The sequence below is a fragment of the Wyeomyia smithii genome, chromosome 2 (genome assembly GCF_029784165.1).
Source record: "Wyeomyia smithii strain HCP4-BCI-WySm-NY-G18 chromosome 2, ASM2978416v1, whole genome shotgun sequence".
NCBI lineage: Eukaryota > Metazoa > Arthropoda > Insecta > Diptera > Culicidae > Wyeomyia > Wyeomyia smithii.
This window is the reverse complement of record NC_073695.1, coordinates 77,633,785-77,922,142: the sequence shown is the minus strand read 5'-3', so window position 1 is coordinate 77,922,142 and position 288,358 is coordinate 77,633,785. Positions and strand designations below refer to the sequence as shown.

The 288,358-nt window shown below is 38.1% G+C and overlaps 5 protein-coding genes across 10 annotated transcripts; 3 read left to right on the top strand and 2 right to left on the bottom strand.

The window, feature by feature from the left end:
• Positions 1-20,445: 20,445 nt before the first annotated feature.
• Positions 20,446-22,392, bottom strand: LOC129719703 (uncharacterized). The gene is made up of 2 exons (XM_055671098.1): positions 22,042-22,392; positions 20,446-21,540 (listed from the first exon to the last, which is right to left on the bottom strand). The coding sequence occupies exons 1-2, from the start codon at positions 22,390-22,392 to the stop codon at positions 20,446-20,448; spliced, it is 1,446 nt and encodes a 481-aa protein (XP_055527073.1).
• Positions 22,393-67,361: 44,969 nt separating this feature from the next.
• On the top strand, positions 67,362-72,233 carry LOC129724362 (ubiquitin-protein ligase E3B). 4 transcript variants are annotated; one of them, XM_055679201.1, is made up of 8 exons: positions 67,362-67,599; positions 67,727-67,923; positions 67,986-69,304; positions 69,382-69,553; positions 69,618-70,619; positions 70,693-70,822; positions 70,929-71,093; positions 71,155-72,233. In XM_055679201.1, exons 2-8 carry the CDS (start codon positions 67,751-67,753, stop codon positions 71,437-71,439), a joined length of 3,246 nt encoding a protein of 1,081 aa, XP_055535176.1. In that variant the 5' UTR covers positions 67,362-67,599; positions 67,727-67,750; the 3' UTR covers positions 71,440-72,233. The 4 variants fall into 4 exon arrangements, with proteins under 4 accessions (XP_055535176.1, XP_055535174.1, XP_055535175.1 ...); XM_055679199.1 differs by having other exon boundaries at positions 67,696-67,923; XM_055679200.1 differs by having other exon boundaries at positions 67,362-67,654.
• Positions 72,234-79,457: 7,224 nt separating this feature from the next.
• LOC129725333 (serine/threonine-protein kinase NLK) lies at positions 79,458-268,484 on the top strand. 3 transcript variants are annotated; one of them, XR_008728075.1, is made up of 11 exons: positions 79,458-80,353; positions 80,882-81,545; positions 210,013-210,142; positions 244,204-244,259; positions 253,164-253,356; positions 253,424-253,633; positions 253,691-253,879; positions 253,951-254,152; positions 254,215-254,308; positions 255,464-255,609; positions 257,271-257,472. XR_008728075.1 is itself a non-coding variant. In XM_055681012.1 (10 exons), the coding sequence occupies exons 2-10, from the start codon at positions 81,340-81,342 to the stop codon at positions 254,741-254,743; spliced, it is 1,344 nt and encodes a 447-aa protein (XP_055536987.1). In that variant the 5' UTR covers positions 79,458-80,353; positions 80,882-81,339; the 3' UTR covers positions 254,744-254,974. The 3 variants fall into 3 exon arrangements, 2 of the variants coding, with proteins under 2 accessions (XP_055536987.1, XP_055536988.1); XM_055681012.1 differs by lacking the exons at positions 255,464-255,609; positions 257,271-257,472 and adding an exon at positions 254,680-254,974; XM_055681013.1 differs by lacking the exon at positions 255,464-255,609 and having other exon boundaries at positions 79,460-80,353; positions 257,271-268,484.
• LOC129725334 (uncharacterized) lies at positions 136,302-138,157 on the bottom strand. The gene is made up of 3 exons (XM_055681014.1): positions 137,542-138,157; positions 136,948-137,372; positions 136,302-136,881 (listed from the first exon to the last, which is right to left on the bottom strand). Exons 1-3 carry the CDS (start codon positions 137,797-137,799, stop codon positions 136,767-136,769), a joined length of 798 nt encoding a protein of 265 aa, XP_055536989.1. The 5' UTR covers positions 137,800-138,157; the 3' UTR covers positions 136,302-136,766.
• A 10,748-nt stretch (positions 268,485-279,232) lies between the features above and the next one.
• Positions 279,233-282,352, top strand: LOC129719702 (uncharacterized). The gene has a single exon (XM_055671097.1). It carries the CDS (start codon positions 279,233-279,235, stop codon positions 282,350-282,352), a length of 3,120 nt encoding a protein of 1,039 aa, XP_055527072.1.
• The last annotated feature ends 6,006 nt before the right edge of the window (positions 282,353-288,358 follow it).

Sequence of the window (288,358 nt, the reverse complement as noted above, 5' to 3'; positions counted from 1 at the left end):
TGCATTAAAAAGGCAAATACACTGCGGCTATAAATAAAATGCCAATACTTGTTTCAATGTCAATTCCCAAACTCTCGATAACTTTGGTTTCAAGATGGGGTAAGATGTTTTATTCGACGGTGGATAACTATTGCAACTCCATCACCGGCAACATCAATTCTATCAAACCTATGAACCATATAATTTGGGTTCTTTTTTAGTTTAATATTTGGTTTTAAAAGCGTTTCAGTCACAACTGAAATATGCACATCGTGTATGACTGTAAAAAATTTAAAAATTCATCCTCTTTCGCTTTTAAAGAGCAAGCATTCCGATTTAGAAAATTTACAGCGTTATTTAAAATCATTGCTGAATTTCAATTTCATAACAATATTAGTTATAAATTCCATACCTACTTGAACAGCCTCATACATCGAGTTACAGTTCAACAAAGCGGACATTACCTGCAGCATGGATTGTTGTAGGTAATCAATCTTTTCGGGTGCTGGAATACTTAAATCAATACTGGCTGACTTTTCAGCACCAAACACGAATGGTTTGTAAAATTTTTACATCAAAATGGCGGACTAATCAACAATCTCACACAGCGACTTGTGATTAGCGTGCATGATTACAAAAAGTTGAAGAGGTTGTGTATAAGACACGACCGCATAGTTAACGTAGAATACGACAGCCTGTTTTAAGTCAACGTATTTCTTGCAACTGGTTTGGGAATACCCTCAATGGGGTTAATCAATTTAATGGTCTCTCTACTGCAGATGACGTTTACCTCTTCAGACGGCACCGGTAACGACAATGAACAACAGCAGAAACTATGTGCAGCTATGCAGTTTTACTTGTTGCCGTATCCAAAACAAGCATGAAATTGAATTTTGAAGCTGTCTTTTGTACCAAGTTGCACTGAGATAGTCTTATTTAGGCAGTGGCTACGAAGAGGTTATAGACGAGGGCCAATAGTGCATGGCTGGTTAACTAAAGTCAATACGAACAATTTTCTGCAGTTTGCGGTAGCGTAGATAATTTTATAACTGGTGGCTGCAAATAGTAGGACAGGAGCAAAAAATTAGTCGATTCAGGCTCACTGGCTCAAACAATCTTCAAATAAATGTTAAATAAACTCAGTAAACTTTGAGGCTTATCTGAAGTCATAAGAGGTTAATAATGTTTGTCAATGCCATTCATTGACAACTGAATATTGTTTTTACAACATGACAAATTATTGATTTAGTCCAGAATGATTTACTGTGATATTTAAATCCAACATGAGGTGATTTATTTGCAACTATATATGATAATTTTAAGCGCTATACTTCTAGCCACACACACTGTAGATATGCACACTATATAGCAAGCCACGCACGCTATATAGCAAGCCACAAACGCTATAAACATGCATACGCAAGCCACATGCTATAGACATGCACAGACACGCTATAGATATGCACACGCTAAACGAAGGGGAGCCGAGCTAAAAAAGGTAGGAACTGCAGCTAAACACTACCACCGCTGCTATTGCCCGCTGTTGCTCCACGCCGCCTTTGAAAACTGCCATCGCTTCTACTGTCCGCCGTTGCTGCCAGCTGCTAGTAAACTGAGCTTGCTTGAGGATAATCAGTCTCTTATATAACTCAACGAGTGCATTTCCGGCTAACTAGGTACTCCATTCTGTCGTCCTTTTTAGGGAAAGGCAGTAAGCGACCAATCAAAGGTCGACATTTACGGTTCGACAAGGTTCAACAATTTTCAATAGTACAATAGTTCGAACAATCAGATTACAATTTTCTGCATTTGGACGGGTGCTTAGATGATTTTTCAATCGATTGCTGCAAAAATGACGGAAATCGGTTGCAAACTGACTGAGTTTAAAACGTTTGAAATTGGACAATTTTCGTGACGCTCTCGATGTTTTCGGTTTTCGAAATTGGATCCCTGTATTAAAGTTGAACCTCTGTATATGTTGCCGTAAAACGTATTCTACGTCAAAAAAGAACTATTAAAGCCAATTATACAGAGTTATACAAATAATTAAGGTGAAACGGCATTAAAGCCACAAACAGCCGATTTCAAACCACCACTTCGAATTTTTAGAAGCACAAGACCCGGAAATAGATCATGCGTTCCCTATGAAAACGCTATTTTATGTTTGCTTCACCGCAGCAAACTTTAAATAGCGTTTTTATAGGTGACGCATTAATAGTTACCGAGCCTTGTGCCTTTGAAAACTCGAATTGGTGGCACGAAGTCGATTGAATACGAACTTTTCGATTGAATACGAAAATTTTCAGGCCTTTAGTCATGTCTGGAGGCCGGCAATTGATTTCCAGAAACTAGGACATAATGTCGAAAACGGGGAGGGGCAATTATCAAGGTGGGAGGGTGTCTTAATTGATAAGAAAGTCAGGTCTTTTAGTGCATTATGGAAACATTTTGAATGAGTACGATAGCTTTTATGGCCTCGGTCGGTCATTGCCAGAAGTTGATTTCTAGGGACCGGAATATGATGACTGATGTTTTTATAAAACAAAGATTGCGACTTTCGGTTTCTGGGGAGCTGTACAAAACTCTGGAAAACGTTTACAAACCTTCCAACATTGGTATTTCCGGAACCTGAATGACCCTTCAGAAACCAGAAATAAACGTCCAACGACATTTTTTAAATTCAAGATGGCGACTTCCGGTTTCAGGATTCTGTGAAAAACGAATATATGCTCTGCAATATGTATATTTTCGGTATCGAGATGACGTCCAGAATAAAAAATATTCATGTTTGGGGCCAACTTTTAAATCTGGCCAATTTTTTATTTTCTGGAAAGCTTGCTTAAATAAAGAAGAAGGTTTGGACGTTATTCCAAAACGTTATTTTGAAATCAATTTTGCGATTTCTGCTTTCTGCCAAGCTGTGTAAAACTGAGTAAACTGAGTAAAATATTTAAATAATGAAGATAATGAAGAAAGAGAACACCCGTCCAACGCTATTTTCGAATTCAAGATGGTGACCTCTGGAATCTAAAACGCTGTGGAAAGCAGAAGAAATTATTCAATTACTCCCTGATGTTAGATTCATAGATAAGAGTTGACTTTCCAAAACCGAAAATAGGTGTTCGAACGTTTGGTATGGTGAGAGTTGTTTTTCTGCATTGGAATTGATTCTAAGCTTGCGGAAAATGTGGAAATAGTCCTCTTATCTTCTAATTTTGAATAAATGCATGAAGACTGATATTCAACAATAAGGATGGTTTTGATATTGTCAGAAAAGTAAAACGAGAAGACATAGCAAGCATTTATTTTCACTATCAGAGGTGAGCTTAGGCTTTCGATTATGTAATTTCAGTGTAATTTGAGTTCATTGTAAGTGAATAATTTCTGTGGTACCTGTTAACTAAACATTAAGGTATATATTACTGTTATATTGATAATTAGTATGTGTGTATAATAAGGTAACAATAATATACCTTAGTTTTTAGTCAACAATGTGGCTCCAAATAAACGTATCGAACGCTATATGTTAGAAACATGCTCAAAAAATAGTTGAAGCAACAATCTTAACAGAAAAGGGCGATGGTGAAACTTATTCATCCAGCTCGATCATTCAATTTTAAGAGGCATCAATTCCCTGTAAGAATTGCATTCTCAATTACTATTACGGTCAATTATATGTCGTTTGTTCGAGGGTTGGCTCACCTGCAGATTTATTCATTTTAGCCCCTGATGGAGATAAGAAAAATGTGGTTTATAAACTAGTTTGATAAGTTGGTAAAAAATATTTAAAAATATAGAAAATTAAAGAAAAAGCAGAAATTTTACCACGAGCAAGGCCGGGTACATTCAGCTAGTAATTATATATTGACAGATTTTGTCAAATCTGCATTTTATTTTATCGAATAAATGCAAAAGATTCTTTCTCAGTATCGCTTTTCTCACCTCAAAACTAATTGAGAAAAAAACCTTTTGAAAGAGCATCTCGTTTTGAAGCCACTGGAGAGGAGAATCGCTGGGCTCACCATGCCAAATGACCCATCGTCGAGTGTCGATCATTTTTGAATTGAATGAAACTTCGCCCATATATTTTACCTTGCCAACGGAATAATTTTCCACGGGTGGACTTATTTTTTAAAATCCAGATTAAGTTTCTAATAGGACGTAAGCAAAAATATTAGAAAAAGTTTCATTTAAAGCTTTGTAGTTCAAAAACCATCGGTTGTACAGAAAAATATCAAAAAATGAATTATAGCAAACTAACAATGCTTTACAAAAAATATATACTGCAGAAAAGATAGCTTTTTCCTAAAACAAATAATAAATAAACACTAAACTTTAATTAAAAAAGAGATTTTTTTAATTTAGTTTTGTAAACAAATCTGAGTTTATAACAAAACATGTTTTCATTCAGACGTATTGAAAAAATAAAAAGTTGAAATTGAAAAAAGTGGGTAGCTTGGAAGCCTCAAGGTTACAGATTTCGCTTGGACAAGCGGGTGGTCATGGATTCGAAGTTTAAAAGAATCAAGAACCATTAGATGTCAGAGGACTTCAACATTAACAATATAGCACGCTAGACTGTGGGCCTAATAGCGGTCTCGATCAACTAGATTAGTTGGGAGAATTCGTTATTGATATTGTTTTTAGCACATTTTTCATGTTGTAGGATAAGTACAACGATACACCGCGCTCCAGTGCGTCGAATCCGATATCACAACCGTGTGGGCGAGCTAGCCGATCAACATCGCTAACCACAAAACCACGGGGACCACCGAGTTCGGATAATGCCACAAAAGACTGGTCGCAAGAAGGTCCATGCAAAAAAAGTTTTGAAGTAAAAATATGTCTTACATTTCTTCCTCCTAAACTTTTTACCTAAAGTTCTGGAATTATGTCTAGTTTATTTAGTATTAATTTTCTAATTTTCTAAGCCTTAGGTCAAAATAAGTTGAAAAACGGATGCATTGATAAAGTTAATCATTACAAGTTTTTTGAATTGAAATGTCTATTCGAATCTTTTTAACCATAAATAGAAGAATAAAAAAACATCTCTTCATAGCATACATCGTTTCGTTTTTGGATGCGTAACTTAAAGTTGTGCAACTTTGTTAAAGACACTAAATCTACAGAGGGGAGAAAAAATGATTGAGACAGTCAAAATTTTTTAAATTTTTAAGTCGGCAGAACTTCACGAAAAATGAATCATATTTGCGAAATCAGTTTCATTTTACTGGAAAATTATCCTAGTCTCCTAGTTTTACTTGAGAACTTGACGTGCAACGCGTAGAACTTTTCCTGACATCTTGTTTCTTCTTGGCTTATATGTTGCCAATAAACTAGAATTCATTCCGAGTTCATTGGTACTTAAAGGTCGAAAATCCGTCAAGGTACCATCGAGATATGAAGTAATTAAGTATGGGTCTTGTTTTCAGCAGTTATTTTTACAGTTTTCCTTGGGCTCGCAGCACTCTAGCAGAACTCAATGAATGTACGCACCTACAAAGTTTGGGCCATATTAAACCAAACAAATTTGAACACTTTTTTTGAAAATTTACCTGGGCTAACACTTGAAAAAGTTTGAAGTATTTAAACCTCTTTCTAATAGATAAATATAACTAAATAATAACGAGAGATAGAGAATGGTTGTCTATGAATAATCGAATTCCGAACATCGATTGGAAAATTAACTACGCATCCGCCCAAATGCAGAAAATTACAATTTTATCATGCGAACTATTCTACTATTGAAAATCTAACCACTAATCAGTCAAATATTTACTTACTTCAGCAGCCTGAAACCGTGACGGTTCGTGTCATATCAAGAATTTTCCTCCAATCTCCTCGCTCTAGGGCTATTTGGCGACAATTTCCTGAGCGTCTCATCACTCGCACATCCGCTTCAACCTGGCCAAGCCACCTAACACGTTGGGCCACTCTGTATCTGATGCCAGTGGGGTTCTTAAGGAGATTTTACCGCAGTGTCGTCCGGCATCCTCGCGACATGTCCAAAAAGGAGCAAAATGGAAATCTCTCCAGCTAATGCCTACATCTCGTGATTTATACGCCTGCGCCACTCTCCGCGTTCGTAAAAAGGAGCGTCACAGTTTCAAGTCCATAGAGAATAACTGGTTCAATTGGGGTTTTGTACATCGTCAGTTTCGTGCGGTGCCGTATGCTCCTGGATCGAAGCGTCCTGTGAAGGCCAAAGTAGGCCCGATTTCTTGCTTGAATACTTGGTCGGATCTTCTTATTTGTCGGCGGTTTTCAGAAACCTCAACCATATGAACTCATCTACCACTTCGAGTTCATCGCCGTCCATGATCACCGTCTGTGGGAGGTGAATGTTGGTTCTCTCGAGCCTCTCGCTTTCATATACTTCGTTTTCGACGTCTCAATAATTAAATGCTAAGCGAAAATCAAGCGAAACCAATTATCAACAATAGAGCGTGGCCAGCGAAGGGTAATAACCTAGACAAACAAGTGGGAAAATCCAACAAGTAGAGAGGAAGGCTACACAGGCTTAAGAAAGTGGGAGAAGGTGAACATGAAATAAAAGTTTTGGATAACGTAGTGCAACGCAATCTTTCCATTGACAATTCCGAACATTTCCATGAATGCGAGAAAATTTGAGATAAGTGTGCCGACCCTGAGGTTTTGGTTCAGGGAGTCCATATAGCGCTCGCGGTTCACTTACAGTACACGTAGAACATCACTCGATCCAGGGTAGCTTTGATAAGTCATGTTAGTTCATCCGGGAAACCGTTGTCGTGCATTATATGCCATAGATGGCCTCGACTGACTGTATCATACGCTGCCACCATTTTTGATGGATCTGCCGGAGAGTAAAGATTCGATCCGTAGTAGCGCATGCTTGTGTGAAGCCCGCTTGGCACTGCCCTACTAATCCTTTTGCTAGAGTAGAAAGACGGCGGAGCAGAATTTGGCAGAGGACTTTGTAGGCGGACCTTCTCATAGATGGGACATACAACTCCTTCTCCGGTAGTTTCTCTTCCTCCCAAATCCTAGAAATATATAGTGAAGTGCCCCTTTGCCGTATTTATAGAGCTTTGCCGATAGTCTGTCCTTACATGCGGCTCGATTTGTCTTTAGTGACCCAATTTCTTGTTTGATCTCCAGGATGTCGGGAACTGGCATACTGTCGTGTCTTGTCGTCTGTAGGCACTCAAAGGTTAACTTTCCTTCCACCTCCTTTTGTTGCTCCGCTATTGAGGTGCAAACTGGATCAGGTTTTCTTCTTCGTCCCTACACATATCTGGAATCGGTGTGTAGCCCTTCTCGTAAAACCTTTGCGTGTCGTTAGCCCGAAACAGTTACTCCAGCTCTTCACGATCTCTGTTCTATCCTCAGAATCGTGGTCAACTCATTTCGAGCTCGTCGATAATTGGTTGCGCTCGCCCTTGTGGCGATGCTTAGATAACTTTTCTAAGCTAGACGGTTTTTTTATTCTCGCTTATTTTCCGTCGGTCTAGTTCCGCTGCTGTTGTTGTGCCAATCACCGACGCCCGGGGAGGCGACTCCACCCAGGAACCTAACTTACTACCCGTTGAAACGGCTTTACTTCGTCATGCGATGCAAGGCGTGATCTCAGAGATTTTTCGCCTCAGAAAATCTCCCGGTTTCGGCTAGGGTTAAATCTAGACCAGTTGGGTCACGCCACCCCACAGCCATCGACACCTATGACGGCGTTGGAATTTGAACCCAGGCCACCAGGGTGGTTGGCTGAGATGTTACCAACTACGCTAGGCCCCCGCCCAAACTAGACGGTTGTTGGTATTCCTCGTTAAACCAATAATTTTGTCAGCCGAGTTTAGTTTGCCTCATTCATCGTTGAGAGTCGAAGCACATAGTTCCTCCGTGGAAAGTAGTGCCTAGTAGTATTTTCTTAAAGGAGTTCCACGAGAAGGCAGGGATAGGAGATGCTGAGCAGGATGTTACGGACCACAATGGGGTCTACAGAACATTATACCTTATTAACCGGGAGAGTGCTTTTTGGGCTTTATTCTATTACTGAACGGTGTGACGGACGATCACATTTTAGCAGCAGTTTTCGTGCAACGCATCCGACTTTAGACATTACAACAAACTGTTCTTCTCAGTACAATCAAACAATTCGTTGAAATGTCGGATTGGCCGTTGGTGAGAGGAGGATTACAGCTTACAATCCGACTGTTAAACTTGGTTAAGTAACTCTACGTCAACCTTGCGGACGTGGCTGTGCACACAATCCTTCTGATTTTCTTTATTTTTTTAAGCAATAATTGTATATTTGACGTCATTCTCTCTACCATGACGAACACTACAGACTTATCGACAGCCAAACAATAAAAGCCCATCGTGAACTTGCACTGATACACTGGTCGACAAAATGAAAAAAAGTGCATTCCAAAAGCTCAAACCGGAAAAAACGAAAGATTATAGCTATTCAACCATTACTATAAATTTTGGTGCACCTAGCCATTACCAAAACGCGTCAACTTACGTGAGAGTGTCTTATAGAAATTGCTCGCTGTATTCGTTGCTTTAACGTCTGTGAAAAAACGGTAATGGCTAGGGACACTAAAATTCATAGGAATGGTTGAATAGCTATAATCTTTCTTTTTCTCCCGGTTTGAGCTTTTGGAGTGCACTCGTGTTGACCAGTGAATATTTGTTAACAATATTGTATCACAACGCATCGATTCACCCCTAAATACTGTCAAAACTCAATTTTTATGTTCCTTCTAGAAAATTACAAGTTCGTACATTGTATGCTTTAAACCATCAACGAAACATTTATGCTAAATACAACCCCATAGTCAAATGATGTAAGTGTAGAAACGACACTACGAAGATATTGGTTTTTCTATAACGGAAACTAAGTCGAAAGAATATTTCAATTCAACGCGCAATTCAAATCTATAAAAGATAATTATTGTGATAATCTCCCAACAGCTAAAGTTAAGTCTTTTCAATAAATAATTTTTTTTACTGGTATAAACAATATATAGAATGTAATTAAGTGTAGTCTACTTCTGTTTGATGAAAAATAAATAAATTATTACCCTAGCATAATCGCCTATATATACTAATTGGCAGTAAAACTAGGACAGTTGTTTTTACAGACTAAATTTTCCCTACAGAGGATGTATCAGGCTATAAAATGTTACACCCAAACACGCTGTCGCTCGGTAAAATACCTGAAGCGCTTAATCTCTATTTTCGGTGCAGCGGCGTGAAGGGGTAAGTTAATTACCCTTTCATCCAACACATGTTCCAGAAACGATTTCATTTAAAATACCATAGGCCAACTCAAGTGTAAATGAACATTCAGATTTTTCACCGCTAATGCCACATTCATTACCCCGCACGCTGATCCGCCTTTCTGCAGACCAAAGGCCATCCCCCAGTACCTACTAATCGCAATCCTCAACACCAACCGCTCTCAAGTGTAAAATTAGATCCATTAGATATACACATTTTAATTCGTCTGCACACGCGCATCGCCTCACGCCACGCCACGGCCACCCAATCTGCCCGATCCCCGACACACACTAACGACCCCCGACACAAGACCACATTCACCAATCGCGAACGGTTGGCTGAACGGTGCACCCTAGGGTTAGTGTATCGGCTTAAAAACGACCGACGGTGAATCGAAGGAGGAGCCGCGTGGTACATATATCATTTTGATCCATTAAAATAAAATAGAACAGTCAAAAGCTTAATGCGTGTAGAAACTCGCGTGAACAGTGCAGACGTGCGCCCGTGAGTTTCTTCGCGTTCAATGCGTTTCAGCTACAGCGGACATATGAAGCTACGTATATATGAATGTTTTTCATTAGTCTCAATGTGTCACGATGCCCGTCTAGTTGCAAACAAACTAAGATAGACGACGTCAACAACTGCTGCTCAATTCAATACACAATTCTGACGATGATGGGTTCGACGAAAAGCCAGGCGTCAGAGAACATAATGGACCCTGACGAGTGTAGCGTGCACACTTCACGCGTTTTAATTATACATGCGTGAGGTCCCGTTGGTCACCTGCCGCTACATGCAACAATTTTGGACGTGAAACTTGTTTTACGAGTATTTTTGTGGTGGTAAAAACAGGTAACATTCGAATGTTACAAAAGCTTAACCAATTTAAAAAATGTATTCATTCCAGCAACCGAACCAGTCATCACTTAACTTCGTGGGCACTCAAAATTGCACCTAATTTGTTTACACTGGAGCCCAAACTGACATAGGTAATGAATACTTATTACGTTTAAGCACGACTATTTGGCTATTAATTGATGAGTTGGTTGCAATCTTGTAAGACTTAAAAGATCCATCCATCATCTTCCACATGACGTTCGTTGTTTATAATTGAAGTGGCTCGGCTCGTACGAGCTTGATCACGCAACTTCAATCGTCTCAGAGTCAAATTTGACTTTGGTCAACCACAATTACAGCATTTCAGTCTACTTAATATATACCAAAAGTTATGTAAAGCATCCTGCTAAGGAAAACCCTCCACACGTAAGCAGCATTCTCGCAGAAAGTCACGCACATGTCGATAGTCTGGTTTCGAGAGAAAAAAGTTGATAAAATGTGTTTGATCACAGCTTCGCGCGCCATGTTTGCCGAAAGGCTGTGGTGATTCAATTGAAACCAGTTTATTTCGCAGTTACAGATGTAAGCCAATCGTGAATACCCACATAGTACTAGACAGGACAGAGCGTCGTCGACGGAATGCGAGACTTGTACCAACCGGCCACGAAGACGGGTCCCTCTTTGCCATGCCGAGTGCCATTTAAAACGAATTAATCATTTAATTAAAAATCAATAAATATACAAATTAATGCAATAAATTTTACCGCTATCGACGACGTCTGTCTGAGCTGGTTCACCTGGCGTTCGAATGCGTTGTGGGGAGGGAAAATACCACTGATGGGTGTACGATTTTTTCTCTCTCCTCAAGACGCGCGAAATGGACAGGGTGCGAGATCATATTGACCGACGAAGGCTCTCGTTTATGGGAAATTTATCGCGAAACGAATCGCCTTTCGGAGGTCTCGCGGCTCACTTTTTCGCTTTTTTGGTCTGGTACTGGCCGTGGGAAATATTATCAACAAAAAGCTAACCGGCGGACCACACATTATCAACCGAATCGGCAGAAAATTAGACTGTAGGCAACGATCCACCGTGGGAATCTGGACTGTCAGCAGCAGTACCGATATATGAGTTTATTCATGAAAGTGACTCAGCTGATGATGGTCAATTACGAATTGGAAGGGTATATTGACTTCCGTCAGGTAAGTGGATACGTTGATCTAATAGTTACAATAACAAGTGTATAGCAAAAGTGATTGTAGTACATGAGTGATACTACAGTGCAGCTCGAAAAAACATCAAACCATCTTGCACCATTAAATCAAGACTAATTACATTTTTCATTTTTCAATCAACTTTTTGTTTTCAAAAATAAGTGGAGTAATGCACACAATTTGTGTTATTAAGATACCAAAATTTTTAGGAACTATAATATTGCATGCTTTTCCCTGTTGGAGCTTCATGCTAAAATCTTTTCATTTTTGTAGACCAGTCAACACAGATTTGCTTGAGCTCTAGGCACTGGGAAAAAATGATAAATTATAACTCTTTAACAGTTCCTGTGATGATTGGTGCTTCTAGCCAAGTCGGAAATGCATAAATTTTTGAGAGACTTAAAAGGAGTTTTTCCATAAACGACGAACGCGACGAGCAAATACTCGCGGTCTTTCGTGGTCTTTTGACGCACTTTCGAGCGGTACCGGTAGCGGTACCAAAATTCAACGCCATTATTAGAAACTTGTAGTCTTATATATGTTATATTTATTTCTTGATGAACAACCCAACTTCCGGCAGGCACTTTGTACTATAAATTTCCCCGTTCACGGCCAGTCAGGAGCGAAAGAAGAGCGACTTTGACATCCCTTTCTTACTGATTGTCAGCCACAGCAGCACCTTCTTGGAGAATTTGGTATGTGAAATAAACTCCATCTCGGGCTCGCTACGAAAAGCCCTGCCAGTCGTTGCCATCCGGGATGAGATAGGTCTCGACGTTCATCACCACCGCAACATCGTGATTCGCCGGGAAAATCAACCTGATCATCTTATTCAGTCGCTGCTGCTACGTCATTGCCTGCAGCGCAGAAACCAGTGGGCGGGACTGCCGCTTCCTGACATGTATGTCCATGTTCGCCAAGTACTTTTTCACTGGTTGGTCGGTTGCACCGACCTCCCGGCCAAGTGCCGGGTATCCTGCTCGCCAAGTTAAAGCAATACGGAGTTGCTTCTGCTCGCGTAAAATGGCAAAAGGTCCTAATTGGTAAATCGAACGCTGTACGGAGAAATCGGTTCCCAAAACTCTGCATACTTTTCGAATATATCGGGTGTTCCGCAGATCTAGGACCACTGCTCTTTACACTGTTCGTAAATGACGCATCCTTATGTTTTTGTCTTTGCTCCTAGAAAGGTATAGCATCCACTGGCAAAACCGAAAGTATGGAAGTGCTCCAAAGGGTCTAATGGCATATATCACTCGACTCAGTTCGACGAACTGAGCATTTTCTGTATGTGTGTATGTGTGTGTATGTATGTATGTGCAACTTTTCAATCTCACTCGATTTTCTCGGAGATGGCTGGACCGATTTTCAAAAAATTATTCTCAAATCAAAGGTCTAGTTGTCCCATAGAATTCTATAAAATTTTATTGTAATCGGATTTTTAGTCTGTATGTTATTTAACAAAATGTGAAAATCACGAAAGTTCATTTTCTCAGAAACTGCACAACCGATTTGAACAAAATTGGTTTTAAATGAACGGGTCACCTAAAAAACCTTTGAAAAATCTTTCGAATTCTATGAAGATTGGATATGTGTTTTAAAAGTTATGAAAAAAAACCTAAATTTATCCACCTAGCGGTGAGATCCAGCCTTTCTCATTCGAACTTATTATTTGTTAAAATAGATTTACACCAACGCTTAAAAAATGCACCTTGATAATTTCTGCTGGATTTGTTATTCATTCTAAACAACAAAATTTTGGTAGCCAACAGCACAACTATACCGAACATTTAAAATATAGCATTCACACACATATGAACATACATTAACACATGTACATGCAAATAACATTAAATTCTTTCAAATATATGATGCGATTTTGTACTCATATACTGCGTAAAAATATTTAGATTGTTTATGTCAACTTTAGTCAGTTGATTTCAAATAGTTTATAATTAAATGTTTTTTCCTTATACATTAATACTGAAAATGAAATTTTTTAACGCAGTTGATATTACTGATCGTTTCTAAAGGGCATCCAATGAATGGCCAAATACCTATCAATATGGGTTCTTGAAACCTGGATTCTACCCAGTGGCCAAATCCGACCCCAAACCCCATTTTTAATCCAGATGACCACTTCTGGTTGCCTGATAATCATTGAATCATTAAATACATCATAAAATTGCCGAACTGCCTAATATGGGTATTTCGATTGCGAAGATGGCGACAGTTTCCGATCAACAGCCTAAAGTGACAAACATCTTCAGATGCCATTTTAAATTTCTAAACAGTAGCTTTTGGTTCCTGGAAACCAGTCTAAAAGAAACTAACATTGCGCAATGTGAGTTTTTCAGTACCCGAGATGATACTCAGAGGCCAGGAATCAACTCTATACTTCATTTTGAAATCCGAATTTGCGGCTTCCGGTTTCTGGAAAACATCCTTCAATTGCTAAATATAATCCAATAAAGGTATATCCACTCTTTGGATTTTAGAATATGTATTGAATAATTGGAGTATAGTATTTGAAATTTGTACTAAATAAATAGTCTTTCTATCATAATGACTCCTAATTTCGAACTTAAATCAAAGCAGCTAGTTTTAAACAGCCTTTGGGTTTTGTTTCTTTGTAAGTTTAAGAAACAACCTGTTCGTTTGACACCTGTTTTTTTAAATAAGTTGTGTAATCTTTGAGAGAATAGACTTTTAATATTTTTGCAATTTAACACATAATGGTTAAAATAAAAGTCCGATTACATTGGTCAACACAAGTATGACCCCGAAGGTCAAACTAAGAAAAAATGAAAAATTATTGCTTTTCCTGTGATTTTTTTCTTTCTAGAGCAACTATTGTGAGCTTTAGAGAAGCATTTTTTTCGATTTTGTCATCCAGTGTTATAATCAAATGAAATGGGAACCAACAGAACAACTGAACCTTCAATTTAAAACTAAGATTGTTGAAATCAGTCATGCCATGTTTGGCAAAACGAGTGAATTTAAAAAGTTTTCTGGACACGTTTCTTTTCATAACCTACATATTCAATCATCACAAAATTCGTTACTTACGGGTTTTGAAGACAGTCCGTTCATTTGATACCTGTTTTTTTCAAATCGGTTGTGTAGTTTCTGAGATAATGGAGTTTTTTAACTTTTACATTATTATACATAACGGACAAAGTTCAAGTTCAATAACAATAAAGTTCAATAAGGTCTAATGGGGCAACAAACCTTCCATATGACACTAATTTTGTGAAAATCGGTTCAGCCATCTCTGAGAAAAGTTAGTGAGTTTAAACAGTCTTTGAAACACGTTCCTTTGCATAACTTTTGAACCATATGTCCGATCAATGGTTCAAAAAACAATTTTGCTCAAATCGGTTGTGTAGTTTCTGAGGTAATGAAGTTTTGTGATTTTCACATTCTGATACATAACCTCGAAACTAAAAATCCGATTGCAATAAAATTCAATAGGGTCTTATGAAGCAACTAGACCTTTCATTTGCAATTAGTTTTATTAAAATCGGTTCAACCATCTCTGAGAAAAGTGAGTGAGATTTGGAGACCGTTACATACATACATGAACACTCACATACACACACACGCATACAGAAAATGCTCAGCTCGTCGAACTAAGTCGATTGCTATACGAGATTCGACCCTTTGGAGCACTTTTATACCTTTGGCTTTTTCAGTGATTGCTATACCTTTCTAGGAGTAAGGCAAATCCAAAATAATCCACCTAGCGGTCAGACCCAGCCTTTCTCATTCAAACTTGCCATACAAATGAAACAAAAATTTCTGCACATCTCGACAACTAACCGAGTAAATGGAACCAAATTTAGCATGTGAATGATTCTAGGCGTAAAAAATATGTCCATAATGGTTCAACACCCCTCCCTTTTCTGAAGGGGAGGGGTTCCATACAAATGAAACAAGAATGTAGGCACATCTCAAGAGCTAACCAACTAAATGGAACCAAATTTAGCAGGTGAATGTTTTTGTGGTAATAAATATGTTCCATGATCGACCTCAGGCAACATTTTTGATTGTAAGATGGCGACCTTCGGTTTCTGGAAAACAGCCAAAAAATGGCCGATTTCCATCCAATATAATAATATCTGGATAAAGAATGATACACAGGAGCTAAAATCGATCACAGATACCATTTTGAATTCTAAGATGGAGACCTCCGATTTAAGAAAAACAGCGGCAAACAGCCAAATACCACCCAATATGGGTATTTTCGGAATCGTAATGATGCACTGGAGCCACAAATCGACTTCAGATACCATTATGAATTGTGGGATGGCGACTTCTGGTTCCTGGGAAACAGCCAAAAATGATCGAATTACACCCAATATGGGTGTTTCTTCAACCAGAATGACGCTCAGAGGCCAGAAATTATCTTAAATGCCATTTTGAATCGAAGCTGACGACTTCCGGTTTGTGAAAAACAGCCTAAAATAACCAAATACCCAGGGGCGGATTAAGGCGAAGGCGAAGCAGGCGGTCGCCTGCTCGTCAATCATTGGAGGGCGCCAAATCTGGGAGCGAAAAGATTAAAAAAAAAAACAAAATTTAAACCACAATAATAATTTGAATGTTCGGCAAATTTATTTGGCTATTTTTTCAGGCTTGCTTATCGAGTCAAAAATATTGCTCTCAATTGTTCAATTAGTGCGAAATTGGAATGAAAAGTTGCGTCCGGATTTCGGTCTAGTTCAATCGAGAATCGGAACAAGTTTGTTCCGGTCTGTTTTAAATCCGGTGCGATTGGCTCCGCTCCGGTCCGTTCAAAGTCTGGGAACGAAAATTGTCAATTTTTACGAGCATGCCTTTTTTTAATGAAAATAAATTATAAAGCCTATTATGTATGTTAGAAACAGTTTGATTGAATTATAACCATGGAAAACGAGTTTTGTTGTGGAATTTTTACTTGACTTCGTAAAGTGTTGTGTTAGTCAAATTTAGAGTGATACGTTGTTTCTCAACCACTGAATATGTACTTTAGATTTTTTCTGAAGCATCAAATGAAAATTGTTTTTTTTTTGTATAATTCACTCGATTATCAGACTCAATTATCCGGAACGTAAGAAAATTTCATTCCGGATAATAGAATCACAGAAAAAATATTCGAATTTTCATCACCAGTCACACTCCGCTTCAAAAATGGGTCGAGTTCGTTCCGTTTCAGCAGTGCATCGCATACGTTGATAGACCATTTTACGAGACGTTTCTGCACTCAATTCATGAATGAAATTTTGACAGAAAGCACGGAACCGCTGACATAACGCACGTAAAAGCAGCATCAATATTAGCAGGATCCGTGACACCTGTCAGTTCGTAAAATGGTCTATTCGGTTTATAAGGGTTTTTTACGTCAACTCGTGTGGCACCCAAATAATTAATATATAATTTACATCTGGTTGGGTACGAGTTTTGCAAATGACCAGAAGCCAGTTTTAGAATATGTGGACCCAGTTTTAGCATAATGTGGACATTAAGCCCTGGCTGCCCAGAAAACGACTGAGTCCCAGAAGGTTGATTTTTGATCAAAAATATTTTTTCGAGGTAACACTAGAACTCAACGTTTTAAGTATCTCTAAGACATTTGACATCGAAAAAAAAAATCCGACTTTCCCAATTTCATATACTCCTCCTCCCTTGGTAGATTTTCGAGGGTCGAAAAATCACAACTTTGAGCGCTTTGAGGCACTCCTAAATCATGTCCGATTGAGCTGAAATTTTGCATAAATAGTTTTATGAGCCAATAAACAAAATATGCATACCACCCTAACATATACCAATTTGCTTTTAAATATGTTACTTGGATTAAAATTACGCACTTTCATAGAAATCCAAATTAAGAAGCCTGTAAGTCTGCTGTTTGTGATTCAAATAACGTTGAGTTTGATTTTAACCAGACTTTTCCGGACTCCGGAAGCTTTACCCGGTCCAGATAAATCCGTTCTGGTCCAGTCCGGAATCAAATCGAATATTGAAACCGGAAAAACTTCGGACCAGACTCTCTGGAATCCAGGTCCGATGTCGAACATTGATATTAGGTTAGGCTTTTTACGAGGTTTTTTCACGCGGATCTTTGAATTTCACGGTTTTTTTCCTACACGGATTTTTAAAGTAACGCGTTTTTTACGCGGATTTCCAAAATATGCAGTTTTTTCACGCTAATTCAAAAAAAATTCACGGGTTTTCGAGTTTACGCGGGTTGGGAACCAAAAACTTCTGAGAATTTATTGAGTAAAAGACTTAGTCAAAAAAAACCCTCCGCCCTCCGAAAGGTCCAAAATAACCCTCAAAGAGGATAATTTTAAATACTGGTCGTAGAGCTTCTCGGGTTTTTTTTTTCTAAAACCTTTCTTGGTGAAATACTTTACGCGGATTTTTAAATTAACTAATAAAACCAATCATTTCAAACGATTTGTCTTTTGACTTTGATCATATCCTATGGCCGATTCGTCGTGCATTTTCAGACTTTAAACACATCGCAAGGAATCAATGAATTTGGAACGTTCGAATAGTACGATACCACATTTGATTTATGTTGAGGCCACATACATCGATCAAAGCAGGTATAGTTTTAAATAGTCTTTGAATTTCTTTTCTTTCCATAACTTTTGAGCCACATATCAAATTGTTATAAAGTTTGTTATTTGTAAGTTTGAGAGATGACTCGTTCGTATGACACTAGTTAGGTTCAAATAAGTCATGTAATCTTTGAGATAATAGATTTTCGTTGTTTTATTAACAATTTAATGCATAACGGTTGCTTAGGTTCGATTATAATCAAATGAAATGGGAACGTATAGGGCAGCCAAACTTTGAAACCACGTATTCAATTATAATTCATCAGTTAACCCTTAACTAGCCCGTTAATCTCATAATAATATTGATCAAATCGGTTGTGTAGTTACTGAGATAATGAAGTTTCGTGATTTTCACATTTCGATACTTTACAGACGAAGTTACAGTCCGATTACAGTGAAAGTCAATAGGGTGTTACGAGGCAGCTAGATTTATAAGTTGACAAATATTCAGCCATCTTTGAGAAAAGTGAGTGAGTTCAAGTAGTCTTCGGAATATGTTCCTTTTCATAGCTGGATTTCACATTTTTAAACATAACAGGCAAAGTAATAGTCTGATTGCAAAACGAATCAATAGGGTCTTATGGGGCAACTAGACCTTCCATTTGACACTAATTTTATGAAAATCGGTTCAGCCATCTCTGAGAAACATGAGTGAGATTGTTAGGGCCATCATACTGGCAACCACACGTGATCCACAAACACGATAAGTTTTATCTCCCACTTACACCCCCGTATAGCCTTATCACTGTTTCACTTGATCCCGATCGTTATCGTAGGTAGGATTCGGATACGATCGGCTTATTAAACTCACCACTAAGACTTACTATCGTCCAGTATAGTAGGAAATAGTCAGTAGCGAATAAACCTTACACGAAACCAGTTCACTTTTTATCATTGTGCCTAATAAAATAGTCGGAACTATATTTCGTTTTCTAAGTTAAAAACTTGTTGTAGTAATTTATCCACCGAAAATCGGCACGGCTTCACATATTCGGCGCGTGTGATATTATACTGCCAGATCGGCAGAATTGGCGCAATACGCGCAAGCGAAGATAGTGCGAAATAGTGATCAAGACGCGGCTAGATCCCGGAATTAGACGGCTCTTCCCTTCCACGGTCCTCCAGGTAGTTTCTCGAACAGTCATTCATGAATGTGTGCAAGGCTTTCGAGCTAAACCCAAACTGCATGAACAAATAATGGCAGATTTACCATCCGTTCGTGTCACGCCGGCAGCTGTTTTCTTGAACGTTGGGGTAGATCTCTGCGGTCCATTTTACATGCGGTATCCAGTTCGGCGCAGTGTTCCTGTTAAATGCTTCATTGCAATTTTTGTTTGCCTCGTAACCAAGGTTAAAGATGACGATAGATGACGCCGCTGCATACGGCATTGGTTGATCAGGAACATTTTCGGATAACAGTGATCATTGCTGGATATCCTCTGAAGTCCTGTATGTGGTTTTTTCATGATGTTGATGTTAACGTTGTACTACGATGAACTGCGATGAACTACGATGAATTACGATACTGCTCCGAGTGCATCTGGGTTGCACGTAGTTGTCTTAGGATGGATCCCTCTTCACGGTTGCATGCTGGTTGAACGATTCAACAAAGGATAGTGTGCTTTTTACATTGAATTTATGAATTGTTACAGAACTCGCCTGGAGTGGAGGCCCCCTGGCCTCCACAGGCGCCTAAGCACCGATAACATCGACAGGTATGTCGACCGAAAGTGGATGAATTACTCATGCTGCCTCGTTGTCCTTTCTATGCTGCGATCGTGCTGTTGAAAGGTGCCAGTAAGGTTGGCCAAACCGATACCGACGACCGATCGTGTTGACCGTAGCTGCCAAGCAATGGGCCCATTGCTTGGTGAAGTTGCTAAATGGATGACGCAGCTCTACGATTAATGGATGATATTTTGTGATGAGACTATGGTGGGATGATCGAAAAACGAAAACATGCTCTTTTCCTGACTAGTACCATGCACCTAAACCGTGGACATGCAGTAACCGAAGACCAAAACCAAGCGATTGACGAAAGGGATCTATGATGAGCTAGACGACTCCGATGAGCGTTTCCGAATTGCGTCCTCAAAGGGGACGAAAAGATTAATTTTTATTTTGGCCTGCACGACGACTGGACCAATCAGATCAAGAGGGTCAAACAGCCGGGCAGCGTCAGCCAAAACTATTCGTTTTGTGATTGGGGGGTTGTTGTTCCAGTTGGGAGAACGAAACAGGAAACTATCAGACCTCGGTTCCCAAAGCAATCCCAAGGCTTTACGTGTGAGCTGGACGAATCTAATTCCAGCATGATTCGTTCGTCAAGCAAATGATTTGGAAGCTCGGCCAACAACCTACGTTCATTAGAAGCCCACTTCCGCAAGCTGAATCCTCTTGAGTCTGTCAATTCTCTCATTTCGCGAATCAACAGTTTGCCGTCTTCAATACTGTCTGCGCCGGTCAACATGTCATCGACGTAAAAGTCCTCTTTTAATGCCTTCGCCGCTCGCTGATGTGAGCTGCTCCTTCACTGCCCAACTGCGTCAAACATCTAGAGAAGCGGTTCCATAAGTGACCGTAGTTAGCTCGTACGTCCCAATCGGCTCATCGGGGGTATTGCGCCACAAAATGCGTTGCAAGTGTTGATCGTGTGGGTGTACCTTCACCATGCGGTACATTTTTACCACATCTGCTACTACAGCGATTCGGTGCAAGTGAAAACGAATTGAAATCGAAAGCAAATCCTCCTGCACTACTGGCCCAACCATCAGCGCGTCATTTAATGAAATACCAGTAGAGGTTTTGCAGGAGGCATCAAAAACGACCCTCAACTTGGTTGTTAAACTATCGGGTTTGATAACCGCGTGGTGCGGCAGATAATATGCTGGGGAGGGTTCGGTTTCCTCTGAGACAGGTCTCATATGTCCCAGCTTCAAATATTCGGCAATGAAGTCCTTATACTGAGCCTTCCATTCTGGCTTCAACTCGAATCGTATCTCTAGCCCTAAGAAATGCTTCAGTGCTATTGATTTGGATTCTCCAAGCTGCTTCAGGAGATAGTCCTTTTTTGGAAGGGTCACCACATATTTCCCATCTTCATCCCGTGTTGTTGTTCGGGCAAATAAATCTTCGCACGCCGATTCCTCCGGAGAGTATGTGCTTTTGCTGTGACAGGACTCATGATCCCAGAATCGTGCTAGTAAGTCGCGAATGTCGGCCGTAGCGCACGAATGAGAATGGGTTTTAGCACCGCTAACTAGCCTACCAGGAACTCGTCCAGAAACTACCCAGCCAAACACGGTTTGCTGCAGTGTGGGTCCATCTTCCGACAACTTCATCCTTCCGTCGACTAGCAAATCGTAATATAGTTCTGCACCGATGATCATGTCGATTGGACCAGGTTTATTGAAGCAAGGATCTGCGAGCGTGATATCATTTGGAATGGCCAACTGCTGTATGTTGACAGGTTGTATCGGGAGTACAGAAGTAAGTTTCGACAGTACATGGAGGCGAACAGTTTCGTTGTACGTAGAAATGCTCGCCGATCTTGGCGCAATTACAGCTTCTATTACTTTCGTCGGTTTGACCACTGAACCTCCTATTCCGGCAACGGATAAGTAATTGGCTGCCTCTGCCAGCTTAAGTTTTTGGTATAGGTTAGTGGTTATGAAACAGTACTCCGAACAAGAGTCCAACAATGCTCGAGCAAAATGAACATTGCCATAAGAATCGAAAACACGCACTATTGCGGTTGATAATAAAACTTGACGAGATGGCGTGTAAATATTTACAGATAAAGCATTGCTGTAATCTACGGGTGTACGCTTTGCAATATGTGGTGGGTGGTTGGTGCATTGCATGTTTGTGTGTGCGATTGGGAGTTAATTCGTGAAGGGTGTGAATGTGGTCTGGTGCTGTGTCTGCATGTTTGAAGTGTTCGCGGTTGGCGGTCTGCTCTGCGCGTTAGAGACGTTCGAATTGCTCATCGACGATGACGTTGTCATTGCTCTACCATTTGTTGGGCCATTGTGTAGAAGCGTATGATGTTTCTGCTTGCAGTGGTTACAGAAACCCTTTGTGCAGAACCGAACCAAGTGTGATGGAGACAAACAATTTAAGCATAAACCGCAACGCTTTACATTCTCGTACCGTTCAGCAACCTTCATTTTCAGGAACCGTTGACATTTAAATGCTGAGTGCATACCATCTCCACAGAATGGACAACGACTAGTAGATTGCACTGAAGTTTGAGTATGGCTAACCGTATGTTTGGATCGTCTAATCTCAAGTTGGGGTTTTGTGGGTGCAATAGATTGCAGGACGCTACACTGGTTCCGCAAAAACTCGATCAGTTCATCGTAAGTGGGAACCTCCTTGGAACTGTGATGAGACTCCCAATGTCGTAAGGTTGCTGAGTCTAGCCGACAGCAAATCATATATACGAGTATCGTACCCCAGTTCGATGTATCTTCGCCAATCTTGTTCAGCATTTGTAAGTTTCGATCGTACTCACTAATGAGATGACTCAGAGCATCGTAGCTCTCTCTTTTAATCGGTTCCTCAGCAAATAAAGCATCCAAATGGGCTTTGACGATAAGTTTTTTGTTCTCGAAGCGTTTTTGAAGTAGATCCCAAGCAATTTGATAATTCGCAGCTGATATCTCAATTGTTCCGATTTCTTAAAGAGCTTCACCCACGAGAGACGAGCGAAGATATGTAAATTTATCTATGTCGGTCAGCTGATCGTTGCGATGTATGAGACTCTGAAACATATCCCGAAACGTGACCCACTCACGAATTCGGCTACCAAACGTAGGCAATTTAATTTCTGGCAGCTTCACCTTCGACGAGGCACCTTGCACAGCCGGTGCTAATGCGGGAGGTTGTTGAACGAGTGTTTCTCCCACCGGTTTAGCTACAAGAAGTTGCAATGCCGATTTTAATTCGCAATAGTTATCCTCGGCTGCCTGTATGATGGCAACACTTTCCGCATCCCGCTTTTCAGCGAGCATGGTAAGCCGAGCTCGAAGACTCTCTGGAGCTTCTTTTGAGTCAGCGCTATCTCTCTCATTCCCTTCTTCCAGCAGAAAGTCCATCTTGCGTCGAACGGAATATAGTTTCTTCATGGCAGCTTCCAATATCTCCAACCGAGTTTCGATCTGAGACTCATGCTTCTCTCGTTTGAATTTCTGAATGAACTGCTTCACACCATCGAATGTACTCCGAATCTGCCGTTGCTGCGATTTGAGATCCTTCAGGTCACCAGACATAATTATTTTTAATCACTCTCGAACCACTTTATTATTTTAATCGATTTTCAACCAATTTTCACTGCAGTCAATGTCTATAAATTCTACGAATTTTGATTAAATTTATATCTTAAAGATCACTTTCTTTCACCTTGATGACGTCGCGATTTCTTACGTCCGCGGTTGACAGAGACAGACCAAATTGGAAAATTGACCCAGCGAGGGAAACCAACCAAGCGAAACACAATCACGAAAATCCAGCGGAAACCAAGACCAATCGTCAATCGAACTCAGGGACCCATATATCGCATGCAATCAAAGAAATATATCAACCATTTTTATTCTTATATTTAATCATCAATCATGCACCACATGCTTTTTCATGCAAAGTACTTCCCCGTTTAGTCTCCAAATTTCGTGACTCTATTCGTCGGGATCCAATCGTTAATCGCCGTCGCCGTAGAAATTATGATTAAATCTGCTCCAACGTGCCGCGAATTTCCGGCTGACTACCGGGACTTCCACGTGCTGACGCTATCAATCGCGATGGCGACCAATTCCACAATTGCGGATCCAACCGCTGAAGCCACTCTTTCCACGATGGCGAATGTTCACTTTTACCACTATTGTTCTATTGTTCACTATAGGTCACTATGCCAACACGTGGCACACCTTCCAACGGTCCTCCGGTCCACACAATCCGGTTCGAAGGACCAAAAAATGTTCGAGAAACTACCTGGAGGACCGTGGAAGGGAAGAGCCGTCTAATTCCGGGATCTAGCCGCGTCTTGATCACTATTTCGCACTATCTCCGATTGCGCGTATTGCACCAATTCCGCCGATCTGGCAGTATAATATCACACGCGCCGAATATGTGAAGCCGTGCCGACTTTCGGTGGATAAAATACTACAACAAGTTTAAACTTAGAAAACGAAGAATAGTTCCGACTATTTTATTAGGCACAATGATAAAAAGTGAACTGGTTTCGTGTAAGGTTTATTCGCTACTGACTATTTCCTACTATACTGGACGATAGTAAGTCTTAGTGGTGAGTTTAATAAGCCGATCGTATCCGAATTCTACCTACGGATCAAGTGAAACAGTGATGAGGCTATACGGGGGTGTAAGTGGGAGATAAAACTTATCGTTTTTGTGGATCACGTGTGGTTGCCAGTATGATGGCCCTAACAGAGATTAAGTAGTCATCAAAACACGTTTCTTGTCATAATTTTTGAACCACAAGTTCAATCTTTATGAAATTCAAAAGTCAAGAGTATTTCAGGTAGCTCGTTCATTTGAAGCCAATTTTGTTCAAATCGGTTGTGTAGTTTTTGAGATAATGATGTTTCGTGATTTTTACATTTTAATACATAACCTCTAAACTAAAAATCCGATTATAATGGAATTTAATAGGGTCTTACGGGACAACAAGACCTTTCATTTGCAATTAATTTCATGAAAATCGGTCCAGCCATATCTGAGAAAAGTGAATGAGCATAAAAATCTGCACCTACACACACACACATACAGAAAATGTGTGTCGAGTGATATAAGCCATTCGGCCCTTTGGAGCACTTTTATACTTTCGGTTTTGCAAGTGATTGCTATACCTTTCTAGGAGAAAGGCAAAAGTGTACCAGTTATGGCATGAACCAGTTATGGTCTATGGAGCTTAAATGGATTATTGCCATAACTGGTACCATTGCGCTTATACGATATAGCCATAACTGGTGCACTTGCCATAACTGGCTCACCTACCCTATGCCGCCTTGAAATCCACAAACAGATGGTGCGTCTGCAGGTTGCACGTCTCCCGGAACTTATAAAGGATTTGTCGCAGGGTGAAGATTTTATCCGTCGTGGAACGCCCCTATCGAAAACCAGCCTTGTATTTACAACAAAGAATTCCGTTAACGATTCAATTGATGACCCTTTTTATAGATAGGGTATATGAGGCCTTCCAACCGCCCAGGCCGTTCATCCGCCCAGATCCTTAGTATTATCTGGTGGATCGCATAGTACAGCCGCTCGCTCACGGATACCGTCCTTCCCAGCGGCCTTGCTGTTTTTAGCTCACTAATTCCTTTTTTCACCTCCTCCTGTGTTGGTGGCTCCACAGCTTGTTCGTCACACATAATTGTCATTCTGTTCCTGCTCTGCTCATCCGGCTCCTCAGCACCTGAAAATGCTTCTTTCACCTGGCTGCAACCGTCGGTTTATCAGTAAGCAGGTTGCCGTTCTTGTCACGTCATTTTGAGCATAGCTGTTCTCTGCGCTGGCGAGCACCTGCTCCTCGTACTCGCGATTCTTCCGACGGTGGGCTCGGCAGCTCGTTGTACCTCTGGATCCGTTGATCCAGCTCTCTGGTGTATTCTGCTGCCACGCCATCAGCTTTCAACCGCTAAATGTATAAACGCGTCGTTCTCTCTGTGCGAGATTTCAGCACGTTCGAAACCCGTGCGCGGATCTTACAAACGATGAGAAAATGGTCAGAGACAATGTTTAATCCCCGAAAAGACCTAACATCAGTACCATCCGAAAAGTGCCGACCGTCAATCAGTACGTGATCGATCTGGGAGCAGGCTCCTTCATTTGGATGCCTCCAGGTGTGTTCCCGAATATTCAAACGTGGAAAAAAGTGGCTACATATGGCCATTCTTCTGGCCGCGGCAAAGTTTATCAACTTCAGGCCGTTTTCATTGGTTGACGAGTGGAGGCTATGCCTTCCAATGACCGGACGGAAAAAAACCCTCCCTCCTATCCTGTGCGTTTGCGTCTCCGATGACGACTTTCACGTCGTGTTTTGGGCACTCGTCATAGATTCGCTCAAGCTTGTCATAGAACTCATTCTTGACTTCATCGGATTTGTCGTTTGTCGGTGCGTAGGTGTTGATTAAACTGTAGTTGAAGAATTTTCCCTTAATCCTTAACACACATATACGGTCATCTACAGGCCTCCACCGGATAACTCTTGTTTTCTGATTTCCCAGCACTACGAAACCGACGCCCCGTTTCGCTGCTTTGCCGCCATTGCGATTTCGACTCCCTGCCGCTGTATTTCTCGAGCAAGCAAGCCAGCCCGCACCGGCTCATTGAGAGATCTGATGTTCCTCGTGGTTGTTCGTGGTTGAAGGTTTCGGTATGCCCTTACCATGCCAGGATCGCAGTAGGTTTGTGCGCTAGCCCCGCAATTGTTCTGTACACTAAACAGTTGGCTGCGAAGTCTGTGTATAATAAACAAAAGATCGAGTTCCGAATCGGAATGTATCACCAAGGCTTTGCATTTTCAATCGATAACTTGGATTTATTTTTAAGAAGCTTCGACCTACACGATCCATAGGGTCTACGATCACTGTATTTCTCTTTGATCCGTCCTGTTCTCGAGACGAATTCCATAGTGTGGTGTCCATGCAGCGCAAGTTGCATAACAAAAATTGAAGCCGTGCAACGGAAGTTCGTACGTTACACCTACGTTTTCTACCGTGGCAAGATCCGCTATAGTGTTGTGAAATCGCCTTTTGTAATTAACCGCACAAAATCAAAAACTAACAGTTTATAATGAAACACCTGAGTTTCAATCAAACCCTGCCTTAATGAAAATTAATTTCAGATTGATATTTTATGTTTTGTTACTGTTGATTAATTGCGTTTAAGAATTAAAATAAGTAAACTCTTACTGCGCTTCGATGATTTGTTGGAATTTTCGCTTAGCTTTCAACTTCTATCGATATTTTCATTCCGATTGACACCATCCTATTTTTGAAATAACATCCAACCACTTCTTTTTCTCCAAACTTTGTTTGTTTTGCTCAAAAATAAACTTCAGTCTGATAATAGTTATGATTTCCATAAAAATTACGATGTGTTGATATTTAAACCCGTGAAATGATACGAAGTTTAAAAATATTCTTGACGCACTTGATAATTATCGTTACTCGCAGGTTACAGCAGCCATATTCTTTACAGTTCATCTATAGCGATCACCGACATGAATAGTGATAACATCGGTAAATGATGCCTTTTACCAGCTAATCTATAATTTCACTTCTTTATTGTATGTTACTGTTTAGTCTGTTGACCTACCTGAAAGAGTTAAACGGCGACCGAAGCCAAGCCGTATACCACACATCGCAACGTTTCACATTCATTCATTGAAAAAATTTGCCAGTCTCATTTCCTGTTCCTCCTGCTGCAAAGTCAAACAAACGATCAATCGTAATGGATTCACGGCAATAATTATGAAAGCACCCCAGAGAGCTCGGCCATCCTCCACTTAGTATCTGCCCAAAACGACCTACGTCTTTCGTAGGCTGGTTTCATGTTTCGCTTCCACCCATTCATCAGTCTACAAACCAAACGGGTAATTATGAGATGGAAAAGTATGCTATTGGAAGGTGCCTTCTGAAAGTCGCGCCAAAAATTTGCTGCTCCTGCTGCTGCTGCTGTAGCAGTTTTCCTATGATGAAGCATAAATTGGGTAAACAAATGTGTGAGAAACGTAAAACTTGTACTGGAAAATTTCTCTCCCTGGGTTTCGCCCACTACGTAAACTGCACTGACTGTTTTCAATGAGCCGCAACGAATGCGAACAAGTGTGACGCATCCCTGGTGACGGTGGCTAGACACTTGACTTTGTCGCTGGTAGAGATTGGGAAGTTGGTCGTCGCTCTGGCAGGCGGCAACCGGTGGCGATGATGATGGCATGGAAGGCGGCGACCGGCGTCAACAAACCGTAACTGGCGTCAAGCTCAAGGAGACAACTGCACCGCGGGGTGGCTCCGATCTGTGGACGGTTCTTCGTGTTTTCCTCAAAACGTGGTTTCCAAGCGCCACTGGTACAACATGTGCCTGGGAATGGAATCCCGAAATCTGAATGAAGCCACATTTGCATAACTAAAGCACACGTTTTTTTTCTTCATTTTTTCTAATGTTGCCGGAGGTTTCGATCCGTGAAGCTTGTTGCTGGTAGCTGCAGATCGATTTATCATCTCTGTTGTCCTTTTGGGAATAATGTGGAATCCAACGATGCTGGCTGCAGTCGAGCGTGGATTTTACAACCAAAATATTTCGGGTGATTGCTAGGGTTGCGCCGCGGGCTCTCCCGATGATTAATTGCATGCGCTGTAACAGTCCACGTGTATGTAATGTTTCCTGGGACTTAAGACAGGACTGACTTGTCGTCAGCTACTAATGATAATGAGTTGGGTTGTGAAGTTTGCTTGGGCGTGAAGGAATTATTGTCATATCAAGTGTCGTTAACATTATGCGATTCAAATTTTTCAGTGAATAATTACCCCTTTTACAACAAACGTTGAGAAAAAACTGCTACGGAATGGATAGATCTAGTAGAGACCACATGTAACGAATCCGTACGCCTTATGAAGGAAAACAATATTATTAATTGCCGTCGTTATGTGTGGGATGCTGTAATTAACAATAATTATTCCAATGATTTTCTTTAATTAAATCAACAACATTTCCCTTGATGATGTACATATTATTTCGTTTTACTAAGTTATTTGATAAACTGTTCATTACGAACATATTATACATTTACTCTTCTGTTATAAACAGTCTTAATAAGCTAGTAAAAACTAGACTTTTTTATTTTATATATTATTAGAAAATTACTGTTGTTGATATTTTTAATTATTAAAGCTCAAATTAACCGCATTTTTTATTACAAAGGTTCACATTATTGGAAAACGTTATTTTAATTCCCTAACGAAAAACGGTTGAATTAAACATTCCTTTTTGATTTCTGAATGCAAGCAGAATCTAAAATTTTCGCGCTCTGTTCTTCTCAGGTATGATGTTATTTTTTTGTACATGTCCGGATTGCTAATATTTAACTGTTTAAACGGACTGACGTTAGCGCTCTGTTGATTTGTAGACATTTTTGCTCAACCTCAATACAAATTCGGTATTTCCTTATCATCGGAAATACATATTTCTAATTTTTGGTATAAACCATTCAACTGTTACTTTTTATATTTTTATCTACTTCACATTATACTTATCGTTGAAAGCATACCAATAAATTTTAAAAAAATAGCAGAGCCTAACAATTTCTAGCATAAACTGTATAAATACCTGACAGACTCAGGACTGTACTATATTGATTTCTAACTCTGGGAGCTTTTTCATAAAATTTGGAATGCTGCTTCAATGCATTTTTCTTTACCTCGCTTCAGGGGCCTAAACCAACAGTGATTCAATATGTTATACATCCCTTACATGAGTTTTGCACTCTTATCTGGTGAATATAAATGACACGTAATAATTTCAACCGCCTGATTAATAATCCAATTCTCCGTTGATTACGAATCTGATGTCGATGTCCTGCAGGACGCCAGGAACCGCTGATGGTGTGATAAAGTGTCACCGAAACCTCCGCCCATTGTGAACCGTCACTACGGCGCCCCAGGCGGCATATCCGTATCCTGATCAAAGCGCTGCCAGTCGGCAATCGTCAACCATATCGCCGTTACCGCACATTGCGCCATACCACAAAAAATCGACCGGGAAAGTATCGCCGACATTCCTGGAATATTTGCCAAAAGATGATACACGCGGCTACTTAAATATCTCTGTAGTCCTAATACCGCATGGCACCTCTTTTCTCTGTCCTTCTCGTGCCTTCCTAGCGGATCTGCGCAACATCCTCGACAAATGTCGACGATCTTATTACGAATTCATAAATCCAGAACGAGTCGAAAGAACAAGCAGCCGAAAGAGTTATACTCGCAGCAATTTCGCTGAAATACTTTTTCACGGCTTTTTGTTTCCCTATTCCTTCTGCCTTTTTCTCTGCCCTACGGAAGACGTAAAGCAACCAAAATCATTCAACTTCTTCCTCGTTTGGCGCTTCGATGCACGGGACCAACCGCATACTACCGGCAAACGAAAAAAAAATATCGAATGAATCGATGTCTTTAATGCATTTATGAAATTCACTGATACCAATTTGCATTTGTGTACGGATGGTTGCAGTTGCAGTGCTTAGCGGATGGAAGAATGCATACATTTTATGTAGGAGACCGGTGGCAGAAGGACCTTGGAAGATTTCGTTGCACTGCCCGCGACATGTGCAGGACTGCATCACGTCGTGCACTGCACAAGTCATCCGGCGCCCTTTGAGTAACTGATACGCACTTTGTAGCGAACGATCCTTGCTTCCCAGGCAGGCAATATTTTTTTTAGAGACTGTTGAAAATTTGTGAAGCCGCCTTTACTAACTTTTTTCTGCTGCTGTCAACAGCGCGGTGATGACCGAACGAGGGGTTTTCGTGTGGGGTTAACACGCGTCACTTTGAATGCGTTTATTGTGGGCACTTTACGTTTGTCGAATTTAATTAAAATATGGATTTTTGTTAGAAGGTTTTATGGTCTTATTTAAAATAAAATGGATAACGAGCAATCATAACATTTGGAATGAGGATAATTGATACTCAACTACTTAAAGTAAATTTGTATAGCTACAAGAATTTAAATATAATCAGACAGAAAGATCAATAGCGTACTTTTTATGTCTATTCAAGAACGAATAAATAATACAAGTCAAAATAATCAGCAGTAAATTAATTTTTTTTCTTTCGATGATTTGAAGAGTATATTGAATATTTGTGGATACTGTTACAAGATTGTTTTTTTTTTTTTGTATGCCTTAAGGGCATTGGACAGAAGTGCCACTGCACACTGGGCCAGAAATGGAATCTAGCGAAACGAATAGCGCTCTCAGGGTTTGACCAATTGGTTTTCGATCTTCTACAAAGTTTCTTGGTCAAGTTAGGGCTTAATTTTGGATGTTTGAATCAGTTCGGAATTCAGCCGCAAAGGTGGCGTTGCGATGCTTACTTGTTTCCCTTACACGCTAGAGCTTTGCGATATTCGACAAAGTTGTAGATCTATAAATTCCATGAAACTTTACAAAATATACAAAATTTCTAACTCTTCAGGTTTCAGAGATCTACGAGTTTTTATAAATTTTGTCTGAATTTCACGTTTTATTGCGATAATTTTATGAGTTCACTCGAATTAATTTCTTATAAATTTTTTCTCGATAAAAATTGAATGATTACGTCGTTTTCTTCCGAGTACATAGGTTTTTGAAGTACTTTAGTGAAAATATTACACAAAATTTGAAAAAAAATACATTATTTTGTGAAGTAGATATCTTATGGGTAGCAAGTATTAGCAAACCATGAAGTTTTCTGAAAATTGTCCATCAACAAATCTTCATTTTCTGAAATTTTGAAAGATGTGTTTTCTTGTGTTTTTGTGATATTTCAGTATAATATAACCATAGGTTTCATGTAAAAATACAATTGCTATGTATTTATTACATGAAACACACGGTCCACCACTTTGATACTCTATCCAACCTATGTGCAGTCTTCAGCAAAGTTTCTCAGTGTAATAAGAACTTCAACTTGACGTTCAGTTTAGTTCGCGATTTGGCCGCAGAGATAGCACTTCGACATTAACGTTTTATTCTTACACGCTAGAGCTCTGCAGTTTTTCAAGTTGAAGATCTTACTACACTGAGAAACTTTGCTGAAAATGGGTTGGATAGAGTATCAAAGTGGTGGACCGTGTATTTCATGTAATAAATACATAGCAATTGCATTTTTACATGAAACCTATGGTTATATTATACTGAAATATCACAAAAACACAAGAAAACACATCTTTCAAAATTACAGAGAATGAAGATTTTTTGATGGACAGTTTTTAGAAAAAATCATGGTTGGCTGATACTTGCTACCCGCTGAGATATCTACTTCACAAAATAATGTTTCTTTTCTAATTTTGTGTAATATTTTCACTTCACTTTTTGTATATTCTGTAAAGTTTCATGGAATTTAGAGATCTACAACTTTGTCGAATACCGCAAAGCTCTAGCGTGTAAAGGAAATAAGTTAGCATCGCAACGCCACCTTTGCGACTGAATTCCGAACTTATTCAAACATCCAAAATTAAGCTTTATTTATACCAAGAAGCTTGGTAGAAGATCGGAAACCGATTGGTCAAACCCTGAGAGCGCTATTAATTTCGTTCCGCTAGATTCCATTTCTGGCCCAGTGTGCACTGCAGCAGGAATGTTTGTCTTCTGTGGCCTAGCCCCGATTGCTTCACACAGATTACAAGATGCTCGAAATCATTGGTAAAGTTGAGTTAGTTGGTTGTAAGCATGTAGAGTAGTGAGGGGCAAAAGTACGCACGGGGCAAAAGTACGCATTGGCCTTTTCGAAGCATACGAGCAAAACAAACTGGCAACATTGTATGAATTTGCAGTGTTATAACGTCAGTTAATCACAAATGTAAACACATAAAATTCCGTTTAAATGGGGCAAAGCTATGAGGAAAGTTGTGTTTTGAGCTGTTTTGATCTAATTTTCTAAGTTTTGGGAACTGATTAACCTATTCGGAAACTTCAGAAACTCGAAAACGATAGAGCCCAAAAAACTTTTTTCATTACGGTTAATGGCACTAAGTGCCATTAACAGTAATGAAAAAATGTATTTAATAACGATGTTTTTGTACAGAAGTTACTCAAAAATAACTGGTGATACGCGGATGTGCTCCGAAGCTGAGGAATATTATGGTTTCATGATTTTTCAAATGGAATCTTACAACCATTATAATAGTTTTGTTGATATGCTTTTAAGATGGTCCTTCCGGAATAGATAGGGGCTTCTAGAAGCCAAAGAAACAATTAAAAATACAAGGCCAAAAACCATCCAATATTTATTTTCGCAACCGGGATGATGCCCACAGATCGAAAAATGGCCCAGATGCCATTTTGAATTTCAAGATGGCGACTTCCGGTTTCTAGAAAGCAACCTAAGATGGTCGAATACCCTCCAATATGTGTATTTTCGTAATCGAGATGATGTCCAGAGACAGGATAACGACCCCAGACACCATTTTGGATACCAAAAGGCGACTTCCGGTTTCTGAAAAACAACAAAATGTGATCAAATACTAGGAAATATGAGTATTTTTGGAATCGGGATGATGCTCTGAGACCATTAAATGACCCCAGACGCCATTTTGGATCCAAAGACGTCGACTTCCGTTTTCTAGGAAACAACCCAGAATGGTCGAGTACCCCCCAATATGTGTATAACCTTAAATCAAATGACGCCCTGAGACCGGAAATCGCCACTGCCATTTTCAAATTCTAGATGGTGACTTCCGGTTCGTCTGGTGTCGTATTCAGGTCTCTTGGCATCATACTCATATGAGATGGTATTTGGTCAATTTTGTATGTTTTTCCAGAAACCGGAAGTCACCATCTTGAATTGAAAAAACGCGTTTGGAGTTTATTTCTGGTGTCTGCGCATCATCCCGATCCTTGAAATACACATATTGGTATTTGGCCATTTTAGGTTGTGTTCCGGAAACCGGAAGTCACCATCTTGGAATTCAAGATGGCGTCTGGGATCGTTTTCAGGTCTCTTGGCATCATTTCGATTTCGAAATAACTGATGTGGGGTGGTATTTGGTCAATTTTTACTGTTGACCGCAAACCGGAAGTCACCATCTTTAATTCAAAAATAACGCCTGAAGTTGATTTTTGACCTCAGCGCATCAATTCGATTCCGAAAATACCAGTATTGGGTGGTATTCAACCATTTCTGGTTGTTTTTCGGAAACCGGAGGTCGCTTTTTTGGAATCTAATATGGCATCTGGAGTAGTTTTCGGGTCTCTGTGTATCACCCCGGTTCCGAAAATAAATTTTATTAATTTGTTCCTATGGCCTCTAGATGCCCCAGTGGAATCTCTTCATTTTTGGGATATATCACCAAAACACCCAAACATATCCCCAGAAAACCGAATTTCCGGAAGTAAAAAAATATTTCGGGGCACCGCTCTAACGCGGCTTAAAAGAATAAGTGAAAAACCAGCGAAAAACAATTAATTTTTTTAAGGATAGTGTAATAAATATTCTGTTCATGCAGTGCGAACTTTTGCTTCGTAAACTGCGTACTTTTGCCCCGCCTGCTGGGTAAAAGCTCGCATCTGAGTATTTTTCCTAAAAAGTGAAATTCTCATGCTACAAACAAAGTTCGAAACTCATCACTGCGAACAGAGCTTAGATCTATTGTGATATTGCCCAGGTGTTTTCTGTACTCCGCACTTCATATTATTAGCAGTAACACTATTGAAGTAAGTGATACGCTTTTCATACATATCAGTTGCTTGTGTGTAATTTACCTTTCCGTTTCAAGCTTACTACTCTACTATACCGAGCCTCTGTCCATCCTAACAATATCGCCTAGTTACAATTCCCTGGAGAAACTTTCATATGTTACTCACACCAGTTTTATTATAATAGGGACTTATTTTTGTTAGGAGGAGAGTCAACAGGGGTACTGTAGAATCCAGATTGAAGGAAGGGTACGTGGTGGGAAGCCTGAGAATAAACCCATGCTAAGAGTCCTTTGACAACCAAATGGCCTGATTCTACTAAGATTCGAACCCACGACCACCCGCTTACCAAAGCGGACTCTGTAACCTTGCGGCTACGGGGAACTTTCGCTAATCGCTAACTTTTTAATATGTAAATAGTCATATCGCTATATTTATTGCTCGTGTTTTGTAAGATTTGGACCACTTTGATCTGTTTTGGTTAAACAAACGAAAACAATTACTTTTTAAAGCTATTTACAGTAAGAGGTTCACGAAACGGTATTCATATTTGATTTTGTAAAAACAAGAATAACAAAAGTTATTTAGCTTGCATTGAAAATAGATACTCTTAGGAATGTTTTCATAAAAATTCAATTATTATCTGAATCGAAAAAGTAGAACCCAAGTTGTTATAATTTCAAGCGCATTGCAATTAACCAAAGTTCTTGGTGTGCCGAAAATTCAATCTAGACCTTGTGCTTGTTCTTCAAAACGCTCCTGTGGCTTGTACGATAACTGGAACTCCATTCTAAGGTAAACAAACTGACGAAAGTAACTTTCGCAGTAAAGTATGTTCATCTTTCGAAGCAATTTACGTACGCCATCAGCAATTCACAGTTTTTTCTAAATATTTCTATTGTCGCTTCTCTACAAAATTTAGCGAATTAGCGATTAGCGTTTCGAAGGCCAAAATTTTAGCGACGCTAACAGTTTCGCTAACCAGCTCAAAAATTAGCGAAATCGCTAAATCGCTAACTGAATTTTAGCGTCGCTAATTAGCGAATTAGCGAATTAGCGGAATGGTGCCCACCACTGTTAATCACCCTATATGGAACATCCATGTTCGGCTCCGCTTGCATCCAGTCCGAAACTGTTGTTACTAAAGATGCTATCTTGAACACCTTAAGGATGCTTAAGCGACCCGTTAGGTCACTTTCGGGCGTTGTATTTCTTCGCAGCCTTAGTGCGCGAAGCTCTGCCTTCTTCTTCACATGAAATGTAGAAACAGTATGCAGGACATTGCTTCATGGCTGCAGTCGGGATTGTACGCAGGGCACTGGTAACTGAAAGACAGGCCAGTTTTTGAACTTTGGTAAGTTTTGTCTGAGCTGTCCTTTAATTTACATTATGCCACCACACGATGGCTGCATAGGGTAAACGTGACCGAGCAATGGTCATGTAAGACCAGATCGCTAATTGGGGGCTAAACCAGGTCTTCTCGAACAGTGCACAGCAAGCCCAAATCGCTGAAGTTGCCTTCTTGATAGCGTAGTCTACTTCAGTTGAGTACTTGCAGTCCAGTTCAGCTTCTTAACCAGAATGATTCCATAATATTTGGTCTCTTTGCAACTGAGTCTTACCCCATTCAATAGCGGAGAAGTGATTGAATGCATCCCTCGTTTGGTAAAAGGTATAATAACTGTTGTAGTGGGGTTGATGTTCAGCCCTTCTTCTAAGCTCCACTGGGAGGTGGTGTTAAGCGCCGTTGGCATACGACTTGATAGAGTTGCAACACATTTTCCCCGAACAATAACGACTACGTCATCAGCATAACCAATGACTTCGTAGCCTAGCTGCGAAAGCTTGGTTAGGAGAACGTCTACCACCAGTGACCATAACAATGGAACGGAACTTCCCCTGAGGACACTCTTTCACTGACGTATCTTCAAATGCGACTATGACTTTCCTGCTCGAAAGCATTGCTTGGATCCAGCTCATTGCCGTATTGTCGACTCTTTTATTTTGTAAAGCCGGGTTAGCGAAAGCTTCGTCAAAAAGCGCAGACTCCCTTCCTATATTTCAGTGTCTTCTCGATCTTCGTCACAAGGTGGTTTTAGAAGAAGTCTTCGTTTAACCTGTTGATAATCATATTGATATCTCTGCAAGTTATCCGTAATTTTCTCTATTAAGTGGAGAGGAGTAGACGTCAGACTTATTGGTCTGAAAGCTCTGAGCAATGTTTTGTCTTTTTGACCGGCTTTGATACAAACAACACCATAGAGTAAAGCTGATCCGAAAATGGCTGATGCGTTCGGGCATGATGACTTCGTCCGATTTTTGCTGGAAGAATGCCCTCCGGCCCTGGTAACTTTATAGGCTCAAGAGAGCTTAGTGTTCAGTTGATAAAAGTCTTCGTAAACAGTTGACGAGCGGGCACTGCGGACGGCGTCACGTGTCGTCAGCTCTTCAACGTTCGACCCGGAGGTCATTGACAAACCAGGAAAGTGAATGCCATAAAAACATCCAGTGTTTCTTTAGTGATGACAGTAATACTTCCATCTCTCTCTTTTAATTGCCCAAGACCATTCGTATGATCTTTGGACATTGGTTTTTGTAGTCACGTTACCTCAGGCAGAGTCTGAATGTCCTCTTAGAATCGAGCTCTGGATCTCCTTCTAGCTTTGCGTAGCTCAGCGTTGTGTTTAGTGAGGGATGCTCTACAGGCATCCCAGTTGCACGTGTTTTTAGCCCTGTTGAGCAAGCGTATAGCTTCCCGACGAAGGTTGCTGAGAGTTTCGTTCTAGCAGGGCACATGACGGCAGACTGTTCGTTTTGTTGACGGACAGTTTGAAGTGAAAGCTTCCGTGATCTTGTGCTGTAGGTCACTTACTGCGATGTCCAGTTCAACTGGAGTTCGAATATTTGTATGACAGGATGTCCTTGAGTTAAACATATGTTTCTGAGAAGAGTTATAGTTGATTGACTTAGGGTTCCTCAGATGTTCTTCTCTAAGAACGGTAGCCTCGATATCAAATCTGATTTGTCTATAGTCGGATGAACTAGGTTCATGTCAGTTTATGGCCCTTACTGCTATCGAGACGCTATATCGAGAGAGATCTAAAACCTGTTGCCTAATAGCATTAATAAAAGTTAATTCGCTCCCTGCGTTGCATACAAAAACGAGGTTAGAAGTAGGGTATTCAAACAGGTACTCACCTCATGTGTTTACATCCGATCTGCCCCAGACTGTGTGGTGCGTAGGGAACCTGTATATTAGAGAAATGACAAGACACTCACCGTTAAGGCGACTGTCAACATCAAAACGGATAACGGCAATGCAAAATTATACAGCTCGCCCGTTTTGATGTTGACAGTTGCCTTAACGGTGAGTGTCTCGGCGTCTCTCTGGTGTAGGGGTTCCTGGGGTAAAACGCACCAGTTAACGAAAGCAGAGTATATTCTTGTAAAAACTGAGAGATAAAACCAATGTTATATACTGATCAATATATAAAAACCTTCATTTATTCGTTTAAACTCCCATCTGATGCTAAAACATTATAGAAAATGCATAATACACATTTTTTAATTGAGTTAAATAATTTTAAAAAGTCGTCAATCGTGGCGAAATGCGCTCTTCCTGGGGTGAATTGCACCGCAACAAAGGGGCAAGAAGCACCATGCAAATGAGGTAAAATGCACTTCGTCTACGGAGCAGAATGCACTACAATATTGGGGCAGTACGACTCATTTTGTCATCTAATAAATAAAGGCAAGAAGGTTTTCTATGGAATTCCATACACTCGAGCGGCATGGTTTTGGGAAACACCGTTTTTGATTGCCTCTAGCACCGATCGTTGCTGTTCAATGATCCATGACCGCCGATTGGACTTCCGGACAATGCTGGAAACGAGATGAAATGTAAGCAAAAAATTTGTTTCTGGTTACATAACGGTAATTCTCATTGAAACTTGCCGATATGTTATCAGAAATATGTTGCTCGACATATATTCGATGCAATTACACTTTTCGCTGGTGGAAAACATCAATTCAAGAGCTAACACTTTATTTAGCCGGGAAAAATGTAGACCGTATGCAACGAAAACTTTTTTTTGTATTTATTCACATTTTCTGACATTTTAGTGCTGGCAAATTGACAGGGTGACTAAAGAAAACATAGATTCAAATAATAGAATTATTATTTTGTTATTTAAATGTTTCTCCGTTTTAAATCGGAGGAGGTGCATCTTGCCTCAACGGTGATTATTACCCCAGGTACCTCTACCCCGAAAAGTATGCGGAGGCAACGATCATTTCCTCTGTGCCGTTAGTCGTTGCGACTTCTACCGCAACCAATTCTCGTTGGATGAATTCTGTAATGGAAACAAATTTAGAATTACTGCATGTTTTTATTACATTTGAAGTTGGGATGGTTTTTTCGAATATTTCACATTCCAAATACAGGTCGAATTCGATTATCCAGGGGTTTTTAAAAAAACTTCACTCCGAATAACCGAATTTAACTTTCAATAAAGTAGGTACTTGTATACAATTCGTGGTGGGAAGAGTGCCAATAAAAAATCTCACAAAGCCTTACTATGGCGGAAGGGTAAGTCGAAAACTTCAATGAAGTCCTTTACGTAACTTGTGGAATACATCTAATCGAACTGTTTTTTTTTTTTGTTTTCATTTTTTTCTGTTATCGCTTGACAGGAACAGCTAGTTTGCCAATGCAATTTATTGTACTCGGTAAACGTGCCGACATAAAAATTTAAAAATGGTCTAATGACTGTAAGCCGACGTTTGTAGTACATGGACAAAGAATTAGATGATGGCTTTCAATTTTTCTTATCTCGGAGATGTCTGAACATATTCATACGCAACAGATTTCACTTGAAAAGTATAGCTGCCTTCAAATCCTCAAACTTTTTTGCAATAGGTTTACACTGTAAAACTTTAAACTTTACAGATTCCAAATCAAGTTCTGGAACAATTATAAGAAGAAGCTTATTGGCGTTGCGGCTAGATAAGCTACGGATCAGGGGAAGTGAGCAAGATTTAATCAAAAACAATTAGTCTATGTAACGGCTACAATGTGCGTCAAAATTTTGAAGATTCAATCGCGAATGACCGAAAAGGTTAAAGCGTCTACAATATGATAATAAAAAAATGTGCCTCTTCATTAAGTTAACTACGTAGCGCAAAATACTGAATCAAAGTTAGTATTTCTGGATAGAATGGTCAAATAGGCAAAGGGATAATCAAGTCTGATCCATACATAAAAAATACAAAATTATTTGAAAAGTAGAACAAACGAAGTTTCTCGATATTGTTTCCAAATGATAAATTACCAAATCGGCACAAAAAATTTAAAGGAGAAATATTTTTACGAGATAAAGAATACCTTCATCAGTCAGTTTTTTACCATCTGAATGTTTGAAAGTTCATTTTCTGAGAAAAAAACTGGTTTTAAATATTTTAATGCTTTTGTTGCAAGAAAGTAACACTTTTGTTGTAAAAAGGCAACGAAAATCAGATTTGTCATGCAATAGCTATACAGTAAGGTTTTTTTTACGCGGGGGATACGTACCTCGTAAAAAAACCGCGTAAAAAAACCGCGTTAATTCGAAAATCCGCGTAAAAAAACCGCGCTAATTCAAAAATCCGCGTAAAAAAACCGCGTTTATTCAAAAATCCGCGTAAAAAACCTCGTAAAAAACCGCGTATAAAAAAAACCGCGTAAAAAAAACCTGACTGTACTTCTAGTTTTTATTGGCTATAATGCAAGTCAAGCTATTTTTATTTATATTCAAGCAGTAAATGTGGAGTTGACGATTGAAAAATGTAGTATCTAACAACACTCTCACGTTACAGTGGGGTCCCATCTGACCGGAGATCAGAAGTTGTGGGTTCGAGTCCCACCTGCTGGATTATATTTTTCAAAATTTTCTAATTAACTATTCCCTCAGTTAGTACATTTTCAATCGCCAACTCCACATTTAATGCTTAAAACAAAAATAAAAATAACTTGACTTGCATTACAGTCAATAAAAATAAGAATGATAAATATTTCATGACAAATCTAAACGATGGCGCTTTTCGATCTCTCATTGATGGAGTAAACCCCACTGTGACGCGAGAGTGATGAAAACAACAGCCAGCCACCAAACAATACTCTCTACTGATTAAATGCACGACGCACAGTGGTCAGAAATTGCATAAAGTCGAAATAAAGTCAATTTTTCAACTTAATGCATCGAGCAAGCCCTCTTCGAGAATCATTTCTGCAGGGTTTAGGCTAGTGAAAAATCATCAGTAGTAATGAATGTTACAATAGTGTCTAAATGGTTATATGGCCTTACTCTAGTATTCTAACAACTTCAGATATCCTTTTTATAGTTGTTTCATGGAAATAATCTCTCCACAAAATAAATATAATGAAAAACTTGTCACCCCACTTTCATGTAGATTTTTAAATGGTATCCCCGCCTTTACCCGCTCTCATTCAAAAACTAGAATGTTCATAGAGACAGGAACAAAAAAGTTTTCTGGGCAATTTTCGGCTAAACGTTTACTATATCAATCATTGGGTATCAAGTTTCAGAGTATATTATGTGGAAGTTACTAAAAATTTAGTTTTTTGTACTTAACTTTCGTTAGTTGCATTGTACAAGAAAATATTGCTTGGAGGAATTATTAGGGCATAGAAAACACACATTTTTGCCGAGGACTATACATCTCCAGGACTTTTCCTTACAAAATTATATCTAATTTTAACTTATTTTTTTTGGCAACTTCAAGAACATATAGGGTAAAAAAGGGGCAAGTGAAATGATGATGTCAATACTTTTCCTTGAGGTTGAGCTTAAGTACTACAAACTCTTGTAGGTTCCACTTGTCCAAATCCACCCAGATTATTGTACGGCGAGCAGCACCCTTCAGTAGGTTTTCAAACATTAAAAATACTAACTTTTTTGTGTTAAGAGATAGAGGAATGGTTTATTTGGTCAAATTTTAGAACGTGTGAATATATGAAACTTGGCTGAACATGCCAAATTCCTATCTTCATTGGGTACAGAGTTACAGCGTATTTTGTATGAAAGGTACTTAAAATTTAGTTTTTATGCGTAACTTTTGTTAGTTATATTTTACAAAAAAATGTTGTGTAAAGAAGCATTTGGGCATAAAAAACAGACGTTTCTCTACTACTTTTCGTTACGAAGTTATATCATATTTCAGCTTATTTTTTCGATAACTTTAAGAACGTATAAGTAACTTTCACATGAAATACTTTATAACTTTGAACCCAATGAAGATAAGGTTCAGCAAAGTTTCATCTTTTTGAATCTTCAACAACTTTGCTGAACAACCAATTTCTCTATCTCTTAACAAAGAAAGTTTGCTTTCTTATTTTTAATATAGTAAACTTTTCATAACATTTAACAATTTGTGATTATGTAGGTCATTCATACAAACAATTGTTCCGAATACACCATTAGGCTAAGGTGAAGGTGAAAGGCGCTGTGGAATTAAGTTCCACTTTTTGCCTTATTGGATCACTGTGCGGTGGTGTAATCGGAAACGCATCTGACCGGAGATTAGAAGTTGTGGGTTCGAGTTCCACCTGCTGGACTATATTTTTCGATAATTTCTAATCAACTATTTCCACAGTTAGTACATATTTCAATCGTCAACTTCACATTTACTATTATATTTATTTTCTATTTTATTCATCCCGATGCCCTCATGTTTTTTTTTTCAAGGATTAAGAATTGTTAGCGTGCAGTTAAATTTCGTTTTGTGAAATCATATTGTGTGCTCTGCTAAAAATAGAGACTTATCAACACTTACACTTATTCTTGATTTTGGAGTATGATCAATTTGAACATTTTTGATCAATTTGAAAATTTTCTGCATACTTTTACATGTTTGATTTCTCAGATGTATTTAAATGTTTTGGTATTTTTTACTTTTTTCATTTTCATTTGTGTCATTTTCAAAAATGATAAAATATTTAATATATAAAAAAATTAGACATATTTTCATAATTTTCACATTCTTGACCATTTTGGACATGATTCGCATTCTTTTACTTAAGTGAAATGTTTAACATGTGAGGAAATTTTCAACGTTTGAGATATTTGGCGAATTTTAGACGGAAGCGATTCAAAACTAAAGAGCTTCGAAAGCACTGAAGTTTGATTGTTAATAAATAAGCGTACCTCAAAGGCGACAGAAAAAAATCTTTATTATTTTGTTCAATACAACCTTTAGATTTACAACAACTAATGAAAACTACACACTTAAAATTTTTTGCCGGGCCTCGGCAACTTATTGCCGAGAACAGCACCACTGAGTGCTCGGTTAAAAAAAATAATGACAGCTGTCATATTTTTTCGTAAATCTCGGTTCACTCAACTGAAATTTCGGCACAAAATATCCGAAATCTCGGTAGTAATATTTTGTGCCGAAATTTCAGTTAGGTTGAAGCGAGATTTACGAAAAAATGTGACAGCTGTCATTATTTTTTTAACCGAGCACTCAGTGGTGCCGTTCTCGGCAAAAAGTTACCGAGACCCGGAAAAAAATTTTAAGTGTGTACAAAAATTGCAAAAAAATAAATTAAGAATGTCGCAACTTTTGTGGAGCAGATCCATTGGCTCACCCCCCGAGTATGGTCCATTCACATTGCAATATAATCTGAATACGATGCCGGCCGTCGCCTGTTGCATATCGTGACATGGCGCAGTTCATCGGAGGTCCCGACGAGTTTCCGCAACTCCGGCTCGTGTTTCATTTTTGGCGATTTCTATAGGCTGGCGCTGACTGCTTTCCTTTCGGCATCAGCATGCAGCATGAAACGGTACAATGTTGAGAACTAATTTATCACATTTTAAAAATTGTTCACAAGTACTTCAACAGAAGAGAGCGGTCCTCCTTTCTTCCGACAGGCCCTTTGCGTATACAAGTCGATGCTCTGCTACCGGCAAGACCGACTTCCAGTGGTCTGTTTTAATTAGATTTACTCGGCGACGATCGTTCGGTCCTTTAGGCCGCAAAAGGAATTCGCTAATCCATAACCACAAGCCGTTCACTGCCGTGCTTAGGCATCGCTTAATATCGGCAGAGATCATAGGAACCGAACGCCGACAATTAGCGTCTTAGAGAGCACCTCTGGCTCGATCGGATACGGCTCATTGGATTGCATTGCATTTTTGCCGTCACCGATCGCAGTTATGTGTATCCTATTATGCCGGAGATCGAAGATACAGCGTCATTCAATTAAGAAATAAACCACCCAAATTGAGAAAACCAACGGCTTAAGGGTAAAGTATCTGCTTTCTCACATCTGTTTTTTATTTCTCTTGAGTGTATCTATGAACACCCTGCGGCAAACGTGCGCTTTGTTCTGTGCCATACCAATCGGAGGTCAGAAAAAACTATCCTACCATATGTGCTAAATGTTGTGCAAAATTCAAAACTTACTTAACGCACGGTTAATCTGCATCTTTTGAGTACAGCAGCAGAAGACAGTTTCTGAACATTAGAATCGAACCCGAAAGACGGCAATTTTTCGGTTGACGTCCTTGCTCTCCGATAATGCCGCATCATCAGAAGGAATCACCTCCAAGCGGACTAGATAATAAGTAAATTCAATTAGGGCTTCTTTTCAAACCTTTCTTCGCCGGCGTCCTCCAGTATGGCTCAATGAAAAGATCTAGGTCGAAGTTTTGTAACATTTTGAGTTACTGAGATCCCTACTGTATAAAAGGGAAAGATGTAGATCGTACCAAGCCGCAAATTTGTCATCCTATTTTTGTCAAGCAGATAATCCGGATCACGGAAATCTTCTCGCATGGCTTGGAGACATCACCCGGGTCACGGATCGGCTGTCAAGTACTACTGGTCTTTTTTGGACAGCATTAGGTTCTGTCCACATCCACGAAGCTACAGCTATCGTTGCTGTTTGTGTCAAAAATGCCGACAAAAGGCGTCCGAAGAAAGGAAACACAAGATTAGCGTTACTATTCTCATGCTAATCGTGAAATCCAACACCGACCGAAAATGAACCGGGAGCTATCTGTGCGCACCTCAGCCTTCGTTTGAACATTGCCAACTTTTTTGTTTGTCTTGCTTATAAAATTTTCGCATAATCGCCCAAGTTATGCCAACCCGGAGCAGACATGGTGCACACAGATAATGAAGACAGCAATTAGTAATTAGTAAAGAAAACATATCCACAGTAGATATCGATGGCGCATTGGTCGTGTAGGAAGGGAAAAGAGATTTACTTTGGTTGGATTATACGTTGACAACTAGACAACGAACTGTTCGTGTTCATATACATAAAACAATAATCACCATTTCGTTGAGAGCAAAAGTGGTACATGTCCAGTCTGTGCATGTTAGATGAATTGTAAGTCGAGGATCTTAGGATATAAAACAATCATGTCTTCAGCAAAGTTGGTCAAGTGATTGAGTACTTTCAGATGAAGATCTGTCTGCTTTGGAAATTTCTCACTACGTGGCGCTAGTGTTTCACCTATTTCAGTATCATATCGTATGCTGTTACCAAATATATATACACTAGCGCCACGAAGAGACAGAATTCCTTAGCAAACAGATCATCATTCAATAGTACTCAAACACTTGGACAACTCTGCTGAAGACATGAATGTTCTATGTCTTCAGATTAGAGAGCTATAATGCATCATTCATGCTCACACTGGACATGTACCACTTTTAGTCTCAACGTTTTCTGGTTGTCTTTATTTTTCCCATAGAACAAAAGTGGTACATGTTTTTCCATTGAAGTTTGTGTAAGTTTCTCAACCAGAACTCGTTATGTTTTCATGTACCGTCTTTTGAAACCTTTCCTGTAATGATTTAGTGCAGTTATATTGGAAAAAATTGTTGAAAATAATTAACTATTTGAGTGTTTTCGTTTATCGCGTCTCCTGAAAAATTTACCTAATGGCACATGTACCACTTTTGCTCTCAACGGCTCATATGAACCCGCCTCAACTGTGTGTATTGGAAAACGCAGTCGCAACACGGCAGCCAAAAAGGACACCAATTCGATGGCCGCTCGACTCTGAATAGAAGAGAGAAAGCGCACACCTAAATGAGAGAACAAACGGAGATTTAATCCGTAAGCGGTATTAGAAAAGGATTACACTTGAACGAAAACAATACCATTGGTTCTCTAATTTCGAGTGGGTAGCTGTTTTATTGTATTATTCACAACATTGTATTTTTGCCACAAATAGGTATAGCTATATATTTGGAACACTTCAAAACATGACCGTAATTCAAGCATTACAGTTTGGAATAACTCACGTTCGTGTTTTCGATGTACGGAAATAAAATGATATGAAACTGCATAGAGTTCGTAAACTAAAGATTTAGAGGTCAAAAAATCTGGTCAACCAGATTTAACAAGCAGCCATTACAACCGAGGGACTAAAGACTCCAATCCGCTTAGTTATCCACAAATAGCTATCTAGAGAAATCTTGAGTAATTCTCGCGTAATTTTTCAAAATGACCTATCTAACATTGAGAGATTCTCTCCTCTCTCACATTGTTTCGTTAATTACGTCGTTATTATAAACATTTTCCAACCTTTCTTCCCCTCAATCGAGAGATAGTGATACTGTCTTGCTGTTTGGAAATATGGTAAAAATAACATAGTTATTGATCAAAGAGAAAGTAAACAAAGAGAATCTCTCAATGTTAGATAGGTCCTTTTAAAAAATTACGCGAAAAATATTCTATTTCATTTAAATGAATTTTGAACTCAGCAACAATTTACCGCACGCAACAGAATCAATTTAAATTAGCTCCCACAACGCCAGCGGTGGCGCAAATTATCGTCCTGCCGAAAAAGAATGTATTTTAACGCTTTCAAGATAACACCTTTATCGCAAATGACGAAAATTTATATTCAAATTCAGCAGCCGACCGGTTTGATCGGCGGATTGACCCGGTAGCGCGGCGAATCAGAAGTGCAATACGTATTCAAATGGAGCGACCTGTCGACTAGGGCGGCATCCTTTGTTGTTTGCCGCGAAGCTTTGCAATGCACACAACGTCGCACCTGTGCTGTTTTGTTCCACAAGCCGTCCAAGAGCTAGTGCTTTCTGAAAGTGAGTTTTTATCAAGTTTTTGAAAGAAATATACACGAATACTGCTCATAAATATAACAACATTCAGAGTAAGAGAAAATCACACGCTCATGTAACAAATTATCAGCTATCGTTAATGTTGAAAACTTATTTTGTAACAGATCCAAATACAATTATTGAATTTCGCTCTTCAGAGGAGAAAGTGGCAGCTTTTGATCCTTTATCAATGTCATACCATATTTCACCGTGTCACTCTGACTCCCATCTATAGACTTTACTCCAAAATGGTTATAAGATCTGTCTTCTTCACGGCTTTAACGAAAGAAATAACCCAATATTCCGCATTAAAACGGAAGCCTTCCGAACCGTCCAGGCGGCATTTCTTTTGTCTACGGCAGACCTCTCGATCGGCTCGACTAGCGCTGATCTGCGATGGTGGTACCGAACAGAAGTTTATCTGTAAAGTAATACATTATTTCGGTTTTCTTCTCCTCACTCTCTAACAAATATATTATTTTGAAAAAAGTTTCCTTCAGATAACGTTGTAATCTCAGGCGTCTATTTCAACTCCCTCAATCGACCGGTTGACTGGCCGGAAAAGATCCAACAGAAATCCCTTCTCCACAACAGACAGCAGCAGCGGATCATTAAAGCCATACACGCATCTCCTCTCAATCTTAATCTCAACTCGGTTCTCGGCTGTGGATGCTGGGCGGCACGAAATCAAAGAGCTTTTGGGAGGCTTTAAGTGTTATTTTATGACGACAAACGACGACTTCTGTTGAATTTCAGCGGCAAAAAACGAGAACGCGGTCGGTACTCTGGTGGCAAACAGGGCGAGCACTCCTCAGCACAGGAAAGTGCCTGCTCCGGGTGATAACAGATTGAATTAATTTTCAATTTATTCCGGATAAGACTTTATGGATGTTTTTTCTCCGCCTCATTAAGGAGAATTTGCCGAAAAAGTGTTGTTTCCAGGCGTATCGCACTCAGGTTAGTTTGATTTCGAAGGCAGAGGGGCCCATATGGGAAATATTTGACATTTTTACGAAAACAAAAAAAAAATAAACATTACTTTGCTTGTGGGAAACCTGAGGCACATGTTTTCTCACAGGAATAATGGCATGGATATTATTACCGGTATTTACAATTTCGAAACGCAATAATTTTACAGCTCTTCCAGCTTTTGTCAAATTATTGTTTCATATCTCTATCAGAGCATTCTCTGTAGTTATACTTCAAAAACCGTTACAGTTGAGACAAACTAAAATACAAACAGTCAACGTTATTTGACCAAATAATTAAAAAGAGCATGAAAAGTATATAAATAATATCTATTTTTTATGAATTCTATTTGATGAACACTTTGCATGTTGCTTAATTAAACGTTATAAGTTACAGTTCGTTGATGAAATTATACCTTTTAAAATAATTTATTATTATTTCTATTTTTTAAATATTTCTGTTATTCTCTACTAACTGACTCGGTGAACTTTGTACAGAAATTCATAAACTTAATTTCTGTCGAGCTGAGAGTACTATAGCTTAAATATGATTTTCAGGTATTTGTTTCACTACGTGTTTAAGTAGGTACGGTACTGCATCCAATTTCGAACACTTCAGCTACGGTGCAACTTCTTACACTAAAAAATCAACGAAAACTAAATTGCTTCGTCTAAATTATTTTACTAAGTTTCGATGCATGTTCGTGCGAAAGTTTCGAAAATAATCAAAATATTGACTGACCCACAATCGTGCGCGAAATCAACAAAATTTTCACAATTATGGGTCACTTCTGTTAATGCGTTGATCAAGATTATTAATTTTTACCCACTGTTTTACTGGAAAATTAAAATCACTTGAATCGCCTGGAAGAGGGTTCAACTGTGTTTCGTTTGACTCATAGTTGTAGAGTGACTGTACAACTGAGGCTCGAAAAGTTTTAATTTTTTCTAACCGGGATGTTACCTAACAGGACGCAGGTCATCGATAGTCTGTAAAACGTTGAAAGTTTAACACTTCGTGAAGTCTACTTTCGCTCATTACGTACACTCTGCGCTGCCTTCTGTAGCTTAAACAAAATAATTTTATTCCAAGTTTTTGACGCGTGATATTATCACTACGGAATCGAAAATTTGCTCTAAATGTTTACAGCAGTAGTGTAATCTTGAGGATTTTCGCTGTAGCATTCGGCCTTTTGTTACTTTAACTATACATCCAAACTACAAGCTTTTAATGCGTGATGGTTTACTACATAGTATAATTTTAATTAAAATTATTTTTTATACCGCGTGAATTAGGCGTCTTATTCACTGCGGCAGTGTACGATCGAACCATACAGCACCCGTGGGATTCGACAGTGTTGATGTGGCTGTTTGCTTCATTGAAAAGGTCAACATAGTAAAATCATTACTAGCAGAGCAATTTCGAACAGATTTTCGGTCAATAGAGTTGAAGGAAATGCTGAAACTGGAAACTTGCATTAAGGAGAATCGGGACAAATTGTTCAGAAAGTTGGTTTGTGCAAAGAAATTATTATTAGAAAATTACTTCGAACCGAAAGGGATCAGGAAATAATACAAAATATAGGGAAGAGGGAGGCAGTTCCAGACACTTAGACTCTGATAGTGTTGAAAAACTTTTCTAGATTGATGAAAATTTTATGTTTTTCAACTATTTCTTTCATATAAACAGAGACTGAGATCAGATGTTTTGCAAATTCGAAACTCATCCTTTTATTTCAAATTTATTTCATGAAATAAAAATCGAGCAAACTGACTATGAGGGGGAAAAGATACAAGAACTATGCCATTTTCTCGGCAATATTTTATAGGTTCAAAGTACAATGGCATTCGTAATTGTCAAGCAACAGCAAAATTGGTTCACTTACGCTGCTTTCTGGAACCTCATTCAAGTGTTCCAGAACATTGAGAAACAATCGTCTTGGCATGCGGTACGTCAATCCATTATTCATATGGGAACTTTCGATCAAATATTTCTCTAGAAACGTTTCTCCCACGTTCGTAAATAGGGGAAATGCTCCATTATTCATCTCATTAAGCCGATATTCACGAAAAAATGTACGAATTAAACACCAAATTTTCACAAAATCTTTGAACAAATAAACTAAATTTGCTTACGTGCTCCTATGGAATCGTTCAGCATTGTATATTAAGTAAAATTAGCTAGATTTATCCTGAATTTTGTAAAACAAACCATTTTTCACAACGCTTCCATATCCATCTAAAAACTTGAATCACTTACCTAGATATCCGCTGTAGTTGTTTACGTGCAAAATTGATAACCTAGGTAACCACAACAGTGCTGTAGATTTATGTCAATTATGTCGGAATAATTCAACATTTTCAGTATGATTTTTTCGTATTAACACAAACTGATTTGGCAGAAAATGAAGAAAACCAAGCTTCAACGCAGTGCAAACAGATGGAAATACATACAGTTGAAATTTAGAAATTGTTGAAATTTATTTCATATATTTCTGCTAATTCATGCTTGTTTTAGGAAATTTGAGGTAAACATGTTGAAGATTAAAGTACTCTTAGTGTAGTAAGTGATTTTGTTTAGTGATTAAAATAAAAAGTGGTCCGCTAGTGATGAAAAAATTTTGGTTGGCTGCTGAACGAGTCTCGTTGTAGCCGTATAGAACAATGCGCGGATTTTGTTTTTTGAGGTGGGTGATTGAATTAAATAAATTTTCGAGTGCAGATGCCCTACAATACTACTACAATATCAAATTTAGTGCCTTTAAGTGAGTTTTTGAGGGTTATACTTTATGAGAAATCTAAAGTGAACTAAGAAGAATCCATTCCATGGATTAGCAGATTGGTTTAAGAAGAAAATATGCGTTTTTTCCTGTTTTCAATTGTGTTTTCATGTTGTATGAGATGAATATATGGGCTGAGATGAAAAATGGAGTTTCTTTGATTTTTCAGACGACAGACCAAGGTACTTCTTTTAATTCCGCAGGTATCAGAAGTGTGTCTCAAAGACATTGTTCCGTTAGAAACTCTTCCCAGCTCATCTTCGTTGATGCTTGCTCTATAGATTTTCCTTTTGTAGTTCCAAACCATTTTTAGGACTGAGAATCAGTCTAAATCGATATTTGTTAATAAACAACAATCAAACACAAATTTGGTAAGTGTTCGAATGTGCCCAATGAACCATGTCCGAATGTGCCCCACCACCATTCGAAGACAAATCTTAATTTTATCTAATAAATAAGATCTTTGTTTCCCCGATGTTATCACGTTTTTTCATTGCATATTAGTTACAAACAAAGGTGGTGTACTTAAATTTTTAAATCGTTCACAAAGAAATTAGAGAAATACTTACAACTTTGAGCTCAAACGGTTGAAAACATGAATGAAAAATGGCACTGTGTTGTTTTCATATGTAATAAACAACCAAGACCTATCAAACTATATGGTATATGTTGATGGAAGGGCTGCCAACTTACTTATATTTTTAGTTGGGTTGAAAATTGCACCATTTGGATTTACACGGACACTTCAATTTTCAGAAAAAATACACCTTGATAATATTTGCTCGATTTATTTATCACTCTAAATAACAAGTTTTTAGTAGACAACACCTTAACTAACAAATAACATGAAATAATTATGTTTCAAATACATTCACATTGTGATACATTACAGACGAAGTTACAGTTCGATTACTGTAAAATTCAATAGGCTGACCTTTCATTTGACACTAATTTTGTGGAAATCGGTTCAGCCATCTCTGAGAAAAGTGAGTGAGTTTAAGTAGTCTTCGAAATATGTTTCTTTTCATAGCTGGATTTCACATTTTTGAACATAAAGGCAAAGTAAAAATCCGATTGCACAACAAATCAATAGGGACTCATGGAGCAACTAGACCTTCCATGTGACACTGATTTTATGAAAACCGGTCCAGCCATCTCTGAAAAACATGAGTGCTATTAAATAGTCTGTAGAACACGTTTCTTTCTATAACTTTAGAACCAAATATTCAATGTTTATAAAATTCGAAAGTTAGAAAATTTATAGGTAGCTCGTTCATTTAAAACCAATTTTGTTAAAGTCAGTTGTGTAGTTATTGAGATAATGTACCTTCGTGATTTTCACATTTTATTAAATAACATACCAATTAAAAATTCGATCACATTAAAATTTAATAGGGTTTTATGGGACAACTAGACCTTTCATTTGAGAATATTTTTATGAAAATCGGTCCAGCCATCTCTGACACACACATACACACACACACATACACACGCACACACCAAATTACAACCATTCGTTGGCTTTTTCTCTTCTATAAATTCATATGCATCAGGAATTTACTATTTCGATATAATGCCATTCTCGATTATTTAGTGAATATTGAAGTTTAAATGAAATAAATAAAACTAATAACCATATCGAAAATGTTCGAATCTTGTTGAGTAGTTCGTGGTTTTTATGGTAACCATATTCATGAGATAAACTTTTAATCAGCATCAGCAGCACTGCAGTTTTCTTTTGATTGCACGCGAATAGAAGTCGTGTACCGCTGCAATGATAGACGACGAGAGACTAGTGGTGCTCTGCTCCACATATATTGTACGATACTTGTTGCTTTTACCAGCATGTTTTCTTTCAAGACATCAGTTTTTATTGCGCTCTAACATCAAGTTTAAAAATTGTTCAAGAAAAAGGATTGTTTAAAACTTTTCGGAAAAACTTCACCTTCGAGACATCAAATTAGTCTAACTTCATACTTCATACTTCCCCCATTAGCAAAGACAAAAACCGTTTCACGAAAATAAGATAGTAGGCATTAAGGCAATAATCTCACATTGTGGCGCATGAGTGTACCGTTTCGGATAAAGACGAAGATTTTTCAGGATTTTTCTTCGGAGAGGCACGTCTGTTTGTCTGTGCTACTCCGTTCAGATGTGTGCGCGTTTGAATGACAGTACCCCGCCGCGTCGAAAACGGACATCGTGCGGCAGTTCGTGGACACCGGATACGCCCGTTCCGGAGTCTACAACATCTTCGAACAATTGGACACCAATCAGACCATTGGAAGAAAGCCCGGTTCCGGACAGCCGACGACCATGAGCGACAAGAAGCTCCAAAGGATGCTGAAGAGGGAGACCGAGGGAAAAGTGGCTACATCGCTGCGTGCGCTTGGCCTGGAGACGATGAAACCTGTCTCACCCTGGATGGCAACGCCTGCAGGGCACTTTGTATTTAACTACCCGCACAAAGGAAGTAAGCACCAAGGTGGAGTTTCCCTAGAAGGTGCTGCTGTGGCTGACAATCAGCGAGAAGGGGATGTCAAAGCTGCTCTTCTTTCGCTCCGGACTGGCCGTGAACGGTAAAATTTATAGTACGAAGTGTCCGTCGGAAGTTTCGTCGTTCATCAAGAAATATCATAAGGCTGAAGACGCGGTGTTTTGGCCGGATCTGGCGTCGGCTCACTACTCGAAACGTTAGTTGGAAAATATGAGGCGGCTGAATATAGATGTGGTACCCAAGTTGGCGAACCCGCTTAACGTCCCCAAGTTGCGTCCCATCGAGGATTTCTGGGCAAGCCCGAAGTGTAAGATCTACTCCAACAATCTTGTAGCAAGAACTGAGAAAGAATTGATGAATAAAACGAAGACAAAATTAAAAGACATGCCTACATGCATGTTTTCCATGATGATGCCATAACTCTAGAGGTTTATGGCGACTCAAAGGACGAAGGTCATCGTAGTGAACAACCGTAAATCGGAACAGGAGGAATCGATTACTGCTGGCGGATGCACGATCGCCTCAAAGCGATCCTTAAAGCTCTTGGGGATGATGTCTGTGAAGCTTTTACGACTTATCACGCATGATGTCAAAGAGCTCGGCGGTATATGGCAGTAAGCGCCTATCAACATAATCATAACATAAAAGAGGACGTAAAGTGCAATGTGACACTAGAGGTATACGTAACACGGGAATGGTCCAATTCTACTAAAGGTCCCAGGGTGAAACAGATCTAGAGATTGGTGAAAAAGGGAGACCTATATGTCCCACATGCGTAAATGCGGAGTAAACTCCTGAGCATGTCTTCTTTGCATGTTTGTGTTGGAAACAACATTTCGAAGTGCTGTTGAACGGCGAAGAGAATAGAGCCGTCGACAGAAAAAAAAGAGGAGTAGAGGCGGATAAACAAGCGTTGGATCCGCCAAGCTAGCTAAAAACACAAAGCAACTGGAAAGCACGGCATCCCAGGCATGAGGGTAGAGTATCACTTAAGAAGCCATGGTTGTCCGCAAAAACTATCAAAAAAGGTTGAAGTGGGCCCTGGATCACATTTTTATAGAATAGTGATGACTGGAATAAGGCGATTTAGTCAGATGAGATGATGACCGGTGACCCGGTGAAAGTCTGAAAAAGAAGTGTAAGCACCAACACAGATTTTTCATCCAACTAAGCATGACTTTGATGTTGTTTTTTCTGAACAGATTGTCTGAGAGTCATGGTGTCGAGATTTTTGGCTACATCCAGCATTGGAGAACTTAAGTTCATCGATGGAATCATAACCAAGCAGGTGTATTTGGACATTTTGATTTTTTTTTTTTTTTTGCACAAAAGCTAAAGTTGGAGCGCAGATATACGTTCCAACAAGACGGATATCCAAAGAACACATCAGCTGCTTTCGCAGTGGTTCAAGGGAAAGCCTATTAAGGTTATGGTTGAGTTATGCATCTCTGGTCAATTCTGAAAATAAAGCTTTTTTGCCTGCTTTAGGTTGAGGTCGTCGCAATTAGCTTTTGTTGTAGAGTACCAGCGCGGTTTGCGGGAAGGGCGATATGCAACGGGCAAAAATTTCACCTCACGACAAATCTTCGACAAGGTTAGAAAAGTAAACTCTCAGACGCATTTCCCTTGACGGTTCCTGAACATGCGTCAGGATTGTGGGCATAATCTCGGACCCACGGATGATATCACGGTATAAACCGCAGAGCATTGGATGAGAAATTCATACCTTTTAAGAGAGAAAGCAAGCACTTGGAGTCTTCGAGCATAGGATCCCCGCTAACTTGGTGAAAAAATAGAGAATGGACTGTGGCGCAGGCGCATAAATTGCGAGATGTGCTAAGCATACCAACACGTTAATATCATCAGCAAATACGATAGGCTACAATGGGCTGGCCACGTGACACGAATGTCGGAGGAGCGACCAGCGAAGAGAGCCCGAACTCGTTGTATGTGGGGTGTGGACGAGGACTCCCGATCGGCGGGTGTTAGGATGGATGAAACTAGCCCGAGATCAAGTGATGTGGAGAGGTATTCTGTACTCGGCGATGGGTTGCTACAAAACTAAAGTAAGTAAGAAAAGAAAAGTTCAGTCGTCTTTGTTCGTGTTTTGGGATCTTTTCAGATTTTTTTTTAGCCTTTGAATGCGTTTTCCAGTGGTTCTGAGCCAAATTTGGATTGATTTCCTCTTTTCTGTAGACTTTTGAAGCGTATTTTCACGACTCTGAGGTAGACTAGTCTTTTTATTCTTTAAGGGGTTATATAGGACCTTTTGAGTTTTGGGAAAAAGTCGAAAACATTTTATTCCGTTATTATTAAGTACAACTTCTTGAGAACATTTTCTCAAATTTTCATGAAGATCTGAGCAATAGGGATAAAGTTAGAGTGATTTGAAGTGCACCTCGTCACGACCGCATAAGCTAAACTTGAAACTTTGTACGTGTTTATTTCGGAATGGTGTTTCTAAAAAAATAACTTCACCGTGTTTACGATTGCTACCGAACTACCGAACCGATTTTCTTCATCTTTTTTTTAAAGTTCGTTATTAGAACTCAAAACATGTATTTTTCCGGAAAAACTTTCCCGTTTGCTCTGAAAACAATATACTTAGAAAAGTTATCGTTCCCGGGTATCTGAACGACATACACATCTGAACTAATGAAAAAATATGAAGTTGTTGATTTCAGTTGATCTGCTGGGTCTATATTGTAAACACCGCGAACCTTAGCGAGAAAAAACAGAGTTTCACAAAAACTGGTATTTCTTCTGAACAAATGTTTTTTTTTTTTTTTGTTGTTGATTAACAGTACTTTCAGAAAATTATTACTTTGATGCAATAAAAAAGGTGCTACACGCTTAGAAAAATTCCAAACTTTGCTCTTTTTTCTCGAGCAAAAAGGTTTTCGATCTTTTTCCTCTGTTTTGTAGTCTTTTGAAAAGCTTTTTCGGTGTTTTTGAACCTAATTTGGTATCATTTTCATCGTAATTTTTTCCTGGTTTCTTAACTTTTTTCCAGGAGTATTGTGTGCGCGAAACGAGTAGAAAATTTAAATTCTATTTTCAACACATGATGATGATACCAAATCGGTGTCGAAATACGTATCTGTGTAGTGACGAGTGAAAGTGAAAGTGAAGTGATAGAATTGAAAAATGAAATGATTCAAAAGTGTAAATTCAAATTCATCTGAATAAATTCTAGCTTAAATTGTAATTTGAATTAATTTGGATTTCCCTTTTGAATATAAATCATCGGTACAATTGCGAATTACACAGTAAAAAAAGTTTACATCTGTTTTAATGTACATAAATGGAGCATTGGAAACCAGGTAATATTCCGTGTCGCATTAGATTCACATGCTATGTAAATGAATATAATGTGAATTTGCATGCAAATTTATATTCAAAGTTTTGAGTTTACATAACTTAACGTACAAATTTACATGGTTTTAAACGATTTTGTACTGTGCATTATTTACGGTGTGAAATTGTATATGTTTTTAACTTTATGTGCAAGAAACCGTTGGCTGCTTTCTTTTGTATTAGCTGTAAATTTCATTTTTTGGTACTGTGTATATATGAATACATATTATCAACCTCAGCCCAACTATTTCGAAAGAAAAAAAGTTGACACTGACAGTTAATTTCTGTTGGGGACATGTAGGACTAAGATTTAATATCATCCCGGCCAGGGTCTCATATCGCGTCATGTGCATCGTAATAAAAAGTTCCGGATCATATCTCATTCCAAATTTCCCACATTATCAAAATTACAAATTGTTCCCGTTTGTACAAACCTAGCTGCCTTAAGCCGCCACGTTGAAAATTAGACAAGCGACGACGCGTTTAAAATGCAATAATTTAGGCGCCACTGAAGTCGCAATAAATTTTTCCGCCGTCGTTATCTTGCTTTTATCGTCAGCTTGTTTGAATGATTTCCTTTGTCTTGATCTCCCGCCTAATAAAAAAAATGCAAACAGCAGAGAAAAAACCAAAACTGCCCAGGAATCGGAAGCGACAGCATGTAGAATGTACTGTGTGAAGAATGATCCGAAAGTGAAAATGGGAAGCAAAATATTCGAAGTAAATCTGAGGCGGAGGTTCGTTCCAAAAAGTCCTATGGGTTAGAGGCATACCACACAGTCTTCGGTTCGATGCAAACGAGAGCAATCCGAAATGATAAAAGGGCAAATCTCCGCCCGCGGTCCACATCGAGAACAACTTTATGAACTCTTATCTCTGATCGAACATGATGAGAATCAGCCAGGTTTTGTTGCATGTCCTTTTCCCAGGGAGCCATATAACGGGTAGCACGAAAAGACGGAGGCGGTTTCCGTCTGGAGTAATAGGCCATCCACATACCACATGGACAGATTTTAAACCATTTTGAAAACCCCCCAACCCCCTCCCCCTCCCCACCCTGGACAACTGTTCATATAAATTCCAAAAATTTTGTATAATGGACCGTGGACATTGCACCCCCCAAAGCCGTCCACGTGGTATGTGGATGGCCCCTAAATCAGACAATTTCAGTACACGGGGGTTTGGTGTGTTCAGTTATTATGGCAAGGTGAAAAATTTCATGTTCATTCATGGCCGCAAAAATATTGATTTGAAGCTTATGAAAAGTTTTTATGCTTATTTTAACCCTTGTCTAGTGTACTGGTGATTTTGTTATTCACAAATATCTTAACATGATCATGTTGATCATGCAACCAAAGAGAGTGTGACAAACAAGCACCGTCTAATTTTTTTCTATTCGGTGTCATCAAAAGTTTCGGCGTGGTATTGTCGCACCGCAGTAAACAGGACTCCCGCCGTGTCGACATCCACGCAAATGCACCTGCGAGATAAGTAATCGTCATACCGTTTGAATTTCTTTCGATCCTTCGAAATCGGCTCACCTACCGATGCCGGTTCCCATGGAAACAAAGAACTCCTGTGGAGTTTTCCCGTGTACTTTTGGACGAAGTTTTCAGCTAGCAGATATACAAAACGTGTCTAGAAACTGTGCTGTGCTTGATGTCGCCACCTAAATAATCCACAGGTGAGAAAAGGTGTGCGACTATAAAAATCAGAAACTCCAAGGGGTGGTTCATACGAACTGATTTATTGCAATTTGGAAGCTAGTTATTTACGGTAAATTGTTACTCCCTTAAACCCTAGGAAAGTGCGCCATTGTAATATTGTGGGCTGGTCATGATTTCGAAGTAATGAGACAATTTAGCGGAATCCTTCGAAATCGAAAAAGGTCGATGCGAAGGCATTCCTCCAAAAAACTCTTGCATGTGTATGTGATAATAAATCATTTTCAGCTTTCAGGGCAATAAAGATGTTTTATTGCTGGGAAATCGTCTCTTGTTCACCAACAATTGCATCAACAGCAACCCGATGGACGAAAACAAAAACATGTTTACAAGAAACCACGTGGCCAATGAAATATAAAACTTTTTTTGTGTTTCTAGGTTTTAATATTGTTTATGAAACAATCGATTTGATGCTGGACCAGAATAGTGGTTGTTTTTATGCCATTAGGTTAAGAGGTCTTATGCTGGAGTAGCGATCATCGTTTGTGTTTTTTACATAACCCTTTTTTGGGTGGAAGACTTTGAAAAAATAATTGTAAAACAATAAACAATCAGAATTGTCATTTTTGTTGGGATTGTTGTTGAAACAAAGAGTTTATATGACACACATGTCGTGTTTGTGCCCTATGCGGGCAGAGTGTTAGCTCTACAAATTTTCGTTCAAAATGCTTACCAATTTGGGGATGACATTCTCAATAAGATTTACCAATTTTTATTTTACATGATTGCAACATAAATTCCAGAAAAGAAAAATGTCACCAATCAGTTGATTCTTATCAATCCTGGCAACAAACTAACCCATCGAATGGTAAGCAATACTGCGCATGTCGTGTTTGTGTTTGTGTTCAAAATGCGCTTCGCACATGAGAAATGTCCTTTTTATCCATGATCCAAATGGTTATGAGAGTAATTCTTCTGTCCAAGCTAGTAAAGAGTCGTACTATTTGAGCGTTATTTACAGTTATACTTATTATCATATGCTCTTACATGGTAAACGCAACATTTTCCCACAACAATCATACGCACTGCGAGAAGTTAGACTGAATATCTCAAAGTAGCCTAGGGTATCACTGTACTTACCACATACAGATGTAGAAACTCACAGCCATGAGAAATGAAGCTCTGGCTGATTAATGCTCCACCTATAATCAACGACTTCGTTCACGGGTTCTGCCAGTCAGACCCCCAGTAGAAGGCGCTCGGCATAGCCTCTGGGGACAGCTCGATCATATGGGTGATTTGTTGAAAGTATGCGAGCACCAAAGAACCACAATGTGTGGGGCAGATAGAGAAAGAGAGAAAGAAACTTCACGCGAGCGGATCCACCGCATTTCGATGCGTCCTGCGAATGTGTGTTTATTTTTTGTGTAATTTATAAACCTCAAAATGTCTTGTTAACACATTCGCATAATTCTACTTCGGTGGTCTTTCATTTTGCGCTGCGAAGCCTTGCAGCTATCGCGCCTCACACTCGATCATTGGCTGGCACAAACCAGACCGATCGCTTGATTGCAGGATGTGAGATCGCTGGAGCGTTGTTTTGTCGCTTGACACTAGCCGACCAGTTTTTATTTTTAATATGACGTACTAATTGCCGCAAACCGTAACATATTTTTCTATAGCGTCGTACATGTGCTCCGATATTTCATCTTTAGTATGCAACAATAATGTTTAATCATTAATCCTAGTATTAGGGTTGTGATGATTTGTGTCCCAAAAATATAACGATCGTTATAAAAAAAAAGTTTTTTTTTAAGTAAAACTAAAAATAGCCATCAAGATTTGAATCAAAACCATCTGCTTTAAAATTGAATATGAAAAGAAGTAACTTTATTTGGCCAAATTGTCCTGCTGGAAGCAACTGGAGCAGAACTGGGAAACGATCTCCGCTAAATGTTCCCTGTTTGTCAAGAGGCCGGTATGGTAGCCTTCACGCATTAAGAACATCTTTTTCTGTATCGGTCATCCCAAAACTACTTTCTCTGCCGTCACAATTCGCTTCACTTTGTTTTGGGACGCAATTAATGTACTAAATATCATTTAGAATATCACACAACATGCAATAACTTTAAGAAATTGCTAAAAACTATCTGATCAATAATTGTAGTCCACATTTGGTCAATTTACCCGAATCAACATAAGGTGAAGGCAAAAACATCATATCAAGAAGACTGGGAACTCTGCCTGAGTTTGAGCGATAGTTTTGGCAGCGCAGTCTTTCGAGTAAAAGTGGAACTGACGCATGCTAATGTGCGTGCTGGCGATGCGAATGCGAGCCGAACGCACAGGTTGGACCACCACATACGCCCACTCTGTCTTCGCAGCGATGCAAACTTCCACCTTTAATAGAGTGAGTGCGCTGTTTGATCTGACGCTTGTCATTTGTATGGGATCGATCCAAAGATGCCAGTCTTCTTGATATGATGTTTTTGATGAATGTAAACTGACCATTTTCTCGGGTGTCAGTGCTTCGGAACAATTGTTTGTATGAATGACCCGCATAATCGCAAATTATCAAAAAGTATGAAAAGTTTACTATACTAAAAATAAAAATAATAACTTTTTTGTGTTAAGAGATAGAGGAATAGTTTGTTCAGCAAAGTTGAATAAGAATCAAAAATATGAAACTTTGTTGAACAAATGAAAATCCTATCTTCTTTAGGTACAAAGTTATAAAGTATATTACATGGAACTTACTTAAAAGTTAGTTTTTTGCACTTAACTTTTGTTAGTTGCATTTTACACGAAAGTATTGTTCGGAAAAATTGTTAGAGCACACAAAACACGCATTTTTGCCAAAGGTCATACATCTCCAGGACTTTTTCTTACAAAGTTATATCATATTTTAGCTTATTTTTTCGATAACTTCAAGAACGTATAGGTTAAAAAGAGACAAGTGGAATCATGATGTCAATACTTTTCCTTGAAGTTAAGCTGAAGTTCTATAAACTCGTTTAGGTTCCATTTGTCCCAATCCACCCATATTAGAGTACGGCGAGCATATGTTAAAGTAGGTTTTCATATATCCAATATACTAACTTTTTTGTGTTAAGAGATAGAGGAATGCTTAATTCGGCAAAGTTTCAGAACATGCAAAAATATGAATCTTTGCTGAACAAACAAAACTCCTATCTTCATTGGGTACAGAGTTACAGAGTATTTTTTGTAAAAGTTACTTAAAAGTTAATTTTTTGCGCTTAACTTTTGTTAGCTACATTTTACAAGAAAACATTGTTCTAAAGAAGCATTTGGGCATACAAAACACACGTTTTTGTTGAAGACCACACATCTCCAGGCCTTTTCCACACAAAGTTATAGCATGTTTTAGCTTATTTTCTCGATAAATTTAAGAACGTATTAGTATAGTAAACTAATAAATTTAAGAACGTTTTAGAATAGTAAACTTTTCATACTTTTTGATAATTTGCGATTATGCGGGTCATTCATACAAACAATTGTTCCGAAGACACTTTTAGGCTAGGATGAAGGTACAAGGCGCTATGGAATTAAGTTCCACTTATTGCCTTATTGGACCACTGTGCATATTGTTTTATAAGTAGGTATTGTGATTTCAGAGAAAAATTAGAATTTTGCGCTATAACTGACAACCGCAACTGACAACCGAAAATGACAATCTCGGACAGCACCGATAAAAATGCGACTCAAGAACTCCGCCGCTTGGAGCTGTCTCCAAAATACTGTTTCGATATTTAATGGTCCCCATGGCGTTGCCTCCTAGCTGATTTCGAGGTCAACCAACTTGTCACGTAACTTTGGCGTTTGGCCCATGGTTTAGTCCTTGGGGTCTCAAAATACAAATAAGCTTATCGCCGTATGTCCGAATTCCGGTTTGGAAGAGACTGTTAATGTCCCGAAATTGTCCTGTATACTAATTAATTGGCTGCAAAGTTTGTATCCAATAAACAGAAAGGTAAAGTTTCGACAGGGAAACATTCGTACCAATGCTTTGCTTATGGCTCAATCCTTTCAGTAAAATGAAAATACTTTTCTTAACATTGTTTCGTTAAAGAGTCCAATTATGCTTTAATTCAGATAATTGAAATGCTATTTGTTCGATTCTTGGATACACAGTGAAGCTTTTCACATCGACAGGAAGGCTGACAAAATTACGAAACAATTAACTATTACCTTCACTTTACCTTGGCAAAAAAAAAAGAAAAAAAGGTTGTGGGCATCAGTCGCATGCAGAAAAAAAATTGTTTTCTAAATATTTACCACATTATTTTTTCACTGTTCACGGAACAAAAATCACTAAAATTACCAGTTACCATTATTTTCTTTTATGTTTAAAATTTACTTCTAGTGAAAATCCGAAGCTTCTGAGCCCTACCGCTAAACGAAATTCGAAGGCCTAATTTCCCCATAACTTCTGTTGGCCCCAGCTCAAGTACCGCGCATCGTTTCTATGTCTGTTTCTTGCATCTTCGAAATTGAGCTTTATAGCTTAGCGTTATTACCATCATAACATGTTCGACATAATTGTCTCACGACTTTTATTTTATATATCATGGCATTGTTGTGATAACTACATCAAATCGCCAAAAGCATGCGAACTTTAACAAATCAGTATTATGTTGTCGTACCATGTTCACAAACCGATCTAAAAATAGGCGAGATGGTGCCCATCGCCGATGGCAATAAATCGTACATGCCTTTGATGATGAATATGATATTCTATGCTCGATAAAGACAAACAAAAACCTGAGAAACAAATAAAAAAAACCCTAATTAACAAAGGGGCCATTCACATACCACGTGGACAGCTTTGTGGGGGGGGTTGGTTTATGTCCACGGTCCATACAATTTTTTTAGAATTTATATGGGCAATTGTCCACGGATGGGGAGGGGGGGGGGTCAAAATTGTTAAAAATCTGTCCACGTGGTATGTGGATGGCCCCTAATGAGGTGTAGAGAATGAAACTTATTCGGATATTTTTGTATTTCAATTACGAACATTTCACTATCCCTAGTTGAACATGTATCGAGTGCTATTCCTTACAGCACTTTTTTACCAGTGTTTAAGTAGGGATACCATCCGTCCTGATTTAGCAGGACATGTCTTGATTTTGTGATTCTATTTGAGCGTCCTGATTTATTTTTTATATTCTAGCATTTGTCCTGATTTTCTTGAAATAGTCAATTTCGTAGCGTATCTTTTGCAATTTCGGGATACAATCTCAGCGAAATGACGAGAGAAATCTTCTAGGTTTTGAAATCGTCAAACATCTAGTAATTGTGAAATGACTAGACAGACCCGCGTTTCAACAAAATTTGTCCCGCGAAACTCTCGCATGCCTTTGAAATGCCCCGTGGTTTCAACAAAATTGAACCTCCGGATGTCATATTTTTCCACTGCGACAATGTGCCTCTCTAACAATCATTCTATAATTATACTACTCATTTATCTGCCTTTTCAAATCTATCACTATGAGTATACATGACAATTGCGGGGCTAACGCTGTGATTCTATTAAGGTGAAACGGGATTGTTGTGTTTTCCTATACAATTTTGAAATTAGAGTTTTTTTACTTTTGTAGTTTGTGCGTAAAAAAATCGGCTTCCACTAAATAAACAGCACTCATATTGCTACTTCAGGCATGCAACAGTTGTGAAAACAATTAATAAAAGTTTCATGTACGTAGTCTTCATAAATCAAGAGAAAATTAGATTGCAAAATTCGAGTTGATCGCGACCACGTCCCGTTTCACTTTAATACATACAGTCTCTTCCAGGTTGGGTTTTGAAGCTTTGACAACCTGCTTGTTAGGCCAGTATCGTACCTCGTGACAAGCTAGGAGGTCTTAGGCTTAGATCGAACTTGTGCCGAAAAAGGGTGTCCTGATTTCTACCTTCTGACAGTTGCGGCTGTTGCTTCTTCTTTTTCTAGAAAATACCCTGCATTCTGATTTTTTTGTGAAAGGACAATACCTACTGTTAATAAACGTTAGATATTTTAATTCGATAGTTACGCGGTTTATTAGTATAAATTCCATTCATTTATTATTGATTTCACTGCCCTGTGTAGAAACACAACAGTGGCGACAAGGGTTTCGTGAGTTCGTTCACGTTCGTGTCGTAAAAATCGCAAAAATAGTGTTTATCGATAGGGAAATTTAATTGATTATTTTTAAAGTTTGCTAAATCGGTTTTAGAATCTGGAAACAAGTGCTGAATCGAAAAGATAGAGAACAAATTGACATACTTATGTTTGTATTTCACCTTACAGATTTCAAGTATTTTTTTCTCAATACACAGGCGGCTCCTAAAGCTACTTAGAATATGTTCTCTACCCTATGTAAAGTTGAAAAATGTCAAATTTTCACAGAGAATTCAGGGCTGATTCGGGTTAGTATCAGATAGAATTGTTTCATCTACGATAGGGCAATGAGCAAATCGTATATAAATACACTCGAGGCGCCAAATCCACAGGAATAGTTAAAAAGCTATGTATATTTTTTTAGAGCAACCTGCTCTAGATTCATGGAAACTTTTTTTGACGTAGGACTACGTCTTACCGCACTATATCGAGATACATTCTGTGGAAACTAAAAGTGTGATATCGGAATGAAAGATTTCAAACGGTAATACCGATGTAACCACATGATGGATCACAATAGTCAATATATCGGTGGATTGATAAAATGATGAACAATTTGTTGATACTTTAGTTTTCATTATAACTTCATTGCCTAAAAGTGAAAATTGAATAAAAGTTTCAAGATCGAATTTTCACGAACAACGTACCAGTTATATGAGAGCACGCCTAGCACAGATTTCATTAGTAGACACCAACTACCTGCTGCGATATCTTCTATATCGGTGGCAAAAAAAAATTGACAGAATCTCCCCGTCCCAATAGGTCAACTAATGTTTGCTTCCCTGAGCCTAGACTATTTTAATGTCTTGAAAGTGAAGCTTTTTCATGGAGTTCGCAACCATCTTCTTTATCAGACAGTTAAGCGATTCGCTGTTAAAATGTTATTAAAACTAATTCTTGAAGGAAAACATGCTGACACAGGCAATAGTACTGCACCGAGCCATGTATGAATAGGGCGCTTTTCGCTCGTCGTCTATCAGTGCAGTAGAACTCGATATTCATTTGTGTGCAGCCAAGTGGGGCGTGTTGGGCTAACGCGTAGGTATCGTGTTGCGATCTGGAAGACAATCGAATTGCGTTTAAATTGTCTTCTCCTTCTTTTTGTATCGTACAGAAGCAAATATCAAAATGTGCCGCACATTACGCTGTGCCGCCGGGGGCAACAAAAATCTGTACGTGTCGGTAGAGGCAGATAGCAGGGTATATAAATTTGGTGTATTGTACAAATAAAATTCGTTGTTTTCTTTTGAACTCTACACTCTGTTTTACTCAGATTTATTTAAAAAAAATAAATATCGGGTATTAAAAAGACAACAGAAAACCAGAATGCTCCGTACAAATCTTTGAATGGGCAGTTTAACGAGCTGTACTGATGAATATATTTTTCTAGCTACACGAATTTAATTCATCATGATAATCCTAGTTGCATCCCGCGGTTGCGGCATAGAGAAAAACTAAATGCATTTCATCATGATAATACGGTTTTCACAATCATATTTGTATTCTTCAATTTTTTTTTTTTTTGAAGTAGGATACTTCTCTCAGGAAGTTCGGCTACATAGGGATATGGAATGAAAATCTAAAACCGGAAAAAGTGAAAAATATGTTCAATTTCAAATGCTAATAAATCGGTTAGTATTCGATGGATTTCCTTCGTTCTTTCAGCAATAGATTGGAAAATCTTCTAAGATTCTTCCCAAATGCAGATAATTGTAATTTTATTTTTCAAACTATTGTACTATTGAAAATAGTCAAGCCTTGTCAAAACGAAAACTTCGGCCTCTGATTGGTCGTTATATGATTGCTTCCCAAGCACGGTCGACAGAATCATAGACCTTGCCATTTGAAATGTGCTATTTGGCCTATATAAGAGCCTGTTTCACCCAAAGCCGCTCATTATAATTCTAGACTGCGACAACAGCAGTTCTCCCTTAGCAGTAGCAGTGGATACAGCAGCAGTAACAGTGCAGCGGACTACGGCCACAGCTGTGGTATGGCAACGGATAGCGGAGCGCGTCTTAGCATCGATAGCAGGACCAGGTGATGCAGGGCAGCGGTTACCAATGGCAACGGAAGCGTCCACTACTGTGGCAATGGGAATAGCGCAGCGGTTGACGTTGGTCTCAGCATCAATATAAGCAGAGCCAGCTGATGCAGTGTGGCATTTTAGTGAAATGCTGTCTCTCACAGGCTCACTAGCAAATGCATCCAATGAAAAGAACGTTCTGGAAAGCTTTTCAGTGTTTATTTTCCCCCAAGGAATAATACCTTTCTGTTGGAGGAATCAATTGGTAAAAAAAAAACAAATGATTTCAAAAATATGATTGAACATATTCGCTCGTTTTTGGCACATGTGTGCCAAAATCGATCCGTGTCAAAAGTAAAACGCGCTTAAATCAAACATAGCCTATAGTCTCAAAATCAAATATAAAACTATCGTAGTTCCACGTCAATTTTTCGGTCGTGTCTTGGGCACCACCATCCTGCTTTTTTGGTTTTGATGACCAGTGTAATCAAGGTTTTTGTTTCGGTCATTGAAATTGTCGATATTATTCGAAATTCAAAAACTGAGGCCTGTTTTCTTCGACTGATAAAAAAAAGGCGTCAATGATTAAACCGTTTCTCACACTTTAATATTGAGAAGCAATATCCTTGCTAACGAATTTACAACATGTCCATTAAATTTCTCATTCATCCAAAATGTATACTACCATCTCAACATATACTTCGCCTGAATGTAGATTCCACTTATCTAGAAATCACTTTCGTACGAACCCAAGTATGATGACAGTTCTACAAGGTATGCTACATTTTTGTCAATTCACGCACACAAACAAATCTCGTTATGAAAAATTTCGCGTTTTGTATGGAACTCGGAACATTTGTGGAAATTTCTCGTTTTATGTTGTTTTATATTTGACTTTTTTTGGTTGGAGAGTGAATCTTCAGTTGAAACACACTAGAAATTGATATTAATTTAGATTTAGTGTGAAAAATTGCACCAATATGTCGAAATAAAATATATAAAAATGCTATATTTCTAATAGTTGGAGCATAATCTTGGTCATTGTCATAGCTCATGACTTTTGTTACTGTATGAAACATAAGCGACTCTATTTAGAAGCGCTATTAGAGTACAAGAAAAAAACGAAAAGTGCACAAAGAGGATACCGGCAAATTGATGAAAAACAGCATATTTTACCTAAACCGCAGCATGTTTATGTATTCCCCACAAATAAAACATGTTTCAACATCATTTCTATAACTTTTCAGGAAAGTATGTTTTATAAGTTTAGTTTAAAATGCAAAATCATTTCAAATTTCATACAAAATTGGAAAAAGTTCATAACGATCACTAATACTAATGCATCGACGTGAATAGCATACCTTGTAGAACTGTCATCATACTTGGCGTACGAACGAAACCAACAATAGAATCCACCTCCTCGTGTCAATGTGCAGCAAAGGAAAACAAATCAGCTGAACTGAAAGTCAAAAAGATACGAAGGAAAATAATTAGACGAAGTGAAAATTTATCGTCTATGTGAAAACTCTACTGTTTGTGGACAATTTTTTTCAAATTGCAAAAAAAACTGTTGATATTTGTAATCTTGCTTTGCCTTGGATGGTTTTTAACTGATTGTTCAACGAGCGCAATAGTAGTTTTTATGAAAAAGTGAAGTTTCTGCGAGTGCGAAATTTAGGTAACTTCCCATTATCGCAGTGTGGCACTTTCTTTGTCATACAAGAATGCATCAAGTAATCAAAACAAAACAACTCTGTTTGATGAAATTATTCAGTTGTAGCACTTACAGTTTTCCGCTGTTTAAGGATCTGTGAAAAATTAACTGAAAAATGTTCGGAAGAACGGAAACGAAAAAGGACAGTTTCCTGGAGCAGACTAAAGCCGCCCGCGAAGAACGGGCCAATGAGCGAGCAATGGAAGAAAAGCGAGACAAATCGATTGTTTTGCTGCAAAAAAATATTCGCGGGTGGTTAGCTAGAACAAAGTTCCGAAGGTTAATTTTGTAAGTAATGCAACAATAATGCAAGATCAACGGTTTATAGAGGAATCTTATGTTTTTTTCAGGAATGAATTTGACGCTTTGCTACCTCCGGTAACGAATCCTACCAAAGACATCGAGTTGAAACCGTGCTTGCAGATTTATCGTGCCGCATCACATTTTCTACTGCAGTGGAAATCTAACTCGGCTGCTGAAGCCGCCAATCAGGATCGCCTGGAGCGCTTATGCCGGTATCTAATTGCCAGCCTTGAATCCGATTCGCCAAAAACTAGTTATATAGGAGTGGCACTTAATAAGGACTACAGTCTAGCATGGATAAGACACATCAAAAAGCTACTCTATCGGTGTTGTATAGCTATGGAACAGCTTCGTCCGGAGGCTCACAGCGATAGCATATCATTGGCCTTATATTTGCACACATTAGTGGCATTTACTTCCTCCAACAGCTGGGTTTTGTTAAGAAACAAATCTCTGGCAGGCTTAAAACCTGGTATGTTACAACTATGTAGTAACATTATGGGCGATTTAGTCCAAAAAGGATTCTATCTGAATCTACGAAATATTCTGCTACGAGGAACCTGTCGGACGGTAATAACTTTGAAACCGATATCACTGACAGCCATTATGACGCTGGCAGTACGGCCGTTGATATCCGGTAATTTCAGTGAAAATCTTATGTCACAGTTTTTAGTGCAAATCCTGTCCGTTCCCGGTATCATATATCAGTTGGAGCAATGCACCCCAGAGTGTCTTAATAATTTGCAATCTCACCATATTCTTGAAAGGGCACTGGATTTACTCAGTGTTGACGATTCCGTGAAATACGTGCTGAATTCTCTGCAAAACAGTCTTCTGCTATCTCTGCTTGCCAACATTGTGCATCTATACTATTTGGAACCACCGGAAGATGCACTAAAGCTTGCATATCCAACGTTTACTTTTGTAGCAACCCAGCTTCTCAATGGCATTCTCACAAGCGTCGGTCAATCGGGAGGCACCTGCAGCCAATGGCACGAACTTCTTGGTTGGTTTACACCTGGCAAAGAACGTCTTCAAAACGAGAACCTCCCTCTTATTAAGAAGCAAATTCATCTACTGTGGAACCATAGGCTGGTTAAATTATTACTGGGCGAAAATTTGAAACTGCTGGCTGTTGGATACGAAACCATAGAGTACACGATACCCAGTGGAAATAGCACGGGAAATCTACTGAAAAGAGCGCTAACCTTTGAGCGGAATTCTATCAAAGGACCGAATGAGAAGAAAGCTAGCAAATCGTACCGCAAGATCGGCTCCGCTGAAGTTTCACGAGTTGCACTTACTTGTGCCATGTTTCAGGCAGCGCTAAGCGCACTATCACAGCTGAGGCTAGATATCTTGTCCGGTAAGTTTGAATTTGGCATCAACCAACAATGAGGACAGTTAACAGTTTGTGACATTTTTATTTTCTCTAACTTTTAGGTTTATGCTACAACGATACCGTACTCCACGATCTGTGGCTTTTACTAGGTTCGTTAGGTCCTACATGCGGAATGAAGGGGTTCATGGAGCTTCTTCAAGTCAATCAAATTAGTTATGACCCTCCTCTGCTGCTGTTATCTCTTTTCTGCGATTGCATGACCCACTACGTTACGTAAGTTTCTCTATAGAACTATAAAGACGATAAAATTATGCTTCAATCTGCTGAATTATTTCAGAATCTTGGATGATCTAGAAATGTACGAACAGCAGAACCCGTTCAGTCTGAACGATTACATTGCGCTGTCGCACTTCCTCAACACATTCCTCTACCGGACAATTCAGGACCAAATATTTGACATTAAAACAGTCACCAGTGCTCCACTGTTTGTTTCGACACACACTCTGCTGCTGTGTCTCTACCGGCGCGATTGTCGACGTCCATTTGCTCCTCCGAACCATTGGCTTATTCGCGATATCAGACCGTCACACTTTCTAACTGACCTGGAAAAAGGCAAAAAGCACACACAAATATTACTGCAGAAAATGCCTCACATAATTCCACATGAAGATCGAGTTCAACTTTTTCGCAAGTTTGTACAAAATGAAAAAGCAGTTCTAGGGCTTACGGAATCAGCATGTGCGTCACCAAGTTCTGCTCTAGTCACCGTACATCGGGATCGTATTGTTGAGGATGGTTATCGACAGCTGGCTGCGCTTCCTCCTCATGCCCTCAAAGGCGTCATTCGAGTTCGATTCGTCAATCAACAAGGTCTAGATGAAGCCGGTATCGATCAGGACGGAGTGTTTAAGGAATTTCTAGAAGAAACTATAAAAAGAGTATTTGATCCTTCGTTGAATCTGTTCAAAACGACTACCGAGCAGAGGCTATATCCATCGCCAACCTCCCATATGCAAGAAAATCACCTTCAACTGTTTGAGTTTGTCGGTAGAATGTTAGGAAAAGCAGTATATGAAGGAATTGTAGTGGATGTTCCATTTGCTTCGTTTTTCCTATCCCAAGTTCTTGGACAAACGCAGCAAGCACTCTACAGTTGTATGGATGAATTACCCTCGCTCGATAAAGAACTTTATCGAAGTTTAACTTTCATCAAACACTATCAGGGAGATGTGGCAGATTTGGATCTAACGTTCAGCGTTGACGAGGACGTGATGGGAAAGATTGTGACGCATGAACTATACCCGGGCGGAAAGGCAAGAGGGGTCAACAACGACAATAAGTTCGTTCAAACACTATTTCATCAATATGGACGCTAGGTTACAATTTCCTTTCTGTATTTTTTTTACTTGTAGAATCAACTATATCCACTATATGGCATACTTCCGAATGCACACACAGATACGCGACCAGACCGCTGCTTTCATACGAGGTTTTAGAAGCATAGTTAATCCAGACTGGTTGGCGTTGTTTTCAACACCGGAAGTAAGTTGCATGCAAGCAAGTACATTGTATGTAGTGTTTTAAATTATCATAAAACACTGTAATGTAGCTCTAGCCTAAAAATAAATATCTTTTCCTTGGTCCATAGCTGCAGCGTCTAATATCTGGTGACACAGCGCCACTCGATTTGAAAGATTTACGGAAACATACTCAGTACTACGGAGGATTTCACGACGGTCATCGAGTCGTCAGTTGGTTATGGGACATTTTAGCCAAAGATTTCAGCGAAGAAGAAAAGAAATTATTCCTCAAGGTATTTGTTTTTCTACATTTACGTTAACATCCATCCTAACGTGAATACCTTTCATCGACAGTTTGTTACCAGCTGTTCTAAGCCACCCCTGCTTGGATTTGCCCATCTGGAGCCACCATTTTCGATTCGTTGCGTGGAAGTCGGTGATGATGAAGACATTGGCGATACAGTCGGTTCAGTGATTCGCGGTTTCTTCACTATTCGCAAAAAGGATCCTCTAAACCGTTTACCAACCTCATCAACTTGCTTTAATCTGTTAAAGCTTCCCAATTATCAAAAGAAAAGCATGCTACGAGATAAACTCCGGTATGCCATATCAAGTAATACAGGCTTTGAACTGTCCTGAAGTGTCAAGAACATGAAACAATTAGCACTAAGCAAATATTATCCGTACTTTTGTATCCGGTTGGTGTTCTAAGGTTGTAGAGAGCACTTGTTTTATATTTCACTGGCTGCAACGAAAGCTGCGAGCTTTGATCTAATGAATGTCCTTACATGCGAACGCATATATTTATATCGTGTGCTAACAAAACTCTTGAATTACTACCTATACCAGAGGTGGAAATAAGGACAACTTTGCACGACAAAATATGATGTATTTAACTGTGATAGTAAACTGCAGGTCGAAGAAATCGACCGAGGAGAGATTATTTCCTATATTGTAAAAACAAAAATCCTTCTTCCGAATGGCTGCCGCCTTTCGTAGTTGTCAAGAGTTTAGAATGTGCAACCAACGATCATCATTACTCTCTATCGAGTCAACATCTTGATAAGTGGATCAAACTTTCATGAAAACCGGTTTTCACAATAGAAACTAGCGACTTTTTTATTTGCTACGTTCTATGTTAGATTTTTAAGCATAACAAAAACAAGGGAATCGTTTATTATACGCGTTTCACCCAAAAGTACACACTCGATGTTAGAATGCTTGTTGCAAGGCTATGACAACTATTGACAGTAGAGCATACAATTTGATATGCTAGTTTTTATCATTTGTTTAGCTCCAGGTTTGTGTAGCAGTTTATCGAGTGTAATATGTTGTCACTGTAGTAAAGTGTAGGTTTATGAGCAGTGAATTAATTGTAAAGAAAGTAAGAATACAATTGCTTAATGAATAAATATTATTCATAACAAACTGAACGCATTAGTTTCACTTTTTTCCGAAATACATGGATGATTTTCGAACATCGATCATGAGATTTTTATGCCTTGTTCAGACTACGCCGCATATCACCTGATATCGCCAGATGATATCGGATATCACCTCGGGTGTTCACACTACAGTCATATGATATGGTTTGACACTTGATTTAGTAATTGAAAAGAGAAGAGAACAAAAATAAGTCAAGGAAAAACAAGATCAATGTAATTAGAATACACAGATGTCAGCTAGTTGGCTCGGTTGGCTCGCACCAACGCAAACTCTCATATGCAATTGTCAAAATGTGCGGGATGACAAGAGCAAAAATATTTCCGTCCTTTTTCGCATGCAACGCGAATTCGGTTTATTCGCGTTGAAAGAGATTTCGAAGGCTGTTCGCACCTACGTGAACTCTCGTATGTAATTGTCAAAATGTGCGTGATGACAAAAGCAAAAATATTTCCTTCTTTCTTTTTCGCACGCAGAAACCAAACAAATATCAGCAACACCGTCAACGCCAATTACGAAATTTGTAGGGTTGCGTCAAATGTCTTTTGGCCGTGAAGCCAACTGCTGCAAATCTGGTTTTTATTGGTTTTCGAACATGATATCCACGATATCATGTACACGGAAAACGAAAAGTAACCAAATTCATGTCGATTTCACTCAACGGAGTCGTTCCGTGCAGGAAGCCAATTTTGAGTAATTGTAGATTAATTTAATAGTAGGTGTATAGCACTCAGTGTAATAATACGTTCAAAATACTCAACGATGAGTTCACTCTTTCATATTGTCGCCCAAGTAGAAAGTTGAAATTTTCGACTAGCGACTTTCGATTATTCTCTCATACCGTACATTATACTTAACGTCGGAAGTAATGCGCTGTATAGCAAATCAGATGCGCTATATAGCGCACTACTTCCGACGTTAAGTATAATGTACGGTATGAGAGTAAAATCGAATGTCGCTAGTCGACAACTTCAATTTTCAACTTAATGCATAATACTTTATATTGGGTGGTTTCATTCGATTGATTTAACATTATTTGGAAATAGAAAATAATTGAAAAACACTCTATAAAATCTATCTTAGTTTTTATTCAAGTACCTTCCAATTTAAGATCACTGGCTTCATTAATTTTCCCTGTTAGCGCCTCCGCTTCAGCTCCATTCTCACAATTCATTGTTAATCTTGTTTTTAATTGACGGCTATTATTAACAAACAGATGCACATAAACCGTTCGTCACTTAAAATCACCAACTCAGTGTCAAAACTACCAATTTTTACTAATATTTGCCACTTTCTTGAAATCAATCTCATCACTCGGGTTTTCAATTTTTCAACCAGTTTGATTTTTCATCCAATGTTGGGTTCAAAATGTTCAACGTTGGTTTTTTATCAAAACACCGCCATTGAGTAAGAGCATGTTTAAAATCTATCAAGTTGAAATGACTCAGCGTTCGCATTGCAAAATTACCCAACACGTAAGTTGTATAATGTTCACATAATTTCAGGTAGTTTGTACCCACCGGTTGGGTAGATTTTGTTTTCCGTGTAGCCGAAGTGATATCCGATGACAGCTCAATTGTATGGGATATCAGGTAATATGGATGGTGATATGGCGTCGATAGCACGAATCGCCTGATTGCAGGTTATATGCGGTATAGTGTGAACGGGGTATTAAGCTATCATAAGATTATTTCATTTTTTGCCATTTGCTTGCGAATCTAATATTTCTCACTTCTGTTCAACATTTCGATCCAAGTTTTTATATTTGCGGATATTACAAACAAACCAATAATTTTTTATAGTTTTCAAATTTTTATTCAAAATTTTAGAACAAAAACTAGTGCCAATATGTGAAGCAAAAACTATCTACTCAACAAAGTGCTTCTAATGCCTTGTTCAGATTACGCTGGATATTACCTGATATCGCCAGGTGATATCGGATATCACCTCGAGCGTTCACATTAGAGTCAGCTGATATGATTTGACATTTGCTTTGGTAATTGAAAAGAGAAGAAAACAAAAACAGGTCGGGGGCCTAGTGTGGTTGGTAACGTCTCCGCCAACCACGCTCGACGCCTGGGTTCGAATCCCACCACCGACATAGGTGTCGATGGTTGTGAGGTGGCGTGATCCACTCACAACCAACCCAACTGGTCTAGATTCAATCCTAGCCGACACCGGGAAATTTTCTGAGGCGAAAAATCTCTGGGATCACGCGTTCCATCGCATGAGGAAGTAAAAGCCGTTGGCGCCGGTCCGTTGATAAACGGGTCGTGAGTTAGGGTCCTGGGTGTGGAGTCGCCTCCCTGGGCGTCGGTGATTGGCCACAACAGGCATGAGGAAGTAAAAGCCGTTGGCGCCGGTCCGTTGATAAACGGGTCGTGAGTTAGGGTCCTGGGTGTGGAGTCGCCTCCCTGGGCGTCGGTGATTGGCCACAACAGTGGCGGAACTAGACCGACGGAAAGTGAGCAAGAATAAAAAAAACAGGTCAAAGCTAAAACAAGACAACAAGAGCAATGGGATCCAAGTATGATGACAGTTTTACAAGGTATGCTACATTTTTGTCTATCCACGCACACAAACAAATCTCGTTATGAAAAATTTCGCGTTTTGTATGGACTTCAGAACATTTTTGGAAATTTCTCGTTTTATATTGTTTTATATCTGATTTTTTTGGTTGGAGAGTGAATCTCCAGTTGAAAAACACTGGAAATTGATATTAATTTAGATTTAGTGTGAAAAATTGCGACCATATGTCGAAATAAAATATATAAAAATGCTATATTTCTAATAGTTGGAGCATAATCTTAGTCATTGTCATAGCTCATGACTTTTGTTACTGTATGAAACAAAAGCGACTCTATTTAGAAGCGCTATTAGAGTACAAGAAAAAAACGAAAAGTGCACAAAGAGGTTACCGGCAAATTGATGAAAAACAGCATATTTTACCTAAACCTCAGCATGTTTATGTATTCCCCACAAATAAAACATGTTTCAACATCATTTCTATAACTTTTCAGGAAAGTATGTTTTATAAGTTTAGTTTAAAATGCAAAATCATTTCAAATTTCATACAAAATTGGAAAAAGTTCATAACGATCACTAATACTAATGCATCGACGTGAATAGCATACCTTTTAGAACTGTCATCTATACTTGGCAATGGGATTAGGATAGAGATGTCAGCGAGTTGGCTCGCACCAACGCGAACTCTCATATGCAATTGTCAACATGTGCGGGATGAAAAGAGCAAAAATATTTCCTTCCTTTTTTCTCGCATGCAACGCGAAGTGCGAAATTTGTAGGGTTGCGTCAAATGTCTGTTGGCCGTGTTGCCAATTACTTGAAATGTGGTTATTATTGATTTTCGAACATGATATCCGCGATAGCATGTATCCGAGGTGATATCCGTTGACAGCTCAATTGTATGGGATATCAGGTAATATGGATGGTGATATGGCCTCGATAGCACGAATCGCCTGATATCAGGTGATATGCGGTGTAGTGTGAACGGGGTATAAAGGCCAAAACACAATGGATACGTTTGCGTTGCGTTGACGTTAATACGACAAAAAATGTATGGGCTAACTGTCAAATTGCCGCAAGGTATCCATTGTGTTTAGACCTTAACCTAAGACGAGCAATAACAAGACACACAGCTCCCTGCCCTGCATGTGACTGGAAATAAGGTCGAAACGCCCTCAACGCGTCCAAGAAACATCAACTGTGTTTAAGCGCGTATTCTAGGTTTGGCACATTACTGTAGTTGTTATTGTCATGCTCGTATTCGATAGTTTATGCACATTACACACAAACATTCACCATTAATGTTTCTGGGAGTCGTTCGGGGGCGCAACATTACTAGATGTTCGCAAGGTATTTGAGAAGTTCTGACACTTGTGTATCTTGTTATCTCGTCTTTGCCTTAACGCATACCAATGCGACTACAATGAAATTTTTTTTCAGGCTGCAAAGTATAGTCCGGGACGGTGTAGCTACACCGTAAAAACGAATTTGACATGCGTATTTCTAGTTCGCATATAGACCATCGCACGGTACCGTCACGCACCTGAGTTTGACAGCTACTGGTAATTTTGTTTACCTTCGGGTGATGCAGTTTTGTTCTCAATAGGGTGTTTTAGTGGTATGTATATTATTTTTTCTTTAGATAAGAAATACATTTTATTCTAATTTTTCTTAGTTTAAACAGCAAAACTATTGAAAAAATCGATTTCGAATTTTAACAACTGTAAGTGATTTTAAGACATACCCTACCGTCAAGAAATCAGGACACAGGGAGGCCAGGTCATTTTTCAAATATCTTCACACTCCACAAAACAATGTCTTTTTTTATAATGTCTTTATACATAGGAGATCTGTAAACATGGCCCCCGTTGAAAGTTTACAAAACTTTCAGTGACACTTTAAATCGAGTGCGGTTAATCAACCGACTATTAGGCTTCCACTTATTCACACTCGCTCAAATGTTTTCAATATTAAGACATGTCTTCACATCTGGCATCCCTGTCATGACACGTAAACCAGGGTTATATTTTCCACAAGCCAGCAGCAGAAATGTCACTTTGCTTACACGCTCATTCTGGATAACCCAAAACTGAGTCAAACCCTAATCAGTTTCGCTAAAACAGTTTGTACTCAAAATTGAGTAGAAGTTGTTTTACTCATTTTTGAGTACCACCGAATGTTATAAAAATTGAGTAAATATTACCCATATACCTGATGCGCGATGCGTAATAGTTACTCATTTTCGACTCAAAAATGAGTACTTTAAGCTTCAATGAGGGAATTTCGGAAAAATTATCATTATTGACTCGATATTATTATATTTTGCATTTTTAATGAATTTTATTTTAAAATTTTTTATTTTATTTCAAGAAGTTTACCTTTGTTCGCCGGGACACGGGAGATCTTTGAATTTATTCGCCGTATATCCAACCAACGAGTCCTGGTGAAAAAAATAATTTGGCATTAGTTGCAGTTAATTATTTCAAATTATGAATTACCTACCGATAACAATTAATTGCAAACATTTCTATTTCCTCCTTTTTTCAGACGGTTTGCTTGGTTTGCTGTTTGCTTTTAATTGCAAAATAAAATAACAACAACAACACGCAATTTTGAGTAAATTTCCCGCCATGATCAATTTAATTCTACTCATTTTTTGACGTCTTCGAACAACTGAAAAAAATAATTAAAATTCAACTCAGCCGCTGAGCAGCCCATAGTGAGCGTGTATTGCCAATGGCATCCCTGTGTCATGATTTCTTTACAACAGGGTTGTCTTAAAATCGCTTACAGTTGTTAATTTTAAAATCGATTTTTTCAATAGTTCTGCTGCTTAAATATTAAAAAGTCAGTAGAATAGGGTATATGATCCAATAGTTGTGGTAGCACCAATAGTTGCGGCATCGCGGCGGCATCGTTTAAACTAATTAGAACCGAATTGCTTATGCTACATGTTGAAAAAATAATAGATTAAACATAAGTACATATGTTACTACAACAATATATACTGAAAATATCCAAATTACTGAAGAATACTGTATTTTTCAGAAACTTACCCGGAAGGCACCATTCACTACCCATGTTCTTATTTTGTCCACGAAGGTTTCAAGATATGTGTGTGGTTTTAGTACGATTATTACTTATATAATTATTTTCCCAGATAATAGTTTATTATGGAAACTGTTTCACAGGTGAAGTTCGTTAATAGATGATCATATTATTTATAAATTACTTCCTCCACTATTGGATCACAGAATACACTATGCTCTTATAGTTGCGGTATGTTTCGCAGTTCTGATTTACGTTTATCAGAACATATGTATGTAGGACTACTTGTGTTTATTAGGGACAAGCAGGTACTAGGGGACATACCTAAATGATGTAACTTATTACTGTTAAATTTTTGAACCCCACCTTCCCCTGCCACTGCGTATTTAACGATACTTCATACATGATCGGCCACAAAAGCTATCGCTCTCACCCCTAAAATGCTATATTATTTATGTATGACCTCTTAATCGATGCTTACCCACTGCTTTTGGTCTTGTAATTCTTTCAACGAGCCTTTCACAGCTTCAGTCGCTCTTTTAGTAAACACTAACGTCGAAAATGTAGGCGCAAACATAGTACGAAGCAGAGGTAATAGACTCTAACTTCCAGTGTTGAGAAGTCACCATTTGTGAAAAAAAAATTCTTCTGAATATTTCAAAATGAGCGGCATTGGTCTTTCTCTTCAGCCAATTTCAGCCCTTATCAAATGTTAGTCTAAAGACATTTTATAAAAAGTATGCAAAATTTGATTTATTTTAATAAAACCTACATACCCTCACTGAATTTTGCCAACATCTGATCAAATTGGCGCAAAATCCGTCTCTTAGTTAACTTCGTGCATTTTTGTATTTACTTGCAAACCGACATGTTGAAAACAATATGGTAAATAGTAAAACAATCAAAAACCACTTCAAGCGTGGCAAATACCTTCATTTAACCAAGCAAACACGAATGTTTTATATACCGCAACTACAGGAACACCCATTCACAACTATAGGAACTCTACGTCAACTATTGGAACAAAAGCGTGCAACATATTTTAGTTAATTTAAACCCTCAAAGCGGGTTCAAAGTCAATTTAAAGGTGCAAAATTATCAAATAGAACCCATTTCATCAGAAAATAGTGAAACGGACCAACTAGATTCTTTGCATAACTCGTGCTTAGCTGCTCCACTATTGGGTCATTTACCCTAGATGTTTTTTTTTTACATTTTCTATCGAATAAAAATATATAAATACCCCTGTAATACCCTTTTCAAATATTATGCTACTTATTTCAGTGTAGTAAGGAAATCGTATACAAATTTCAACCTTCTAATATATCGTCATGTCATGCCAAATCGAACATGTGCATCACACACACCACCTGTAAGTTGTAATAAAAATACATGCTTTGCGAGAATAACCCCGCTCTCGTCACAAACACTTATCCAAAGGTACCGAAGCGGCCGAAGCCCGCACGCTTCTCTCGCGATGATAGAACTTTTTTTCTTTGTATACGATTGTCGATCTGTTCGTACAAAAAGCTTTATGCTTCCGTTTCTTTTCATCCCATTTGGCTGTCGCATGCATGCGAGCGTATATTTCGGCAAGAAGCCTTTTAGCTTGGAGTTGCTGCTTGCACTTGCGATGAGCGAGTTCGAGTTCTAGAGACGTACGTGCTTGTGCTTTAGCTTTCAGTCTCCGAGTAAATTTGGTTGAGTTTGGACGTGCCCGTTTAGCTCAGCGTTCGATCGTTCGCTCGTTGTATAGTTTGGGTATCTTTTTGCTAAGAACACAATAAACTGACAAATCAGTGAAGCAGTGTTTGAAGGGGTGTAACCAATTTGTGGAAAAATATTGTGACAAACCTGTGCAACGGTGCAATATACATAAAACGAAACACTACGGAATCGCTGCTTGTAATAACAAACTGAAATTTGTTACAAATTGTGACCACTGCCATAAACGAGTGCATAGTGTGCGCTGATGAACGAGTGAAGAAAGCACCTAGAAAATAGTTTGTACTTGGAACATCCATTTTTGTTCTCTCCCATTATCTATCGCCAAGTTTCATTTTGTCCATCCCTTGTCCGCAGTCGCGGTATGAAACCGAGTCGAGCTGCTTCCGTAGCTGTGTGTGCGTGTGTGTTCTAGTTTTCGGCATTGACAGCTGCTACCTCTCGCTCTCTTCATTTTCGCTGTTACTTCGAGCGATTAGCTGCTTTTCGGTATCGGATCGCTGAGCCTGGCCGAGTGTGCGTGCGCTGCCTGCCAACATGAAGTAGTAAACAATCGAGAACTGTCAAAAGTGTGCGGAAAATCGCGTTTTGTGCAGATGATTCCTGATTTTTCAGTTTCTTCAATTGCAATCGAGTCAAGGTTTCGGGATTGATAAGGACGACGTAGAGTGGAGTTCTGCCGTTCGCTAATCTCAGCACGATTGGCAGATGTTTGTTGATTTAGTACACTGGAGCAAATTTTAACCAAATCTACAGACAAGCAGGAAGCCAATGTGTTCAATACAGAAAGCTGATTTAGTTTGTTTTTATGGTATGTACCTATGTACCTAGTCATCTCAATTTCATTATTCACATTAAAATTTACTGTTTTACACGGTATCATATTATGAAGATTTGCTAAATTATGAATTTGAGTGGGTGTTACGATTATTAAGAAAATGTAATATTTGTACAGCTACTAGACTCAAGTATCCACTGAACGAGTTTTTCGTTATGCTTTGGTTATTGACAAGCAAAATGGTGACTGAAATAATAGTGGTCCTAAAACAATGCGTTACAGCATGCATGAGTTGGCCAAAAATCGTTTCTCAATCAATTTAATCGAAAAATATGAAGTTTCACCGTTGTTGTTAAATTAACTTTAGTAGATTTTCAAATACTTATAGTGCATTTATGGTAACAACCCATGACGGGGTCGTGTTTTTAACTCGTTAGATCATAATAACATTAACATACAAGTATAAAATTTCATTTTTGGCACAAATGGGTAAACATTAAAGATTTTAAAGTATTTGGAACCAAATGTTTACCTATATTTATTTCTTATTACCATTTCCAGATTGTACCTGCCAGCAGTAGAAACGGAAGTCAACAAGCTTGAGTCCGACTGAATTTGTTTTCCATCGGGCAAGCTGAAAACGAAGTCACAAGTGAACAAAGCAAGGAAAATCCCAGGAAGCGTAAAAGTGTGATGAAAATAACTACCAGTGTCAGTGTTTTGTGTTTGTTTTGAAAACGCCTCGCGTTATTTATTGTGCGACTAGCGCTTGCCTAGTAAATAAAGGTGAATCCATTGTTTGCATTCGAGCCGACGCTGTCCCATGCGCCACGGCAAGGTTATATCAGGTTAAAAGTTTCCATGAAAAGCTCTGTGTGAAGTTGCAAGTGTTTTCATAATTCAAAGTTTTATCAAATTTAAGATCCGAACAATTCGCGTGAAGATTTTCGGATCTGAAGGAGTGTTTTATGTCCGACTAGCTTCACGACACGGTTAGCTCACCTGTTCTGCGCTCTTGAATGGCGGCGGTCGGCGGCCCGACCAGGCAATCTCGCGGGGTCTCCATGAGTGTCTCGATGTCGTTAGTACAGGGTGGTGCAGCCGGTGCGGCTGGGCCACAAGGAGCTATCCTAGCGGCAGCCGCACCTTATTACCAACCGCCAGCTGTTCCCCAAGATGTCCAGCCAGATCGTCCGATAGGATACGGAGCGTTCGGAGTTGTATGGTATGTATTGGAAATTGCACAATTCTTTCATGTTATACTTTATTAAACAGAGTGGAATCAAATCACTAACAAATAAAATAAGATTTCCTACTTTCGTCGTACTGAATTGATAAAGCAGTGGCCACGTGTTTGGATGATGTTGGCTACATTTGTAACTAAGAACGAACACGTTCGTTAAGGTGTTTCCTTTCCATACTCTGCCGTGTTATGAACTGTTGTTGCCGTGAATGCAACTGGTGCACACAGACGACGTCGGCACGTTTTGATGCGAGTGCCTATCTGCGCTTGCGAAATTAAAATATAGGCCAACCCTTTGTTTACATTTCGATTTGTTGGCTCAAGAGTGACCAGCGGTACCTACTGTGATGTGAATCTGCTTCTGAATCATCTGAAACTGTGTGATTAAGCTTTGAGCTGACGTACGAGGCTTGCTGTTGATATTGTTGCGCAAATGGTTTACGGTCTGGGTGCGCACGACTGATAAGTAGTAGAGGTCGTGTGAAAACAGTGTTATTGCCGATTTACTGTTTCCCATACAAGCTGAGCCCGTATCTAAGCTGAGGAGGAAGTAGTATGATTGTTGCGAATGGATTTTTGCATGGAATTAAACAACGCAGTAGATGACGAAATAGAAGTGCATTACACTAAAGTCGCTTTTTACGCGGGGGATACGTGCCGCGTAAATTCTGGAATCCGCGTTAAAAAAACCAGCGTTAGTTCTGCAATCCGAGTGAAGAGAAACCGAAATCCGCACAAAAAAAGTACCGCGTAAATTCCGGAATCCGCGTAAAAAAACCGCGTAAACCTTTTGCCTCAGAGAGAATTTTGATCGTATACTAATTGAGAATGGTTTCCGTAATCGTCTATTTCTCCATATTGAACGGCGTATAACCGCGTCTTATTCAGAGTGGACGACAAACCCGATGTCGTGAAGGAGGAGTTCTGTGAGATTCTCGATAAAACATATGGAAAGAGCCCAAAACTTGAGATCATTGCCGAGGACTCGAACGCATAGGTTGGTCAGAAATAGTTTTTCCGTTCAATTACCGTTAAAAATGCAGTAATAAATGGACTTTTTTCGGATGATGGTAAAAAATAACTAAGGCAGATAATTGAGTTTGATAAATTTCCCATGGATGGTAATTATGGTAGCTTACCTGCAAAAAATTCTGACAGTTAACCGAAACATTCGTCATGGTGGACGAAAACATGCGTGTAGGCATGTTTTTGAGTTCTTTCTTCGTTTTATTTACCAATCCTCAGTTGCGACATAATTGTTGGAGTAGATCTTACACTTCTGGTTTGCCCAGAAATCTTCGATGAAACGCACCTTGGGAACGTTGGGCGGGTTCGCCAACTTGGGTACCACTTTGGTTTTCAGCTGCTCCATCTTCTCCAATAATCGCTTCGAGAAATGGGCCGACGCCCGCGTCTACGGTCTCATGGTATTTCTTAATGAACGACGCAACTTCCAGGGCAGGAGCTTCGTACTATAAATTTTCCCGTTCACGGCCAGTCCGGAGCGAAATAGGAGTAGCTTTAACATCCCCTTTTCGCTGATTGTCACCCATAGCAGCACCTTCTTGGGAAACTAGTGTGAAATGAATGATGCTCACTTCTTTACGTGGCGGAAGTAAAATACGAAGCGCCCAGTCAGTCGTTGCCTTCCAGGGGGAGACAAAATAGACTTTAAAATCTTACTCAGGCGCTGTCACTGCGTTATTGCCTGCAGCTTTGAGACCAGGACTGACATTTATGTCCATATTCGCCAGGTATTTTTTCACTGTTCGGTCGGTTACACCGACCTCTCGGTCTAGCGCACGAGCGCCTCGGTCTCCCTCTTCAGCATTTTTTGGAGCATCTTGTCGCTCAGGGTCGTCGGCTGTCCGGAACCGAGTTTTCTTTCGATGCTTCGATTATTGTCCAATAGTTCCAAGATGTTGTAGTTGTCGGAACGGGCGTATCCGGTGTCCACAAGCTGCCGCACGATGTTCGTTTTCGCCGCGACAGGGTACTGTTTTTTGAACGCTCACAGTTCTCACAGAGTAGCTTCACTGTTTTCGCCATCCCGATTAATAGAGCTGTCAAATTTTTCTGCTCACTTATGGGTTACTATGATTGATGCTGCATGGGTAATTTCGTCAGTAAGTTTGAAGGTGAACCCATGAAAAATCGGGAAAAAATTCTGTCCATTTTTTTCCACTGCAAACGTTATTGGTTTTTTAGCCTTCATGCTACCAGATGAAAATGGTCTGAGGTTGGTGGATTTCGCCGCAGCCAGAAGAAAACTAACTTCCTTGACATTAGCCAAATGATGTTATTTCTAGGGTACCGTGAGGCGCCCTAATTCTGCGCGGCTCTTAATTCTGCTCACTTAGTCTCAAAATGTTGATGCTGTTTAGTAAAAAAGGGAACATAAGCAGAAAGTTGACAGTAATTACGTAAGAAATTACTTCCAAACATCATTTTTGAAAATATGCTTTCAATTGATATTTTCTTAACATTTTAATATGAAGTGCGCAGAATTAAGAACCGCGCAGAAACAGGGCGCTTTACGGTATAAGCTAAAGGTGGATTTTTTATCCTCGCTACCGACTCCGAGCTAAAACTAGACACTAGAACTAAAACTAGCATGTTTTGCCTTTCTCATAGAAAGGTATAGCAATCACTGAAAAAACCAAAGGTATAAAAGTGCTCCAAAGGGTCGAATCTCTTATATCAATCGACTTAGTTCGACGAGCTGAGCATTTTCTGTATGTGTGTGTGTATGCATGCAACGGTCTCCCAATCTCACTCGATTTTCTCAGAGATGGCTGGACCGATTTTCATGAAACTAATTGCAAATGAAAGGTCTAGTTGCCGCATAAGACCCTATTGAATTTCATTGCAATCGGATTTTTAGTTTCGAGGTTATGTATCAAAATGTGAAAATCACAAAACTTCATTATCTCAGAAACTACAAAACCGATTTGAACAAAATTCAAAAGAACGGCCATTTGTGAAATAATTTTATAATGATTGGACATGTAGTTCAAAAGTTATGCAAAGAAATGTGTTTCAAACACTGTTTAAACTCACTCACTTTTCCCAGAGACGGGTGGACCGATTTTCACAAAATTAGTGTCATATGGAAGGTCTTGTTGCCCCATAAGGCCCTATTGAATTTTATTGTTATTGGACTTAAACTTTGTCCGTTATGTATACTAATGTGAAATCGGGCTATGACAAGAAACATGTTTCTAAGACTGTTTGAACTCACCCACTTTTCTCAGAGATGGATGGACCGATTTTCACAAAATTAGTTACAATAGAAAGGTCTAGTTGCCTATAAAACCCTATTGAATTTTATTATAATCGGACTGTAACTTTGTCTGTTATAAATCAAAATGTAAAAGTTATGAAACTCCATTATTTTAGAAACTACACAACAGATTTGGAACAGGTATCAAATGAACAGCCCTTTAAAACAGCCCTGAAAACCTTTAAAACCCCTAAAAACCGCTTTAAAACCTCTAAATAACGAATTTTATGATGATTGAACATGTAGTTCGAAGGTTATGAAAAGAAACGTGTTCAGAAAACTTTATCAAATTCACTCGTTTTGCCAAAGATGGCATCACTGATTTCAACAATCATAGTTTTAAATTGAAGGTTTAGTTGCACTATTGGTACCCATTTAATTTGATTATAACACTGGTTAACAAAATTGAAAAAAATGCTGCTCTAAAGTAGAGATGGTCGGGTACGGGTATTTTTACCCGAAACCCGTACCCGACGGGTTCGGGTCGGGTTTCGGGTAGCGTAAAAAAATATTTTACGGGTTCGGATCGGGTACGGGTAATTTAAAAACCAAGGCTTCGGGTTCGGGTCAGTACGGGTTTGAAAAATTCTCAATTGGTCGGGTACGGGTAATTTGATTTTCGTGCATTATGAGAAATTAATTTTTAACATTTCAAACCTAGGTGTTTTCTGAGTGTCGATAATCGGAAAGATCGAACAAGAAATTGCCCATTCTCACTCAACGAGAGATCGGCCAATACCTATTCTGACAGTTGTCGGCAGTGTTTGCACCAAGGGAATGACATCATGCTATCTCTTTCTAATGTGAAAGTCAATAGTTCTTCCTGCAACCATTTTGAGTTAAATGGAATTTTTGCCAGGCTTTTTTCATATTTGTGAGGAAAACCGCGGAGCATTGCACAGTAAGGCAACTAAATACAAAGGCTGGTTAAGTAAAAAAAGTGTGGATAAATGCGACAAAAATATGGTATTTACTTAATTTTGGGGTGCTGAACACCAATCTCCATTCCATTTTTTATTTGGGGCCGTCCATAAAGCAGGTGACCTAATTATTAATAATTTTGGCACTTTTCCCCTCAGCCACAGGGCGTTCTCCTCACAGAAACAAATTACGTAGCTTTTGCACAACACCTCAAATCAACCAAATTTTGCGAAAAAAAAAAATTTTTTTTAAATTAAAACAAAATAGGTAGTACATACAAACTAACTACGAATCAACTTTTTCTTTGACACCAAAAAAATCCAAGCTATCATTGAAGCTGTTTCAAAGTAATGAATTTTTTTTTAAACACATGTCAAAAAACGTCAGTATGCCAAACTTCGAAAAGTTATAAAAAAAAAAATCACAGGAAGGTTGTATGCAAAGCCACGACCGCAAGGTTGAAGTAGAATACTTTTACAAGAAAGATAACCCGGTTGCTTGCGTGTCAGTCATTTTTTCTAGTAAATAAACGTTGACCGTTCATTGGCAGTATTGTAATTTTTTTTTGTTTGATATTTTGAATGAAGTTCATTGAATATTTTTAAATTTTGTGCAAATGAGAAGTTGAAGTGCTGCCGAATTGTAATATGTACATTTAATACGACATCATTAAACAGGAACGGAACAAAGGCTACGGTTATGCAGAACGCGAATAACGGCGCGATGCGATTCGCCTTACCGTGGTGAAATGTACAGCTTTTTTTAAGGCGAAGTAGAGCTATACATTTCGACACATTTCGTCTTGCCGAATCGCATCGTGCCGTTATTTGCGTACTGCATAACCGTAGCCAAACACTAAGCGACGCAAACACGTAATAATAGTCAGAGTATGCATGTAGATGAAGATAATTAACTTTGGATTATAGCGCAAAACGAGAAAATATTAACTCTTCAAATATTTATTTGTGTTCTTCAAATTTCAGTAGTTCAATTTACATCCGATGAAATGTCTGTTTATTATCTGATGAAGCACTTATATAGGCCAAATGATGCATTCCCAATTTACTAGGTCCATAACTCTGCCGACCGTGCTTGGTAAAGCAATTGTATAACGACCAATCAGAGGTCGAAATTTGTGTTTTGACAAGGCTTAAGAATTTTCAATAGTACAATAGTTCGAATAATAAAATTGCAATTCCATGCATTTGGTAGGAATCTTAGAAGATTTTCTAATCGATTGCTGCAAAAACGAAGGAAATCCATCGAAAATTAACCGATTTATTAGCATTTGAAATTGGACATATTTCTCACTTTTTTCTGTTTTAGATTTTCATTTCTCATCCCTATATAGCCGAACTTCCTGAGGGAAGTATTCTACTTCAAAACCGCGCTGCTCCTGAGACGTGGTGACCAACCACAGGGCTAGTGCTTCTGCTAAGAAAGGACGACTGATGTTGTTGCTGTCTAGAACTATTATGAGCGGCTCCGGCTGAAACAGGCTCTTATATACGGATGAAAATAGGAATGAATTATTTTACGTACGTGGTGGAATGATATAACTTGAAAAATATGTGTGACTTCATTCCGGCTCAGAGCGATCATTTGATAAGCTCCACCTTTTTTTCAGTTTCTAAAGTTTTTCCTCAGTTTCGTAGCACGGATGCACAAAAATGATTTCTTGTCGAGCCGGACCGATAGCACTCTCATTGAAGCAACAACATAACATGTTTTGTGTCGTGTTGTGCAGCTTCGTTGAAGAAAATGTTCTCGTCCCCGTGTCGCATGTAAGCAGATTATTGCGTTCAGTAGACAGTAGATAGTGTATCCAGCGAATAAACACCGATGGTGCTCTCACACACGCAACGGTTTTAACCCGTATCTTATTGCGGTTTGTAACATCAAGCGATTTCGTTTGCTCGCTGTTGCGTGTTGCATCATGTTGCAACTCGGCAGCTGGGAGACGACGAAATTCTGTTTACGCTGATTGATTGAATCGTCTTCATATTAGCTCTGCATAGTCGAACTAACTGCTTTTGTGAATGCGTTCTAACAGGGCAGTTTATTACTCAATGTCGGTTATGCTGATCGCAGCGTTTGCGCTGCCCCTACAGTGGGGAGTTTACTAAATAAAGTAAAAATTAGACAACTACAACAGAATTTGGTTGCATCCCGCATAGAATGTCTGCTTGTGTTGATGCCAGAAAATTATTAACCTTCAATTATTTTTTTATTTGCCTTCAAAAAAGCATTTTGCTGTTCAAAATCGGTTGCTAATTACAACCTTTGAGCTGCCCTAACATTGGGGGAATTAAGATACACGAACAACATGCACTGTGGAAGCTATTTCACATTCAGTAAATTAGACGGGTGCGACAAATTTAAATTGCTAGGATGCAACACAGAATACTTGCTTGCGTTGACAAAAATTATTAACTTTCAATGACTTGTTTATCTGCCTTCAAAAAGGCATTTTGATTTCCAAAATTGGATTTCCTGATGGCAATCTTCATGCTGCCCCAACACGGGGGGAATAATGGCTGTCTGGCGACACACGCTGAGAAAAACCGAGACGTGGTGACCAACCACAGGGCTAGTGCTGCTGCTAAGGAGGGACGACTGCTGTTGTCGCTGTCTAGAACTATTATGAGCGGCTCCGGCTGAAACAGGCTCTTATATAGGCCAAATAGCATGTTTTCAATTGCAAGGTATATGATCCTGTCGACCGTGCTTGGGAAGCAAGCATATAACGACCAATCAGAGGTCGAATTTTTCGTTTTGACAAGGCTTGACTATTTTCAATAGTACAATAGTTCAAATAATAAAATTACAATTATCTTATTTTGGGAAGAATCTTAGAAGATTTTCCAATCTATTGCTGCAAGAACGAAGGAAATCCATCGAATACTAACCGATTTATTAGCATTTGAAATTGGACATATTTTTCACTTCTTTCGGTTTTAGATTTTCATTTCACATCCCTATGTAGCCGAACTTCCTGAGAGAAGTATTCTACTTCAAAACAGATCTCATGATATTGCACCCACATTTTGGATTTAGGCACTTGAATATCATAGCGATAAAGGAAAAATATTATGAAACAGCTGACGTAAAAAAAATTCAGGCGGATGGACATCGATTCTCTACTGTGTTTGGTACGAAGTAAATATGTATATGAGATTTGACAGCGATAGCATAGTCTTTGTTTGCACTGTGACCAGGGATGTACAGAAATATCTGTGTTGCACCGATTTTTAGATTGAATCGATGACACCGAATCTGTAATAAAAAATTACAGGTTTTTGGCAAATGCAAATGAATCATCAAATTTTTCTCAAGTTATAAACAATATTAACTTTGACTTTATTATAATATTAAGATTTCAGGTTGCTGCGATGTTGACATAAAACTCGTCGCTTTTTTAACTTTACCAGACATGCATTTTTCATAGTGGACCTCTTCTATATAGTGGACCATCCGCCTGGAACTCTGGGTTCATTAACATGCGTTCACATTCGCACTCGGTTTTTGTCTAACTCCGGCCATCATCTCGAGAAACCACATATGACAATTAGTGCATATAACGTGCGAGGTACCCAGGTATTTTGAAAAAAAAAAAAAAAAAAAAAATCCAGGACGGGTCGGGTACGGGTCGGGTTTAAGCAATTTCGGCGTTGTTTTCTTTCGGGTACGGGTCGGGTACGGGTAGTTGGAATAGATATTTTTCATGTTCGGGTCGGGTACGGGTATTTTAAACAAACCAGACTACGGGTTCGGGTCGGGTACGGGTTTGAAAATTTTCGATTAGTCGGGTACGGGTCGGGTACGGGTAATAAATTTCCCATACCCGACCATCTCTACTCTAAAGCTCATAACAATCGCCCTAGAAAGAAAAAAAATCACAGGAAAAGCTATAATTTTTCAATTTTTCTTAGTTTGACCTTCGGGGCAACACTTGTGTTGACCAGTGTAATCGGACTTTTATTTTATCCATTATGTGTCAAATTGTAAAAATATTGAAAATCTCTTCTTTCAAAGATTACACGACTTATTTAAAGAAAACAGGTATCGCAAATTCGGATTTCAAAATAAAGTATGAAGTTGATTCCTGGTCTCTGAGCATCATCCCGGGTACTGAAAAACTCACATTGGGTAATGTTTGTCCCTTTTAGACTGGTAGAAACCGGAAGCTACTGTCTAGACATTTAAAATGGCGTCTAAAGATGATTTCTGGCCTCAGGGTATCATACCGCTTCTTCAAATCGTATTGGATGATATTTGTCACTTTAGGCTGTTGATCGGAAACTGTCGCCATCTTTGCCATAGAAATACCCAGATTAGGCAGTTCGGCAATTTTATGATGGATTTTATGATTTTATGATTATCAGGCAACCAGAAGTGGTCATCTCGATTGAAAATTGGGTTTTAGGTCAGATTCTGGCCACTGGGTATAATCCAGATTTCAAGAACCCATATTGATTGGTATTTGGCCATTCACTGGATGCCTCTCAGAAACGATCAGTAATATAAACTGCGTTGAAGAATTTTAATTTCACTGATAAGATCATTCAAATTAATGTATAAGGAACAACATTTAATTATACATTATTTGTAATCTACTGACTAACGTTGACTTAAAGAATCTGAATATTTATAGGCAGTATATGAGTACAAATCAATTATACCACAATCAAAAACAACATCGCATCATATCATATGAAAGAATTTAATGTTATTTGCGTCGGTTTCGTGCAACACTGGCACAACTCAAAAACATATTTTCGAGAAAAACGCGTTTGAAAATTTGAGTCGAAAATTTATTTTTCGAATTTCAAGAAAACTTTGAAGTTTAAGATTACCAATCCTTATTTAACACCTTTGGGTCTATTATGCACATATTACGTGCTCACGTTGTCCAAGGTAAAACTTCGTTTTTACTAACTTTATGGAAAAATTTCGATTTGTGCAGCAAAGGCACTTCTACTCATAACTCTGGAATTTTTGTGATTTTCGAAATGGGATTTCGTGTGATGAAACTTAACAGTATTTGGCATCATTTGCCATCAAAAACTCAAAATTCAAAATTTTGAGTTGTGCCAGTGTTGCACGAAGCCGATGATATGTTGAATTTTAAATGTTCGGTATAGTTGTGCTGTTGGCTACCAAAAATTTGTTGTTTAAAATGAATGACAAATCCAGCAGAAATAATCAAGGTGTATTTTTTGAGTGTTGGATTAAATCTATTTTAACAAATTATAAGTTCGAAGGAGAAAGGCTGGGTCTCACCGCTAGGTGGATTATTTGAAGTTTTTTTTAATCAGTGGTTCAGTTTGTAGTTATATGGACACTCTGATGGCTTTCAAGTAGCCATAGATCAGCATCATGTATGTCATGTTCCGTTGAGCCCGGATATCCCGAATTGGGAAATAGGGTTGTGTACCTCGGGCCCTAAGGGAATCCAAAAGTAAGGATCTGGCGCACCGTAGATTTTTGTCCTCTTTAAAAAAAATTCCGGACCTTGAAAGTTTGCAATGTTTCCGTCTTCTTCGGGAGTGGTTGTCTCCGTTTAGTGAATTTGTTTCTACTGTCTATTCGACCGTTTCGTGCATGGTAAAAATTTGGCAATATTGCTGCGAGCCATTTTAAAATACTCACTGAAAAGATCCTTACGATGTCTGTGCTCAATCCAAAGTAAAACTGCATTTGCGTACTTTTCAGTCGACAATCATCCATTATCGTTTTGAAAATTTTCTTCTGCATTTGTGTTGTGATTACGTCATTTGGTTGGTCACCGCTAGGTGTGTCTTTACAATCCGTACGACTTCGTTCAAACTCTACCGCTAAATGGTGTCAAGCGAAGAACCCGGTTTTTTACAGAGCAGATTCTTCCTGTGTTTAAATATCAGTTGATGCTAGGGAACCTTTTTTTAGCAGTTCATGTAGCCTCCTTTGTACTGACATGATATACTCGAAAGGTGAAATACAAACATAAGTATATCAATTTGTTTACTATCTTTCTCTCTGTCAGCACTTGTTTTCAGATTAAGATTCAGAGGTTGATGCTTGAGAAAATATCTATTTTTTTAAGCATTCAACGCCCTCTATGAATAAAAATAAAGACTCCTCGGACTGGCTTTATATATGGCAGTGAATTTGATATGAAACTCTTAGAAGTAATCATTTGATCATGACATTTACACAAGACATCGATCAATACTAAGGGTTACACTTGAAAAAAAGAACACTTCAAATAAACCTTCAACAAATTAAACGTACCTTTGACTCCTGCGACTGATATTTCATACCAGCAAGGACATTCCAATTTCCGCTCGTTCATGTCAAACAAACGTACGCAGCAAAATTGTTGCGGTGTCGGTCAAAGGAATTCCGCTGTCGTCGGGACTACCGTCTTGCTCTCTCTCTCTCTCTCTCTCTTTCTCTTAATCCTCGGGTTAGCATTCTATCTTCGCGAGACATTTCGTACCATACCGCCCTGCAATGCACCGGACGCCCGGTTGGTTGAGAGTTGGGAGGCAGAAAGGGATCTTTATTGGCATTTGTGCTGTTTTTGTTCCTCCATCAGAGCGTCAACTCTTTATCATCGTCCTCGCTGGTTCGTTGTTGCCCGTATGACACTTGGCTTCTAGACCGTCGAAAACCGGTCCGAACAAAGAGCTGCGCTTCGAACGCATCACTTTCAGGCGAGAGTGTTGGTTGCTGCAGTATTACAGAGGTAGGGAAAACAGTCTGGCTGTGTATCTGCATCAGGGTTGCATTCATAAATTTGTTTGACTCTCCGGTTTTGATGGCGCTTCGAAAAACAACAAGATTCGTTATTAAGCGTGAATCAGGTAATATAGTTAGTGAATGAAATCCAATAGTGGAGTGCTGGCTTGGGCCCTGCTTGTCAGCATATAAACAGCGCATGCAAAAAACGTTTGAATTCCACAGTTTTGTGCAGTGCAGACCAACGTCATGCGTTATCCTTCGCTCCTGACAGTACTGCTGATGATTTGGGGTCCGATTAGATTATAGTGCAGAGAAGATTCCGTCCGAGGGGAGTGTTTTCGTGTATTCGTCTGGTTAGAACGGTGTCTGGCGACGTGTAAAAGTATTCCCAACTCCACGTTCGATTTCAGACCCCATTTCAACCATGTGGCTTCCAACGTCTGGTCTATTGCTTCCCCCTAGGGAGCACAGTAAAATGCCTTCAGTTAATGATTAATGATTGCATTAATTATTGACGGTCGAGTGCTTTTTGTTGCTTTACCACGCCAGGATGTCAGTTTAAGAACCGAGTTTGAGCGATTGTAACTTTTTGCCACTGTATAAATTTCAATCGTTAATGCATCGCCGGGTTCCTGCTGGCGATATAAACGTAAATATCGATACTTTTGCCTAAATACAGCTACACTGCATCGATACCATCGTTCTATATCAGGAATTTCCAGACCTTTTCCTCGGTGGAGCGCTTTTTCAGACCAAAATAATTCGCGGGCACCTGCATTCTTGAATCTATTAAAAAAAACCTAAATTAATCCACCTAGCGGTCAGACCCAGCCTTTCTCATTCAAACATATTATTTATGAAAATAGATTTACAAGAACGCTTCAACCCAATAAATGTATATTCACTCTTAAGGTTCTAAAAAATTGATGTTGTAATCTATACATATAAAAATGCAGTCAAGTCTGTCTGTCTGTCTGATCCATATAGGCCCGAAAACTACCGATCCGATCGACGTAAAAAATTGTACGTATGGGTTTTTGGTGCCGATAAAGGTTCCTATGATAGTTTGAGTCCCCTCCTTCTTCTGGAAGGGAGGGGTCCCATACAAATGAAACACAAATTTCTGCCCATCTCGAAAACTAATCAACTAAATGGAAACAAATTTAGCAGGTAAATGTTTTTAGTGGTAAAAAATATGTTCATAATGTTTTGACACCCCTCCTTCTCTTGGTAGAAAGGACTGCCATACAAATGAAACACAGATTTCTGCACTTCCTGAGAACTAACCAACTGAATGAAACCAAATTTGGCAGGTGAATATTTTTAGAGGTAACAAATATGTGCATGATGGTTTGACACCCCTCCCTTTTCTATGAGGGAGAGGTCCCATACAAATGAAACACAATTTTCGCACAGCTTTAGAACCAATCAAGAAAATACAACCAAATTTGGTATGAGAATGTTTTGAGAGGTAACAAATATGTCCATAATGGTTCGACGCCCCTCCCTCTTCTGGAAGCACATGTTTCTGCACAAATTTCTGCACATCTCGCGGACTAATCAACTAAATGGAACCATATTTGGAGATTGAAAGTTTTCAGTGGTAACCAATATGTTCCATAATTGACCTCAGGCAACATTTTGGATTGCATTGTATTGAATATCCGGATCTAGAATGATACACAGGAGCTCAAATCGACCACAGATACCATTTTGAATTCTAAGATGGCGACTTCCGGTTTCTGAAAAACAGCTGAAAATGACCAAATACCACCCAATATGAGTATCTCCGGAGCCAGAATGTTGCAAGAAGCTAAAAATTGACTTCAGACACCACTATAAATTGTAGGATGGCAACTTCTGGTTTCTGGAAAACAGCCAAAAATGGCCGATTTCCGCCTAACATGAGTATCTCCGGAACTAGAATGATACACAGCAGCTGAAATCGACGACAGAACCCATTTTGGATTCTAGGTTGGCGACTTCCGGTTCCTGGGAAACAGCCGAAAATGATCGAATAACACCCAATATGGGTGTGTAATGTGTAATGACAAGGACGGCAACCTGCTTACTGATAAACCGACGGTTGCAGCCAGGTGGAAGGAGCATTTTCAGGCGCTATTGAACGGTGAGGTACCGGATGAGCAGAGCAGGAACAGGATGACGATTATGAGTGACGAACAAGCTGTGGAGCCACCAACACAGGAGGAGGTGAAAAAGGCGATTAATGAGCTGAAAAACGGCAAGGCCGCTGGTAAGGACGGTATCCCGGCCGAACTTCTAAAAGCGGGAAGCGAGCGGCTGTACTATGCGGTCCACCAGATAATACTAAGAATCTGGGCGAACGAACAAATGCCGAACGACTGGTTGGAAGGCCTCATATGCCCTATCTATAAGAAGGGTCATCGATTGGATTGTGGCAACTATCGAGGGATAACGTTGCTCAACTCCGCATATGAAGTGCTCTCCCGTATCCTGTTCTTCAGATTGAGACCGCTATCGGAATCTTTTGTTGGCGAATACCAGGCTGGTTTCCGACAAGGGCGTTCCACGACGGATCAAATTTTCACCCTGCGACAGATCCTCGATAAGTTCCGGGAGTACAACTTATCGACTCACCATCTTTTTGTGGACTTCAGGGCGGCATACGACTCAGTGAAAAGAAACGAGCTATGGCAGATCATGCTGGAACACGGTTTCCCTGCGAAACTAATAAAGCTGAGTCGTTTGACACTGGAGGGATCAAAATCGTGCGTGCGGATAGCTGGCGAGACATCAGCCGCGTTCGTAACGTTGGATGGACTGAAGCAGGGGGATGCGCTCTCCAACCTACTGTTTAACATCGCTCTTGAGGGTGCAGTACGAAGAGCAAACGTCGAAAGAAACGGTACGATCATCACAAACTCTCACATGCTTCTTGGCTTTGCGGACGACGTCGATATCATCGGTATCAACCGTAAGTCCGTGGAGGAGGCCTTCGTACCTTTTAAGAGAGAAGCAGCGAGATTGGGACTTGTCATTAACTCTGCCAAAACGAAGTACATGGTAGCTGGCAGAGAGCGTGGGAGTCCCCGTGGTGTTGGTGCTGAGGTGGAGATAGATGGGGAACGATTTGAAGTAGTTGACGAATTCGTTTATCTTGGTACGCTTGTGACATGTGACAACGATATGAGCCGTGAAGTGAAACGAGTTGCAGCTGCGAACAGGGCTTTTTACGGACTGCGTAACCAGCTAAGGTCCCGTAGTTTGCAAACTCGCACAAAACTAGCGCTGTATAGGACGCTGAGACTCCCGGTGGCCCTTTACGGACACGAAGCATGGACGCCTAAGGAAGCTGATCGACGAGTGCTCGGAGTTTTTGAGCGTAAAATTCTGCGATCGATACTTGGCGGTAAACTGGAAGACGGAGTGTGGCGCAGACGCATGAATCACGAGTTGTACCAGGTATACAAACATGCTGATATAGTGAAGGTAATACAGCGGGGCAGGCTGCAGTGGGCTGGACATGTAGCCAGGATGCCTGACGAGAGAGCCGCCAAAACTATCTTCAGTAGAGAACCAGGAAGAGGCCGTCGACTCCGTGGTAGGCCTCGCACGCGGTGGATGTGCGCGGTGGAAGAAGATGCACGATCTGCTGGTGTACGGGGAGACTGGAGAACGGCTGCTCAAGACAGAAGAAGATGGACATCTCTAATTCGTTCGGCCCTGGACCGGTGAACGGTCCGTTAGCCAAAAAAGTAAAGTAAAGTAAGTATGGGTGTTTCTTCAATCAGAATGACGCTCAGAGGCCAGATCTTAAATACCATTTTGAAATCCAAGATGGCGACTTCCGGTTTGTGAAAAACAGCCTAAAATAACCAATCAGGCACCATTTTGAATTGTTTTATGGCAACTTCTAGGAAACAGTCGAAAATAACCGAATAATACTCAATATGGATATCGAGATGATGCATAGAAACCAAACATTGACCCTGGACACTATTTTGAATTTAAAGACGACCACTTTTAGTTTCTGGAAAACAACCAAAATAACTAAATACCTGTGTCAGATTGATGCCAGAAAATCTGCTGAAAATGACCGATTTCCACCCAATATGTATATATTCAGAATTAAGGCGATGTACAGAAGCCAAAAGTCGAGGATAATGTCATTTCGATAAAACCAGTCATTTCAAACGATTTGTTATTTGACTTTGATCATATTCTATGGCCGATTCTCCGTGCATTTGCAGACTTTAAACACGCATCGCAAGGAATCAACGAACTTGGAACGTTCAAATAGTACGATACCGCATTTAAATTATATTGAGGTCACAAATAACGATCAAAGCAGGTATCGTTTTAAATAGTCTTTGAATTTCTTTTCTTTCCATAACTTTTGAGCCACACATCAAATTGTTATGAAATTTGTTATTTGTAAGTTTGAGTGATGACTCGTTCGTATGACACTAGTTATGTTCAAATAAGTCATGTAATTTCTGAGGTAATAAATTTTCGTTGTTTTATTAACAATTTATTAACGATCACTCAAGTTCGATTATAATCAAATGAAATGGGAACGTATAGGGCAGCCAAACTTTGAAACCACATGTTCAATCATAATTCATCAGTTAACGCTTAACTAGTCCGCTCGTCTGATGATAATGTTGATTGTGTAGTTTCTGAGATAATGAAGTTTCGTGATTTTTACATTTCGGTACATTACAGATGAAGTTACATTTCGATTATAGCAAAATTCAATAGGGTGTTATAAGGCAGCTAGACTTATCAATTGACATTGATTTTGTGGAAATCGGTTCAGCCATCTCTGAGAAAAGTGAGTAAGTCCAAGTAGTCTTCGGAATATGTTCCTTTTCAAAGCTGGATTTCACATTTTTAAACATAACAGTCAAAGTAATAGTCCGATTGCAAAACAAATCAATAGGGTCTTATGGGGCAACTAGACCTTCCATTTGACACTGATTTTATGAAAATCGGTCCAGCCATGTCTGAGAAACATGAGTGAGATTAAACTGTCTTTAGAACACGTTTTTGTTCGTAACTTTTGAACCACTAGTTCAATCTTTATAAAATTCAAAAGTTAAGGGTTTTCAAAGTAGCTCGTTCATTTGAAACCAATTTTGTTCAAATCGGTTGTGTGGTTTTAGAGATAATGATGTTTCATGATTTTTACATTCTGATTCATAACCTCTAAACTAAAAATCCGATTACAATAAAATTTAATAGGGTCTTATGGGACAACAAGACCTTTCATTTGCCATTAATTTCATGGAAATCGGTCCAGCCATCTCTGAGAAATGTGAGTGAGAATAAAAATCTGCACATACACACACACACACACACACACACACACACACACACACATATACAGAAAATGCTCAGCTCGTCGAGCTGATTCGAGTGATATATGCCATTCGGCCCTTCGGACCACTTTTATATCTTCGGTATTGCAAGTGATTGCTATACCTTTCTAGGAGAAAGGCAAAAATGCAGTCAAGTCTGTCTGTCTGTCTGATCCATATAGGCCCGAAAACTACCGAACCGATCGACGTGAAAATTTGTATGTAGGGGTTTTTGGTGCCGGTAAAGGTTCCTATGATAGTTTGAGACCTCTCCCTCTTCTGGAAGGGAGGGGTCCCATACAAATGAAACATAAATTTCTGCACAACTCAAGAACAAACCAAGCAAATGAAACCGAATTTGTATGTGGATGTTTTAAGGGGTAACTAATAGGTCCATAATAGTTGGCTGAAACACAAATTTGTGCACATCTCGAGAACTAATTAACCAAATGGAACAAAATTTGGCAGGTAAATGATTTTAGTGGTAACAAATATGTACATAATGGTTTGAAACCCGACTCCCTCTTCTATAAGGGAGGGATCCCATGAAAATGAAACACAAATTTCGCACAGCTCAAGAACCAATCAAGAAAATACAACCAAATTTGGTATGTGAATGTTTTTAGGGGTAACAAATATGTCCATAATGGTTTGACACCCCTCCCTCCTCTGGAAGTACATGTTTCTGCACAAATTTCTGCACATCTCGCGAACTAATCAACTAAATGGAACCATATTGGCAGGTGAATGTTTTCAGTGGTAACAAATATGTTCCCTAATCGACCTCAGACAACATTTTGGATTGTAAGATGGCAACTTCCGGTTTCTGGAAAACTGCCGAAAATGGCCGATTTCCACCCAATATAATAATAGCCGGATCTAGAATTATACACAGGAGCTAAATTCGACCACAGATAGCATTTTAAATTCTAAGATGGCGACTTCCGGTTTCTGAAAACATTAGAAAATGACCAAATACCACCCAATATGAGTTTTTCTTTAACCAGTATGCCGTTCAAAATCCAGAAATTGTCTCCAAATGCCATTATGAAATCCAAAATGGCGACTTGCGGTGTCGGAAAAACAGCGGCAAATGACCAAATACCACCCAATATGGCTATTTCCGGAACCGTAATGATGCACTGGAGCCACAAATCGACTTCAGACAACATTTCGAATTGTAAGATTGCAACTTCCGGTTTCTGGAAAACAGCCTGAAATGGACGATTCCATTAAATATTAGTATTTCTGGAACAAGAAAGATGCACAGAAGCTAAAAATTGATCACAGACACAATCTTGAATTTTAAGATGGTGACTTCCGGTGTCTGGCAAACAGCCGGAAATGACCAAATACCATTCAATATGAATGTTTTCGGAACCAGAATTACGCCCAGATGACAGAAATTGATTTCACAGGCAATTTTAAAGTCCAAAATGACGACTTTCGGCTTCTGAAAAACAGTCCAAAGTGACCAAATATTACCCAATATGAATTTTTTCTTAACCAGTATCCTAAATACCATTTTGAAATTCAAGATGGCGACTACCGGTTTGTCAAAAACAGCCTAAAATAAACAAATACTATCCAATATGAGTATCTCTGGAACCAGAATGATGCAAGGAGCTAACAATTGACCTCAGGCACCATTTTGAATTGCTAAATGGCAACTTATAGGCAACAGTCGGAAATGACCGAATAATACTCAATATGGATATTTCCGTAAACGTGATGATGCATAGAAACCAAACATTGACCCTGGACACTATTTTGAATTTGAAGACGACCACTTTTAGTTTCTGGAAAACAACCAAAAATACCTCCCAATATGGGTATTTCCGGTGTCAGATTGATGCCAGAAAGTCTGCTGATAATGACAGAATACCACCCAATATGAATATATTCAGAATCAAGGCGATGTACAGAAGCCAAAAGACGAGGATGTTGTCATTTCGATAAAACCAATCATTTCAAACGATTTGTTATTTGACTTTGATCATATCCTATGACCGATTCGTCGTGAATTTGTAGACTTTAAACACGCATCGCAAGGAATCAACGAACTTGGAACGTTCAAATAGTACGACACCACATTTAAATTATGTTGAGGCCACATATATCGATCAAAGCAGGTATAGTTTTAAATAGTCTTTGAATTTCTCTTCTTTTCATAACTTTTGAGCCACATATCAAATTGTTATGAAGTTTGTTTTTTGTAAGTTTGAGAGATGACTCGTTCGTATGACACTAGTTATGTTCAAATAAGTCATGTAATCTTTGAGATAATAGACTTTCGTTGTTTTATTAACAATTTAATACATAACGGTTGCTTGAATTCGATTATAATCAAATGAAATGGGAACGTGTAGGGCAGCCAAACTTTAAAACCACGTGTTCAATCATAATTCATCAGTTAACCCTCAACTAGCCCGCTCATCTGATAATAATAATCAAATCGGTTGTGTAGTTTCTGAGGTAATGAAGTTTCGTGATTTTCACAAGTCGGCACATAACAAATGAAGTTACAGTTCGATTACAGTAAAATTCAATAGAGTCTTCTGAGGCAGCTAGACCATTCATTTGACACTAATTTTGTGGAAATCGGGTCAGCCATCTCTGAGAAAAGTGAGTGAGTCCAAGTAGTCTTCGGAATATGTTCCTTTGCATAGCTGGATTCCACATTTTAAACATAACAGGCAAAGTAATAATCCGATTGCAAAACAAATCAATAGGGTCTTATGGGGCAATTAGACCTTCCATTTGACACTGATTTTATGAAAATCGGTACAGCCATCTCTGAGAAACATGAGTGAGATTAAACAGTCTTCAGAACACGTTTCTTTTCATAACTTTAGAACCACAAGTTCAATCTGTATGAAATTCAAACTTAAGGGTTTTCTAGGTAGCCCGTTCTTTTGAGACCAATTTTGTTCAAATCGGTTGTGTAGTTTCTGAGATATTGCTGTTTCATGATTTTCACATTTTTAAACATAACCTCTAAACTAAAAATCCGATTACAATAAAATTCAATAGGGTCTTATGGGGCAACAAGACCTTTCATTTGCAATTAATTTCATGAAAATCGATCCAGCCATCTCTGAGAAAAGTGAGTGAGAATAAAAATCTGCACATACACACACACACACACACACACACACACACACACATACACACACACATACAGAAAATGCTCAGCTCGTCGAGCTGAGTCGAGTGATATATGCCATTCGGCCCTTTGGAGCACTTTTATACTTTCGGTTTTGCAAGTGATTGCTATACCTTTCTAGGAGAAAGCCAAAATTATGTTGAAAGCTTCACACTAACTTTTTGTTTACATACGTTGATGTGGTATTAATATTGTATTGTCATCGTAATCATTGAAGTCAGAAACAAATGTCTACTTTTTGATCATTTTCGGTTCTATTCTGCAAATAATAATCAATATAAACGACTCGGTCAATTGAACAAGTAAGCTTTCTTAGATTTCGCAAGCCATGTAATATTTGGTTTTATTTGAAACAATTGTAGTCGGACATCTGGTTAAGTCAGGATCGATACTTAGTCTTTGTTGCTAGGTTTACTTATTGAAAATCGGGACTCGTATGTGATTGGAAATGCATTTCGAAATTAGTCAACGGGGAGGGTTTTATTTGTTTTAACACAGTCATCCCAGTATTACAGGCCAGTCTTCACTTTGTATTGGTTTCTAGCATATTTTAATAACTTTTAATAATCAAATTTAAGTTTGGTGAACGTGAACAACGTTACCCAAACTTAAATTTGACTATTACGAGTTATTGACAGACGTTAAAAACCAATACAAAGTGTATTGGCCCATAATACTGGGATGACTGTACCTACCTGCAAATTTTCGTTCATTTCGTGAGAATTGTTGGATGACATCTTCCAGGCAATGCTTTGGTTTTTGGAAAGCTGCCCAAGTTTTGGTTTTCAACAATTCTGGCCAAAGTTTAATTTTTCTCATGAAGAACGTAGTTTTGCTATTTTTATATAGAAATTGTTATCATCTTGCCTTGCATTAAAAGTCTCAGATCGTTAATTTTTGGAAAATATCAGTCGAATAAGCTAACCTGATAAGCCACTGATCATCATTAAATTTACTCCCCAAAGCAAAATTATTGCCGCTCAGAAACGTTCTTAGACAACCGGCGTACTTCGGTATGGAGTAGTAACGTAGAATACGGACTTCCCATCTCTTCGCCTTCGGACAACGGTTTGAATAATCTTAAATTTGGAGGTGAGCCTTGATGAAGTTGATTATTCCTGCACTTTCCTGCAAGACTTCTTTCAACGATGATGATAGTTTCTTCATAGCGAGTGCATAACGATGAAGAATGAAGTGTCGACTCCAAAAATATTTCCAACGATAGCTTTCGCACCGTCCTATCGACTAAAAAACAACACAATTTTCCCAAGGAATATTGTTTTCCGTTACATAATCATCGATCAGCTTGGAAACTTCAGTCTCAAGTCTTTTTTGAATATTTCATAAAATTGATAGCGTACAAATACAATCAATCTACATTGCAAATTTTAAAAGTTTTAATCAAGAAATCAAAATGCTTTCGACATCTATAGCCATGTCAAAAATATTCCGCGAGATGATCATGTTGTTCGACATACGAATCGAATCTAACAATTCTACTGCCTTATCATTAGTCATAACATGAACGACTTCTTGAATGCATGGTTTAATAAAATTTTCAGCAATAATATGTGCGGCCAAAGTTTCACTTTTTTTGACCAAGGAAAAAATGCATGTTCTCAAAATGCATAAAACTTCGAGGTCTGACGTTATCTTACAAACAACTTTTTTTGAATATTGGACTTTCTGTGACTTTTGAGCTGAGACTAAGATTTATAAAAAATAACACCAGATTTCAATGTGTCACGCATTTTTGAGGCATTTAGCATTTGGATAACAAACATTCCATGTACATTCAAGAAGTCCTCCGTAACAACTCTTTTTGCATAGTTTGTTAGATTTCGAAATCAAATCATTTTTTTAGATAAATTAACTCGTCCTAGTTTTAATGTAAACTATCACGAAGACCTGTTTTGCATTGTTTGGAGTTAAAAGCTTAAGGAGATCCATAGATTTTGTACAATACATACCTTTTTAGGTAAGAAACCCCATGTTTTTTGTGAAAAATTTTAATCTGCGACAATGAGGAATAACTTTTCAATACTTTTCTTGGAATTCAAGTCTGTGCAGTTTATTAGTTTCATGCATCTTAAGAAAGGAATTCGATTTTATCCCTGAAGGCTTCAATTGTGTGCTACAATTGTATGCAATTCGAAAATAGTCATACATATACATTCAATATCTTTAGAACGGCAAATGCCCCAAACAAATATACCTGCATAAACCTGCTGTTTCGACCAGTTTTTGACATGGCAAATGCATGATTGAGATGGAATTCTTTTGTTGGTCAGGCTAACCTCTGTTTCCATAGTTTTCTCATGTAACATCGTCTTCTTAAAATATGCTCACTATGCAACATTTTTTGGGCGCCCTCTTTGCTTTCCCGTTTTTGTTGCAATCGATGATTTTGTCACAACCCAAATAATCGTTATGGGATTTCTTTGCAAACGATTCCAACTTTGAGTGAAAGTGATTGAAGAGAAAGCTCGAATTGAGATTTCTTGTTATTGAAAATTATATACCCTATACATATAGCTTTGATTCACGTGAATCTTCTTAATCACTCGTTTCAGTATACCTAGAGGAGTGAGTGATCTCGTATGTTAATTATCCGTCAAATCGGAGTAGTCGCTTTGAAAGTATGATTATTTTCGTTTCGCCACTTCTCATCGATCGTTCCCATTGAGAACAATCGATCATTACTGAGTACAGCACTGTCACATAACTCCACCGCCAATATCAATAAACACGGTGAACTCCACGTGACAACAATACGCGATTATCTATCGATACATGCAATTTTCAGTACGCAAAAACGTACCCGCGTGCTGACTGTGGTTTCCTTCTTTATTCCTGAACTCACACCTGCACCTGTTCGCTGCGCACTTACCCTGGTCAGTTTGACGCAAAGTACGTACCCACTTCTCGGGTAAAGTAATAATAACATTGACAGCGGCATCGGTTTCTAAAAATATCCACCATAAATGCTGCCTAACGGACTGACTGTCTTATGATATAGTAGTGGAAACTTATGTCCGACCGTCGATGCTTACCGCTAAGAGTCGAGAGTCGCAAAGAAAAAGAAAATCTATTGAGGCGTAGCGCACTTGCGGTCAGTGCTAACGTATGTAGGTAGGATAAATGGAGGTATTTTTGACCAATTAGTTGCGTGCTTATTTATATCGCCAAGTGTCTTCACGTAGTAAAGTGTAAGCGTCCGACTTTCATCCGGATCAGAACCTTCAAGATCAACTCTCTATTGCTATCAATCGTTGCCTCGTAGTAATGACCGAAAACAACAGACTTGTTCAATATACGCGGTTTCTCTCATATATAGTAGGTATATGTAAGCCTCGTGAAAAAATGGTAACGCGATAAATATTTGTACAAACAAAATGTGTATTCACAACACTTACTCGGGTCAGCCGCTGGCAGCCGGTACCTGTAAAGTGGAGGATTGGTAGTGTGGCATTGAAATCGAGCTTCCTTGTTGAGAAACAGTTGCTGCTCTTGGGAGAATAGTAATGTATGTGCCCCTTCTAGGTTGGTTGGAGTCTTGTTTATACTAGTATCTAGTGCTGCTAGTGTAGAAAGCGCATGGGCGTTATTTTTTCATTAACATCATATGGACATTCGAGGAGCGGTGTCTGGTAGCAACTTGATTTTTATTTCAATTTCGTAAAACAGTGCTAGCACAGAAAAAAAACTCAGTCACATTCCGTTTACTACAATAGTAGGTAGTATCTTATTCTCAATGACGGTTGAGAAGCGATTGTTACCAAACAGCATTGAAAACAAATACAAGTTGTCGCTATAATGCCTTTACCCATTAGTTGAAATTATGTGGATGATCCAACACTTCATGCTGTGAGCTGAATTGATCTTCGTGGCTTAGCTATCTTGAAGTGGAATCGTTCCCAACTTGTTCGATGAAATGAACCACGAAGCAGATCTCCAATGTGGCATGTTTCAACATTGTAGATTTTGTTGTAAATTTGTTCTTTTTTGGGCGATAAGATGGTAACGAGTCAGCGACGTAATTTCAGAGGACGTTCCGGAAACAGTGGAAGAGATTCTATTTATGTATGACACATTGCTGCCCTCCTCGGAATGTGCCGACGATGCCCGGTACGATGGCATCGAAACGGCGAAAAAGCACTTTTCAGTGGGTGTAAACAGGAGAGTAAGGCGGGTGGCATGTTTAGGAAATTGCTTTTCAGAAGCGACTTTCGTTTACCATCACCAATGATCAATATGAATAGGACTGATAGCCCACGGCACTGGCAGTAAAATTTTAAAACGGTTATTCTATGGGCATGTGGACAGACATAGTTTTTAAAACGACTTTGTTTGTGCTCTTCAGGATTCAGTTTGCACGCTTGATTAGAACTTGACTCATTGAGATGCTTAATTTTTTTGTCAATTCACTGATATCATATCAATTCAATTCAATTCAATGATATCGAACACTAGGTGTGAAGTAGTAGTTTCACGCTTCATAGACCCGTACTACTATCAGTTAACAAAAACCTGATTGATGTTAGATGCGCATATTCAAATAAAATTAGATGTATGTCTATCATGGCAAGAGTTAGGAGCATTTGTCTCTTTTAACACAACAAGGCTTGTTACGTACGCACAAGGGTTCTAACTAGGATCTATAGAACAGATGTTTTATGACAATTATGACAATAAATAGCAAAACGCGTTCTCTTTTTAACATTATTTAGGTTCAGCTTAAACCTATTTACGGATAGAACCTGTAATAAGTTTATATTAATAAACAAATCGCAGAAAGGTTGAAATTTACTTTTTGAACGCGTTACTACTATAAACTACTATAACAAACCCGTCCCAACTGGTACCGAAGTACGATGCTGGCCTAACATCGTCGTAGGTTCGAGTCTCGGTTCGGGAGAGACTGTTAATGTTCCGCAATTGTCCTGTATACTCAACATTTAGCTGCGAAGTCTGTGTATAATAAACAAAAGGTCGAGTTCCAAATCGGAATTTAACACCAAGGCTTTGCTTTTACTACTATAAGCTTATGACATTCGATTGATTACACTGTGGTGCATTCCGAATGCTCAAACCGGAAAAGAATGAAATATTATAGCTATTCAACCATTCCTGTGAGTTTTGGTGTTCATAGCCACTAACTTTTTTTCAGAGACCTCAATGAGTTTTCTCGTAAACATAGTGTTGAAGCGACGAACCCGGTTAGCACTTATTATGGGAACTCTCACGTAAGTTGACGCGTTTTGGTAATAGCTAGGGGCACCAAAATTCATAAGAAGGGTTATATATGAAGCAGGGGCGACTCGTGGCTGTTGAACTGTTCAACTAGAAATTCTGAAAATCAGAGTTTGGGGAAGTAATTACAATTTTATCCGCGAATAAAAGCGGGTAATTCCCGCTTTAAAAAAAAAAACTAAAAAAATCAAATTAAAAAAACAAACTAAAAAATAAGAAAATAAGAGCATGAATTTGGATTTAAGATTCATTTTTTGCCTGACGTCCCCATGTGCATTGCAAAGGTTGCACCTATGGACGAGTCGCCCCTGATATGAAGAAAAAACAAATAAGAAGGGTTGAATAGTAGGCTGTCCCGGAGAAATCGATGTGCTCAAATTGAAAGATAATGTTAATGGAAGTAATTTTGTAGAACACTTCGACTTTCAAAAAAATTGTTTACAGGTTTCCCAAATGTGATTTATTAAAAAAATACTTTTTCAAGCTTTTGCTATTCTGTTCGATTTCCACATAATGTTGCTTGTTATTTTTCGGTCACGAAAAGATGGCGTCTTTTCATAGGCCTGGCTAAGACACAATTTGAATGAGGCGATGAGGGGTCGTCCAATGCTATGAATTCATCTACTTTTGGAGATCCGCTATACCGCGGACGCGTTGTTATTAACTACCGCGCAGTGCAAAGCTTCGACAAATGCTTTTCCTTTCTAAATTGTGGTATTAAGTGGAGTTTTGCTAATCGAAATGAATTCGGGAATAATTTTTAAAATATCCTTCAGAAAAATTTGCATAGTAGAAGAAACTTTTAAAAGAATCATTTGCCTGTCTCAAAATGTGGTAAAAAATTGGTCCATAATCATTTAAAACCTTCAGAACTTCAATCAATTGAAAAAAATAACCGAATAACGAATTAGTAATTTTAGTTGGGGTCCTTTAGAACTTCAAATAATTATTTCTTTAGTTTATAGATCATGAAAATCTGGTAGAAACTGTATAAAAGAATTCTCCCGATGACACATCGTCTCTAGTGTGTTCAGTAGAGTGGGGAAAAGTGATAAATTTTCCAGAACCAGGTTTTTTTTGCTTCCATTTGGGGCACCAAACAATTATGACAGAAATCTGATTGACGGCGGTACACTGGTAGTGTTGGCAGGAAACATGATTTTCAGCATTTAGTTCGACTTCCGACAAATTAGGATTTGTTTGGGGCCTCGAATGGAACCAAAAAAACTTGGTTCTGGCTTTGTGTTATCAAGTTTTATTTTTTCCATATAACGATTCCCCACCCTAGTGTTCAGTCACCACCAGAAGCAGTGACTTACGGTGCTACTGGACTAAATATAAAAATAGACTCTAATCTTTGGTCTTGTCATCTAAATTGTCTGTGCATTCATACTGCAACCCGGTAATCGGAATAGAAAGAGTTATTTTCACCGCTTAAGTACTTGGGACTAATTTATGATAAAAAACTTATTTTCAAAGAGCACATTGAGAGTATACAAGCCAAGTGCATCAAATATACGAGATGTTGATATCCTCTCATTAACAGGAATTCTAAACTTTGTTTAAAGAACAAACTTTTGATCTACAAACAAATTTTTAGACCAGCAATGCTTTATGCTGTACCGATCTGGTCAAGTTGCTGTTCAACAAGGAAGAAAACGCTCCAAAGGATTCAGAATAAAATTCTGAAAATGATTTTGAAGCGTCCTTCTTGGTTTGGTACACTCGAATTACATAGACTTACTGGTGTTGAACCATTAGAAGCTATGTCAAATAAAATTATTAACAATTTTCGACAAAAATCGTTGCAATCCTCAATTGCTACGATAAGCTCTCTTTATAGCCAATAAGTTAGCATTTAAGTTAGTTATAAGTTTACTTCCCCTTTTCTGACAAGTAGGTTTAAATAAACAGTGTTGAGAAGTCACCATTTGTGATTGGCACACATACTCATTATTTACTAATATTTATCATAAATACTTAAGCTACTAACAAATCCCCCCTTAAAAAAAAAAGTTATTCTCACCGCAATAGATAATCCTTTTTGAGCAGAAATTGTATAATTAACAATTACCGTCAGGAAGGGCTTAACGGAATTATCAGCTGAAAAGAATGATCAGCGCACAAAGAGCACGGATCGAAAGCATCTCATCATGAGGGTAGCAGTATTCCTCACAGTCCATAAATATCGGACCGATTCCCGACAGACAAAAGGACCAACAATAAATTTTCATTTGTCAGTAGCTGTAACCAAGACCAAGAAAAGGAAAAAAAAACTGGGAAACATTTTGCCTGCGAACTTTCAAGCTTCGTAATTCGCTGCTCTTTTCTGTGTCCTTCTCATAAAGCCTGAGATTAGTAGATGAAATATTAAAAAACCCTCCAGCAAATGGTTTATTCAGGCAAAAAATACATATAATCACTGTTCTCATTTACTGAATCTAAAAAAAAAACAATCGTCAAGTATTTTTATTTTATTTGCACAGCTACAATTGTGGTATCGTATGTGGTATGTATGCGTTGTTTGCAGTAGCAGGAGTATTTGCGCGGGTCGCTTTGTGCCTCAGTGTTGAAAGATTAATAGTATAATTGCGTATGACATCAATTTCTCACGGAAGCTCGATGTCTGTCGGAGGAGGGTAATGAATCGCTGACCCAATTGTACGAAGATGACCAATAAAAATTATATTACCACAAAAGGGGCACATGGTAGTTAATTGTGAGTCAATATTAAATTTATTTTCCAGTGATGGTTTCCTGTCGCAGTCGCGATCCTTATTTTCGAGACGGTTGTTGTTAACAATCAATGATTACGGGTGGTTAATTGATGTTTACTTGAAATAATTATTTTAATATTCTGGCTTCCTAATTATGCTGTATATAAATATTGCAATCAAAAAGAAATGACTCCGTTGAACAACGTTACGTTTGAGGGCGGTCTGGTTTGTTTTCACGTTGACCTAATTCCGCTGTTTGTTTTGTAAAAATTAACAACGAGCAGGAAGGCGACTCCACCTGAGGCCCTAATTTCATTCACTTCCTCGTAAAATGGAAGTCATGATCCCAGAGATTTTTCATCTTAGCAAATCTCGGTGAACCTAAGACAGTGTAGGGATCACATTATCTCATAATTTCCAACATATGTTTCGGTAGATAGATCCGATCTTAGGCCAGGTGCGTAATTTTCGGAGACATTATAATGTAAGCTAATCCAATGCCACATAAGGCGCGTGCTGTTATTTAGTTTAGAAAACACAATTTTTTATCTTTGCTTCTAAATGTATGACATATGAAATTTTGGACTGTCTTAATCTAACGCCGCTCTCTCTTTTCTATTCTTTTCAGGTAAGCACTCACTACATTGTACTTAAATTTGGAATACAACAGGACCTATCCGTCCATCATTCAAGAAGTAGAGAGTTATTTGTTTCTTGAGGAACGATGGAAAGCTTACGATTAGAGTCGGGTCCCTTTTTTTTGGTTTTTTCATATATATTGTATGCCATGATGCCGCTAATTCATTTTTGGTGGAGCTATTGTTCACCAGGGTGGCCACTCAATCGGGAAAACGGGAAATGCGGGAAAAAGTCGGGAATTGAATTACATCGGGAAAAATGCGGGAAAAAGTCGGGAATTTTTTTATTCAATCGGGATTTTGTTACCAAAATTTTTCAAGTATTGTGTATGATGCAATTACAAATGATGGAGAAGTTGGAAGTGCACTTACTTTTTTTGACCCGCTGATCAGCTGACTACTTTTATCAGTCCTGCTTTTCAAATGAAATGAATGTTGACACCAAATGTCTTAGAATAGCATATAACGTCGAAATCAAGTGTTATCTATAAAAATTGAATGGACTCTGTGGGACTTCTCAAGATGGTAAAGCGAATTGAAACCGGGGTCGAAAACTGGTCAGGAATTGGGGATATGAAGTTGCCAGTTGATGGAGAAATGCTGGTGAAATTTTGGGTTTGGGACGAACTTGCTATGCGGAGCAGTTAATTAAAAAAACATTACTAACTTGCCACAAAATAGAGCAAACATTGTTTTGGATTTTTTTGAAAAACTAATTGTTGTACATATTTCAAAGTCGTATTTTTTTCTGTAAATTACACAATTTGACTGTAAAAAAACTATTTTTGATGTAAATACAATCATAAATGTTCTTAGAAAACCGCATAATCGTTTGCGAGATTTTTCAAGAAAACATTTTATTTATTTTATTTGTTGCTGCATACGACTTTTTACATGCTTTTTGTTTTGCAACTAGCCTTAGAGTACGATGCTGGCCTAACTAGTCAGTCGTCGTAGTTTCGTGTCTCGGCTCGAGAGAGACTGTTAGTGTCTGCAGGATCGTAGCGCTAGCCCTGCAATCGCCCCGTGCACTAGACAGTTGGCTGCTAAATCTGTGGCCAATAAACAAAAATACTTCAAATATTTTAAAAGCCAAAATTATTAGCTTGATTGGTGTGATGTTTCCGGCAAAGCTGTAGATGGTAGTTCTATTTAAAAAAAATGATTGAATATCTCAAAAAGTTTGTTTTTTGAATTCTTAGTTGGCAAATGTTACAACGTTGATTATTGGAACACGGAAGAAGTTAAAATTTCTGAAGATTTTTTTTCGAAACCAGAACGATTTGTTTGTTTGGTGCGATGTTTTCGACAAAGTTGTTGGCAGTAGTTGAGTATCAAAAATATTTTAAATTAAACATTTCAAAGAGCTGATTTTTGAAAAATATTATTATATTTTTTAAAAACTGCATAACGTAAACTGAACATTGATGATCATGGAGAAATAAAAACTTAAAATTCTTTAGAAAAAATCCTAATTCAGGAAACATTTTTTTTCTTGAAAAGTTTAAAAGAAATTAAAAATTAATTTGTTTCCTTTTCAACGGTTTCTGCAAGACATGTTCGTTCAGTAAAAGACTTTTAATTTGAAAAATAATGATTAAGGATCTTTTTCCTGATTTCCAGGTTATTTTTTTAGGTTTCAAAATCACTTATTTTGAAGCTGAGCTTGACCATTTTGAGCGCTGGATGCAAACAAGTTGAAGATATTGGCAGATGACCAGAGAGATGCAACTTTGATGGATTCGCAAATCAAAATGCTGAAAAAGTTGTGAATTCACTTCTGAAAAGTTTTAAATCTATTAATCTAACATTATCTTTAATTTGAGAAAAAATAACGCAAAACCATGTCACAAGTTTTGTTCCCTGCATAATCAATTCAATCAAAATATTTTTACTCTTAGGTTAAGTAGTTTTATGTTCACCCTCAACTTCCCATGACTTTTGCTGATGATTTGAACAACGGAAGTGCTGGTTTGTTTGTTGTTGTTCCCCTAATAGGTTGTTATGCGTTGAATAAAAACGATGCTTATATCATATTTTGAGAAGACAGATAGACACACAGAATGCACAAAATAGCTAATACGATTATTGACTGCTGAATGGAAGATTTGCAAATTTGAGAAAATCGCAAAAATTACATTTAACCTGTCTACCATGGAAAGGCAAAAGTTGCATTTTATGTAACTAACCAACTGTTTGTGTAGAATGTCCCGAGCAAATTCGGTAGAAATGATATGCGCTATTACTTCCAATTTAAGGTTCAAAATTTGACTTTCAACCGTCGATAGAACATAACCTAGGTACCGTTTTTGACAATCGGGAATTTCTTGCAATCATGCGGGAAAAATGCGGGAACTCGAAAATGTAAAATGAGTGGCCACCCTGGTTCACTCTAGGCAGTTTGCAGAACAAGAAATTCCTTTTCTGATATGACAGAAAGGATATAATTTTCCAGCGGCAATCAAATGTTTACAAAAGCGTTCCAACCACTACGACCTGCAGCTAAGAAGGTATTCTCTTGTTTGCAAAGTGTTTAATTATACACCTTTACAATTTACTTCTGCCGACGAACGAACGGATGTAAGGGATAGGTTTACAAAATTTGAATCATTTTTTTTTCAATGCTAGAAGAATGCGAAAAATTATTTTCTATGCTACAGCATGAAAGTATTGAACAGACAACTTTGACAATGTCACTGTTGCTACCAACGTATGCTACTACTGGCAGGTTGGTGCTGTTTTCGCGTTTTGTCAACTTGACTTGAAATTAAAGTTCTTGATGAACTTGGCCTGCAGGTGTCGTCCTTGAGGAAAATCTGGCCCAACTTCTGAAACTAAGCTTATATCAGTTACTTTTTGATTGATATTACAGTGATTGTTGTAAATATATATAATAAACGAAAAACGGAAAATGAAAATTAAAGGAAAACAGTGAAAAAAAAAGAAAAAACAGAAATGAACATAGAGGAAAATGAAATCCAGATACTAAATTCCACAAAATGTTTGAAGTTTTCAACAGAACATAAATAAAACCAATATGTAATACTACTAAATTTCAGTAATCTATGTTAACATGACTGATGTTCCTAGCTATTATTAAAGGAGGACAAATTTGTTTTTTTTTGTTTCGGATTATGCTTAATTTTGTTATATAGTATATTTAAATTGCATAAAACTGCAATACTAAGTAAAGCATCAAGTGCTATATTTCGTTGTTAGAGCTATTTTTTTCATGTATTAGACATAGACTTCGCAGCATACTGTTAAGCTAATATTATTTGCTCCGGTTTTTTCGCAATTTCCTAGGTTATATCGATTCACACTTCATAGAGAAGTCCCACAGTAACCGGGATTCGAGTTTAAAAAAAGTAAATAAAGTGAGTTCTCTGAAAACATTGTACTTTCAATGGATTATTCAATACACTCCATGTCATCTACTGTTCGTGCTCCCACAAAACTAAAAAACAACAAATGCTCGAAGCACTTTTTGACCACAAAAATAGACTGGAGAAAATTCTTAAATAAAGGCTGATTACAAATCCACACTGCTGCATACATTTACATGCCGTTAAATTTTCATTGCGCTCGCCTTTCGACCTCAATTCAAAACGTAAATTTCCTCCCAAAAACCACTTCTAATCCGGAAAAGAACGAAATTCTGCAGGCTTTGTTCTTAATCGCTAGTGCCGTGGAGGAATCTGTCTACAGGGAACGAAAAAAAACACGAGAAAGAATACCACAACCGACCTGAGAAACATCATCATCGTCATTCGTTCTCACCATCAGTAATTTCCAACGAACAGAGAGCGGAGGGGGAAAGCATAAAGCATAAACTTGATTCTGAATTCCGTCTAGGCCAAACCCGACTCGCTCGACCAACGAACACCGACGAGGGTGAGTTAAGAGAGCCAGTATACAAGTTGAAGCAACGATATTTCAAACAGGGAAATCATCATTTCAGGGGTCTATCATTTTATTCCCTTTTTCTCGAGAACGGTCCGTATTAGGGTGTACATAAACATTGTACTGTATGTTCTGTTGAATGCTTACAAAGCAATCCCAGAAACTTCATTCTTCATTCGATCTAGCGTTGGGTGATAAGGTGCTCTTATCACCTTTTTGCATGTACGTCCCTGGAACCAACCGTCAGTGATGCCGGGATTTTCCTGTACACGAATCAAACAAATCCCCTCGCCATGTGCTTGCACGAGTCAGACCGAGTAGTCAGCCAGCCAGCGTGCGCAGTGAACCACTGCACACTCGAAAATCACGGGTTCAATAGACTCTGAATTTAGACGACTGTTTGAGTGAAACTGCTAGTGTGAGTGTTCCTGTTTACCCGATAAGCACCGTCGTCATCGTCATCGTTTCTGGTCATGTTCGGGGTTGTATATCCGACAGGCGGTAAAGCCTGTCACGACAACCACTAATACTAACCCACCTTAATGTGTAGGCAAGGCTCGTCCCATCCTTGTGTAACAGCACATGGAAGGACACTGGAAAAATTGCTACATGTCGACCGGATCGCCTTGTTGGGAGTCGAGGTTGCTGCTATTGTATACCGCCGGCAATGTGTGAGTACGAGTTAACACGGCGGCCACTTTTCTCCGCGTTCGTTTTCTGATAGGAATTGTCCTGATGTCATCGCTAGTCACACGATGCTCTGCACCGTTTGCTATATAGATAGAAATCCCTCATCGAAGGATATGAATTTAAATTCAAAGTAAAAATAGACACACTCCACCGCAGCTCAAACGGAGACCAGTTGTTTGAAAGCGAATAAAAAGTTTGCTTAGCTTGCCCGACCACCGAACCGGTCTGCGTTCGAAAGGATGTACATACTTACATCTAGGTACGATAGTAGCAGCAAGGTTGTGCGGTTCCTGGCTGTGGCATTAGAATAAAATATTAAATTATAGAGTTTCTCGAGTGAAACCGGGCGCGGCGCGATTTTCGTAGCCGCCTGCTATCGTCACCGAACGTGGGGTTCGGTATGAATTTGAATTTTTCCTGCAAATGACGTGGAAAGAAGGGTGGATTTCGCTGAACAGCGACACCGTAGGCAAGTTTCGTCGGATGGTTGGATCGTGGAATGAGCCCTCTGAATAGATAATCTTTCTATCAATAAAAGCTACTACAGCTCATAGTTTAATTAGTATTGGAACTATCGAACACAAGAGGATTTAATGAGCTGGCTCAGAATTTTTGTCCGTAGAAATAGTATTTTCAAATAGTTGCTGCCAAATGTAATTGTGGGGACGTGAAATAATTTCTTAAAAACATATTTAGTTCATACGAGGATATATTTAGGATTCAGGCTTTGTTGTTGATCTCACTAAATCTTCAAACCACAAGAAAGCGAATTAGCCTGCAAAGCTTACTCGAGAGTTGGTTATGAGTTAGACTTCCTGAACATCAGAAAGTAGCAATCGTTAGTCGTGCTTTTTTTTGTTAGCGAATTAGAATTACGTCGTCCATTGATGTGGACTTTTGTAATATATCCCAGTCAATTGCTATACGTGTCCCCTTGCAAAATACAATGACCACTATTGTTGAGTGATCAGGCACCTGCACCGACACGCTCCCAGTTAGGTAAAACATGGTTTATGAAGCCAATCACCTTCCCAGGATTCGAAGATCAAATCTCTTTGGGATGTCCCTTAAGCTGGAAGTACAAAGTCAGCAGAACAAAGAGTTAATAGCATGAGAATTTAGTGCTCAATCGATGCTCATTTAATGCCATATCGCCGAGTTTAATGCTCCATCATTTTTTTGAAAAATGCTCTTGTTTGCTAGCTTAAGAAAATAGCTAGCAGACAATATAAGAAAATAGCATTTTTAGTCACAAAACAGTTCTATAACGGTCAAAAACATTTAATGCTCATTTAATGCTCTTGAAAAAACCTGATGATCATGATAATTTTATTGATTTTGTATAAATTTTTCAATAATATGATAACCCGATCAAACAATTATAACAAACAGGTATCACAAATATATCTGAATTTGATAGAAATAACAAAGCCTGCAATATTCGTGATATGCCAGAATGATAAAAGTACAGAATTATATCAAATTATGTTATCATACACTTGAATGTTCAAAAGTGTGTTTTTCTAAAGCATATTAATAACAGAATTTCTTATTAAATTGACTAAATAGTGTACATTCTAACTAATTCTGATCTTTTTCTGCCAAAACCTTACAAAACTTGCTTTAATTTGTTATAATCAGTAAGTAATTTTGATAGAAATTTTGATATTTTAACTATTAACGAGACCAAGTTTAGAACACAAGTTGATGCAAAACAGTGCGTACTAATATATCAAGATTTGTTATAATCCTGATATTTTTGACTGATCGGGAATAACATGATAATACATGAATAGCTTAAATTTTTTCAAACATTCCCTCTGCAAACAATCAGAATCCTTTTGATACGATTAGATACCAATTAAATGCTTAAATATGCGAGCAGTTTTCAATAACTTAGGTGCATTTTTCATTAAATAATTTTTTTTTCAAAAATATTGTTCTGCTAGCTTAAAAAAAAGTTAGCAGAACATTGGCCAGAAACAGCATTTTTAAGCAATAACCTGTTGTAGAATGGTCATAATAATTAAATGCTCATTAAATGCTCTTGAAAAAAACTGATTTTCATGATAATTTTATTGATTTTGTATAAATTTTCCAATAATATGATAAAAACACGATAACACATGAATAGCTTCAATTTTTTTCAAACATTTCCTCTGAAAACAATCAGAATCCTTTTGATACGATTAAATACCAATTAAATGCTTCCATATGCGACCAGTTTCAATAAATTAAATGCATTTTCCATCAAATATATAGCACATCAAATTCAGTACCCAGCGAATCACGGGTTGAAACCCTGATTTCGTACCCTTTTCTATAACAATAGCTTCTCTGGCTATTTTCTAGCAACTGTTGGTCCCTTTTTTCGATTTGTTGGGTACTATTTGGTCACGTTTTACATCAACTTAGTCACTTAAAATAACTGTTTCTGACATCGTTGACCACGACCAGCCCTGCTGCTTAGGCAAGGTTCAACTATTATAACATCAGTGAGATGTTTTTCAACTGTTTTTTAAGTTTTGCATTATTCATTATTTTTTAAACCTTGCGGTTTTGTCGAATCTCCCTATCCCTTTCTGTAAACGTTTATAAGATGTTTAAATACTTCCCTCTCTCACTAAATCCTTGCGTAATTGTGCACACGGTGCACACACAACATGCTGAAGTGATGAACACGCACTCTAACGTCAGTGTCAGCTTCAAATGACCAAATGTCCTAAAAAATATTTACTATGCTTCAATATCCTATTCACTTTTTTTATTACTCCTACTGGTGAGCAAGTTGCATAAAATCTCCTGTCTTTATCCTTCTGCACAAAATCAATTTCTCTCTTACCATCGCAAAGAATAATAAGTGACGGGCTCACGAGAATTTTGCGCGCGAGTTGTCTCATGTACGCGACGCCCATGCACCTCATTCGTTTTGTCAAAAACGAGAGATATCTTTGTGTACGTCGCAAAAGAATTCCCATTTCCATGTGACGCGCAGTCAGGGAAACCAGATGTGCAGATTTGTCTGCAAAACGCAGATTTTTAGTGTCTGTGTGTAGATTTTTATTGCTTCACAGATATTTGCAGGTTTTCCATAGTTTCTGCAGATTTTTGTCAGAGTCTCCTTATATTTGCGCAGATTTTTTCAAAATGTGTGCAGATTTTTGCCGGCGCGAGCGAAATTTTTTCCAATCACGGATAGTTTTTCTTTCAGATTTCAAGCAGATTTTTCCGGTTTTTCGAGCAGTTGCAGACATTTTTCAAAAACATCTGGCATCTCTGCGCGTAGTTGCGTAGGGTCCACCTGTGCAACATGTGCACTGCACAGGTACTCTGTTACCTAATATCCAAACTCATGCAATTATCGAAGAATAATAATAATTAAAAAAAAAACAAGTGAGCATGCTAGCGAGGCCTTTTAATTCAAAGTATGGAACGCTTTTGTTTGATTTTCTTCTTTAATTTACGGAAAAAGAACTTAAGTTAATGTTTGTTACATGTAGCAAAATCAGCCTCGCGACGCCTCAGGTGACGCGACAAGGCTCGTAGGCCGAAAACACACTGGCGTGTCCTGCCGCGGGTTAATATACAGCTCTACTACTCCGTGGCGTGGGTCGCGCCGGTGTGTTTTTGGCCTACGAGCCTTGCCGCGTCACCAGAGGCGTCGCGTGGCTGATTTTGCTACATGTACACAAACATTAACTTAAGTTCTTTATTATTCATGTATCATCATATTATTGAAAAATTTATACAAAATCAATAAAATTATCATGAAAATCAGGTTCTTTTCAAAAGCATTTAATGAGCATTAAATTATTATGACCATTCTACAACAGTTTATTGCTTGAAAATGCTGTTTCTGGCCATTGCTCTGCTAACATTTTTCTTAAGTTAGCAGAACAATATTTTTGAAAAAAATATATTTATTGAAAAAATGCACCTAAGCTATTGAAACTGCTCGCATATGGAAGCATTTAATTGGTATTGAATCGTATCAAGAGGATTCTGAGTGTTTTTAGAGGAAAATGTTTGAAAAAATTGAAGCTATTCATGTATTATCATATTATTATCATACTATTGAAAAATTTATACAGAATCAATGAAATTATCATGATCATCAGGTTTTTTCAAGAACATTAAATGAGCATTAAATGTTTTTGACCGTTATAGAACTGTTTTGTTACTAAAAATGCTATTTTCGTATACTGTCTGCTAGCTATTTTGTTAAGCTAGCAAACAAGTGCATTTTTCAAAGAAATGATGGAGCATTGAATTCGGCGATATGGCATTAAATGAGCATCGAATGAGCACTAAATTTTCATGCTATTAACTCTTTGTTCTGCTGACTTTGTACTTCCAGCTTAAGGGACATCTCTTTGGGCTTTGGGCTGTAAACTGATCTGCGTTTAAATAATGCACCACAACTGCACAGCAGATGTTCCGATGTCTCGCTTTCCATTTTACAAAAGCGACAGATATCATCCTGCACCCGGCCAATGTTTTTTAAATGATATCTACTCGAACAGTGCCCCGTTACTAGGCCGACGTATGTACGAAGAATCTTTTGTTGAGCTCTAGGATCTTTTCCGAATGATTCTCGTTTGGTGTTATGAATCTTTTAGATTGGGAACACTATTTGATACCAACCAATTGGTTATCACCTTTTGTTCCTACCAGCGTTTAAGCTCCGTTTTCACTGCACAGTTTAATATACCGCCGAAAGGTTCTGGGCCGATAAACTGTGAGTTAGATCCTTGTTTCGCTAGTTCGTCTGCCTTTTCATTCCCACCAATGCCACAATGTCCTGGAACCCAATACAAATTTACTGAGTTTGTTTGACATAGCTGTCGCAATGTGAGAATACATACCCAGACAATCTTGGATGTACATTTATAAGCATCAAATGCGTTCAGCGCTGCTTGGCTGTCAGAGAAAATACAAATATTTTTATATATGTTCAATAAAAAAATTATTAATTGTGAAACAATTAGCTAGCTAGCTAGCTAGTTCATCTTAGAGTGGCCGGATGCCGAGAGACTCTTCAGACATTAAAGAGACCAGCAATTTTTGAGATCCAGCTTTAAAATTGAATATCCAAGCTTCGTTCTCCACCCTCGGAGTTTACAGTTTGCCTGAATAGGCAGCACTTTAACGTAGCCGGCATCGTTATTGGGTCCTAAATTTAATTTTCTTAAAGTGCTCTAAGCTACAAACCGTTATGTGCTCGACGGGGTACTCGAGCCCCTTTTTTAGGTTTCACAAGATGAAATTTCATAGTTCACTGCAGCAAACTGCACTGCAGTGATAACAATCAGTGAAATTTTAAATCTTTTTAAAAGGCAACTTTTGATAACCTTAGTTTTTATATAGTAACAAGAGGGGTAAATTGTGGGGACTTAAATTTTTTACCCCTCACATGCTCGACAGGGTTTCAGGGTACCCACAAATGGAAATTCTTGTAACTTTGACAATTTTCATTCAATTTCGATACATTTCTAAAAATTCAGTAACTTATGTATTCCAAAAATAATTTTGAACGATCGAATGATGCGATCGTCAACTTAATGCGGGACTGTACAAAATCTATGTTATGCGAGTCCAAATTGACCTACGCAGGAATCCTAAACGTTCGTGAATTCGAAACGAAGACGTTCTGCCATCCCCTCGAGTGTTCTTCTTGACGAAACTGAATTCAAATCTACTATGGAGCCATGTGAGCTGTTTGCAAATTTTTTTGTTTCTGTTATCACCGACAATATTGCTTCTGATCCAGAAGCTGATATCGCTTTAGTAGATGTTCCTGTCGATTTGGTGGATCTATGTACATTCGAAATTACTCCCGATATGATATTGGCCGCAAGTAAAAAATGGAAGCAATCGTGCTGTCCTGGTTTAGATAGTATACCAGTTACAGTTTTTGCCCACTGTGCTTCAGTAGAACCCCTATTCCGTATTTTTATTAGATCGTTTTAACAAGCTAAATTTTTGGCGATAAGGAAGCATATATGTTTCCTGTTTTCAAAGATGGAGACCGTAAGAATGTAAGGAACTATCGTGGCATTACAAGCCTTTCTGCTGCTTCAAAGTTATTTGAAATAGTTGTAGGTAACTTTATTCTTGCACGAACAAAGTGCTATATTTCCCCCGATCAAAAAGGCGCAAGTTGATGTTATATACACTGATTTGGGAGCAGCATTTGATCGTATTGTCCACAAGATACTTTTTCGAAACGGCTTGGTGCTCCTCGAAAACTAACGGAATGGCTTAGTTCTTATTTGTGCAATAGAACTCTTTGTATGCAAATTGATTCCAGTTTTTCGTCCCAGTTCACCAACGTTACCGGTGTTCCTCAGGGCAGCAATTTAGGCTCTCAGTTGTTTTCAACGACATCGTATTGCCACTTGGAGCCAGCTGCAAATTAGTGTATGCTGATGATTTATAATTTTATTTAGTAGTTCAATTTATTGATGACTGCAAACGTTATCAAGCGCTGTTGGTGTCGACGAAATAGGCTTGTCCTTAGTGTTTCTAAATATCAAGCTATGACCTTTCGCCGAAGAAGCAGTCCAATAGGTTTAAGTTACCGAATCGATGGGCATACCCTTAGAAGAGTAGACCAAGTCATTGACCTTGGTATTCTATTCAAGTGATCAAAGCTCACCTTTAATCAGCATCATTCGGCTGTTATCTCGAAAACATCACCGCAACTTGGATTCATCAAAAAAATTGCTCGAGATTTCAAAAATCTTTAATTTGGTGCACTCATCAGTTAGTGTGGAATTTACGCATCGAACGTGTGCAGAAAAGATGTCTACGATTTGCGCTAAAAGATCTACCTTGGCGGGATCCCGTAAATCTTCTGCCGTATCCCAATCGCTGTCGTCTACTCGGTCTAGATACACTAGAACAACGAAGAAAAATTCACCTGTATTTATCGCCAAGATAAATAACAACGAAATCGATCCCCCAAGATCACAGGGCTTTAAACTTCCATCGTACTACCTGTGAGTGCAATGAACCTCTAACTGCCAGTATTCTCTGTAGTAGAAAATTTGTTCGAATTTTGGAACTTATGTTTAAACGAAGACTAAATAATAACTCGCTTTTATAATTTGGACCGTGCAGTATTTCATCAGACTTTTGTCAGTAAAATTAATTTGAATAAATAAATAAATAGAATTACTTTTGCAAGCTGTGCTAAAAGTATCGAAGTCGGATGAAAAATGTCAAAGTTACAAGAATTTCAATTTGTGGGTACCCGGGTACCCCGTCGGGCATGTAAGGGGTAGAAAAAATCAAGTCCCCCCTATTTAATCCTCTGTTATTATATACACCCAACGCAAACGGGGAGCATTTTATTACTTTAGGGCAATTTTTTATTTTTTATTGTGTCTTATGACTGCGCATTATACACAAAGAGTAACAAACAAAAAGTAATAAAAATCATGACGGCCACACGTTTGTATGTGTTTCTGGAGGAGAACATACAGCCAAGCACCGTAATGCATGTGTTAGCAAGACTTCACTCGCTGCATTTGTATTGATGCGACGATCAGGTTCATTTTTGTCCCCTTCATCCACACTTAATCAGAATCTCAACCGTCAACCTCAAATGTCTAATTATAAACACTTTCGTTTCGTCCCCCAGTGTTCACTTGAAATGAAAATATGTAATACTGTCTGACCAGAGTTGCCGAAGTTGCGAATATTGTTTGGTTAGGCACGAGTATTTTCAAACAGGTGCAAATGAGTTTCCATGAGCCAATGAGTATGTGTTTTAGATATCTTGCAGGAAAGCGAATGTTTTTGTTTTTCTCTAACGCAGTTTACAGATCGTGATGTCATTTCAAGACGCATTTCAAGTCTTTGAAATCATCAACGTTTGCATACTCTATGACGGGAAAAAGGCTGCTTGGCAGCTCTTGTCATATTTTTTCTCTACTCCGTATGCGAACTTATACACGCACACCGGATGAATTGGAGATTGAAGAAATTTGTAACATGTGCAACATATGCGACGGTGTGTGATTTTTTTTTTGCTTGAGATGGAAAGGGAGCAGTTTTCGACAGAAAAAATCTTGCATGTGGTTGAAACGACCATTATTAGATAGTCGTACTCCCGTAACACGTGCTAAATATATGGCAGGATGTGTTGTTACTTGACTGGGGAAGAATTTTATTGCCTCTAAAGTAATAGGTTTGTTACCCAAAAGGCAATTTTGCGCTATTGCTTCTAAAGTAATAAGGAAAAGTTTTGCGTGTAAAAACAAATGTTATCAGAAGTTGCCTTTTAATGAGCTTTCAGATGTCACTAATTGTTATCACTATACGAGTACGATTTGGCGGAATTTAATGTCACTCGATCTAAGTGAAATTTTGGTGAAGGAACGGTTATGGTATGGGGAAGATTTTCTTATGACGAAAAGCTTCCTATCTGCTGGATCACCACCAAAATGAATTCCAGCAACTAGTGTGAGCTCCAGGAAGACGTTTTGGTTCCATACTTGGAGGATTATATTCCTATTCATATTTCCCGACGAACCAATGCCTGGTTTCCTGAAAATGACATCACCGTACTTATTTGGTCACCATGTAATGTCCCTTAAGCTGATAGTACAAAGTCAGCAGAACAAAGAGTTAATAGCATGAAAATTATGTGCTCGTTCGATGCTCATATAATGCCATATCGGCGAATTTAATGCTCCATCGTTTCTTTGAAAATTGCATTTGTTTGCTAGCTAAAGAAAATAGCTAGCAGACAATATACGAAAATAGCATTTTTGGTCACAAAACGGTTCTATAACGGTCAAAAACATTTAATGCTCTTGAAAAAACTTGATTTTCATGATAATTTTATTGATTTTGTATAAATTTTTCAATAATATTATAATAATATGATAATACATAAATAGCTTCAATTTTTTTAAACATTTTCCTCTGAAAACAATCAGAATCGTTTTGATACGATTAGATACCAATTAAATGCTCCCATATGCGAGCAGTTTCAATAACTCAGGTGCATTTTTCATTAAATGTATTTTTTTCAAAAATATTGTTCTGCTAGCTTAAGAAAAAAGTTAGCAGAACGTTGGCCAGAAACAGCATTTTTGAGCAATAAACTGTTGTAGAATGGTCATAATAATTTAATGCTCATTTAATGCTCTTGAAAAAAAACTGATTTTTATGATAATTTTATTGATTTTTTATAAATTTTTCAAAAATATGATAATATATGAATAGCTTCAATTTTTTCGAACATTTTCCTCTGAAAACAGTCAAAATCTTTTTGATACGATTAGATACCAATTAAATGCTCCCATATGCGAGCAGTTCCAATAACATATGTGCATTTTTCATTAAATATACATTTTTTAAAAATATTGTTCTGCTAGCTTAAGAAAAAAGTTAGCAGAACATTGGCCAGAAACAGCATTTTCAAGCAAAAAACTGTTGTAGAATGGTCAAAATAATTTAATGCTCATTAAATGCTTTTGAAAAAAACTGATTTTATGATAATTTCTTTGATGTTGCATAAATTTTTCAATAATATTATAATAATATGATAATACATGAATAGCTTCAATTTTTTCAAACATTTTCCTCTGAAAACAATCAGAATCCTTTTGATACGATTAGATACCAATTAAATGCTCCCATATGCGAGCAGTTTCAATAACTTAGGTGCATTTTTCATTGAATATATTTTTTTCAAAAATATTGTTCTGCTAGCTTAAGAAAAAAGTTAGCAGAACATTGGCCAGAAACAGCATTTTTAAGCAAAAAACTGTTGTAGAATGGTCATAATAATTTAATGCTCATTAAATGCTCTTGAAAAAACCTGATTTTTATGATAATTTTATTGATTTTGTATAAATTTTTCAATAATATAATATTATGATTATACATAAATTGCTTCAATTTTTTCAAACATTTCCCTCTGAAAACAATCAGAAACCTTTTGATACGATTAGATACGTATTGAATGCTTCCATATGCGAGCAGTTTCAATAACTTAGGTGCATTTTTCATTAAATGATAATTTTATTGATTTTTTCTAAATTTTCGATAATAAGATAAAAATTTGATTTCCATCCTGTTTTTTGATTTTCAGATCAATTCTGTTGACCTGAAAAAGTTAGAAAGATCGTTTATTTTTTGATTTGTTTTTTTTTCGATCTTTTAAAAAAATTATTTTTCAGCGTGCAGAACTTTTTTTTATGCAATTTTGAGTGATTGTCAGGTATCGTGTACCATTTCTAATATTGTCTTATCGGCTTTTGAATGGTTGCGTGCGATTATGACATCATCATGCCTCCATATAGTCCATTTCATTCCTGCCCATAATGCAACTGGTGATGGACTAGCAATAATGAAATGATCGGAGTACAACCAGATCGAACCAATCTCCAAAAACATGATTTCGAGTCATCGGTGTTCAATGTTCTAGGGATTTTTTGTAATTGGGGCTTATTACAGAAAACGAGGCGAGCGGCGAGTTACTCGCCTGACCAATTTTGATATTGCAGATGGCTGGATTTGGACAAGCTGGTCTGCGAAACTGTTCGACTCAGCTGTCACCAAACATGTTTCACTCGCATTCTCTAATACAACATTTTGCTCGTCCGTCAGTGACTGGAGGTGAGGCCATATCATTGTGAACTACTTAAATGATTTCTGTTCTTCATGTATGATAGATTATTCATTCTCACGTAGGGGTACTGGGGGTAAGCCCGGCACTGAGGGTAAGACCGTCACCCCTAGGATTTTACTAGAAAACGCTAATTAACTGTGTTTTGGAATATGTGAAGTGTTGGTATTTAATATTTTAGATATTTTAAGACACATCGAAGCCACCGTGAAACGTCAAACGTCAAAATAATAGACAAAACATACGCTACTGCAGCTGATGCGTGAACGGATGTAATTTTTTGTGAGTGGAACTTAAGCTTTCATTCATTTGAAAAGACTAAAATAATTTTTCGTTGCTCTGCAATTTATTGTCTGTATTGTTAGCAATCACAGGAATTCGATCTGAGGTAAATTGGAGCGATAAATTTGTAGAAATACTCTTTTTAAAAAAATGTGTGCTGTCGGGGTAACACCGTCACCCAGTGAGTGGGGTAAGCCCGACATGGTCTGAGGCTAGTTGGATGTTACTGACACATATTTCTCATCTATTACCGATATCTCGCTGATAAATAAATTAATTAATCGACTTAGAACCATGCACTCAAGCTCTTCTGTGATTTATGAATGATTCCAAGGGTTATTAGAGGTGCCAAATGTACTGAATCAAGTCACAAAACTGACGGCTTTTCCGGTGGTATTTGAAATATGCTCCGGTGTGGTCAATGTGATCCTGGTTTCAATGAAATTAGTTAATAATGATTTAGAGTACCACATGATAGGCTTGCCGAGTATCAAATTCTTTCATTGTTTATACATAATGTTCACCGGAACTTGTTCCGGTAATCTGCCCAGAACCAGTTAACCGACAACAACCAAATTCAACAGTAACATACAGAAATGTAAGATTTCTCATTCGGTGGTTTCCGAATTAAAATTGGTTCAGTTAATTCGAGTTAATTCATGAACAAACTTAGGTGCCGTAGTTACCCCCAAGGGGTGCCGGTTCCACCCGCACCGATTGCTAAACGTCATTTTTATCTTAGTTTCAAAACTTCACTATTACTTGTAAAATAACAGTTTGAAAGTACTGAAAACCTTCATATCTTGTAGAAAACAATCTAAGCAATGATTCTGTGAAATAAATTCAACAATATTCGCCATCAAGTGCTACTAAAGAATCATTTTCCTTAGGGGGCCGGGCTAACCCCCAATACCCCTACACTGGTGTTAATACTTAACTCAATTAAAAAAAATGGCGCTTGGTTCAGTGAATTTCACAGTGCCCCAAAAAAATGCTTTGAAAGATCGTTTCAGCAGAGATCGATCCTGCAGCTCCGATTTTTTAGATGGATCGATCTGGGACCGCTCAGCTGAATCGATCCTGAAGATTGATCTTTCCCTGTAGATCGCCCAATCCCTTATTCCGTATCCTTTTCAATAGCAATAACTTCTCTGGCTATTTTCTAACAATTGTTGGTCCCTTTTTTCGATTTGTTGGGTACTATTTGATCACTTGTTTGATGAACTGCTTATGCTTATCAGCGGCGAATGCTTATTAGCTGAGTCAATTAAAGGCCATAATCGTCTTGTTCAGTATTAAACTGATAAGATATACTAATTTTTAACCTATGACATCAAGAACGCCAAGCCGGTCGAGGTTGTCTTGAAAGGTCTCACCAGCGATCAAACCGTTGATGAAATCATCATCACCGCTCAACCACCGATCATCAAACTTACCCCAACAGAATTAATTGGCATATCTAATGAAACGAAAATCATGAGGCGAGAAAAGTCAGAGAGCTGGAATTTCCCTTGTTAATTATTTAATTCATTTTAACCGGACTTATCTCCCAGATGGTCTCGTCGTACGATGCAAGCCTAACAAGCCAGTCGTCGTAAGTTTGAGTCTCGGTTTGGGAGAGACTGTTAGTGTCTGTAGGATCGTAGCGCTAGCCCCGCACCACTAAAACAGTCGGCTGCGAAGTCTTTGTATAGTAAACAGAATGTCAGTTTCCGAATCGGAATGTAGCACCCAGGCTTTGCTTTACTAACCGCACTGAGGTTAAAAATTTGAAATTTTTTGACAAACCACATGCCATCCATAATGTTCAGGTAAAGTGGGAGTTATATAGAAAGTTTGGGGGAGGAGAAAAGCCCAATTGCGAATTTTCCAACGTTATGGCCATGGTTCAAAAATCTGTAACTTGGACCAAAAATGCCTCATTTGTGGAGACTCTTCTCACAAAAAGGCTATATGTCCTGTGAAAGAGAGTAAAAATTTTCGCTGTGCGAATTGTAACGGCAACCATATGTCAAATTTTTATTAATGCCCAGTCCGTCTAGCAATTGTTAAGGCACGGCAAGGTAAACAAAGTTCAATTTCACAATCAAAACAAAATTCTCCAAGCTGTACCGCTGTACCGCCCATTTTTTTACTCTTTTGCACAGATAACAGGTTCGGAATAAAATTCTGAAAATGATTTTGAAGCGTCTTGGTTTGGTACACTCGAATAACATAGACTTACTGGTGTTGAAACATGAAGCTATGTCAAATAAAATTATTAACAATTTTCGACAAAAATCGTTGCAATCCTCAATTGCTACGATGAGCTCTCTTTTTAGTCAATAAGTTTTGAATTGAGTTAGTCGTCAGTTTATATTATTTTTTTTATTTTTGATCAGTAGGTTTAACTCCCTACGAATGATAAGTCCTAATTGAAACAAATCTCAATAAATTAAATTACATTTTTTAAATTTAATTTTAATTTTAATTTTATTTTAATTTGATTTTTTAAGTTATTGAAACTGCTTGTAAATGGGAGCATTTATTTGGTATCTAATCGTTACAAAAGGATTCTGATTGTTTTCAGAGGAAAATGTTCGAAAAAATTGAAGCTATTCATATAATATCATATTTTTGAAAAATTTATACAAAATCAATAAAGTTATCATGAAAATCAGGTTTTTAAGAGCATTTAATGAGCATTAAATTATTTTGACCATTCTACAACAGTTTATTGCTTGAAAATGCTGTTTCTGGCCAATGTTCTGCTAACTTTTTTCTTAAGCTAGCAGAACAATATTTAAAAAAAAATATATTTATTGAAAAATGCACCTAAGTTATTGAAACTGCTCGAATATGGGAGCATTTAATTGGTATCTAATCGTATCAAAAGGATTCTGATTGTTTTCAGAGGAAAATGTTTGAAAAAATTGAAGCTATTCATATAATGTCATATTTTTGAAAAATTTATACAAAATCAATAAAATTATCATGAAAATCAGGTTTTTATAAGAGCATTAAATGAGCATTAAATGTTTTTGACCGTTATAGAACCGTTTTGTGACTAAAAATTCTATTTTCGTATATTGTCTGCTAGCTATTTTCTTAAGCTAGCAAACAAATACATTTTTCAAAGAAATGATGGAGCATTAAATTCGGCGATATGGCATTAAATGAGCATCGAATGAGCACTAAATTGTCATGCTATTAACTCTTTGTTCTGCTGACTTTGTACTTCCAGCTTAAGGGACATCAGCATGTAGCACGAATTGCAACCCGATTGAGAACCTCTGGGGTATATTGGTTGCAAGAGTTTACGCCACTGGACGCCAGATCAACATAGTAAACGACCATAAATCATGCATACGTTCATGCTGGCAACAAATCTCTGTAAATACTCTCCATAACCTTGTCAATTCAATGCCCAGAAGAGTATTCGAAGTTATTAGGAATAAGGGAGGAGCTAAAGGGCATTAGCCAACTGATTGACTCAGAAAATTTGAACTTTTACTACGTTGACTTGAGGTGCGTCTAAACGAATGCATCAGTTTATTTTCAACTTTTCGCATTTTTTATTCTATCAAGTGCACTTTTCTAAAGAAATGATGCTGTTTGTTTTATTTTATGATAACGAACAAAAATAAGTGACGACATTCAAAATCTAATAAGTTTTGAAAGGAAAACCTATGGAAAACATGGTGCGTCTGAACAAACGCAAATTTTTTTTCAGGGTACCGCTGTCACTGGTTTTTAAGTAGATAAATTGCTAAATTTTTTAGTGCTAAAACTGTTGAAATCGGATTGAAATTGTCAAAGTTACAATAATTTCAATTTGTGGGTACCCAGGTACCCGGGCATGTAAGGTTGATTTTTTTTGTGAGCACATAACGGTTAACAAAATATTAACTCAAATAATAAATAATTCCCTATACATTAGATAATCGATAAACCCACATAGACTTATCCACAGTAAAATCGCACTCTAATCTTAAAAAATATTCTTACCATACTTGCAATAAATCAAACCCTAAATGGACTCCGATTGAAATGGCAATCAATTTGTATAGTATCATTCGTATTAATCATTAAAAAAGATAAGCTTTTCTTCAAATCGGAGGACAATGTACTGATTGTTTCCCTAAATGCGTTCCTCGTTGAGGTTCGGCTGTAGTGATTTTATAGAGGAGGAAACTTAAATCGGAAACTCGTAACTGCTCGTAAATTATAAGAAAAGAACGCATAAAATTATCTTTCTATTCTTTAGTTAATTATTTCAGCGACGTCATAAAATCAGGTCTCTCCCGCAGAAGCCCTATATAATATATTTTCCTGCGTTCTATCCGTATCGAAAGCATCTTCCCAAACCCACACAAACGCGCTGCCGCGTCCGATAGTTCATTGCTCCTACACGGAACGCACCGATACGAAAATAAAACTGTGTATTTGATAGTGTTTACAGCTTAAGCTGTGTACACACATGATAGACGAGAGTAGAACAAGCCGACTTTACACTTTTGGTTGTTTTGAATCGAATTGATAGGCACTGACGCCTATGAATTATCTAAGGCTAGAGGTTCTTAACATCTAAAATTCATGGTTTAATATCTGCTGATTTTTTTCTCTTAATGTTCATCAAATGGACACCCATGCGATTTTTGATCACAAATGTTGAAAATGTATAATTTATTTCCTGTTTCGATAGAAGTGCGAAGAATGACACAACAAAGCCGTGTTCCAACAAGTATGAGTAATCAGCTAGATGATAATTCTTTTTATTAAAGTAACTTCATCAGCCATCCTAAACCAAGCAAGAATGAATCATTCAACTCTTCTATAGCTTGATGCACACACAGCTACAAATAATAGTGAACTCGAGAATAAAGTTACGATATAAATGCTTGACTCATAAAAATTTAATAAGGAAATGGTATCCATAATCTAATACATTTTCATATTGGTGTAAAGAAATTATTTCTTTAATATCGAACTCTCCGAGTTAACGATTAAACTGTTACAGATTTCTTTTCACATGCTCATTCGTTTCATCGTTTTTTCACACACTTTTAGTCAATAGACTGGAAGAGGATTTTTCGCCACTTTGCGGCTATACTTCGCTATGACTTGTTCTATAAATGGCCAATGTTTATCTTGTCTCACGTAACACTCGTATCATAGATCGAATTTAAATATCCAAAACATTCACGCACGATTTTGGTTGCGTTGACTGGCTAAAACACTCGTTTTGTTTTGATGGGAATCCTTTCAATTTTATTCTCTCCTTTGTTGACTATCATCTTATGAAAGCGAGATGTGTTTTAATTTTAGTTCGAATAATGATTCCGATGGAATCGAATCGTAGAAAAAATGAATTAAATTGTTCTCTTAGGCCGGTTCGAATGGCCGATGGAGCCCCGGTAGTGAAGGCAGATGAGAGAAAGGAGCTACAGGCGAAGAGGACAAAGGATGCCCTATTGAAAAGGTTTGAGAATACGTTTGAAAGCACGTTCGTCTTTAGAGGTCATCTAACTCGTTTATTCGTAATGAGCTTTTGAAGTGGGTTTTCTGGATCGCTTGGAGCTTTCACAATGATTATACGAGAACCATTTTTTCCTGGACGTTTTGACTACCTCGTATGTTCGTTTGCGGCGGAAAATTGTAAAACCGTAAAAAACATTCCAACTGTAGGTTTGATAGCTAAATGTTTTATTGTTTATCGGTTATTGGTTTGCAATAAGTGGAACCTTTCTTAAAATAAATGTTGAAACAGCAGCCGGTATACTCTCGTGTTGAAGAACACGAAAATTCAGTTTCATTGCTACCCTAACCATGAGTTTTTTTTAGTGATTCCATAACAGTTAATGCCTTTAACGAGCCATTTGTTCCTGACCTCTCGCGCTATCCAATACAGCCACAACATCACCGGTCTGATGCATAACTAATCTGCGCAAAGCCATCAACAAACCGTCACTTCTCAAATCTCTTCCTCGACATGACAGTTACGATGCGGCGACACATACCGCCCGTAATCAGTATCTGTTCGGTCTTCTGGCAGCATCACGGAACAACACGTAACACTAATAGCTGTGTGTTGTATGTGCGCTTCTATGCTGTCGGTGGGAGCATCAAGAATTTCCCTGCCCTTTCGTCACTCGCAGACAAACTCACGCTAGCTAGACCTCTATCCGCGATAACAGCTGCTACTCCATGCAATGTAAATATTAACGTCATCATCACCATCATCAATACCACGGCAACGGTTGGCCAAGTATAACCTACTGAGTATCACCCCGAGGAGAGAAGGAAAACCAGGAAAGATGACGCTAATGCTTTCACGTTGACGAGCGAAACAGCATACAAACAACTGTGGTTTTCACGATAAAGTACCGTCCACATTTCGGGATGTATTTTCTATAACATCAACTCTCATAAAAACACTTGAGGGAGTATGACGAAACCAGTTGATGCATCGCGAGAGTTCCTATTATAACTTCAACTCGAAAATTAATTTTCATTTACAATGGAAAAAAACGGCCTGAATTATGTGAGAAGGCAAGAAGTTATTAATAGCATTCAGGCTTTTCCAGCTCGACATTCCCGTTTAGTACACGATAGGTCGAAACAAATGCCCGTAGGTGTGTAAGCGCTCTCGTATGCATGGGGGTGAGAGATGAGAAGTTGTTGGGACTGGTAACACGCTCCAGTTTTGCGAAAGTTTTCTGTTTACCCGTCACTGCATTGTGTTTACTAGTTAGTGTGTGCGGTTCAAGAGAATGCAGCTATTGAAGAAAAGTTACAGAAAAATGTTTTATCCTTCCTGAAAAGCGATATACTAAATCTATTTGTTTATATGCCTGAGGGGTAGATTAGAGGGCAAGTGGAAAAAACTGTAAGTAAATGTCGTTTATTTTTTGTCGTTGAAAATAATGTACACCGTATTCTCTCCTTGCACTGTCTTTTTTACACGGATTGCTTACGGATTACTCAAAAACGGTACACGATATCGACCTCACTTCAATCACGTTTTCCGTTTTAGGCCACGAGTGATCATATATCAGTTTTTGATCAATTTTTGGTGTAAATACTCAAAATTTAAAATATTGCAGTTACGTCTCTAGATTGACCACTATCATAATCAAACGAGATTCAAACATTTTAGGACGAATTTCTTCGTTATATTTGCAACTCAAAAACGTCTTTTTTACACGGGTCCGTACAAATTTGGAACGCATCCCCCGTGCAAAAAAAGAATAGGGTTATCTTCATGAGAAATAAATGAGATTTTCATCATGTTTCGACAGCAGAAAAAAATCCAAAATTTGACACCTGCTATTAGGTGCGCAACTAAATTCTCGCTGTTTTTCTATAATTATAATAATAATAATAATAATATTAATATTTGGCTTCCGCCGTGCCAAAGGGACAAATGATTGTCTTGCGTTGCTTTCAACGGATATTCAGCTGGCGTATGCTCGCAAAGAACAAATGGCGTCTGCGTTCTTGGACATTAAGGGGGCTTTTGATTCCGTTTCTATTGACATTCTTTCGGGTAAACTTCACCGTCAAGGATTTTCTCCAATTTTAAACAATTTTTTGCACAATTTGTTGTCCGAAAAGCACATGCATTTTACGCACGGCGATTTGGCAACTTTTCGCATTAGCTACATGGGTCTTCCCCAGGGCTCATGTTTAAGCCCCCTTCTTTACAACTTTTATGTAAATGACATCGACGAATGTCTGGCAAATTCATGCACGATAAGACAACTTGCAGACGACAGTGTAATCTCTGCTACAGGAGCCAAAGCTGCCGATTTGCAAGGACCATTGCAAGATACCTTGGACAATTTGTCTGCTTGGGCTTTACAGTTAGGTATCGAATTCTCTCCGGAGAAGACTGAGATAGTAGTTTTTTATAGGAAGCATGAACCTGCTCAGCTTCAAACACAATTAATGGGTAAAACGATTTCTCAGGCTTTGGTACACAAATATCTCGGTGTCTGGTTCGACTCTAAAGGCACCTGGGCTTGTCACGTGAGGTATCTGATGAAAAAATGTCAACAAAGAGTGAATTTTCTTCGTACAATAACCGGACAATGGTGGGGAGCCCATCCAGGAGACCTTATAAGGCTTTACCAAACAACGATATTGTCTGTTATTGAGTACGGGTGTTTCTGCTTTCGCTCCGCAGCAAACACACATTTGATCAAACTGGAGCGAATACAATATCGTTGTTTGCGTATCGCCTTGGGTTGCATGCAATCGACCCATACGATGAGTTTGGAGGTCTTAGCTGGAGTTCTACCATTGAAAAACCGCTTCTGGAGCCTGTCTTCTCGTATTCTTATCAAATGTGAGGTCTTGAACCGTCCCGTGATTAAAAATTTTGAAAGGTTAATCGAACTTAATTCTCAAACCCGTTTTATGACATTGTATTTCAATCACATGTCCCAAAATATTAACCCTTCTTCGAATATTCCAAATCGTGTCGACTTATCAAATACTTCTGATTCTACTGTGTTTTTCGAAACATCCATGATAGAAGAAACTCGTGGAATCCCGGATCATTTACGCGTGCAGCAGATCCCCAACATTTTTTCCAATAAATATCGAAACATCAACTGCGACAATATGTTCTACACTGACGGATCACTTCTTGATGGGTCCACTGGCTTCGGTATTTTCAATAACAATTTAACCGTCTCTCATAAGCTCGATAATCCTGCTTCTGTTTACGTCGCAGAATTAGCTGCAATTCAGTACACCCTAAGGATTATCGAAAAAATGCCCACGGACCATTATTTCATCTTTACGGACAGTCTCAGTTCCATTGAGGCTCTCCGATCGATGAAAGATGTTAAGCACTCTCCGTATTTCCTGGGGAAAATACGGGAACATCTGAGTGCTTTATCCGAAAAATCTGCTCAGATTACCTTAGCGTGGGTCTCTTCTCACTGCTCGATACCGGGTAATGAGAAAGCGGACTCTTTGGCTAAGGTGGGCGCAACAAACAGTGATATTTATGAAAGACCTGAAAGACCTGAATTGCCTTTAATGAATTTTTCGCATTTGTACGTCAGAATACGATCATCAGTTGGCAAAATGCTTGGACCAGAGGGGAACTGGGAAGGTGGTTACATTCCATAATCCCCAAGGTGTCGACGAACCCGTGGTTCAAGGGGTTGGATGTAGGTCGGGATTTCATTTGCGTGATGTCCCGGCTTATGTCCAATCACTATAGATTTGACGCGCATCTCCGTCGTGTTGGGCTCGGAGAGAGTGGTGTCTGTGCCTGTGGGGAAGGTTATCACGACATAGAGCACGTTGTTTGGTCATGCCCTGTACACCGTGACGCCAGGTCTAAATTAATAGTTTCCCTTCAGGCCGAGGGTGGACAGCCGGCTGTTCCTGTTCGTGATGTCTTGGCGAGCCGTGACCTATTCTACATGTCCCTTATATACGTTTTCCTGAAATCCATCCACGCCCCAGTTTAGTCCTATCCCCTTCCGCCTACATCCAACCAAACGACAAGAACACGTTAAGACCCCGGATCCGAAAACAGCAATCAGACCCGCACGATACTCTCAAGGCCCGAGAAAGACATCCCAATATGCCAGTCCGTAATATCTTGGCCCAGCAGCGGAACATATTCAATATGCTGCTTACCTATAGCAATGGAAAACCATCAAACAACAAACCAGTGCTTTAATGCAAAACATTCTAGCTTTAAGTTAGATTTAGTCTCAGCTCGTAGTCGGCAGCGAGGATAAAAAATTTGCTTTTAGTTATTAAGATACTTTAGAAAGTAAGCTACCAGATATAATTGGCGCCGTTAAACATTGAATTGTATTTGTGCCGTGTCAAATAAATTATAGATGAAGAAAAAAAAAAAATAATAATAATAATAGCTAACTATAAACGTGCATAATCGGTCAAGCCACCGAAGTAAAAGCATGACTGAGCACTGAGCAGCCCCCATGACTTACTTTTCTTCAAGTTGCCGCCGCTGGAGCAATTGTTCACAGCCGAAAAAACGACGCCTAATGTTCCTTGGCTTAAAATTATAAGGAACCCAATTTTCTTGTTTTTGACTTCTCAAAGCATGCAATAGCCTGGAAATGGCTTCATCGAGTAATTCTTCCAATTCAGCCTCTTCGACGCTTTTTGTCCTTTCATCAAGTTGTCAGCATCGAAATAATCGTCTTCAAATAGACGAAACCAATCACGTCGTTTCACCTCGAACAGCACTTCTGTAAACTTTTTTTCAACTCTCGATGCGCTTCAGTCGCCGTTTCTTAAAATAGAATAACCACAGCCAGTTGAAGCGGTTTGTTTACCATATGTCTCAGCTATTTGATATGTCAAAATCGACCGACACTTACTGCTGGTGTTATCTGATGACAACCGATTCCTGAAAAATATTGACAATATAACTTGGTTGGTCGTAACTTGGTCTCAAACATTCGTTTCAAAAACGTTGAGTTTGGAGCAAAATACTCTGCAGTTGACACTAGGACCAATGAAAATTTCGTGTCTTTACTGAAAATAGAGTAAAACTATAGATTGACACCCAACGGAGTCGAAATCAGAATCTGGCTTTTTTTCTCTTTCGACGGGAGCTGCCCAAGCCACAAAAAAAGTTTTATAGCACGCTTTAATTGAAAAAAAAAAAAAGAAAAAAAATACCACAAAAGATCAAAATATTGGTCGCAGTGGTCCAAATCTTACAAAAAAAAAAAAAGTTGAAAAAATGTTATAAAATTATTATTTGTTGCCTGGGCTGCGATTTTTTTTCGTTCGTCTTTTTTACCTTCCGAACGCACCCAAAAACTAACGACCGTATCCGGGTTCTTCCAACAGGTCAGTTTCTCAGTTTCCGAGAATGATTGTTGCGGTATCGTATGTGAGCGCGGTTCCGTGGGCTTTGATCTAAACAATTCAATAAATTATTTATTAAACAACTAAGCACGCATGTATATGAACATTGTAAATGGAGTCTTATATGAACTGATTTTTTATAATCAATTGGCACTTTGAAACAAATAGAATCAAAACCTGTTTTCGACTAGATGAGCCCGATATGATAACGAATTCTCGTTCATACACTAATTTACTAGGGAATTGTGCTAATGTGCGCAGTCACTCTTCGTTAGCAGTTTAACGCTCTGACAAACCAAAACAGCTCGACAGAAGAAATTATACTCGTATTATTTCGTTTATTTTCCTCACATTTCGTTAGGTCACACTGCAAATTGCTAACAACTTTTATCAACGATATTAGTCTTCAAATAAAATCTGTCTTGGGTTTGTTAATTGTGTTTTCATGTTACTGTCTACTAGTTTACTATTTTGCCTCTTACTTTATGAGTCCCTTAATGTGAATATTGTGTTTGGTTCAATTTTTGGTATCATGTGCTGTATTGGTTCTGTGATTTAATTTACAAATTCGCAAACAGGATCGAAAAACCTGCTTGCAAAAGATATTTTTCGCGGCCTCTGCACTAGATTTCACCTACTTACTAAAGAGAACTCTAGCAATAATTTAATGCTTGCAATAATTTAAAAATAAATATTAATTTACAGGAGATGTGCTGTTCGTGTCCTTCTCAAGCGAAGGGAGCGTATCGTACCGATTTAACTATGTGATGATTATTATGCTGCTTAAACGGTGCCATATTGTGGTTGTTGTTGCTGTTGCTGCTGTTCATAGTAATACCGATAGGGATCGACGCTGGCAGCCATCTTAGCTGGGTTGCGAACGACGTACGCAGTTCGTCTAGATAATAAAAAATGAAGATGCATTAGTTTGAAGTAGCGTGATTTCTAGATTTTCCAGCCTCACCTGTTATCATGTCCAGCGTGAACCTGGAAGCTGGTTTCCTCGTGATGGTCGTGAGCGAAGATCTTCTTCAAGGCGATAATTCCGGCGATGGTAAGAGCAACCTTAGAAATTACCAATGCTTTGCCGGCAACAGCAGCGAGCACCTTCAAACCGATTGGACCGGCAATTCCCATGGCAGTTAGGAAAGCAGCGATCAGGTAGCGGTGATGCTTATTTTTATTATTGCCACGAGCAGCTCCCTCCTGCCTCTGCATATCCACACGCAGCGAATGCGTCTGGAAGAATTTGTTCAGTTTGCTTAGGATTGAGCGATCGATTTCGCTTAGTCCGCTTAGTAGTCGAGCATCGCCTATCAGTGGAATGCTATCATTTTCGGCAACCTTCTGTTTGATCAGTGACACTCCGTCAAGTAATTGAACCGATTCCTGAAAAATAAACAGCACCAACACTCGTGGTAGTTAGCTCCAACTTAATTTTTCTGGTAACATACAAGAGCCGCACATATTTCCTAAATTTTAATTCGAATTACACACAGATCCCAACCAATTATAATGCACAACACTATTCTATTCACGTTCTGAAAATCGCACTCACCATGTCAATTGCGCGCGACAAGGCAGTTAGGGCTTTACCCTTCAGGCAACCGGTGAATTCTTGCTTATCCTGGCAGTCATCGAGGACCTTCTGCAGCACACTCAGCTCACCACTGAACCAGCTGTTTTCGTTCTTATTGCTGGGGACCACACGGGTCTGGCCGCGAAAGCCAGCGGCCGAGGCGCACAGTGTGGAGGTGATGAATGAGGCAAGCAACAGATATTCCAGCACGGTGCTCCGGTTCGACATTCTAATCATTTTTGTAAGTGGCAGTAGCTACTTTTGTCGACAATATAAGTTCACTTTCAACAATGTTTCAGATATTTCTATCACGCACACTGGCACCTATTTTCTTCGGAAATAATCCTTTTCACTAGACGGCTGTCCCGATAGTCAATTGTTCACTACACCGCGTACGCTGCTAATCGATTGCAATCCGTACTGATACTGGCCCCAACAATTGATATGCATCTCCTTTTAAAGTACACTGAATGCTCTGTTTAATCTTGGCATGCTGAAGCACCAGCCTTGGGTATAGTAAGCATGGGGTGTCAGTATATGCTGCTGTGTCTGTCCCGCATGCTGTACGCGGCATAACATATTTTCACATTTTTCATTTTCAACGCGATCGACGCGAATTTTCTTTTCCCTTTTTTCCATTTCACTTCGGGTTTGTGTGGGGAGTGCACATACAATTTTCCGATAGTTTACCACCCACCCACGGTTACCCAACCGCAGACGAAAGATATGTCGGTAAATTACTAGATCGGGTATACATGGACAGTGTTTTTCGTGGTTGATTTTTTTATTGGTTTTAGTCTTTTTTTCTGACAACAAATCAATGTCCAGCGAAAGGTGATGGCGGCGTGCCCAACAAGGTTCAAAGCACTCGACTAATAGTTGAATGAATTACAGCGATTTGGAAAGTTGCGTAATGCATGATTGCCAGTTGATCAGTTCGTGTTCTCGACAGCGGAAGTTTGTTGTGTGTTAAACGTTTGATCGGAAAATCGTGATGTTTCCTCTGCTGTTAACATTGACCGTTTTTCCTGTCATAAACGCCTAAACTATTCAAAACGAAAAAGTGATTGTAATAGTGTAGTAAGTATCCCCATCGTTCACTATGGCATTGTAAACGAAGGGTTTCCATAGGTATTTTTTGCTTAGATTTTGTTTAAAAATTCAAAAGTCCATTGAAAATTATAGCGAAATTTTATTGTACATAAAATTTCCAACAAATTTGCATCAGTCAACATTTAGTGAAAGCAAATCACTTATGAATTTATGGAGATAACACTGCGTGTTTTTCGATTGATATGTTATATTGATGTTTCATTCGATGACTCATGTTCTTATATTTTTCTCTAAAGGTACAATTAAAGACCTTCATTTTAATTACCTAACAAGTTTCCTGAGCAAACTCAGAGATAGAGCTCAATCGTTTATTCCGGATTCTAAATAAAGCTAGCTTTACGAGGATTGACTTACCTCATGATGGAATGACACATTAAGTTGTTTTCAATTTATCTACTAATTAATTGCATTTTGTTTTTACTGAGAACTATATACAGCTTTAAGTTCCTACCATGAAACGGATAAATAAAATTATAAGAAAATTATATAGAGCATCGGCTTCATTATCGTCAGGTTTTACCTATTATCGTCAGGGGGGTAAACGATGTCCTATAGCGTTAATTTCTTTTATAATGGTTCTTCATAATGCAGAGCATCTTCCTGCAAAAGATAAGTTCTCTATGACTTCATTATCCCCTGGGCGATAATTAGACCAACCTGACGATATTAGAACCGATAACACTGCGCAACAAAAATTCACTTTTTCTTCGCCTTGGCTTCTATGGGTGAATTTTTCATGTATTTTAACGCAAAAATGAATTTTCCCGAGTTTGAACACATATTACCTTAAGGGGCAACAATGGCGCCATTTTGAGTTTTTGAGAAATCGGGAATTTTCGATGTTTTTTCGACGCTATTTTTATCGAGTATATATGAGCATAATTGGCAATGCGCTAATATCTAAAGTGGTAGTTAAAATCTGTCTTATATTGAATGAAAAAGTCTCATGAATCACATGTTTAATGTAATATCAAGAGTGAAAGAGATATTCAAAGTTACAATAAAAAATTGTCTTCACATGATTCTCCCCTTTTTGCGAGAAGAGGATCGCCTTTCACTTTATCGAAGACGCGATTATTCTGTCTCAAAACTGAAGCGAAATTTTTATATTTTGACCGGTCCTGGCCAAAAATGCGACCCCCTCCCTGCAATAGGGGCAGGATCACGTAAAGATAAATTGTTATTGTATCTATTGTATTGTATCTTATCGCTTTCATAATTGAAAATACATCAAACAAATTTCAAAAAAGTTAATTTAACATCAAGATAATCCTATTTTATTATTGTAGGGGAATTGGAGCAAATTCACATGTTGCTGATATTTTACGAGGATCAGATACCAAAGGACTTAGTATGGGTTTATTCTCAGGCTTCCCACCAAGTACCCTTCCTTCAATCTGAATTCTGCAGTAACCTTTAAGTCCCTATTATAATAAAACTGGTGTAAGTAACGTATGAAAGTTCTCTCCAGGGAATTGTTATTAGGCGATATTGTTAGGATGGACAGAGGCTCGGTATAGTAGATTAGTAAGCTTTAAAATGGAAAGGTAAAACTTTTACACACAAGCACAGATATGAAAGATAAGCGTATCACTTACTTCAATAGTGATACTGCCAATAATATGAAGTGCGGAGTACAGAAAACACCTGGGCAATATCACAATAGATCTAAATCTCTGATCGCAGTGATGAGTCCACACAGGAAAAAAAAAGATCTGTTATTTTTAAAGATGGGTAAAAAAAAAGCTAATATGTGGACAAACTCCTAAAATTTTGATATTTGGCTTCAAAACAAAATGGCGTCGAAAAACATCCAAAATTTCCGATTTCTCAAAAATTCCAAATGGCGCCACTGTTACCCCTTAAGATGTGTTTAAATTTGGGAAAATTTGTTTTTGTGTCAAAATACATAAAAAATCATACATAGAAGCCAAGGCAAAAAAAAAATTGTTGCACTGTGTAAAAGGAGAACACCCTCTCACTGTCCGTCGAGGTAGGTTTCAGGGTTTTCAAACAGTCAAACAGTCGCTTTAGATTCGTGATAATTATCCGTTGAGCTCAAATAATGCAAGTTGCTTCTGTAAAACTGAGCATAGATAGGTTCCATTAGTACATTAGTTTATTTGTTTATTTGTTTATAGCATCATCTGACAGTTGTCTTAATGAATCGATAGTTAAAAGGAACTTAGTCTAACAATTTTCTGTTTAAAAATATGTGTGGATTCACCAAAGTTAAAAAGATGTTCAACATTTGTGAAAATTCTAACCATGTATGCTGCAGGCTCGTAGTAACCGTAGTTCGTGCGGTGGAATGTATTTAGTAGCATCGTTGAAGATCTCAGCATGCGATGTGAAGCGCGAAAAATTATCGTGGATAGCAATTTCGGTGAGTCTATTTCGCCATTTAAAATCTTAGCAACGAATAATGCCTGCTGTGTCTTTCGGCGACGTTCAAGCGTATCAATTCCTAACAAACGACAGCGATCTACATACGGTGGAAGATTAACTGGATCACGTCAGGGTAAATCTCTCAAAGCCAAACGGATAAATCTTCTCTGCACCCGTTCTAATCTGAGATTCCAAGACAGCTGATGCGGAGTCCAAACCACACTTGCATTTTCCAGTATGGGACGCACTAAAGAACAATACAACGCTTTAAAGCAATGGGGATCCTTGAATTCACGTCCAATTTTTGCGATGAAACCAAGTTGTCTAGTGGCTTTAGAAACGATCGTTGTGCGGTGTCTTTCAAAAGTCAATCTTTGGTCCATGATAACGCCAAGATCGTTTACGTGATCGACTCTGTTTAGCACCATTCCGCCAATTGCGTACGTAAAAATTATCGGTGATTGAATCCGGTGAAATGTAATCACTTCACATTTTGCCGTGCTCAGTGTCAGGGCATTTAGTTTACACCACGTCACAAAGCAGTCCAGTAGGGACTGTAAACGGTAACAATCTTCAATATTACGAATCGTCAAATAAATTTTCAGATCATCGGCGTTAACAAGTCTGCAACCAATTCCTAGAGCGCTAGCCGCGTCGTTAAAAAAGATGATGAAAAGTAGTGGCCCAAGATTACTACCTTGCGGTACACCAGATTTGTTCGTGAAGGAAGTAGAGACAGTCGCACCGAGCTTAACCTGCAACGTTCTATCACACAAAAATGATTCCAACCACTTGACGAAACGTGACGATGCTCCCAATCGCGATATTTTTTTCAGCAGTACAGAATGGTCGATGCGATCAAAAGCTGCTTTTAGGTCGGTGTAAATAACATCGACTTGCGCTTTGCGTTCAATTTCAGCGATACAGTTTGATGTGAAGTCCATGAGGTTCGTTGCTACGGAACGGCCAGGTATAAATCCATGCTGATCGGAGGAAATGTTATTTTTCGTGCAGTTCAGGATAACAGTGCTCACAATAATTTCGAACAGCTCAGATGCCGCACACAGATTAGTAATTCCACGATAGTTTCTTATATTTTGACGTTCACCACTCTTGAAGACTGGAAACATATAAGAGTGCTTCCAAACCTTGGGAAATTTTCCTTGCACCAACGATTGATTGAATATAGAGCAAAGTGATGTAGCCAGAGTCTCCCACAACGGCATAAAAGTACAGCCGGTATACCGTCGGGACCAGCAGAGAAAGAATTTTTCAGTTTTCTTGCAGCGGTAAAATGCATTTGAGGCGTCATTTCAGAAATGTCAAGGTCAATAAGGTCAGCTGGAACATTGGCAGCGCACGACTTGCGTTGTCGTTAGATACACAATCAGAAGCAAATACCGAAGAGAAAAATTTCCGGAATAGCTCACATGAATCAGAAACAGAGTTAGATTCGACATCATCAAGGTAGGTTTTCGTAGGGATTGTGCTTCTCTTTCGTTTTGAATTTATAAAATGCCAAAACTTTTTTGAATTTCTCCGCAAGTCAGTTTGAACATTCAAGACATATGATTTGTACAAGCTTGAGCTCAACTTTCGATATTCGTCACTTGCACGCTTGAAGTTTTGTATCGAGTCAGTTGACCGCTGGCGACGCAGTTTACGTAGGCAAGCGTTCCGTTTTCGTTTCAGTTCTCTTAAGTGGCGAGAGGTCCAAGCAGGGTAAGAAAGTCGTTTGGAAAACGGTAAGTTTTCGTTGAGCCATGAACAAATAACTGAACAAAAACTTTCGGCCATCCGATCAACATCATCAGTTTCCAAAAGAGTTAGCCAATCAATAATCAAGACATAAGTTGAGAATGCTGCGAAATCAATTTTACGGTAATTTAATCCGCGCCTGTCAATTATATCACAGGAACACACAACCTCATGTTTAGTAGGAATAAAAATCGTTAAAGGCGGATGATGCGAATCAACCGGCACTATCGGGGCAACACATCTGTTAACAGTCAATTGAGTGTCCGAAGAGTGGAACACTAGATCTAACACTGGGCCGAGATGGTTACGATGTAAATTAGCCTGGCTTAAATTCAAGTAGTCCATCCCGTCAATGAGTGCGGTGCTTGCTGTAGAAAGTTGTGTAGAATTCTCATGTTGAATAACGCCGTCACAACTGACCCAAACTATTCGAGGCCTATTATAATCACCGCAAACCAAAACGGTGCTGTCGGCAGTGCCGTTGTTACAAAAATCGCGTATGGAAGCTATGTGAGCATCTATGATAGCAACATCATTGCTCTTGTCAGGAGGGATGTAAATACTACACAACAGCAGCTTTAAATCATTGATCATGACCTTGACGCATACCTGCTCTAGAGATTTTCCGTGAGCGGTTTCAAAAATCGTGCTTGTGTGTTTTTGAGCGACAGCGATTCGAACTCCACCAAAAGAGCGTTTATGACTATTAAGCGAACTCCGATCGCATCGAAAGACGTTGTATGAAGTACCAAATAACTGAGGAGAAAGAATGCTGTCATCCAGTCCAGTTTCGGTTAGCATGATAATGTCGTAGTTGCAGTCATTTGTTGCCAGGTAAATCTCGTCAATTTTAGTCCTAAGTCCGCGCACGTTCTGTTGATACACCCAAACGCCAGCTCTGTCACGATCATAAGACTGGAAAGATGAGCGGTACAGTACAGGAGACACGAAAGAATTGTTAAAATACTCGCCTCTGGTGGGAACCCTTAGGCTCCCACCGTCAATAAATGAACGCAGTTGAGAAGATTCTTGAACAGCACATGATGTAGTAGTTTGGTCGTGAAATTCGGGCTCTAGTTTTTTGAACGGTCGATAAATTCTCTAAATAGTAATCCAGCCGGCCAAGAAGCAGGGTCCAGTGCAATAGATTTTACGTCGGGATTCAATCCAATTTTGTACGATATGTACGAATAATTCGATGTGTCAGCACCTTTTTGAACGAGCCGTATAACAGCAACAGGTTCGGTTTCATTCAGACATCGTGAGACTATTTTTTGAACGTCACTTTCGTTTACTTTAGGGTTTAATACTGACAGGTAAAGCCAGAAGCATTTTTTCGCTACAACTGATGCAACCGAAGGCACAGAAAGATCACTCAAGTCTATTGTATTAGTGCCTCGATCGGTAGCGATATCAACTGGCATACGGTCTTCACGGCGGCGTTTAGAATTTCTTACCGGCCAAATCGGTGTGGTGGACAAATTAGCGGATAACAAATTGGTGGGTGTTCCAACGTTACCATCACGACTCAACGACATATGAGACATATTTTCGACCTTTTTACTTAGTCCATCTACCACTTCGCATAGTCTTTGGACTTGAGAAGGCAAATCAAGTTTTGTATCAGCAATTTGTGTGTCAGCAATGTAAGCGTTATTCGAACGACCGTTCAATTTTCCCCTGCAGTGAGGACAAATGAATAGTATTTTGCCCTGCGCAAAGAGTTCTTTGCAACCACGGCTGTTAAAGCCACAGCATTGCTGATTTATGTGGTAGCATGTTTCGCCAAAGCCACAACGAATCGGCTCAAGGTCGTTGATTTCCAGTTTGCATTCACTACACAGTTTCTTCTCCATAATACTACTGTGAGTAATCAAATCAAAACAAATCGAAAATATGTTTTGCGAAATCAAGCGCCTTTGGGTAGGCTAACCGAATGATAGTCAAATTGCGCGGCGAAGACTATGGCTAAACAATAACAAAGCCAGCACACGATTCACAGTCCACTTGAATAACGATAGCAATAGAAATATCTTTATAGAAAAAAAATGCACTTAACTCTTTTCGTGATCACTAATAACGTCAGTTATAGTCCGATATGCGATAGTGATTCACTAAAGCGAGTTGACGTCAAATTTTCAAAATAAAACAGAGCGGGTAAACTGCACATTCAATAGAACAAATGAAAGTCGTCCTTTTCGGTTGATTTGTCTTGATCATGTTCTAGGCTTCCTTCTTGATGAACTTGAACAATTAGTTAGGGCAGATAGTTCGGGGCTAGACGAAAAACTATTGTTGTTCAAGAACTTAATGTTCGATCCAAGCTCTTCGGTCCGTTGCTCTTCGATTTCGTTCACAAAAGCGTCATACATTTCATTAGAAATTGGAGTGTCCAATTCCTTCAGTTTTTCTGACGTGATAAACGACCAAGTGTCAGTGTTGCTATACAGTTTGATATATTAAAGTATTTCCCGGCAAATCATTCTCAGGATTGTAAACCCTAACTTTTTTAGGAACAAGTCTAGGCTGTCGATTTCTCGTGGTTGGGCGCTCCCATCACATCGACACTACTCACATGATACACACAGCATAAGTGCAAATCATTCAAAATAAAAATACATATCTTCAAAGTGACGAATCTTTATCTAAATATAGGTGTTATGTTTCTTCACAGGTCGGTAATGCCCTTAAATAAAATAAACACTGCGAACATATCTTACCTTACCTTACCAAACAGTCCCAAGCCGTGGTGAGGCCTTTGCTGTACGTAAGAGTCGTCTCCATTCAACTCGGTCCATGGCTGCAGTTCGCCAGCTCTGCAGTCTGCGTAGGGTCCGCAGGTCGTCTTCCACCTGATCGATCCACCTTGCCCGCTTTGCACCTCTCCGTCTCGTCCCTGACGGATTGGTTTCAAGAACCATCTTTACCGGGCTGTCATCTGACATCCTTACAACATGCCCAGTCCACCGCAACCTGCCTATCTTAGCGGTGTGAACGATAGATGGCTCCCCGAGCAGCTCCTGCAGTTCGTGGTTCATTCGCCTTCTCCACACTCCGTTTTCCATCTGCAGTCCACCAAAGATGGTACGCAACACCTTCCGCTCGAAGACCGCAAGGGCGCGTTGGTCCTCCACAAGCATATTCCATGTCTAATGCCCGTAAAGGACTACCGGTCTGATCAGCGTCTTGTAGATGGTTAACTTGGTGCGGCGACGAATTCTACTCGATCTGAGCGTCCTCCGGAGATCAAAGTATGCACGATTTCCTGCCATAATGCGCCGTTGAATTTCTCTGCTGGTATCGTTGTCGGCAGTTACCAGTGAGCCCAGATACATGAACTCATCAACCATATCGATTTCATCACCACCAATTTGAACTCGAGGTGGGAGGTTAGCACTGTCCTCTCGTGAACCCCTTCCTTTCATGTACTTCGTCTTCGATGCATTGATGACCAGTCCAATCCGTTTGGCTTCAGCCTTTAGTCCGATGTACGTATCCGCCATCTTCACAAAGGTCCGAGCCACAATGTCAATATCGTCGGCGAAACCAAACAGTTGAACCGACTTTTGGAATATCGTGCCACTCGTGTGGCAATGTTAAACAGTAGGCACGAGAGACCATCACCTAGCCTTAGACCTCTTTGGGTTTCGAAGGGGCCCGAGAGTGCCCCCGAAACTTGAACTACACACATCACTCGATCCATCGTCGCTTTGACCAACCGCGTCAGTTTGTCCGGAAATCCGTAGTCGTGCATAATTTGCCATAGCTTGTCCCGATCGATTGTGTCGTACGCCGATTTAAAGTCGATGAACAAATGATGTGTGGGCACGTTATATTCGCGGCATTTCTGCATTTCTGCATAACCGCGAATATCTGATCCGTGGTGGCGCGGGCACCCATAAATCCCGCCTGGTAGTGCCCCACGAACTGCTTCGCAAATGGTGATAGTCGACGGTAAAGTATTTGGGAGAGTACTTGTAGTGATTGCCCGGTAATTGCAGCACTCCAGTTTGTCGCCCTTTTTGTAGATGAGACACACAATACTCTCCATCCACTCCTCCGGTACTCGTTCTTCCTCCCAAACCTTGACAATGACCCAGTGCACGGCTCTAGCCAGAGTTTCCTCACCGTATTTCAATAGCTCGCTGGGAAGTTGGTCCACTCCAGCAGCTTTATTGTTTTTCAGCCGACCAATCTCCTCCTCCACCTACAGAAGATCGGGAGCTGGAATTCTGATGTCTTCTGCTCGTGCACCAAGATCAATTGCCATACCGTCGTCCTCGCGCTCTACTGCATCGCCGTTTAGATGCTCGTCGAAGTGCTGCCTCCACCCTTCGATCACCTCACACTCGTCTGTTAGGAGGTTGCCGTCCAAGCTCCTGCACATATCTGCTTGCGGCACAAAGCCCTTGCGGGAGCTGTTCAGCTTCTCGTAGAACTTCCGAGTGTCGTTAGCTTGGTACAGCTCTTCCAGCGCTACGCGATCTCGGTCCTCTTGCTGGCGCTTCTTCCTTCGGAGGACTGAGTTTTGGCTGTTCCGTGCCTGTCGGTATCGTTCCACGTTCGCTCTCGTACGGTGTTGCAGCATTCTCGCCCGTGCTGCATTCTTCTCCTCGACTAACCGTTTGCATTCGCCGTCAAACCAGTCATTTCTATGATTCGGGGCCCTTGTACCTAGTAGCGCTATTGCAGTGTTACCTATGGCGGATCGGATGCTTTTCCAGCCATCTTCAAGGGTAGCTGCGCCAAGCTGCTCTTCCGTAGGTAGCACTGCCTCCAGCTGCTGCGCGTATTCCTGTGCAGCCTCGGCGTCCCGCAGTTGCTCAATATTTGGTCGCGGCGTTCGACTTCGGCGGGTGTTATACATCGTCGATAGTTTTGAGCACATGCACACAGCTACTAGGTAGTGGTCCAAATCTATATTCGCACTGCGGTAGGTGCGAACGTTGATGATGTCGGAGAAAAACCTGCCGTCGATTAAACGTGGTCGATTTGGTTCTCTGTCTGTTGGTCGGGTGATCTCCAGGTGGATTTGTGGATACCTTTACGGGGGAAGAAGGTACTTCGGACTACCATACCACGGGAGGCCGCAAAGTTTACGCATCGATGGCCGTTATCATTAGACACGGCATGCAGGCTATCTGGTCCGATTACCGGTCTGTGCATTGCCTCCCGTCCTACCTTATCATTCAAGTCCCCAATAACGATCTTCACGTCCCGTCGCGGGCAGCTATCGTAGACCTGCTCCAGCTGCTCGTAGAACGCTTGCTTCTCGTCGTCGGGTCTTCCTTCATGTGGGCAGTGCACGTTGATGATGCTGTAGTTGAAGAACCGGCCCTTTATCCTCAACTTGCACATCCTTGCGTTGATCGGCTGCCACCCTATCACGCGTTGGCGCATCTTACCCAGTACTATGAAGCCGGTTCCTAGCTCGCTGGTGGTACCACAACTTTGGTAGAAAGTAGCCGCCCGGTGCCCGCTTTTCCATACCTTCTGTCCTGTCCAACAAAGTTCCTGCAGCGCTACGACTTTGAAGTTGCGTGGATGTAGCTCGTCATAAATTATCCTGTCGCATCCTGGAAAGCAGAGCGATTTGCAGTTCCATGTCCCAAGTTTCCAATCGTAGTCCTTATTTCGTTGCCTAGGTCCATGCCGATTGTTCCGATCCGTATTATCTCTTACGTTGTTTGTAACATGTTGTTTTCCGGGGCGGCTCGTTGGGCCTTCCCCAACCCCCTGTCTCGCCGGGGGACCATCGTGTCAGCTCTGTTTAGAGTGTCACGCTGCCACCAGGACGTTGATCAGCTGCTCCTAACATGGAGATCAGACGCTGTTTTGAGCCGCACCATCTTGGTGAGCAGACGCTCGGGTTGGCGAAGCATTTCCTCTACCGCCGGAATATGGTTAACGCGCCAATGATCGCGTCGCACCTTCTCACTTAGCTATTGTCGGATGACAACATTGCCCAGGCAACACCAACCAGTTGTATCCATGTTTCAACCGGCAGTCTAGTGTAATCATATGACTCGTGGAGGTGTGAGATAGGAACTTGTGAGGCCCGAAGCTATGTTTGACGCTCCTTCCAGGTTGTCAACTCACCATTTGATGCCTTGCGAACATATCTGTTGTTGGTTTTTTACTCCTATACACAACCAATTAACGTATCTGAAACTTACTTCACTTTCGCCTCCTTCGCAGAAAAATGAAAGTTTCGATGATAAGCCTACATGAAAACCATGAAGCTACGTGCTAATTCCTTATATATAAAAAATACTCTCCAATATTTGACTGGTCATTGAATCTTTTCTCAAGATTTTGGTTTTTGGTTTAACGCATTTGAAGGCGTCTTTAACGGTATTTACATACCGGTACGGTATTTGCATAGAATGAGGGTACTTTTAAGCTGTTGACTCAGTTCTTGGATTCCTATATGCTGTGGAAGTCATGTTTCAATGACAATTTTGAAACTTTCGAAATTTGGTAATGTGGGGATGTTCGTGCGAATTTGGCTATTCCAAACATCATCTAGAAAGTTTTAAAATTTTGCTCAATTTAAAAACATAAATTGCATTGACGCTTCTATAAATACGAAACACTTTGTAAGTATATAAATGAAAAAGCACTACCTATCATTATGGAAAGTTGTCAATCATTCGCTCTTCATCCGCAGCGTATTCAAACTATGCGCCCTTTGTGCAACTGCCACAGTGTATCGACATTCGATGTTGTTTTCGATTTTCATTGCTCACCAGCCGCGAAGGGAAAAACAAGCAAAAGAAAAAAATTACCGCAAATTTATCATACCATCATTAGCAAGCTACACCCACACCATCTGGCGGCTCGGTAGCCGAGCTGGCTAGGTTGTGAAAAGCATTACAACGCAAAGCCTTGTAGAATCGATATGCGCTCGCTTATCCTAAAAGAAATGTAAAATCCGCAGCGAGGCTTGTTGCGTGTCGTTAAACGAGAGCGAAATAGATGATGGTGATTGTTGTCTGTGTCGGATCGAGGCGACCGTGAAATATATGTTCATCATACCCATATACATACATACTAATACTCGCACCGCACCCGTCGGAAAATGTTCCAGTTGAGAAAATTTAAGAATTTTCTTTGAAACTGCGCACGCACCGTACCGTACCAATGTGTGAGAGAAAATCGAACCAACGCTACGTGCAGCCGGTAGGTAGTTTGTAGGGAGACCAGCGCTCCAGTGGGTCTTTTACGATATCATTAAATTAATATATTTGTTCACAGATGGCTGCTTTTCCGCTTTGTTTCCATATTATGCGCATCGGGCTGTTCCTATTACTAATCGGTCTGACAACCGAACAGCGAAGTCATAAGCTTCTGATGCTTGTGTGTTTCCTCGTGATGAGATGGTTTTGCTCATTTCCTGATTAGCTCGCATCCTTATGGAGGTCTTCGGATGAAAACTGTGCCACATTTTCTTATCTTGCCATTGCGCGTGGAGGTTGATTGCTGGTTTGGCTTTCTAATTTATGTTCTCATCTGTTTATTCAACTAGGTTGTTCATTATCAATTTCGCATTTGATTATGAAATGCACAATAGGAAACCACTGGTGATGGTGCGTAGTCCTCCGATTAGATACGGTTAAAAAATGGAAATAAAACCTTTAGCGCTTCAGGTCAAAACGCATATCTCTCTAATGTCTCAAATGTTGAAATTCACGTGTGCCTTCGCTCCAGCAATGTTGGAAATTCATAATAACTCATGGAGCACGTATTGAGTATGGAAATCAATGGGGCATAGCGTGCCATAACTCGATCGGAACTCCTTTTCATTTAAATTTTCAATTTAATTTTATTACTTGTTGTTAACTATAGACAGAAAAAGACAGTCGTTTGATTATTTTCACGCTTCGTTTTCGGTGGTTATGCTTCCTCGAAAAGTAGCCAACTGAATATAAAAGATGTACCTGTTGAGTGCATTTTGTTATCGTATCAGTCTAAAAGTCAACATATACACGCTATCTGTTTGCCCAACCGTTGATACGCGATGCTTTCAACCAACCGTGATTCAGGTCCACCGCGATTTAGGGTCTCCAGTTCGCTCAGTACCGTGAATACTATGGTTTATAGGGGAACGTCTGACTAATTTGTACCATTCGGTGGCGGTAACGGAAAATAATTGCTTATGTTGTGCTAGAAGATAGAGCAATAAATAACTAGAGCTTGCAGTTCACTATCATTTGTATGTGGAACACACCCAACTGAATAGCTGATATGTAACTTGGAACTGTCAAAAGCACTCGCACAATATATTGTCGATTTTTCTAGTACGTTTCGCTCATAGTATTTTTCAAAATTAGTATCGATATCAATCAAAAACTACAGTACTTTCTAATAAACGGTGTTAAAAAATTTTTGATAGTGTTCATGTATACACTATAAGTACCAAAAAATACTAATATGTGTTTAGTACTGAAGAAAAATGAAGGCTCTTAAAATAACCGACTGTGGGGGGCTGCTTTATTGGTCGGAATGTTCACATGACGGATCTGCGCAAAGACTTTCATTATCGAAACCGTGAAACTGTAACGGATCGCGATCGTGAAAGTGCTTTCGAGATTGCGGTCGGTCAGGTAAATGCATTCGCCAATCACTTAGCAGTCAGTAAATGCCATTGCAGCGATCCACTATAGTTGAAAACATTGGAAATTTTGCTCAGATAAGAGTCCAGAGAAGAAAATACGTCTACAAAATGTTGTTCTAGATTGGCGAAAAACAGTTGAACTTGTTCCTGGGAAAACCAGAGCTATTGAATTTTTAATTGATTTGCCGAGCTCGATAAAAAAACGATCGTGAAAAATGTACTTCATTCGGACAAAACTGCAAGAACATGAACACTAGACTGGGACACGGTTATATGGAAAAAAACGATGGTGTTATTTTCTCACTCCCATGCACTTTTCGTGTTCCTTATGGGTCCTACAACAACTGTGTAAATTTTCAGATCGATCGTTGAAACTATATTTTCGCGCTCGATTTTTAAAGTTTCTATACGATTTTATATGAGAATATCCACTTTTTCAAAACTTATTCTCTAGAGGTGCTAAGTTGGCTCCTAAAAAATATCAATACATGATAATTGTAGGAAATTTTCCTGGGAAAAACTCTTCTGGAGACCGTAAGGCGCTACGATGCTTGTAAATTAAATTATTCCCTCAAACTGATTGAATATCTGCAATACTGCTGCAGCATGCAGCTAATGCAAATTCAACCATGTGTTAAGACATGATATCGCGTAAAATTTTTTTTTGAGGCTTCTCCGAAGATATGAGCAAAAATCACACTTTCAAGCTTAATTCCGAGCGAAATTATTTCTCATCCTTAAGTAAACTTGCAAAAGTATCATACTGTAGCCATAGGCGTAGTCAGGGGGGGGGGCCTAAATGTTGACATTGGTGCAGAATTTTGTTTTCAATGACTCTAATAGAACAAAACTACATCTTTAGCCCATAGAAACATCTGTGTAAAGTATCAGCCAGATCAAAAATAATTGATTGAAATGCTTGCGCTATGTTGCGTGGAATTGCACAGGTTTATCAGTTGATCCACCAAGGATATTGCAGCGGCAAAAGTACCGGGTAAATCCGCCTGCATCAATTAGCTTGGAGTAATGGAACCGAGCTGTGACAATTCCTTACCTTGATTCTCTTGTAACCTCACTGGAAACACGGTTTGATGAAGATAGTGCACCTGCCTACGCGTTGTCCTTGCTGCATCCCGCTAACGTAATTCGCATGTCGTTGGAAGAGTTCAAGCGCAAAACCGAAAATTTCGTAATTTTCTATGAAGTTGACAATTTTGTCGGAGAGGTGGAAGTTTTGTATAAACATTGCAGCAGCATGAGAGCAGACCGTAAGAACTTGGAAGAGTTGGATCTTATAGACCTGCTAGCTAAAGCCCGTTCTCTCTTCCCTGCGACTGAGAAAGCAGTTAAAATTGCACTTGCTCTACCATGGAAACATGCACGATTGAACGCTCGTTCAGCACATTACGTCGGGTGAAAACCTGGCTGAGATCAACAATATTTGAACTGCGGTTGAGTGCTAACTGCTTGCTGAGTGTTCATCGGCAGATGGTCAAAAACAATCGTGAAAAAACACATGAACCGCTTCCGGAACGTTTGACGTTTGATGCCTGAAGATTTCATTGAGAATCTTGACTGTGTCTTCAATCTTCACGTCCTTGGGAAGCTTTGACAGGATGTAGTTGAGATAGCAGCTGTGCGAATGGGTGTTCAGCTTCCAAAATTTCCTACAAATATCATGTATCGATATATTTTTAGGAGCCTACTGGACATATCTAGAGACTAAGTTTTGAAAAAGTAGATTTTCCCATATAAAATCGCACTTTAAAAATCGGACGCAAAAATATAGCTCCACCGATCGATCTGAAAATATATACAACTGTTGTTGGACCCATAAGGAACACGAAAATTGCATGAGAGCTAACATTTATTTTTTGTCCCACCCTAATGAACACACACTAAACAACATTTGATTCTAATAAATCGAATTGAGTATTCTTCCTTCAAAAATAGACATTTTTGTGAATGATGTATTACCTTTTTTTCTATATTAGAGATAAATCGCGCGAAATGACCGATGGCCGAATATCGACCATTTTTGATTTGAATAAAACTTTGCACACGTATTTGGCTTAGCAAACTGAGGATTTTTCACAGGTGGAGAGATTTTTTACACCCATGAGTTACATTCTAAAAGGGCGTATGCCTTTTGGCACAGGTTTTATTCGAAGCATTGTAGCCCAGAAACCGTTGGTTGTATAGAAAAACTGTCTGAGAATGAGTTGTAGGGAATTAAAAATGCACCATGAAAAAATATACACTGTACAAAAAAATTTTTTTTGATCAAAAAAAATTAAAAATAAACATTAAATTTCAATTTAAAAAAAAGAGTTGAATTTTTTTAAATTTTTTTTAAAGAAACTTGACGTTAATACGCAACTTTTTAAAAAAAGTCTAGGACGGAGAAATGAAAAATATGTGTTTATGGTAGATTAATTTTTTTATAAAAATTCTAATTTAAACATTTTTAAAATATTTGTATTCTGATGATTGTAAAAGATGCAGAAAGTCATTTTGAATCGAGTTATTTGAAATTTAAGCTCGAAAATTAATAATATTTCGGAAAATACACGTTTTTCTTAATTTGTCCATGGTTCTCCAGCGAAAACCATACGTTCATTGGAATGCATGATCAAAAATATACAATTCATTCTTTGACAACAAAACGATTGGATAAATAACTCAAGCGCTAAACCTTAGCCTACCTACACGTTCCCCCTTGCCGAATGTTTTATAAAAAAATATGTTTGTCGTGCAACACTACCTACTTGTTAACTAATAATAACTGTTTGTAAAGTACGCAACCAATAACTACTGGGTTACCTATAATATCTGTTTTCGTATATAAATACGATTGCACTACTCCAGATGTGTTAGTAACAGTTTGCATTTTGTGAAGATGAATAAAGTGAAAATGGAATACACCAAGCCCAAATGCTGTAAACCCTTTCCTGATCATCGGTGCTCATTAAGCTTACGCAAATTAAAAAAAAAACGTTATTGCAAAATTAAAAATATTGAACAGTCAAGCTCATTTTCATACGTCTTTATCAATTTGTGATTCGTGTAGTTATTGGAATAATAGTCAAGCCACCATTCATCCCTTCGTTGTTTACTATTCAGAATCTGGAACACTTAAGAATATCAGCTTCATCATAATATCGGAAGTACTCCATCATGATACTGTTGCGGTTCAGGTGTTCATTGCCAAATTATTGAGTTTTTTTAAAACAACAATAGAGTTGAAAAAAGCGATATTAATGTCTGATGGAGCTGCCTCACAATATAAAAATAGAAAAAACTTTGCAAGTTCGAAACAAAATATAACGTCGATGCAGAGTGGCATTTTTTTGCGACTTCTTATGGTAAAGGCCCATGCGATGCAATTGGTGGCATATCAAAACGAACGGCAGGAAATGCAAGTTTAGCTAAAGAACATGAACATCCCATTACAAGCGCAAAAGAATTGCATGGTTGGTCTAATCAGCAAAATCATAAAAATTCATCAAAAATGTAATTTAGTTGGGTATCATATGAAGAATATGAACAAGGAGTAACAGAATGGAGCAATATTTTCAAAAAATCTATAATAATAGCTGCCACACAAAAGTATTACTCTTTTGTTCCGATTTCAGAAAATAAGATACAAACGAATGTCTCTTAAGCTGGAAGTACAAAGTCAGCAGAACAAAGAGTTAATAGCATGAAAATTAAATGCTCATTCGATGCTCATTTAATGCCATATCGCCGAATTTAATGCTCCATCATTTCTTTGAAAAATGTATTTGTTTGCTAGCTTAAGAAAATAGCTAGCAGACAATATACGAAAATAGAATTTTTAGTCACAAAACGGTTCTATAACGGTCAAAAACATTTAATGCTCATTTAATGCTCTTATAAAAACCTGATTTTCATGATAATTTTATTGATTTTGTATAAATTTTTCAAAAATATGACATTATATGAATAGCTTCAATTTTTTCAAACATTTTCCTCTGAAAACAATCAGAATCCTTTTGATACGATTAGATACCAATTAAATGCTCCCATATGCGAGCAGTTTCAATAACTTAGGTGCATTTTACATTAAATATATTTTTTTCAAAAATATTGTTCTGCTAGCTTAAGAAAAAAGTTAGCAGAACATTGGCCAGAAACAGCATTTTCAAGCAAAAAACTGTTGTAGAATGGTCAAAATAATTTAATGCTCATTAAATGCTCTTAAAAACCTGATTTTCATGATAATTTTATTGATTTTGTATAAATTTTTCCAATAATATGATATTATATGAATAGGTTCAATTTTTTCGAACATTTTCCTCTGAAAACAATCAGAATCCTTTTGATACGATTAGATACCAATTAAATGCTCCCATATGCGAGCAGTTTCAATAACTTAGGTGCATTTTTCATTAAATTTTTTTTTTCAAAAATCTTGTTCTGCTAGCTTAAGAAAAAAGTTAGCAGAACATTGGCCAGAAACAGCATTTTTAAGCAATAAACTGTTGTAGAATGGTCAAAATAATTTAATGCTCATTAAATGCTCTTGAAAAAACATGATTTTCATGATAATTTTATTGATTTTGTATGAATTTTTCAAAAATATGATAATATATGAATAGCTTCAATTTTTTCGAACATTTTCCTCTGAAAACAATCAGAATCCTTTTGATACGATTAGATACCAATTAAATTCTCCCATATGCGAGCAGTTTCAATAACTTAGGTGCATTTTTCATTAAATATATTTTTTCAATAATATTGTTCTGCTAGCTTAAGAAAAAAGTTAGCAGAACATTGGCCAGAAACAGCATTTTCAAGCAATAAAGTGTTGTAGAATGGTCATAATAATTTAATGCTCATTAAATGCTCTTGAAAAAACCTGATTTTTATGATAATTTTATTGATTTTGCATAAATTTTTCAATATTATAATAATATGGTTATGCATAAATAGCTTCAATTTTTTCAATTATTTTCCTCTGAAAAAAATCAAATCCTTTTGAAACGATTAGATACCAATTAAATGCTCCCATATGCGAGCAGTTGCAATAACTTAGGTGCATTTTTCATTAAATATATTTTTTTCAAAAATATTGTTCTGCTAGCTTAAGAAAAAAGTTAGCAGAATATTGGACAGAAACAGCATTTTTAAGCAATAAACTGTTGTAGAATGGTCAAAATAATTTAATGCTCATTAAATGCTCTTGAAAAAACATGATTTTCATGATAATTTTATTGATTTTGTATAAATTTTTCAAAAATATGATATTATAAGAATAGCTTTAATTTTTTCGAACATTTTCCTCTGAAAACAATCAGAATCCTTTTGATACGATTAGATACCAATTAAATGCTCCCATATGCGAGCAGTTTCAATAACTTAGGTGCATTTTTAATTAAATATATTTTTTCAAAAACATTGTTCTGCTAGCTTAAGAAAAAAGTTAGCAGAACATTGGCCAGAAACAGCATTTTTAAGCAATAAACTGTTGTAGAATGGTCAAAATAATTTATTGCTCATTAAATGCTCTTGAAAAAACCTGATTTTTATGATAATTTTCTTGATTTTGTATAAATTTTTCAATAATATTGTAATAATATGATTATACATAAATAGCTTCAATTTTTTCAAACATTTTCCTCTGAAAACAATCAAATCCTTTTGATACGATTAGATACCAATTAAATGCTCCCATATGCGAGCAGTTGCAATAACTTAGGTGCATTTTTCATTAAATATATTTTTTTCAAAAATATTGTTCTGCTAGCTTAAGAAAAAAGTTAGCAGAATGTTGGCCAGAAATAGCATTTTCAAGCAATAAACTGTTGTAAAATGGTCAAAATAATTTAATGCTCATTTAATGCTCTTGAAAAAACATGATTTTCATGATAATTTTATTGATTTTGTATAAATTTTTCTAAAATATGATATTATAAGAATAGCTTTAATTTTTTCGAACATTTTCCTCTGAAAACAATCAGAATCCTTTTGATACGATTAGATACCAATTAAATGCTCCCATATGCGAGCAGTTTCAATAACTTAGGTGCATTTTTAATTAAATATATTTTTTTCAAAAACATTGTTCTGCTAGCTTAAGAAAAAAGTTAGCAGAACATTGGCCAGAAACAGCATTTTTAAGCAATAAACTGTTGTAGAATGGTCAAAATAATTTAATGCTCATTAACTGCTCTTGAAAAAACCTGATTTTCATGATAATTTTATTGATTTTGTATACATTTTTCAATAATATTATAATAATATGATTATACATGAATAGCTTCAATTTTTTCAAACATTTTCCTCTGAAAACAATCAGAAACCTTTTGATACGATTAGATACCAATTGAATGCTTCCATACGCGAGCAGTTTCAATAACTTAGGTGCATTTTTCATTAAATGATAATTTTATTGATTTTTTCTAAATTTTCGATTATAAGATAGAGATATGATTTCCTGTTCCTGTTTTTTGATTTTCAGATCGATTCTGTTGACCTGAAAAAGTTAGAAAGATCGTTTATTTTGTGTTTTTTTTTTGATCTTTTAAAAAAAATATTTTTAACTTTTTCTTATGCAATTTTGAGTGATTGTCAGGTATCGTGTACCATTTCTAATATTGTCTTATCGGCTTTTGAATGGTTGCGTGCGATTATGACATCATCATGCCTCCATATAGTCCATTTCATTCCTGCCCATAATGCAACTGGTGATGGACTAGCAATAATGAAATGATCGGAGTACAACCAGATCGAACCAATCTCCAAAAACATGATTTCGAGTCATCGGTGTTCAATGTTCTAGGGATTTTTTATAATTGGGGCTTATTACAGAAAACGAGGCGAGCGGCGAGTTACTCGCCTCACCAATTTTGATATTGCAGATGGCTGGATTTGGACAAGCTGGTCTGCGAAACTGTTCGACTCAGCGGTCACCAAACATGTTTCACTCGCATTCTCTAATACAACATTTTGCTCGTCCGTCAGTGACTGGAGGTGAGGCCATATCGTTATGAACTATTTAAATGAATTCTGTTCTTCATGTATGATAGATTATTCATTCTCACGTAGGGGTACTGGGGGTAAGCCCGGCACTGAGGGTAAGACCGTCACCCCTAGGATTTTACTAGAAAACGCTAATTAACTGTGTTTTGGAATATGTGAAGTGTTGGTATTTAATATTTTAGATATTTTAAGACACATCGAAGCCACCGTGAAACGTCAAACGTCAAAATAATAGACAAAACATACGCTACTGCAGCATATGCGTGAGCGGATGTAATTTTTTGTGAGTGGAACTTAAGCTTTTATTCATTTGAAAAGACTAAAATAATTTTTCGTTGCTCTGCAATTTATTGTCTGTATTGTTAGCAATCACAGGAATTCGATCTGAGGTAAATTGAAGCGATAAATTTGTAGAAATACTCTTTTTAAAAAAATGTGTGCTGTCGGGGTAACACCGTCACCCAGTGAGTGGGGTAAGCCCGACATGGTCTGAGGCTAGTTGGATGTTACTGACACATATTTCTCATCTATTACCGATATCTCGCTGATAAATAAATTAATTAATCGACTTAGAACCATGCACTCAAGCTCTTCTGTGATTTATGAATGATTCCAAGGGTTATTAGAGGTGCCAAATGTACTGAATCAAGTCACAAAACTGACGGCTTTTCCGGTGGTATTTGAAATATGCTCCGGTGTGGTCAATGTGATCCTGGTTTCAATGAAACTAGTTAATAATATGATTTAGAGTGCCACATGATAGGCTTGCCGAGTATCAAATTCTTTCATTGTTTATACATAATGTTCACCGGAACTTGTTCCGGTAATCTGCCCAGAACCAGTTAACCGACAACAACCAAATTCAACAGTAACATACAGAAATGTAAGATCTCTCATTCGGTGGTTTCCGAATTAAAATTGGTTCAGTTAATTCGAGTTAATTCATGAACAAACTTAGGTGCCGGTGTTACCCCCAAGGGGTGCCGGTTTCACCCGCACTGATTGCTAAACGTCATTTTTATCCTAGTTTCAAAACTTCACTATTCCTTGTAAAATAACAATTTGAAAGTACTGAAAACCTTCATATCTTGTAGAAAACAATCTAAGCAATGATTCTGTGGAAAAAAATTCAACAGTATTCGCCATCAAGTGCTACTAAAGAATCATTTTCCTTAGGGGGCCGGGCTTACCCCCAATACCCCTACACTGGTGTCAATACTTAACTCAATTAAAAAAAATGGCGCTTGGTTCAGTGAATTTCACAGCGCCTCAAAAAATATGCTTTGAAAGATCGTTTCAACAGAGATCGATCCTGCAGCTCCGATTTTTTAGATGGATCGATCTGGGACCGCTCAGCTGAATCGATCCTGAAGATTGATCTTTCCTTGTAGATCGCCCAATCCCTTATTCCGTATCCTTTTCAATAGCAATAACTTCTCTGGCTATTTTCTAACAACTGTTGGTCCCTTTTTTCGATTTGTTGGGTACTATTTGATCACTTGTTTGATCAACTGCTTATGCTTATTAGCGGCGAATGCTTATTAGCTGAGTCAATTAAAGGCAATAATCGTCTTGTTCAGTATTAAACTGATAAGATATACAAATTTTTAACCTATGACATCAAGAACGCCAAGCCGGTCGAGGTTGTCTTGAAAGGTCTCACCAGCGATCAAACCGTTGATGAGATCATCATCACCGCTCAACCACCGATCATATAACTTACCCCAACAGAATTAATTGGCATATCCAATGAAACGAAAATCATGAGGTGAGAAAAGTCAGAGAGCTGGAATTTCCCTTGTTAATTATTTAATTCATTTTAACCGGACTTATCTCCCAGATGGTCTCGTCGTACGATGCAAGCCTAACAAGCCAGTCGTCGTAAGTTTGAGTCTCGGTTTGGGAGAGACTGTTAGTGTCTGTAGGATCGTAGCGCTAGCCCCGCACCACTAAAACAGTCGGCTGCGAAGTCTTTGTATAGTAAACAGAATGTCAGTTTCCGAATCGGAATGTAGCACCCAGGCTTTGCTTTACTAACCGCCCTGAGGTTGAAAATTTGAAATTTTTTGACAAACCACATGCCATCCATAATGTTCAGGTAAAGTGGGAGTTATATAGAAAGTTTGGGGGAGGAGAAAAGCCCAATTGCGAATTTTCCAACGTTATGGCCATGGTTTAAAAATCTGTAACTTCGACCGAAAATGCCTCATTTGTGGAGACTCTTCTCACAAAAAGGCTATATGTCCTGTGAAAGAGAGTAAAAATTTTCGCTGTGCGAATTGTAACGGCAACCATATGTCAAATTTTTATTAATGCCCAGTCCGTCTAGCAATTGTTAAGGCACGGCAAGGTAAACAAAGTTCAATTTCACAATCAAAACAAAATTCTCCAAGCTGTACCGCTGTACCGCTCATTTTTTTACTCTTTTGCACAGATAACAGGTTCGGAATAAAATTCTGAAAATGATTTTGAAGCGTCTTGGTTTGGTACACTCGAATAACATAGACTTACTGGTGTTGAAACATGAAGCTATGTCAAATAAAATTATTAACAATTTTCGACAAAAATCGTTGCAATCCTCAATTGCTAAGATGAGCTCTCTTTTTAGTCAATAAGTTTTGAATTGAGTTAGTTGTCAGTTCATATATATATATATTTTTTTTTTGATAAGTAGGTTTAACTCCCTACGAATGATAAGTCCTAATTGAAACAAATCTCAATAAATTAAATTACATTTTTTAATTTTAATTTTAATTTTAATTTTATTTTAATTTGATTTTTAAGTTATTGAAACTGCTTGTAAATGGGAGCATTTATTTGGTACAGGGGCGACTCGTGGCTATTGAACCTACCTGTTCAACTATAAATTCTGAAAATCAGAGTTTGAGGAAGTAATTACAATTTTATCCGCGAATAAAAGCAAGTAATTCCCTTTGTTACTATTTAAAAATAAAACTAAAAAATAAGAAAATAAGAGCATGAATTTGGATTTTAGATTCAGTTTTTGCCTGACGTCCCCATGTGCATTGTACAGGTTGCACCTATAGACGAGTCGCCCCTGATTTGGTATCTAATCGTATCAAAAGGATTCTGATTGTTTTCAGAGGAAAATGTTTGAAAAAATTGAAGCTATTCATGTATAATCATATTATTATAATATTATTGAAAAATTTAAACAAAATCAATTAAATTATCATAAAAATCAGGTTTTTTCAAGAGCATTTAATGAGCATTAAATTATTATGACCATTCTACAACAGTTTATTGCTTAAAAATGCTGTTTCTGGCCAATGTTCTGCTAACTTTTTTCTTAAGCTAGCAGAACAATATTTTTGAAAAAAATTAATTTGATGAAAAATGCACCTAAGTTATTAAAACTGTTCGCATATGGGAGCATTTAATTGGTATCTAATCGTATCAAAAGGATTTGATTGTTTTCAGAGGAAAATGTTTGAAAAAATTAAAGCTATTCATGTATAATCATATTATTATAATATTGAAAAATTTATACAAAATCAATAAAATTATCATGAAAATCATGTTTTTTTCAAGAGCATTTAATGAGCATTAAATTATTTCGACCATTCTTCAACAGTTTATTGCTTGAAAATGCTGTTTCTGGCCAATATTCTGCTAACTTTTTTCTTAAGCTAGCAGAACAATATTTTTGAAAAAAATATATTTAATGAAAAATGCACCTAAGTTATTGAAACTGCTCGCATATGGGAGCATTTAATTGGTATCTAATCGTTTCAAAAGGATTTGATAGTTTTTTTCAGAGGAAAATGTTTGAAAAAATTGAAGCTATTTATGTATAATCATATTATTATAATATTGAAAAATTTATACAAAATCAATAAAATTATCATAAAAATCAGGTTTTTTCAAGAGCATTTAATGAGCATTAAATTATTATGACCATTCTACAACAGTTTATTGCTTAAAAATGCTGTTTCTGGCCAATGTTCTGCTAACTTTTTTCTTAAGCTAGCAGAACAATATTTTTGAAAAAAATATATTTAATTAAAAATGCACCTAAGTTATTGAAACTGCTCGCATATGGGAGCATTTAATTGGTATCTAATCGTATCAAAAGGATTCTGATTGTTTTCAGAGGAAAATGTTTGAAAAAATTGAAGCTATTCATATAATGTCATATTTTTGAAAAATTTATACAAAATCAATAAAATTATCATGAAAATCATGTTTTTTCAAGAGCATTTAATGAGCATTAAATTATTATGACCATTCTACAACAGTTTATTGCTTAAAAATGCTGTTTCTGGCCAATGTTCTGCTAACTTTTTTCTTAAGCTAGCAGAACAATATTTTTGAAAAAAATATATTTAATTAAAAATGCACCTAAGTTATTGAAACTGCTCGCATATGGGAGCATTTAATTGGTATCTAATCGTATCAAAAGGATTCTGATTGTTTTCAGAGGAAAATGTTTGAAAAAATTGAAGCTATTTATGTATAATCATATTATTACAATATTATTGAAAAATTTATACAAAATCAATAAAATTGTTATAAAAATCAGGTTTTTTCAAGAGCATTTAATGAGCATTAAATTATTATGACCATTCTACAACAGTTTATTGCTTAAAAATGCTGTATCTGGCCAATGTTCTGCTAACTTTTTTCTTAAGCTAGCAGAACAATATTTTTGAAAAAAATATATTTAATTAAAAATGCACCTAAGTTATTGAAACTGCTCGCATATGGGAGCATTTAATTGGTATCTAATCGTATCAAAAGGATTCTGATTGTTTTCAGAGGAAAATGTTTGAAAAAATTGAAGCTATTCATATAATGTCATATTTTTGAAAAATTTATACAAAATCAATAAAATTATCATGAAAATCATGTTTTTTCAAGAGCATTTAATGAGCATTAAATTATTATGACTATTCTACAACAGTTTATTGCTTAAAAATGCTGTTTCTGGCCAATGTTCTGCTAACTTTTTTCTTAAGCTAGCAGAACAATATTTTTGAAAAAAATATATTTAATTAAAAATGCACCTAAGTTATTGAAACTGCTCGCATATGGGAGCATTTAATTGGTATCTTATCGTATCAAAAGGATTCTGATTGTTTTCAGAGGAAAATGTTTGAAAAAATTGAAGCTATTTATGTATAATCATATTATTACAATATTATTGAAAAATTTATACAAAATCAATAAAATTATCATGAAAATCATGTTTTTTCAAGAGCATTTAATGAGCATTAAATTATTATGACCATTCTACAACAGTTTATTGCTTAAAAATGCTGTATCTGGCCAATGTTCTGCTAACTTTTTTCTTAAGCTAGCAGAACAATATTTTTGAAAAAAATATATTTAATGAAAAATGCACCTGAGTTATTGAAACTGCTCGCATATGTGAGCATTTAATTGGTATCTAATCGTATCAAAAGGATTCTGATTGTTTTCAGATGAAAATGTTTGAAAAAATTGAAGCTATTTATGTATTTTCATATTATTATAATATTATTGAAAAATTTATACAAAATCAATAAAATTATCATGAAAATCAGGTTTTTATAAGAGCATTAAATGAGCATTAAATGTTTTTGACCGTTATAGAACCGTTTTGTGACTAAAAATGCTATTTTCGTATATTGTCTGCTAGCTATTTTCTTAAGCTAGCAAACAAATACATTTTTCAAAGAAATGATGGAGCATTAAATTCGGCGATATGGCATTAAATGAGCATCGAATGAGCACTTAATTTTCATGCTATTAACTCTTTGTTCTGCTGACTTTGTACTTCCAGCTTAAGGGACATTACAAACGAAGCTGTTTTCGAAAGATGACGAATCATTTACTTATGATGTATATAAAATATAAGGTGAAACTAGTTCTGTAAAGTATCTATGTCATGAAAAAATATGTTCCAAAGATAATAAAACTCGAAAATAAATATTTGGTTTTTATATATATTTATATCACTTAGAACATCTAACTCTTTTCTTGAGAACCGTTCGTCCAATTGTTTTGTTGTCAAAGAATGAATTGTATATTTTTGATCAAGCATTCCAATAAACGTATGGTTTTCGCTGGAGAACCATGGACAAATTAAGAAAAACGTGTATTTTCCTAAATAATTATAAGTGTATATTTTTTTATGGTGCATTTTTAATTCCCTACAACTCATTCTCAGACAGTTTTCTATACAACCAACGGTTTCTGGGCTACAATGCTTCGAATAAAACCTGTGCCAAAAGGCATACTCCCTTTTAGAATGTAACTCATGGGTGTAAAAAATCTCTCCACCTGTGAAAAATGGTCAGTTTGCTAAGCCAAATACGTGTGCAATGTTTCATTCAAATCAAAAATGGTCGATTAAATTTTCGTGTATTTCCAGGCGATTTGAAATGATTTTGCTCATTAGTTATTCAAATAGCAATAACTCTTATAAACGAATATTCACATTAAATTTTCTGTGTATTTTCATATTACTGTACTAACGATTTGTTTTTTCCTACTTTGCAGGTAAGCGCAAATTATGAGGATCAATTCCATAATCATATTCCATCGAGAGTGAGTAAACAGGGAAAACAAATTTCCCCGAGTTTGAACACATTTCATTTTAAGGGGCAACTGTGGCGCCGTTTTGAATTTTAGAGAAATCAGAAATTTTCGATGTTTTTTCGACGCCATTTTGTTTTAACGTCAAATATCAAAGTTCTAAGAGTTTGTCCACATATAAGCACTTTCTTAGGCTACTGACATACTGAGGCGTCAAATGAAGCGAAGCGTTGAGCGTATTAGAAGCGGAATAAACAGAAGCGTTGGGTGAAGCTTCCTATGACATACTGGAGCGAGCGTCGCAAATGCGTTGTGTTGTCATATTCCTAGATTCCAGCAGCGGTTTCGTTTAAAGGAAATATGAATTCGTCCAATGAAGATTTGCTTGCTTCTTCAAGCACGATAAATCACGTTTTTAGTAAACATAGAGATTTTTTTTATGAAGATAATAATATTTCTGAAGTCAGTTGCGCTACAGACGTAGTAAAAATATAAGAAATTATTCTAAATTTCAAACCCGCTGACCCCGAGTAACGTTCAACTAGTTTATGATATCTGTTAGGCTTTGAATAACCCCGTGAGCACAGCTTGTTGGGTTACTTAGCGGCTGGCGTTTCGCGACTAAAGAAGTTCAGTATGTTAGGCATGCAATATCAATCAAAAATAGCAGTGTTATTTTCCTAAATTTTTCCCGATATTTTCTATATTTAAGACCGAAATAAGGCAAATATTAAGCACCTGGCGATATCAGGTTAGTCTGAACATGGTATTACTGCACTAACATTTTTACATTTTGTAAACGAAAATGTATTCTATTTGCTTTTTTTCAATTATCAAACCAAAACAAAGCAAATGTAAAGCACCTTGCGATGAAAGATTTTGTCTGAACAAGGTATTACCGCGTAAGTATACGCGCGTCAAAACACTACTCGTTCTGTTTCGCCGCCTCTACCGACGCGTCGTTGCCGCTTGAGTATGACCGGTTTGAGCGTTTCATATAGACGTTCGAAGAAGTAGCTCGGACGCTTTTGCGACGCTTCTTGCTTCGCTTCATTTGACGCCTCAGTATGTCAATAGCCTTACCCATCTTTTTAAAAAAAAACAGATCTTAAATCGGACAAAAATTGAGCTCAAAACGGCTATTCTACGAAAACGGTTTTGGGATGGTTTTAGCATATTCCACAAAGTGAAACAATATCGAATAAATATGAGCATTAATGGCAATGCGCTAATATCTAAAAGTGGTAGTTGAAATCTGTCTTATATTGAGTGAAAAAGTCTCAGGAATCGATTGGTAGGTGTCTGATCCACGTAAAATTCAGCAACATGTCAATTTTGCCCCAATTCCCAATACTAAAATAGGTTTATCTCGACGTTAGATTAACTTTTATGAAATCTGTTTAATGTAATATCAAGAGTAGGGGGGTCCTGGCCACAAACGTGACCTCTCCCCGAAAAAGGGGGAGGATCACGTAAAGACAAATTGTTATAGTATCTTTGAGTATCGCTTACAAAATTGATATTACATTAAACAGATTTCAAATAAGTTAATCTAACGTCGAGATAAACCTATTTTAGTATTGTAGGGAAATTCGGGCAAAATTGACATGTTGCTGATATTTTACGTGGAACCTCTCAAGCTTCTTTTTCTACGTTATAGCTTCATTATAAACATTTTTCTTTAGAAAAAAGATTTCCATAAGTAACTCGATTTCGCGATATTTTTTCGTCCTTCGGCCTGATCCCGCTTTTATTTATGAACTATTCGAATTGATAAAGTCTGGTTTTTATTCGATACAAAATGAAATGAATATAGGGGTAAGATGAATAATGCAACATTTTCCCTTATTATGGCATCAAATTTCTATTCTGTATCTATTTGATATAGATTGATTAGATGTGTTTGATAAAATAAAAGCTAGGGCCTAAGTGTTACATTTTTATTCAAAGTTTGATCGTTTTTTTATTTAAGAGGTCATAACCTTTTTACTCGAGAACAACCAGCAAAGTGTGGAACTTTTTTTGAGCGTGTAGCACTTCTTATATTGCATAAAAGTAGTAATTTTCTAGGAGTTCAGATATGAGACAACAACAAAACACGTTTGTTCATAAGAAATACCAATTATTTGGGGAGTAATGACCGTTTCTTCGAAACGCTTTTTTGGCAGAGGTTTGCGGTGTTTACAATAGCGACGCAGCAGATAAACTGAAATAAAAAAAAAACTCATATTATTTCATTAGTTTAGAAGTGTGCCGGGTATCTGAACGATCGTTTCCATATGAATTATATTTTCAGTGCAAAATAGAACGTTTTTCCAAAAAAAAACATGTTTTGAGCGCTTTGGTTCAGAGAGCCATGGACCGGGAGCGACTGCATACGAACAAAAAAAATACGGTGGGAAGTCACGGACCGGAAACTGTATACCCAGATGCTGACGAAGTCTCATTGTCTCATCATGGATGATGAGATTTACGTCAAGGTCCTGGAGTAGTACAAAGCCAACGGTGTCACTTTCTTACCCAAGGACATGAACACCTGCCCCCCTCCCTCCCTCTCCCAAACGCGTCAGAACTAAGGCCTATACTGGGTTATCAAGCACTACGAAAGCATTTCAAAGGGGTTAAATCTGATGAGGACAAGAAGAAAAAGTGGCTTTCCGTACAGAAAAAATCAGATGTTGTACAGGATCTAATAAGGCAACATTCATAAATAACGTAACGCAAAAAATCCAATTTTTTGACCTCCACCCTCCTGTATGTGACGAAACGTAACGCACACGCCTGTAGAAGAATTCGCCTAATAAAAATGCTAGTTTTTAGAGTCTCCTCAGAGATTTGTCGTTACGTAACGCTGATTTTACCTCCCCCCCCCTATGTAACAAATCGTAACTCTCAAGAATACCCCCTTCCCCTTATAAGCGTTACGTAATTTATGGATGCCGCCAAAGTGGAATTGAGTGTAAGGTGCGAGCGCACGGTTATAGTTTGATGTGGGGCACCCTTTACAAGTAGATTAGCTTCGTACTTCGAGAGGTGAGAGCAGGATATTAGAAGACAATTATGCATTCCGGAGCGTTTTTTCAGATTTTCATTTTCCGAATGCTATTCATTATTTTTTAACACAAGGATTTTATTTTTGGACAGTTGTAGACATTGCAATACAGTACAAACTCTCAAAATGTAGAATTCACTTTTTGTTTCTAGCAGTTAAAGGCTACCCAAGTAGCAGTAATTCATTCTTTCATTGAATTTATCATATAAACAACGTAATAAAACCGTCTGAAGAAGAATTAAACGTCTTACTTTACTAACTGCTCAATAGAATCTGCTATTAACCCTTTCCCGCTCATGGTGACTCTAGAGCACCAAGAATTATAATCATCATATCTTGACATGAAATAGTTTGCTGTGCTTACGATTGTTCCAAAAACTTTTATATGCTGCCTCAGAGCATCACAGGGCATTTTCTTGACAGTTGACAGTAATTTTAGTTAGTCTACAAAGTGTTCAGCTTGAATTTTCTCGTGAAGCTATAAATTTTAATGATAACCTTATGAGCGGGAGAGGGTTAAATGTCATCATTGAAGTAAAATGTCATTGAAGTGAAATGCTTCAAATTGAAATAATAAAAAACTGGTTCGGCATCATTTGCAATCATAACCGCGTGTGAAATAACTAGTCTTTAATTTATTGTGTCTTGATTCGCACCCCAACGCTCTCATACGAAGTACACTTTGTTTCGTCCGATTGAACCGCTTTAAACCATCTTACGGGCCATCCTGTTGCCAAGTTCAGTAATGATTTATTGCCATTTTTTACACCAAGTGATTCTCGAAACGTTGATCTTTGGTAAACTGCAAAAATCATCGCCCGCACCAGGAGAGGTTGAAAAGATTGAAGAACACAATCGAGATCGGAAAAACCAGTTAGCTCCAATCCAACAGAGCGCAGGTCATACACACCGGCTTCAATGGGTTCTGTAATTCTGTTTCTTTAACATCTACAGCAGCAGCAGCAGCAACAACAAGAGCATCAGCAGCCACACCACATCAACTATATAGCATTCTTCCCTCGAGCATGTCGAGCCCCAAGTTTTCAAGATCGGCCACTTTCGCGTCATGTTTCAATGATCATCATTGTGCGCACACCGCATACGATCATCGTCCTCTCGGTGGTGTTTACTGGCGGCCAATGTTTTGGTTCTAGCAATGAGAGATTTGTTTTCGATTTTCTGTTTACTTCTTCCCAATAGAGTTGCTGTGGTTGATGAACTCTCTCTCTCTCTTTCTCTCTCTGCGGACCATCGTTCCCAAGGAGTCTAATTGTGGTGTACAAACTGCGCTCTACTCGGGGGTTCAGTGCGATACACTTGCTTGCTTACACCGCGCGCCTGTTTAAAGGTTGAGCACCTAATGTTGAATCTCTAACCAAGGAAAAAAAAAAGAGAGCGAAAAGAAGTTGATTTAAAGCTTAAACCTGTTGTAGCCAATGGTTCACATTAAACTCCCTCATGGCAGCTCCTCCCGCATGGTGGTGCTGCTGCTGTCCCGGCACAGTTTAGCTCGGTCCAGTGGAATTAACCTTGAACGGGTTCAACGCTGGATAAGTGCATAGAGAAGCTATAATCAATCGTGATCCGAGGAAAATGCTTATGGAGGCTAATCCGAAATTACAAGATTTATAAATGTACATATTTGCATTTGCACAGTCGCTGTCTGTGGGAAAATTAATATTCTGCTATGAAATAGCTCACTTCACAGATAACATGGATGGGAAATTGGCAACAACCTTTTTTTTTAATTTTGAATGCACCAGATAATTTGCTAGAATCTCACAGCAATAATGTAAAACTACTGCCCTAGCTTTTATATCTTTTACCCTGATTTGCAGAGAATAGTTAAATTTAATTTTCAGGCTGTGTAAAACAACGTAAAACGAACATTAATTTTTACCATTTTGCCTGCTATCCTTTTACTTATTGCAATATATTATCGGTTTTGGCACTACATAAAACGATTCTGAAACACGCTGCATAGCTTAAATATGTTCAGTTGCCCGGACAGTGTTTCTTCCATTAGTCGTCTCGATTCATCTGACAGCGCTTACATTGAGGTGGTGATGGGCTTCCGAACCTCTGGCCCTTGGCCTCTGTAATGGACGGGTATCATATGATATCCTCACAAGTCAGCATCTGCTCGCTACTCGCTTTGTGGGACAAGTTTATGTATTCTTTCTCTTTCTCTCTAAAGGCCTGCAGAGCAGTGTAGGTACATAAAAAATATAATTTCAACCAACATGAGGCAAACTGCGTTGATTGTTATGGGCAAAAGTTGGTGGTTAAGGTGCGTGAACTGTGGGGAAAAGGAGGTTAATTTGAACAGATGGTCCCCCTTTCGACGGTGGTGCGGCTATTGACCAAGCCGCACCGGTTCTGGTAAGAAATAAAACCTGCCATCTCTTAGATGGGCTCCGATTAAGAAGTTTATGTGGTTGATTTATGCATGTTTTACATACCGTATCTCTTCTGGTTTCTGTTTTTGGAGTTGAGTTCAAACCGAAGTGACTTAGCAAACAACCTCTCGAACAAGGGATAAGACTATTAACCAAAGTTTGTGAAAATAGATGGAACTGCGATAAGCGTTGTGCTGCATTTTGGGAGTCTGTTTAAATGCGTTAGAATTTGCTTATTCCACGGTAAAAACTGTTTTTTTTGCTACCAGGTTCCAAATCAAAATGGCTTGCAGCAGTTAAGGTGTTGATGATTGATTGTGACGTTGGTTATATGTCATCACTAATCTTGTAGCATCCAGCTACAATATTTCTCCAAAACCTTTAAAATACAATCGACACTAATTCAAAAACTCGATCCTAAGTTGATAAGTATTTACTCTTTGCAACGTGATTCTGCACATAGTGCTTTCATTTCCACTGGGAAAATTTTCTCCAAAAGACCGACAAGCCCGTAACATCCTGACCGGTCTAGTTGCTAGCGTCCGAATCGATCGACCGAAGAAATTAACACTTCCCGGAAAATATCGAACAATCAATCAAAACGAATTTGAAAACGCGCACGTAGCTGCTTCTGCTCGTGGTCGGTACTGTCCTCCATCGGGCCGTCGACAGTGCGTTTGTACGAAGTCAACCTCCAGCCAATTCCGTAAATGATCCGTTGCTAATTGGTATGCTTTTTGCATGAGTGATGCTTATATTTGTGCGATTTTTTTCTCTTACCAGTTATTGGAATAATCGAACCGTGAGCAGTCGAGCCTAATTGGGCACACGCCTGATGACTCTATTATTTGGTTTCACATTTAACATGCCGTCGGCAAGAAACCAGTCAATGTTGATACTTTTATGTTTGGTGAGGTTTATACTTGCAGTGTTATTTAATGTAAACTTTTTAATGTCGTATTTGATTCGCATTTAAAATAAAAAGATTCATAATTCAATAATCAATTTTCATCTCAAGCTTCTTAGTTCATTTTATTATAATGCCGCTTTTTTCGCGAATTTCATGAATAAAATTGATGGGAAAACAAATTTCACCACATTTGCCTACCGGTGTACTTCAACCACAATGCCAGAATTCACAACCATAATAGTTCTTAGATTATTATTCAAACGTACAGAATGTGCTTTTCTGAAAAGTTACACAACACTACATTCAACACAAACCGCGATGAGCAAGCCACACTGCCGCTTACTGGTAGGATTTTACTGCATAAATGACACTTGTATCCTTTCTCTGGTTTTGAAAGGATAGATTTTTTATATTTTTCCACCCTTTGAGAAAGGGATAAAAATCGCTTCCTCATTCCGGCCCTCTTCTAGCGCGATGAGCTCTAGCTAAAAAAGATCACTGCTCGTCAACATTCCACGCAGATTTCTAACGTAGGGGGTGCAGCTTTTTATCCGGGTAATTCTCATGATATGCTGGGGTTACGTTGAGAGGGTGCGCGGTCTATACAATGTACGATACATAGTCGAGTCACCTATTCTCCACAATTCGTTGCTTGCTGGCATCGTTATAGCAACAGCTCTGGTTTTGCTTTCTTTTTCGTGAAACGGTAATATTTTGATTCCAAAATGTACCATACCTATCTCTAACGTTGTACATACTATACAATCATGTAGAATAGTATAGTGAATAGTTCACGAGCATCAACTTGTTTGATTATCTACCAATAATTGTTTTTTTTTTTTCAAACCAATTTTATAAAAGATATACAAAAACCTGATCCATGATGGCAACCTCACAATAACTGCTAGAAAATGTGTTTTTTAACTTAATGAATCTCTCGTATCTCATTGTGGTAGAAAAGAAAGTTTTTTTTTTGCAATTAAAAGATTTACATGATTGTGAAAAATGTTTCAATCGTGATCGCGTCAGCATACACGCATTTTACATTTCTATACACTTCTGGCAACAAGTTATGTAGGGTAGTAATCTTTTGAACCCAATTTTTTGTTTTTGCTGTCAACGATAATCGAATTTTTAAACCACTCTTCCAATTTCACTGTCTATTGTTTAGTAGGTAAAACTTCTACTGGACGATGAAAATATCACTCCTTGTTGCCTGCCTACTATGACCGCTGGTATAAAATGAACAGTGATTCCGGATTCTAAATGAATCAAGCCTTACACTCATGGTTGATATTAACCCTCTAGTGCCCAGTGCCGCCTTTAGGCGGTCTTCAGTTACACCTCTAAAAAGCTTCCATCAATACTAAAAAAATGTTTATAAAAATTCATAGTGATTTTTTCGAAGTCCGTCTGAAAATTAACTTGGGCACTAGAGGGTTAAGCACCAGCATTATTCACCTGAATGTTTGCGCGTTGAAACTTATCGGTTTCCGGAACCGTATTTTTCAATGAAAATTAATACGAAATCATCAATAAGTAATGCCATTAGAAAACTAATTTAGTTTCGTTTGATTACAATGTTTGTTAGTGTAAAACTTATAGACATAGCATTTTTCCTATGTTAATTTCTTTATTTTATTTTTTTTATTATTTTCTAATTAGATACACATTTTAACTTTTTTTCCGAACATATTTTCAGTAAGTTAAAGGTACTTATATTTATTTTACGACTGTGTTAACCATAGTTATATGTTTCAGTCCCTATTAAAAAATTTCTGCATCTGAACACACACCATTCGTTGATCAATTAGAACATCTAACTGTTCTATTCTCAATTCTCCAATTGACTTGTAATTAAAAAAAGAATACGATTCGCCATTATATTTAATATACTTGAATTGTAATAAATCAAGTACTTGAACCAAAAGCGCGTAAATGGTATTATTTTCCATTTTCTAATTAGTGATTTAAAGAATAAGTTAAGTTATTCTGCTCCATTACATCAAGTCACCGTTTTACAGATGTTTTTCTGTTGATCATAAACAACACGGCAGTGGGACACGGGAACGTTATTGACACCCCGACCAGTTAGTTGTGATTGCGCGCGCGAATGTGAATGCAAACTGGAGCGAGGGAGAAGTTAGCTGCTGTGTTGCCGGTGCGGCGCGCGCCTCTGTTCGCGAATAAAACGTTTAAACAGCACCACAATGATGGCTGCTTGTTGTGACCCGTCAAATCGTCTGCTGTACGTGAAGGCTTTTGTCTAGACAGCAACGACGGTGAATTAGACGCAAGTGACCTTTCGATGATGACTGGAATTACGAAAACAGTCTACAAGGATGAAGGTTGTCTTGTTGAGCGGCATCCGACGTTATAGCTGGTGATTGGAAAGTTCCGTATAATAGAATAATACAATAGAGTGTATTTCTTGAAAACCTCTAAGCTTACTTCATTTATTAATAAAGTGTAACAAAAGTTACTAACAATCAAACAATTGTCAAATCAGGCCATCCGCAATGTAAATAAAATAATTTTATCGGATTCAATGTTTTGCAGCAGCAAAAAAGGGCAATCAACACTCGAGAGTTCTAGTACAGTTGGCAATGGAGGAAAGCAGCAAAATGACAACGTAAACCCGAGCGTAAAATGATAACAAACAACAATTCTTTCAATTTATTTTATTTTCCCATAGCATATAAATTTGGCCGAACGAGTTTTATTATGTTTTAATATTGTTAATGAATAATTCAATGAAGTGTTTTTTCGCCTTCAACGAATTATTTTATTTTACCAGTAACGACAATGGAACGAGTTATGGCAATACTTAAAAATGCATTCTATTGTGGCAGATTAAATTCCGTAAAAGTGTCACAACTGATATTATTGCGTATATGAAAAGTGGCTTATCTTTTGAACTTGGTTTAACACTGGATGTTAAATATTGTATTAAATTGTAAAGTTTTAAACAGTTAAAATACATTTTTGCCACTTCTTTTTGTTCGAGAGTATCGTGATTGGATTCTCGTGGAGCAGTGAAAGAAAAAAAAAATACTTCCAAATTTTCCGCGAATAGGTCTCTTTATAACGAATACCACCGATCAGTATTTTGGGCTATTGCAGAACAGAAGCGATGGAAGTGTAAACTGGCATACTGCAGAGATATTTTGCGGGGCGATGATACTAATGGTGCGATGATAGCGGCATGTGAAAAGTTTTGACATTGCTCTCTTATTCTTCTGCAAATGGTCCCATTGGTGCAGCAAACTGCGGAATTTGGTTTGTTTGGAGTTTTGTCTGCAGTGGTGGTGAAATCAACTGTAAAAAGTAATTTGCCACTTACCATAACAGGTGAGCTTTTGGTAGGTTATAATACTTGAAAAATGAGATGTTTCGTATTATTTCAATTTTGCATGTCAGTTAATTTATTTTTTGAATTTGAGTTTCCATCCGTAATTTAGGCATAATTAAAACGACTTGATATACTTCATCAGGGGTTAATTCCTGATCTAAATTATCATACTACTATTCACTTAGCTTTACACAGGTTGAAAGATTTAAAATTAGTTTACTCGGGTCATTCATTCCCTTTGGTGGTTATTGCAAAGCGTTGTAAAAAATCCTCTACTTCACAATATCAGTTTTGCCTAGAACCCTTATCTGCATTTTTTTCCTTTTTTTCAATTGTGAACCATTTTTTGAGAACAAAATCTTACCCGGATAACAATTTCTGGTGCCATAAGCAATCTTCAACCTTATGTTGATCAAATGTTGTACTTTTTGTTGTTTTCTAATCTTCTAACTAATTGACCACTTATCGCTGTCTCGTGACATATTCTATTAGGCCAACTTGAAATAATGCAAAGCAAGAAAGAATTCGCATTATTGATTTCATGACGTCACCAAAGCTGAAAGTACAAAGTCAGCAGGACAAATAGGTTATATCACGAAAATTTAGGGCTCGTTAGAAGCTCATTAAATGCCATAATACCGAATGTAATGATACGTCTTTTTTCTGACGTGGAACTACGTCTTTGTTTTCTATACTGGGATACATTCTGTGAAATTGGAAATGAAACATGGAAACAAATAACAGCATAACCACATGATGTATGATAATAACCAAAGAAAATGTTGGACAATTTTGTAATATGCTAGTTATCACTATTATTTCATTGCTAAGCGATAAAAATTGATGAAAAATTTTACATGCGAGCATTCCTAGCACAGATGACATGAATAGACACCAACCATTCCCTGTGATATTCTCTGTATCAATATCCAAAAAAATTGACAGAGTTTTCCCGTCCCTATAAGTCAATTTATTTATTTATTTAACGGGGTTAAATAAATAAATAAAACCATGTGTTATTCGTCTTAATAAGTCAATTTATGTTTGCTTCCTTGAACTTAGACTAATTTGATGTCTCGGAGATGAAGGTTTTTCAAAAAGTTTGAAACAGCCCTCTCCCTTGAACGTTTTCAAAACCTGCTGTGAGAGCGTAATAAAAACTGATGTCTTGAAAGAAAACTTGCTGGTAGAAGCAACAGTATCGTACAGTATATGTGGAGCAGGCCGTCGCTGGTCTCTCGTCGTCTATCAGCGCAGCGATACATTTCTATTCGCGTGCAATCAAGGAAAAACTGCAATGCTGCTGCTGATGGTGATAAACAGTTTATCTCTGGATTATTGTTACCATAAGTTACTCAACAAGGATTGCACAATTCTGCAACGGTTATATGTTATAAGTTATTTTTATTTCATTTTATCTTCGGTGTATATATCACCCAACAAAACAGTAACTCAAAAACTACTCAATAACTCCAAAAAAGATCTTTGTACCTACAGTGTCACTGCTAAAGCAAATATTACTTGAAGCAGATAGGTAAGTTGCAAGATGATGCCTGTCGCTTCTGTAACCTACATAGAGAAACCTCGGAACATTTACTATGTGACTGCAAAGCACTCTTACAAAAGAGGAAGCAATTTTTTGATAAAAACATATTACTAACATTAGATGTTTGGATGACTTCTCCGAATAAGGCAGTGAACTTTATTCGTTCAATAATACCTTATTGGGACGATGCCTATACTGCCGCTATTCGCATAATAGTCCTATGTAAAAGTTGCGAGTTCTGTGTAAATTTTGCGAAAATGGGTCAATTTTGGCATGTTTTTCAAGAATAGCCATTAAAAAGGTGAGGTTTGATTCCCACAACCTCGATTTTTATGGCTACTCTTGTAGAGCATGCCAAAATGGACCCATTTCCGCAAAAAAAAAAAACAAGAAAACATAGGACTTTTACATAGGACTGTTATGCGAATAGCGGCAGTATAATCAGCAAGTGGAAACCACTCAAACAAATAGTGGTAGGACTCCCTAATGAGGCTTACATCAAACGGGGCCCGCCACAATAGATCAAATAACTGGTCGCAGTGAAAAATTTACCCAACAGGAAAAAAAATCTATATTTAATAAATAATCGTGACCGACATAATATCGAAAGAGTAAACTCATATAAATACAAATTTTTAGAAGAGTAAGAGCTGGCGAATGCTTGTTATTTTTTTCTCAGCTTTCCAATGGTGATGTCAAATTTAGAATCGGTGGTTGCGAACTTACTCAAAAATACGTTTTTCTGATAAAATCCAAGATGGCGGCGAAGTCCAAGATGGCGACCAATTTTTTTCTACTTGAAATCAAAGCTCTATCATTCCTCTTTAAAACAATGTGTTGGTTGCAAATAAATCAATAAAAAGATCAAGAATGGTGTGGTTTCAAAGTGGTTTTCTCATTTTTTCACTATTTTCAATCATTTAGACACAATATATCCTTTTTTTAAGACCTCATGTCACCAGTGGGACGGTTTCAGCGAGAATTGCTCCTCTATAGTCCATGGATGATAATGTGTTTTACATACGCACCTTGTTTCAAACACGATATCTAATCTGGAACAAATTGGACAAAGCATGTCATTTCATTCGGTGGCAATGGAGACTGTGGAATTTCAGCGTACAAAGCCAGACTCAACGCTGTACGAGTCGAGTCGAGAACGGTAGACTGATGGTTTTCAAGAAAAAAAAAAAGACGAAGTGGTTTGGATAGAAGGTGAACAAAAAAAACCATAAAACTGAAATTTGACGAGTAATCACACCGTAATGTGGAGCACAATTTAACTCATCTAATCAGACGTCATTAATAACGTGTACTCAACAACAAAAGCTTGTTACTTATTTCAGTTCAATTGAATCTCTTAAATCGATTGAAATTTTCGACTGTTTAGTAACATCGTTAGTAGAGAAAAAATCACTCATTGACCCTGTGATATCGCATGTTGAACTAATTGCATAGTCTGCTTTGAATAAATTAGGCTATATTTGAACGCATAATTGTTTTGTAACGAAACACCACTATCGTACAGTTCCCCACAACGTGTAACTTACCCTTTTGAGATCAGCCTGTGAGTGTGATGAGAGACGGCGGCGATCAGTTCTTTGGACTGGAGCAACGACCGCAGAAAGCAGGTTCTTGACTCAGTTTTGGTGCTTATTTTTAGCGATTGTTTCGCGCGCGAATGTTCTTTATTTGGATGGAGGCAGAATTTGAACAAAAACAAGGTATGACATAGGATGATACCCTCGCGTTGGGTTATGGTGGTTAGGCTTGTTGATCAACTTATATCCCTACCGGTACGGCAATAAATATGCAAAATACTTTCTGAGTAGTTTTGCAACGTATTTTGAACCGATAATCACATCAAACGCTTTAGAAGAATGTATGAATGTGTGAGTAGAATATTTTTAATTCCATAACTCTTCAACTAGCATAACTCCATAACTACAATCAGTTTATGTAAGCAAAATTTTCTTAATTTGTTCGGAAAAATATATTGTACTCCATCACACTTCTATGCTTATGTAGTCCTAATTAGAAGTCTGTTTCTCAAAATTTATTAATTCGTCGTAAAGCAGCGGGTTCTTTTGTTTTATAAACCGAGAGTTTTGTGGTGGCCACCTGGTGCTTTGCAATTACAGGGCTGGTAGCAGGTCTCTATTTTAAAGCTAGTCTCTAAAAAGTCAAATAATAAATATATTATGGTATCCATTCCCATCCACAATAAATGCATTTATCAACTGACCAACTTTTCTTTGACGAATTACCAATGAGTAAAACATCGTTTTATCAAAAGGAATTTTATAATTGACATAATTGACTCGGTTTCTACTTATTTTGTACCTATATAAAAATAATTGATTCACTACATAAATGCACCACGCCATTGGCGTTCTCAAAGTATACTCAAAATAAAAAGTCTCAAACATGTCATTATGAAAGGAAAACTAGCCTCATATAGAACCAAGGTTCGAATAACTTTTTTGTTGTTTCTTGAAAATATATCAGGCCTAACTTCGTGCTAACGTGATATCATATTAAATATCTTTCACTTTGCGAAAAGGTGGCTGAGCTTCCCCACGTTGTACGATGAAAACTTCCTTAAAACTGGTTTTGAGGCCACCAGTGCGCGACTGTCAACATCTGCCATCCATCGAAAAGAACTCACACGTGCTTCGCAAGGAACACGCTACACCTGCCGCTTATTTTTTGTTTGTTTTTTTTTTTCATTATCGGATGATGTCCTGCAGATCATGAAAATTACATTTAGTAGCAGTGTCGAAAGCAATCACTTCGTAACTATACGCTACCGCAAAATGCTGCGACCTCAAATGACCAAATGCCTTTTGAAACTGTTGTACGTAAAAAGAAAGGTGCTACTCTTGATTCATGCGCGCCAGCTGTTTTGATCGGAGAACAGGTCTTTGAGCAGCAGACCATTGGGTTTTCGGTGAAACCCCAGTCCTTGTTTCGAATATTATTTAACATTAAGATCAACGCAATGAGAAGTCGCGTACAATATTATGCGGATCTATTTTTGGTACCACTTTACAAAGATATCTGCAATTTTATAACGTTCCAAAAATCAACAAATTAAGGATGTAGAAAACATTTACCTATTAACTATTACACATTTCCATGGTTTATAACCTCAAAAAAAAACAAGGTTAACCTCAACTCAGCCAGCTAAAACTCATAGAATGCTCCTAGTTAGTGGAAATAAACCATTTTTTTGATTTTTACCCCATAACTACTCGGCAGGGTACCCAAGTACCCACCCAAATGAAATGCTTCTAACTTTTTCAATTCTTGATCGATTTTGGATCATACCCCATCAAAAAAGGAAACTTTGTCTATTTTTATCATTGGGGACCGAGAGATACGGATCTACGAAAACCAAATGGGGACCAACAGCTGTTTGGTCCCATATACTAAAAATGGACAAATTTTTCAATCTTTAGACGGGTCAAGATCCAAAATGGGACACTACTTAGAAAAGTTAGAAGCATTTCATTTTGATGGATACCCGGGTACCCTACCGAGCACTTACGAGGGTGAAAATTGTCGAGTACATAACTATTAAAACATATGACATCTTGCAATATATTTTGGAATACGTAGTTATTTAAGTCACACATAGCAGATGGCTTCATCATCTTCCCTCGGCCTATTATATGACAGAGATATATTATTTGATGTCACCTTAATTTCAAAAGATTGATGCATCCGCCTCTCACTCGCTTTTATATGATTCTAGGTGATATATTATATATTGTGTTAATGCGCTGCCACAACTATTAAAATTACAATGCAAATTGGTCTCCATTTTCTGAATTTTAAATTCAGTTGATCCCATTGTTGACCAAACGCTAACGAACCCCATAAACATGGCTCGGTTGTGTACCAAATATCCACGTACTTTAGAGGAAAAGTTTTCCAATTTTCAGAGCTGGTGAAAAGTTTCTCTACTTCCGAATAGCATTTACGGAAACGCCAAAGAATGAATTTTCACAGCAAAACTTTGTTCTGCAACTCCGTATGGCCTGACATTAATTGGAAAGCAAAGCATGTGTTGGTGCTCCGACAGTACCTAACATCACGAACACGCTCGTTCGGGGATGCAACGTGATAAGCGAACTCCGCCACGTGCTTGCTGCTGATAGATTTTGGTTTGTTGATTAGACACTCAGCGTTGAATATTTACTAGCCATAACACGGAAGCGCAAAAAATGCGATGAAGTTTTCGAAGTTAAGCAGATACGAAAACATGTTAATATAGAATACTTGCTTTTCGTTTATATATAAGTTAATGTAAATTAAGTCTGTAAATCTATCAGTTATGAATATATCTGAATTAAATCAAATTGTACAAACAAAAACAATTTCCCTTTTTCCCAAAAAAACATCTTCTAATTGGTTCTCGGAACAATCGAATAAATAACAACACGCCTCTTCCACACTTGACTCCACTACTGTTTCCGCTCCACCAAAAAGGTTAGAATTTTACAACTGGGTCGCACTATGATAGCTGTGTACATATTGTCAAATAATACACCAACAAGCCCACTTCAATCTATGTATATTAATTCGGCGTTCCGAAGTACCGTTTCGCTTATCAGAAATTGGAAATGCTGTAGGAGATAAACAACCCAGAGCGGATGTTTTCACCCAGACACAGAAGAGCAGCTAGCAAGACAATGACAAACAGAGCGTGCTCCTTCTCGAACAGCTCCCTTCGAGATGACAAAGTTTTTCTCGACCTTGGGCGACAAAATTCGCATCTTTCGTCGCCATGTCATGATGCGAGTCGACAAGTGCCGGGTGCTGCTTATCTCATTCGTGCCCGAAGATATTAACTCTAGGGTGGCTAAGAGGTTAGAAATCTTGATTTCCGAAATATTTTGTCCAAAGTTTAAACGCAATTTCCATATGATGCAAGGTCATTCATTCCCAATTATTTCAATTATTGTCACCCTAACATACCTGAATACGAACTCAAGGACAACGATGATGGCTTGCACTAGCACGCACTACACACAATGCACAATAGACCTATTTTGGAGCTTTGCCAATAAACCGTACACCGTATCAATATATTTTAATATCTATGATTGAAAATTGGAATAAATCGTTTGAAAAATTTTTATGAAAATAGATGTATCAGAGTTAAATTGAAAGATGAAAATAAATGTCAGTTTCTACTTGACAATATTTTTTTAAAATATTCGTCACACTGATAAAACTGTGTTTTTATTCAAACCTTCGTAATTGCGGTACCGAAATTTGAGTAGTTGTGTGCAACCCACGCACAACCGCCCCCTCTAGGTGACCACAGCCGCGAACCACTGCGAGGAGAGAAAAGCCTCGCTTAAGCGGATTTAATTAGGCCCTGACTCGGTGGTACACCTGAGATAGCATCAATTGCTTTTCCCATCAGATTCCATTTCAATACAGCTCACAGTGTTTTTTTTTTGGCGAATTTGGTGTGACCTTCAAGTAGACTGTTTTCAGTAGTAATAGCGTAGTTACGGGATGACGATATGATATATCCGAATTGTTTTTGTTCTGAATTTTATTCCGTTGTTAGTTTTTGGTATTCATGGAATCGCTCTCCGTTGTAGTAGTTTCAGCGGGATCAAGATGAATCAGAACAAAATGTCGCATTTTTTAGTATACACCGTACTAATACATTATTTTCCTGGTTGTCATAAACTAAACTTGATTCGAGAGGTCTCCTCTACATCTTGCTTCTATATTCCTTAAAAAACTGCAAATATTGTTAATTCGCTTAAAAATAGTCTATTCCATATTTCCGAAACAAGCAAATCACCATCCATTGTTAAATAATGAACTAACAGTACTGACCTTTGTGGTAGACTTTGGTACCTAGTACAAAAATCTGGGATTAAACGGCGAAATAAAAATAATCGAATCTTTGCTTTCCGCTTATAGCATGACGACGGATGTTGGGCCGGTACGTTCGGACCTTACTTATGGTCGTAGATTTGTACAAACACGTCTACCGAAATGTTTTACTAGAATATTTATAACCTTTTAAGTAGCAAAAACATAGCGACATGAGATAGAGAGGTGAAAATTTCTGAAATTTGTTTTTGTTTCTCTATGAGCTTAACACTGCGACGTATTTGGTGTATTCCGAACTTCTATTATAAGCAATACCACTATTGAGAGCAGGGCTGTAAATTTTGACAGTCAGGAAAAAAATTTCAGTTGAAATTGCGCTTTTTTTTCGAAGAAACGGATATTTAAATATTCACATGGATCATTCCTAAACTCTTGTTAAGTCTCGCAAAGTCTTTGAAAAAGTTCGGTGCTTAGGAAAGGAGGAAGAAATGACTGCGGTTGGCTGGGAACTGGTAGAGCATGTTTAACATCAACACTTTACTCCAGTTTCAACCCAGTCTTCATTTGGTTTTGATCCCATTTTGATATTTTTACGAGAAATGTTTTATCGTATAATTATTCATTTTATCTTATAATTATTCGTTCAACCTTTATTCGCAATTTTTTTATACTGCAAGATCATTCGTTTCCAATTATTGCAATTATTGTCACCCTAATAGACCTGAATACGAACTCAAGGACGACGGTGATGGCAAGCACAAGCACGAACTACACACAATGCACAGTAGACCGAATTTGAAGCTTTGCCAATGAGACGTACACCGCATTAATATATACTAGTATCTTTTATTGCAAATAAATCGTTTGATGAATATTTTAAAAACGGATTAATCAGAGTTGAATGAAAAGATGAAAATAAATGTCAGTTTCTACTTGACAATATTTTCCTAAAATATTCTTCACACTAATAACACTGTGTTTCTATTATAACCTTCGTACTTGCGGTACCGAAATTCGAGTAGTTGTGTGCAACCCACGCATAACCGTCTCCCTGACGTGACCACGTGTTAAATGTGGGCAGCTGCACTTGCTTGCTTCGCCACAGCCGCGAACGAGCACTGCGAAGAAAGAAAAGCCTCGCTTAACCAAAGCGGATTTAATTAGGCCCTGACTCGGTGGTACACTAGAGATAGCATCAATTGTTTTTCCTATCAGATTCCATTTCACTACAGCTCACAGTGTTTTTTTTACGTATTTTGTGTGACCTTCAAGTAAACTGTTTTTAGAAGTAATAGCGCAGTTACGGGATGGTGATATGTTGTATCCGACTTTTTTTATTTTAATTTTATTGCGTTAATTTCGATATTCATGAAGTCGCACTCCGTCGTAGTATTTTAAGCGGGATCAAGATCAATCAGAACGAAATGTCACACTGTACTAATACATAATATTCATGGTTGTCGTAAACTCAATTTGATTTGAGAGATCTCCTCTACATCTTTGCTTCTATATTCCTAAAAAAAAAACTGCAAATAATGTTAATTCGCTTTAAAAAGTGTATTCTGCATATACTTCCGAAACAAGCAAACTCCTCAGACAATTAATGATAAGACTGGTTAAGATAAAGCGTGGATATTAATGTCTTTTATACAAACCTTATCCTTAACAGCACCCTACTAGTCGAGGCGAATTACCACGAATATTTTCTGAACAAACGTTTGTCGTCATACCTTTTTCCCACCTGTGTCTCACTTTGCACAGGCGGAAGCGGTACTAAAATGTCTATAAATAATATATTTACTCCGGAATGTTGTAACCTTTCGACTTACATGCCTCTGCAATGACGCATAATACAGACGAATGCTTTTTCTTTTACATCTATTTTCAGGTAAGCTTCGTTTTTCCAGACCATGAAATTAATGATAGGGAACACCTATAATGCTATACCGACACGATATAGGTTGAGTAATTCAACAGCAGAAATTATACCGATGAATGCAACATGGAATAACTTTTGTAACACAATGTTGGTATTCTACAATTAGGGCGAGAAATATGTTTTTAAATTACCGAATTCTGAATGATAACTAAAAAGTGTAGCCAATCACATTATCGACCACAAAAAAATCAAATATTACGAACATTTCGAGTTTTCGTCAATACGTGTGGCGCCAACAGAAAAGTTTGATAACTCAACCGCGCTATATTACGCTACACATAGCAATTAAATTCTCGATTGAGTGAAGCCATGCAGCATTTATCGATTTTCAAGAGGAATTATCGATATAATGATTATAGATAAACGGAATAACATGCTTGATTCTGTTTAGGCAAACCTTTTCTAGCGTCTTTCCAAAACAATTTGCATCTTTCTTTTTTCTATCTTACTTAGTTACGCCCTTTTAACCCATTCCTGGCGGGTGATGCCATATGTCATCACGTGATATTTAAACTTCTAATAAAATTTAACAACATTTTGCGCGATGAAACTGTTCAATGCGATTAGAGAACAGATAGATCTCTAATATACAATACAGTTGGTATCAATTGTGCATAACACGTTTTAAGGCCCATTTTTGAGGTAAAGTTTGTGGGTTAAAAAACTCTTGAAAGTCTTGAAATTTGTTCACTCGCGGAAAATACTCTTGTTTGATGATTTTTAGGTTTTGGAAAGCTGTCGATTGTCCAGTGTATTACATATGTATATTAATTCAACGTTAACACAATATCTTTTCGAGGTTAAGGTGGAATAGTGTTGAAACCACAAATGGCCGACTTCGAGCCACCAATTCGAATTTTCAAAGGGACATGACTCGGTAATAGTTATTGTGTCACCTGTGAAAACGCTATTTTATGTTTGCTGTGGTGAAGCAAATATAAAAAGCGTTCTCACACGGAACGCATTAACTTTTTTCCAGTCTTGTGTTTTTGAAAATTTGAAGTGTTGGCTCGAAGCCAGCCGTTTGTAGTTTTAGCAAAATTTCACTTTAACACCGTCATTAATTGAGCTTGTTTATCAATCTTGTTTCTACACGATCACAATACTTACTTTTGCGGCGACAGACCGATTGCACATTTTAAATGAGTTTTCTCGTAAACATATCGTTTGAGCAACGAACCCGGCGAGCAATTACTATACGAACTCTGACGTAAGTAAAAGCGTTTTTGTAATGGCTTTGGGCACCAAAATTCACAGGAATGGTTAAAAGGCTATAGCCATTTCGAGCTTTTTAGGGCAGCACTTTTTTCGATTTTGTCGACTAGTGTTATCGATCCAGTGCCGAATCCAGAATAACTCGCCATATCATTCGGTCCTGGGCTGCAATCTTCCAGTCGTCTCTAACACCTATTACGCGGGCATCCTCGTCGACACCAAACATCCAAAGAGTACGGGGTCTACCCCAAAGTCGACGCCCTCTATTGGGATTCATGGCTAAATATAGTTTTACTGATCGTTCCTCCGGCATTCTAGCTACATGCCCAGCCAACTGTAACCTGCTGCGTTCCGCTCGACTGTATCTGTCGATTTGTATCCTTGTACACTTCATGAGTCCAGAGGCGACGCGTGACCAAGTGGGCCACCTGTTCAATCGACATTTGCAAAATTAAAACAACAGTATTGCGATAACAGATTTTAAAAGTTTTATTTATCAACATTTATTTATATAACAAAGGAATCCTTCGGTTTACTTTTAACGCAAACTTGTCGATAATATCGTCGTAAAATAATGGCGTCAGCATCATCTCATGGAGTAAATCTTTCTCCACAGCCATCATCATAATACCAAATAATCGATTCTGGCCCGATTTAGACCGCAAATAATTTTTGATCCGTCGGAGAACCGAAAACGTTCGTTCGACGGACGCCGTTGTATTAGGCAATGTCAGTATCATTCTGGCCAGCCGAAGCGTTTTGGAGAAAGTTTGATGCAGGTTTTGTCCAAGGATAAACGAAATTAAATACAATATATTTTTGCCTCTGAGCTCTTCGCGCGAGTAAAGAACGGTCAGCTCATTATACAGCTTCGCTTCATCGAATTTAGAATGGTACGAAATAAGCATTTTCAAATTCTTTATAGGGAATGTGACATTGAATTCGGCAAATTTTTCGTGATTCAACTAAATGATGAATTTGTATTCATCTAGTTCTTTGAATCGTTTAGACATTTCGTCAATAATTTTGTCAATGATAAAGTCATATATGGGACGATAATTGATACCGTTGCTATCAGTGACCGTTTCGCCAGAAACATCAATTGCATCATTAAGCGTTCTGTAGAAATGATGCTCTGCTTTGAGCTCTTCGATAGAAGCGAGGCAAGCCTTGACGTTACGTGAACATTCTACTACGTCCAATTCTTTTGTTTGCAAAATTTGATACAGAACATCTGTATGTGCAAAAATATTAGCAAAAAGTTTGAGCAAGAATACGGTATTGAATTCAAGCATGAATGCGTGAAGACCTCTGGCTGTAGTACAAGTTTCAGCATCAAAGACACTGTCGCCAAGACAAATCTCACCTAAACATTCATTAATCGCTGCATAATTCGAATCAATTATTTTGATCATACGCGAATTATACGACCATTTGGTCTTGCAAACATTTGGTATGTGGGTCTCCATAAATTGCTTTAATGTCTCGCTGCGTTTAGGTGACTGCGAGAAAAATGCCGCGAGTGATGAGATCGTGTTGAAAAACCTTGCTGATTTCTTGTTATTTGTGCACGAGTGAAGTAGCACCAAATTAAGCACATGTGCGCGGCAGTGGATATATCCAGCTTTTGGAAACCGTTGCTTCACCAATGTTTGCACTCCAGATTTGTCCAGATTTGCTGTTGTTACAGCAGCTCCATCATAGCTCTGAGCTACAACTTTGTCACCATCAAGACCAAAATACGCTGCTATTTCATCAACGTGTCCGGCCAACGCAGCGGCGGTTTTGTCACTGCTAACGTCTGCCAATCTAACGAGCCTTTCAACTGGTGTTCCTAAAATTTTAATGAACAAAGAAATGTTTGAGCCTCGTTGAATTAAAAAAAAAAAAAAAAACAACTATTTGTTAACATATTTGCAAAATATATTTTATGAATATTTCTTACCATCGGGCCGTAAGTAGCGCAGAGTACAAGATAGTTGCGATAACCGAGCCGAATCTGTTGATTCATCCATCATAATGGACACGAACTTAGCATCAAGAATTTCTTTTTTAATTGTTTGAAGCATGTAGCTTTCAATGCATTCTATAAGCTCGTTCTGAATTCCTCCCGACGTTCCGCTGAAAACTTTATTATTTATAAAGTCCTGGAATGCTGGATCCCTGGCGGCGATCAACGTGCAGAGGTCTTTATAATTTCCTCTGTTCGTGGAATCGGAACATTCATAATGTCCGCGAAAGGCGAGACCGTGAGTGCCAAGGAAACAGGTGATCTCAATTAAAGTTCGCATACCCTTCCGGTTTTTCGTTACTTCTTCGTTATGCTTAATGCTTATTGCGGGCGATCTGCCGGCTATGGTCAAGTGCTTCGTCTATCCTCATTTGCCCGAACATCGATAAGGCAAGTGAATTGTTTATGTGATCTTTAGAGCTCGAATGCGTTTTAATTGACGCAGAAAGGTGATTCAGATCACTATATTCTTCCTTGCTCCAAACATTTTTTTCATTGGCGCTACGGAAAAGCAAACATGGCCAGCATAAAAGTTTATTTCATTTCGCCGATCCACACAGCCATTGCTGGTCATACGATGACACATTAAAGTTGCGGGACATAATTTTCCCCTTCAACTTATACGTGGATTTTAATTGTTCCATAGATGGACGAGGAACCGGATGTCCAATAACTTTAATTTTTTCTTCCATGGTTCTGGCGGCAAACGGGCGCTTTAGCATTTGCTCAATAATGCAATGATCCATAACGTTGTCCATCTGGAAATCCACGCAAACAATCTCCAGTAGGTATATGGTAGTTTGTGATGATTAATTGAAATATATCTCGCGTAATTTTTCAAAGCGACCTATCTAACATTGAGAGACTCTCTTTGTTTACTTTCTCTTCAAATCAATAATTATGTTATTTTTTCCATATTTCATAACACTCAATGCATAGTAAGCAAGACAGTATTACTATCTCTCGATTAAGGGGAAGAAAGCTTAGAAAATATATATAATGACGACGTAATTAACGAAACAAAGTGAGAGAGGAGAGAATCTGTCATCGTTACTTAGGTACCTTTGAAAAATTACGCGAGATATGATGAAGTAATTAAGCTTTACTCACCACGTATCGTTCCTTAAACGAGATTGAAATTTCACACAAGAAAGCAACAGAAATTTGAAAGATGGAGCAATGGTAGTCTTAGCCGTCACAAACAAATCAAAAGCAACCGTAACGTGAGCAGTCAAACATGTACTATACCATTCTAGTTACCATACTATGGTTCAAGTTATTGAATCAACAACATCGAGAAAAATGGCTTGAATCGAAACCACACATCAACGAAAAAACACCACTACATCTACAATAACCATGAATGAATTTGTTCGATTTTTCATTTGTATCGCACTCAGCGCTGCGCGACACTTTTTTTCTCACGTGAAGAATAATGTCATCAATGAGGAAATACATGAAAACCCTTCGCTGCACTCTCGGCTTTGCATCGACCTGACGCTCGCTTGAGCGTTGAAAGCTGTGTACACTCGCGGCCTCTCTCAAATTTCAATGAACGAACATCAAAGAATGGTGGGCGTGGGGGTCAACATAATTTTTGAACCGCAAATGTCATTTTTACGCAAGGCTGCGCATTAGTAGTGGTGCACGCTTTATGTACATAACTGGCTGCGTACGCTATAGTACTTGAAAATGCAGAGGAGTGTTTGAATGAATGCTAGTTCAGATAAATGATTTGAACAAACGGTATTCATTACTACTTATCTCGTAGTGTTGTGTTGTATTACGGGTGAGCTGTGTTGCGGGTGGGTTGAGTAGTGTAGAGTGAGTTTAGCCAGGTTATATTCTTCACGGTGGAGAAATAAATAGAAATTGAAATTGGTGGAAATAAATCGAAAATCAAAAAAATGTTCGAATGTTCGAAATAACATTAAGGTTACAAGAAAACTTAATGATGTCAGATCCATGCTACAAATGAGAAATAATTCAAGTAATTGTTCTGAAATTGTCTACCTGTCCTATGAACAGGTTGAACAGGTGGACGAGACGCCTCTGCATGAGTCATGTGTCTGAACCAAACACCATTTTCTAGTTTGCCGCCAAAAATTGTTCGCAGTATTTTACGCTCAAAATCACCAAGAGCTCGTCAACCTCTTTCACTGTCCACTGGGAGAATCAGTGTTTTCTAGAGTGCTAGTTACGCAATCCTTAAAAGGCCTTGTTTGTGGCCGCTATTCGTCTCTTTATTTTACGACTAACCTCATTGTCGCATGTCCCCAATGTACCCAGGTAAATAAATTCATCATCTATCACCACCGCAGCATCAACAGCCGACAAGCACGCTTTCTACCAGCCATGATGTGCTCAGTCGATGGAACATGATGCGGGAGAGAATTTTGTACATGGTATTGAGAGGTGTTATGCCTTGATAGTTACTATAGTTCAGGTGGTGGCCTTGTAGATAAAGCGTATGAGCCTCCAACCAGTCCGAGGGCATTCCTTCATCAACTCACACTTTCAGCATGATCCGATGAATGGCATGATACAGCTGTTCGTTCCCGACTTTGAAAAACTCGGCGGAAATGCCGCTCTCCTTGCTACCTTGCAGTTCTTCTGCTTTCTTCACCTCGTCTATGGTTGGTGGATCCACAGATTGGCCATCATTCTCGCTGGATTGAGCTCCTATCGACGTCTCTGTCTTTTTCATCTTTTGACAGCACACGAAAATGTTGTTTCCAGCGCCTGGCCGCCTCTGATGTATCGGCAATGAGGTTCCCCTCCCTGTCGTTCTACATGGCAGAGGCAGAGGTTCCCAATGCTGACGTTTCTTCCGGCGATGGAGTCTCTTTTCAGCGGCTCTAGCTACTCGATATCTCCCTATGCTCTACTCATCCGTCGCTCGCTGACACTCAGCGTCAAACCACTCATTGGACGTGGTTGTCGCAGCTGTACCCAACACTTCTCGAGCTGTAGGGCTGCTCGTACTGTGGATATGTCTCATCGACTTTTTGCGAGTACTCTGCAGTCACTCCTTTAGTTGATACCCACTGGATGTTCAACCGTGTTTGTGTCAGTGATCCGAGTCAAAGCTTGGTGCTTTGAAGGACCTTTTTTTTCTCTGTGTGGAATCATTACTGCGACCAGAGACATTTGATCTATTGTGATATAAACGACGAACGACCTTACGTCTGTAATGTCCGAAAAGTGCTGACCTACGATCAGTACATGGTCGATCTGAGAGCAGGCCTCCTCATTTGGGTGCATTCAGTGCTTGCGAATATTCCGGCGTGTAAAATAAGTGCTACAGGTAGCCATGCCTCTGGCTGCAGCGAAATTGATAAGCCTCAGGTTATTATCGTTCGTAGTATATAGAGTGGAAGCTTTCTCTACCAATTACGGAGCCAAAAAAGTCTTTTTGTCCGACCTGCGCATTTGCATCTCTGCTGTAAGTCTCCTCAAGAAGATCATAGATCTCATCCTTCTCGCCATCAAAATTATTTTTAGTCGGTGCGTACACATTGATTAGGCTGTGTAAAGTGTCCGCAATACGGTCTACTGCCCAGAATTCACGTTCTCCCGTTTTTGGCCTCCTGGATAGCTGCGACCTTCACATTCACCTTCCACAGCTCTCTAGCCAGATTACCTGCGCGTGTCGGTTCGAGTAGAGTCCTTACATTCCAAGTTTTAATACTCGTTTGTCTTTTTCCGAAAGTCCATGCCGATTATTCCGTTCCGTATTATTATCGATCACAATACTTCAACAACAAAATTCGGCATACAATCGGCTGGTTCTCGTCTTGTTGGCAGCTCAAACTGGTTCCCGAAATCCCCTTCGCCAGACTAGTAAAGTACAGTGACTATAGTTTTTATTCCAACGTTTCGAATAAAACTTGTATGCTGTGAATATTACGTCGGTTGGTAGTTCCCGGTTGCTGGCTGTTATCACTTCGTTGTCAATAAGATTCTACTAGTGAACAGTGCAAAAAACATGCGATTCATATAAACCGAACGACTGCTAGAATGCGAGAACGGCGTACGTTCTATTTCCGGCATGGGGGATAGGATACTTCTACTTGACCTGAAAAACTTTTTTTTACTCGTTTTAACATCCTGCTAGGTAACGGCCGACCCAAATAAAAGTTCATGTCGCATTCGAACCAAAAGCCACCGCAGAGAGACTAACGTAGGACCTCTCTCGTGTAGTTAACATTCAACTCGAAGTATGGTTTGGGCAGAACTCTCGTATAAAATGTAATCCATTTACCGGTTCCGCCACAGCACTCCGTGTGAGGTGCCAATTGTGGAGCTTTGGAGAAGCAGTAAATAAAATTAGCAGCATGACGATGTTTCGTCGGCGCGCATTCCTACATAAAACTGCACATCTTCGCACAGGTTTGTAGAGTCAGTAGATTGCACCAAGGCAATTAGCATTCTATCTAGCGGCAGAGAATAAAATTGAGTTAAGTTTTTCATTTAATACACCTCACGATGGACACGCCGACCGGAAACCGTAACAGTTTATTCACGATGAGATGATGTACCGTGGGAGAACTAACTGTCGACGCGGTAGATGACAGAAATATCATCAATTTTCATCGGTCTCAACCCGGTTGATAACGGAATTATGAATAGTAAACAGTAGTTTATATCTTTCGGTCACCTGAATTCTAAGGATAGTAAGGTAAGCGGTTTCCTATAAAAACCGTTTTTAACTACAGACTAGGCAAACAAGCTTCTAATTTACCAGGTTGGCAAGAAAACACCGTTTTTTACACTAGCAAAAATTGTTCATCTACAATCATTCATCATCATTCTGTGCCGAACACGCATCAGTACTGGACGTGTTTGGTGATCGGTCCGATAGAGTATAAAACAAAAGACGTGTGAACAAGTGTTGGCATTGTTTGCCTGGTCGAGTGAAATAAATCCGGGTTCAAGGTCGTTCCTTTGTGCAACTGTTTCGCATCGTGACTGCCAGCTGGTGCGTAAGCCGATTTGGCTGCTGGCTGGATTGTGCTACAGCAGTGGACGAGACACAAACGAGGAAAAAGAAGAAGCCATCAGTGTCAGCGAGTCGTATCGCTGTGTGGAGTGATCTCACACCTGGCTCGCTGCTGGTGGCTGTTTGGTGCTGCTGTATTGGTGCTGCTGGCTGTAACGGCTGCTACTTCGAACGATCGGACAACCAACCTTACTGGAAGGGAGAAATAAAAAGGTACGTGTTCTTGTCAGCGCTAGTGCGCTAGACTTAAGATGGATGTAGATCCCTCGCCTCCCGCGCCACCATCCCCGAACCCCTCTGACCCTGACCCTTCTGTTACCCCCTCCCCTGTTCATTCTTCAGTCCCCCCTCGCCCCAGGCTTTACCCAGACGGAGCCCAGGGCAGCTATACTGTTTATTTTCGGCCAAAGGCAGGACCGAAATCGAAAAAGTTGAACCTCTTGCAGATTTCTTAAGACCTGACGAAGGAGTACAAGGGCGTGACCGAAATTTCCAAGGTCCGGCCTAACAAGCTCCGTGTCGTGGTCGGTAACCTGAAAGAGGCCAACGATATAGCTTGCTCTGAGCTCTTCACACGCGAGTATCGCGTTTACATACCCGCACGAGACGTGGAGATCGACGGTGTCATAACCGATTCGAGTCTGTCCGTCGAGTGTATACTGCAAAGTGCCAAAGGGTGCTTTAAGAACAAAACGTGTCCCGAAGTAAAGGTGCTCGACTGCAAGCAATTGCGGTCAGCATCGATCATCGGTGGCAAAACAGTATACACTCCGTCAGACTCGTTTCGAGTTACGTTCGCCGGGTCTGCACTACCAAGCCACGTCTCGATCCACCGGGTTCGTCTCCCTGTGAGGCTCTACGTGCCCCTCGTCATGAACTGCCTGAATTGCAAGCAGTTAGGCCATACAGCCGCCTACTGCTGCAATAAGGCACGTTGTGGCAAGTGTGGGGAGTCTCATGCGGAAGATTCTTGCAGTGTTAACGCTGAAAAGTGTATTCACTGCGGAGAAAATCTGCATGAGCTCTCGACATGTGCGGTGTACATGCAGCGCAGGGATAAAATAAAACGGTCTCTCAAAGAGCGTTCAAAGCGTTCCTACGCTGACATGCTGAAGAAGACCGTTACCACTTCTCCCGTTACTTCGAACCCCTTCGATCTGTTGCCCTCTGAGGAAACCGATTCTGACGATTCACCAGCGGGAGCATCTTACGCCAATCCTGGGGAGTCTAGAAAGAGGAAAAGTGTTTCCTCTCCTAAACTTCCCAGAAAAGGTCCTAAGATTTCTCAAAGTGAAATGAAGGTTACAAACAAACCAAACAGTGCTGCGGAAAAACCGAAGCAAACTCCTCCTGGGCTGGCAAATTTAAAGTCCCAGAAGGAGTTCCCAGCACTGCCAGGAACATCTAAAACCCCAGTTGCTCCTTCTACACTCCCAGTTGATGAAACAAACTCTGGATTAGTGAAATTTTCTGACATTGTGGACTGGATTTTTGAAACTTTCAATGTACCCGATCCAATTAAAATTTTTCTTACAGCATTCCTCCCAACAGTTAGATCATTTTTGAAGCAGTTGACTGCCCAATGGCCTCTCCTTGCAGCGATTGTATCCTTCGATGCCTAATTCAACTGCGTATATGAAGGATTCTATCTCTGTCTTACAGTGGAATTGTAGAAGTATTTTACCAAAAATTGATTCGTTTAAAGTTTTGATAAATAAAAACAAATGCGATGCATTTTCCCTTTGTGAAACTTGGCTTACTTCAAATATTGATCTCAACTTCCATGATTTTAATATTATTCGCCTTGATCGAGACACCCCATATGGAGGAGTACTTTTAGGGATTAAAAAGTGCTATTCTTTCTATCGTATTAACCTCCCCTCGATTCCAGGCATCGAAGTTGTCGCATGTCAAATGACAATACAAGGTAAAGAGCTTTGTATTGCCTCAATATATATTCCCCCCAGAGCACAGGTTGGGCAACGGCTGCTCTTTGATTTAATAGAACTTCTTCCCTCGCCACGTTTGATTTTGGGAGACTTCAACTCTCATGGCGTGGCTTGGGGTTCCCCATACAATGATAACCGCTCCTCTTTAATCTATAACCTTTGCGATGACTTCGACATGACTATTTTAAACAACGGTGAAATGACACGTATCCCGAAACCTCCAGCGCGCCCAAGCGCTTTGGATCTATCCTTATGTTCGACGTCGCTACGGTTGGATTGCACATGGAAGGTAATCCTCGATCCTCACGGTAGCGACCATCTGCCTATTCTTATTTCAATTACTAACGGGTCAACTCGCATGCGACCAATTGACATTCCGTATGACCTCACACGAAATGTCGATTGGAAGTTATACGAGGAAATGATTTCAAAAGCGGTCGAGTCGATTCAACATCATTCACCACTTGAAGAATACAACCTCCTCGCGGGCTTGATTCTCGACGCCGCGTTGCAAGCCCAAACGAAGAAATATCCCGGCGTAACGATCAAAGAACGGCCTCCCACTCCGTGGTGGGACCAAGAGTGCTCCGATGTCTACACGCAAAGATCCGACGCGTTTAAGGCCTACCAGACGGGAGGTATACCTGCCGACTATTTACGGTATTCGGAGCTTGATACCAAGCTTAAAAGCTTGGCTAAAGCAAAGAAACGTGGATATTGGCGTCGGTTCGTGAACGAGACGTCGAGGGAGACATCGATGAGCACTCTTTGGAACACAGCCCGAAGAATGCGGAATCGCGTAACGGTCAACGAAAGCGAGGAGTCTTCAAGTAGGTGGATATTTGATTTTGCCAGGAAAGTATGTCCGGACTCTGTTCCTGAGCAAAATATTGTTCGCGATGCGTCTCCGGGCCACGACGCGATAGAATCACCTTTTACGATGGCAGAACTTTCAGTTGCCCTCCTGTCCTGTAACAATAACGCGCCTGGATTAGATAGAATCAAATTCAACTTGTTGAAGAATCTACCCGGCAATGCCAAGAGGCGCTTGTTGAACTTGTTCAATAAGTTCCTGGAGCAAAACATTGTACCGCAGGATTGGAGGCAAGTGAAGGTGATCGCCATCCAAAAACCAGGGAAACCAGCTTCTAATCACAACTCTTATAGGCCGATTGCAATGCTATCCTGTATCCGGAAATTGATGGAAAAAATGATACTCCGTCGTTTAGACCACTGGGTCGAATCAAATGGTCTACTATCAGAAACTCAATTTGGCTTCCGCCGTGCCAAAGGGACGAATGATTGTCTTGCGTTGCTTTCAACAGATATTCAGCTGGCGTATGCTCGTAAAGAACAAATGGCGTCTGCGTTCTTGGACATTAAGGGGGCTTTTGATTCCGTTTCTATTGACATTCTTTCGGGTAAACTTCACCGACAAGGATTTTCTCCAATTTTGAACAATTTTTTGCACAACTTGTTGTCCGAAAAGCACATGCATTTTACGCATGGCGATTTGGCAACTTTTCGCATAAGCTACATGGGTCTTCCCCAGGGCTCATGTTTAAGCCCCCTTCTTTACAACTTTTATGTAAATGACATCGACGAATGTCTGGCAAATTCATGCACGATAAGACAACTTGCAGACGACAGTGTAATCTCTGTTACAGGAGCCAAAGCTGCCGATTTGCAAGGACCATTGCAAGATACCTTGGACAATTTGTCTGCTTGGGCTTTACAGCTAGGTATCGAATTCTCTCCGGAGAAGACTGAGATAGTAGTTTTTTCTAGGAAGCATGAACCTGCTCAGCTTCTAACACAATTAATGGGTAAAACAATTTCTCAGGTTTTGGTACACAAATATCTTGGTGTCTGGTTCGACTCTAAAGGCACCTGGGGTTGTCACGTGAGGTATCTGATGAAAAAATGTCAACAAAGAGTGAATTTTCTTCGTACAATAACCGGACAATGGTGGGGAGCCCATCCAGGAGACCTTATAAGGCTTTACCAAACAACGATATTGTCTGTTATTGAATACGGGTGTTTCTGCTTCCGCTCCGCAGCAAACACACATTTGATCAAACTGGAGCGAATACAATATCGTTGTTTGCGTATCGCCTTAGGTTGCATGCAGTCGACCCATACGATGAGTTTGGAGGTTTTAGCTGGAGTACTACCATTGAAAAACCGCTTCTGGAGCCTGTCTTCTCGTATTCTAATCAAATGTGAGGTCTTGAACCGTCCCGTGATTGAAAATTTTGAAAGGTTAATCGAACTTAATTCTCAAACCCGTTTTATGACATTGTATTTCAATCACATGTCCCAAAATATTAACCCTTCTTCGAATATTCCAAATCGTGTCGACTTATCAAATACTTCTGATTCTACTGTGTTTTTCGATACATCCATGATAGAAGAAACTCGTGGAATCCCGGATCATTTACGCGTGCAGCAGATCCCTAAAATTTTTTCCAATAAATATCGAAACATCAACTGCGACAATATGTACTACACTGACGGATCACTTCTTGATGGGTCCACTGGCTTCGGTATCTTCAATAACAATTTAACCGTCTCCCATAAGCTCGATAATCCTGCTTCTGTTTACGTCGCAGAATTAGCTGCAATTCAGTACACCCTAGGGATTATCGAAAAAATGCCCACGGACCATTATTTCATCTTTACGGACAGTCTCAGTTCCATTGAGGCTCTCCGATCGATGAAAGATGTTAAGCACTCTCCGTATTTCCTGGGGAAAATACGGGAACATCTGAGTGCTTTATCCGAAAAATCTACTCAGATTACCTTAGCGTGGGTCCCTTCTCACTGCTCGATACCGGGTAATGAGAAAGCGGACTCTTTGGCTAAGGTGGGCGCAACAAACGGTGATATTTATGAAAGACCAATTGCCTTTAATGAATTTTTCGCACTTGTACGTCAGAATACGATCATCAGTTGGCAAAATGCTTGGACCAGAGGGGAATTGGGAAGGTGGTTACATTCCATAATCCCCAAAGTATCGACGAACCCGTGGTTCAAGGGGTTGGATGTAGGTCGGGATTTCATTTGCGTGATGTCCCGGCTTATGTCCAATCACTATAGATTTGACGCGCTCCTCCGTCGTGTTGGGCTCGGGGAAAGTGGTATCTGTGCCTGTGGTGAAGGTTATCACGACATAGAGCATGTGGTTTGGTCATGCCCTGTACACCGTGACGCCAGGTCTAAATTAATAGCTTCCCTGCAGGCCGAGGGTAGACAGCCGGCTGTTCCTGTTCGTGATGTCTTGGCGAGCCGTGACCTATCCTACATGTCCCTTATATACGTTTTCCTGAAATCCATCCACGCCCCAGTCTAGTCCCGTTCCCCTCCGTCTACACCCAACAAAACGACAAGAACACGTTTGAACCTTAAGCACAAAACCAGCAACCAGACCCCGCACAACAGAACCAGGACCCAAGGACTACGAGCCTCTGTCCCAACTCACGACATCGTGGCTCAGCAGAACGAATCCATACATGCCATTCGACGATTATCAGACGACCATTGAACAACAAAACACTGATTGGAAATCCCATGCTAGTTTTAAGTTAGACTTAATTTCAGCTCGTAGTCGGCAGCGAGGATAAAAAATTTGCTTTAGTTTTTAAGTCATCAGATATAATTGGCGCCGTTAAACATTAAATTGTATTTGTGCCGTGTCAAATAAATGTTATGTGAAGAAAAAAAAAAATCATTCATCAGTACGCGTTCACCTGACTAATGATATGCAAATGCGCAGCCGGAGCACTAAGCCTCGAGGCATGCTAATTGAATAGTTCAACATCAATCAAAATTTACGGTATTTAATGCATACCTAGCTACTTCCTTCAAATTTGCATGGTTTCTATGTGTGCCGAACAGCGAATAGCAAAAATCCTCGCATCAGCTTTCTTCTCGCATAAGTAGCAGCCTCGACTCTGACGATGAGGTTGATGTGTGCTCACTTGTTCAGAACTGATAGAACACCATCGGCAAAAGCGTGAACGACAAGATCGTGAGCTTTGTAGGTTACCCAAACAGTAACTCTGCTGGCACGAAACCTTTCAGGTGAATATAGCCACACAGATTTCAATGTAGCGGCGTTGGTGTTTCATCTCATAGCTTCCAGGAGACAGGCCCTGCTAACCGCCACAAGTGACGACGGGAAAGATGATAGGCCCAACATTTTAACACCTTGTTGGTACCGTTTTCCAGAAAGATTCCCATCGGTCTACAGTGCCAATTACCGTCTGCCGGGGTGAGATTGTGCCAAAAAAGGACACGTTTTTGTTCCTTAGCTTGTAATGCACACATTTAGGCAACGAGTTTGATCCAAATCACGTCAATGCACACTTAAATGTTTAGTTAACGACTGCCGCAAATATGGTCAAGTTACAATAAACTATAATTTTGCTAAAATAAAATGAACATTGGCCTAATCTCACCCCTTCTATGGGGTGAGATTGTGCCAAAAACAAAAATTTGAATTTAATACCTGTTGAATGAACAGTAGTGTATCTACGAATAATTCACATGAATAACATGATAAAACAGTAAGTATAAGGACGACCATAAACAACGTGGACTATTAAGGGGCTGTAGGGGGTTGACCAGAAACTACGTTTCATATGAATTATAGAAAAATGTATGACTGGATCAAATCAATATCTGGAGTAACCAGTTATGAGAACGTGGCTCATGGACAGTCTCTAAACACATAGTGGCGTCTACAGGTAGCTTAGAAAGGGAAAACGTTAGGACATATAGCCTTAGAAGACTTTTCGTTTCAATTATTATGTGTCATTGATCACTGTATATTCCATTGGAGATCTCAAAACCGCTGGGAACGTACACACAACCCTCCTTCCTTGCTTTAAAGTCATCAGTTTATATAGAATAGGTGTACAAAATTTTGTTACATTCCATAAGTAATATCAGTCATTGTAAATTTCCATCTAACAGTTGTTAGCTTACTATTCTTAAGCATTTAGTCATTATTTTAAATAATACCATAGCTAGATAACATATCCTATGTACCATTATTTTGAACCATAGCTAGATCAAATGTTCAGCAAAAATGTGTATTTCTGTTTGGCCAATAATTTTGTAGAAGGTATAAAATATGTAGAAAATCCAGGAAAAAGTTATATTCAAAATTATGATTTGAGTGAACTTTGCATATAAAACTTTTTATATCTTTTTTAACATAAGAGATAGAACTCCGACACCTCCGACAAATTTGCTAGTTAAACTATTTGCCACAACTTTCACGAAGACTCTAGCTGTCTATCTCGCTGTCCTGAAAAAATAAATTTTCCATATCACTTCTAGGTGAATTAATCACTGAATCGTACATTCTAAAAGAAGCACAATAAAAAAACATAGAGACTTTTTCGAATAAAGTGTATCACTAAAATCAAATTTGAAGACGCTATTAATTTTTCGCACGAAATCAGCAAAATAAAACACTGTGCAATGCAAGTGATTGGTGTATACTGAAATAATTTTGTCGTGAATGTGAATTCCGCACACTGTACCGTTCATTATAGCTTGGCACAATCTCACCCCAAAAGGGCTCGAAAAGTGTATATTATGTACATTATTTTCTGAGCCATCACATGTTTAATGCATAATATTTCCTCAGCACATTGGAGACGACATCCTAACGTACCATCTGAGCATTAAGTTGATGTAATTTCTTGATTGGGTTGGTTTGCATGGGACATTTTTTGGTAACGTCATTTGCGCGTGTTTTTCAGCCTGTACTTTGAAACATCATTTAAGTGAAACAGTTCACTAATATTATCTATATTCTATCTCAAGTTGTGAATAAATAGGTCAAGTTTCATACAGTATTGAGTTTGAGGCATTAGGTTCTAGAAATCTCAAGTAATTTAACATATAAACATTTCCCGTTTTGGCTTAATCTCACCCCGGCAGACGGTATTATGAAACTAACGTCATTCTTGGACAGCGGTTCCTACCGCTTAACATTTTCTAGAAAGTGAGATTACATGAACTTATTTGCTACATAGTTTGGATTTGTAGTATTCTGATATAGGTATTTAACTTTTTTGTGTCTTATTTCGTGTTTTATGCCTAAAATTACAACGTCGATTAGTTCAACCTCACTAGCTCAGTATGTTCTTTACGGTATGAGAACCGACGGTATCAAAATATATCGATCCTAAGGTGAACATAAGTCTTGATTACTCTCAGATATTTGTTTTAACTAGTAAAATCGGTGTTCTATGGCAGTAACAAGTGCAATTCTTAATGTTGAAACGTCAATTGAAGTGAGTTCGTTATTAGGGAGGATTTAGGAAAAAATCGAAAAAAAAGGTTATAAATAATCAGAAGTAGTTTGCTGTTTTTTCCGTGCCGAAACACTAAAAAACTGTTCGCCAAATAGGGGTGTGCGAAACTGGCTTTTCTGGTGTCGAAACGAAACGAAACGAAATTAACCCTTAATTTCGATTTCGCCAAATTAGTCGAAACGAAATCAAGGTGGATTTCGAGTTCTCGAGACGAAACGAAATTGGTCTCTAAATTTCGCGAAATTTCGCGAAATTTTGAAAAATAAAATAAATGATATAAAGGTCAAACTCGAAATGTCTTTGTAAATAATAATTTAATGAACTTCTGAACTGATTCTTTTGGTTTGAATGCAACTATGTTTAAAATAGTAATCCTTCTTTCATAGCACTTTCATCATTCAAAATCCAAGTTTTGTCCTAGAGCTCGAACTGGAAAAAATGAGAGATGGTAGGTAGGTTTTCAACCATTCCTGTGAGTTTTGGTGTCCCTAGCAAAGAATAACTTTTCCAAAGAGTTGTTCCCTATGCAAACGTAAAAGCGACGAATCCGATAAGCAATTCCTCGGCGGCCTTCTGATGCATTTCTGCATTCTCTAAAAGCAGCAAAATTCACAGGAATGGTTGAAAAGCTGTAAAACCTTTGGAGGGCAACTTTTTTTTCGCTTTTGTCGACCAGTGTTATTGAATTTTTTTTAACACCGTTTAGTCAGACTAGACTAAGTGACATTTTTATCAAATCGAGGAAAATAAAATTTAAGTTAACTATTCTGTAAACTTTGAAGTTTTCAATATTTTTGCACATTTTTTAATATAACTTAAAATTACTTTTTAACTGAGCAGTTCCACAAAAAATGTCTCAGTTTCAATATTTTTTGTCATTTTAGATTTGGCCTAAATTTTGCATAAACGTTTCTATAGGCTGAGAAGCTAGTTAAAATGCTATTTTGGGAGGGTTATTGTGATTATAAATATTTTCAGAGCCAAAAGTTTTTTGATCAGTGTGACGTCTCTGGAAAAGTTTTAGACAGTAATTTTATCTTTCCGATAAAAAAAACTCAAAAAAATTGATTTTTTTAATGTAAAAGAAACATTAAAATTAACATAAAAAAGCTTATTTTTCAAAAATCTTTTTTTGTGTAAAAATTACAAAAAAAAATACCGAAGCGATGAAGAAATCAAAGAAAAATTAAATTTAAGAAAAATTTACAACATGTTTATTTTTGGAAGGACAATATTATTATCTAAAACTTTGCCAAAGGCACTATGCCAATCAAACCAACTGTTTCGATTATAAAAATATTTTAATTACCCACAGAGTGTCCAATTGGAGATTAAAATTATTTTTTCAGCTAAATCGGTTTGTTTGACTGGCATAACTAGTGTCTCTGGTAAGGTTGTAGAAAATAATTTTGTCCTAAAAAAATATGCCCTGTGAGTTTCTGCGACACCCAAAATAATAAAATGCATTCGGGACCATTCCTAAACTACGTGGTCAAATTTTGATCCCTTTCATACCCCCCTTCTCCTCCGTGGTCTTTCGTGGTCTTTTGTTTTGTGATCTTATTCTGCAAATATATGTACAATAAAGTATGAAAAATTTATGAAAAAAATGAAGGTTCAAGAAAACTGATTATTAGATATTGCGCAAATTGTAAACAGAATTTTCAGTAATATCATTTTCTCAAAACCAAAATAACAAACAGATAATGGTTGTTTAATTATTGATAATATTTCATTGTCTTTAACAAATATAATAATTTCCTTACCTGAAAGTAATTTAAAATACGCTTTTCTGTTGAGTATATTCAAAATGATTTTTAATTTGTTGTTGAGTATCAAAATAAATAAAATTTGTTTAAGCAAATTGATCATCTACGATAAATTTTCCGCTTATAGTTATGGTAAATTGTATACTCATCTAGAAATCATCTAGAAAAATATTTAGTTGATAATAAGTGAAACCTTTTAATTTAATTTTAATTTAATTTATTTCCGATATATTTTTTACACTTGAATCGCTAGAACAAGTTTGCACTTCCAGTGAGCATCTGCTCTTTTAAGGAAGTGTGATACGATGTTGTTAACTATAAGTTGAAGCTGGTGATGATACTTGTCGACAATTGTGGGGTGGTGCTGGTGGTTCGCGCGTTGATGGCGTTGCTCTGGTTACGGCGTACGGCAGAGGCATTGGTGAGTAGTGTTTTGTGGTATTCGGGTGTAATCCAGAATTGGGCTAGATACTGTGGTATTTTCGTTTTCATGATAGCTCGCAAACGACGCTTGAAGATATATGTTGTGGGGGCATTTTTACATGATGGGGGGAGGTCGTTAAACAGTTTGCTACCAATGTACGACATTTTTTTGCGACCGTATTCCGTGTTGAATCGTGGCAAATACAGGTGACCAGTTTGTCTGCTTGAGCGGTTTTCGTGCATTCTTCTTGTGACAAGGACGGTTGAAGTGATGTTATTTCGCAAGTGGATCAACATTTGATACTCCTGGGGTACACGGATTGGTAGGGTTGAGTCCCTGGGATCTTCGTATAGTAGATGAGTGGGATACAGATGAGGTTTCCGGAACACGGCTTTCAAGCTTCTGTTTTGTATCACCTGTAGCTCTCTCAAAGAAGATTTGCAAGCCAGTCCCCACGTTGCAACTAGGTACTGGAGCCGAGAATGGATTAGTGAGAAGTATAGTGTTTTCATAGTCGCCAAAGGCAAAAATGATGAAACCTTCCTTAATATACCACAGAGTGATGTTAGCTTTCGCTTGAGAGACTCAAGATGGGCCTTCCAGTTCATTCTATTGTCTAGCGTTAGGCCGAGAAATGGGTATTCAAATACTTCTTCGATGACACGATTGGCGATTTCAATTGGCTCGCGAGCCGGGAGTTCTCTGCGGAACGAGTGAATGAGCATATACTTGGTTTTCGATAGATTCATTGACATCAAATTAGTTTGAAGCTGGATAGCAGTGCATTCTGTTTCTTGATAGAAGACTGACGTGTCGTCAGCAAAGAGACGTAACTTTCCATGCAGCTCTAACTTGGCCAGGTCATTAATAAACAGCAGAAAAAGAATTGGCCCCAAGTTACTACCTTGGGGCACTCCAGTCGACACGGCCCCATAGTGATCAACGGGTAATCATCTTTTAGGCACCTGACGATAGCATTACTTAAACCTGGGACGTAGGGGAGTGATGCGATAAAAAGCCCGAGAAAAAGAAATTGAATCCACCAACGCATCGTGCTTTGTGATGTGGTAAAAGTTTGTAGGTAATCTCTAAACTGCCGCTCATAGCAAGTCCGTCCCATTTGCGTTTTGGTGCTGACGAGAAAACAGCAATTGAAAATCGTAACGCTTTAGGTGAAATTTTGCACTCAAATGCTTTTTCAATCAATACCATCAACAGAATTTAGTACTGCAATGACAATCTAACACTTTTGCATCATAAAACTTGCATGAACACCGAAATTTGATTAAAATTTGTTGAAAATCATAAGCTGGGACTCACATGCGATTACTTTTACGGTACGTAGCCAGAATGATAGCAAGTCAGTCCCATAGCCGGCTACGACCGGTGATGAAAAACAAACTACTGCAAATCGATGGCGGTGCTATACCGTGCGTTTGGAATGAATCTATCGCTGGTCAATTCATAAATGACCTTCTTTCGTGCTTTATTAAACAAGTTTTTTGTGAGAAGCATAACACAATATACCTACCAACTGCGCCGCTCAAAATAAAATTAGATTTTGTTTTTACATACTGATAAATTCAAAGTCAGTTTAGGTGTAGGAACTTGTTCTAAATTTTCCTGAGAGCGGACACACGTTCGTGATGGCGGACAGCTTTCACGTAGCAGTGGAAACAAATATGAAAGAATACTTATAGCTTAGGAAAATGTTTGCTCCGTTAAAAAACAGCTAAGTAGCGTACCGAAGTATTTAATATAACTGACAAATTCTTCAAAACGAAATTCACGACAATAATTGAACAATTCTTAAGCACGTCGTTACATAAAATACGGATAAAATACGAAAAGTAGTATTTACTCAAGAATGCTTCAACTAACAATACAGTGACACACCTAAAGCGTTCACTGTCAACAAACAACAGCTGAAAGAAGCTACTGGTGGAAACTTTGTCTTGAAGAAAACATTGTACTATCAGCTAGAGCCACACGATGTAGAACGCGTAAAATTTAATCAAACCTCCTATCGAATATCACTTGTACATCCAATTCTAAACCTGAAGACCATTAGTTTTGGTAAATATCACATTTTTCATAATCATTATTGGCTGTGGGGTTAAATTGCGAAGATTTTTTCAATGGGACCGACTAGCGATCACTTTTTCTATGGGACAAACCAACTTGCTATTTTTTTCATAGTTCCTCAGAACAAAGTATTCAAAAATATTTGTTTTATCGAAAGTAGATATAAAAAGGAATTGATTCCATAAATAAACTCAAAATTGATAAAAATGCAATTGGGACGGATTTGCCATGAGCGGCAGTAAAGCTCAAACTAACTCTAACGTTTCAATATAGGTACTTTGAAAGAGATCCTATAGACAGCTATGACAACCTATCGTAAAGCTTTGTACGAAAAACGGTACAACTATATGTAAGTTTTTTGAAAAAAAACAATGTCAGAGTTTTTGAAGAAAAAAAAATGTACTATTTTTATAAAATGTTTTTAATAAACTTGTAGATCCCCTTAGGAAGGCCAAGTTCAAAGGCCGAAACGTCGGACATAAAACCTAGTAGCGTTTTGATAAACCCCTAAGACTGAAAAAGCCGTATTTCCCTCGAAATAAATTACAAAGTTTTTGAATGTCGAACAAAATATAAACATCTTTCTTTCTTCCTTCAGTTCACGAACATCCAGGTCTTATATATTGTTTTTAAGACCAAAACGTTGATTTTTTTACCGGTCGTTGAGTATTGAAATATACTTTCAGGAAAAATAACATAAATCCCGACGCATTGCAAAATAGAACTATTATTCTAAAGAAGTAAATGCCATATAAGGCAAAGCCTGTTTAAAACAAAAAAAAATTTTCTTCGTTCGGATAAATTTGAAATATGTTTCAAAAATTTGATTACAGTTAATTGCTGACAACTCTCAAACTTTCCGTGACACTTATTAATTAGTCGTGTCAAATAAATATATTAATTAAAAAATTGCGAAAGCTTCGACTTGACTTAGTGGCAATAATAAATTATAAGTCAGAAAAAAGACTACGTGGTCTATTCGTTAACCCGCACGCGGGGGGATTTTTCGTGGTCTTTTGATAAGCCACCCCCCGTCTCCCTATATATGACTACGTGTTTGGGAACGGCCCCTTTGAAACAAACCAAAAATTATTTTTCTTTCAACCAATCAACAGTTAGAATGAAATGTTGTAATGCAACAAACAAATAGTTTTCTCTTTACTCAATCAAGTTATTCGAAATCATCCTCGTTCTCTTATTTCTCGTTCTTTCTAACCTTTCTTTTCTTCTACCTTGTATATTCGTCAAGTGCAAAGTAAGAATCACTTCTATGCCATAATCTGAACTTGTTTTTGACATTGTAAAATTGTGTGTCCCCTAAACAAGAGTAACATTTCTCAATTATGTGTTCAACGATAGCGAACCATTTACTTTTTATTCATTCATTGATCAAGTATACTCTTTTGATAACACGTTTAAAATATTTTTGATAAGGTACCTGGCAATTTTGAAACTTATGCTGACTTTGAAGTCAGAGTGTTTTGAAACAATACTAAAAACTCAAGCAATTACAACTTTTTCTGCTTAACACATCGATCACTCTGTCTGCACACTATAAGGCATGATATCTGGTCAGCCTAGTGATAGCAATGAACTATCTGATAAAACACATTTAAATACACTACGGTGTGCGAAGAGGAGTCCTCTAACACAGAGAAATCCGAAAAAACGCTTGAAAATTTTTACAAGTCGAGTAGCATAGAACATTTGGCCTGTAAGATAGAGCTTCAGAGCTTTAGTTTTGACAGAAATTGCTATGCCCTCCTAAACGAAAGACAAAAAGTGACCTCTTTAACCTTGTGGGCTGCAAATATAACCACATTTTGATGTACGTAAAAGATGCGTAAAATTTATTCCTACAAACAAATTACTAGATACCTTGTAGCGCATTTGGACGGCTTCATATTCCTCGAATTTGACTTCAGTGATGACATGAATTTTATGCTCTGCGTGAATAAAAAATACCTCCCGCATGATGTTACGGTTTTGTCTTTAAAAACAAAAATTACCGGCTGAGAGTTTATTCTTCTATAACTGACTTAGTATACCAGATATCTGTTGAGATATATTCAATTTAATTTATAGTCGCAATGAGCACAAACCAAAATAATGTAATAATGTGCATCGGAAATTTGGTCCGAAATTTCGCGAAATTTCGTAATCGTCGAAATTGGAACTTTAATTTCGCGAAATTTTAGGCGGAATTTAGCGAAATTCAACGAAATTTTTCGGCAATTTCGCGAAACCGAAATTTCGCGAAATTTCGGGAAATTTCGAGTTTTGCGAAATTATACGAAATCATTCGAAATCTCGCACAGCCTTATCGCCAAACAATGGCAATTTCCCAACGAATTGCTGTTCTTTTTTTCGAACTTCTGCTGCAGTAACTGTATCCGTTATCCGTTCTAGAAAGCTCTGTTCCGGGTCTGTTCCAAATCAAAATTTGGCTTCCTTATTAATCGATTTTCGGAACGATTCACGAAACAGACTTCCTGAATACTACTGGTCCTGTCGCATAACATACAACAGTATCAGATCTTATAAATTGTTTCTAATGTGACACCCACAAGAAACTGTGTTTCCCTTGTTGTGTTATACTTTATACAATGTCTTTTTTCATTCATTATTAGTTTATCAAGCGAAAAATTAACAATCAGCAGGTAAATGCAAACCAAACCAGGAGGTCAATCGCTCACCATAAAAAATACTGTCTGGGAATTTCGTCTGCCCGGCGACGATGCGCGGTTGCTGACGTTGAAGTCATCGCAGTTATTTTTGCCGTTTCCCTTTTTCTGCCGTTTATCCGATCAGTTTTTTTTGTGAATCTGAATGATTTCACAACTAACGTCGATATTAACAGTGTGATCATAGCGTTGTGTGAAAGTAAATAATACATATTGGAAAAGGTGCAAGGCAGTGCAAAGCATGTGCCAGAAAAACTTTCCTTTGCACAGATTGCAACGTCGAAGTGATGTCTAGTATTATAACAATCTATTGAATTTGGATGTTCAATTTTAGTATTAACGATAAACGATTGTCTCAAAATATGATATAGCTACGTATATACAGAATATACTTTTTTTTGGAAACAGAAACGATTTAAAGAAACCATTCGAACACAAACACTTCCCAAATCCCAACACAATTAACGATTTCTGACGGCTAATTTCCGCCGATTCTAAAGTACAACCCGCGCCGAGGTGGCAAATTTGAGTTTAATTTCATTGCCCAGCTGCTCTTTGATGCCACTGGGTGTTAAGTACCAATTGAGTTATGTGAAATCGCCTGCTGCATGGCTTATGTCAATGGATCGGTGGATGGGGTATCAGAGCGCAGGAGCAGAGAGCGTACTCACCGGTGAATGATGGCCAATTAGAACTCATGGCAATGCCAAAAATTGCTGGTTTCATTTTCTTATTTGTGACTGCTGGATAATAAATGTTGCTGCCTGTACACCTGTAATCTTTGTTCTAGTGGTTCGTTAGAATCAATATAGGGAATCATAAAATTGTTCGGCTTACAACATTTTTGAAACTCAAAACATTCTTATTACTCTAAGTATTTGTTTCTAAAGTTTACAGATCAGTCCTCTTGAAAGAAATATGCAGCCTAATGTTTTTTTTATTTTATTGAACCACTACTATTTTCTACTATGAAACACCAAAGGAAGGGCAAACAAAGTATTTGATATTGTACCCACCTAGCTAACTAATTCCGTTTCTATTAAAATTCTCCGAATGATTTTCCCAATTAGCAAATAATTTTGATCAATATTGTTACCCACCCCCTTTTTAGTGCTACCACTCCATATGCTCGCCAAAATGCTGGGGTAGAAACTGGACAGTTAAACCGTAAATTTCAATTGCAATGAATCAAACTTTACGTGCAACTTCTGTGGTGTGTCGCAATGATGAGGACAGTTGCAATAACCTCTACATAATAAATTGATATTTTTGCACAGTGGTAATAGTCGTTTCGGATCGATTACTACCGGAGAGATTTAAAAGAACTTTAGAAATGAACAAAAGAATAAATTTCGGCTTAACATCCAAATTAAAACAATTTAGTTACAAGAAGGGAAAGAAATGAAAATTAGTTTAAACCACTCATGAAGTTCCAAAAATATGCTGTATAATCCACCATTTTATTTAAATTGTATATAAAGATTTCATTTTGAAAAAAAATGTTATTAATATGTATTACAAGCAATATTTTTGAACGAAGCGTAATTATTACCCCAACGCAATTTGTTCTGGAAAATATTACGAAAAAAAAACAACAAATCAGAACTTTTGTTTGAAATTCGCGCATTTGCACAATGAACTTTTACTACGTTACCCTCCGAAAAATATCTTAATGGATTGTCGTTCAGTTTGGTATTTTTTGTGTTCAAACTGCAACGGTCATGCGAAAAAAGGGACTTGCACACATACACAAAGCGAAAAGGGGAAACGATTTATTGCTCCTTTATGTGATATTGCAAATGATACGATACTGTGGGCAGGTGTTTGCTGCAAGTTGCAACTCACGTGTTACTCAACAGACTGTCAAAAATACAGTAATTGCTTTCTCATATTATGAGAAGTATTAAGGCGGAAGAAAAAATGTTGTATTTATTTATATATGCGTTTTATTTTGGCATTTAATCTGTCACAGAAAAATCTGTTGAAATCGCCACAGTCGTGAATATATTTAAAAAATGGTCGTGCTTTTGCATCGAGTTATTCTACTAGTGTTAAAATAGATGAAATTAAAAAGACATCAACACTGCAACATGTGACAACGACAACATCGAGAGTTGGAAGAGGGAAGAGATACAGCTAATCACGTTGTAAGTCACTGCCAAATGCCAACATTTCCATGGAATTGAATGGCGTTTGAATTGCCGTTTTGAATTGAATGGCTATGATCTCGATAACAAAAATTATGTTTCTCTCAGCTTATGCACGAATATCTTCTATCGATTGCATAAGATTCTTGGATTTCTCTTTACGACCAGCGCTCACCAGCGCAGAAATATTGATAACTTTTTAATATGAAATAAAACTTCAATTTGTCTTTATGCTCATTTAATCGTTCTGCAGCGAACCAAATGCTGCAGCAACTTCGCATAATGAGAAAAACATGTAGCTGCACTGAAAATTAATTATATTTTTCCGTTTCCTTTGTTTCTAATTCACAGGGCTGTCACAGATCCTCGTGACGGACGGCGAGTCGCACTGAAGAAACTGCCAAACGTGTTCCAGTCGTTGGTGTCATCGAAACGTGTATTCCGAGAGCTAAAAATGCTCTGCTTCTTCAAGCACGAGAACGTAAGTATAAATTATATCGTAGTCCAGCCAGCGATGGTTAAGTACGCAGCTGTTGCTCGAGTTACAGTATGATTACAACACACGAATTCCAGAAATTTCAAATTAATTGCATTTATGACGTATGTACTTCATATAACAATCTTTAAAAAGAATATAGACCGATTGAATACAAAAAAAAAACAAAAAAATGAAACAAGTAGTAGTATGCATGTGACATGTATCGAAAAATTTTAACCAAAACAGGAATGTTCAAAATAGATTTATTTGGGATAGAAAAATATCCACCCTCCAAATTTAAGATAAAAATACAGAAAAGTACGACCTTTCAAACGCAATCATTTGTTCTAGTTTGTGTCTGCTATTTTGCTAGATACCAACATTTAAAAAGAGCGTATTTTGAAAAGAAAAAAATCGGAAAAAATGTGCACTCTTAGAAGATCCTCAAGTTGTTTGATGACAGTGTTTTGATAAAAGTAATAATAGAAAAGTTGCATTGAAAAAACTTGGTTTTTCAGCGACACCCTTACGATCTTAGATTCAACGTACCGTGAAAAGTATGCAAGATCAAGACTGGTTTTCTTGGGCAAAAATGTTGAAAATAAGTGGATCTAAAACTTTTTTCAAATAAGCAGGGATGTATCTTTTTCTGCAAAAAAGTCAGTTTCGCTATTTCGGATAAAAATGCCACCCTAATTTTTGTTTTCTAAAAAAAACACGTTTCAAAACACAAAATATCATTTGAAAATACTACAAACCAAACAACCGCCGTTTTTTGCACAAAAATTCAATATCGCTAAATCGACGTTCTGGATCACTGTGCAATGGTAAGCCGGAAGTAAAGTATTAACAGTATTAGAAGTTATACTATTTTCAAAAAGAAGTTTTAGAGCTAATCAAAATGTCGATTATATTGCGCTTCGTTTTTTTTTACGATTTATTGCCCAAGCAGCAAAAATTGTTTCGATTATGAACTTTGTGCATCACAGCAACAAATTCTTATGCGAAATTAAGTTGCAGTTACATCTCAGTTCTTATACAATGACAAAAAAAGCGCAGGAGGTGGAGCCAATTGCAACATTTTCGTTGTTTCAACACAAGTTTCAAGAATGAAACCGCAATGTGTATGAACTAATGCATGGAATTTAATAACAACATGATAAATGCTGCATGGTAAAATTTCAGCTACGAAGATGCATCGTAACAGAAACTAGGGCGCAATAGAAGCTTCATGGCGTCGTGGAAAGATTGTACAACGGCAAATGGTCAGAATGGAAAGAGATTGTCTGTATAGCGATTTATCTTTGATTATTTCTAGAAATTTGAGGATTCAACTCCAGTTATCAATTTTTATTCACTTTTCTCGTTTGTACTATTTACGTCATTTGCTGTAGAAACACTTGCAAGTTCATGGCTCAGTTTTAAATATTGCTTCCCTTATTATGCTAATGGTCATTACCAGTTTTAATTTTGCTTTTTCAATTCATCAGTACCTCAGCGTGATAATGAAATTCAAAGCAATTTATCACATTTCGTTTTAGAGACCCACACTTTTTGGACGACTTCTAGTTCAAGTACCCAAAAGTTACAACGCAGTAAATAACCTCATCTCAAAAACAAATATAAGGCGAACGATCGAGCAAAAGTTGCTGTTACATGGCTTCAGAACATGACAGCAACATTTAGAAGTATTTTTGTGTGTTTGTTTTTTGTATTTCGCAAGCATTACGTTGGCAACCTTTATGCTCCACCCACTAGATCTATTCAGTAAAGGTTAGGTTTTCAAATGCCGTTTACACGTTTCAACAACAAATCCAACCTCGCCAATTACGTTGTTGGTGTGAAGATTTTTGAAGCAGCGATGCAACTTTAGTTGTTGCTTGTTTCTTTACAATTTCATCGTAGTAACAAAAAATGTTTCTTAAAACCTCGGAATTTCATTAGTGCAACAAATGATTACAATTTATTTTTTTATTATGTTTCAATTGTTGCTTGGGTGAAGCAACGAGAAGAGTCATTGTTTTTTGACCAATCAATAAATAAATGGCAATCACGTTTTTGGGGTTAAGAAAGAAATTATCGAGAATTCATAAACACATGGCTTTTCTAAAGCAATGGGTTAAATACCGATTGACTCCCACAAGTCATATGTTGAAATCAGAACTTCAACTCCTTGTTTTCTCTTCAGGAAGATGGAATTAGAATGGATAAAAAATAGTATAAAACTTATTTAAAGCAAAGTCTTGGTGGTACATTCCGATTCGGAACATGACCTTCTGTCCAATTATACACATATTTCGCAGCCGACTTTTTTAGTGTACAAGACAATTGCGGGGCTAACGCTACGATCCTACTGACACTAACAGTCTCTCCCGAGCCGAGACTCGAACCTATGACGACGGGCTTGTTAGGCCGGCATCGTACCTCGAGACCATCTGGGAGATACTTATTAAAAATAACAGGAGGGTTGTATGCAAAGCCACGACCGCAAGGTTGAAGTAGAATACTTGTACAAGAGAGATAACCCGGCTGCTTGCGTGTCAGTCAGTTTTCCTAGTAAATAAATGTTGACCGCTCATTGGCAGTATTGAAAATTCTGTGCAAATGAAGTTGAAGTACCTACTACTCAATTTCAGTTTGCACATATAAATACGACCTCACTAAACAGGAAAAGTACAAACTCTTTGCGGCGCGAACAAGTTTCAACAGTCAGAGTATATGTACATGTGAATTCAAATTAAGATAATTTACTTTTGGATAAAGCTCAGAACAAGAAAATATTAAATCTTCAATTCATCTGTTTGGTTGTCCTAAAAAGGACAGTTTGTTGTTGAATTTTAAATCGGATATAACGCTGATTGCATCCCTGTGTTACGCCGATAGCGGGAGTTATGGTGAACTTGCGTATGCAAAGGCATCGTATTACCTGTTCTATTGAATGGCAGAAAGAGGAATATTGTAAAATTTTGTAAACATTAAATTCAAACAATATTACCAAATCGTAGTCAGGCACTCTGATAACAAAGTTAAAGGCTGTTTTCACATTGAAAATCAGACAGCCAGCAGAAGTTTTGATTGCCAAAATCCAGAATGCTTGTGTAGTTGCCAAAATAAGGCAGAGCTTCACCGGAGGGAGGCCGAAACCCTCAACCGGCAAGGATGAAAATAGGTTTCGCATTCAGGAACGGCATCGTAGTTAGGGATTCTATTCTATTCACCCGGTACATTAACGTACGGCCGGGCGAATCGGTTCGCGCCGATTTTCGCGTTTGGCCTGGCAGAGGCCTAATGCGCACAGCCAACACAATAGAAAAGTGTTTTCACATTGAAAATTATACACGGCTTTACTGGAATAAGTGTTGGCAAATGCATCTACCGCTAATACCGCCGCTATCGTACGAAAGCGCGTCGTTTCATGTGGAGAATAATATCAACAACGAAAAATGAAGCGCGTCTAAGCACACCCGAACTGTTTCGCCATGCCGCTTCCATTTACTTCCTTATAACATCCGCCTCATGGAAGTACCGGCTGCACCTACCGCTGAGGCTGTTACCATACTGCTTATGCTTGCTTGCTTATATTAAGTGTTTTATTTGTCCTCAAAAGAACAATTGTTCATTTCCATATCGGATCTAATGCAATCGCATCTCTGTTATATTACCGACAGTAATATTCTTCTGAACAAAATGATCCAACTTTTCCATTAGAGGAAGTGCCGGCTGATGTACGGCAAAAATCTCGCCCGATCGCTCACGTTGGCGTTCAGCCTGGCAGAGGCTTGAGCCGTGGTGACCAAGCACAGGGCAAGTGATTTATTTAATTTGAAGGCAGCCCCAGGCGCAACTTGCTGTTATTCTCTGTTACTGCTGAGTGCTGATATCTGCTGCTACTGCTGTCAACGTTGTGAAGGTCCATCTAGCTCACCTTCCGACTAAATGAATGTAGCTAGTTTTCACAGAAACACTCTCTTATAGCGGAAGGGTGCTACGAAATAGGCCACGCCTTTCTTTTCAGTTGTACCATTTTCTAATGTTCTTTAGACGAATTATTCCACAATTCGCATTTGATTTTTGTATCCAGCGAATAAACACCGATGGTGCTCTCACACACGCAACGATTCAACCCCTAACCGTATTGCGGCTTATAACATCAAGCGATTTCATTTGCTCGCTGCTGCGTTTTGCATCATGTTGCAACTTGGCAGCTAGGAGACGACGAAATTCTGTTCATGCTGATTGATTGAATCGACTTCATATTAGCTCTGCATAGTCGAACTAACTGTTTTTGTGAATGCTGAAACAGGCTCTTATATAGGCCAAATAGCATGTTTTTAATTGCAAGGTATATGATTCTGTCGACCGTGCTTGGGAAGCAGTCATATAACGACCAATCAGAGGTCGAATTTTTCGTTTTGACAAGGCTTGACTATTTTAATAATAAAATTACTATTATCTTCTTTTGGGAAGAATCTTAGAAGATTTTCCAATCTATTGCTGCCAAAACGAAGGAAATCCATCGAATACTAACCGATTTATTAGCATTTGAAATTGGACATATTTTTCACTTTTTTCGGTTTTAGATTTTCATTTCACATCCCTATGTAGCCGAACTTCCTGAGAGAAGTATTCTACTTCAAAACTTATTTCTAGTACACTAAATTGAGGCACTATAGAGTGCATTTGAAACTGGCCAACAGCCATGTCCAAAACACGCTCTGCACTGAGGGATATATTCAAAACACGAAACAGCGTGCTTAGCAATTGTCACTCAGTGTTGGTGTAAGACAGACGGCACGAAGGGCGAAACTTGAAACACCGAAGCCAGTGATAGTGTTATACGATCGGCACTGGTGCATCAAGCTTCGGTAAACACCGGAAACAAGGGCTTTACTTTCGTGAAAGCACCGTAGCCGAATGTTTGAACTTCGTAGAAACACCTCGGTCACTGCCATATGGCTCTGATAGGCCTAACGCGAGGCGAAACGTTTCCAAAAATACTCACATTGTTGATATTGTTTTTTACGTGAGATCACTGTTTTCCGAAGCTAGATCCACCGGCGCCGGTGTTTGCCGAAGCTTAAGGCACCAGTGGCGATCATATAACACCGACACTGCCTTCGGTGTTTCAAGTTTCGCCCTTCTTGCCGCCTGTCTAATACTAACACTGATTGGTGGTAGCGGAACACGTCGTATCGTGTTGCTATGCAAAAACCGCACCAGTGCAGCACGGTTCAGTGTTTATACCATGGCTGCTGGCCAATGAGTTTCCTTTTGGTTTCTCAGAATTTCTAACCAAAGTAAAAGTTGCAGAACAGTGTAAGCGGGTAAGAAAACGAAAATTAGGTGCGAAAGATTAACTTTTTTTCAAGACGTAATAGTAGTAAAATATATATATATATATATATATATATATATATATATATATATATATATATATATATATATATATATATATATATATATATATATATATATATATATATATAATTTTGTAGTTAATCGATCTTCGTGTGAATTTTCACAGCATCAACAAAATCTTTTGAACAAAGGTACTAACTTTGTTGTTTCTTCTAAAGCAAATGTTGAACAGGCTATCGTTGACATTGAAAGTGGGATGGAAAGCTGCAATTTTTCAACCGCACAAATTAGTGAAGTGCGTAATTCTTCTTGGATATTTTCAAAAAACTTCTGGAAATTTGGTATGGGGATATTATTTACAACAGTAATAACCTAATAAAAACAAGATTGGCCTCTACTAAAGACACTATTAACAAATTACATAGAGCAGCTGTTGTAAGCTGCATGTCCACATCATGATAACGTTTATATTGACCAAACCAGAAGAAATTTAGACATCCGGTTTAAGAATCATATTTCAGAACTCATAAAGGCTAAAAAGGACTCAGATTCAAAATAGCCAGAACTCATAAAGGCTAAAAAGGACTCAGATTCACGGTATGACTACTGACAATATCAGTCTAGTTCGGTCTGTAATATCCTTTTGGAAATTAGATGTCGCAGAAAGCTTAGAAATTTTCAAACAAAACCCAGCTAAGGCGTCGTACACAAATTACGAAACGCTAAAAGATTTAGATTTCAGACACTCTCTCCCCCCCCCCCTATGTAACAATAAGTAACGTTCGATATGGCTCCGCTGACCGCTGAACGCTGTAACCTGACCCCCTCCAAATTTTCAATTTTGAGCCAACATTACAGTTACGTTACGTAACATAACCGTATGTAACAATATGTAACGCAGGCTCCGCCCCCATCCACCCCTTCGAACGTTACGTAATTTTTGTAGGATGCCTAACCTCCTTAACAGAGATCAGGGTAATCACTTCTCAAGGCTTTTTAAATGTCTACCCAAACTACCCCGACAAGGCATGGACTCAAGTTGTTTACGTTCTCTGACTTAACATTTACCCCATTCGATTACATACTTAAATATAAAAAATTAGAGGTTTCGCTATTTTCCTCACAGTTCATCTAAGCATTAATAAACGCGCTAAGTAAATGTCGAAATACGTATTTGCATATCTTGAAAGGTGATAAGTAAAAGTGATAGAATGAAACCAAACTGTGGAAGTAGATTCTTTTGATTCAAAGAGCTACAGTAGACGGTATTTTTATAGGTTACTCTATTTCATACCCATCAGCTTTTGTATATTTTATTCAAAAACCAAATGCAATGCTTTCTCATTTATTGTGACATATCAACACCGCCATGTATATTGTTTTTTACTAGTGAACTGATTCCATTTGAGCAATCAATTTTTGTCTTTTATTATCAGAAACATACATATTTGACTTTTCCTCCTGAAAAGAGGGAAAAATGAAAATCTGTGATAGTATTCTGTGCACATAGGCGTGAGTTGAAAAAAAAGGGACGTTTTTTTTTCTTAGTTTCAAATTTCCTTCGTAGCTTGGTTCGACCCCCCCCCCCCCCCTTTCCCTCGTCACATTTCGTCTCAAAACTGCAAAAATGTCTTGATAGCTTAAATTAAATTGTTAAATAAGTTTTAAAAACTATTATTAAGAGAAAAACATCGCGTTTTGATATTTTTCTCATTCATTAACAGCTTGAAATCTAGGCTCATGAGACGATAATAAAAAAAATCCCCCCAAGGAACCAAATTTATTATCAGCTCCGGCCCAGTTTGAGTACCGTGTGATAAGCAGAATGGTGCATCGTGTGCCAGATATGATTGATAAAATTCATGCATATGGGTTTTCACACCGGCTCGTTGAAAATCGAAACTTTTTAAATTTAGTAATCAAGTTAACAGCAACTAATGTGAAAAGAGTTAGGTTTGTTTTCTGAATTCCACCACTCGCATATATAATACATAATAAATCCCCCCGTGCGGAAGCTCTGTGCGATGCGTTCGATTATCAATTGAATTTGCATATCCCCAATGATTTATGATGAAATTTGTCGAAAGCGATAAGCGCGGCATGTGTAAATTGTATCGGTTGAATGCGGTTTGGGGTTGGGAAAAAGCGTTGATTCGATTTTGTTCAAATTTATTCTGAACTCGGCTGGAAAACAATAACTTTTTTACTCGAGTTTGTTTGTATTAGGCTAGGTTTTAGGGTCAGCCGAATAGGGCTCATGAGACGGGATGTTGTTTTCAACTTTGAAAACTTCATGTTTCGATTAGTGCTTGATTAAACTGTAATATGAGGTGGGTTGTTATTGGAAAAGATGAATTTTGGAACGATATTTATGTACAGAATGTTGATACGCAAAATTTTTTTACATTGTTTGTCGTTAATAATAATATGATTTCAATCCCAATTGTATACTCAATCAATCAAAATCTCATCTTTTGATAGACGTTGGTAAATTCTAATCAAAATGAAGTAAATCAGTCTTTATATTTTTAGTTTGTCAGTATCAGTCGAACTCTAACTCCAACAATTCTTTAAGACGTTTTCCTCAATATCTGTATGGTGTGATAATGAAATGTATCGAAATACCACCGACCGAGACACTGTCAGGCCCATTTTGGTGCTTCATGCACAGCTTCCTTGCGGGCTGTACGAAACACTCTTGTAGGACGGATGAAAAGCAGATTCTTTTTGCTGCCTGAAGTTGCATCTAAACCAGCACTACGTCGTTGCATGAGGTGAATCCAGCGCGGCAGCAAAACTAGCTGCATCTGTTTACCCCAGTCAGCTGCGTTTCGTAATATCTCGACTCGCAGAAGTCTGCTGTCTGATGAAAAATAAAAAAAACCTCGAAACAGAAGTAGCGTACGAATCGAGATATTTTTTTTTGGGTGACCCTATTCTCTCTTTCAAGTGAGTATGGGATGTGAAGATTGCAAATTCTATACGATCCGATTGGAGCGCCGGCTTATATATATCAGAAAAAAAGGCCTGCTGAAAAAGTTCGTGGAAGTTGAAGTGGTTAAAGCACTGTTTCACTACAGTCTTTTCACAACTAGTTTGGCTTATGGCACATCATAATGTGGCATATATAAAACAGGTCTGGTTTCAAAAATTAAAAAAAAAGTTGAGCCAAAATTAACTCGTGAGAAATTAGCACCAAATTGTTAAAGAACCCTGTAATGTACAGTGCAATAAGGATAGCAAACTGTAACCCTAAACTTAAAACCACATCTTACACAAAGCAAACCGCTTCGATAAATATTAATGAACAAAAAAGGTAGTGCAATTTATTTCACACGATTTGCATAAATCACTAACGCACTGACGTTTTACCACACTAGTACAGCCTCCAAAACGGTGCGTATTTAAGCTTCGTGGAACATATCCGTATAGTTAGTAGGCAAATAAATGAAAATGCTATTTGCGCTACCTTGCTATCCGTGCAATATTCATCATGTTGATTGCACGGTACCGATTAAATACGTTGCAAATTAACGTTCTATTTTCTATCCATACTAACATCGAATCCTGTGTAATTTTCGTTTTTACATTATTTAGCGATTAGCTCTTTCACTAATTTCCAATAAATGCCTCAACAGCAATCGTAATTCACAGTAACGGATGTCCGAACACAGTTGGTTTCGGCGAAAGGTGAAAGTTTATTGTTACACAAGGCCAACACAGAGTATCAGTACGCACAGATGTACGTGCGAAGGAAAGGGTACAATTCTAGCACAGTTAGAATAATATTGTAATTGAATTATAATTGTGAACGGGGAAACCGAGGCAATCTTGTTTAGTCGTCATTATCGATTCGCTCGAATTCAATTATAGATTAATGTGTGAGATAAGTGCCGAACGGTAATATTTCTCGATGTAAGATAGCCTTCAAAGGTTCTATACAAGCAAATGCCGGCTGAAGTGTATAACCAGTATTTGATTTAAAGTGATATCGATTTATCGAACTGGGTTTGTTGACACAAGCATTTTATGCCCTGACATCACATTATGAAGTTACTAATAATCTTCAAATAAGACAAAGCTTCTGAAATTCTATTTTGGATAAAAGCGAAAATACTTTGACGGATGAATGAAATCCGTGACAAGTTTTTGAACTTTTATCACACAATATGACTTGGTAATTAATCTGTACATCATACAACCAATAACTTTTCAAACGAAAATAACTTTCATGAGACATTTTTTGATTTGCAAAAAAAAGTATCCGCTCGTAATGCAGAGATGTAAAACATTTTTTCGCTACATTAACGAAATTCTTTGGCCTATCCCGATCTGTTTGCCGTTAGTCATACCTACACCATTCAAATCTGTCAGCACACGTGCCGACTCGGGGGTAATTACCTGACAAACCTCTCGTTAGCCGGCCAACCCAACCAGGTGTCACTGGCACCGGTGTTGTATGTAAACCCGACTGCCTCTAGCGGACCTGATTCATATTTCAAAGGTGTGCAGATTTTCAGTTTCTGATAATTCTGATGGTTAGTGCTTACCGCGAGTGCATTGAGCAATCGTTCTTTTTCTGTCCCGTGCCACTGCCTGCTTTATGAACGGCCGAAACACTACTATTCCGAGAGCGCGAATTCATAAATGTGTAAAATATGCACAAACAATGCAGCATTATTGGTGGAAGCAATTTTTTTTTCATTTACTTCCAATGCCAAAGCAGTACACTGTTTGCATGATTTATGTTACCCTTTTCAGGCAGTGAGTACTCGTGTTCAGCTAGCCGACATAGAGTACCACAAAGTATCTTGCAACGGATCATGTTTAGATTTTTCGTTGCATACTTAAAATAATATTAAAAACATCTACACTATTCAACAATAATATTATCGGAAATTTCAATTTTAAAATTTTCTGCGGTTTTTCTGTTAAGCCTAAATTCAATGGTTTATTTAACTGCGTTCTTTCGACCGAACAAATAGGGCGAAGCTTTCTGTCATATGTGATAATATAAAGCCAACAGATGCAGCTGCGTGTGTTGCATATGCAGATTTGGTTGTTTCCCAACAGAATAGTTCGACCAATTGGATCACCTGGTTAGGCAACTTAAACTCTTGAGGGACCGTGTTTAGCTGCTTGGAGTACCAGCAACCTCGACCACGTATAGACGTTTTCAGAGTGATTTATTGCGAAAAGCTTTGTACGTCGCGATCGCTTTGTGACAAAGTTGTAGAATAAGCGATACATCTGCGTCTCCGAACATGCCTAATGCGTTATTTCTTACCGCGCTGTTGAAATTGTACTTTACTTTACTCCCGAAATCACTAGTAACCAAAAAACGTAACAATTTCACAATTTAACAAAAAAGCGTGTAACTTCTCGATCCTCTATTATTAGTACTTCCATTTCTACTTAAATCTAATGTGTACCTAGCTGTTGGTGTGTATGTAAATGTTTGACAATTACATCTGGACAATGCAGCAGACAACGCAAATCCTACGGGCTATTAACCAGGCGATAGCGTCATTGACGATGTCTTGTGGTGATGCCACTGTTAATTTTTGTGCCCAAGGATGATGGGCCTACACCATGGGATCAAAAATATTGGTTTAATTATAGTTCCATTCCTCATTTCAGTCTTTTTAGGATTTCAGTACTCTTACCTATCTCAATTATTTCTTGAGCTTACTACTTTGCCGTCATATTAGTTATATTTCGATTATAATTTCCCTCTGCAGCCAAAGAAAAAATGCAATACTGCTGCCGATGGTGATTATCAGTTTATCTCAAGAAGATGGTTCCAGTTAATTCACGTTATCGAGAAAAGAAACAAGAATTCAACAAGAATTAAACATTTTGCAATAGTAATAAATGAAATTTTTATTTTATTTGATTTTTGGTTTTTACCGAACAATCGTCACTGGTACTATATGAGCCGTTGCGAAACAGAAAATGAGTTTTTTGATGTACCGCATCTACTCAAGAAGCTGAAGTTGGGAGATTAAAAAAAAATCGAAAAATCGAACTTTAAAGCTGATTTATATCGTGTTGAAATTTCGTCCGAAACAGAATGGCCATTCTGTTTCGGAACAGAGTGGTCTATGTACATAAATCGGTGTAATACTAGCATGTAACACGTAACATGTAGCATATTACATGTGATAAGTAACATGTTACTTGTTCTGTACATGTCACACGTAATATGTAACATGTTACTCGTAATGTAACACGAAAAATGTAACATGTAAAATATTATGTAACATGTAACATGTTGTGTGACATGTAATGTTACACGTAACATCTTACATGTGACATGCTATATGTATCATATAACATGTGACACTAGCCATTTTATACGAGTTACCGTCATTTTCATTGTCATTTACCAGGTTTGTGTACATAGACCACTCTGTTCCAAAACGATTCGAGGATTCCAGTGAATATATATATATATATATATATATATATATATATATATATATATATATATATATATATATATATATATATATATATATATATATATATATATATATATATATATATATATATATATATATATATATATATATATATATATATATATATAATATATATATATATATATATATATATATATATATATATATATATATATATATATATATATATATATACATATATATATATATATATATATATATATATATATATATATATATATATATATATATATATATATATATATATATATATATATATATATATATATATATATATATATATATATATATATATATATATATATATATATATATATATATATATATATATATATATATATATATATATATATATATATATATATATATATATATATATATATATATATATATATATATATATATATATAATATATATATATATATATATATATATATATATATATATATATATATATATATATATATATATATATATATATATATATATATATATATATATATATATATATATATATATATATATATATATATATATATATATATATATATATATATATATGAAGTCAGAGTGGTCTATGTACATTGGTGAGATAAAATCACCGATTTCGCAAAGAAACTGTTAATTTTATGTATCCCAATGTTAAACCACTTCATAACCTTTATATCAGAACATTTTGTTTGAAGAATCCGTTGAACAGAATTTTATTCAGAGATTTTTCGAAAATTGCTTCTCCTGAACAATTTGCTCGATGGATAGACCACTCTGTTCCGCAACGGCTCATATCAAAAGCGTACTTTTTCGTACTTTTTGTTTAAATCCACACATTAGGGTGTCCCAAAAAAAATCGATGTTGAAAAAGTCAAGGTGCTCAGCCCTAAATTGAAAGATAATGTTATTCATAGCATTTTTGTAGAACATTTCGACTTTCTAACAAATTGTTTTCAGGTTGCCCAAACGTGATTTATGAAAAAATGACTTTTTCAAGCCACAAAACCACTCTTTTGCACTTTATTGAAATCTGTTCGATTCCTACATTTTCCATATATTTTTGTATTTTCGTGGGTGGTTTTTGGATATATTGCATGGTTCAGTTCAGCATCGCATTTAATTATTTGACTCACGGAGCCCATTGAACATTACAAAAAAGTGAATTTTCGTCATAATTTTGAGATAAAACTCTTCAAAACACATATAAAAAAATGTTTGATCAAAAACTGCAATTTGTACTGCAAAGCGGGATTCGAGACGAAAATTTACATGAAAAAAGATTCTTGATATCTTATCTTGGGGCTGAGATATTGGCGTTTTTACATGAGATGGCAAACTATGCATTTTCACAAAAATGCCACTAAAGCTCAATATCTCCATTGCAGTGTTTTATTTCGCCGTTTTTGTGCGATTAATTGAATAGTGATTCAAATGTTGATTATAGCCATAAGGTATGCTCGGAAAAGTTTCAGGATATTTGAAAATGCATCTTTTAATGTAGAAAGATGGGTGATCAATCCACCAATGAGTGAGATAAAAAAAAATACTTTTCAATCGGAATAAGATAGACGCAAGATGTCTTCGACAAAATTCTAGGTTATCCTAAAACAAGAAACTTTACCGAAGACATCATGTTACTATCTCTTACATATTACGAGCAACATTAAATTTTCTATTACAAGGCACTAAAAATCACAATTTTCGTTCTAACTTTTTTCGCAGATTTTTCCGAATTTTTAAACCTTCTACTAAGTTATCAGCCATCTAAAAGGCATTCGTTTTCTGAACATTGTAATTTTTTTCTCCCAAAATAAAACAGTTATTTTACATAATTGTTAAAATGCATAGTTTTCCATCACATATAAAAATGCCAATATCTCAGCCCCCCGATAAGATAACAAGGATCTTTTTCTATGTAAATTTTCGCCATAAATCCCGCTTTCCAATGAAAGTTTCAGTTCTTGATCAAAAATTTTTTTATTTGTGTTTTGAAGGGTTTCATCTGAAAATTATGGGATAAATTAATTTTTCTATGATGTTCAATGGGCTCTGGGAAGCAAATAACCGAATGCAATGCTGAACTGAACCATGCAAAATATTCAAAACCAATCCCACGAAAATAAAAAAAAATATGGAAAAATTGAGGAATCGAACAGAATTGAAAAAAGTGCAAAAGAGTGGGCTTGTAGCTTAGAAAAGTCACTTTTTCCTAAATCACGTTCGGGCAACCTGAAAACAATGTTTCAGAAAGTCGAAATGTTCTACAAAAATGCTATGAATAACATTATCTTTCAATTTAGGGCTGAGAACCTTGACTTTTTCAACATCAATTTTTTCTGGGACACCCTAATACACATTTAGTTGCTGTGAAATTCTCGGAGCATCAGTTACGTTAGTTAAAATTTCAAAAATAAAAACTGTCTGTACATCGAACTGTCTTTGCTGCAGTGTTTCAATACCTAGAAGTTGGCAGCGATCATGATATCTCGGTAACTGTTGCGGATCTCGCCACGGAAAAAAACGCAAGGTGTAACGTACAAACTTTTGCTGCACGGATTCCATTCTTGCAATCCAGTTTGCGGTGTAACACCATACTACAAAATTAGTTTCAAGAATAGATCGCACCAAAGAGTAGTACAGCGAACGAAGATACAGTGGGTCACGAAATTCTGATCCTATTTTGAAGATAAATTATTATAATTTATTTCATTATCGTGCGGTCTAAACGAGAGAGCTAACTCTAGTCAAAGTTTGACCAAATATGCTATAGCTGTAAAGCATCGGGTCATTTTTTCTATTCAATGTAATTGTTCACACGAACAAGGACTACACAGTCTTTCAGCAGTGTAACTCAAGGTTCTAGATCAGCTTAAGCTAGAATTATATTTATTAGCGTATTTTTAATCATTTTCATCAAAACTTACAATTTTGTGTAGGCTCGTATTTTTAGGTTGGAATTTAGATCCGTGGATTTATTTATTAGTTTACTGTAAGATTTACATTTAGTTTAGGTTCAATTTGTAACAAGAGTATTATTAAGATCAACTTACGTTTACAAATATTTTATATAATTGAAAATTAGATCGAAATTGCCAAATACTGTATTAATGTGTATTAATAAGAGAAACGTTTTCTGCCACACTTCTAAGCATCTCTGATCTTCTTTTTTTTAATGACACTGAAGTTTTTTTTTTTTTTTTTTTTTTTAAGGGGGGATTTGTTAGTAGCTTAAGTATTTATGATGAATATTAGTAAATAATGAGTATGTGTGTCCAATCACAAATGGTGACTTCTCAACACTGTTAGAAATTTGTTATTATAATTGTTGGGATTTGTTTGCTTTCGCGATTAGGACTTATCATTCGTAGGGATTTAAACCTACTTGTCGGGAAAGGGGAAGTAAACTTACAACTAACTTAATTGCTAACTTATTGGCTATAAAGTGAGCTTATCGTAGCAATTGAGGATTGCAACGATTTTTGTCGAAAATTGTTCATAATTTTATTTGACATAGCTTCTAATGGTTCAACACCAGTAAGTCTATGTAATTCGAGTGTACCAAACCAAGGAGGACGCTTCAAAATCATTTTCAGAATTTTATTCTGAATCCTTTGGAGCGTTTTCTTCCTTGTTGAACAGCAACTTGACCAGATCGGTACAGCATAAAGCATTGCTGGTCTAAAAATTTGTTTGTAAATCAAAAGTTTGTTCTTTAAACAAAGTTTAGAATTCCTGTTAATGAGAGGATATAAACATCTCGTATATTTGATGCACTTGGCTTGTATACTCTCAATGTGCTCTTTGAAAATAAGTTTTTTATCATAAATTAGTCCCAAGTACTTAACCTTGTCGGAACAACTTAAAATAACCCCATTCATCTTGACAACGTGATTATTGTTTGGCTTGAGGAAAGAAGCCCTAGGCTTATGCGGAAAAATTATCATTTGAGTTTTAGAAGCATTGGGAGAGATTTTCCACTTTTGCAAGTAGGAAGAAAAAATATCTAAACTTTTCTGCAATCGACTGCATATGACACGAAGACTTTTTCCTTTTACGGAAATGCTTGTGTCATCGCAGAACAATGACTTTGTGCATCCTGGAGGCAAATCAGGAAGATCTGAAGTGAATATGTTGTACAGGACTGGACCCAAGACTGAACCTTGAGGTACACCTGCTCTGACAGGAAATCTATCAGATTTTGAATTCTGATAGACAACCTGCAGAGTTCGATCAGTAAGATAATTTTTTAAAATTTTGATTAGGAAAATTGGAAAATTAAAAGTTTGCAATTTCGCAATCAAACCTTTATGCCAAACACTGTCGAATGCTTTTTCTATGTCTAAAAGAGCAGCTCCAGTGGAATAACCTTCAGATTTGTTAGCTCGTATCATATTAGTAACTCTGAGCAATTGATGAGTTGTGGAATGCCCATTCCGAAATCCAAACTGTTCATTTGCAAAAAATGAATTTTCGTTGATGTGTGACATCATTCTGTTAAGAATAATTCTTTCAAACAGTTTACTTATTGAAGAAAGCAAACTGATTGGTCGATAACTTGAAACTTCAGCTGGGTTCTTATCCGGTTTTAAAATGGGAGTAATTTTTGCATTTTTCCATAATTTGGGAAAATATGCAATTTTGAAGCAGCAATTGAAAATTTTCACTAAAAATTCCATTGTGCTCTCAGGGAGATGTCTGATTAGTATATTAAAGATTCCATCGTCACCAGGTGCTTTCATATTTTTGAAATTTTTAATAATTGATTTAATCTCATTCAAGTTAGTTTCAATTATTTCTGCAGGTAGAAAATTCTGGGAAGAAATTAAATCAAATTGACGTGTGACTTCATTTTCAATTGGACTCACAAAATTCAAATTTGAGTTATGAACACTCTCAAACTGCTGAGCAAGTCTTTGAGCCTTTTGTTCATTGGATACAAGAAAACGTTCACCATCTTTTAAAACTGGAATAGGCTTTGAAGGTTTCTTAAGAATCTTCGACAGCTTCCAAAATGGTTTTGAATATGGTTTCAATTTTTCAACTTTAGTCTCAAAATTTTGATTTCTCAGAAGAGTAAATCTATGCTTAATCTCTTTCTGTAAATCTTTATAAATAGTTTTAAAAACAGGGTCACGAGAACGTTGATATTGACGTCTGCGGACATTTTTCAAACGAATTAGAAGTTGAAGATTTTCGTCAATTATTGATGAATCAAATTTCACTTGAGCCTTTGGAACAGAATAATTCCTGGCATCAACAATTGCACATTTTAATGCTTCCAAAGCGGATTCAATATTCACTTCGTTTTGCAAATCAAGCTCATTATTGAAATTTCTCTCAATATGAGTTTTGTATCTTTCCCAATTAGCCTTGTTATAATAAAAAACAGAGCTCATAGGGTTTAAAACTGATTTATGTGATAAAGAAAAAGTTATTGGAAAATGGTCAGAATCAAAGTCAGCATGTGTGATCAAATCACTACATACATGACTTTGATCTGTTAGCACCAAATCAATTGTTGAAGGGTTTCTTACAGAAGAAAAGCATGTTGGACTATTCGGAGACAAAATAGAATAGTATCCTGAAGAACAATCATTGAATAAAATTTTGCCATTGGAATTACTTTGAGAATTATTCCATGAACGATGTTTAGCGTTAAAATCGCCGATTATGAAAAATTTCGAACGATTTCTGGTGAGTTTTTGTAAATCAGCTTTAAAATAATTTTTGAGCTCGCGTGTGCATTGAAATGGTAAATATGCTACGGCAATAAATAAAATCTCAAGTTCAGTTTGAACTTCAATTCCCAAAGTTTCAATAACTTTCGTCTCAAGATGGGGAAGAGCACGATGTTTGATTCGGCGATGAATAACAATTGCAACTCCACCGCCGGAACCCTGAATCCTATCATATCTATGAACCACGTAATTGGGATCATATTTTAATTTTATGTTAGGTTTCAAAAATGTTTCAGTAATAATTGCAATATGTACATTATTTACTGTTAAAAAATTAAAAAGCTCATTCTCATTGGCCTTCAATGAGCGAGCATTCCAATTTAATATTTTAATTGTTTTATTTAAAATCATTGCTAAATTTTAAATTAGAAACAATTTTAATAGTAAAATTTGTGCCTATTTGAATGGCTTTAAACATTGATTTTGCCGGCAACATGGCGTTCATAAGATCGAACATTGCCTGTTGCAAAAAAGAAAGTTTACCTGCCGTAATAGGCCCCAGGCAGTTGACATTAGAAAAAATATTTTCGGTAGCAATATTAGCTGGAGTGATAGGTGTACAATTATTTTCTAGCGTGTTTTGCTTACCCATATTAACGGTCATTTTCGAACTACCAACACTAGGCGGTATAATGTTCGAACTACCTGTAACCTGTGCATAAGTTAAACGGGTATGCAAAGGAGTAGGTAAACTATGCGTCACTGGTACGCTTGGAGAATTTTGTTTTGAAGTTGGTTTTAATTGAGAAATTGAATTTTGTTTACCTTGCCTTGCCTTAACAATTGCTAAACGGACTGGGCATTGATAAAAAATTGACATATGGTTGCCGTTACAATTCGCACAGCGAAAATTTTTACTCTCTTTCACAGGACATGTGTCCTTTTTGTGAGGAGAGTCTCCACAATTAAGACATTTTTGGTCCATTTTACAGAATTTGGAACCATGGCCATAACGTTGGCAAGTACGGCATTGGGTGATATGCTTTTCACCTCCGCCATACTTCCTATAAATTTCCCACTTTACACGCACATTATACAAAGCATGTGCTTTTTCAAAAAATTTTAAGTTGTTAACCTCATTGCGGTTAAAATGAATTAAATAACTAACAAGGGGAATTCCAGTTCTCTGACTGTTTTCGCCTCGTGATTTTTGTTTCATTAGAATTACTTGGGTAGGGGCTATGCCAAGTAATTCTGTTAAAGTAAGTTTGATCTCATCAACGGTTTGATCGTTGGTGAGACCTTTCAAGACAACCTTGAACGGCTTGGCGTTCTTGGTGTCATATGTAAAAAATTTGTACATCTTGTCAGTTAAATACTGAACAAGACGATCACGACCCTTTACTGAGTCGGCTAATAAGCGGCATTCACCTCTACGGCCAATTTGATAGGTAACTTTAACGTCAGAAACAAACGTTGAAAGTTCCTTTTTGAATATATTAAATTCAGAAGAAATAGTTACCACAATAGGTGGAACTTTCTCCTTTTTTAAAGATTTTATATTTTGTATAGTTTCATTATTAATAACTTCCATTTCACCAGCTTCTTGCTCAGGCAAAATATCAAAAGGATTGTCACTACAGACACTCGAAGTGTCAGAAAGAGATGTCTCTCTTCTCCTCCCCGCAGCGATGCGAGGTTTTTTTCCGTCCAGCCATTTCAGGTGATACGAAAAAAGTTAAAACAAATGTTAAATTCAAAATTAGGTAGTCTTGAGAAAGACTGATGGGAAATAACTTTCAGGTAATCTTTAAAAGACACACTGACAAAACACAAACTTTGAAGCTATAGGCAGTCAAAGACCAGTCCACAAGCAACCGAAAAAACGTCTGATCTGTAGGACAGTTCAAGACGCACTGACACTGAAGTTTTATTTCCGTCTGTCAAAGACCGTTTTTTGATGTCGACTGCGCAGGGATCGAATACTCGATCGAGGGATTAATTTCCGATAGCGACGGGCTCAGCGTTGCCAGAAGCTGCGGCAACATTCCCGCCCCCGTAACACTGCGTGACCGAAGCAGTTTCACCTTGAGATTTGACGTCTAAAAGTGCCAGCTTGCTTACTGGTCTTCTAAGAAATCCTGTGCTCGTCTGGACTGTAGCCTGTCGCGCTTTGCCATCTGAACTTAACGGTATCGCAGATACAAGACCTCGTATCCAATTGTTCCTTTTAGCACTATCCGCAACAAGAACTAGATCCCCTACTTCAATGGGTTTGGTATCGTCGAACCATCTTGTTCGTCTACAGATCGTTGGGAGATACTCTTTCAGCCATCGATGCCAGAAAATGTCGAGCTGATGGCGAATCTGATTCCAGCTGTTCAAAGATGCATCTTGTTGATTTACAAACCTAACTGCTGGCTGCTTCACTCCCTTGGAGCTGCCGAGTAGAAAATGATTCGGCATGAGGGCCTCCTGCTCAGCTGTTTCCAAGGGTAGATAGGTCAGTGGCCTAGAATTTACTATACTCTCTGCTTCAATTAACAACGTCAAAAACCCTTCATCATTTAACTTTCTTCCCGTATCTATACTCTCGATCGCTGCCTTAACGGATCGCACCATCCTCTCCCAAACTCCGCCCATGTGTGGGGCCGAAGGAGGGTTGACAAGCCACTTTGTATTAGTATTTGTAAACGCCTCCGCCATGTCACTTTTAATTTGCCGCATAAGTACCTTTTCCGCTCCTACAAAGTTGGTACCGTTGTCGCTATAGACTTCGAGAGGAGCTCCACGACGACCGACGAAGCGACGAAAACATGAAATGCAACTATCTGTGCTCAAACTATATTTCGAGGTGCACTGCTCTGATCGTCAGGCATGTGAACAGTGCCACCCAACGCTTAGCGTGACTACGTCCGATTTTGACCGTCACTGGACCAAAAAAATCCACCCCGACGTCAGAAAAAGGACGTTCGAAGAAGGTCAGCCTGGCAGCTGGTAGGGGAGCCATCCTCGGAGTTGTTGGTAGTGATTTGTAGATTTTACACCATTGGCATAATCGAGCCGTTTTTCGTACAGCTGCCCGAAGGTGGGAAATATAAAATTTTTGTCTTACCTTATTGACGGTGGTCTCAAAGTTTGCATGGTGGTTTTCTCGATGATAATTGTCTAACAGTAGATTTGTCAACCTGTGTGTCTTCGATAAAATTATGGGAAATTTCGTGTCGAATTCGGTATTTGCAGCTGCGCCTATTCTTCCGTCCACTCTCAGGATACCGTGCTCATCCAGGTAAGGGGAAAGCTTGTATATCGAGGATGCTTTCTCCACCCCGCTATCGCCTGCTTTCAACTGTGCTATTTCATCAGGAAATGACTCATTTTGACAAATGCGTGTGTTTTCAGCCCTCTGAAGTTCCTGGGTGCTCAACAACCCTAGATTCCGGTGCTGCTTCGTGGTACAAGCGTTATTTATAAATCTCCACACAACCGATCTAACAAGCCGCACCCACCGAGAGAATCGTTCGAATTTTATTATTGGCTTGCGTATAATTACTTTGTGCACAAAACATGATCGCAATTCTTCTACCGTCTCGAATTTAACGTTGCTTTTTTGGATTGGCCATTGCTGTTCTGGGTACTGCAGAAATGTTGGTCCGCGAAACCACTCTTTTTCCGGTGACAAACAGAGGTCATGACCCCACTTTGTGGCTTCATCAGCAGTGTTCATTTTCGTCGGTACCCATTTCCACTCCCGAGTTTCGGTAAGCGTGAGTATTTCACCAATTCGACAAGAGACGTATTGCCGATATCTGCGAGCGTCTGACCGGATCCAGGCTAGTACTGTACTAGAATCCGACCAGAATATTCTTTTGTCGATTGCGTAAGTATGATTATCACCCACGAAACTTGCTAGCCGAGCACCGAGAACGGCTGCCCTTAATTCTAGACGAGGTATGGATAGCGGTTTAATAGGTGCAACTTTCGCTTTCGCCGATATCAAGACAAAAGATATAGTTCCATCAGCAAATATTATTCGGTAATATGCAGCAGCGCTGTAGGCCTCTTCGCTTGCATCCACGAATGTGTGAAGTTGAATAGAGCGTATCGATCCTGAAGGAGTTCGGCCAATGAAGCATCGAGGAAGCCGAATATTATCGATATGGCATAGATTGTCGGTCCACTTTCTCCATAAGTCAAATGCCTCATCTCCGATTTCTTGGTCCCAGCCTGTTCCGCAACGCCATATCGTTTGCATTAAAATCTTTCCGTGAATTATGTATGTAGCCAACAAACCAAGAGGGTCGAATAATGACATAACGCATCGTAATACCTGTCGCTTGGTTGGTCGACGGCCCTCGCCAATAATTCCTGAAATATCTTGCCGCATTTGAGCCAATTCGTCTTCGGTAGGTAGCCACAGCATGCCGAGTACTCTTTCAGCGCAGTCTCCCTTTTCTAAGTCCAGATTTTTAACCGCCGGAACAACTGTTTCTCCCAAATGTCGCAGTACTGCTGGAGAGTTGGAACGCCAACCACGTATGTCAAACCCGCCTCTTATGTATAAGTTTAACTTCAGCTGCCACTTGCATGGCTTCTTCTTCGGTGTCAAAACTATCCAACAAGTCGTCCACGTAATAACACTTCACCACGGCCTCTGCAGCGCGTGGAAACTCAGCCGCGTATTCTTCGGCGTTTTTATTTTTGATATAATGCGCGCTGCACGGTGAACAACTAGAGCCAAATGTTGTCACATCCATAAGAAACACATCCGGTTTCTTGGTTGTATCTTCCCGACACAAGAAACGCTGTGCGTGTCGATCTTCAGGTCTGATACGAATTTGGTGAAACATTTGGCGTATGTCACCACTTATCGCTATGGGTTTTTCACGGAACCGAATCAAAATTCCTGGCAGAGATGACAACAAATCTGGCCCTTTCAGCAAAAGTGCGTTTAAGGAAATGCCGTCTACCTTGGCCGCTGCGTCCCAAATCAAACGGACTTTTCCGGGCTTTTTGGGATGGGTCACAATTCCCAGTGGTAAGTACCAACATCTGCGAGGATCAGCGGCCACCAATTCTTCGTCAGTAGCACGATGAGCATAGCCATTCGATTGATAATCCTGTATCTGCTGATGCACGTTTTGTTTCAATGCAGGGTCTCGAGACATTCTCCGCTCTAGGCACTCCAGCCGGCGAAGAGCCATGTGATAACTTTCCGGGAATTCGAATTGATCATATCTCCATAAGAGCCCTGTCTCAAACCTTCCATCCGTGCGTTTAGTAGTGTCTCTTAAAATATTTTTTGCCCTCGTGTCGTCTACCGATTCCAGTTCCATCAATGGCTTAGAGCCAATATCATTTATCTCGAAATGCATTTTGACCAGGTCGTGTAGCTCGTTATCTGCTCTAGTGTCTGAAACGTAACAGCAGACACCTATAGGCTTCAAAATGCCATTGCGTCCGCCTCCGTGAACGCACCAACCGAGACGAGTTTTTGTGGCCACTGGCTCTCCCAGCCGTCCCTCACGACATTTAAGTGACAACGATAGGTTTACCTGATCCAAACCGATAAGCACGCGTGGCACTGCATTTTCATAGCGAGAAATCGGCAACCCTTTCAAGTGAGGGTACTGCTGAGCAAGGCTGAACGGGTCTAGAGATTGCACCGGCAGTTTCAATTCAGATACGGTCCTGGCTGACTGGATACCATAGAATTTCGTGCCAGCCAATCCCGATATTTCAAGTGAGATCTCTTTAGAGTCTCATCGTCTTACATCCCCGGTCCATTTCAAATAAAGAGGCTCCGTTGGTCCGGTTACACCTAACTCGTTGGCGACTGACTGCTCTACCAACGTTAGAGATGAACCATCGTCTAAAAACGCGAACGTGTTCACCGTCGCTGATTTACTTCGCAGAGTTACAGGGACCATCCGGAAAAGAACTTTTGACTCAGTATCGCGATGCGAGTGGCTCTCAGCAGTAGTGGGTTTTGCTTTATTCTCAACCTTCGAATGTAGCAGCGGGTGGTGCTTGAATTCACAACCGTCGACCCCGCATTTAACTGCCAACCGACATCGATTTCTCCCATGTGAATTGAGACAAGTACGACAAAGTTTTAGGAAATGAATTTTATTCCAGCGATTTTCTACAGTGAGACCATGGAACTGTTTACAGTCCTTTATTCGATGGTCCGACTGATTGCAAAGAACGCAGAAGAACGCTTTGATACACCCGTGATGATACTGGTTGTTGACTTTTGTCCGTCACATGAGCTGTGTGTATTTAGTAGCACTTTCTCCTTCGATTTATTATTTCTACGATCACCCAGACGTCGATCGTTGGAGCAGTTAACTAGCTTGGTTACATGACTAGCAGCTGTAACCATTTGTGACATGTAAACTGCAAAAGTCTGCAAGGTTACATTTGGGCTATTTTGCTTACGCATTCCCCACTGGAGCTTTAGCGATGTTGGTAATTTATCTTCCAGCTCCTGTAATAACGACGGATTGTTCAAATGTGCAATTTCACCGGAAGCTTGCAAATGATCGCAGAGCCCCTGAAGTTCTACCCCGAAGTCAATCAAGGTTTCAAGACGTTCCATCTGAGGCGGTGCCATCGTGCGTACTCTGTTCAACAAAGTGGATATGAGCAGTGCTGGTCTACCGTAGAGCAGTCGAAGGGTTTCAATAACTTGAGGCACGGAGGCGGGTAACAACAATCGACTGCGCACAGATTCTCGTGCGTGGCCCTTCAAAGACCGTTGTAATCTAATCAGATTTTCGGCATCACTGAAGCCACAGTTTTCTGTGGTGATGTTATACTGGCTAATGAAAATAGGCCATTCTTCCGGGTTGCCATCGAAATCCGGAAGGTCCCGGGACATTACTCGACGAGCTGCTATTTGCGATGAGGAAGGCCCCATCTCTAGGGCGCTCAATTGGTTTATTAAATCCGGTTGCAATGCAGTGGGCACTTGTTTGTTTGCACTCAACGGGCGCGAGCTTTGTTTTAACGGTAGCGCTCTTCTAATTTTTGCACCATGGCGTGATGCCCTTGGTGGGAGTTCAACTTCTTGCGACGGTGTATATCGAAACGGTAACGGTGGAATCTCAATGGTAGCGGCATCCGATAAGGCACTGGCTGGTGGCGCGGGGGGCATCGGGTTGGTTGAGCGTTTGATAGGATGTTGCGGTTGTAAATCTGACGTTACATTCGGTCTGGAAAGCGCATCCGAAGGAAGAGAATTTGCATTTGTCCCTCCGCTTATCGAGCAGGTTGAAACTGAGCTCATTTCCATACGAGAATTTCGATTGGGGGCTTCCAGATTAGATGCCTTCGTATGTACGACCTTTGGTGTACTAGTATTAGGCTCTACTTGTCCGTCATTCTCCAACCATTGCGAAACCTTCTCATGGGTCGTACGACAGTTATCGCTCACAACACTTTCTGTTTCATGTACCTCCTGCCGTTCCAATAGATCATATTTTTCTTTAAGGAACGTTTTCTCCAGTTCTTTCTCTTCTAATATTTGATTTCTCTCCTGATCGATCCGCTTCTTCTCGAGCGCTTTCTCCAGTTGAAATCGCTTACGGCGAATCCGTTGCTCCTCTTCTAACCTTTTCTGCTCCAATACCTTTTGTACTGAAATTTTGGAAGATCGGCTGCTCACACTAATGGGAAGGCAACCGCTGCACTCCCAACGACGATGTTCTACAGATGCTGTGACGCCAGCACATTTGAAGTGATACCACTCGGTACACTCGTCGCACTGAACCATGTCATCTGCCCAGTCTGGTCGATCACAAGCAGCACAAGCACTCGCATTTATGCCGTCATCACGTTATCATTGTTTGCCATTCTAGACAAAAATTCTTTAGTTTGTTCACACGAATAAGGACTACACAGTCTTTCAGCAGTGAAACTCAAGGTTCTCGATCAGCTAAAGCTAGAATTATATTTATTAGCGTGTTTTTAATCATTTTCATCAAAACTTACAATTTTGTGTAGGCTCGTATTTTTAGGTTGGAATTTAGATCCGTAGATTTATTTAATAGTTTACTGTAAGATTTACATTTAGTTTAAGTTTAATTTGTAATAAGAGTATTATTAAGATCAACTTACGTTTACAAATATTTTATATAATTGAAAATTAGATCGAAATTGCCAAATACTGTATTAATGTGTATTAATAAGAGAAACGTTTTCTGCCACACTTCTAAGCATCTCTGATCTTCTTTTTTTAATGACACTGAAGTTTTATTTCCGTCTGTCAAAGACCGTTTTTTGATGTCGACTGCGCAGGGATCGAATACTCGATCGAGGGATTAATTTCCGATAGCGACGGGCTCAGCGTTGCCAGAAGCTGCGGCAACAGTAATTATGCAACATTTCTAGATACTAACTGTCAGTAAGTTTTTAGAACAACACTCGTGGAATATGTCGGCTAGTCGCTGGAGCTCGACATTGTCTGCGATATTCCGTATAATCTTAAACAGCTTAACATCGTCCGCAAAAAACATGCGGACTAACGATGTATCATTTATGTAAAACGTAAAAAGCCGTGGTCCTACATTACTGCCCTGCAGAACGCACTGGTCAGGTTAACTATTTAAATGGTAAATCCAGTGGCGTCGGGTCCACCTGTGCAACTTGTGCACTGGGCAGGTACTCTATTCCCTAATATCCAAACAGATGCAATTATAGAAATATAATAAATATAGAATAACAAGTAAGCATGCTAGCGAGACTCTTCAATTCAAAGCTTGAAACACTTTGGCTTGATTTCCTTTTCTAATTCAAGGAAAACAGAACCTAAGTAAATGACAGTGCACATGTAACGAAATGAGCCACGCGACGCCTCTGGGTAAATCTGATAGACTTCCTGTTAGCCCGGGCAGGAGAGGATAACAAAATCATAACTCATCAATAACATATTTAGTTATAAGGACTTATCGTGTTATTTGAAAGATATTCACGTTTCAAACGTGCATAAGAAAATATCATAAAATTTTGATATCATATCTCGCTATGCCTTCAATGAGATGTTTGAGATGATTCTAAAATATCTGATTAAAAGTAAGTTTTTAAGTGAAAATTGTTCGACATTGATTATTTATGATGTATCAGTTATGCGATCAGTGTTCAATAAGTTGAAAATATCTGAATCGGTCATTTTCGTGATTTTTAATGCAAATTCTTGGTTTGTTATTGAAATATCAAGCTTTGTTATTCATATAGTCTTGGAGGAACAATATTTGGTATTATTTTTTGTTATTTTACCAACTATGTAAACCATATTAAGATCAAAATGAGGTGTATTTCCAATATCTGGTTGTGATATTATAATGATATTTTGTCCTGCTCGGGAGAGCTGGTTTACCTCAAGGAAGTATCTTGGGCCCAATCTTTTACTTCCAATATTTTTACTTCTGATCTTCCTATATTACGCCTGGATGTGAAAAATCTCTGTTTTGTGACGATACAAGCATTTCCGTAAAAGGAAAAGCCTTCGTGTCATATGCACTTGCCGCAAAATAGACTAGATATATTTTCAACATACTTGCAGAAGACTTTTCCTAATGCATCAAAAATACAATTTACAATAACAACAATATCCTCAAAACTATAAGTTTCGTTTCTCAAACCCACCAATAATCACGGTGTTAAGATGAACGGTGCAATCCTAAATTTGTCTGATCAAGTATTTATTTAGGGATAATTTTTAATTTTCAAAAAACACATTGAGAATATTTCAATGTTCATATCCCCTCATCAACAGAAATTCTAGACTTGAAAGAATGAACTGTTTATTTACAAACAAATATTTAGATCAGCAATATTCTATGAAGTCCCCATCTGGACAAGTTGTTGTACTACCTAGGGTTTGCAATGTTCCCGGAAATCGATTTCCCGGGAAACGGGAATAAAAAATCGCATTTCCCGGGAATTCCCGGGAACCGGGAACAGACAAATTTTTTAGCAAAATGAGATTTTTACTGAAGTTGATCAGTAAAAGGTAACAAAAAATTGTTTAAATTTCATTCTCAATTCGCATGAAAAACAAATGAAATACAAAACATATTCAAGTTAACATAAAAAATTCGTGATCGTTTTTTGTAGCATATTTTTGCAGAAGAGGAAAATTAAAGGGCTTCATGTCGTCAAACAATTGCTTCATCGCTTTTATTTCCTTCTGTAAAACTTTGCTCAAGTCTGCTGAATCACCACTGTTGTTCAATTTCTAGAATACTTTCAAATCACCGATTACAGCTTTTGCTACACTTAATTGAAAACTGGTGTCCAATTCTTCCAGTTTGTTGAAGAGAAAACTAAGTGATAGGCAGGCATTGAACGTGGAAAATATTTGCTATATTCGGTACGGACTTTTAAGCAAAATGTTTTTTACACTACAGTAAATATTTTCTGTTTACTTGAGCGGTGGCACACCTATTCGCTATTTTTTTTTTTTTTTTCATTTAAATATATTTGCTATAGAATTGTGATTTTTTTTAAATAAACTGCGTTTTAAATCTAGTTTTGATTGACAGAACAACATTTCAAACCCTTTTGGAGTTTATATCAATATTGATTAGAACGTAAGATTTCGAGGAAGAATTTTGGTTAATTAACTACCGTGGAATGGGGTGAAATTGATCACCTGGAAATTCGTGATAAAGAAATTCTAATCAAAAGATATTGCTCTTACAACTCTAAGCAATGTTAACGTGTCCTTAAACGCAACTTTTGCATGATTCACATACCTGTCAAAGTTAACTCTTGCATGCCCGGTGCAATTTTTCATATCTTCGAAAAATTCTAACGCAGTCAAAACTCAATCAAATTTAATCAAACAAGTTTCCAAATAACAAAAAAAAAGTATTGAATTTACTTAAAGTCATCTTAGTTGAGAGTTAATTACGTCAAATTTGGAGAAGTGAATCAAGTTTATAAAAGCTCAAAAAATGTAATTTGCAACAATGATCATTCCATACCACTAAAAAAATACTGATGAATTCGCAGGAAACCACGAAGATTTTAATTTCAGAGCTAGTTTTTGAGCTTTTACAACATACCGAATTTAAATCGGTCTAACGACGATCAAATAAGAGCAAATTTAGCAAAAAGCAGCACGTGAACCAAAATAAACAAATTTTAACCTGAAATATCGTTATTTTCGTTTCCAAACTAGCTGTAAATGATATTTTTCAGTACAGAAATCATCATTTATCTTTAGCATATCGAAGAAAAAGCACATTGCCAAAAGAATGTATGGATTTCAATGGTGATCAATTTCACCCTAATTTACCTCATAGTACCTTATAGAATTATCGAATTTATTTCATGAAGTAGACGATAGAAATTTCACCAATAGCCATAGAGGTTCACTGGAGCACATACCAGTACTTGTTTTGAAATTATACTATTTCGGGAAAAATGTACATGAAGCTAGTTAATTGGAAATTGTTAAAAAAATTTATCAATTCACCCCGTTCCATGGTACGTTATTTCGTTATTTCGCCATTCGGTGGTTTTCTGTGACCGAGACAAACCGGAAGGAAACGATAGAATACTAAATAATCAGTTCAATACGAGTCAAAATAAGTCAGTCTTAGAGCCTTTGAAGGCTTACTAATTAACATGCAAAGATGATTTTTACTTTGAAATACTATACTGACTTTAAGTTTTATAAAATGATTTATTTCAGGTCACACCAGTTTGACGTATTTAATTTTATTGCGATATTGCATAGGAAACTATAGTGAATCATACAAAATTTTTCGCGGAAATCGGAAATCCCGGGATCCCGGGAATTAATATTTTTGTTCCCGGGATCCGGGAATCCCGGGAAAAGCTTTTTCCCGGGAAATCGTTCCCGGGATTGCAAACCCTAGTATTACCAGAAAGAAGATGCTTCAAAGGCTTCAAAATTAACTTGTGAAAACGATATTGAAGCGTCCTCACCGATTTAGTACGACTGAACTACATAGGCTTACTAATGTTGAAACATTAGAAAACATGTCAAACCAATTTATCAATAAGTTCCGACAACAATCGTTGCAAACCTCAATTACAACGATTAGCTCTCTTTATAGTCAGTAAGATAGGTTAAGATTAGGTTAGGGTTTTAATTTCAAACTCAAGTTTTTTTTGCTTGACAAGTGGGTTTACAATTTTCCTACAATTATATTCACTTAACCAGGGGCAACTGGTGGCTTTTCAACTCCCTGTTCAACTACAAATTCTGAAAATCGTAGTTTAAGTAAGTAACCACAATAATGTGCGCGTAATAACGCAAGTCATTCTATTAGTTACTATTTGAAAGTGAAACTAAAACCAATGAAATATTTTGCGTTTGAGATATATTTTTCGCCTGGCGTTCCCGTGTGCGATGCACAGGTTGCACCTATGGACGAGTCGCCCCTGCACTTAACTGCGAAGGCAATTACAATCTATTTAATGAAATAAAATTTAAAGTGTATGTAATAGTGTTGATATGTACCGTTTGTGGCTGAACACACTAATTAAATTCTAAAAAATATTAGTAAATAATTAATTCATCACAAAACATCCCCCTATTAGATATAAGATGATTTATATTTTTTTAATTTTTTTAACTCTTTTCACAATTTTTCACATATTTTTGTAATGAACGAGCTTCAGTTGCTGTAGAATTTGAAAAGTACTTTAAGTGCCAAACGAAAACAATAGGTGTTGTTAATGAAAATCTGTTATAATTTGGATGAGATATGATTTGATGATTCCCACCATAATCGTAGATTTCATCAAATCATTTTTCAGCCAAATTATAACAGATTCTCATTAACAACACCTATTGTTTTCGTTCGGCATTAAAAAAACTTCCCAATTCTACAGCAATTAAAGCTCCTTCCGTGAAAAATTGCGAGAAAAGTTGGAAAAATTTGAAAATAATATAAACCATCTTATTTATTTTAAAACTATTCATTACATTCATTAACTCTGTAGACATTTTGTATGTTTCGAAAGTTCTATTTTTCACCTTTCCAAAACAGCAAAAATATTAAAAAAATCGGTTAAAAAATAACCGAATTAAACATAAAAATGTTAGCTAAGGTCAAAAAACTGGGTTTTGACCATAACTTATAATTTTTGGGGTATTTGAAAAACTTCAAGTAAACGCGCAAGTAACACTTGACTAAAGATACAACCCACACTAAGTCACATCAGAAGTTCTTGCATTTTTTCATCATTTGTAACACCGTGAAATAATTGTGCGATAGAAGCCAAAAATTCTGGTTCTTTTTTTAAATATATAACTTAGCCAAAAATCAACCGATTTCAACAAAACTACTGTTATTTGATTCGGAATTGAATATACTTTCAAAATTCTAGTGTGTTTGTGGTATATTTCTTACAAAAATAGACAGCAAATTTCAAATTAGGGTGAAAAAGTCTAGAAAATTAGATTCAAGCTCAAATAACTCAAAATTTTTTATTGATATTAGTACAAACCTGTGTATATTTTGAAAGCTCTCTTTGTCCCCTTGCTAAAACTGCTTAAATATTGAAAATCGGTTGATAAATGACTAAGTTAAAAAAATTATATGCGCTGAGGTCCAGAAAACCGTATTTTGATCATAACTTCAGATTTTGGGGGTGTTTGGAAAGTTTCTAGTATGAGCGAGTGTTACACTCAACAAGACCTACAACCTATACTAGGTCACTTCAGAAGTTCTTGCATTTTTTTTTTTCATTTGTAGCACAGTGTAATTAATTCATCACAAAACATCCCCCCTATTAGAAAAACAGAGGGAAATTGGGATCTAGAGTTCGATAGCAATACTCTGAAAAAAATCTTTCACAAGTTGATGATTAAGCGCTTATCAAAGAATTAACAAAAATTATGATGACCCAAATTTTCGATGAAATATAGTATCTAACTTTTTTATCTTTATATATAGAAAAAAAGTTGTTCAGTAATGTTGTAGTCATGTTAATTTGAAAGCAACTTTGCAGAAAAAAGTTTTTCTCTATCTTTGAAAATAACCGAATCAGACTGGAAAAAGAACACCTTTCTTGCTCTAATTTTTTATTTCAATTTTTACATCAAAACACTGCCTTTGCACAACTTTTAGGGCTTTTGATACAAACAATGTGCAAAGCTGACAAATGTAAATATCTCAATTCTATTCAAGTTTATTGATGTTTATCATAGGAAAATATGCCTATTTGCATTTATTTGTCGTTCTGTTTTGGGGCAAACATAAAAAATATCACTCGGTCTTAATTTGAAAGGCACACTTGACACTATTAATGAAGATGTTTCTTAAAATATGCTATTTTTATATTTGTGTAAATTTAATTATTTCATTAATTTTATTTCTTTGCATTTAGAAGCACACAGATTTGATTTCTCTATATGTTTTCTTAATAATAAGAAATATTACCTTTAATTGGATCCAAAAAGGTCGAAAATCGATCAACTGGTTCAAAGTAGAGCACAACAAACGGGCAACCAATTTATCGACCATTTTTTATTTGACTGAAACTTTGCATAGACGTTTCTAAAGGCAAAAGATGCCATTTTGTGCTATTGGTTTAACTTTTTGGAACACGAGTCATTTTTGGAATTTGTGAGAAGTCTTTAGGTAATCTTTTGTAGTTTTATACAGAAAAAAATTGAGTTTTTAAAAATGAGCTTTATTACTAATTATCTGAAATTAATTTTTAATTTTTTTTTTCACCTTTTTTCAGAAAAAAGTGGGCACGGTGGGCTTATGTCGTGTAAAATAAATGTTGTGTGAACAAAAAAAAACACGGCACAATAAAATTGTGCCATTGTTAAATTATCATTTTAAAAATGGGAAGACTGAGAATAAAAATTTGTATGTTTCAGGGACTTGGTGACATTGACTTGTAACTGGAAATCCCGCTAATTATAGTGTTTAGTCCTACGTCGCCGTTTCATACGACCCTTAGGGCTGTATAGTATACATTGTGTAGGTAAATCACTCCAAATTATTAGTAAATAGTTAAAGAAAAAAAAAACTCACTCTTGAAAATATTTTCAAATTAATAGAGCATGTAGAATGGTTACATTCCCGCTCGCAATTGTAAGTATGAATATTTTGAGCCTCTATTTTTTACAATATAAAACAAACACATCTGAAGCAAATGAAAGTTCGTGCTGTGGCAACTAATTACGAAACGTAATTGAGTGGCTGCTCAGCTCGTCGTCGCCGTTTAGAGAGCGCTAACGGTATTAGTTCTGAGGCGCAATGCCTCTCAGTTGGGATAAGTGGTCATTCGTTTCAGACCGGTGTGTGTGGGTAGAGCAAGATAAGGCGCGGTAAATGTCACAGTCATTAATCAGACACTCGTTATCGTTATTGTAATCAGTGCGAAGTCACGAGAGCATAGTTTTCATCGCTTCCGACTTTGTCCAAACCAGATGTCATTGCGACGTGGAACATCATTTGATCATGATTTTTTTCGTCAAAAATGGAGGGCGTAGTTGATGGTACGGACACAAGATTGGTGGTAGTTTTGTTGTTCGTAAGTTTCTTGTTTTTTATCATAATGTATGCAGACAGTTTAATATAGAGTGTGAATTAATATATGTTACATTAGCCATCAAGCTATAGTGAAATTTTCTGTCGGGTCAGGAAAATGTATTATATTCGATCTTTCATGCTGGTCACGTCTTAAGTGCTAGTCACCGCGAAATACTTTTATACAAGCTCAATTCGCTGCGACTAAGTTCAGAAAAGTGGTCGACATCAAACCATGCAAAAACTTGTGGCTTGTTTAATAGATGTTTCAACAAAGTTCGTTAAATGGGAATAAGGATGTTTAGTTTTGTACTATACCCTTACTAACACGCAGAAAATCCTGAGTAAGAATCCCCAGGATACCGATTAACACGATGACGGAATCGTGAAAGGAATCGCAAACACGATCCGGAGGATTCCCACTCACGAATCTTATTCAAGAGTCCTAGAGCCATATACAGGGCATTCCTGAGGATTCTTTTTTTAGGAACCCTATTCAAGGACGCTCACGAATCTATGCGAATCATATGTGTTCGTCCGGGTAGTTTATTGCTAACGAAATTTTGAACAATCGAACACATTTTCTTGAGCTCGAAAATGATTTTATTTCATTGTATACAAACCAGAAATGCCAACTATAAGTAGAATTCAAACTCATGCAGTCTTATTCTGAGGGTTTCTTATGAATCATGTGAAAACAGCTCAGTACGATGCACTATGGTAACACACTCAATGACATTGCCATAAGCTGGAAACCTGCCAAGCAGATATGCGAATTTCCCTTGTCAGATGGTTCATTTTCGTTTGCTTTGCCGTATACTTCAACTTAGTAGGATATGTCGGATGACGCATGAATGATTCAGACGTGAAATCATAAAACCGTTCCACTGCAAGGTCAATTTAAGATAGCTAGGTTTATTTTCATGTATTAATGGATTTATTATGGAACAGTTGCTGTTCAGTGCCTATACATTGCATATAATCAAAATGTTAATTTGTTGTTTTTTTACTTCACTTTCAGGTCCTATCAGCACTCGACATCCTGCAGCCACCCCATCTGGACTTTTTCCAAGAAATGTATCCCTTTCAAAAAGCTCACATACATGTTAAACATAACTGCCAAGTCATATAATCACCTACACAAACTGTTGAATTAAGATTTCTATTATATCGAATTCGATTTACACCTTAAAGAGCAATCGGAAATTGGACTCAAACACTTTGATATATTGCCAACAAATCATCATATTAGCACTTTTTATTTGGTTGTCAACGAATTGCCTGTTGCCTCACTTGCGAAACAAGCTCAAGCCAGTGCAAATTTTCTGATCGAACCACCTGCAACCGGAAAGAACCATCTAAATTTTTGCTCTGTTTGCCCGCGTACTGCGAAATCGCCATTACCACTTTGTCATTCGTGGATCGTAATAATGATACAATCGATAAGAGAAAACCTTCAACTCTAAGCTGATTGTCACTCTAAAGTTTTACTTTGATGGTTTTTATTTTTTCATAATATGATAATTGATGACGGTCTCGCACTCCTTCTCAAATTAATAACCTGTCTTACAGATTTGTGCAACGAAAAATCAGACATGGTAAATTAAACTAATGGATTAAGTCATACTACGATGTCTTCACATTTCAAGCATCGCTTGAAATAATGACAACAGTAAAACTTTTCGTTACCAAGATGGTCATGTTATCTGCTGAAAAAAAAAAAAAACGTTTTCAACGCAAAACAAATTAAAAAGCAATAAAAGGACCAAACTAAAGTACCCGGAATCGGCCTTCTTTCCATAATATTCCGTTCAATGAATGCTTTCACCAAAAAGTTCCACCTGCATGTAATATAATCTAATTTTCCCCTGGGGCAATTTGATTATTCTGCAGGCGTAAGGTAATTTTACACCCTAAAAGCACATTATTATTGCAACTTCGGAAAAAGAAAATTTCCTACATAAAACGGCGCACCATGTCGAAATAGTTGACTCGAGCAGGTTAGCTCAAGTGGAAACAAGCGTACCCCCATCAGCTGTGTTGTTTCAAAGCACCGAGGCAAACAAGAAAATTGCGTCCTGTTTCTTGCACATCATAGAGCTTCCACTTGCCTGCGTATTTGTGCCGGAGGCTGCGAACGCTTGGCATCCCGGCGCAGGAGAATTCAGCAAACAACCGTAAGCGTGAAGAAAGCGAAGAATTTCTTTAAAACAGTGGTGCACAGCCAGTAGCAGTGGAATGCTCCGGTATAACAAAGTTTTGCCAGCTGGGCTGGAGAGCACTGGTATGCTGCACGGCTGCAAATGCAGCATCCCTGTAGCTTTCGTGCACCTGAACTGAACGAACGGTTGCCGTCTTGAGTGGAGTACCTTCACCTCACTTCACAGGGTGTCCTTCTTGCTACTCTACATACGATGAGATAAGTTTTCCACTTAGTACTCCATTACTTGTCAATTTTGCGCCAACTGTGCTGCCTGCTATACAATGCCGGTGTCGGGAAGCTTCTGTGGTACATAGTAGGGATTTGAGATTTGAATTGTTTGTCAGCAAATCTGGTCCGGAAAATGAGGGATTTACCACATGCTTTTATCATTTGAATAATATTTTAGGTTATTAAATACAATTTGGAATGACATGACCATCTTGTTTTTTTTTAACTGGATTCAATTGTGCAATTAAAACAGTAATTCATCAAAAAAAACGTTCGTTTGTCTTTGGTGTTTTCGGTCTTTATTGCGTTTTTTATACATCTGCTTTGAAAATTTTTATAAAATCATATAGTTTTGTTTATCTTATTGATTTTGAAAAGCAATATCAACCCAATTCCGACGGAAAGAGATCAGTTTTTATCTCAAAAAATGACCTTCAAGCTCTTATTACTCATAACTATATGCACAATTGACACGAACTGTATTGCATGTCAATAATCAATCTATTCTCCAACCATACTGAATCGTTCCATCGTGCAAATTTTCAATATGTCTCTAAAGCTGGAAGTGCAATGTCAGCATAAAATAAGGTATTGGCATGAAAGTTCAGTGCACAGTCGGTGCTCATCAAATGCCAAAACACCGAATTATAAGCTCCGTCATTTTTTTTTTTGAAATGCTCTGTTCTGCTAGCTTAAGTAAATAGCTAGCAGAAAAATATACGATAATACCATTTTAAGCCAACAAACAGTTTCCAAACGGTCAAAATAATTAAACGCTCATAAAAAACTAATTTTCATAATTTTATTGATTTTTCTAAAAAAAAAATTCAAAATATATTTATACATGCAAAGCTTCATTTTTTTTTTAAATATTTTCTCTGAAACTGATTAGAAATCCCTCGATACAAAAAGATGTCAATTAAATGCTTCCAGTTTAGTTTCGATAAATGATGTTTATCTGAATTTTCTTTCTCTTCTGAACATTTCAAAATGAAGGAAAAAAATTTTTCTAACAAGAACTTTCTCATGTCTAACACTGTTTGACGTCCAAAGTTTTTGACGTAGGATTACGTCTTACGGTTTCATTCTAAATGGAGGGTACATATATACCGAAAAAATCAAGAACGTCCGACTAGGAAAAAAATGTTACCAAGAAATGACAGTTTTTTATGACATTCGAGAGCGTTTCTCCATAACAGTAGTGGTATTAGCGAAATATAAAAAGGCCGACATGCGACTATAACGTTGCCGTCTAGTTCCCCATACACGAATGTTTTTTCTTTGCCGTTCACCTGATTCTCATGTCGGCGATGCCATGTACGCAGCCGTTCTATAACTGAGTTTGCCTTTCTTTGCACGACGATTGTCGGCAAGGTACCGAGCAGTCTGTATTTTACTCCCTACGCTTTGTGGTCCCCGTGGCTCTGTGGTTAGCGATGTCGGTCGGCTAGCTCTCCCACACGGTTGTGATATCGGGTTCGATTCCCGATCGAGTCGAGGATCTTTTCGAGCTGGAAATTTTCTCGACTCAGCACTGGGGCACGGTGTATCGTACTTATCCTACACATACAAAATGTGCCAAAAACAATATCGATAACGAATTCTCTCAACTAATCTAGTTGATCGAGACCACTATTAGCCCCAAGGCTAAGCGTGCGATATTGTATATTGCTTATTCTTCCTACAGCCTTCTATAACAGCCGTCACACGACATTCATCATAGGCAAATAAAAAAAGCGTGCAAAATGTCTCTGGTGGATTTGGCCTGTTACCGAAGCGCGCTGTTTGTGTAGTGCTGACATGAACGTCTATATACAAAAACAGTTTCTTCTTTCCGAATAATGTCGAGTCGACACACGAAGTTCATTTTTCGTTTCCTTTTGCGGTGCTCTGTTACCATGACGTTCTCAATATGATTATACGACTGCTACCACGGGCAGCTATGGCAAACACGCAGCAACAGAGAAAACATTCTGAGAAGACAGTAAAAAAGGCTGTACTTTTGGAATGCCTGATCCCGACAATTGTGCGATCTCGAATGCCTTCAACTCAGTCAGTTTTCAACAGATTTCCTTCATTCTTGTAGCAATTGTTTGTAAAATTAACTACGTGTCAGCCAAAATGGGAAAGATGTGATTTTATGGTGCTAACTATTGTACTATTGAAAAATGTAGAGTCCTGTTTTGAACGCAAATTTTGGCCATTAAGGGCTGGAAACAAGGACAAATCCCATTCAATATTTTTGGAGAAATTTCTCCAAAAATGGTGACTTCCGGTTTCTGAAAAAGAAAAAAACCTAGATGTCATCCAGAGGATGTAAATCGACCCCAGATTAGTCTATTTAAATGTTTTCGGGATCTCTCATTATTGTCAGAAAGTTGTTTTATTAGTGTTACATAAAAGTTACTCACGTAAACATATTCATACAAGATATCATTCGAAGAAATATCGAACAGGAGGAATTTGCTTCGAGCTTATCATTTTAGAATGCAACAATGTACATACAGCCTTATAAAGTTCATCGTCAACCTTGCGGTCGTGGCTTTGCACACAATCCTTCGTTTGTTCTTTTGACGGTGAAGAGATGTTTCACTAACAACTCTCACCAAACAAGGGAAAAGGGCCCATGTGCCATATGTAAACAAGCCACAATTTCAGGCTTTTGACGAATACAAGCTTAATCTGCCCATACAAATAAGATTTGTTGATTAAAAAAAACTTCTTTTATCAACAAATCTTATTTGTAGGGATAGATTGCGATTGTATTAATCACAAAATGAGAAAATTTGGCTTGTTTACAAATGGCACATGGGCCCTTTTCACGTGTTTGGCGAGAACTCGGTTTCTGCAACAACAACACTGAGCAGCATTATTTTGGAATGATTTCAAGCCCTACTTTTGTTGAGTAATAGGTTATCAAGCTTTAGTTCAGCTGAAATCCGCTTAACCCATTCCCGGTGATTTAAGTTTACCAATTATATTTGAAAATTTGCACGGTGTACCCGTTCGGTGTGGTTAGAGAATAGATTGATCTTTAACATGCAGTACAGTTTGTGTCAGTTGTGCATATAGTTGATGAGTAATACGAGTATAAGGTTCATTTTTTAAGGTAAAAACTGATTTCTCTCCGTTGGAACTGGGTTAATGATAGTTTAATAAGCAGTAAATCAATAAAATTGCCTGTTGTGAACAGTATTGCCGAGAGTCTAGATTTATCTGGATAATAAAGATTTTTGAACATGTACACCCAACGCAAACGGGGGAAGATTTTGTTACTTTTGAGCAACATTTTATTACATGTTGTGTCTTATGACTGCGCATTAGACACAAAAATAATAACCAAAAAGTAACAAAATATATGTCGGCTACACGGTTGTATGTGCAGCCAATACTGCTTGGCAGCTCGTATCATATTTTTTCTCTACTCCGTATGCGTACAAAGAACACACTAATACACGCACACCATATGAATTGGAGATAGAAGAAACTAGTAACATTTACAACATAACGTTTGCGATAAAAAAAAATTACAAAAATTGCCGAATTTTCATGGGTTTACCTTTAATCGCACTGACAAAACTTCTCATGCATCATTAATCTTAGTAACCCGTGAGTTAGCAAAAAAAATTGACAGCTCTATCAGTCAAACTCTAACTGTGATGGCGAAAAAAGTGAAGCTTTCAGAAGTGTGCGCGTTCAAAGAACGGTACCCCGCCGCGTCAAAAACGGACATCGTGCGGCACTTTGTTAACGCCGGGTATGCCCGTTCCGGCATCTACAACATTTTGACACGACGATCAGAGCATCGCACGGAAGCCCGGTTCCGGACGGCCAGCGACCCTGAACGACAAGAAGCTTCAATTTTCACTTCTCCCAAGAAGGAAGTGAGCTCCGAGGTGAAATTTATTTCACACACCAAGTTCCCCAAGAAGGTGCTGCTGTGACTGACAATCAGCGAGAAGGGGATAGCAAAGTCGCTTTTCTTTCGCTCCGGGCTGGCTGTGAACGGGGAAATTTATAGCCTGCCAGAAGTTGCGTCGTTCATCAAAAAATACCATAAGGGCGAAGACACGGTGTTCTGGCCAGATTTAGCGTCGGCCCAATACTCGAAGCGATCGTTGAAGGAGATGGAGCGGCTGAATATCGATGTGGTACTGAAGTCGGCGAAACCGCCCAACGTCCCCCAACTGCGTCCCATCGAGAATTTCTGGGCAAACTTGAAGTGGAAGATCTATTTCAACAATTTTGTCGCGAAAACGGAGGAGGAAATAATAAAACATACGAAGAAAGAGCCTAAAAACATGCCTACACGCATTTTTCGTCTGCCATGGCAAATGTTCCGGTTAACTTTTTTAATCACCATCTGAAAAAAGTCCATTTCTTCACCGCAAACGTTATGCGACGGTATGTGTTGTTTCTTAACTGGAGATGGCAAGGGAACATTTTTCGACAGAAAAAAATTTGCATGTGGTTGAAACGACCATTATTAGATAGTCGTACTCCTGTCACACGTGTAAAATATATGACAGTATGTGTTGTTACTTGACTGGAGAAGAACTTTATTGCTTTTCTAGTAATAGATTTGTTACCTAAAAGGCCATGTTGCGTTATTGCTTATAAAGTAACAAAGAAAAACTTTGCGTGTACCATACAATATGAGTACTTCCGAAATTGGGATGATGCCCACTGCTCAGAAACCTGAAATCGACTCCTGTTGTTTTCGAGTTTATGTTTATGTTAAACATAAAATGGCCGAATACCAACTAATATGACTTTACGAAACCGAGATGATATCCAGAGGTTGTAAATCGACCCCATATTAGTCTATTTTAATGTTTTAATGTCACAGAGTTATTTCATTAATGTTGCATAAAAGGTAACGTCTACCATTCCAGAATCATTGAAAAGGAGAAATTTTGCTTCGAAATCACTTGCGATCATTCTCGAATGCAACAGAAAGAGTACAATTCCAGCACAAATTATTACCGAGCTATCACTACCGAGATTCCGAGTTTTTTTGGTGCCGGAATATCAGTTGAGTGAACCGAGAAACCGAGCACTCAGTGGTACCGTTTTCGGCAATAAATTACTGAGACACGGCAATAAATGTTATGTATGTACAATTCTACATAGCACATTGTTGAACAAGCTGCAAGTGCAGTTAAACTTCCCTCCGAAAGCGCAATGGAATCGTACCTGCATTGACGAAAGCAGACAGTTTGTGTGGTGATCGTTGTTCTAACCGTGGGGATGTGCCATCTGGCGCTCCTCAAGGCTCCATTCTTGGCCCTCATCTTTTTTGCTGCCATAATAACGATCTATCGACGGTACTGAAATACTGCTCTATACAAATTAATAATGATGAAATAATGATGATTGGAAAAACAGTGCCAGTAACGTATGATGTATTTTCCAAAGTGACCTGCAGTGGAAAGGTCTGATTGAACAAAAATGTGGAAAAATCTAGTTTTAGAACGCTATACAGCTGTACCGCCCTCGCGCCAACACCAAACTAACTCTACTCAAGTCATTGATCGACCGAATTTCTTGTTCGGCGACGTCCTTCATGCTCGGCCTAGCGCCAGCTCTTTCGATCGGTTACGTATTGCACTAAATTGTTGTGTGAGGTATGCAGGGTAGCGAAATCCTGAAAAAACCTGTAAAATCAGGGAATTCAGGAAATATCAGGGAAAACAAAAAAAAACACACAGGGAAACCAATTTTTCCAAGCCACGATTCTTTTTTAAATGTTTTTTCAGCGCTAAAACGGATTTTTTAGCATAAAAGTCTCATACGGGACTTCACTATTTGGTTTCCCAACCGATCGAATATTTTTTTTTTTTTTGGTCATCAGAGTTCCGTTCATCTACATTACTTTTTTTTTGCTCTGAATGCTGAAAAATATAGGGGAAGTTAATTTTATATTACAGGGAAAATCAGGGAATTTATTTTTGAAAACTTTTCCGTCACCCTGGGTATGTCTTCGGACTAAGTCGCTACGTGAGTCACGTGCAAAAAAAAACCTTATTGGGTGTCCCTACTACTTTGTGATAAGGTCGTGTGTCTAAACGTAAACAAAACGAGTGAGAGATGATTTGTGCTTGTGAAGTACAAGGGATATAACTCTCACGCGTTTTGTTTACGTTTAGACATACGATCTTATCACAAAGTAGTCGAGAATTTCTATGCGCATCGATCGTGTTTTTTCCTGCGGAATCTTTTGCAAACGAAATCTCCAGCAATACTTCACCGTAAGCTTATCCACAGCTTGCTAGTTATGCCAGTTCACTGTTCGTTAGAGGTGTAGTAAACTGGAATTCGTTAACTACCGCTGTGATGCTGGTCTAACACACCAGTCGCCGTATGTTCGAATCCCGGCTTGGAAGAGAGACTGTTAGTATGAGCAGAGGATCGTAACGCTAGCCCCGCAGTTGTCCTGTACACTCTACCGGTTGGCTGCAAAGTCTGTGCCGAATAAACAAAAAGTTGAATTTCAAAAAGGAATGCTTTGCATTTTTTTTCCTCTCCTAACAAGAACAAGTCGAAAGATAATTATTACTGAAATTCAGACCATCAAATTTATTAACCCCAGTCGAACCCCATTCGCAGAAATACATTGATATAAAACAGACTGTCGTAATTCTACGGTAATCTTACAGTCTTGTCTCATATCCAACCTTTTCAATTTCTTTTTATTTTCATTTCATCTTCAAATTTGAATGCTAAACTTACTTTTACAACTTGAATTTTCTGAAGAATCACTGTTTTTCTGTTATTTATTTTTATATTTTTTTATTCATTTTTATTCATTTCCGTATTTTCACAGTTTGGTGAATTTTAAAACTCGTTGCTCATTCGTTACCCTTGACACTTGCCTTTATTTTATCTATACAAAGACACAGTTCTTTCTGTTTCGATGCTGTGTTGGTTGGAGTGTTAAAATGTTTCGGCTGCTTGTTGGGCTGCGCCGGAAATGAGAAGTAACAAAGTGCTTTCTTTGATAGCTCCGCTACGAATATACTAGTCTGCCGTATAGAGCATGGTGGGAGGAAAAGGAATCGTTAATTATGTTTGATTTTGCTTCCACGTTCCATCATGCGACCAGGCAGGACTGAATGGCGCTTAGATCGGCTATATGGTAGAATTGCACGAGTATGAGAGCAGCCACGACTGGGCGGTGCCCTCGCTCGCAGCTAGACAATGCATAGCTGTGAACGTTCAGAAATGAGGATAAATGAGCGATTTATGCTTGGCCTCGCAGACAGTGACCAGACAACGGCAAAGTCATTTGTTTTACTGGTTGGTTAGGTCACACATGTATCATGTTGCAGCAGCGAACAAAGACCACCGCGATTACTACACTTTCAAGCATGTGTGTAGGTGGTACGATAAACTATTAAGTCTTTTTGATAAGCCAAATTGCTTTATTTCCGATGGTGGATTAAAAACTTGACAGACAATTGGATGAGAAATAAAATTAGTATTATAACAAACGTTCAGTTCATTGTTCGAAGAATTTTCCTTCACTCGAATTGTTTCAAATCATTTAGCTACGTCATCACAGAACTGCTTCAGTCGGATCTGCACAAAATCATCGTTTCACCTCAACACCTCTCGGCGGACCATATCAAAGTGTTCCTGTATCAAATATTGCGCGGTCTCAAATATCTCCACTCGGCGCGCATTCTTCATCGGGATATTAAACCTGGAAACTTACTTGTCAACAGCAATTGTGTGTTGAAGGTAAATTGAGGCGTTTATCTATATTTGTTTCACGTACCTACATACTAATCAATTTTGTATTTTATAGATTTGCGACTTTGGGCTGGCTCGTGTTGAAGAGCCTGATCAGTCGAAACACATGACCCAGGAAGTAGTAACACAGTATTATCGCGCACCGGAAATCCTCATGGGTGCGCGACACTATTCAGCAGCAGTCGATGTCTGGTCGGTTGGTTGCATATTCGGTGAATTATTGGGCAGACGAATTCTTTTCCAAGCGCAAAGTCCGGTACAACAGGTAAGGTTTTTTTTATATGTGGTTAGAAACAAAAATTGATTCCCTCTTTTTCCGAAGCTCGAACTCATCACAGAACTGCTTGGTACTCCTTCGTTAGAAGACATGCGACACGCATGCGACGGTGCCAGAAGTCACATGCTGCGAAGAGCTCCGAAACCGCCATCCCACTCCGCACTGTACACTCTCAGCACACATGCCACCCATGAAGCAGTACATTTGCTCTGTCAAATGTTGGTCTTTGATCCGGTTAGTAGCCGTGTTTGTACCCAGTCTGGAAGATATTTCAAACTAATCGTCTGTAAACTTTAACATTACAGGACAAAAGAATATCAGTTATCGATGCATTGGCACATCCTTACGTTGACGAAGGTCGTCTTCGTTACCATTCCTGCATGTGCAAGTGCTGCTACACTCCATCAGCCGGTATGCGTCAGTATGCTGCTGAATTCGAGCCCTCGGCTGCTCAGCCATTCGATGATCTCTGGGAACGAAAGTTAACCTCAGTACAACAAGTAAAAGGTATAATTTAATTCATTAGTTCTTCGTTATTCCGTTGCTAATGTTATTTTTCACTTGAACAGAGGAAATGCACAAATTCATAGCTGAACAGTTGCAAACAGGTCGCGTGCCACTATGTATTAATCCTCAAAGTGCCGCCTTCAAAAGTTTCGCCAGGTAAGCGTCAAATAACTAGATTTGGTTTATTTTTTCTGTCTTGCACTGATCTTTATTTTGTTTCATTTGCATTTTTCGCGGGTATCAATAAGAACTGTAGAGCATCAGTAGAATTTCAGTATGAGGTGTAACAAAACAGGCTGTTATACAAAACGTGTTATTTTGTGTTGAAAATTTCTGTTATTGTAAGAATAGGATTTTTTTTGTTCATTGTGATTCTAACAAAACCTCAGCTTTTAGGTTCAAGTGGTTACAAAAATCTGATACCGATCTTTGATAGGGAGCTATTGAATTTGTCTTTACTTTATGTTCCTCCGAAACTAAACTACTGAATTATTACTATAAGTCACTTAAATATTTCAAAATATTAGTATCGTCAACAACAGCAATAACAATCATCAGCCATCACCATCATCCAATTACCATCAACAGTAGAGTGTAAATGAAAAACGAAAAGCAAAAAAAACACATTCACAAAGATACTAGGAGACAATGAGATAGCACAAAACTGCCAGCTACAGCGAAAATACCAGAAAGAACAAGATCAAAATCCTCCCGCTAGGCTCTTCTAGGTCTATCCACTACTACGACTACCACTAGCCACTAGCCCTAAGAACCACTGTCGCCTAGAGCGAGACTTTGAACGAACGCGCTGCGGACCGGTTGCCCTAGGTGTGTCCGATTTTTGTTATTTTCCTTTTAGCATCTCACACAAAGTACCCCTTTTTTCACCCGCTCTGAATTTACCTCATGTATAGTGTTTAATTTGTAATTTACTCCATTTTTTTCCTTATAGTTCAGTTAACTTTTCTAATTCATGTGCATTATATAATCGTTTTTAACTTTCCTGTAAAGCACCCTATAAGTGATGTTGCTTTTGCATACTTTTGCATTCATATATTCGTAAAAGACATTTTAATATTTAATATCCACCCTACCCCTTCCGGAAGCTTTTTTCTAATAACTGACAAACGCGCTAAAATGTTGCTTTCCTGCCTAAAAATATATCATTCACCTATACTTTTTAGTTCATGTTCCAGTGACTAGGCCTCGTGAAGTTTTAGGGCAGCTGAAAATTTCGCAAATATCCGCATACGCAAACTCTTCCGGGTGAAGTAACAACTGATTATTATTATTCTTATAATATTTTTACAGCTTTATACGAAAACGTCCAACCAAGCGAATAATGCATATCCCATTTCATCGATTTCTTTCGAAAGCGAATTAGTGGTGAATGCTAGAAACAAACTGGATAAGCAAGTCGTGGTGCGGAATTTCTTCGAAAAACAATGTTGTCAAAGGTAACCATATAACCGTGTTTTCAACGGTTGATCTAATGTGTGTGAAATCCTCCGGATCCCTGGCTGCTATTCTGTCTATTGTGAACGTGAAACTTTGTGAACTTCGGTTGGTTCTAATGTGTACTCTATTGTACTCGTTCGGAATGCAGTTTCCTAGTATAATAATTATAAAAATAATCAAATTTTTACAGTTGCAAACGGCGCCGATCACGTGCAGATGGCGTTCTGTTGAGTAAGAGAAAGTTATTCCGACAAATGCAGTGTCACAAGAAGAGGATCTCGAGGTCATCACCGCCAACGACATATATTCGTAAACCAATGCTGTTTTCACTGTCCTCACAGGGTTCCCCACCGTTGTACTATAATTCCAAACAGTTCCGCGAGGCCCATTCCATGAGGCTCGTCGCCACCCTTAATTTCGATGTTAAACAATGTGCTGAAAAACTCAGGGCTCAATCCCACGAATGCGGTAGCGATTTGTCTGGAACTCGTATCCTGCAACAACGTGTCTTTGTGAGAGACACAACTGCTCAGCGTAATGTTAAATTTTATATACCCCTGATACGAGCCCAAATATTTTTTTTTTTCTGATAAATCCATCTGAATCTGATCTGAATGACCTGTTTCGTGCTTCCTTCCCTAGCGTTTTGGCTTGGCCAATAATAATTTGAATGCAGAGGCAAATACCTAATTTGGCAAGGTTTTTTTAATCCCAAATTGAAAAAGGGGAATGATCAATTTGTTTGATACTACTAAAGATTCTCTTGCGGATTTGAAGGTAGTAATGCCCGAGGACGTATAGTCATACAGATAAGGCTCTTTCTATTTCTCCCGGCTGTCACAAACCACATTTGATTAGGAAACACTCTTATTTCTCAATCCATCTAAGTGTTCAATTCTGCTTGAATAGAATCTAAGATCTAAGCATCAAAATTACGGCATCACAAATCAATCGGCAAAATTTGTACCATAATCTGTAATTAAATTCTGTTTGCACGAGTTTGTACTATTTAAGTGTTTATTGTGATTCGTCCTGGAGCGAAGGGTGCTTTTGAATGTTATTTGTTTTAGTGTGTACCTATACCTAGTTGCTTAGCAGGTCAGATAAAAAATATAGAAGTAATATAAGATAAACCGAAATCGGACCACCTAGGTGCAGAACCTTCGATTGTATCTTGTATTTATGATTGTATAAATTCGTTACAGTCCAGTCAAGTGGTGTGGAATCTACACTCAAAAAATTAGTTTTATGTGTCACTAGTTTTCACTATCTAATTCTTAACACACTGCCAGATGCGCAAAGCATCTTTTCTTTATTAGTACGTTATAATACTTATCTTCCTGTAACAGTTTTTCATTTCCGCCAACATTCACTGACATCAATTCCAATAACCGTTGCTTTTGCCGACTAAACCCTTGATGTCACACGTGAAGGAAATACTCGCACCGTCAATCATCCTTTCTACTTGTGATATCCGAAGGCCCAATCCCCTAAACAAACGTTTTGATATACTTTGCATGATTCAAACTGTTTCTCAATTTTATATTACCTCATATCTAACCATAGTGTTTACCATCCTCCCATTTTAACTAGTAACATTAGCGTAAACTAATAAACCCATCCTTGCTCGTCTAACTTTTTCTGTGCATTATATTTTCAGCTCGACTGTGGCCCATCCATCAGAACTGCCGCCTTCGCCGCATCAGTGGGAATGACACAATGAAGCTATGGCAGCCTGAAATTTGTAAACTTGTTGCAACAAAATAGTTGCGAACCTGACTCAACGCCAATCGGAAAGGATGAAGAAAATTTATTTTTGAAAAAAAAAAACAACACATTTGCAAATCAATTCAATTCGGAGTTACAAAAACGCTGTAAACTTGATAAGCTCGGAAGGACTACTGCTGCTGCCAGCCGGAGCAAACTGAATCACTGTCCGCAAAAAAGCTACTATTGTCAACACTAGAGAATGCTAAAAAATGGAAAACGGAACAAACGGGCGAAGGACAAATCTTAACCAAAACGGAGAACTACAAGTTTAATTTAGACGACTAACGGCGGTTCATCCGACTAACGGACGAACCCTGGACCGCTGGAGAAAGATACTAGTCGATGCGTGTGAATGCAGTGGTGTAGTGCATTCTATTGAAAGGAAGCAGCATGGCAGTAAAAGGAGAACTACCTTTACAGTAGGTAGAACACACCAAGGAATGCTGCGCTGCTCTTCGTGCAGCAACCGAGTATGTGCGAATAATGTACAAGTTGACTAGCTGTAAGAGGAAGTGATTTATCATGCCGAGCAAAACATGAAAACGCTGTTGGGTGGAGAGAGGCCGTAATTCCAATCTGAGCAAGTGTGCAACAAACGGCATTACTCGAGTAGATATTTTGTTCGTAGATTAAAACGCTGTATATTTGCCTCATTTGTAGCGGTCAGGGTAGGCAGTAGAAAAAAATGTGTGAGCAGAACAAACAGCCAAAGGTAGCCTATTTCGGTGCATGCAGGCTGACTTAATTTATTGTGCCGTAACTAACGCAAAACTCAGCAATTGATAAACGACGGACGAGCAGAAGACAATGTTCTGAAAATAATACTGAAATTATGTTTCGCTTAAGGTAAAGAAAACCAAACTAAAACTATTCTGTGCGCTCGGCATACTTATCTGCCAACGATTGTGCGTGTGACTGTGTGATTTTCTTCAATCATGTTTGAAAATTTATGTTCGTAGTAAAGGGAAATAACAATAAATGTTTGAATCAGTTGTCTGGCTCCTGGCGAGTGTTTCGATTATGCTACACACTGTATAAAGATGGTTGAATTTGGTCAATACCTGTACAACACAGCTATGTGGGAAATCCCGATCAAATCACCACTCGTCTCCTTCGTTGCTAGTAATGGAGAAGCATGATGATGTATCAACAAATAGATTATAGATAGTACTATTACTAGTATTTCTTCATATGGATAGAAAACACATTAAACCACCTCAGTATACGAGTGTGTGTTGCTAGAATTTATAAATTGTTTTAGACTCTCGCCTCCACCTTTTTCATGTTATTACAAAACAGTCTTCTGAAAAATCTAAATACTTTTCGCTTATTTAGCGATATCGATGCCGAAGAATTTGTCCTAAAAAATATCTGCTATCGCAACGAGATAGCAACGTTTGTTGTCATGTTGGAAGTGTTAATTTAATATGCATTCTTTTGCACTTGTTTTGCGTTTGTTTTTCCAAACCTTTAGTATTTCAATTTAACGCCCTTACATTCAAGTAAAGTAAAGTTATGTTTTTGCTGACATTTTGTCTGAGAGGCTCCTTTCGACGCTTCTCTTCGAATCAACCAAGAATCATTCCCAAAATTCACCACGTCTGAATTCAGTGTTCATAAAAGCTGAAAAATAAACACTCCAAGCTTGAGTAAATACAGCATGCTGCACATCCACCGTTCAACAGAGGGAACAGAAAAAACAGATTTCATTCGAGACACTCTAGCCAAAACCAGCAAATGATAATTTAACTCAAGTAAAAAAGAAAAAAACAAATGGAACTGATTTACGTCCCAAGCTGTGAAGGATGATAACAATAGAAAACTGTAAATAGTATCTTTTCGTCACCACGTAGGGTTAGTTTTTCCACACAAGCGCAACTGACAGTGTAAGCCACTGCAAGGCAGAAGCAAACGTTTTTTTTATGTAAATACATAATTAGGTACTGACTTCATGTTAGTTCGCCCATAACACCTTTATTTTATGTTTTGCATTACTTCCCTCGTCCTAGTGTCTACAATATGATTTAAAACTGGTTCACTCTGGCCCTTCGAACGTAACTCTTGAACCAACAAACTGCCCACAGAACTCAATGTCGGTTCCATGTGACGAACGCGTCATGATAGCCACGCGTGAACTGCGTTGATGTTACGTAAAAGTATCTAGTTTAGCACTATATTTTTTCTCTAGTACACTAAGGTAATAGCACTAGAAATGCAAACTAAGAGATGAAGAAGAAGCAAGTAAATGCTACAGCTTCTATATAAACGACTGTGACGAACGACTAGATGAAATGCAGCCAAACAGAAAAAAAAATGATAAATAAAATCTTTCACGGAGATCTCATTATTTTTGTCATACAGTAGAGTTAATTTTTCCCTATCCTGCAATCACGTTTGCCTCCTTCCGATGATAGAGTAAAGTTGGCACAAATATTCGGATGGAGTGGCAAACTCTCCGAACGCATGCCGGAGGTAAATGGATAGAAAAACGAATGATGAATGAATTATATATAATTAAGTTCAGTTCGACGCGTTTAGCGGTAATGCTGGGTTTTCCTTCCCGCTGATGTTTGCTCGTTCATTTTCCGCTTGCGGAACTGACCAATGGCAAGCGGAAATGGCAGAAAGCATGGAAAGAAGAGACGACAGAAGGGATTCCGGCTAGTTTAACTTAGAGGTATAGATTGAGGAACGTGTGCTAAGGATAAGTAGAAAGGTTGTACATAGCAAGGACAAGCAGTTTTGATGATTGCAGCTTTAGCGAAAACAGTTCGTTCTGAATGGTTCTTAGCAGAAACGTGTAGCGCAAGTGTGGTGCTGGTAGAACTGAACCATTCTAGGACTGGTTCAGCCGAATAAAGATACTATAACTGGTGTGATTCAAACAGCTAAGTAACAGTTGTGTAATGCAAATAGAAATAGATTAATTCCTAAGCCAAGTGTGGAATTTTAAGCAAACACGAGCAAGAAAATAATCATATAAAGGAAAAAAGCTTTACCACGCGGAACGCGAAAAGGGGTGTTGGCTGCGTGCTGGCGCTTTTTAGCCAAGACACGAACACGCAAGCCAAAGCGCCTAGCAGCGCGAACAGTTTTAAAGTCTCCTTCGCGCACAGAAAAAAAAAAATAAAACAAGACTTGATTTAGACTCGTTCTATGTAGCGTATAATTTTTCGTTAGTTTCCAATGAGACTTCATAGGTTTAGTTCGTATCAGTGTAAGATACCAGCAGCTCATTTTATTTTGAGTTTTGCATAATTAGTAATAGTAGAAACAAAGCAACAAACCATCACGGGCACGGTGTAACGAATTTCGCCGGTTTTGAACTGTAACTCAAGAGACAAGCGAGCGAGCTCCCACATTCAACAAATAAAAACGAAAATGAGTTGAGCGAACCACCAATAACATAACTTCGTCAACGTAGAAGTAAAAAAAACTAAACGTAAAAAATCTGTATAATTAGAAAAACTGTAAAAAAAATTGTAAAAAAATAGAAAATCAAAATGCACTTAAACCAAGATAGAACACTTGCTTGTTTTCTTTATTTTCGCTTCTCCTCTATTTTGCCTGTCGTTGTTTCATTTGCTTAGCCCCAATTTTTCGGATTCGGTTTTTCTTCTTTGCAACAAAATTTGAGTTTTTCTGTTCAATATCTTAGCTTGGTTCGAAGCGCCCTCCGTATGTTACTGATTCCTATTTGGTTGATTATTTTTGATTTATACCGCTAGATGGCATGCTCTGAACGACCCGATTAAATGGATAAAATATTGTTTTAATTCTAGTTGATCTGTTCTTTTTTATGCAGTCCGTCATAATCACAAATCGTCTGTTCTGAATCTATCTGAGATACATTTTTGATGATATTAATGGTTCTGGGGTTTGCAAAACTGTCTCACTCGCCTCCTAGGCTCGAGGTCATGATGTCAATCGGAATCTTTATTAGAGTCCTGGGGGAAATATCCCCTACATGCAGGGGGAATGAATGCATCGTAAATGATCGTGACTGCAAATCAGTCAAGCTAAATTGTTGTATTCGATGACTTAAATACCATTGTAATAAGTAAAATCCATCCAGCAAGAACTTGGATGAAAAGCTAAACAGAAAATGGTAGCCTACCGGGAATAATCTCACTAGACATCCAGTAATATGAACAGCTTCTCAGTTTATGTTTTTTTATGTGGCCACAAATGGTTTTTCAATGTTGTAACATTTTTACTTGCCATTGATAGTTTCTTCTTCCACACATATTGCCCTCTACTTGTTTTGTGTTACCTTTTTTTTAATTTCATGTTTTCTCAACTATTATCACTATGGAACCGCATTCAGTAATATAAACTATAATCACAATGGAACACCAGCTTCAGTAATATAAACACAAAAGAAATTACTTTTCAAACTAATTTCATTTTTTTTTTTTAATTCAAGTTTCGAAAAACAGAAATTATAAAATTCTTAAAGTAAACAAGGACTGCAAAATGTGACATTGAACTAAAAAAAAACTCTTTCAGACGGGATTCGAACCTGCAATCTCCCTGTCACACGCATGGTGAGATTGTAGGTTCGAATCCCGTCTGGGTCAGGTATATTTTTCTAAGTCTAATGTCACATTTTTCAGTTTTCGTTGCTTTTAGGATTTCATTTTTACATACACTGCTCGTATAGCAAAACAATACATTGTGAGCCGCATTTTGGTTAGCGAAACTGATCATCCACCTAACATAATTGGATGGCATGTTTTAATTTAATTACAATTATAATTTTTAAATGAAAGTAAATAGTTGGTTTGCTTCAATAATTGTCATTTACCATTTTCGTATCGAATGATAACATGCATAGAGCCGTCAAGAGCTCTCGTATGTAAAGTAAATGATTTAACAAAACAAAATATATCAACACTTATTTTGTATTAAAGCAATTCTCAAAAAAATGTCCCGATTTAAATATTTTTCTTCTATTTTTGATTTAGCTGGAACTTTTAACAAATTTTGGGTTAATGCGTCATTTTTTGCTATTGGTGTTTTTTTTTTTTAATCACGACTCATTTCTGAGAAGGGCTGATATAATAAGGTATTGATGATTACAAATCCTTTTAGAGCCAGAAAGGTTTGTTTGATCTGTGTGACGTATTCGGTAAAGTTGTAGATAACAATTTTGTCTTTGCAAAAAAAATGCCCTACAAAAATTTTAAGAAACAAAGTCAAAAAATATAAAAATTATTATTTTGAAAAAAGCTAATTTTTTTTTAAATATTTTTTTTTATGAAAACTACATCTTTTTTATAAAAACTGAATATTGATGGTTGTTCGATCATTGAGAAATGAGAAAAAAGTTCAAATTTTCAACAAACCTTTTTTGCCTTTCTCCTAGAAAGGTATAGCAATCACTTGCAAAACCGAAGATATAAAAGTGCTCCAAAGGGCCGAATGGCATATATCACTCGACTCAGCTCGACGAGCTGAGCATTTTCTGTATGTGTGTGTATGTTTTTGTATGTATGTGCAGATTTTTCTTCTCACTTCATTCTCACCGATTTTCATGAAATTAATTGCAAATGAAAGGTCTCGTTGTCCCATTAGACCCTATTAAATTTCATTGTAATCGGATTTTTAGTTAAGTGGTTATGTATCAAAATGTTAAAATCATGAAACATCATTATCTCAAAAACTACACAACCGATTTGAACAAAATTGATTTCAAATGAACGGGCTACCTGAAATTCCCCTAACTTTCGAATTTCATAAAGATTGAACTGGTTGTTCAAAAGTTATGACAAGAAACGTGTTTTAAAGACTACTTAATCTCACTCATGTTTCTCAGAGATGGCTGAGCCGATTTTCATAAAATCAGTGTCAAATGGAAGGTCTAGTTACCCCATAAGACCCTATTGATTTGTTTTCCAATCAAACTATTACTTTGCCTGTTATGTTTAAAAATGTAAAATCCAGCTATGAAAAGGAACAGATTCCGAAGACTACTTGAACTCACTCACTTTTCTCAGAGATGGCTGACCCGATTTCCACAAAATTAGTGTCAACTAACAAGTCTAGCTGCCTCGTAACACCCTATTGAATTTTACTGTAATCGGACTGTAACTTCGTCTGTAAAGTAACAAAATGTGAAAATCACGAAACTTCATTATCTCAGTAACTAAACAACCGATTTGATCAATATTATTATGAGATGAGCGGGCTAGTTAAGGGTTGACTAATGCATTATGATTGAACACGTGATTTCAAAGTTTGGCTGCCCTGTACGTTCTCTTTTCATTTGATTATAATCGAACTTAAGCAACCGTTATGTATTGAATTGTTAATAAAACAACGAAAGTCTATTATCTCAAAGGTTACATGACTCATTTGAACATAACTTGTGCCATACGAACGAGTCATCTCTCAAACTTACAAATAACAAACTTCATAACAATTTGATATGTGGTTCAAAAGTTATGGAAAAAAAAGAAATTCAAAAACTATTTAAAACTATACCTGCTTTGATCGATATATGTGGCATCAACATAAATTAAATGTGGTATTGTACTATTTGAACGTTTCAAATTCATTGATTCCTTGCGATGTGTTTAAAATCTGCAAATGCACGACGAAACGGCCATAGGATATGATCAAAGTCAAATAACAAAAGGTTTGAAATGATTGGTTTTATCGAAATGACAACATCCTCGACTTTTGGCTTCTGCACATCACCTTAATTCTGAATATATTCATATTGGGTGGTATTCGGTCATTTTCAGCAGATTTTCTGGCATCAATCTGATACCGAAATACCCATATTGGGAGGTACTTAGTTATTTTGGTTTGTGGCTCCAGTCGATTTCGATTTGTGGCTCCAGTGCATCATTACGACTCCGGAAATACCCATATTGGGTGGTATTTGGTCGTTTGCCGCTGTTTTTCCGAAACCGGAAGTCGCCATCTTAGAATTCAAAATGGTATCTGTGGTCGAATTTAGCTCCTGTGTATCATTCTTTATCCGAATATTATTATATTGGGTGAAAATCGGCCATTTTTGGCTTTTTTCCAGAAACCGGAAGTTGCCATTTTACAACATCCACATGCCAAATCCGGTTTCACTTGCTTTGTTTGTTCTTGAATTGTGCAGAAATTTATGTTTCATTTGTATTGGACCCCTACTTTCCAGAAGAGGGAGGGGTCTCAAACTATCATAGGAACCTTTATCGGGACCAAAAACCCCTACATACAAATTTTCACGTCGATCGGTTCGGTAGTTTTCGAGCAGACAGGCTGACAGACAGACCGAACTACATTTTTATATGTGTAGATTACAACATAGAACCTAAAGAGTGAATATACATTTACTGGATTGAAGCGTTCATGTAAATTTATTTTTACAAATAAAAGTTTGAATGAGAAAAGCTGGGTCTGACCGCTAGGTGGAATAATTTAGGCTTTTAACTGTACAAAAATCCTTTGTTGGATTTACACTCTTAAAACTTACTACCGAGTGTCGGTAATTTATTTCCGAGAACGACACCACTGAGAGCTCGGTTATAAAAAAATGACAGTTGTTGCATTTTTCCGTGTGATGTCGTCAACAAAGTTACAGAAAGTACTTTTACTAGCGTCTAAACGGTGTGTTTGATTGGTATAGTATTTTTGGTAGAGTTATAGTAATTTTATCCTTGCAAAAAGTATACAATGTAAAGTATACAATGTAAAAGTTTGAACTTTTTTAGAAAATTATAACTCATTTGTTTTTTTTTTCACAAGTTTGAACAAGCATGCAATGTTTAGCTGAAATAAATAATGCAAAGCCTTTGTGGTGGTGGTCTACATTCCGATTCGGAACTTGACATTCTGTTTATTATACACAGACTTCGCTGCAGCCTGTTCAATGGAGATAACCATATATCATTTCATTCAAGGTGGAAATTATTTTGCGTGTCATGGTTTAATACCAGCAAAATTTTAGTCAGCAATGTAAGATTTTCACCGAAATAGTGTGTTGATTTTTCAGCGTGAAGTTATAATTCATACAAACAAGTTTAGTGAGAGAAAAAATTAGGTCAAATCTCTGACTACCAAAGATTTTCCAGGACATCCAAAGCCATCAGTTCAGAAATTCAAGTCCTGCCTGATGAAATCAGATGGTAATTGTAGCTCGTCATTCTCAAGCAACAGCCATCCGTCACGACTAGAGCTAAAAGAAAAAATATCACAAGCCCTAGTGTTTACACACTAAATACTAAATTTAATTCAGTCAATAAGTCGCCTGTTTTCAAAATCAAAGCTTAATCTTGCTCGCATCACCCATATTTATTAGATAAGAATAGAGAAGCGATCCGTCTACAAAAAAAAAGAATTTTGGATTAAATGAGCTCTAGGTTTCGAAAATTTTATTTCGAAAACAAGGTGACAAGAACCAGCAAGATAAAGCTTGAAAACATGATAGTATTGAATAACAATAACAGGCCTTGTTTTTCACTAACTGATTACTTCCTTCAATTTACCATTTGGTAAGTTTTTTTTTAACTTCTGCAAAACACGATAATTTCAAGCATAGTGCGTGGAGAATGTTGCAATGAAAGGTTGAAACTATGTTGAAATAACACCCAACAGGGAATCAATTTTAAAAAAATATCGTTTTTAGCAATCATCTATAAATGTCATAGAAATATATTTCAGAAAATGCTACCTTACCTTGCTAATTATTATCAATGAAGAAGGCAATTCCGGACTAATCCATTCCAATCAAAGATATTTTTTTAGCTAGAGAAAAGAATAAGTCGTTAGTACAGGTAGTCGTTAGTACACGACGCTTCGTTTTCATCTGTCAAAACAAAAATATTCTCACCATACTTTCTTTTCAATCAAACTGTTTTTCAACACACCATGATCTTAAGTTTATGCAAAATTTCTGCTTTTCACATACTAACGATTAAGCACGTTGTCCTTTCGATTGAATAATATAGTCTGTCACTATTGTGAAGAATTTGATTGAAAAAAAAAGCAAAGATTACTAGATGCTACAACAGCCGAATAAACGACTGAAAATTCCAACAATTAACACAGTAGATACCCCCAACATATATAAGCACAAAACTTAAAATTAGTCCTATATTCGATGTGTCCAATTCCATTTCTCTGGCAACACAGTCTAACAAAAATCAACCAACCAAATGTTGTACTCGTTCAGAAAAATGCTGGTCATTTCTCGAACAGTACACTCAGAACCAACAACAATGCAATGGATGTTCATAAATATAATAATTAGACAAACTAACAAATATCTATTGTGAAATTGATAACATTTGAACACATGCAATATGCCAAAATAAAAACAAGATGAACATGTGGAAAACAGTGGGCGATTGACTCTGAGAGAAAAAAAAAGTTTAAAACAATATGACTGATTTTTTTCAAATATTAAACATAAATAACGAACGGTGTTGCAATCGATTGAATTTGCAAACACAGCAATATACACAAGAATCGAATTCAGAACACATTTTCATGCCGAGCAGGGGAGAAAAAAAAGAATAAGACAAAAACCACTCTTAAGTTTGTAAATACGAGGAGCAAGAAGGTACGTTCCATATTTCGCAAATCAATACCAGAAACATGCATTTAGAATTAGTAAGTAACTGTGGCAGAAACAAAACATTGCAACCATCATACAATAATTATTTGTAAGTTTGAACGGTATAATGAATTGGAAGACGCGAAGACAAACACGTACAATATATTTTGTAATATAACCCAAATTAGCACGTTGTTTACTAGACAGTCGACGATTGCATAGGTCGACGTTTGTTCCAAAATGAAAAAAAACTGGATAAATTAGCAGTGATTGGAGCAAAAAAAACATGAATATCCCCTCAAAATATGCGTTATTTGATTGAGAGAACAAAATCAATTTTTGACTATGAATATAAAACCTATACAAGTTTCACAGTACTACAGCTTTTGAATGTGATAACCTGAACCATGGGTAAAGTAATTAGAAACAAGCTAACTGTAACAATTCAAGTAACGCTTCGTCTAACTAACGTACACTGTATCGGGTAGTGTGCTAAAGCTATAGCGCATGGCATATTTGGAACATAAAAAAATATCTTCTCCCGCGAGTAAACATAGATTGTCTGAGGTTAAGGTTGGTTTTAGGGTCTGTTTATTTTTTCCAATCACAATGATTACATCTTCTCACCAATCGCCAACACACTGTGTGGGAAAACGTTACACAGTTGTTAATAGTAAAATGAAATCCTCTGAACGCACGGTTTCAAAAATCAGCCAAAAAAACTAATAAACACAGCAAAAAATCGCAAACGAAATAATTCATCACGTTTAGCTAATTCGCACAAACACGCAACTACAGGAAGCACCAAATACCGAAGCACAACCGCAATCGAAACCAGAGAACCAAATAAGCAGCGATTTTCGAAAAACCATTTCAGTTGTATATATCAATATTGGAATTTGACTACTTTCTTCGGTGTTCAGTTGACGGGTTAAATTTGAAATTAAACAAAAACAAATGCTGGTGGATGTGTTAGTGCAAAATGACCAAACACGCACCAAGCGATTAATCAAATAAATAATACTATGTAAATAGCAGCACCAAGATAAGCCTTTGACAATATATAAGCATGTTTGAAATAAAAAATGTTATTGAAACAGTAGAAACAGAGAAATTTATGATATTTGGGAACCACTCGTGCAGAACATATTAAACCAGTCACAACAGTTTTGATGGAGCCCAAAGCTCAGATACAGCGGCTTTTGGCGTAACCAAACTCAACCTGCAAACAAAAGTTACATTGATATTTCGGATATTGTGAAAATTAATAACGAAACAAGTTAGAAAATTCGCAAACGTAGAAGCACAAAAGCAAACAAACCAAAAAAAAAAAACAAAAAATCTGTTATGTATTGTGAACAAGAAGGCAAATGCACCCGTAGTATTTGTAATTGAACACGAATTCAGGAAGTATTGTAATGATTTAGAGGGTAACTAAAAATGGTATTGCATATAATATAACCAGTTACATCAGTTGTAAATAAATGTACATTTGTAGTGATTGTGGAGAAAATGGCAGCATAAATAAAAGTCATTGTATAAATTGTATGGTTGTGATTTTATTCGTATATTTTTGTACAACGGTATAAGTCCAAAATAATCCAAGGTTTGTTGTTATCAAGCATAGATTTCAAATGAAGTCTCGATTAAAAGATGTTCAGTTTATGAAAAAGTTGAGGCGCAGCTATGACATACTCTTCCTCCTAGGGCATGTTTAAACGGAGGCACTAATCTAAAATACATATAATATTTCGCATTGGTGTTGTAAACCAAGAAATAAATACCTAGTTAAATAAAAAAATATCAGGATTTCGAAAATTAAATATCATTTGTCGGAGCATTTAATATTGCATTCGTTGAAATCAACTTGAATTTGACGTTTTAGTGGATATTTCTTCAATCAATTCTGTTTTTATGGTGAAATGGGAGCCACAAATGGCCACTTCGAATTTTCGAAGGCCTGTGAAAAGGCTATTTTATGTTTGCTGTGTTTAAGCAAACATAATACAAACACTAACGTCGGAACTCTAATATCAAGATGAAATGAATTTGGTTTTTCTCTAAACCGCCACTGCGTGATGCTACTAGTATTGTCATATTGGGCTAAATTCATTTAGCTAGTAAAATATAATCATCAGTACAGCTCGTTTAACTACATATTCAAAGATCTGTACGGAGCATTTTGGTTTTCTATTGTCTTTTAAATACCTTATATTTAGTTATTTAAATAAATCTAAAAAAAGGCAGAGTGTAGAGTTCAAAAATAAACAACGCATTTTGTTGTCCCCGGCGGCGCAGCCTATTTTGCGACATCCGAAAAATCATATTGAATTCTGATATTTGCTGCTATACGAAACAAGAAGAAGGAGAAGACAATTCAAACGGCAATTCGATTGTGTTCCACGCCCCACTGTGCGTCAACAGTGGCAATGTAGTTTTCACTTAGCTTGACTGCACAAAAATGAATATCAAGTTTTCCTGTACTGATAGACGACGAGTAACCAGCGCTCTGTTCATACATCACTCGGTGCAGTACTGTTGCCTGTGCCATCATATTCTCCTTCAAGACATCAGTTTTTTTAACATTAACATATTTGTTAACAGCAGAACGTAAAACTGTCTGGTAGTGGAGGTGGTTACGAACTTTCCGAAAAAGCTTTACCTTCAAGACATCAATTTAGTCTAGGCTGATGGAAGCTAACATTAGTTGACCTATTGGGACGGGGAGATTCTGTCAAATTTTTTTTTGCCACTGCTATACAGGATATCACTGCAGGCAGTCGGTGTCTATTCATGAAGTCTGTGCTAGGCGTGCTCGCATATGATTGGTACATTGTTGGTGGAAATTTGACCTTGAAACTTTTATTCAATTTTCACTGTTTAACAATGAAGTGATAATGAAAATTGAAGAATCACAAAATTGTCCATCATTTTATCAATCCAACGACATATCGATTATTGTGGTCCATCATGTGGTTACATCAGTATAACCGTTTGAAATCTTTCATTCCGTCGTTACATCTTGGTTTTAGTTTTCGCGGAATGTATCTCGGTATAGTGCGGATAGACGTAGTCCTACGTCAAAATAGCGTTTCCACAGGGAACACATTAACTATTTTCAACGCAAATGTTTTTGTGTATTCTTGTCGACCACCTAATTACCTTGAGGTTTGATAAAGAAATCGCTCCGATAAAGTTTAGATTTTTTTTTCAATTTTTGTCAAACAAATATCTAAGCTTCGTAAAGTATCCTTCTAACTCTGAAAAAGAAATGCACTATTCCAAAACTACGGCTTGAGAGGAACGCCATAGGACTATCCACTATTTTTTTCAGCCCCGCTCACACTCGGTCGAAAACGAGTGTATTTGGAAACTATACTCCCTTTTTCTCGGTTTTACTTTTATCTCGGTCTTGGGCTGTTTCTCTCCAGTCTCCAGTCTCCCCTTACACCCACTGCCTGGCCATCCTCGTCGACAACACAAATCAAGCGCGTGCGCGTTCTGCCTCAAAGCCGTCGGCCTCTATTCGGCTCTCCGCTAAGTATTATCTCTGCTGGTCACTCATTCGCCATCCGTGCTACGTGGCCAGTCCACTTTAACCTGCCGTGTTTCATCAGCATGACAATATCAGCGTGTTTGTATACCTAGTACAGCACGTGATTCATGCGCCTGCGCCCATTTTCTAGTTTGCCTCCTAGTATTGATCGCAGGATTCTACGCTCGAAGACCCCAAGCGCTCGTCGATCGACCTCCTTCCACGTCCACGATTCATGTCCGTACAGCGCCACCGGGAGCATCAAAAAATTTCGTACCGATCTGTAGGCTACGGGACCTAAGCTGGTTACGCAATCCATGATAACTTATTCGCTGCCGCCTACCGTCTCTTCACCTCGCGGCTCACCTCGTTGTCTTATGTCACGAGAGTACCAAGATAAACAAATTCTCATCGGCTCCAATCGGTAATTCATTATCGTCTCCCGATCCGATCGAGCCGTGAAACGAAAATCTTAGGTTAGAATCATTTTGTGAGCGAGAGAAGTCCCGATAATCGTAAAATTGTATCGCAAACCAAAAACTCAGAGAAGGAAAAAACTGCAAGCGGTAGAACAACTAAAAGGCAGTAAAAACAGGGATACCAGATTTGCAGACTTATCTGTGAAATGCAGATTTTCTGAGTCCGTGGGCGATTTTGTTTTTTCAATTTGCAAATATTTGTTGTTACTTTTTGCATAGCTTGCAAACTTTTTTTCGGATCTGTTTATATTTGCGCTTTTTTGACATGGGACTACGTCTTTGTTTTCTATACCGGTATGCATCCTGTGAAATTGGAAATGTAACTGGCAAATGTTGCTTCAGAGTTCAAACGATAATAACAGCATAACCACATGATGGATAACAATGACCAATATCTTGTTGGATAGATAAAATGTTGAACAATTTTGTAATATGCTAGTAATCATTATTTTTTCATGGCAAAGCGGTGAAAATCGATAAAAAGTGCCAAGGACAAATTTACACGAACAATGAACCAATCATATGCGAGCATTCCAAACACAGACGACTTGAATAGGCACCAACCATTCCCTGTGATATTCTCTGTATCAATATCCAAAAAAAAAAGAAAAATTGGCAGAGTCTCCCCGTTCCAATATGTCAATTTATGTTTGCTTCCATGAACCTAGACCAATTTCATGTCTCGGAGGTAAAAGTTTTTCGAAAAGTTTGAAATAACCCCTTTTCTTGAACAATTTCTAAACCTGCTGTTAGAGCGTAATAGAAACTGATGTCTTGAAAGAAAACATGCTGGTTAAAGCAACAGTACCGTAAAGTGTATGTGGAACAGAGTGCCGCTAGTTTCTCGTCGTCTATCATTGCAGCGGACACTTCTATTGGCATGCAATCAAAACTGCAATGCTGCTACTGATGGTGATTGAAAGTTTATCTTATGAATAAGATTACCATAAAAGCCATTAATTACTCAACAAGAATTGAACATTTTTGCAACGGTTATAAGTAATTTTCATTTATTTTTTATCTTCGATATTCACTAAATAATCGTGACCGGCATATTATTGAACGAGTAATTTCCTAAACATGTTAATTTATAGTGCTTGTGAATTTTTTGTCCATGTACTATTCGGAATTTTTTTTTTACATTTCCACATTGTTAGATGATATATTTTTATTTTTAAGTTTATAAATAAAATAATATACTTATATTAGCTGTCTTCATCATACAGTGAATGTAATTGTTGGCAAATGAATTAACTTGTAAAGCAAAAAACAAAAACGATTTTTTTTAAACTTTACCATCGTTGTAATTGTTAAATGTTGTTTGCACAAAAAAAAAACTACAGGCACAACATCACCAAGTGTAAATGAAGTTCTTTCGAGTGTAATCAAATATAGAGCCTTGGTGCTACATTCCGTATCGGAACTCGACCTCTGTTCTACTATAGGTACACAGACTTCGCAGCCGACTGTTAGTGTACAGAACAATTGTGGGGCTAGCGCTACGATCTTTCTGACACTAACGGTCTCTCCCGAGCCGGGACTCGAACATACGACGACTGGCTTGTTAGGCCAGCATTGTACCTCGAGACCAGCTGGGAAAGGTAATCAAATATATTTCTGAAAAGAAATGGAGGGAAGTCTGTAATTACAGTAATTACAGTGTTTAGTCCCACGTCACCATTTCATACCACCCTAGGGCTGTACTGCCGTTCTACACATATTTGTCCCATGTTCCAAATCATGCAAACGAGAAAAACGATGTTAAAGTTTTACAATACTTTTACGCAATGCGTCAATGTGACAAATGCAATTATAGGCTTTTAACCAGTTTCACCTTGCAATAGACTGTTTTCAATAAATCTAGTTGAAGATTTTTCGATTTAATACTCTTTTCCATAAAAATACCCACTGGGACAATAATGCCGAGAAATTTGCCTTCTAATGTATAATTTCTACGCATATCAGTCCCAACACGTGCATTCGATGTTTCTCAATACAAAGTTCGTACTGGGGATACCAGGCTGTTTAACCCTTCACGAAAACGAGCACGCTAATTTTGTTGTCTTTAAACGCAAGTGATGATAGTCGAGATGAAAGTTTAGTTAATTGAATAAGTATCAGATGACTTACCATTACAAAGGCGAATTGTTTTCTTAGATTGCCCATTCCTATCATATTTGAGCGTTGTTGAGCTTTCACCATTTTGGCTACACACAAAAGACAATTCTTACAACTTCCAATTAGTATGAATCTCATGGGTTCATCTTTTTTTATGCTCGAAAAGGAAGTGCATTCAGATTACAAACCAGCAAACATGGCTTAGTTATCCCTAACAAAGATATGGACGTACCGCATTTAAATAATCAAGCAAAGTGATGTTCAGTACCGAATTTCTGAAACCCGTAATGTACCAAACGTTGTTAGGAGTAGTCTTTAGTGCTCTGTAGCACTTCCCAAGTTATGAATGTGGGAATTAGTGGTTAGTGGGATGAATTAGAATAGAAAAAATCTAGTGGGACAAATATGTGTAGAAAATCATCGATGGGACAAACAGACTTGGTATAGTTTTTCAAGATATTCGGAACAAACAATGTTATTTTTAAAAGTTTTTCAAAAATATACGTGAAAATAGACTCATTGGTGATAAAAAACGAAAATCGACCAAAAGTAACATGGGACAACTATACGTAGAACGGCAGTGTATACTTTGTAGTATTTTTCCAAAATGTGTGTGGGTTTTTGCTTGTTAAAACAAAATTGTTTGTTTAAATAAAGACATCGACAAACATACATCAGTGAAAATTCCTTCGGTGCAGTTAAAATCGGTGAAAAGAGGTACATTAAGTTAACAATAACAACAGCAAGCAACATTTCGTTAAACGATGAAAAATCTATTTTGCTGTCAACTCTCTCTTTTGATGATTATCGTCTAGCGATTCTTCTCTTTTGTTTTGACAATTTGATTCTATCAGCAAAGAGTGAATCATCGGTTTGTAGAGCTATTGGAAATTCAATCTCAGAGAGAGAATAAATTATCTCCGCGAATCTCCGAATTGGACTTGTCAATCGTACGATAATTGTTACAATCGTCAATTGTTACAAGTTGACTCACACGCTAAAAAAAAACTAATGTTCATCGCCGATTACCATCATTGGTTCAACTTTGCTGCAAAAAAAAAACTTTTAGTAAATTTTCAATTTCAGTTGATCTACTGGGACGCTATCGTAAACACCGCAAGCCTCTGCTAAGATAGGTATTTCGGGGGAACGGCCATTACTCCACAACTGATTGGTATTTCTTATGAACGAATGTGTTTTTTTTTTTTTTGAATAAATGAAATTTTGGAAAATTACTACTTTTATTGCATAAAAAAGAAGCACGCTTGCAAAAAATTACTGACTTTCCTCTTTTTTGTCGAGCGAAAAGGTATATAACCCCTTAAAGTCTATAAACAGATGATGTGTCTGCAAGTCGTGTTCTCGAAACTTGTCGATGACCTGCCTCAAGGTGAACATCTGGTTCGTTATAGATCGTACCGCTCGAAAACCGCATTGGTATTCCTCAACAAAGGCTTCCTGCAACGCCCTGAGTCGGTGGAACAGGATACGGGAGAAAACTTTATAAGCAGAATTGAGGAGCCTCGATAATTACTACAGTCGAGTCCATGTCCCTTCTTGAAGATAGGGCAGAAATCTTTTCAGCCAGCCCGTTGGTAGTTGTTCCTCAGACCATACCCTTAGGATAATCAGGTGAATTGCACTACAGAGCCACTCGCTGCCGACTTTGCAGCAGAGTCCTAACATTCCAAGTGCTGAGCTTCCTATCGTTGTTCTTTTTCGTTCGTCAAGGTCTATACTGATTATTCCGGTTCATACATTCTCTGGATTGTTCGTAGTATGTTTATTTCAGCATTCTGCCTTGCTAGGGCTGGGATGCCTAGTCTTGCGACTGCTACCGTCTTGGGTGTAGCTGGCGAGACACCGCATTTCATACCTCAGCCGTCCGCTTCGGATCAGTCGCCGTTTGAGCCGCCCTAACCTGGGGAACAGACACTCAGGCAAGCTGCTGTCTGTGCATCGATTGGGAGTCGAATATTTTCTTCCGCTTTATCAGGTGGTTCTACCGGAGGCGTAAAAGTGCGCTTTTAGACAGAATTGATTGGCTAATCTGAACGAAGAGAAGATCTTACAGGATGAATAAGAATACTCCAAAATTTTCGTGTGTGTGGTGAAAATGCTTAACACTTGGTTCTGCGTTGTACTTTATTCTATGTACACGCGCTTTATCCGTCCTGGTTGGTCTTCACGATCTCCACGATCGCGTTTGTAGTAACGCTTTAAATCTCATGTGCCTGAAATAAAAGTGTTCTACATCGTTTTTAGATTCAATGACTACATCCACAGCATTGACACAATTGCTGCTGTCCATGCGCACTCAACGACTAAGTGTCTGTTCCATAAAAAAAAACATAAAACTAATCAATGTTTATTTCTAGCGCAACTACAATTTTCTAGTCAACTCTATAAACTTTCTAGCTGTGTCGAACAGCCATTTCGTGTAAAATGTTCAATTCATATTTCGTTGCACGGAGTGTAGGACTGCCCGTCACACGCGAATTCCGAATTCATATTGATGAACATTATTTGTCACTCTGTTAAGAATTTTATTTTCCGTGTCCCTAATAATCGGCAGTTAAAATATAATTTCGTTTTCATGACCTTTTCCGCTCCAATGACCAGCATATTAAAATTAACAACAATTTATCCTCACGTGGCTTTTCAACAGTCATTACTACTCAAGGGTATGAAGTGATTTATTACCTTTTAAAACCTAAGAACATATGTTTAGTACCAGAGTGTTAGCGTGTTACGCACTAGGTTCGCACTCTGTCGCAAAACTTCAAAGCAATTGTATGCAATAGCAAGCGGGATACAAATGATTCCTATTCATACCCAACATCTGAACGCTCGGGTTTTGAAAAAGAAAATTTATATTCATACCCTGGCAAAAAGCAGCACGCGTAGTGCTCCCAATTAAAGTTTGTTGATTTATTGCGTTCGTTTGTCACGGATCGTGCACTTTAAATTTGCATTTAAATTAGGTCTCGTTTGTTCTAACTGGACAATTCGTATTATGTTAACTTCATTTTAATCATAACTCTATGCAATAGAACTAATTTTTACCTATCCATAGAAATCTTGATAGAATCGTAATGTGAAAATAAACTTAGTGTCGAAACTCAGTTTATAACAACAAAAACAAAACATTTTCCTTGTGTGCTTCACCAGTTCCGTTCAAGCTTTTTTTTGTTTTTGTTTTTCAAAACATCAACACTTCATTGTAGTAACTGAACTGTGATAACGGTTCTCGCGTGCATACTAATGTGTACACGATGTGAACCAAATTTTACCAGCAGGTACGGACCCAGAAGGAGCCGGTGTTTTCCGTATTGGTGTCAAAGTTAAGTAAACAGTAAATATCAGCAAATTATGAGTACGACGCGAAATGTTTACCCCGCGAGTTTCCTTGTTGATGTTTAGAGAATGCGCATACAGCAGATTAAGCGAGGAATGTAGAAATCGAAATTTACGCCCAAACGACATACCTAGCAGAAGCGTTGAGTTGTCTTTCTTTGCGATGGAATGTTTGTGATTTTTTCTGCACGATCTTGACCTGCATTGAACAGATGAGTCTAGGTGTGCACCGTATTCAATAAAAATTGTTTTAATTTGATCGACGCGGTTGTATGTTTTTGATTACAAGTTGTTTCAATTAAAAGTTGAATTGTACTTAAATGCATGATGAGTAACGCAGATATTAAATAATAAGAGCAAAAGATTAAAAGATTGAACAGAATCAAGAATTAAAAATATCAATCAAAATTTCACACCGGAATATTATAAGAAATATTTGAAAAGTGATTCATTCTGCTATGAGACTCTGAGGTAATGTTTTTAACCCTAGAAAGATAGTCGCGTCAATTTGAATCCTCGCTTTAAGTGACATAGACATTCATGTTCAAATAGTGCGAAAACGTTCTCGTTTTTCAAAAAACTGAATTCTGGTATTTATTATGCCTTGATGTGTAAACACCGTAATGATCACTCATTAATAAATTTTAAACAAAAACTTGCACTCGGCTGGATTTTATTCAGTTTTATTTCCAAATGGTCCTACATGTTATTCTTCTATTAGGAATCTATCTACAATTGATCTGGTACTAACAAATCAAAGTCATTCATGCAGTGATTTATTAACTCATGCTGACTTTGATTCTGATCATCTTCCCATAACATTTTCTATTTCCCTTGAAACTATTTTAAATCCCACTAGTTCTGTGTTAAATTATCACAAGACTAATTGGGAAAGATATCGTTTTACGATCGAAGAAAATTTGAATGATGATATTATTTTACAAAATAGTGCTGACATTGACAGAGCATTACAAAATTTTAGCAGCTTAATACTCAATGCCCGGAATTTATCAGTTCCTAAGGCTCGAGTGATGCACCAATTATTGACAGTGAACTTCAACTTCTTATACGTTTGAAGAACATACGGAGACGCCAATACCAAAGATCTCGTGATCCTACTTTGAAAATTATTTTTCAAGAATTACAAAAGGAAATTAAACATAGATTCACTCTCTTGCGAAATGAAAATTTCATGAGAGAAGCTGAACAACTAAAACCTTATTCAAAACCTTTCTGGAAGCTTTCGAAGGTTCTTGAGAAACCTTCGAAGCCCATTCCAGTCCTTAAAGATGGCGATTGTATTTTTCTAACAAATGAACAAAAATCTCAAAAACTTGCTTAGCAGTTTGAGAGTATTCATAACCTCAATTCGAACGTATTAAGTCCTATTGAAAATGAAGTGAACCAAAAGTATGATCAGATCACACCCCAAGAATATCTTTCTGAAGAGGTGTTGAAAACAAACTTGAATGAGGTGCGAACTATTCTCAAAAAAATCAAAAACATGAAAGCACCAGGAGATGACGGGATTTTCTATATCCTCATCAAAAGACTTCCCGAAAACTCTCGAAATTTCTTGTTAAAAATTTTTAACAGATGTTTTGCACTCCAATTTTAAAACCCGAAAAGAATCCAGCTGAGGCATCAAGTTATCGACCAATTAGTTTACTTTCCTCTATTAGCAAACTTTTTGAAACAATAATTCTTAATAGAATGATAACACATATTAATGAGAACTCAATTTTTGCAAATGAGCAGTTTGGTTTTCGCCACTACTCATCAGTTACTTAGAGTAACAAATATGATTCGAACTAGAAATCTGAAGGCTATTCGACTGGAGCTGCTCTTCTAGATATAGAAAAGGCATTCGACAGTGTTTGGCATACAGGTTTAATAGCTAAAATGTCAAATTTCAGTTTCCCGCTTTACCTCACAAAAATGATACAAAGTTATTTATATGACCACACTCTCCAGGTTAACTATCTGATGGATCACGATAAGTTTAGAATTTTGCCGCATAGGCGTCAGCGGGCGTAGTTGCTCAACTGCCAGTTGGGCATTGTAGCACAGTTGCCATACAAGCGGGTATCGATCCACCATACTCAGTTTTGGAACGGTAGTAATAAATCAGCCTTCAAAGAAGTGACAGCCTTTTCTCAATTATTCGGTAAAGCTGCGGTCACTTCCATTGGTCACAACATATTGGTGCCGTGACCAGGATAACATATTGGTGCCGTGACGAGGATTAGCAGCGAGTAGACGATCATAGACGCCATCGCAGCTGTTACCACCGACAGTACTACAAGTGATTTTCATTGCCACTGCGCTGTATTTCAATTTAACTACCGATTGGAACTGCTTTATACAAGGCTCAGAACACTTCTGTCGAAGGTGATTCCGTTTCCAATTAAGTTGCACACTTTTTTGGTGCCCTTTAGAGTTTTTGTTTCTTCGCATATTCTATCGTGTCCGAGCGTCGCATCCACAGGCTACGGCAACGACGCCATATTGGTAGCAGAACGTAGTTGCACAACGAAATTTAGCGGGAGCATCTCGCCATTTTGAACGAGCACCCAACCATTGTCGTACCCAAAAGGCTTTGTTTCTCCGACGATTTGCTCTGCTGATTTGCCAACACCATTGCTGCGGCTACATATTTATTTCAAGGCACGCTTTGCCTTGGAAAGGGTGAGTACCCTTCCAAGTCTTTAAATTTTCGCTTGTCGGGTCTATCTTGGTCTTATTTGGCAGGCTTGCAATCTATTGGACAACAGTACTCCTGCTCTGTTGCGGATATACGACCGGCTATGGCAGATAAGCAGCTAAAACCGCAATTACTTGCAAGAAGGAAGACGCTTATTGATTGTTTGGGTCGGGCGGAGGCATTTCTGGCTGAATATGAGGCAGAACGGGATCAGAGCCAAGCCCAATTAAGAATTTCGCACCTGGATAACTTATGGGCTAATTTGGAGCAAGTACAGATGAGTTTAGAGGATATGGAGGCCGCAACCGAAGGTAGGATGCTACATGATGAGGTTCGTGCCATGTTTGAACCTCGGCTATTCGCAATAAAGGCGAATCTATTAACTAAGCTAACCCCTCTTCTAGATAATGCACGTATTCCTCAACCCCCGCATGCAAACTCCACTCTCTCGGGCATAAAATTGCCAACAATCGCACTACCTGAATTTGATGGGAACTATAACGATTGGCTGACTTTTCATGACACTTTTCTTGCGTTAATTCACAATAATATGGACGTGCCGGCCATTCAAAAATTTCATTATTTGAAGGCAGCTGTAAAGGCTGAAGCGATACAATTACGCACGGAACTTGCTAATATGCTAGGTAAAGGCGGTTTCGTTTTGCGCAAATGGAGTTTCAACGAACTTGCAGTGCTACAAGGATTAGACGAAACGCAAATCGCTACCAAATCAACCGTGCATTTCAGCCCAAACGAAACGATTGAAACACTAGGAATATGTTGGGAGCCTGAAGCTGATTGTTTGCGATTTGAATCAAACGCCGCTAGTGAAGTTTGGCCTCCCACGAAGCGATCGATTCTGTCCAGCATTGCTAGATTGTATGATCCGCTCGGCATCATCGCTCCTATAGTTATTAGAGCCAAAATCTTAATGCAAGAGTTATGGCAGTTGTCTTGTGAGTGGGATGACCCTGTGCCGGAGCCCGTTCAGCGAAAATGGAAAGAACTTCACGCAGAGCTCCCGGAAATATCATCATATCGCGTAAAGCGTTACGCTTTTCTGCCGCATTCCGCGATTCAACTACATACTTTCGCTGATGCGTCAGAGATGGCCTACGGGGCTTGCTCCTACGTTCGATGTGAAGATGCGGAAGGAAATGTACAAATTCGATTGTTAGCCTCTAAATCAAGAGTTGCTCCACTTAAGAGCCTTACCGTCCCTCGTTTGGAACTTTGTGCGGCAGTATTGGCATCTCACTTACATGCCCGCGTGAAGGATGCAATCGATACCTGCGTAGTTAAATCCTATTTCTGGTCTGACTCTGCCGTCACGTTGCATTGGTTACGGTCGCCGCCTAATATGTGGCAAACGTATGTTGCGCATCGGGTAGCTGAAATTCAGCACTTTACCAGTGGTTGTCGTTGGAGCCACATTTTTGGCAAAGAAAACCCCGCTGATATAGTTTCGCGTGGCTTTCTTGTCAACGATCTGTGGAAGTATGGTCCTGCGTGGTTGACATACTCTGAACGAGATTGGCCAGTTTCCGTGCTTCCAACAGTCCCAGAAAACCAGCTTGAATGTAAGGTAGTTTCCGCGATTTCAACAACATTGCCCGTCCCGCTCGTACACCCGTGGTTCCTACGATGGTCTTCTTACACGAAAATGGTTCATGTGATCGCCTATTGCATGCGGTTCGTCGTGAATATTCGTGATAAAACCAGAACGCAGCCTCAACCTATGATGAGTGATGTCAGCAAAGCATTATCCGTTGAACAAATCCGTAAAGCCAATCTGTTTCTAATACGCCAAGTTCAAGATGAAGCATTTCACCATGAAATGAAATATATAGAAAGGAACAGATCGATTTCACCGGGATCGAAAATTCGCCCATTCGTCGACGAAGAGAGAGTGTTGAGAGTAGGGGGACGCTTAAGCCTTTCGCAGCTGCCAGATCAAACCAAACATCCCATCCTGTTGCCTGGCTTTCATCCTTTCACACGTTTACTAACAGAGAGATATCACATTAAAACGCTTCATGGCGGGGGGCGTCTGTTACTAACGGCAATGCGAGAGGAATACTGGCCACTGCAAGGCCGCCGTTTGGCGCGAAGTATTGTGCGTAACTGCTTTCGTTGTACACGCGTTAATCCTGTGCCTGTGCAACAGCAAATAGGGCAATTGCCAGTTCATCGAGTCATCACCAGTAGACCATTCAATGTCACTGGTATAGACTATGCAGGCCCCGTTTATCTTAAACCCATTCACAAACGAGCTCCCGCCGAAAAGGCTTACTTCTGCGTATTCATATGTTTCGCTACTAAAGCGGTGCACATAGAGCTGGCTAGCGATTTATCGACCCAAGCCTTTTTATGCGCCTTCCGACGTTTCATTGCCCGGCGGGGACGTCCAGCCCATGTTCACTCGGACAACGGCAAAAATTTCGAGGGTGCGAAAAACGAAATGGAAAAACTTTTTAATATGCTCAAGAATCCACTCGAACAGGAAATAATACATGCCGCTTGCATCGCCGAAGGAATTACCTGGTGTCTTACGCCACCAAAGGCCCCGCACTTCGGCGGGTTGTGGGAGGCGGCGGTCAAGGTGGCTAAGAAACATTTGTTTCGTCAGCTCGGTGCATCAAGATTATCATTCGAAGACATGAGCACAATTTTAGCACAAATTGAATCCCAAATAAACTCAAGACCTCTGCTGCCACTTTCGGAAGACCCCAACGACCTAAGTGCATTAACGCTGGCCCATTTTCTCATCGGCACCACAATGAACGCCCTGTCCGACTCAGACCTACGCCAGGTTCCAATGAATCGTTTGGACCATTATCAGAAGCTGCAAGCGTACACTCAAAACTTTTGGGAACATTGGAAGCGGGAATACCTGCAGGAACTGCAGATAGACACAAAAGGATACAGCCGAAACGACGAAATTCAACCCGGAATAATGGTAATTGTTGTGGACGAACTACAAGCACCGATCCGATGGCCGCTCGCTCGCATCGTCAGTGTTCACCCAGGAAAGAATAACATCACCCGTGTAATTACACTGCGAACGGCAAAGGGAATAATCAAGCGTCCGACGGCAAAGATTTCTGTTTGTTGCCGTACACCTCGCCAGTATCCGACGAGGAATCCACTACTGCAGCGTCCATCAACCCTCAACCGGACCGGCAAGTGTCACTGGGCACTCCATAATAGCCTGCAACGTTGAAATTTTTTATTTTATTGCATTATATAATTTACCTACTAAGTGATAGTCAGCCATGATGTGTGTTTTAGCTTGCAGTTGTATGTGTTCATAGTTGTACTGACGTTTTGTTATGTAAAAGTTCATATTGAAGACAATGCTTCAAGGCGGGGGTATGATGGATCACGATAAGTTTAGAATTTTGCCGCATAGGCGTCAGCGGGCGTAGTTGCTCAACTGCCAGTTGGGCATTGTAGCACAGTTGCCATACAAGCGGGTATCGATCCACCATACTCAGTTTTGGAACGGTAGTAATGAATCAGCCTTCAAAGAAGTGACAGCCTTTTCTCAATTATTCGGTAAAGCTGCGGTCACTTCCATTGGTCACAATACTATCTAACTGGTAAATCTAATAGATTGCCTGGTAGAGCTGGTGTGCCTCAGGGGAGTATCTTGGGCCCAATCTTATATAACATTTTTACTTCTGATCTTCCTGATTTACCACCAGGTTGTGAGAAATCTCTGTTTTGTGACGATGCAAGCATTTCCGCAAAAGGAAAAAGCCTTCGTGTTATATGCAGACGGCTTTAAAAAAGTTGAGATATATTTTCTTCTTAAAAAAATGGAAGATTTCCCTTAATGCTTCTAAAACACAGTTAATTATTTTTCCTCATAAGCCAAGAGTTTCATTTCTCAAACCCACCCATAACCACGTTATTAGGATGAACGGTGTGGTCTTAAATTGGTCTGATCAAGTTAAATACTTAGGGCTAATTTATGATAAGAATCTTACTTTCAAGGAGCACATTGAAAATATCCAGTCAAAGTGCAATAAGTATATCAAATGTTTATATCCTCTTATCAACAGGAATTCTAGACTTTGTCTCAAGAATAAACTGTTAATTCACAAACAAATTTTTAGGCCAGCAATGTTATATGCAGTTCCCATCTGGACAAGTTGTTGTGCAACCAGGAAGAAGACACTTCAAAGGATTCAGAATAAACTTTTGAAAATGATCTTGAAGCGTCCTCCCTGGTTTAGCACGAACGAGCTACATAGGCTCACTAATGTAGAAACATTAGAAAATATGTCAAGCCAAATTATCAACAAATTCCGACAAAAATCGTTGCAATCCTCAATTGCAACGATTAGCTCACTTTATAGTCAGTAAGATAGTTTTCAGTTTATTTTAAGTTTATTTTAAGTTTCGTTTTATTCCTTTTTTTTCTCCTTGACAAGTAGGCTTAATAATTTTCCTACAATTACATTAACTTAACTGCGAAAGCTAATAATAGTGTTGAAATGTCACCATTCGTGGTAGAACACACAATATTAATTCTGAATAGATATTTTATTACATAAATAAATCAATACATACCATTTTTTATTTTGGTTTGTGATGCAGATCAATAAAAATAGGCGATTGTGATTTGGAATGTGGTATTCCGTATTCTAGAACAGTGCTGAATACATTTTCGGCCGAAATGCATTTAAACTTGCTATAAAATGCTAAAAAAACCTCAAAAAATAAACAATTCACCATGCTGCTTCTTCTCTGGCTTTGGAGTTCTGCGTTTTTATTCGTTTCAAGCAAGACGTTTTAAATTATCTTCCGCACCTGATTAAGCCTCATTGCAGTAACACAACTTTGATAATTAACCAAACCTATTTTAAATCAGTTTCATCTTCGAGAAAGAATTTAGTTGCGTTCGAAACCATTAGACACGAAAAAATAGAGAGGTTGTTCCATGGTCGACAAAAGATGCACCCAAAAGCTCAAACCGGAGAAAAATTAAAGATTATTGCTATTCAACCATTCCTATGCATTTTGATGCCCCTAGCCATTACCAAAACACGTCAACTTACGTGAGAGTTCGCTTAGTAACTGCTCGCCGGGTTCGTCGCTTCAACGTTATGTTTACGAGGAAACTCATTTAAGTTTCTGAAAAAAAGTTTGTGACTAGGGACACCAAAATGCACAGGAATGGTTGAATAGCTATAATCTTTCATTTTTTTGCGGTTTGAACTTTTGAGGTGCACCTGTGTTGACCAGTGTTATCCATCTCAGCCCACAGATTTACCTCATGGAACATTGAAACTCAATTAAAAATTAGAAAAACAACTTAGATTTCTAACCGAACCGGTCTACTAATCCATTGAACGGATTCCTCTTAGTCTACTTTAAGTTTTTCTTAGAGCATAAACCTTAAAAACCAACTCAAAAGCTCTAAATTTGATAGAAAATTCAGACATCTGAACTCAAAAATACAATCGTCCTAAACTCATACTGCAGAAAAAAGTTTATTTATGGGAACTCTCACCGCAGATTCAACATTCTGTCATTAGAAATAAAAGAGCAGAAATAAAGTAAAAATTCCCACAGATTCAAATCAAATATCTCCCAAATACACTAGTCGGAAGGTTTCTCACAAGAAAACATTTGATTTTTATATTGGTTTGCTTACTTTTTAGTGAGATCAAATTCTCGAAAACTTGGTCTTTTTTTCAAGAAATTAGCACATTGGAAACGCATTGGTTAAGTCAATGTCGCCAATGATGAAAGACCCCAACAAATTGACGATGACAATGGCCCTTCCTCTAACCCCGTTTAGCAAACATTTCCTTTGTGTCACCTAACCGCTCAACGTGAGGAGTCCTATCCAATTTTCCTAGCACGTTTGATAGAAACGTCGAACCAATCAATCCACTTCAGTGAGAATGAAGTTGCAATAAAGCTGTTTTATTGATTAAGCTGGCTGCAACGTTAACCCACGTGATGTTATACAGTAGTGCCCTTTTAGTTGTCAGTAATAAAAAACATGTTTTGCAGCTTCCATGCCGGCTTTGCTAGACTCGCTTAGCCGATTCCGCAGGCGCTACTCTATGGTATATATGCTAGCTGGTCTGTTGTCGGGGTTGTCGATGCCACCATCACTTCTGCTGCTGTTGTCTCTGCTGTTGTGCTAGTATACGCATTTGTTTATTGTATTTTTTTTCTTTGATTTACTTCGCATTATGATTGCATTCCGCTACGAACCGTTTTTATGAACACAAGCATTTCCACCGCGTCGACACTGAACTGCCATTCGGGAGAGTCGATGGGCGAGGGTCGCAAGAAGACTGTTCGATCGCGCGACCAACATCGCGGCGGGCCGTTGAATATGGCAGCAGTCTAGCTGTGGCGCGACATACAAGTGGATCGCGAAAATTTTCACGCGTGCTCATATACATTGTATATAGTGGTAATGATTGATGTTTAGGCGCAAATGTGTGGAACAGTGTAAGAATCGGAATCGGATAAAGCTTGATCGCTCAGGCATTCAATCACTTTCAGTTTCTCTACAATCGTCGAAAAAAATTGTCGTACAGGTGATTTCGGGTGGTGAAATATGGGGACTATTTCAAATCTTGAACATAATTCACTCGGCGCTAGAGTCATATATCAAACGACGATCATGTCACGATCACGTGCCGGGTGCAAGTTGAAAAACGTGATTAATGAAAAGCGACGTTGCTGAAGTGCAACGAAATTGTACAGAGTGACGAAATGAGAAGAAAAGTGCGAGAAAAGAGGTGTGGTCTGACAGATGAGTGTTACATAAAATGCCTGAAATTCTCACAAGACGCGAAGTTTAGTGTTTTACATTACAAAATTTGCCATTTGTAATTAAAAAAACCCATGAGAGCTATCATGTTCAGCAATAGTTTTTCCTCGGTTTGAATTTGTAATAGTATTTGTAAACACCTTTCATCGTCATGAGTTCGTGTTTGGTAACAGGATTTAAACTGAAGTCGCAGTGATTGTCTCTTTGTGGCAACTCAGTAGATCTTTTTACTGCATATTGAGTTGTTGATAGCTATGTACGAAAACTCGTTGTGTCAGAGTCACAGCCACTTTAACATAAAAACAATATGACTAAATTTAATAAAAGATTGATTGATTGAAAAGTTGATTTGCTTAAAATCGAGACCGGGTGGTAATTTAAAGTTGAGGTATTCATTATAGCATTTTAGTACATGATAACTGTCGCTTCTGTTCTAATAATAACTACATCTATCTATCTATCTTCTATTTATATAAAAGAGAAGTTTTGTATGTATGTATGTTCCAGCATAACTCTCGAAGGCCTGAACCGATTTCAACCAAACTTAGCATACGTGTTCTTTGTACAAAGGAAGTGGTCATAGAAATATTGGATAGGGAGAGGGGTCACCCTTAGAGAAGAGGGGGTCAAAAGTAATGAATTTTTAATACATAAAGGAAACCTTCCATTGAAATTTGATGATTTTCGGGCTCTTGGTCATATTCGGAAACCGGAAGTTGATGTCCAGAGACCGGAACATGATGTTTGATGCCATATTCAATCCAAGATGGCAACTTCCGGTTTTTGGGAAGCCGTTCAAAACTGTGGAAAACGCTCACAAACCCCCCAATGTTGGTAATTTCGGAGCAAAAATGAGTCCTAAGAACCGGTTCTCGGTGTCTGACGATACTTTGAAACTTGGGTTGCCGACTTCTGGTTTCCGGAAACCTGCGAGAATCAATAATTGAATTATATACTTGACAATATGGGTATTTTCGGAATCGGAATGACGTTGTCATACGAAAATCGATCATATATTTCCAAATATTGGCCTTTTTTTAAACGTAGTGACGTCTGTTTGCAGCCGAAAATCGGTTTTCGTGCAAATGTTTCTAGACAGGTGTTTCAAAACATCCAAGCTGCTTTGATCCGTTTTTGGAACGATTTCTTGACATATTTCTTGCATAATTTGATAACGGAGAGTCCAATCTAGCGTTTTGGACAAAAAATATGTTTGGAAAAGTTGCTGAAGCTCAACTATTACCGAATAAAAATTTGGTTAATAGCATCGATCAAATAAGAAAAGAGCTCCTGAAATCCAGCTATTTATTTAAAAAAAAGGTTTGTTTGTATGTATGTATGTATGTATGTATGTTACAGCATAACTCTTAAATGACTGTACCAATTTTAACCAAACTTGGCATACGTGTTCTTTATACAGAGGAAGTGGCCATAGAAATATTGGGAAGAGGAAGGAGCAACCCCCAAAGGAGGAGGGGGTCTTAATTGGTCAGAAAATGAATTTTTTTCATGCATTATGGGAACTTTCTTAATGAATGCGATAGTTTTCAGGCCTTTGGTCATGTCTGAAGACCGGAAATTGATTTCCAGAGACCGGAACATGATGTCGAAAAGAGAAAGGGGCAGCTATCAAAGAGGGAGGTGGTCTTAATTGATAAGAAAGTCAGGTCTTTCAGTGCCCTATGGGAACTTTTTGAAAAGGTACGATAACTTTCATGCCCTCGGTCGGTCATGGACAGAAGTTGATGTCTAGGGACCGGAGTATGATGTCCGATGTTTTTCTAAAACAAAGATAGCGACTTTTGGTTTCTGGGAAGCTGTATACAACTGTAAAAAACGTTTACAAACCTCCAAACATTGGTATTTCCGGAACCAGGATGACCTTTAGAAACAAAAAAATAAAAGTCCAACGACATTTTTAAAATTCAATATGGCGACTTCCGGTTTTAGAATTTTATGGAACATGAATATATGCTCTGCAATATGTATATTTTCGATAGCAGGATGACGTCCAGAATCCAAATATTTATCTCCGGTGCAAATTTTTCAATCGTACATGGCGGATTACATTTTCTGGAAAGGTTACTAGAATACAGAAGAAGGCTTGGACGTAATATTGAAACGTTTTGAAATCGATTCCGCGATTTATGCTTTCTGTCAAGCTGTGTAAAACTGAGTAAAATGGTTAAATAATGTCAATATTTGTAGAAAGAGGATTATGTTCAGAAAATGACCACGGGTGTACAACGCTATTTTCAAATTCGAGAAGAAAAATATTCAAATACTCCCTGATATTAGGTTCACAGGTCAGAGCTGACTCCCCAAAACCGAAAATTGGTGTCCGAACGTTTAGTATAGTGAGGGTTGTTTTTCTGCATTGGAAATTATTCAAAACTTGAGGAAAATTTGGAGATAGTCCCCGTA

Coding starts and splice junctions, on each gene's coding strand:
- LOC129719703 (XM_055671098.1), bottom strand. CDS start 22,392: ATGCTGAACAAGATTGGCGAAGATACATCGAACTGGGGTACGATACTC. Junction 21,541..22,041: donor TTGCTGAACGGTACGAGAAT/GTAAAGCGTTGC, acceptor CAAAAACTTAAG/CTGGCAGAGGCAGCCAATTA.
- LOC129724362 (XM_055679201.1), top strand. CDS start 67,751: ATGTTCGGAAGAACGGAAACGAAAAAGGACAGTTTCCTGGAGCAGACT. Junction 69,305..69,381: donor GAGGCTAGATATCTTGTCCG/GTAAGTTTGAAT, acceptor TCTAACTTTTAG/GTTTATGCTACAACGATACC. Junction 69,554..69,617: donor TGCATGACCCACTACGTTAC/GTAAGTTTCTCT, acceptor GAATTATTTCAG/AATCTTGGATGATCTAGAAA.
- LOC129725333 (XM_055681012.1), top strand. CDS start 81,340: ATGGCGGCGGTCGGCGGCCCGACCAGGCAATCTCGCGGGGTCTCCATG. Junction 253,357..253,423: donor ACAGCAATTGTGTGTTGAAG/GTAAATTGAGGC, acceptor TGTATTTTATAG/ATTTGCGACTTTGGGCTGGC. Junction 253,880..253,950: donor AAATGTTGGTCTTTGATCCG/GTTAGTAGCCGT, acceptor TTAACATTACAG/GACAAAAGAATATCAGTTAT.
- LOC129725334 (XM_055681014.1), bottom strand. CDS start 137,799: ATGATTAGAATGTCGAACCGGAGCACCGTGCTGGAATATCTGTTGCTT. Junction 137,373..137,541: donor TGTCGCGCGCAATTGACATG/GTGAGTGCGATT, acceptor TTTATTTTTCAG/GAATCGGTTCAATTACTTGA. Junction 136,882..136,947: donor CACGCTGGACATGATAACAG/GTGAGGCTGGAA, acceptor TTTATTATCTAG/ACGAACTGCGTACGTCGTTC.
- LOC129719702 (XM_055671097.1), top strand. CDS start 279,233: ATGGCAGATAAGCAGCTAAAACCGCAATTACTTGCAAGAAGGAAGACG.